The sequence below is a fragment of the Pinus tabuliformis genome, chromosome J (assembly GCF_031772625.1).
Source record: "Pinus tabuliformis cultivar Carrire ecotype Pingquan chromosome J, CPIR1, whole genome shotgun sequence".
Classification (NCBI taxonomy): domain Eukaryota; kingdom Viridiplantae; phylum Streptophyta; class Pinopsida; order Pinales; family Pinaceae; genus Pinus; species Pinus tabuliformis.
Window position 1 is genome coordinate 70,757,316 of NC_142295.1, and position 288,358 is coordinate 71,045,673.

Sequence of the window (288,358 nt, forward strand, 5' to 3'; positions counted from 1 at the left end):
AACCTGGAACTCACCTTCACCTTCCTCTCCCTTCAAAGTGTTGGAACCTCTCATACTCATTCCTTGACTCACTACATCAGTCACACCCTTGCTACTGACAGAGTTATCTTACTTGCCTCCGTGCGACATCGCAGTCAAGGAATTACCTTACGACCCACTGTTGGGACTCCTACATCAAACGGTCTGAGGTCTAATTGGGACTTCTTACCGGGGAGATCCCCTTGACATGTTGGTAGATCCAGCACTGTTAACATTTCTGGCGCTAGAAGGAGGGCCTGATGACAAGTTGTGTCCTCTCATCGAGTTTTGAACCTTTGCATATCTTTCATGGAGTCTTGCATTCCTTCACCTTCCTCTCCCTTCAAAGTGTTGGAACCTCTCATACTCATTCCTTGACTCACTACATCAGTCACACCCTTGCTACTGACAGAGTTATCTTACTTGCCTCTGTGCGACATCGCGGTCAAGGAATTACCTTACGACCCACTATTGGGACTCCTACACCAAACGGTCTGAGGTCTAATTGGGACTTCTTACCGGGGAGATCCCCTTGACATGTTGGTAGGTCCAGCACTGTTAACATTTCTGGCGCTAGAAGGAGGGCCTGATGACAAGTTGTGTCCTCTCATCGAGTTTTGAACCTTTGCATATCTTTCATGGAGTCTTGCATTCTTCTTTCCCCGAGGTGTTTTTCGAATCATGAAGATGTCTCCATCTCGGGGAAGCTTTTCAATCTCTTGTCCACTCACACATATGATGGTGAAGGCAAAGTGGCCTGGCCTAAGCACTTACATAACTTTCTTTCCATGATTCATCAGGAAGATGAGTTTACTAACAAATAGGCTGGTTTGCTGCTTGCATTCACACTTTGTGAATCTCCATTTCGTTGGGTGCTTAGCCTACCAGCGGACACCGTGCACTCACTTGAGCACTTCTATGATCTTATTAAAGACATGTTCTATCATTTTGATCCATACCATCTTGACCAGAAACTGTTACAGCAACGAAGGGCTCCACATGAATCTGTCGTTGATTTTTGGCAGCGCTTCCGTGACTTGCAATTTCAAGCTCCGAAGAGCCAGATGAAATTTGCTTAACTTTGGGACTGGTTCGAGTATTGCCTTAAGAAATCTACCCATCCCAAGAGAAAGCTTGAGATCAAGCCTCGCTCAGCATTCTTCATTAATGGAGCTATGCAATCTCATGTGGGAGCAGGCACTGTCTCAACTGACTATCCACCTTCCTCTCATTCAACAACTCCACCATTGCCCAGTGATGTTGAGGATCATGCTCACACACATGTTCAACCTTCACACTCTCCCAACATCACTCCACTCAATTTTTGTGCAGATTTGGTTGTGAGTCCTTCGAGTTCTCATATGCATTCCTTTATTCGACCTCCATCTTCGTAGCCAGGTGTTCCTCCAGATGATGTTGTCTTGTGTTCGTCCATTCCAGACTCTTCACTTATTGTGAACGAGGAACAACCCACTGACGGAGTTGATGTTGCACAACCAACATGCGCTGTCATTCATGAAGAGTATGAGTGGGAGTTTGAGCATCAACACTCGGCGAAGGATGACTCCCTTCCATCCGAGCCCTCTCTGTTCTTTCCTAACATCGTTGGTGAACCTGCCATCCATGATTTCGCATGTGTGTCTTCATCCATGGATGCACCCATTGTTGATCTTTTGCATGACACACTGTATGTTAGCCCATCATCCAACAACGGAGAGGATCAATCATTCATTGGAAATCCACTTGATATTTCATCTGCTTTTTCCGGAAACGCAGAGGTTGAACATCCTTCCTCCTCATCTACCCCTCTATGTGATTCATCAAACCATGAGGAAGCCGACCAACATCCTAAACTGGTTGTCGTGATCTCTTCACCTCATCATCCGGTCACGATGTTGATTCACTCGTTGTTAATCCATCTAAGCCACTGGTATATGAAGATCCATCTGCCAATGAAGTCCAAACCCCACAGGTCGTCAAGGCACTTCAACTCGAGCTGATGGTTATGTCAGGCCCTCGCTGTCCTGAGGTTGGTTTCGCTTCCGATCAGGAAATTTTTCAAACACTCAAGGCTCCTCATCACTCATCTGTATGCACTCAAGATCAATCTCACACAAAGATCACACTTCCTCCACTTGAACTGCACGATCCCATTGCTTATGCATTGGAGGAGTCTTACATTGCAAGCACTCATTCACGATGCAAGTTATCTTTGTTTCTTTCGTTTGCTTGCATGTCTCAATCAAGAGTGTGCTTATGCTTCAAAGTTGCACGTAGTGTCACACAACACCATGATAAGTCCACAGACTTCCCGTCGTGCACATGTACTCACTTATGTCTCGTGGGCACTTTGAAACACGGAGTGTGGTTGTCTTCATTATTATATCTTTCTTGGTTACTAGTCTGGACAACTGGGTTGCTCGTGGACCAAGCCTTCACAAACATGGGTCTACCAATGCACCGGTGGATGCATTGGAAGTACCACTTCACGTGATCAGGCGCATGCACCGTTAGTGTAGGAGTAGGAGTAGTGTTTGCTTTCAGTTGTTTGCTTGCATGCTTGTTTGATTACATGCTTTGTTTGCTTGTTTGTTTACTTGCTTCACTTTAATTTTTGCTTCTACTCTTGCTTTGCTTTGTTGATTGTAGTTCGTTCGCTTGGTTCGTTCGTAGGTTAGTTTGCATGAAGCCATGTGTGACTCATGAAACAAGCTGGGTAAAGTGCAAGAGGGCTTGTACAACTATCATTACTTGGTTATCTATCATCTTGCCTCTGTATGATGAGCTTGTTACTTTTAGTCCAAGATATGTCGAAGGAAAATACATACCATTCGAAGTGAACCTTGGTGAAAACACAACGCTTGCGCGCTAACTAGTGTCACCTTCTCTAGTCGATTGTTTTTGGGTTAACCCTTGTCAGCTCAGTCAAGTAGAGTAAGGTGAGGGGAAAACCTTAACAAGCACGTCAAAGATACAATAAACTACTTCTCTACTGGAACAACCTCTTCTGTTCTCAATAAGTCAGGATCCCTCTTCCGCCTCTGAAATGAATAAATGTTATGCACAGTGGAAAATGAAAAAAAAATGAGAAGTCAAGAAATTCAAAATGAAAAATGAATAAGGTGAAAGAAGAGAAAGGCTTCCTACACAGGGAGGTGATGCAAGTAACTCTGCCGAGGTACTGACCAGGCTCACTGGTAGCGAAGCCATGCTTGTGTTCCTATGTGACTCCACGGGAGTACTATCCAGGCCTATTGGCAGTGGAGCAACACCACAGATGAAACTAAGACTCTGCTGACTATACTGCTTGTGCACCTATATACCCCTCAACCCCAATTGAAACAACTGTGTTGCCTTGGCTTGGAGTGTGTGTCGATCGATCAAGGGCTTGGCAGATGCTACATCTTACAATCAAGTTAGTGTGAAACCAAGATGAGCTAAAAACTGAACAATACTTCCGGAGGTGTTAGACTCGCTTTTCACGAACAAGGTCCATTCAAAGCGCTGGAGTTCTACCAGTGTGTTGCCAAGTGTTGTAGCGGTTACAACCACCCTCCAAAATTTTGCCTTAACCTTTTTTGGAGCCTTCCTACCAACATTCACAGCAGCTTGCCTGGCATCGTCAAGTCCTCAAGCTTTAGTGTCTTTCTTGCTCAAAAACAACCTGTTGATCACAGTTTGATCTTTTCCCTTCACAGGCTGCTCCCCCGGACTTGGTCCAGCTACAAGCTGAGTAGCTTCCCCTTGAAAATTGCGCATTCTTGGAGGGCAACTAGCTTTTCCCTTAAGAAATTGCGTAATCCTCTCTGACAGCCTGCTGGTCTCCAGGATTACACAATTTTTCCCATCAACAGGCTGTTCAGCCCAGGATTTGCGCAAATTTGGGCAGCAGTTAGCTGTTGGGCCCATAAATTGCCTAATCCCCTTGGGCAGTTAGCCCAAATTACATTCAGGAATGCACATTTTTCTCCAACAGCTGAGCAGTCGCTTGCATGTGCAGCTGAGTTGACCGGTTGCCTCCGGGACCAAGCAAAACAGACTTGCATGCATAGTCTACTTCTCCCAAGGCAGCATGCAAAGGCATCCCTTGTCCCAGGGATCTATGTTTAGCAGTTGGAGGTTACATGCAAGGAGCAATTCAGAAACCTCCCACCAAGTGTCACTTCCCCTAGATTTGTGGCATGCGCGTCACAACCTTGATGTTATCAAAACTCATCAATTGGACATTGTAGAGCTCGTTCCTCACATCAAACTTACAACTCTGACATCCCACATCACATCTAGGAGCAATCAGCACATTCAGCTCAGTTGTTTTGGGGTAAGCCCGCTTCCCATGCCTTGTGTTGCATTTCTGTCGCTTTTTGGGTTTTCGCTTGTATGAGTACTGTTTTCTTGATTTCTTTGAACACTTGTTGTCGTTTACATGTACACTAGCTTGTTCTAGCTCTATTTCAGTTTTCGTTGCTATCTCACAATTGTCGCATGCATGAAACTGTTTTTGCACGAATGTTCGCCCAACCGACGAATGACCTCACCCACATGCATGTTGATATGTTTGCTCATTCTTCCATTCATGTTTTGCATGCATTGATTATCACTTCTGCTATCACTTAGTGTCGCCATGCATTTCATCGACTTACTTGCTTTCAGTTGCCCATCGGCGAGTCGGGCCAACCTTGGCCCGGTCTCTGCCTTCACCAAGGCTACATTGCGCAATCTAGAGAAGGAAGGCTCACCTTCCTCTCCAAATTTGTGCATTCTGGCCCAACACTAGCCTCCTGGACTGAATTGCGCATTTCTGGAGGTCTATGGTTGCTTGGCCCAATTTGCGCAAATTTGTCCCTTAGCTAACAGTCTTTCCCAGTTGGAATCGCACATTGTGTAATCCCAACAGCCAACTGCCCGAATCGACTGTGCATTCGCGGTTCTAGCAGTCAGTCGGTCTCTCAGCAACCCAGACTGTCCCTTCTGCAGCCTTGGCAGTCGATCTCCCGACCTCCCGACCGAAATTGCGCAACCTTCATGATCATTCACCCAGGTATGTTGCAAGTCAGTTCTCATGTTCATTTTGGTTTTCGACTGATAGATTGCTTGCTATGAGTGTTGCCATGTCTCCAGGTATCACAAGTGTTCATCTGCCTCTCAGCAGTACAGGTACAATGGTTTCCAAGAGAGCAGAGACGAAGACACTGTTCAGAGCACGCTTGGGGATGCAGTCAATCAAGTGTCCATGGGCTTACCTACTCACGAAGACATCAAGTTGTTCATGGACAAGGACATCAAGCAACAACATCACAATGAGCAGCATCATGAACAACAGCTGAAGGCAGCATACCGAATGTAGCGAACGCAACAAATGAAGCAAACACAGTGAATGCAAGAGGAAGGTTGTTGACAACATAGAGGTGGAGCAAAGTTGCAAGATCAAGCAGATCCACTGATAATGAAAGCAACTTTGGAGACTCAGGCTATGAAGTGACGACATGACATGAAGATCGCGTGAAGGCAGAAGATGGAACAAAGAAGGAGTTGCATGTGTTGAAGCAACAACTCAGGAAGAACATGAAGCTGCACAGATAGTCCAATGAGTTGTAGCAAGAACAAGAACGACAGTGGGCGGCACATGCACTCACAGATGAAACTGCGCCAATACAAGTTAAGCATCCATCCCAACAGTTGACACAGAGCAAACATGGTGATCAGTGTTGTTGATCGCATGCAAATGATCTAGCAACATTCATGTCGTTGAGCGCACACATGCAATCCAACCCATTCAACACACTCACCAAGGAGAAGACAAGAAGCAAGTCCAACTAGGGTTCAACATATACTTTGGCAATTTGATGTGCATGACCACCAACACACACTTGAAGATCAGCACAGACACTATGCATCAGTGTGTTGCTAGTTCAAGCGTATCCAAGAAGACCATGCACATGTTAGCAGACGAGTTGGATGAAAGGGGCTGAATCAATGTACCGGTTGCAACGGAGGCAAGAGTTCACTTCAGCAAGATGTCACCATGAGGTGCATGCACACCATCACGAACGACCAAGCTTGGCATCATCTCACCACTTTCACCATTACAAGCATGTCAAAGAGTTGGTCTCATGCAACGGACAAAGTGTCAGTGATGTCTTGCATAGCTTGCTCAAGCCATATTGTCTAACACGAGTACATGTGCATTGTAATGTTGAGTCATGTCAAGTGCAAGTCAAGTCTCAAGAGTTGGATGTAACAGTCATAGAGTAGGTGAAGAGTCATGAGGGTAGTTGAACTGTCACAAAGGGGAATGTCAAGGGTCACCCCACCCTTTGCTATAAATGGTCTCTCATAACTCATTGTATAGGCTTTTGGTCAGCCAACCTTCTACTAAGACTATCTTGAAGAAGGCTTGGACAGTATTGTAACGCGCCTTGGCTTCTCCACTTTACGGAGCTAGTACATCTCTTTGGAGGAGCAGGCGAATGTGTTTATAACGTTCCACTGATGGGGCTAGCAAGTTTACATGGTGTATTGTATGATTGTGACTTACACTTCTTTATATAATAAAAGGCAACACATTTTCATGCATATGTTGTTATTGTAGTTAGACTGCTGCGGTTGCCTTAATGATATATGTTGTTTAACTTACGTACTTGTATATGAACTGATTTGTATGCAATTATATGAATCTTGTTGTTAATGTGTTGCATATGTTGTTAATGCTGTCACCGTCCGTGTCGACTGCTCTACCGGACATCAGACAGACCTTTCTCTGAACCTTGTTATATCAACCATCACACTCATCTTAGACTAATCCATGAGTGATGTTCGTGTTATCTTACCTTGTATGTTGTGACTACCACATTCGTGTCGACTGCTCTGCTGGAAGCTGTGCATGTCCTTTGTGTTGTGTGTTCCTAGCCGAGTTGGGACTAATCCCTTTCAACCTGGAACTCACCTTCACCTTCCTCTCCCTTCGAAGTGTTGGAACCTCTCATACTCATTCCTTGACTCACTGCATTAGTCACTCCCTTGCTACTGACAGAGTTATCTTACTTGCCTCTATGTGACATTGCGGTTAAGGAATTACCTTACGACCCATTGTTGGGACTCCTACACCAAAGCATCTGAGGTCTAATTGGGACTTCTTACTGGGGAGATCCCCTTGACATGTTGGCGGGTCCAGCACCATCAACATACTCATAGAAATACAAGGAGAAATAACCTCATATTGATGATGCAAAATCCAAACTCGGGATGGGACTACCACATTCCACTCGACCATAGAATGACTGAGCCAAATCTCTCTTCAACCATTCATCCCTGTGCCATATTCCAAGCATGAATGTGGGACTCAAACCAACAGAACCGACTAGGGCATCCTGCGACTAAACCACCTCACGCTCATCAATAGAAACCATGCTTTACCATAATCCATCCCGGAGCACTAGGCCAACACAATGAACATGTAATAATCGACTTCACCCTAATCTCCACTCGATCACTAGGCCTAACAAACATGGATGCCACTAGATTTCTCCACTTACACCGTGAGGAATTTTCTTGTCTCTTAGTCTCTCAAGCTTTACCGCAATCCACACTGGATCACCAGGGCTTGAACTGAGACTCACTCTCTAGGCTTTATTGCATATCCCAACCCAGGATTACTAGGCCCAACAGAGAGGAATCCACTTCTTGGCTTTATCGTATATCCTACCATTCACCGGCAAGGATTCCTAGGCCGATCGAAGCAACATAATCCCGACTTTACTGCAACCCACAATCTAGCTCAGGGGTCACTCGGCCAGTGGCTTTATTGTGATCCATAATTCGGTTCAGGGACCACTAGGCCATGTGCTCTATCATTTAGAGATCCACCTCACTCAACTTTGATTCCATCTGACAATCCATCTCAACCAAAACATGAGAACCCCATCACACCATGGCTATCCGGAAATGGCAAGGCTAAGCTGAAAATACTGTCAAACCTGGAAAAATCCATGCCATAACAACAAAAGAACCACATGCAATACCATGCATGCCAAATATAGCAAGGAAAATACACATGCAAATCGATACCTACAAAGAACACTGATGTAGCTGCTTGATCATGCTCTTCCTTGCTTGATCTCTGCTTCCTCTTGCCTTCTTTGCCTTTCTTGATCCGATGCCAAAATGCTCCAAGAAAATTGTAAGTGTCCGAGAGAGAGAGAGAGAGAGAGAGAGAGAGAGAGAGAATATTGAGAGAGCTCCAAAACTGAATTGACAAAATGTTACAAACTGATCCTCAAAAGCTTTCTATCAATTAGGCTTCTATTTTCTTCATTTTCCATTATTTTCCTCCTCATATGCAACCTGTGACCTTTCACCTTCCTTTTCTCCTTAGTAATTGCCTTTGCCAATTTCCTTAGCCATTATAAATCGATGAACACCCACACTAGGATGTTTTGCCCAACATTCAGCTTGGAATAAGTGTCCCATCAACCGTGGTTATTATTTTGTCTTTATTAACTTTTATTACATGGAATCTTCACTACGGATGTTACAACAATGTTGCGGTATCTTGATATCGGACATTAAATTTGAAATCGGCCCACCTCTATATGTACTCCCTACGCAAGCTTGACTCATCAGCACTGTCTCATTGACAATTTCACAATGATTCGAACTCTGGTTAGGCAACAAATTTGCCCAAAGGAATGTATTGCTATTTTGGTCCAATCGCTCTTAGGTGATGCCTCCTCCCACGTAGATTGGTATTTAGTCAGATCTGCACACTTGTTAGCGATTGGTCGGATATTAACGATTTGTGCAATGGTCCCTACAAAATGAAAAATTTGAAGTAACTTGGCAGATAATCAAACCCTCATAAATATATTCTTGATGCATGAAGATCTAATATATCTCCGACAATTGTGGCAAGTGAACCCTCAGGCTGGCAGGAAAGCTAACTTTGATACCGCTGTAATATCCCAAACGAGATATTTTGCTAATTTTGCAGAAATCTAGCTCAACCAAAATTTCTCCATAAAATAACCATTCAATTAACAAAAGATTTCCATGTAAAATAGAACAAACAGAGTGCATGCAATTCAATAACACGATAAGCAAAAATAATCTCAACTTTTATTATAATAGAAACTGAGGTTTACATGCTGATACAATAAAATAGTTGAGATGTAAAACTAGCCTCAAGAATATGCTCCAATGCTGTGCTGGCCCACCAAAACTGAACTGAAATGTCACTGCTGAGCACTCATGTGAATTTTGGATGAATTTACCAAGGGGAGATGGGTACTTGCCCAGTCTCACTGAATCACCTTAAGGTTTCCATCCTGGGACTACTAATGGAGTAGAGAACTGGGTTTTCAACCTCTCATACAAGAAGAAATATCAAATCCAAGATGTCCTCCAATGACCTCCTCCTCCTTCTCTTTTTATAAATATGACGGATCCCTTTAGAACCTCCTATTTTGTTATTATTTTAATCATGGGACACTTTTCCCTCTTTTTTTTTTTCAATTAAAATGTTCTTTTAATGTGGGAAAAGGGTAATTTAGCCACGAGGCTTACTCAGATAACTGAAAATCACTTCTAACCATCCCATCTTGTAGATCTTCTTGTTCTGGTTCCAACGAGCTATTACTCTAAGGTGTTCTGTTAGTATTCCTCTCAAAACGCTACCTTAAGTGTAATTAATTGAGTTAGGCCCAATAATAACCTTGTTTTTCGCAAGTTGTTGGAATGCAGTGGAACAAAAGACAAGTTGTTTAAATGATGGAACACGCCAAGCGAATGCCATCGGATCCCATAGAAACTCCTCAAAACCCTATGAAACATCTCCAAAAGCCCATGGGCCCGCTCATGACGTAAACATGCACCTGTGACTTGTCTACCTCCAACCCTGAAAGTCCATCCTAACAATGCCATAAAGAACACCAGAAAAAAGAACATCACACCCAAGCTAAGGCTATCAGTCCACAGGGATGAATAATCTATTCACTCTTAAAACAATCTTGATACATCAATTCTCTTTCTTCTTCAACTTGCATTACCCAAAAAATGAAATCGCCTTCTTTACTATGTGGTCCCTTTATGTTATTTCTATTCCTTAGAAGGCTCCAATACAAAGTAGCTAAGGAAAAATCAAGACTAAAAGATTCTTAGTGATAATTAATCGTCTCAATAACATCCACTTTCTTCATACATGGCCATAATTTTTCTCATAAATTCATGGGGTAATTTCAATGCAACATGCCTATAATTGACTTGTCCCCCATCTTCTTAGGGAGGAATGACTAAATCATCCTTGCATAACTAAAATACTTACATTAGATCTGTGTGTTCTCAACTCAACATGTGGCTTCTTGGAAGCCCATGTATCTCACTAGCACATTAATCCCATGAGTGGTAGATATCCTAAATAAGTACTTGGGATAAATAAAATGAAGGTAAGGGACCTATAGATACGACCCAAAGCCACATACTCATCATAATTTCCCCTTCGTGTATAGATATAAATATATGCCAAGAAAGCACTTCGCATTCTTACCGATTTTCTGTTTACGGTGGTTAAGATTGCCCTTCTTTGTAATATCTCCCCAGTCCAACAGAATGGACCCGTCAATTATGGCTTGGATGGGCATGCAGAATCAGCAACAGAATCAGAGTCAGAACCAACTTCAAATTCAACCGCACCAGCCATCGGCTTCTCAGTTCCATCTCTTACGCGTGAGTATCCTTATTTCTATTGTTCTCAGTGCCTTATCTACACTAAACATGTATAAATATTTTTAGCGGAAACTAAAATACACCAGGTATGAAATTACCGCAACAAAAAGATCGTAATTGCTATCTATGGAAACAAAAATTATATTCTATAAAATGCTATTCAGCATTTTCATAAACACCGCCAAGACTGCATACATAGCTTCAAAAATCCCCAAACCAGAATCCAAAGAGAGATACTTTACGAATTCCAAACGCCGTTCTTACTGTCTCATCATACCATCTAAGAAAAAACAAGTGATCCAACTTTGCTTCCAGTTAGAACGCTCTATGTTCTGCCTATATAGGCCATTAAGACTTACAGCATATCAATATATTCCCCAAAGTTCTGGGATAACCCGAAAAATAATGCGATCTTCCACCAGCATCACCTGAAACAGAAAATTCAGAGAAATTAAAAAGATCATGTACATACTCAGAACACTTCCTCGCCAAATAGCTGAATGGATCAGCACTTTTGCTCCCCAACCTCCTCCTTTGTCCAAGAACTTTGTACCCAGCTTTTGGAGTGTCATATCCTGAAGGATTCTTGGACCAAGCTAAACAATCCACTGAATCCTTCAGCCTGACATGGCTCAGTCTAAGCTTCTCAGTGTAAGAACCCCGTCTTGTAGCATCCAACCCTCCGAAACCAATTTCCAATGCAGACATCCATGCTCAACTCCAGAGAGTAGTGTGAGCCTGATCTGCCACCTGGTCAAGATTAGAGAACCCTTTCCTTCTTAGATGTTGGACCATATAGTCAGGCAATGGATGGTAATTTCCACACCCCACCCAACGGTCCTCTCCCGCCCTCATGCTGAGGCTATTTCCAATTTTCCATACCGACCAGTGTCCTATTACAAGACATGAAACAATCACAGCTTTTCACATGCTAGACACATTGTGGGTATGTTTGAAAGGCTTCCTAATCTACTCCTCCACAGAAACTGGCCAAAGGATTTTTTGAATGAACACTTGACACCATAGCTTTTAGGCTCATCGTTTTGATAGAATGGAGCCTCTCCTTTTATACTCTGACAGCCTCTTGGATCTTCCTTCCTTCCGGAAAACCAAACTGCTTGTTACAAATTGTAAAGCATAGCAGTCTTTTTACCCTTCTTGCAATGATTTTTGCAATTATCTTATATATGTATTTATCAATATTGCAGTTATCATTATTGGGAAATTATCGGCGAGGGGAAAAAATCGTAAAAATCGGGAAATAATCGTAAAATACAAAAATATTCTTTTTTTTTTCAATTTTTTTAATATCTAAAGCATCTACAACATAAAATAAATACATTGACACATAAATATGATAAAAGAACTAATATATAAGATGTGTAATATCATTTCTAGTGCTACATCACACATAACAGTGAATCATGTCCTGAATAGTAAGACCTGACTCCTGAGTCCTGACTCCCAACTTAGCCTCAAAATATCAACAAAAAATATAATAATGTATCTCATATAATGAGTCATAATGTCATATACAATGAAATGAACCAAATTACTAAAGTCTAATACTACTGATTTCCTCTACCCCTCTTGCGAGAAAATGCAATAGCTTTCCCTTTCCCTCTAGATGTAGATGTCGGTGGAGTTGGCAGTGGACTCTGCTGTGCTCTAGAAGTTGAAGAACTAGAAGCTATAGGAGGTAGACCACGTCCTTTACTGGTGGCAGGAGTAGCCCGGGTAGGTGGTGTCACCTCCTCCTCCTGTTGCTCCTCCTCCTCCTCCTCCTTCCCTTCCACTACCTCCTGCGCTAACTAATCATCGACAGACTCCATGAGAGGCCTCTCGGCCTCAACCCTCCATGCAGCAGTGGTGTCAATCCCATCCTATGAGATGGCCTCCATATCAGGTATCCTCTCAAGTTGCCTCACCCACAATCGAAGATTGTAGTAGATATAGACCATGTCATTAAGTCGCTGGGACTCTAACTTGTACAAAAATCATCAAATAATAATTATAAAAAAAATATTGTTTAATGAATTCAAAAAATTATTTGGAAATTTGCAATATTTTAAGTTTAACCTGTTGCGCTTCTTGTTGTGTATTTTTTCAAATACACTCCAGTTGCGCTCGCATCCTTAGGAGCTATATGTTTGGCTGAGGATTCGAATGGCAAGCTTTTGCAGAAGGGGTACCCTGGCACCACACATTCTCCACCATGCATCTACAACAAAATTATAAATAAAGTTAATAAACATAAGAAAAAAATGAAATTTGAAAGTTGAAGCAAAGTATGAAGTTATGAATTTGAAGAGACAATGAAATTTGAAACAAACTAAAAAATACCTGGCATTTTAGTCATCCTATCAGTCACAGCCATGTCAAAGCCAAATGTGCCACTTGCCATCCTATATGTCTCAATTTCTTTGGAGATTTTTGTACGTTCTGCCGGAGATCGCACCATCCTCTGAACACAAGTTAAGAATCCATCTATGATCTCAACATCAAATACGAACCCACATGGGTAAGAGAATGCGGGGTTCAGGTAGATCCTTGCAGCATGAATGGAACGATGGAGTGTGTTGTTCCATCGTTCATCAATCACTTCCCATAGGAGGAGTTGTCTCTGAAACCCCTCATCTCCCTTATCATCATAGTAGGCCCGAATGGATTCTTTGGCCTTGTCCATGGCCTCATACAAATAGCCCATTGTGGGCTTCTCACCATCAACTAATCGAAGAACCTTTACCAAAGGTTCAGTAACGGTGCACACCTCCTGCACTCCCACCCAGAAGTCTTCCTAGTATGAAACTAATCTGCACATGGCCTCTCCCTCTGGTTTTCGGCTCATTGTCAATGCACGCCACTCCTCTGAAAGAAACATTCTCTTCACATCCCACATAGAATTCAAGAGGGATTGAAGAGATATGAAAATGGTGGCAAATCGTGTAATGGCGGGGCGCACCAACTCCTTGTTGTTGGTGAATTTTCTCATCAAGCTAAGCATAGATGTATGATTATATATAAATTTTGTAATGCTTTTTGATGACTCAACAATATCTTTGACAAAGAAAATTTTCCCTATGTCTTCCAACATCAAATCAATACAATGTGCAGCACAAGGTGTCCAAAATAAAGTAGGATGCTTCTCCATAAGCATCCTGCCAGCATCAACATAATTTGCAGCATTGTTCGTTATGACTTGGACAACATGTTTTACACCCACCTCCAAAATAAACACATCCAACAAATCACATAAAGTTTTTGCATTTTTGATATGTGAAGATGCATCAATAGATTTCATTAACATTGTCCCTTTGGGACAACTAACCAAGAAATTTATAAGGGTTCTCCCATTTTGTCAGTCCAACCATCTGACATCATAGTGCATCTTGTTTGTGCCCATGATGCCCTAAACTCCTCCAATCTTTTGGTGCAGTCAACCTTTAATTTTGAAGAATCCGGCCTCTAAAGTCATCATAAGAAGGGATTTTGTACCCTGGACCAACAGTTGCAATAGCATCAACAACAGACTGGAAAAATGGATTATTCCTTGCAATGCTAAAAGGAATATCACTCCAAAAGAAAAATTTGGCCAACAACTTGTCAGCTTGTTCTTTCTTAGTTTTTTTAAGCATTGAAGTGATAGATGGTTGTGAACTAGGCATGGTTCTAGGAACAAAAAATGATGAGGCAACTACCGGGTTGGTTGTAGATATTGATGCTGAAGTAGAACTAGTGCCACTTCCTTGTTCACCTGAGCCTAACACCCTCTTTGCTAGTTGCTTATTCATTTCTGCTTTGGCCTCTCTATTGTGCTCTAAATTTTCCAATGATCTCATGGCTCTTCGGATGATTTCTAGATTTGTATTTGAGCAAGGCCCTACATCAAATCCAAGGATTTGTGCAAGGTGATACTTCAATCTATAAATCGCCCTTTACATATGCTGCCCACGCAACTTGCAAGACAAGTTTATTCTATCAAACCCTCCATTAGGTTCACCAAATTCCCACAGAGGGCCCAATTTCCTTGGCATGTTTGTAACTTGGTTGAACTCTTGACTCTTGAGTTTTAAATTTGTAAGATAAAGTTTGAACTTTGAAGTTGAATGGTGAACCTATGGCAAAATAAGGATTGCAAGTTACAAAAATTAAAAAAAATTACATACATGAGTAACATGACAAAACACATTGAATTTTTGATGATTTAACAAACAAAAACACCATCAAATCAACTCAAAAATATTTGATAAACCAATGGGTTATCCAAACCCACCCAAAAACAAAAGAAAACCAAAACAAAACACATAAATTTGGTGCTCATACCGGTTTGCCGGATAAAATTGATCCTCTCCTCCTCAGCTCTCAATCCACGGGGGTTTTGAGTCGTTTTCTCCTCCAATCAGTGCCCAATCGACCAAGGTTTTTCTCCTAGGTCACTCCCAATCCACCGCTGCCGTTGTCTGATGAAATGAATAATTTTATTTATTTATTTATTTATATTATTATTATTATTATTGTTATTTTTTTCGTGTTTATAACCTGTTGTCCGTTGGCCCGACGATAAAAACCATATCGAATCGCGATAAAAACGAAATTATCGCGATTTCTTCCGAAAAAATTGCGAAAAAATATGCGTAAAAATCGGGCAATTATATCGTTGTTTTTAAAAAATCGCGATAATACGATAAAATCGTGATTTTCGCATCACTGGTGTTTACAGAGAGATACTAGCATGTATTCTTCAAAGGAAATGGGGTTATCAGCTTTAGGAATATGTGTAATAAAAATAGTAGTGATGCGAAAATCGTAGTGAGTGAGGGGGCAGAGATAGTGGTTCGAAGGAAGTTTTCCAGATCCAGAGAGGCTGCAGCAAGAGGCCGAGTTATTCCTAGTGGGGCAGATTAGAGGACTACGCAATTGCTTTAGAAGAGTAACTCGATTTAGTTGGAGGAAAAATAGTTTTCAGCTCCAGAGGCCGAGCAAAGGTCCAAGAGTTGTCGGAGAAGCGATTTCCTCAATAGAGACAGGCATAATGACTTCATCAGAGGCAATTCCGGGCTAAAAGTCATAGGGCCTGCGCAAGCACTATGTAGAGGCCAGTGTAAGGGTTCTAGGAGGACGAGTTTCTGAAGGAAAGTTGTGTTTGGGTTGCTTGTGGAAGAAGGGTAATTCCCTTAGATAATTTTGGCTAGATTTTCTTGCTGTTTGAACTTTGGATTTCCAGCTAGGCATCCATAGATTGTACTCAAAATTTCACTACTGCATAATAATAAAACCCTTAACTGCTGCACCAGTTCCCAAGTTGGGTTTTGCTGGGGATAATTGTCCAAAAATAACTGTGTAAATTTTATGTGTTTGTGTGCTAGATTTTCTCATTTTCCAGTACTATTTTGTTCCACATTATTTATTTGTGAAAATCAGTGTGAAATATTTGGTATTTGTTGTAGCAAACTGCAAATAAATTGTTAAATAATTAACAATTAGGAAAGTAATTTCTAGTTGCTGCGATAGATGAATTTTTCACAAAATTCACATATTTTATGGTAACAATTCCATACATTAAACAATTTTCAAAGAAAAAATTCATCAACATTAAGCACTTACAAGAGACATGCAATATATCCATCCATCATTCAAGAAGAAGCTCCAAAGAAGAAATGTGAATTATCTTCCACACATCAATGCATCAAAAGAGTCTCCAATAGCTCCCAAGAAAAAGTGCGGGTTCTTTTACAAGAGAAGTAATCCAATTGTGACGATGATCTCTCACAACTGAACCTAAGTTCTATTTATACGAGTCTTCCTAAGTCGAATTAGCTTATTAGCCCCGATAATATTAAAATAATGTGCAAGAAACATGCCTTGGTCACAAACTGACCAAGTAGCTTTTTCAAATTATAACTTAGGCATCCATATGCTAGCCAAGTTGATGACGCGTGCTGATGTAGGACTGTTGGATGGCCACTTTGAATCCTGTAGGTACCAAGATCAGAGAGAGGGCTCCATAAATCACCAACTAGGGGATGGCCCCTAATTCTCCATGTAAGTCATCATGTGGGGCCCCAAGGTGGGTTTGGGGCACAAATTCTGGTCTCATGGGTCTCCTAATGATAGACTAGCCTGTATAAAGCTCCAAATGAGGGCTTTGATGATGGTTCATGCCCTCCCATGTCTCAAGGGTGAGACAAACCTCTTCTGGTGGACATGGGCCCCAATTAAGTTGCCCAACCCATGATGAAATCACTTTCCAATTATGTATAATGTCCAATGTGCCTCCTCATTTTCAAGTACAATAATTCATTATTGCATCTTAGTGAATCAAGCTTGTGTATCAAGGGCAAAATGAGACTTCATATGGGGTTTCCCTTCCAAATTTGGGGCTTTCAGCTCGAAGTAGTGTTACCTCCCTAGGTAGGAGTGGTTAATAAACGACCCTATTAGGTGTTCCCAGCCCTTAAGGGGAAAGACAAGTCCCTAGTACATCATTCAATTGATAGGTGTCATGTCAATGATGACGAATGGATGGGGACACAAGGTCTCAAGGCCAAATGCCATGGGTTCAAGGGTGGCAAATGATGAGGGATGTCCACATATTGGGTGTATAGATGTAGGAGGGAGCAATCATGGATAGATGAGTTACGCCGACCTTTATCTTTCCACCCTTCTTTATTTGCCTTTTGCCTTTTCTTGATATATTTTTTTTTTGTATCACTGCTGGGGGCTTCAGGAAATGAGAGCATGTAGTGTATGATGTAAAGCAGTTATTACCCCCTTAAGGTGGGGCAATTCATCGCCTACCAAGGGTTGGGACATGCATGGGTTCCTTAATCATGCGGGGAAGAAGCGAGTCTACCTTTATGAAATATTAACCTTCTTCCTTCTGGGTACAGTGCAAGGATCAAGCTCGGCTTGCAATGACAGAGAGCATAAGAGAGCTTGCTGGGGTTCGTTACTCTTTGCAAAAATTGAGATCTAATCTAATAACATAAAATGAAATATGGTCAATGAAATTGAAACCTATTCTAATGTTTTGCAGTGTTAAGAAAATTTTAACCCAATGAAAGCAAACAACAAAAGATGAGACACAACCCAAGAGGCCCCCATAACGTTGGGGGGATGCCTAGGATTCTCTTAGCTCCCAAAAGATTACAATGCTTTAATGGGTGGTGGTATCCCTTATGTTAATAAAGGGAGAGAAATAGTTTTGTGAAGTTACAGTGGTGGATGAAATGTTTGTTTTACTAGGTAGATGGTTATAGGTTCCCTTTGGGTGCTTTAGATCTTCAAGTTTACCAGATTTTGGTATCACCTCCCCTTGTAAAATCGATGACCCGCTAAAAACCAGCAAACAAAGTTATGCAACAAGTGCCCAGAATGCTTTTGGAACACTTGAAATTGTTAGTATATGAAACCCAAAATAAACCAAGTGAAATGCTAGAATTAAAGAAATGAATTTCTACACTATTTAACTAAGGAAAAACCAAAATTCTTGGTTTTTTCTTAACTAATTTGACTGTTGTTAGGACAACAACCTATTTAGCCTTCACAATGCTAGATAAATCACTGAATCACTTATAAATAGAACCAAGAATTGGTGAAGAAATTTTTAGAACTTTATATGAGGAAATAAGAGAGTTTTCGGGCCTTCAAAGGCACTTGGAAGCACTTGATGCTAAGTGGGAATAATGCTTTGTTTGTGATTGATGATGGATGCTCCAACTGAGGAAGTCCCCAATCTCCAAGCTAGAGGAACCTGTAAAAACTTATGATCTTGCCAAGAAATCAATAGTCATTAGTGTAGCTTGCATAATGAAAATGAGTAAATGTGCTATTCAACTGAGAAACACATGTAATATTCAATTCAATAATACAAACTAACAAGAAGACAAAAAAAAATTGTTTGTCTTATTTTTTGGATGGACAAAATTAAGGCCTAGGATACAAACTCAAAGCAATGAAATTAAAATGATACAAGGTTACCTCAAGAAAAGCTCCAAGCAAACCACACAAGTTACAACACCATAAGCCTCCAAAGCATTCTTTATTTAATCAATTAACAATTACAAAATAACAACACTTCCCCAAGTTCTCAAGCTTCCATACTAGCTTGCACATGAGGCAAGCTCTTCAGTTTATAAGTAAAGAGGGAGGAGATCCCAATGCGTTTGATGATCCCAAGGCCACAAACTCAAGCTCCAAGTGCCCATGTGTATGGGCTTCCAAGAGAAAGGATGAGTTCCAAGTGTCAAATCAGCTACCAAAGAGGGCTGCATAGAGCCTCTACGAGATGACAATGTATAGGAGGTGGGCTGCCAAGTGTTCAATGCATATCATGAGAGGGAGTTGAGGTGGAGTGAACTCCGCACTTAACTCCCACTATCTCTAAGCTAACTCAACCATCCCCAACAGTTAACTCAGCCATCAGTAAATGAAACAACTCGACCCCCTCTTTGTTGGATGAATCGACCTCCATCCAGGCAATAAACACGTGGTGTATGGCAGCCAATTTGACCTTCATTAATAAGACCAATTTGACCATCCACTTGGCCTTTTGACGTGACTTTTAACTTTACTCAAGTGATTGAGTCACTTAGTTGACTAGAAACATGTTTTTAATATGTTCCCAATTATTAAATAACTGTTTTTTCTCGTCTTTTTCTCACTTTTATGAGTAAAAGTGTTTTTTAATCAGGAAAAATTAATATTTTCCACCCGAAAGTGGGTACTAGGGTAAGTTGGTGCTTTGAGTATGAAAATCAAGTATCCACATGTCATGTGAGTCTTCCTAGTACCACTTTTTATTTGTTACATAAAATTGATTAAAAATTCCCGTTTTGCGGTAAATTTTTAATTGTTAAAAATCCTACTAGAACGTAATTCATTTTTGTGAGACTCAAGATAATGCCTAGCATGGTAATATACATTGATCCTAGACTTAGAAAACACACTCAAGTGTAAAAATTTCTGTTTTCCCACCCCGGTTTTCAGTTTCTCCTTATTTCTCCCATGTAGTTAAATGCCCATTCCCATAACCATACATTTAACAGACTGAAAAAAATAAATATTGCTGAAAACACAAATTCTGGAAATTTTTTCAGAATGCTGGAAATTGCAGAATTAAAAATCAGCAATAAAAAACAGCCATTAAAACACATTAAAACACTGATATTTTTGGTCAACTTGACCCTGGAAAAACCCCCTACAACTCTTGGGGAAAACCAGTTTGAGAGCTCTTATTTATTTCTGAAAATTGCCTTTTTACAGTGAGAATTATTCAGCAAAAAATCAGCAAACAAATTTACAACTTATCTCCTTTCCCGTGCCTCACAGCAATCTGGAAATTACAGCAAACAAGACAGCAATAAATGCTGTACGGCCTCCGTTTTGTGTGCAGAAAAATCAGCAAACTGCTCCTCGATTTTTGTGCAAAAATCTGCCTTTCACTATGTGCTGAATCAGCTGTACAAATCTATTCAACTGCTGCCTTGGAATGTGTGCCAAGCTGCTGTCTCCTTCTCCTCCCTGCTCAGAAATCTCTCTTGCTCTCCTTCTCCCAATCTGCTCATGAAAGAATGAATGACCTTTTCCTCCTCTTCCTCCTTTAATATAACTCCAAGTGACTTTTGGGTGATCCAAGTGATTTTTGGGTGATCTCTAAATCCAATGGCTGAAATAGGTTTAGATCAATGGCTGAGATTAAATGCTCATTTAAATCTCACTTTCAATTTTTTAATTCACCCCACTTTAATAAAGACCCACTTAGTCATTTATTTCCAAAGTCACTTTTCCTTTCTAATTTTTCATTTACTTTATAAAAGTTACTTTAAAATTAGACTTAGTAACTTTATCACTTAAAGTCACTTTTAAATTAGATTTAACTTTATAAAATTATAAAGTCACTTTAGGAGAAAAATTAAATTCTTTTGGACACTTTTCCCTAGGCCAAAGATCAAAGCCTAAGGGAACCACCTGTCCTCCGGTACCAAATTTCAACACTCCCTCTTACCGAGGAAGGTGTTCCTCACCACACCCATCTTGTCTCTGAAGTAGACATGCTTGCCCCGTGGTAAGGCTTTGGTAAGAATATCTGCAACCTGCTCATCAGTGGAAATATACTCAAGCTTCACAGCTCCCTTCTGAACATAGTCTCTGATGAAATGATATCTGATCCCGATATGCTTTGACCTGTCATGAAATACTGGATTCTCCGTGAGTTTAATGCAACTCTGATTATCACAGTAAATCACTGAAGGTCTCAACGGCTGACCAAATAAGCCAAACAACATCTTGCGAAGCCAGATAGCCTCACAACTAGCTAGACTGGCTGCCATATACTCTGCTTCCGCTGAACTCAGTGCTACTGACTGCTGCTTCCGGCTGAACCATGACACTACTGCTGAACCCAACCCAAAACAGCACCCTGAAGTGCTCTTCCTATCAGAAGCACAACCTGCCCAATCAGAATCAGTGTATCCTGCCAATCTCACTCCATCTCCCTGCCTGTAGTCCAGACCATAATCCACTGTCCCCTGCAAGTACCGCAAAATGTGTTTTGCAGCCACCCAGTGAACCTTCCTAGGCTCACACATAAACTGACTCATCGTGTTGACTGCAAAACAGATATCTGGTCTAGTGTTGACCAAATACATTAAGGAACCAATCAGCTGCCTGTACAATGTGGGATCCACCAACTCGGAATCCGAAGCATGAAGCTTCTTCCAGTTGGTGATCATCGGTGTCGACATGGGTCTACAATCCTCCATGTGGAATCTGCTAAGGATGTCCACAATATACTTCCCCTGCCCCAGGAAGAAATGCCCCTCCTCCTGCCACACCTCCAAACCCAAAAAGTAATGCATCAAACCGATGTCCTTCATCTCAAGCTCCGCCGCAAGATCTCTCTTGCAGTGCTCTATGAGTCTCTCTGCACCTGTAATGATCAAGTCATCCACATACAGCACCAGAATGAGAGGCTCCTCACCAATCACAATAAAGTAAAGGTTCGGATCTGCCTCACTCTTTGTGAAACCCATCCCCTGCAAGTATGCATCTATCCTGGAGTACCAAGCTCTGGGAGCTTGCTTCAGGCCATAAAGGGCCTTCTTCAATCTGCACACATGGGACTCCTTCCCATGCACCTCAAAGCCCTGTGGCTGCTCAATGTACACCTCCTCCTGTATGAAGCCATTGAGAAATGCGGTCTTCACATCCATTTGGTGGATCTTCCAACCCATCTCTGCTGCTATCGATATAATGGAGCGGATCGAAGTATATCGAGCCACGGGAGCGAAGGTCTCCTCATAATCAACTCCCTCTACCTGGGAGAACCCTCTAGCCACAAACCTCGCTTTGAATTTCTCAATGCTGCCATCTGCAGCATGCTTTACCTTGTAAAGCCATCTGGAAGTAACCACGGATTTGCCCTCAGGCCTCGGCACCACCTCCCAAACATCATTCTTCATGATAGAAGAATACTCCTCCTGCATGGCCTCTCTCCAGACCCGCTGGCTAGTTGCCTCCTCATAGCTAGAAGGCTCAGAGTCAAGGATGCTGGTAACCATCGCCATATAGCTACAAAACCTCTCAGGTGGTCTACTCTCTCTGACCGGCCTCTTCGGCTCAGCAACAGATGTGGCATCTCTCAAGGTGTCCTGAAGCCACTTGGGCTTCCTCTTCCCTGAGCGCACTTCTCCCACCGGAGAATGAAACTCCTCCTCCTCATCATCATCAGTAGCCTGAACTCCTGACTGTCTGTCTGCTGTCCTCCTGCCTGCACCTGAACCTGTAGAAGCTGAGGTACCGTGTGAACTGTCCATCAGTGGACTCCCTAGTGAACTGCTCTGTGAATTGCTCTGCATGCTGCCCTGAGCACCACCCCTCTGGGTCGATGAGCCACTGCTCACTGATGGACCTGACATCCTCATAGATGTACCTCCCGATCCTTCTGATCCCTGCCCACTGGATCCCTGCGACTGACTCAATTGCTGTTGAGGGTCTGGCTGATCCAGATACTCTAACTCCCCTGACCTCCTAAAGGCCCTGTCCTCCTCGAACTTCACATCCCGTCTGACAACAACTCTCCTCTGTGCAGGAATGTAAATCCGAAAGGCCTTTGAGGTCTCACTGTAGCCCACAAAGATACCCTTCTTTGCGGTGGGCTCTAGTTTGGTCCTCTTCTCCTTGGGTATATAGGAGTATGTAATGCATCCAAAGATATGAAGATGACCAATATCAGGGTTCTTCCCAGAGAAAGCCTCCTCTGGAGTCATGTGCCCCAAGGCACGATGCGGACTCCTGTTCTGCAAGTAAACAGCTGTGTTGCAGGCCTCTGCCCACAAGAACAATGGCAACCCTTGATCATGTAACATGGCTTTGGCAGCCCCTATGATGGATCTGTTCTTCCTCTCTGCAACCCCGTTCTGCTGGGGGTTGTAAGGAACAGTGAACTCCCTCCTAATGCCTGCCTCCGCACAATAGTCAACAAACTCTCCAAGGGTGTACTCTCCTCCATTGTCCGACCTCAAGGACTTGATCTTTCGACCTGTCTGAGTCTCCACAAGAGCTCTGAACTCCTGAAACCGCTTGAAGACCTCACTCTTGGTCTTCAAAAAATAAATCCAGGTCCTCCTGGAGTGATCATCAATGAATAAAACATAGTACTCATATCCACTCAAGGAAACATGAGACATCCGACCGCTCACATCGGAATGAATCAAATCAAGTATCCCCGTCGCTCTGCTGTCACTGCTGGGAAAAGGGGATTTGGCAAACTTGCCCATCGCACAACCTCTGCAAGTATCAAAGTGATCAGTACTGAAATTTGGCACACCTGTAGTGATCTCCCGCAATGTCCTCAAGACTCCATGATACATATGTCCCATCCTGCGGTGCCAAATCTCACACAGCTCAGAACTGCTAGCTCTGCTGTCGGTACTACTGCTCAATGCCAAAAGGGGTTGAAATGCAAACTTGTACACCTTTGCATGGCGTACACCTATCACTCTAGCTGAATCAGCTGGAGTGTCCCTGGGATACATCAACACCTGTCCTCCCCTGAACAGTACCTCATATCCTCTGTCCTCCAAAGCTGAGACGGATATGAGGTTCTTCCTCATCCCTGGCACATAAAGAACCTCTGACACCTTCAAGGGAGGTTTGGACTCCCTCTGAAATGTCACTGTCCCCACCCCGACTGCTCTAACAACTCTGTCATCACCGAGTACTATCTCAATATCAGTGCCACTCTCTGAAAGCTCTGAGAAGTACTCACGGACTCCTGTCATGTGACGTGAAGCCCCACTGTCCACATACCAGATACCTGAAGATGCTCCGCTAATCGAGGGAAAAGCATGCTCCCTCTGAACCTGTGTGGCAGGTGATCCTGCACTAGAGGACTCACACGTAGTGAACGCAAACTCTCGGTCAAAACGACCAGCAAAGTCCTCAATCTCTGCTGAAGCTGCCACGTCCTGGTTCTTCCCCTTCTTCTTCTTCTTCTCCGGACACACAACTGCATAGTGTCCCATCTTTTGACAATTCCAACACTTCACCTTGGAATAGTCCTTCTGTGTGTTCCCCTGTTTACCTTTACCTTTGCCTTTGCCCCCACCACTGCTTGTGGAAGCCTGCTTCTTCCCTTTGCCTTTCTTGCCTCCTGCCACCAGTGCTACATCCTCATCCTGCTCAACTGGCTTGGCTGCCCCAAGCTGATCTTTCCTGATCTCTGTTTGAATGCAATCATCCCAAAACCTCTCCCATGTGGGAAGGGTCTCACGTGCACAAACCCCATCAGCAAAGTTTAACCATGAACGGGGGAGGCCATTCACTGCAATCCGCACCAACTCAGTGGGTGGAATGGCCTCTCTAATCGCTGCCAACTCATCTCTCACATTGGTAATCTTTGTGAGATATCCAGCTGCACTATCATTCCCCATCTTAATGTTCTTCAGCTTCTCCTTCAGGACCATCTTCCGGTTCTCATTGGTACTCTGGTAGAGATTGGACAATGCTGTCCACATCTCATGGGCATTGCTCTTTCCTCTCACATGAGGAATGCAATGGTCTTTGATTCCGTCTAGAATCAGCCTCTTACCCTTATTGTTCTTCTTTTTATACTCAGCCAACTGAGTAACATCAGTGGGCACAACAACAGGGTTCTGTGCGGTATGCACCATGATATCCCAGACTTCTGCTTCCTCAAAGATACTCTGCATTCTCTCATTCCAAACACTGTAATTTGTATGCCCATCCAACCTATCCTCCACCCTCAATCCCAATGACATCCTGCTGTCCTAAAACTGAAAGAATAGCACTGCTGTAGTAAAGATAAAACTGCTGTTTATGAAAAAATCAGCTTGCTGGAATTTTCTGAGTGAAAAATCAGCAACTGTAATTTTTCCTTTTGCTGTCCCAAACTGCCCTTCAGCACTCAAGCTCTGATACCATGTAAAAATTTCTGTTTTCCCACCCCGGTTTTCAGTTTCTCCTTATTTCTCCCATGTAGTTAAATGCCCATTCCCATAACCATACATTTAACAGACTGAAAAAAATAAATATTGCTGAAAACACAAATTCTGGAATTTTTTTCAGAATGCTGGAAATTGCAGAATTAAAAATCAGCAATCAAAAACAGCCATTAAAACACATTAAAACACTGATATTTTTGGTCAACTTGACCCTGGAAAAATCCCCTACAACTCTTGGGGAAAACCAGTTTGAGAGCTCTTATTTATTTTTGAAAATTGCCTTTTTACAGTGAGAATTATTCAGCAAAAAATCAGCAAACAAATTTACAACTTATCTCCTTTCCCGTGCCTCACAGCAATCTGGAAATTACAGCAAACAGGACAGCAATAAATGCTGTACGGCCTCTGTTTTCTGTGTAGAAAAATCAGCAAACTGCTCCTCGATTTTTGTGCAAAAATCTGCCTTTCACTATGTGCTGAATCAGCTGTACAAATCTGTTCAACTGCTGCCTTGGAATGTGTGCCAAGCTGCTGTCTCCTTCTCCTCCCTGCTCAGAAATCTCTCTTGCTCTCTTGCTCTCCTTCTCCCAATCTGCTCATGAAAGAATGAATGACTTTTTCCTCCTTTTCCTCATTTAATATAACTCCAAGTGACTTTTGGGTGATCCAAGTGACTTTTGGGTGATCTCTAAATCCAATGGCTGAAATAGATTTAGATCAATGGCTGAGATTAAATGCTCATTTAAATCTCACTTTCTATTTTTTAATTCACCCCACTTTAATAAAGACCCACTTAGTCATTTATTTCCAAAGTCACTTTTCCTTTCTAATTTTTCATTTACTTTATAAAAGTTACTTTAAAATTAGACTTAGTAACTTTATCACTTAAAGTCACTTTTAAATTAGATTTAACTTTATAAAATTATAAAGTCACTTTAGGAGAAAAATTAAATTCTTTGGACACTTTTCCCTAGGCCAAAGATCAAAGCCTAAGGGAACCACCTGTCCTCCGGTACCAAATTTCAACATCAAGGCCCAGTTAATATGATGCACTCTAACTTTGGAGAAAATGAGTGAAAAAACTTGATTAATTATTTACCACTAAAAAAAAATAAAAATTAATTAAGTAAAAAAAACACGTTGGAGCAACTTCCTTAGTAACCAGGTCCCAAGGGTCAAAGCTATTTAGATAAGTTCATCACGCTAGTGACATTTTATACAACTCCCCCATCGGGGTACAAAAATTGCATGAAGAAAGAAGAGAAAGAAGATAGAAAAATAAAGAGAGAAGAAGGGGCAAAATTTGCCCTGTTGGACTTCCGAACTTGAAAAATTTGATTAGTGCCTTGTACATTGGGCCATGAGGTCTTCATTTCCTGCTAGGTACAACTTAGCAGGTAACAAGTACTACAATCTTCTAGCCACCTCAATAATAGGATGGGATACTTTTGAAGGAGCCTTCTTGAGTAAATTTGGAGAAGAAAAGTCTCTAGCCACTCCTTAAAAAATTGATTGCAATCATAATGGAGAAGAAGGACAATGTTAAAAACTTCAACCAACGTTTCACTACTTTATTGAACAAGATTCCTGTTGATTCTCAACCTACTAATGCTATGGTAGTCAAATAGTACACTTGCTCTTAATTCTTCTATAGCTATGTTTGTCAAGAGAGCTTGAAAGAATAAGATGGCTAACAAATTTAGTGAACCTGTGATAGTGGAAAAGGAAATGCTATATCTAGCAGGACATTCAACTTAGGAAGAACCAAAGGCCAATAGGAAGGAGCCTTTGTTATTAACGAAACCAGTAGAAGAGGTTACAAACTTGGATAATGTCCTCATATTTGTTAAAAAGCTGTCCAATGAATTCATGAGAAAGCTCCTAAGGACACATAACATTCAAACCTTTTCAGAAGAAGACAAATAACTTGTTAAATCTCACTGAATGTTCTAATGTTAATTTGTACTTAGATGACTTTTGCATGGACAACTTTTGCTCATATCACCAGGCCAACAATTCTAAAAAGACATGCTCACAATGGGTCAATTCCATGACTCTGGTCATCAGTTAGCTCTTATAACCACAATCATTGTCTATTGAGCCAACCAAGGAAGTTGAAGCTGAACCCAGTGTAGTAGAAGAAGAAATAACTAAAGGATCAACGATGTTCTTGTGGGATTAGGTAGTGGATATAGATATGCAAACGATTGGGGAAGTCCCAATGGGAGAAGCATAGGTCACACTGATAGCACCAAAGGATTATAGTCTTCACAACAAAGGTCCAACACTTGATATTTTGTTGTCTATCAAAAAGAAATCCTTGCTTAGGCATGTGCTGCGCCCTCAAACCACTATCAAAATTACTAAGTTTGCTTCCAAGGCAAATCCCAGTCCCTCACAGAGTATTAACCAGCTTGCAACTTCTACTCAAAACACCATGTCATGCATCTTAGCATAGAGTAGTCACCCCCAACCTCTACTTAATGGCAACTTCCTAGAATACAATGTGGTTGAGGACATGAAGAAGACTAGGGCTAACGTATCCTTGTACAATTTCTGCAACTTACCAAAACAGGGAGAACTTATCACTAAAAATTTAAGTATTCTCCAGCCCAATCAGAGCCAACATCGAATTATGAAAATTGAGGGAAAACCGGTACTCCAATTCAGAGTAGTGCAAATGCCATCAAAGCTAATACAAATGCTGTTAGTATTGGAACTCATTCAAAGCCTCAGACTACCCCTTTTCTCTTGAGATTCAAGATTTTTAATCATAATTTTCACCACTTTCTGGTGGATTTTGGAGCCTTGTCCAATGTTATGCCATATTTTGGATGTAAAAGATTAATGCTATGCTGACAAAGATGAATATGAAGATCATTCAATTGGACAAGATTGAAGTAAAGTCATTTGTGAACTGAAGGACATATTGATCAAATTATATTCTGAACTCATGGTACACCAAACACTCGATATAATAATGGTCAATATACTTGAGGCATATGGTCTGTTGCCATGTAGAGATTGGTCACAAAAGCTACACGAATATTTCACTATGGATTGGTCCCGTCTTGGCTACCTTACAAAGGGAAAGAGCAATCAAAGAAAGGTTGACAAAGAGCCTCACATGAAATACACGGTAATAGAGTTGGAGGGACTGAATAAACCGATTAATTTTGCGCACTCCACATTGGAAAATTATTTTTTTGGAATTGATATTGGCTGTTATCAAGCCCAACCATCTCCTTTTTCATCAAAATCCCAGTTTGACCTCCTTAAGTGTTTGCAGAGTGGCAATAACGACTCTTGTACCAGTTTGACCTCCTTTAGTGTTTGCAGAGTGGTGATAAAGACTCTTGTACATTAGTTGTAAATAGTGGTAGTTGTACTAATTCACATGTAAATAGTAATTGTTTAAATAAGTCAGGGTTAGATGCTAACAATATGGACTTTATATTTTGACGGTTCTAAGACACAAGATGGAGCTGGTGCATGGTGTTGAAGAAAATGTAACTAGGTTTGGTTTTTATCATGACTTGTAAATATTATGTAAAGAAAAGAAACAATTATTATTTCTTGCATCATGGGTTTCATGAGCAAGATATGTTTACCATAGGTCAAAGACATTTTCTTGATGTCTTTAGGGTTTGGTGTCTTAACATAAGTATTGTCAAAGTCATGTTGTCAAAAGATCTACGCTCCAAACAAGTGTCACTATCCCTTGCAAGTCGGCTTCACAAAGACAGTGATCTCCTTGATGTTGGCCCAACTTATGGTTTACATGTCAGCCTAATGTATGACGCTGACCCATATATATAATGCATGAAGTGGCATTACAAAGAGAACTTCGGATCAATCTCTGAAGAAGCAACGAATAAGAAATACAGTGACATACCTTCCTCTCGGTGAAACTCAGATAATAGTCTTCCTCTCGGTGAAGTTCGGATATCTCTGTGTATTAAACGAAGAAGCTAAGACACCATACAGTAAACAAAGGAAGTAAGATACATCTTGGTGAAGTCTATCTTGTATATATATATATATCTCAAGGTTCTTGATAAATTCTGTCATGCATACATACATCAAGGTTCTCGATGAAGGGTTGTTTCATATATCTCAGAAGTCTCGGATAGACTCTGTCCCGTCATAGCGAAGGACTGTCACAAGACAGTACCATAAAGATAAAGCAACAAACTTGTGGAAAAGCGAAGAACTAAGGTAACTGAAGAAGAGAAAAACTACTGTAGCCGAGGACTATAACAAGACAGTGAAAGGAGACCGAAATCTGAAGAATGCTATAAGACAGTGTCACAACAATATAGTGATACTCTCATCATTGAACTGTAAAAGCCGAGGAAGAAGAGAACACTAGAAACCGAGGACTGTACCTAGTCAGCGAAGGAAAAAGGAGACCGAGGTCTGAAGTAACACAGTGATATAACAGTGAAGAGTTCTGAAGCAACACAGTGCGAAAATAGAAGTCTGTAACTTAAAGGCCAAAGACTGCAGGGGATAGTGACAAGTATCTTGGAGGTAATCTTGAGTCAAAACACTTTTGTCAAGGGTCTTGGTATTCATCAATTGGAATCTCTATAAGAAGAATTGTGAGCGGGTTTTCCTCTCCAAGAAGGAGAGGTTTTGGCCCTGGCAAAAAGCCAACATCTTGTGTTCTTGTCTCTTTGTTTTTGGTAGCAGTTTGATGAAGTAAACACACACACTAATAAAGATGAAGAAGATCAAGCTAAGATAAATTGTAAAAGAACTTCACAAATTGTTATCAAGCCTAGAAGAATCCTACAAATGCTAATTGCCCTAGATTCTTCAACACATGGTGTATTTTAATTGATCCGCACAAGCAAAAGACCTTGATATCCTGCTACTTAGAATTCGAGTGTACCAATAATATTGTGGAATATGAAGTGTTCATATTCAGGCTTAAAAGGGCCATTGATATGAAGTTAGAGTACTTGAAAGTTCTAGGGAACTCAGAAATAATTGTATGCCATGTATGGAATACTATTAATTGTTTGTCTCTGCATTTAAAATGTTACTAGCAAGTGGTATGGAGTCTGGACATTAATTTCATCTTTTAAAGCTTTTAACATTATATCCATTCTTCAATCAATGGACGCTACTACTGACACTCTGACATATGTAGCTGCTAGATTTACACCATTGTGTCACGATTTTTCAGTTGAGTTAATTTTTAAACCCGTTGTCCCTGATAATATAACTAATTGGTGGGTGTTTAATGACGATGAACAGGTGATATAGCTTCTTATGAACGAAGACATGCTTAGGGATGCAATTATTAAGGAAGATCACCATGAGAAGCAAGGGCAGTAAGCAAAACAAACAAACAAGGGTGGTTTCACTTAAAAAATATCTTTGACTTGCAATCAAGGTTTCAGGCATTGACTAATCCTAAGCCCCACAACCCCACTCTGATGCAGGAGTTGGTAAATTTAGGAGCTAAAAAGGAGATCCCAAGCTTGTGAATTTGGGTACTTGCTACTCACCAACAGAGAAACAACCATACATCAAGTTATTTACCAAGTACAAAGATGTTTTCTCCCGGATAGAAGTTCTGAGGATGTACGACATCCATATTATTCAGCATGTCATCCCAATCAAAGTGGGTGTCAAGCCTTTTCAGTAGAAACTATGCAAAGTCCATCCCACATTAGAATCCCTGATACAAGAGGAGCTGAAGCAGCCAATGGATGCTAGGATTATCTTCAAAGTTAGGCATTCAATTTGGTTTTCCAATCTTATGCTCTAATTAGAGAAAAATCAGGAGAAATAAGAGTTTGTGTGGATTTTCGGAACCTCAATTGGGCATCAAACAAGGATAACTACATGGTACCTCCCATGGAACAATTCTCCTACAATGTCAAGATCATAGATGTTTTCATTACTGGATGGATTCTGAGGCAATAATCAGGTCTTAGTTGCTCAAGAAGATAGGCTTAAGACCACATTTCGTACCAAATGGGGTACTTTTGGATACAGACAGATGCCTTTTGGGTTAAATTAATGTTGGTGCCACCTTTCAAAAGAGCAATGAATATTGCCTTAAGAGGCTTTATCAGACACAATGTGGTTGTTTATTTGGACGATGTGGCAGTCTAATTCCAAATGAAGAACGAATCATTCCCAACACCTAAAACAAATCTTCAAAAGGTGTTGTAGATATGGGATCTCCCTGAACCCTAGGAAGAGCATATTTGTTGTTGATGAAGGAAACCTACTAGGGCATGTAAATACCCAAACAAGGTCTATCTGTTGATCTTGAGAGAGTTAAAGCAATAACATAGATTTCGTACGCCAACAATAAGTCCATGTAGTTGTTCCGTGGAAAGATCAATTTTATTAGGAGGTTTGTTTCAGACTTAAATCAGATTGTCAAACCCTTGCAATAGATGATCAAGAAAGACACTCAATTCAAATGGATTGCTATAAAAAAAGAGGCCTTTGCTAAAATTAAAGAGGCCATTGCTTGTGCTCCTGCTCTAAATAGTCTAAATTTCAATAAGGAATTTTCACTATATACCTTTGCCTTTGATTTCTCTCTAGCAATTGTACTCACATAGGAAGATGATCAAGTAGAAGAAAGGTTGATTTCATTCATGAGTACTAAATTACAGGGTCTCGAATTAAACCATCCAAATGTTGACAAACAAGCCTACGCAATGTACAAGGCAGTGAAATAATTGTGATCCTATATTCTGAAGAGTCATGTTAAGGTAATTGTCCCTCACTCCACAGTAAGGTCATTATTCGTACTGAAGGAGTTGGGGGAGAGAAGAGGTGATTGGATGACATCGCAGCAGGAATATGATATGGAATTCAAGCTTGTTCATACCTTAAAAGGCCATGGCTTATGTAGACTTTTCTATGGAGGCTTTGGACCCAAATAATGAAGAAGAAGGTTGGGTGAATGAATTGTCTATGTATTTATTTGAAAACCTTTATGTTCTCCAAATGAAGATTTGTGTTACCATGATTTTAAGCAATACATACAATAAGGTACCATATCGACAAACTTAAAACCCCAAACAGTGAGAGTGTTGAGACTCAGACCTTTGCAATATTAACTTTTTAATGGGGTTCGCTTCAAAAAACACTATAATGGAGTTCTGCTTCGTTGTTTGGAGGAAAATGATGCTGATATAGTTCTTTTTGAAATGTACAATGAACTAGCTGGTGAGCACTTCGCAGGTGAAACAACACATAAGATTCTCATAGCTGGGTACTACTGGCTAACAATCTTCAAAGGTTCACATGCTTATGCCAGAACGTGCCCAATATGTCCTAAGTGTGTTGGTCATGAGAAGAAACCTGTTGCCCCTCTACAACTGGTAATGATAGAAGAACCATTTCAACAATGGGGACTGGACGTGATCGGTGAGATTTTCCCTAATTTTTCCAAACCACACCGATACCTCTTGACAACAACTGACTACTTCACTTGGTGGACAAAGGCTGTACCATTGACCACCATCAACGATCATGTGCTCATCCAGTTCTTGGAGCAACAATTATAACCAGGTTTGGTGTTCTTGTTTCTTTGGGTTTTGATAATGCCACATATTTCTCATCTTTGAAACTAATTGAAGTTGCATTAGATAAAGGCATAAACCTGAGACACTGCCAACTGTTACCCGCAAGGCAATGGATTGGCCATGTTCAATAACGAAAATATAATCTGTATTCTGAAGTGAACTATAACCAATCAATACAAAAATTGGCACAATACCTTGTCCAATGCGTTATGGGCAGACTGAGTCACACCCAAGGCTACTCTAGGAACCTCCCTTTACTTTTTGGTTTACAGCAAAAAGGCTATACTATTGTCGAATATCTTCTTTCCTTCCTTGCAGTTAGCCCAAGACTCCCAAGGTTTATCATGCCCAATCATATAGAGGAGGATAAACACCTTGCTTAAACTTGAAGAAGAAAGAATCAATGCTTGGAATTTTTTTGGCACTCACCAGCAGACGATAAAGAAATGGTTTGATAACAAATTTGCTAGCGAGAAAGATTTCCAAGTAGGAATCTTGGTGCTTAAATGGGACAAACCCTTCGAAGAAAAAGGTAAACACACCAAGTTTCAACCCCTATGGCTCGGTCCCTACATTCATTACTGAGAAAATTGGCTTAGGAGCATATCATCTTCAAAACATGGAGGGAGGAGTTGATCTTCTCCTAGTCAATGGCCAAATTCTTAAAAGATACTTTGCGTTACAACATCAATTGTCATTACTTGTATATAGTACAATTTTCTCCTCTTTTCATTTTCACAGTTTGCTTTCCTATTGCTTTCTGCATCTTATTTAGTCTTATTTTATTTTTGATACATAAATAAACCTAATAGTATCCTTCATGCAGTCACTTTCACAAAAGGTCCTCTGGCCAAGCTACTTCATTTAGGCACTGCATTAGTTAGACCATGAATTTGTGTATGAGATCGAGACAAACTCATGAGCATCACGATCACTAATTTTGCCGACAGATAATACGATCACTACCACATGGGGGACACTCTGTGAACAATGGCAATATTAAACAGACTTTGATCTAACTACTGATTCAGTTTAGAAGCCTCTAGTATCTTAGAATATCTTAACCATGGCCTCACCTTGATTTGAAGGCTTAGGCTTGAGCAGTGATGTCAAGGAAACATATGAATAACAAGCAACCTTATAGTTTCTAAAGGAATCATCTCGGTTGTCGTTCAGGATTTGCTTATCCATCTTGTGGCTCATGACCCCTAAAAAAGACAGAAGAGAAAAGAGAAAAACAAATGAATATCTATCCAAAATAAAAGGTGAAGGCTTGAGAATGGTTTCCTGAGCAGCGAGGACATTCAATCAACTTAATTGAGACTGGACGCTCACTGGTATTGCAACAATGCTTGTGAATTCCAGTGACTTCGTCAGGGCTATAGACGCTCACTAGTATCGCAACAATGCTAGTGAATTCCGGTGACTTCGTCAGGGCTATGGACGCTCACTGGAAGTGGGGCAACACTAAAAACTCATTCTTAAATGTTTGAGCTTTTAAAATTTTCAAAGCATTACTGGTTCCACAACATCTGAGTCCAAAGTGAAGAAACAAGCCTATGTCACAATCTGCACCATTTTGGTCCTTCATTAAGCTGCAACTAAAATCAATAATAAAGAAGACATGTACTTCAACATGCTACAATTCTTAGCAGTGGCACCCTCGTGGTAGGAAAAATACATCTTATAGGCACATCAATTAGACATGGTGCAAAATAGATTCTCAGGCATACTCAAAGATTCATGGGTCCTTTTAGTGTTTTACCAATTTTTGTAGTTGCCAGAATAACCTCCTCAACTCCTCCTAGGGATTTTTACCTAGAGGGAATGGAGGGTCCCACTTGTTCACATCAATACAAGATCTTCTTATCAAGCCTATAGAATGCTTGTAAGCTATGATCTGTTAGAAAATTGGAAAGACAAAGATTTTCTTATAATGGCAATTACTTGTGATATTCTTATATTGTTATTAACTTTCTTTATGTTCTTCTTTTATCTACTTTTCATCAAGCAATCATCAAATCAAAAGCATGAAGTTCAATGACACTAGAAGTAGCCACTTAGCTAGGGCTAAAATCCCAATGCAGTGGAAAACCCAGTCAAACTCTTCCACTAATAGATTCAAATCAAATTGAGACATACCAAGACCTTTGACTAGACCAAAAGACCTTCCTCACTCCACCAAGTCAACTTTCCAAGATGATTATGTAAACTTCAGTGATCTCTTCTCATCAACCAACTTCAATCCAACTACTACATAGAATTTTGACCCTCCAGCTCCTAGATTTTCGGCCTTCCTACAATTCTGAAACTTTTGACCCTCTTGCAATCCATAAACTTTGCACATGTGGCAGTAGAGAGAGAAAATTCAGCTTTTTTTAGCTTGACAAAGGTTTCCTTCTTCTTCCTTGGGATTTCCTCTTTCTTCTTAGGTTTTTCTCTCTTCTTTTTCTCCTCTTGCAATTGCAGATTGAACTTGCTTGTCTTATGCTCCAAATGAGGTCGAGTTGTTGCCTATATATAGTGGTTTGAGGCCCCTGTTGAGGCCAACTTGGTCAAGGAGGTCTATTTTACTCAATTTACATCAAAAATATTTTTCTTTCTTGACAAATAAAGCCCAAGAAGGGTCTATTACATTTTGACATGGACTAGGACTTATGAAGCCTACAATGGAGGCTTTGACCTAAAAATAAAATAATAAAGCACGAAACCCATGCTTAATAAATAATTTTATTTTATAATAAAATTTCTGTTTCTTTCTTTTGACAAATAAATCACATCATGACTCAAATACAATTATGAAGACCGACACTAGTTACATTTTTCAACACTCCCTCTTAACTAGGGAGGTATTCATAATTACATATATACATAGGTACATGGACGAACTCAAAATAATATGTTTCTATGAAGAGTTACAACACACGCAGTGCTACATATTAGATACTTGACCATAGTATCTAATCGGGTGGGACTAAGGTGTTTACCAAGCATCAACCTCTATAGGTACCATCAGGGTTCAACTCTAACACCAACCCAAGGTCTAGGTATCGTATCCAAGGTTGGAGCTCCACAAGACCAACGATATCCTCCCTACTTCGGGATCTAGACATCTTCATAAGTTGTCAAATGTCCTCCCAAGTGTCTTGTCGCCGCAAGACGTGTCATCTCTCCCTATACACTAAATTGGATATATCCACCAGTCCACGCATGCTTCCAAAATGTTCAACCTTCTTATAGAGAGATATGCACTAACACAACCCCAATTAGTAATAAACTTTCAATATATACATGTTTAGCACAAACCTTCAGGGTCCTCAATCATTTTGATGCTACTTAGATTATCATCAAATTATCCAAACACATCTCGTCGAAAGCTTTCTTCTTTAATTTCTACAACAACACCAAACTCAACCTTAGTACTTCTTCTAGAACATCCAAGTCTTGTTTACAAATTTGCCACTCATGAGTATCTATCTGTAATGCTTCAGCCATGATCTTTATTCGTTCTTCAAGGTCTATATGATAGTTGTCACATTATGCCTTCCCTCTCAACTTAGGGAGATATACACTTTCTTTCATCCAAGCTGCCTCTCTTTTTCCCAAGAAAAAAATCGTAATTTCCATTAGCAATAAGAAAATTACATGTTGTATCATCTGCATATGAATATGCAAAATCTTAGAAATGGACCAAGCCATTCTATCCAGTGCAATGTTCATATAGACCATCCACATATACAAAAAAGACATAAATATATACAAGTAATAACATAAACTGTTCATATAGTTCAAAACAGAAAAACAGAAAAATGCTTATAGCCGCTGAATGATCATGGCATATCATTTGGAATTTGCCCCAACCAGTTCAATGAAGGCCCAATGGAAGTACTGATAGGTCTCTAGGTCTCGGAATTCTTGAATTATCCATTGCCCCCTGTGTCACTGTGCGACCTCCTTGGAAAGAATGTCAACGATCAAATTCCTTTCCCTGTATATATGTGAGCATACAATAAAATCAAAATGTGATTTTAAAGTGATGACTTCATCCAATAAATCCCTGAGTGTGTGCACGTGACAATGAGATGCAGAGTTGATCCAATTTATAACAAGATTTGAGTCCCCAAATATTTGAATCCTGTTGCAGTTTTGTTCCCGTGCAAAAATGAGGTGTCTGAGACTGTTGAGTTCAACAAAATTGTTGGTGCCTATCCCCAATCCCATTTTGAGGTTGAAAAAATGTGATTTAGTAATGTGAAGTACATCTCCACCCCCACATCCAGTGTCTTGAGCCGACCCATCAAAATATGCCCAAGGGAAGTTCTTATCAATAATTTCAGGAGTGATGACACGGATGGGTTTTGTTGCCAGTTCCTCAGGAATCAAGTGATATAATGCAACAATGTGATTGCATGTAGCTGTCCATTGGATGGGAGCATCCTGAAAAATAGATTGATTCCTGACCAACCAAATACCCCAGCAAACTAGCAGAGGGAGATTCCCAATTTTCTGTGATGCTACAGAATTCCACCAAGATTGCCAAGCAATTGAAAGATGAGTCCCATGCCATCTGTGCATGATGTTAAGGGAACTATAAATCTGTAGCCACACCTGACTTGTCACTGGACAATGTAGGAATAGATGATCAATATCTTCAGCTTGTTCTTTGCAAAGACAACATCGAGATGGACCATGAAAGGCGCGACGATTTAGGTTATCATCAGTGGGCGCTCTATTTGATAGTATACACCACATGAATAGTTGGGCTTTGTGTGGTGCCTTAAGCTTCCATAGCGGTCGCCACCACCAAATCACCTCCACCAGTTCCTGTGCTGATATGAGAGAAGTGTATCCATCCCGGGGGGTGTATCAACTGTGTGATGCTGCAACCCAAATGATTTCATCCTCCCGAACAGTAATCCTAATATGAGATTCTTCAAGTGCCCCAATGAAACGGTTCCAATCCATGCTCCACCTCTTCGGTACCTTGAGGTCCTGTGCAGTTAACCATTTCTGAGAGATCCAAGATGTGTTCCTACTGTCTGCAATTTGTGAGAGCTGTGTGATACCATCCAATGCAAGTAACTGTCTGAGCTCTAGTGGTAGGATGTGTGCATTGCCACATCTCGACCAAGCATCAATGCCTAGTCGAACTAGCTCACCATTTCCAACTCGTCATGCCAATCCTCGCTTAATGACATTTATGGAGTGTGATAGCTTTCCAAATGATGGAGGATCCAATAATGCCCCAGATCGGCCTACGAATCCAATCCATTACTGTTAGAGGGTCTATATATTTATAATAAACCACCTCTTTCGGTAAACTATCAGATGTAATAATCTGCCACCCCATCTTCTTTGCAAGCGCCTTCGCAAATAAGTTCAGATCCTTAATACCTCATCCTCCCCGTTTTTTTGGTTTTCCAATTCTTTCCCATTTAACCCAAACAAAAGTCCTCCCAACATTTTTCCCTCTCCATAAGAATCTACAACAAATTTGTTGTATTCTATTGATGATGCCTTTTGGTATCCAGGCAAGCACCATCCAATATACTGGGATGGCCTCCAAAACAAATTTTATAAGAGTTAGTCTGCCCGCTCTAGAAAGCCATCTTTGCTGCCATATGTTGATGCGCCCTTCGATTTTTGCAATAAGCCATGTCCAGTCCACTATGCGATAATTGTTTGGCTTGAGCTTGAAGCCCAGGTACTTGAGTCCTGCCTCCTTTTCTTGCCTGACGAATTGGAAATGATGAAGTGCATGTCTTTGCTCATTTTGTAAACATGACACCAGCATAATGGTGGATTTGTTGTAGTTGTGCTCCATACCTGTAGCTTTACAAAACAGGGATAGAATATTCTTGAAGCAAGTGGTATCACAGATAGAACCATCTAAAAAATAAGTACATCATCTACAAATAATAGATGCGATAGATAGGAGACATCTGTCATCTTGACACCACCTAATGACCCTTCAGCACGAGCTTTTGATATAAGTCTACTTAAACCTTCCATGATTAGGAGGAATAACAGGGGTGATAAAGGACACCCCTGTCTCAGTCCACATTCAACATGGAAAAAATCGGATGTAGCTCCATTAATGAGTATGCTATATGATGCAGATGTGAAACAACACATAATCCATTTAATGAATGAGTGAGGAAAGCCAATATGGGTCAGAATAAGCTGAAGGTAAGTCTAACTAGCTCTGTCAAATGCTTTTGATAGGTCAATCTTGAGTATGATACTCTTAGAATTCTTGAGCTTAATAGAGTGGATCCCTTCTTATGCAGTCCCAATGGCTTCATGAATTTGGCGGTGATTGAGAAATGCAAATTGTTCCTTGGAAATCATCTTGGATAAAATAGGCTTGATACGAATTGCAATAATTTTTGATATAATTTTTTATATGCAATTACATAAGGATATAGGACGATAATCATCAAATGATTGAGGGTTATCAACTTTGGGTATGAGAGCAATAAAAGTCGAATTGAACCCCTCGTGCATCTTCCTCGAAAGTCTGCATTCCTCAATTGCAATTAGGAGATCAGCACCAATATGCTCAAAGAAGGTAAGGTAGAATTCCATAGGCCATCCGTCTGGTCCCGGGCTTTTATCTCTTTTAAACCACTTCAGAACAACTTTGATCTCCCCCAAAGTAACCGACTCATTTAGTGTCTCTATATCCTCTGCCTCTACAAATCTAGGCAATGTCCCTGCTATGCGGAGTACCTCTGCAATGGTAGCTTCTCTAGGTGCCTTGAACATTTGGGAGAAATGTCTAATACCCATGTCGGGAAGCTGATTGAAAGTATTGGCTTCCCTTCCCTAGATTTTAACCATATGGCTCTGCTCTTCAATCTCCATGTCTCTTCTTGTTGCCTCAGGAGGCAAATCTTTTCGATTTCTGCCTTATCAGGTGTTCCTTACTTTCCATAGATGAATAACTGGCAATACCAGAGCCCTCCATCTCCAATATGTTGGATTCATTTTTCAGAATAGTAGCCTCATCCCTTTTCTTTTTATCTTTAGCCCAACTTATAGTCTTGAGTTTAATTCGAGCTAAATTGCTGGCAATCACCATAGCCAATGTGGAGTTGTTGTCTTGTCCACAACGAATCTAGGATTCCATAACTATTTTGTGAAAGTCTTCTTCTACAAGCCACGTTGAGTTAAATTTGAAACGAGAATTTGGCTTGTAATTGGAATTCATAATTTCCAAGTAAATCGGGGAGTGGTCAAATATACCCCCGATCCCACCCATTGTCTAATTTTGTCCAGCTTCTCCCCCAGAGGTGCTTTAATAATAAAACGATCCAATCTTCTAGCCAATGCATCCTCGCTTGTTCTCCTATTCCGCCAAGTCGGTAGAGTCTTGGCTGAGTCAATGTTCATGAGGTTATTGTAGTCCAACAGGTGTTCAAAGTATTTCGTCAAGGGGTCAGTTTGTGCCCTATTACCCCATGATTCAGCATGACCCAAGGAGAAGTTCAGGTCTCCTCCTATGATGATATTTTCGTGATTCATAAAAGTTGTAGACATCAGCTTATCCCAAAAACCCTCCCTATTATGATAGGGTCCATATATATTTATCAATCTGAGTGGTACATCAATTTCAGTGGTTGTTATGTCAGCCCCCAATAATCCTTCACCACCCCAAATATTGTCGATCTTGATAGTCTTGTTATTGAAACCCAAGGCGCATCCCCTGGATCTCCCTCTCACATCCAGAGTATGGAAAATCTAGCCCGGGAGAATGTGCGATAGAATAGTGTTGATAGTGCCCCCTTCTCCCAATGTCTCTTGTAGCAGTAAAACGTCAATCCTAACTGAGCCTAATAGTCTTCTGAGCGCCAGTTTCTTGTCTGGGTTGGCCAAACCCCTGCAATTGAAAGAAAGGCACTTCATGGGGTAACCTGATCAGGGTTTCCTTGTGCTCTAAGAACCCGGTCAATAGAAATCTGAATACCAGTCGCCACCTCGATACCCGCCCTTTGGATGGCTTTAGAAATATTGGATCGTTTTCCCTTGGGCAATTGCTGAGCTCGAGTGGGGGGGTCCTCTCCCAGTCCGAAAGTGAGGGGTTTGGGGTGGGCCTGAGATCTGAGGTTGTACCTATGTGAGCTATTACTAGAAGAATCCTCCTTATCAGGAAGAATTGAGAGAGAATCCAAGGTAATGGTAGGTGCAATAACTAGATCAATGGGGGGAGTCGATGCAACAAGACAATTAATGGGACTCAATTTACATGCATCTAAACCCAAACACGACGCTGCTAATGATAACATAGCAATACCAAATTCATAAAATTATGAGAAGAGGGAGGAGAGGAATTAAGAGTACCTGGTATCATTTCAGTGCCTTTTGAGCATGATCGAGTGACCCGAGCATCAGGAGTTTGGGTGCTCGCATGATGAAGATCCTCCACAACCACCCTCTGCCTCCTCTGGGGTTCCACTGCTATGATCTGCTCAGGGGTCGAATCAACATCCGTTTGAGTCTGAATTCCAATAGTAACAAGTCTTCTCGGGGGCTTGATATGCACATTTGTAATCAACGGACAATACTTATACAAGTGCCCCACCTCATGACACCTTTTTCACCGAAATGGGATCCCTTCATAATCGAGGATCTGCCATCTTATTATCTCCCGGAATTGTAGCTGATAACTTTCAACTAAACCCTCTCTAGTATCCAGGTGTACCAAAATCTTGGCAATGGCTAAACTGCTGATTTCCATATATGATCTATCGTGGTCGAGATAGATGCCTTGGTCGTCCCCAATGGACCTGAAGACATCTACTGACCAAAATTGTAGCGACAATCCGGGGAGTCTAACTGATATTGGACCGCCCCCAATTTCTCTTTCTCTGGGTCGAATAGTGGTGACCACCTCTTGAGGAGAACCGAAGTCATCTTGATATGCCAATATTTGGACAAGACCCAATTGGCTTGGTTTGGTTGCACAAAAATAAGTGCAAACCAATCTTTCATCATGGTAAGACCAATTGATAGCTGGTCCAACAAGTGACCCCAGATTTCCACTGTCCATCGCTTCAACTGAGCAGGGGTATAATTCCGGCCTCTAACCCTGCCGACAATCACAGTGCTCTTAGTGAGGGTTGCTTGTGCCATACTGATTCCTTCTCCAAATACCAACAAACGCTCCCGCTCACGCACCTTGGTACATTTTGATTTTTTCTTTCCCCCTGACCTCTGAGAGTGGTCTACCAGATTTTGATCATTCTCCGTAGGCTGATACTTGTCTGAGTCCGAAGCTTTGGTGTCCTCATTACCTTGTTCCTGACGAGGAATTCCAACAAAACACCCTAATGTGCACGCTGCGAGAGGAGGTCTTGAGCCTTGGGGGTCAGCTCCTGTTAAGCCTTGTATGTTATGCCCTGAGTTGACAAAACCATGTGTCGGCTCCATAATCACTCGTGCCCCCACCCACTAGGAACGACACACCTAGCACTCCTGTCCCTGTTGCTTGAGTTCCCAATATTGTAGCTTTGATGGCAATGGAATATGCAGAATCGGGTGAGCTTGGTCCTCCTGTAGCTGTAGAAATTCTGCATTCACAGTCGAGCTCGAGTGAGTAAACCCTAGGGCATTTAAGGAACCCTCCACATCAACCAACTTTGAAATATAAGCGTCAACTTGGACTTTCGGTTCATGGGGTGGCTCCAGTGAAATCCTAGTTAATTGCTGATGTGGCTCCTCCACCCATATTTGGGAAGCCTCCATTGTATCTGAGGAATAATCAACAAGTTCCTTGTCCATGCAAAAACGATGTTCTCACTCTCACTGTTTCACTGTCCCTATGCTCTGCTGTGCACAACACCCGCTGACAGACACTGGACCAATTGTTCCACCGACTACCTCCACCATTCAATCCCCTTGTCTGTTGATTCGGCTATTCCGCATGACCAAGTGAGGTTCCAAAACGTTGCGGTCAGATAAACCTGAAGCTCCGTCCCTTTTCTACATGTGGCATTGTCATTCTCCCTCACCCTTCTTCCACTCTCGGGTTCAAGGGAATCCCCATTTTGCACCAGGTCTATGCTAGGGTTTCGACCATGGATAGTGTTGTTCCACTAATCTTCCGGTTGCATTCATTCCTAGATCTTGTGATCATAACTTATTTGAATTCTGACTACTGTTTTTTTCTATGTTTGCTAATTACGTAAACAATTGTGAGATAATGTATGACATGGGATGTTGTATGGACCTGAGTTTCCATACATTATATAGAAAACATCCATGCTGCCTCTCAGCTTAGGGAGATCAACAATTTTATTTTTGTCATCAGAAAAACTTCAACCTTTCCAAGCTTCATTTCTTCAGGAACATCATTCTTTCTTATGGAAACCAGGTCATCTATTCATTTTTTATATCGTCATCATTCTTACAGCTTCCTTTATCCATCACGCCCTAGAATTTCATGTTAAACTCTACTAGGGTTTTGTCACAAACCCTAGATTTCATTAATAGAGCTAAATCATGGATATCAACAATCAAGTTAGCATACTAGCATTTCATATCCAGGGTTTCATTATTATTCCCTAGAAACTTATATCAATCTCTTATTAGGGTTTTTATCGTAAACCCTAGACACAAACATTAAATTTCAAAATTAAATATACAACAATTTTACTAGGCTAGGGTTTGAATCATACAAAAGCACATACGCCTATGGTTTCATTCCTAGGAATTTACATTGACTATCGCAAGAGTTGTCATAAATCTTAATACATCAAATCTTTAAGAATCTAGGGATTCATCATATAACCTAGACACTAGCAACAAACCCTAAAAGTTTAGGGTTCTATAACATCAACAAACCCTAATCAATAATAGAGAGGGGTTTAATGACATGTTATAGATTTTTCATTAACAAACCCTAAATAGACTAGGGTTTTATGGACAATATACCCTAAGCATCAGAAGGCTAGGGTTTTGTAGTGAACCTTAAGGGTTTGGGTTTCACCAAAATGAACAAATGGCACAAGATAGTATGACAAGGGTAGATTTAATCTAGTGATTAATCACCCTAACAAGAATCTTTATGATTCAAAAACCTAGACACAAGAGAGTTAGTGATACAAAGCAAATATCAAATGAAGAATAATCATACCCTTTTGTAAGAGGAAGATCTGCAACAAATCTTGTAGTCTAAGACATAGATTGAGTTGTTCTTTAACAAACCTTATAGGATATCATCTTCTTTGAAGGGCTTCCTTTGCAGCAAAGCTTCTTTCATGATTCAAGTCTTTCCTTTGAAGTTTCCTCCATAACCTTTGTGTATTCTACAAGCTTTCCTACCAAGGAAAATACAAAGAAAGAATTATGAGTATGCAATACAAACAGATCTCGATGAGTGGAGGAAATTAAACATGAAAGAGGAAACAAGGAATAATATACTTATCTTTTGGTAAAATGGTGAAGGCTCCCTCTTAATCCAATCTTTCTGAGGGATACCTACAACTTATCAAAAACAATTCAAGAATTTCTAACAAGACATATTAGATCTATGAACTCTAGAAATCAAAATACAAAAGAAAACTTTACAAAACCAAAAATAATAATCTATGATATAAGTTCGAGGATATGTAAGAGACTTAATAATTTAAGTCTTTGACTTCGGACTCTTCAGTCTTGTTCTTCTTAGGTGGAGCTTTATCTGCAATTGTGGCATGTTCTCTTTCTCTTTTCTTGTCCTTGTTTCTAGGATTTTCATGACATTGATTTTTATAGTGTCCCATCTTATGACAATGATAGCACTCTACTTTAGATAGGTCAATCTTCTTTTTCGGTCCTTTAAACTTCTTCTTTCCTCCCTTTTTCTTGTAGTGAGTAGAATATGCATTGGATGTGGTGTTCTCTTCATCTTCCTTCTTATTGTTTGCTAATGAGATGCGAGCTTCTTCTTGATTGCATGCATTCCACATTTCTTTAAAAGATGGCGTTTCTTTCCAACTATTAATACTTGATGCAAAGGCACTCCAAGATTTTGGTAGACCTAGTAGTGCAACAATCACAAGCTCTTTATCTGGTATGAATTCATCAATAACTTGGAGCTCATCTCTTATTCTGGAGATTCTTCAAAATAGGAAGATACAATATCATCTTTTGTCATATTTATTGTTCTTAGTTCATTCTTGAGACTAGCTATTTGTCCAATGTTCTTGATGGTGAATAGTTTGGAGAGAGCTTCATACATCCCTCTTGCAATATCTATATTGGAATTAGGTTATTCTTCACTCCATGTACAATTATATTCATGGCCAAGATGTCTATTTCCTTGCACTTTTCCTTTCGTGCATCATCTAAGGGTTCCTTGAATTTCCCTAGTACAAAATCCAAAACTTTGTGTTTTGCAAGAATGAGATATATCCTCTTCTTCCATGCTCTATAGTTGGTGGCTCCTAGTTTGTTTTTTGTCTTCATTGATGTGGCCATTATAGTCCTTCCTCTTCTTTGATCCACTTTGAAACCTTATCTTAACCCTTTCCTCAATAGATCCTCAAATTGCCTTTTTCGTTTTTTTCACCTTAGCTCTGGTACCATATTAGACAACCGGAAAGGCAAAATATTTTCTTATAATGACAATTACTTGTGATATTCTTGTATTCTTATTAACTTTCTTTATGTTCTTCTTTTATCTACTTTTCATTAAGAAATCATCAAATCAAAAGCATGAAGATCAATGACACAAGAAGTAGGCACTCAACCAAGGCTAAAATCCCAATGCAGGTGAAAACCCAGTCAAACTCTTCCACTAATAGATTCAAATCAAATTGAGACAGACCAAGACCTTTGACTAGACTAAAAGACCTTCCTCACTCCACCAAGTCAGCTTTCCAAGCTGATGATGCAAACTTCAATGGTCTCTTCTTATCAACTAACTTCAGTCTAGCTGCTACACAAAATTTCATCTCTCTAGCTCCTAGATTTTCGGCCTTCCTGCAATTCTGAAATTTTCGGCCTTCCTGCAATTCTGAAATTTTCAGCCCTCCTGCAACCTAGAAACTTTGCACGTGTGTCAATAGAGAGAGAAAAGTCGGCTTCTTTTAGCTTGACAAAGTTTTTCTTCTTCTTCGCTAAGGTTTCCTCTTTCTTCTTAGGTTTTTCGCTCTTCTTTTTCTCCTTCTACAACTGCAGATCGAATGTGCTTGTCTTGTGCTCCAAATGAGGTCGAGTTGCTACTTACATATAATGGTTTGAGGCTCATGTTGAGGCTGTGAAAATTTCAAAATTGAAATCCTATTGCAGCAAAATGGTATTAATTCTTCTAACTGATAAATTAATTATTCAGTGTATTGCTACAGAAACATCGAATTAAACACATTGCAACCTTCACAAATAAAATTCTGCGGAAATAATAACGCTGGAAATTGAGAAAATACTAGCAGACACACACAATAAAAATGAACCCAACTTGGGAAAACCAATGCAAGAACTGAGGGTTTTATTATTATGCAACAGTGAGAAATTCTGAGTACAATAATCTGGATGTTAAATTTGGCAATCCTATAGAGAAAAATATTGGCAAAATTCTAGTGAGGAATTTTCCTCACCCCACAGGAAAATCTGAGCTCTAACTGTAGCTCCAAGTGAGCCGTCCAAACTGCCTTTGCATTGGCCTGCGTCACCCTAGCACAATATCTGCCATGCTCAGCTTAAATCAACTGCTCTTGTAGTCGTCTTGTTTGCCACTGGCTGAGAAACTGTCTCTCCGGCCTTCTGGAACCCTTTCTTGGTCTCTGGAACCAAAACTCGACTTCTCTCTAGCTAAATTAACTGCCCTATAGAGGCTTCTGCACAACCCTTGCATCAGCCTCTGTTAATTTTTGGTATGTTCTATGCTAGAGCAATTTATTTAAATTTTCACAGTTAGCAATCACATCAGCATTACGATAAACTGCAGATAGAACATAAATATAATATGCATAAGACAAGCCAAGACAAGAGGACACAAGATATGGCGCAAGCCAGGGACAAACTCCACAATGTGTGGGGAAACCCTTGATCAATTCTTCTTTTATGTTCTTCAAAGTTCAGCAGAGAAAGAGAGAGAGAGAGAGAGATAGTACATTTACAACAGAAGTCAACACTTTGACTTGTCTAGATCTAAGCATAGATCATCTTCTATAACGAAGAGATCAGTTGAAGACATTCTACTTGAACTGATACCTATCATCGTGCTGCATCAAGTCCTCTAGTTGCACCACTGCATACTACACCATGCTGCACTAACCATGATTATCATCATGCTTCTGCCCCTGCTAATGTATCATTGTACTGCACATGATCTCATAGTGCTGCCCACCATGCTGCTGCCCCTGCCTTCTCGTTGCATCATCATGCTACAACAATTTGCCTCTGCTGATATCAATCTTAGCTGCTTTCTATGGCTTGCAGCCAAGCAAAGCAGCTAGGCTATAGATCCTATTCAGCGGACTTCATAAACTATCCTTCTTTCGGTGTTAACAGGTCTTCATGTGTTAACATTTTTCATTACAACGTTTACAGGTCTCTATTACAGTGCATAGTATGAACAGCGTGTGTTCTTCAAGGATAGACCCTTTATCATGAAGTTGCTATGTTTCCACCTGCGTATGATAGTTTATATATTTCCACCTGTGTGTATATATATCCACGAGTAGCGTATTAACACCTCCAGCATATCATGACTACGTTGATGCATCTATATGCCTCCACGAGCAGTGTTTATATGACTGCGTTGATGTGTGTATATGCGAGCAGCGTTTATATAACTGCATTGATGTGTGAATAGTTGCTGTGAGTATTATCACTGCGTATTATATCATTGCCTGCGTCCGGATCATGAAAAGTGTGTAGATATTACCACTTCATCACTTCGGCTCATTACCAACGTATATATATATATATATATATATATATATTATAACTATGACAACCCATGAAGACCTGCGTGTAATTCTGTGCATATATTTGCTGCGTATCCATTTATAGACTGCGATTTATATGTCTCCATGTACGGCGTTAGACATGTCTCCATGACTGCGTTAGAAATGTCTCCATGACTGTGTTTTATATGTCTTCATATACAACATATCTGGTCTTCCATACAGCGTATGAGGTCTTCCAAGTACAGTGTAAGTAATTGACTGCGTTGGATCAGTTAGGGCATCTTCTGCGGGTAGGGCTTCATGCTGAGCTAGCGTATTCTTGCGTAATGCCAGGATGCTGCGTTGTGTCTTATGTTGATGCGTATATATATGATTCCAGTATCTCTTAAACTGCAGATAGGTTATCTTCATTTGCTTGCAGATTCATGACCCAATGTATTTGATTTCATTGTTTATGACCTGCGTATGACAGCGTGTAGATGTTTCTTCATAAATAGCGTATCTGCATTTTTCATGCTGTTCACACATATAACCGCATATGAATCCCTTGAATGTTGTGAGTATATATAGATTTCCATGCTGTGCGATTTCAGCGTATATATATCTCCATGAATGAAGGTATTACGTTGACTGTGACTGCAGCTAGGGCATTTTCATTAGTGTATCTCCTTCACCAAAAACCCAGGACGTGGAGAGGAGATCACATGAAGAATGTGTGTGCAAATGACTTCAAGTCCCTACCAATTTATACTAAAAACGGATGATTGAATAGACACGTCGGTTGGGCTTCTAGAGCCTACATAAGAGCTGGTCGGCTTGATAATAATTATATAAACAAAATAAATTCATATCTCCATAAATACTTATCGGAATCGGATGATCTTTGGATCAATCCTACACCTCTCGACGAGAGGGATCCAATAAAAATATCAGCTGCCATAAATAAGCTGACCCACATGGAGTTTTGCCCTAGTTGCCAATTTAACACTCCCTCTCAACTAGGGGGAACTCCATCTGCTGATCCATATGTCCGACTGTACTATCTCTGCCATCAGTGCCCTGCACTGCTCTGCCCATCTTTGCTCAGCTCTGCTGGCTCTGCTCTACTCTACTCAGCTCTGTTGGCTTTGCTTAGCTCTGCTCAGCTCTGCTGGCTCTGCTAGCTCTGCTCTGCTCAGCTCTGTTGGCTCTGCTAGCTCTGCTCTGCTTTGCTCAGCTCTGCTGGCTCTGCTAGCTCTGCTCTGCTGGCTCTGCTAGCTCTGCTCTGCTGGCTCTGCTCTGCTCTGCTCTTCTCAGCTCTGCTCAGCGCTGCTGGTTCTGCTAGCTCTACTCAGCTCTGCTGGCTTTGCTAAGCTCTGCTCAGCTCTGCTGGCTCTGCTAGCTCTGCTCTGCTGGCTCTGCTCTGCTCTGCTCTTCTCAGCTCTGCTCAGCGCTGCTGGTTCTGCTAGCTCTACTCTGCTGGCTCTGCTGAACTATGAAGAAGAAGAATTGATCGAGAATGTCTCATACCATTCTCCACTGACCCGAAGTCAGACTCAGAGTGCGTACCACTGGTCCCAAACCAGTCTCAACTGACCCAAAGTCAGCGTCATAGTATGTACCACTCTCACTGGTTCCAGACCAGTCCTGCACTGACACGAAGTCAGTCTCGGAGTATGTACCACTGGTCCTAGACCAGTCTCAGCCGACCCGAAGTCAGCGTCATAGTATGTACAACTCCTACCACTGGTCCCAGACCAGTACTATTGATCCCAGATCAATGGAGGACATCCTAGCGTAGGGAGTACGGTAGATACAACGATGCGTCCATCGGTACTACTATGGTCCCTAACTTCATTTCCCTGCTCATTGATCAGATGAGAGGTACTTCCCATGAGTCCCAGACTACATGGGTAGGATGCCTCGACAGGAGAACTTAATCAATCCTGTCCTCACAGGAGAACACATCAATCCTGCTACAATCGCCATGGAGAACACATCAATCCAGGCCGCCATGGAGAACACATCAATCCAGGCCTCACAGGAGAACACATCAATCCTGCTACACAGGAGAGCAAATCATCCTGTTCCACAAGAGAGCGAATCATCTTGTCCCACAAGAGAGCGAATCATCTTGTTCCAGTGCACACCACCAGGGGAGGGTGAGTCACCCTGTGGTCGTATGTTGCTCCAGTAGATTCTGTAAGCCCCACAGAGCTCCCAGAGCTCAATGTATGCAACATGCAGGACCCTTTTACAAAGGTCTCTTGATGACTCCAAGTCATTCGGGAAAATCACAAATTTGATCTTTCCCCCGGGGCTTTAGCGACCTGTATATCATCTCAGTGCGATGGAGCCTCCTTGCTCATCGACTTTCCATATCCCAGATAAGGCAGTATCTGATGTCTGTCCGCTGGAGCAATTGTCGAATACAGGATTCCTCAATAATCGAAAACAGCTAAGAAATTCCGCAACCATGCAGCTTCATACAAGATCATACTCGTAGCCATGTATTCGGTCTTGGTGGTGCTTATAGTGACCGACTTCTGCTTCCTGCATCGAAGCAGAATCCAAAGAGAACCAACACTGAAAAGTGCTCTAGTGATCCTCCACACTGCCTGCCCACTCATCATTCGAATAATCATGTGGTTTCATATTTTCGGCAGTGTATCTCAATCCATGAGAGATTGTGCCCCTGAAGATATCTCAGAAGATTCTTGGTACCAATCCAGTGAGGCTCAACCAAATATGAGCTCACCATGCTAACTGCAACACATATGTTCGAACGGAGGTTCTCCAAGAACATCAATGCGAATGAGTTTATGAAACTCAAAGGCATTTCCCAAATCTGGTCCGACATCATTACCATATAACTTCTGAAAGTTAAGATCCTCGAGGCAGTCACAAGCTTGCAGCTTATCTTCCCACATTCCGAATCCAACTCCCTCTGTCTCCTATAAATGAGAGGGTTTGCACCTGTCAGACATAGGTGTTGGTACGAGAGGTTTATCATCCACAACCTTCGAGTAATGGTTTGGATCGGTTTCACTCCTAGTGAATCTCAGCTGCATTAGACAACTATCAATCCTCTCATACTATGCCCGAGGTGTTTTTCTTCAAGCCATAGAGGGCTTTCTTCCACCTGTATACATGAGATTCCTTGATCATGATTCTCAAACTCCTCGGGTTGTTCCAAACCTGTGAACCTGCTGCATGAGGGGAATGGTCCCCTTATAATATTTTCCTTCGGTACATTTCAGACATGTACCTTCATGCTTCTTTTTGAATTTAGGCATCCTAGTCACCATCTGTCTCACAGACCTCCGGTGCTGAGTCAATGGACATGGTCCCCAGTGGACTTCCTGCAACTTGATACAACCCTGAACTCAAAAACATCTTTAAAAGATCTATTTTCAAACACGTACCTTTCCATTGATAAGTGCCACCTTGTAACCTTTGACTTCCATTTCCGAGATGGACATCAGGTTCAATCAGGTACATAAAAGAGATTTTGGGGTTCCTTGCTTTCGTGGAAGAGTCGACCATTGTCTTTGATGACCCGCATCTCTGTCATTTGGGCACTCCTTCGCATAAGGGCCGAACTCATAACCAAGACATCTACCTTTCCTTCCTACCCTTAGATCTGAACTTCCCAATGAAGTGATGCCATCAGAAGTTTTGCTGCGCCATTCTAATAACATTCTCTGCTTCAACTTCACCCTAGGTGAATTATGAGGAACCCATTGATCCTTTTGTCTTGTCCCAACTGTATTTGGTGATTGCTCTTTCACTCTTGCTTGGGCATTGTCTTCACCTCAGCTCTGATACCATGTTAATTTTTGGTATGTTCTATGCTAGAGCAATTTATTTAAATTTTCACAGTTAGCAATCACATCAGCATTACGATAAATTGCAGATAGAACATAAATATAATATGCAGAAGACAAGCCAAGACAAGAGGACACAAGATATGGCGCAAGCCAGGGACAAACCCCACAATGTGTGGGGAAACCCTTGATCAATTCTTCTTTTATGTTCTTCAAAGTTCAGCAGAGAAAGAGAGAGAGAGAGATAGTACATTTACAACAGAAGTCAACACTTTGACTTGTCTAGATCTAAGCATAGATCATCTCCTATAACGAAGAGATCAGTTGAAGACATTCTACTTCAACTGATACCTATCATCGTGCTGCATCAAGTCCTCTAGTTGCACCACTGCATACTACACCATGCTGCACTAACCATGATTATCATCATGCTTCTGCCCCTGCTAATGTATCATTGTACTGCACATGATCTCATAGTGCTGCCCACCATGCTGCTGCCCCTGCCTTCTCGTTGCATCATCATTCTACAACAATTTGCCTCTGCTGATATCAATCTTAGCTGCTTTCTATGGCTTGCAGCCAAGCAAAGCAGCTAGGCTATAGATCCTATTGAGCGGACTTCATAAACTATCTTTCTTTCGGTGTTAACAGGTCTTCATGTGTTAACATTTTTCATTACAACATTTACAGGTCTCTATTACAGCGCATAGTATGAACAGCGTGTGTTCTTCAAGGATAGACCCTTTATCATGAAGTTGCTATGTTTCCACCTGCGTATGATAGTTTATATATTTCCACCTGTGTGTATATATATCCACGAGTAGCGTATTAACACCTCCAGCATATCATGACTACGTTGATGCATCTATATGCCTCCACAAGCAGTGTTTATATGACTGCGTTGATGTGTGTATATGCGAGCAGCGTTTATATAACTGCATTGATGTGTGAATAGTTGCTGTGAGTATTATCACTGCGTATTATATCATTGCCTGCGTCCGGATCATGAAAAGTGTGTAGATATTACCACTTCATCACTTCGGCTCATTACCAGCGTATATATATATATATATATATTATAACTATGACAACCCATGAAGTGCATGTAATTCTGTGCATATATTTGCTGCGTATCCATTTATAGACTGCGATTTATATGTCTCCATGTACGGCGTTAGACATGTCTCCATGACTGCGTTAGAAATGTCTCCATGACTGTGTTTTATATGTCTTCATATACAACATATCTGGTCTTCCATACAGCGTATGAGGTCTTCCAAGTACAGTGTAAGTAATTGACTGCGTTGGATCAGTTAGGGCATCTTCTGCGGGTAGGGCTTCATGCTGAGCTAGCGTATTCTTGCGTAATGCCAGGATGCTGCGTTGTGTCTTATGTTGATGCACATATATATGATTCCAGTATCTCTTAAACTGCAGATAGGTTATCTTCATTTGCTTGCAGATTCATGACCCAATGTATTTGATTTCATTGTTTATGACCTGCGTATGACAGCGTGTAGATGTTTCTTCATAAACAGCGTATCTGCATTTTCCATGCTGTTCACACATATAACCGCATATGAATCCCTTGAATGTTGTGTGTATATATAGATTTCCATGCTGTGCGATTTCAGCGTATATATATCTCCATGAATGAAGGTATTACGTTTACTGTGACTGCAGCTAGGGCATTCTTCATTAGTGTATCTCCTTCACCAAAAACCCAAGACGTGGAGAGGAGATCACATGAAGAATGTGTGTGTAAATGACTTCAAGTCCCTACCAATTTCTACTAAAAACGGATGATTGAATAGACACGTCGGTTGGGCTTCTAGAGCCTACATAAGAGCTGGTCGGCTTGATAATAATTATATAAACAAAATAAATTCATATCTCCATAAATACTTATCAGAATCGGATGATCTTTGGATCAATCCTACACCTCTCGACGAGAGGGATCCAATAAAAATATCAGCTGCCATAAATAAGCTGACCCACATGGAGTTTTGCCCTAGTTGCCAATTTAACAGCCTCACTGTGGTACTTCTGTCTCTCTGCAAATACACTGTTAAATTTGGGTATGTTCTATGCTTAGAGAAATTTACTTCAATTTTTCATATTAGCCCAATGATAATATTCAGATTAGCAATCACATCAGAATGATAGTAAAGTGCAGATAGAACATAAACATAAACAACAAAAGACAAGCCAAGACAAGAGGACACAAGATGTGGCACCAGCCAGGGACAAACCCCAATGTGGGGAAACCCTTGATCAAATCTTCTTTAGTCTCCAGTAGTTCAGCAGAGAGAGAGGGATAGAGTACAATGATTCAAAGTCAATACTGATTTGCCAAATAAAAGATCTTCACCATGAAGATGACACAAAGGAGTTATACTCCTAGCACCAAGGACTGCAGCTCGGAATACTGATAGAGCAACACTCAATCTTCAACTGATTGCATCATATCAAGCTTCTAGAATAAGGTTCTCCAGGGTGAGACCCTTACACCACCATGTTTCTCCTTGCTGGTTGAATCAACCTCAACGTAGTCCTTCTAATATCATGTTGCTAGCTATTGCTTGTGGCCTAGCTCAGCAAGACTGGGCCTGAATAAGGTCCAAAGTACTGTCTCTTAACAATCTCAAACTCTGCCTAGATTTGTCTTGCAATTGTTCTCCAAGGAAAAGCTGTCCCCTTTGCTATTCAGAGTAGCCTTCTGGCCCTTAACAGTGGCTGGACAATGGCTATGCCCTCCTCTTATTACAGTGGCATCCAACAACGCTTAGAACAGGGATGTGGCAGCTTATTAGAGTGATTGTTAACCCTCCAGTAAGTGCTCAATCAAACCTCCTAGCCTCGGCCTACCAATCAACAGTTATTCCCTGTAATCGGACCCCTGAAACAACGCTTAAATGTCCACGCTAACCAGTCTTCTTCTTGCTGCGGCTTAGGATCTTTTGGCTACGGATATAGGCCTGCTTTGAATGCGGCCAGAACTCCCTTCCACTGCGGCTATATCTCTCCCTTAACTACTGCAAGGGATCTCCTTCTACTGCAGCTAAGTTTCTCTCTTGACTGCGGTTAGGGCTTCTTCTGACTGTGGCTAGGGCATCCTTCATTGACTGCATTTAGGGCATATTGAGACAACATATTCTCCTTTTCTTAACTGCGGCTAGGTCTCCATTAAGACAATGTTTTAGACTTCATCTTAATTGCGTATAAGTGCGTCCTCTTGCTGCATATGAAACCCATCTTGACTGCATAGAGGTGTCTCCTCCTGGGACTGCGGCTAGGTCACTTTAGAACTGCAGATAAAGCTCCCTCCTTGATTGCAAAGAGCCTTCTCTTTTGACTGTGTCTAGGTCTAGGGCTAGATCTCCTCTACGGCAGCGTATTCTCCTTTAGATCTCTCCTACCACCAAACCCAAACAAGTGGAGAGAGATCACAAGAGATGTGTTTCTAAAATGACTTGTAAGCCACCTCTATTTATAGAGCAACGTTGAGATAAGTTGGGATTAATGTGGTTGTTGGCCGACCTTGACGAATTGTCACATAACACAAATAAATTCATATCTCCATGAATACATGTCGGAATCAGATGATTTTTAGATCAATCCTACACCTCTCGACGAGAGGAATCCCAGAAAAATATCAGTTGCCATAAATAAGAGGACCTACATGGAGTTTGGCCCTAGTTGCCAATTTTAACACTCCCTCTCAACTAGGGAGAACTCCATTTGCTAATCCATGTGCTAGTCTGTACTCTTTGCCATCAATGCAATGCCCTGGACTGCTTCGCTGAACTATGAAGAAGAAGAAGTGATCGAGAAAATATCATACCATTCTCTACTGACCCGAAGTCAGTCCCATATAAAGAGAGTGTATCATACCACTCTTATTGATCCGAAACTAGTTCCAAATAAAGAAAGTGTCTCATACCACTCTTATTGACCCGAAGTCAGTTCCAATTGATTCCAGATCAATATCATACTAGCATAGGGAGTACGGTAGTACACGATGCGTCCATTGGTAGTACTATGGTCCCTATCCTCATTTCCTTGCTCATTGGGCAGATGAGAGGTACTTCCCATGAGTCCCAAACTGCATGGGTAGGATGTCTCAGCAGGAGAAGAATGAACCACTCATCTTGCCTACATGTTCCTAGGGGTATCCCAGGGGAAGGCTAAACCACTCACCCTACAACAAATCACTAGGGGAAGGCTAAACCACTCACCCTATGATTGTATCTCAGCAGGAGAAGGATGAACCACTCATCCTGCCTACATAACAAACCACTAGGGGAAGGATGAAGTTATGAACCACTCACCCTATGGTTTCTCATTGCTCCAAGAAGTACCCCAAAGCCCCTCGGAGCTTCCAGAGCTCAATGTCCATATCATACAGGACCCTCAGGAGAGGGTCTCTCCACGACTCCAAGTTGTTTTCGGAAAGTCACAAATTTGACCTTTCCTAGGGCTTCGTCAGAATATCGGTGACATGCACATCAGTCCCAATGTGTTGGAGCCTTCTTCCTCCTCGTTGTACCATATCCCAGATAAAGCGGTACCTAATGTCTATATGCTCTGAGCGATCATAGAACACGGGATTCCTCAACAATCGAATCCCACTTTGGTTGTCACAGAAGATCACGGTGGTATCCAACACGTGTCCAAACAACTCGCTGAAGAGCTTCTTCAACCAGATAGCTTCACACGAGGTCATACTCGCAGCTATGTATTCAGCCTCAATGGTGCTCAAAGCAATCGGCTTTTGCTTCCTGCTCATTCAGCATATCGAGGCAAAACCCAAAGAGAATCGACACCCAAAAGTGCTCTTACGATTCTCCACACTGCCTGCCCAATCAGCATCAAAGTAACTATGCAGCCTCACGTTCTCGACAGTGTATCTCAGTCCATGAGAGATTGTGCCCTAAAGATATCTCAAAAGATTCTTGGCACCAATCCAGTGAGGCTCAACCATATATGAGCTCAACATGCTAATTGCAAAACATATATCCGGATGAGAGTTCACCAAGAACATCAATGCTATTATGAGTTGACGAAACTCAGAGGCCTTTCCCAAATCAGGTCTGGCAGCACTACCGCATAACTTCTTGAAGTTAAGCTCCATCGGGGTAGTCACGGGCTTGCAGTCCACCATTCCAAATTTGGAATCCAACTCCCTCTTACTTTTGCAAATGAGAGGGTCTGTACCTACCAGAAAGAGGTCGTCTTCACAGGGTACCAGTATGAGAGGTCTATCATCCACAACCTTCAAGCAAAGGTTTGGATCGGCTTCACTCCTAGTGAATCTCAGCTTCATCAGATAGCTATCAATCCTCTCATACCAAGCCTGGGGTGCTTGCTTCAAGCCATAGAGAGCTTTCTTCAACTTGCATACATGAGATTCCCGAACATGAATCTCAAACCCCTCAGGTTGTTCCACATTTGTGGTCTTGCTATTACATGAGGGGAAAGGTCCCCTTGTAAGTTTTCCTTCAGTACATCTCGGACATGTACCTTCATGCTCTTCTTTGAATTCAGGCATCCCTGTCACCATCTGTCTCACATCGGGTAGGGCTTTACAATGAAGATGGGCAAACCTCCGATGCCATAGATCAGACATGGCCCCCAATGGACCTCCTGCAACTTGATACAAATTGCCAACCCTGAACCCAAGAGTAAAAGCATCTTTAAAATTCATTTTTCAAACACGTACCTTTCCATCGATGAATGCCACCTTGTAACCTTTGTCTTCCATTGCCGAAATGGACACTAGGTTCTTCTTGAAATTGGGTACATAAAGAACTTTTTGTAAATGAATCATGTTACCCTGATTCAATTGAAGGGTAACATTCCCTACACCCTTTACGGGATAGGTGGCATCGTCTCCAAGAATAATCTCCAAGTTTGTTTCCTTCTCTATCAGATTAGAGAGTGCTTCCTTGTATCCGGTGAAGTGCCTTGAAGCACCACTATCAATAAGCCAATTTCCCAAAGTATCCGGAGAAGAGGTAGAGGAGAGGGCCGATATAAGATAATACTCCTTTTGCTTATCAGAAACAACATTTGATTCTTCATACCTGGAGTTCCTTGCTTTCTTGGAGGGTCGACCATTACCTTGATGTCCTGCATTCCTTTTTCCTTTTCCATTGTACCTGTCATTCCTTCGATCATTGAAGTTATTGAAGTTGCCCCTGGAATGATTGTGATCATCATCATGTGATGTGTCCCTTCTATTCGGACACTCCCTTGCATAGTGGCCAAACTTATTGCAAGCAAAGCATCTGCCTTTCCTTTCATCCTTAGACCCGGGCTTTCCATTGAAATGACCTTTAAACCCTGCATTATTTCTCCTTTTGGCATGAGCAGAGAAAGCAGTAGGGTTGCCTCTATTAGAAGGCATTTCCTGCTCCATCATCCTGGTTTCTTCTTGAATGCATCTCGACATCAATTCTTCAAACCCTAGAATTCAATCATTATTGAGAATAGTGGTTCTAAATATATACCACTCGGGTGGGAGTCCTCCAAGGGTAGTGATAGTAAGTTCCCTATCAGATATGATTTCTCCAATCGATAGAAGATCATTCTTGATCTCGGTGATCCTTAAGAAGTAGGATTGAATATCCTCGTCCTTGCCCTTCTTAATATCCTTTAGCTTATTTTTGAGGAACAAAATTTGATTTGCATCACTAACCTTGAACATGCTTACCAATCTATTGTAGATCTCCTTGGAGGTGTTCAAATCGGAGATGTAGGCCACTAGACGCTTGTCAATGGAATCTCTGATAATCTTCTTCGCTTTGACTTCACCCTTAGTGTACTTGTTCTTTGTAGCAGCTAGTGCATTTGATGGAGGCTCAGGGATTTTACCCTTCACATAATCCAACACTTCTTTCTCTTCCAATGTCAGATCCAGAGACATCTTCCATCCGTGATAGTCAGACTTTTCACGGAGCTTATCTTCAGCCGGGAAGTGGGATGAGGAACCCATTGAGCCTTTGACCTTGTCCAACTGTCTTCGGTGATTGCTCTTTCACTCTTGCTTGGGCTTTGTCTTCACCTCAACTCTGATACCATGTTAAATTTTGGTATGTTCTATGCTTAGAGCAATTTACTTCAATTTTTCATATTAGCCCAATGACAATATTCAGATTAGCAATCACATCAGCATGATAGTAAAGTGCAGATAGAACATAAACATAAACAACAGAAGACAAGCCAAGACAAGAGGACACAAGATGTGGCACCAGCCAGGGACAAACCCCAATGTGGGGAACCCTTAATCAAATCTTCTTTAGTCTTCAATAGTTCAGTAGAGAGAGAGAGAGATAAAGTACAATGATTCAAAGTCAATACTGACTTGCCAAATAAAAGATCTTCACCATGAAGATGACACAATGGAGTTATACTCTTGGCACCAAGGACTGCAGCTCGGAATACTGATAGAGTAGCCCTCAATCTTCAACTGATTGCAGCATATCAAGCTTCTAGAATAAGGTTCTCCAAGGTGAGACCCTTACACCACCATGTTGCTCCTTGCTGGTTGAATCAACCTCAATGCAGTCCTTCTAATATCATGTTGCTGGCTATGGCCTGCTGCCTAGCTCAGCAAGACTGGGCTTGAATAAGGTCCAAAGCACTGTCTCTTAACAGTCTCAAAATTTACCTAGATTTCTCTTGCAATTGTTCTCCAAGGAAAGGCTATCCCCTTTACTATTTAGAGTAGCCTTCTAGCCCTTAACAATGGCTGAACAATGGCTATGCCCTCCTCTTATTACAGTGGCATCCAACAGCCCTTAGAACAGGCCTGTGGTAGCTTATTAGAGTGACTGTTAACCCTCCAGCAAGTGCTCAATCAAACCTCCTAGCCTCGGCCTTCAAGAACAAGGCCTCGGCCTACCAACCAACAATTTTGCCCTCTAATTGGACCCCTGAAACAACCCTTAAATGTCCACACTGACCAGTCTTCTTCTTGCTGCGTCTTAGGTTCTTTTGGCTGCGGATATAGGCCTCCTTTGAATGTGCCCATAACTCCCTTCCACTGCGGCTATATTTCTTCCTTAATTGTTGCAAGGGATCTCCTTCTATTGCGGCTATATTTCTTCCTTAATTGCTGCAAGGGATCTCCTTCTACTGCAGCTAAGTTTCTCTTTTGACTGCGTTTAGGGCTTCTTCTGACTGCGGCTAGGGCATCCTTCATTGACTATGTTTAGGGCACATTGAGACAACGTATTCTGCTTTTCTTAACTGCGGCTAGGTCTCCATTAAGACAACATTTTAGACTTCATCTTAATTGCGTATAAGTGCCTCCTCTTGCTGCATATGAAACCCTTCTTGATTGCATAGAGGTGTCTCCTCCTAGGACTGCGGCTAGGTCACTTTAGAACTGCGGATAGAGCTCCCTCCTTGACTGCGAAGAGCCTTCTCTTTTGATTGCATCTAGGGCTAGGGCTAGATCTCCTCTAGGGCAGCGTATTCTCCTTTAGATCTCTCCTACCACCAAAACCCAAACAAGTGGAGAGAGATCACAAGAGATGTGTGTCTAAAATGACTTGTAAGCCACCTCTATTTATAGTGCAATGTTGAGATAAGTTGGGGTTAATTTGGTTGCTGGCCGACCTTGATGAATTGTCACATAACACAAATAAATTCATATCTCCATGAATACATGTCGGAATCGAATGATCTTTAGATCAATCCTACACCTCTCGACGAGAGGAATCCAAGAAAAATATCAGCTGCCATAAATAAGAGGACCCACATGGAGTTTTGCCCTAGTTGCCAATTTTAACACACTCGCTGGATTTGGAAAACTTCCTCCAGCCTCATTGTCCCTGCCCCTCTCTCTTTGCTTCGATTTCTGGCTCTCCGGCAACTGCTGCTGCTCTCTGGAAATCGATCTGCCAAGGAAATCGAACTTCTGGTGTAGTTTCTCCAAGTGCCCATCGACTTCCTCTTATAATCCACTATTGGAGCACCAATGGCCAAGATTAAATCTTAATCAATGGTTACGATCATCTTGGAGTCGATCCGTTGGAGTTTCTATATGATTCACACCTTGACTTAATTAATTTTGATTAATTAAGCATATTCCTTAAGTTTACACTTAGGCAATATTTAAAAATTGGTTAATAATTTAATTAAGCCATCTCTAGGTGGAATTTCCAGAAATGATTTCTGGATTTTGGAGATCTCATGTATTCTAGCCTCTCCACCAAATTTCATGGCTAGAATGCATTCGATGCTACAGAAACTAACACTCCCTCTTAGCGAGGAATGTGTTCTCTCTAGTGCTGCACATCCGACCACAACACGCTATCTCTGTATCACCTCTTGTCACATCGCTGATGTCTGGCCATACAACCTACCAACCACTGCGCAAATCTAATGCTGCATCTGTGTTGCTGCTGACACTGCCATACTGCTGTCAACTCTGCATCTGCACTGCAATTACCTCTCATATGTTGTTGCTGCACCTACAACTACTGCAACTGAGAAGCATCCAAAATACTGAATCAACTGTGTTCAGTGTGATGCATTTGTCTCCCGAGTCTTTGACTGCTACTAGCATCTGCACTGTCACTGAAGAATTTGCGCTGTTGCTGAGTCTGCTACTGAGCCACCTATTCTGTTGTCAACACAGCAATGTGCTCCTCAACATCTGACTGCTACTAGTTTGCAACTGTCACTCTGGTACTGACTGCTTCAACTACCACTGATCCATCTTGCATCTGAATATTGTGGGCCCTCGTAGCAAGGTAATGATCCATGAGGTGGACTCCTCAAGGACCTTGCCCAATCTTTGTAGCTCTTTGGGGCTACAATTCCAAGTCACCCCACCTCACTCTTGAAGGTATGGCTGCCATCATCGCGAAGTCTTCCTCCAACCTAGAGGACAACCTATCTATCTTAGCATGTGTTTCCGCCTGGTCCTGCTTCTTTTGCTTGTCCTTCTTTCTGAGAGGACATTGGGTACCGTAGGAAGAGGGCCGCATAACCTTAAAGGATCAACAATAAGTTCAGAAGCCAAAGCATGAGGTTTGAGAAAGAGTTTGGAGGTATGGCTAGGCCGTATTATGGCCGACCTGTGGTTCGTACAAGTGCCCTAACAGAGGGCTGAAAATCTCAGAAAACAATGCCCAAAATCATGACTTTTAGATTGCAAGAAGTGGCATCTTGAAAGGGCAAAGGAATGGCTCTTCTAGGTGATTGTTTCTAGGTGATGGAGAGTTGTCCTAAGGTTTAGGACAACAGATCATATACCCTAGTTGAGGGTTTTTTCAAGCAATAACAATCTTCAGAAGTTCTGTCCTTAAGTGTGTTTCCAGGTGTGAACAGTAAGGCGTATAGGGCATAAAGTGCAGTTGTCTTGAGGTGAGGAAGGAAGCAGATTGTTGATTTGGGAGTCTATTCGTAGGAGTTTGAACAACAATATTGATCAACCTAAGAACAAAGGATTAGAGGACTGTTACTTGCTGGTAGTAGCCCTAAGAACAGGGATATAAATGGTGTATTGTAGTTCTGTTCACTGTATGTTGAACAACAATTGTATGTGCCCTACATCAGTCAAGGAGTGACTATGTGTGGGCAATTTTGTAAGCCCTAAGGAAGAGTGACAAAAGGGCAGATTTGTCACAGTATGAGGGCAGATCTGTTGTGCCCTAGGAGTAGCATTCTGGAGTAGCCAAAATCTTGACAAGGGGGCGGCCTTGTTGAAGACCTCATGTATAGTGTTCATGGAAGGAGTCATGCACTGTTAGGAGGTAGACTTTGGGAGCCCTAGTTTAGCTGATGAAAGAAGTCATATGGTTGATAAGAGGGATTCTATGGGGCACAATAATAACAATATGGGGACAATAGGGGCACAACAATATTAATAAGGGATACAACTACAATATTAATGGGGTAATCACTAGTATTATAGGGACCTAACACAAAACTTTGATATATGGCTTGCGGCATAAAGTACTTAGTGATGACTTTGCTTTGACATACTAGTCAATCTCGCCGCTCTCAACAGCATAAGATTCAATGAATGTACTACACATAGTCCAAAATATGTAATCATATTGATCCTCCATAATTAAGTCCATTACTCTACGAACCTATCCGTTGGTTGTTATGACTTGTACAATGTTTTGTGATCCCACATTTTCTATTGCATCAATGAGAATTGTGGAGATGAATGTTGCATCTTCCTCCAATCCATTGCAGTGAACAACTTTCAAAAAACAATGCCCCTTGGGGCATATTGCAATGACATTAAGTGGGTAGTTTCTATGGTCTCTCCATCCACTAGAAATGATAGGCACCCTTGCTTTAGCCCATGTGTCTTGGATTGACTGTAGCTATTTGTGCATGGATTGCATTGTTAACAATGTGGTGCAAAGTTCTTCATATCATTCACTGCCTTGATCATTTGTTGTCAATAAGGGGAACACACCAAACTAAATGCTAACCCGTTTGCATAGATGTGATAAGATAGAAGCTCAACATTTTCTTAGCCTTGGATATTAAATTCTTATTATTTTTCTAAAAGGGGTGTGCAATTGACAAATTTTAGTACATGGTTGTCTATATAAACCATGAGGGTGTGGGAGTAGACAATTTAATTTGGCACCTAACAACTATGGGGCATGCATTTTAGCCACAAGTTCCACAAAATCAGACCCAATCAAATTGGATATACAAGGAGTGCCAAATTGCAAAGGATATTACCACATTGATTTCCAAGATGCTACTATGTGTTGAGAAATCTATAGGGCAAAAATTAGGATGATTTCTCTTTACTTGATAACTGCTTGTGATATCTTTTTACTTTTTCTTACTTATTAGCTTCTCTTTATATTATGTTTATTTTTATCATCATACAACTACCAAAACAAGAAGAACAATAGTACACAAGAACACAAGATATACGCTGGGCCAAAACCTCTCCAACTTGAGAGGAAAACCTGTAAATTTCTCCTCTTCTTATAGATTCTTCAATTAATGAATTCCAAGACCTCTAGACCAAGACCACTACCTTGCCAAGACCAAATCCAACCTTACTGATGATGTGCTTCCTTTGTTCAAGCCAAACCGAGTCAAATCTCTTTCAGCAACACAACTTCGACTCCCAACTACAATTTTTCAGCCTCTACTGCAAGACTGAAATTTTCGGCCCTCTTAGCAGCAGCTTCTGCCACACGTGTGAGCTCGTTTTAGTCTTTCAAGGGAGCTTCAGACCTTCACTTGACTTTCTCATTTTTTTAGAGCTTGAGGATGACCTAATTAGCCTTTCTCTGACCATCTATAGAGATAGGTAGGTCTTGAAGATGGGAAATCGAACTCCAGGGAATTCTGGATTTTACTCCAGCATGTTTTATTGGAACTTTTAGCATACATAGAAAAGCACATTAAATTGATTTTACATTGACACACCAAAAAGTTCTTCCTGCACTTTCTTCAATTTAGTTATGGCAATAGTAAAACCCTAACCAAAAGCAAAAACCCTAGCCTTTTTTCTCATGTGTGAGAGAGAATGAGCCCAAAAACACTTCTTCTTCGTCCTTCTCCTTCTTCGCTAGCCTTCTTGTCCTTCTCCTTTGAGTAGATGATGAGAAGTGAGTGTGTGAACAAATGAGGTCGAGTTCCCTCCTTTATATAGGCTTCTAAGGTGGACGTGGCTCTTCAAAATAGGCCGACTTCTTAGCTGCCAGGCCAACTTGGTCTTGGAAGGTATTTTGACACTTTTAATCACAAAAATAATTCTTTTTACAAGTTACAATGTGTCCGAAGGGGCTTTCAACATATGACAATGACTCTTTTGACTTCTTGATCGAGGACAAACCCTAGAAGCACTCAATGGGTGCTTGAACTATAAAATAAAAGACCTTGAGCATGAAACCGATGCCTAAAAAATAACAATAATAATTTTTCTTTCATTTTACAAAATACAAGAATCAAAAGTATGTGAAAAACTGGTGCCCGAATCCTATTGCAGCAACTAGAAATAATTCTCCTAATTGTTAATTAAATTTAACAATTTAATCACTGTGAGCTACAACAAATACTGAATCAATCACACTGCAACTTACACAAATAAACTGCGAAAGAAATAAACACTGGAAGAAATACTAGCACACACACACAAAATAACACAGTTATTTTTAGACCAATGTCCCCGGAAAAACCCAACTCGGGAAAACCAGTGCAACAACTAAGGGTTTTATTATTATGCAACAGTGAAATAATTTGAGTACAACTAGATGCTGAAACTAGCAATCCTATAGAGAAATACTGGCAAGAAAAATCTAGTGAGGAAATTTCCTCACTCCACAGGTTAATTCTCGGCACCACTTCACTTCAAAATTTTGGCCTTTTGAGGCATTGCGTCAGCTTCTACGCTGCTCTGCGTAGCTGGCTGGACAACTTACCTTCTGCTGGATTTTGATGAAGTTGTTCTGCCTTCTGCTGACCAGAAAGACGCTTCTCCGGCACTCTGGGACTCCTTCCCGACCTCTGGAACTAAAAACGTCAATCTTCCTCAGTAAATCGACTTTGTCTCTACAGGCTACTGCGTAGCTCTGTGTCAGCCTCTTTGTGGCTCACTTGCCTCTTTGCAAATGCACTCATCGGATCTGGAATCCTTCCTTCGGCTTCACTGTCCTTTCCCCTCTCTCATTGCTTTGATTTCTCTGGCTCTCTCTGCGACCACTGACTGTTGCTACTCAGGAAATCAATCTGCTCATGAAATTGAACTCTCCAAGTGTCTTCTCCAAGCCCCATCGACTACTTCTTATAGTCCTTTGTTGAGACTTCAACGACCAAGATTAGATCTTAATCTATGGCTAGGATTAACTTGAAGTCAATCCGTGTGAGTTTCTAGAAGATTCAAACCATAACTTAATTAATTCCGATTAATTAGTCATATTCCCTAAGTTTAGACATGGGAAATATTAAAAAATGATTAATAATCTAATTAAGTCATTAATAGGTGGAATTTCCAGAAACGATTTTTGGGTTTTGGAGATCTCATGTATTCTAGCCTCTCCACGAAATTTCGTGGCTAGAACACATTCAATGCTACAAAAAGGAACACTCCCTCTTAGCGAGGAATGTGTTTTAGTGCTACTGCCCCTTGTAGAAACATCTTGTCTCTGCATCATCTCTTGTCACGCTGCTAATGTCTGGTTGCTTCTGCCCACCAACTACTACGCAACTCTAATATCTGCTTCATTTGTGCTGCTGCTGACTCTGCTAAACTGTTGCCAACACTGCATCTGCACTGCAACTCTCTCTCCATCCACTGCTGTTGCAACTACAACATCTGCAACTGAAAAGCATCTTAAATACTGAATCAATTGTGATCAGTATGATACATCTGTCACCCAAATCTCTGACTGTTGCTAGTATCTGCGCTGTCACTGAGGCATCTGCGCTACTGCCGACTCTACACTACGCTCCCCAACATCTGACTGCAACTAGACTCTGCATCTGTTACTTTGGCCTCTGACTGCATCCACTGCCATTGATCCATCCTGCTACAAAACACTGTTGGCCCCCGTAGCAAGGCACTGATTCAAGAGGTGGACCTCCTCAAGAATCCTGCCCATCTGTAGCACTTTGAGGCGACGACACCAAATCACCCCATTTGACTCCTGGGGTTATATCAGCGAACATGGCAAAGTCTTCCTCTAGCCTGGAGGAAAGCCTATCGATCTCTGTTGATGCTGCCTGCTAGTCCTGCATCTCCTCCTTGTCCTTCTTTCTGAGAGGACATTGGGTACTGTTGTGGCCAAGCTCACCACATCTGAAGCACTTGACCTTTGACATGTCCTCTTCTTTTTTCGTTGCTCTCCCTGTCCCTGACTAAGACCCTTTGAAGCAAGGGCCACATTTTCCTCCTCCTTCACCAGCATTGATCTGCTGCTGCTGCCACTGATGGAGCTCTTCAAAAGAGCTCGTCTCAACTCCACCTACTGCAAATCGGCCCACATCTTGTCCCAACCTAGCAAGGTTTCTTTGCCTAAGATACTTTGGACAAATACTTGCCACTCTTCTGAGACATTGTTGAGTGCTAATCGTACTAGCTCTGTGGGTTGAGGTGCTCCCCCAACAACTTACAATTGATCCCGGATCTCCTGAATCCTGGTGAGGAAGGGGTCTATGCCTTCCCCCTTCTGCATCTTGGTGCATCTCAGCTTTTTCTCCAAGTACATCTTCCACTGCTCAGAAGTGCCTTGGTATAGTGTGGAAAGTGTATCCCACATCTCCTTGGCCGTTCCCTTGGCCACTATGTGTGATACAACATGATCCCTGACACCATCTAGGATCAATCTCTTTGCCCTCGCCATCTCCTTTTTGTATCCTTCAGTTGATTTGCATTCTGGGGAATAGCTACCACTGCATCAATATGTGCCTTCAGGTCATATTCATGCAGAAGGAAGGACATCCTTGCCTTCCAGATGACATAGTTGGAAGCACTATCCAACCTATCTTGAACTCGTAGTCCGATAGTGGCCATATCAACAAAATAAGTCGAAATCCTCCTCTTCTCTTTTGCTCAGTTGCTGCTAGGCTCTACACACTCCCTGCTAGAGTGAGTAAATCTGCTTGCAACGATTGCTGATCTGCAAGCGAAAATTGAACTTCTGAAGCTAGAAGTCCCTTGAGGAAAATTTCCCTCAGCGTGTGCTCTTTCTTCCTCCTGATGCTATTTTGCACTAACAACTGCTACAAAATATAGTGTCCAGCTAGAGATATGCTTTGCAAGGAAAATACTGGCTGGTCCCTCTGTCTCTGGTAATCCTCGAATTGGAGAAATCTGATTTCCCTGTCGCTCTCTCAGAGAAATCGATTTTTCCTCAAGAAATTGACCCTCCTGGGTAAGAAACTGCGCTGCCTCTGAGGGTTTTGAACTGCTACTTATGCAGAGCTACGAAATTCCTCTTCCCTTCTGCTACTGAGCTCTCCGGCTTACAACTTGTGCTTTGATACCATGTGAAAATTCGGTAACCCAAATCCTATTGTAGCAACTAGAAATAATTCTCCTAATTGTTAATTAAATTTAACAATTTATTTATTGTGAGTTACAACAAATATTGAATCAATCACACTGCAACCTACACAAATAAACTGCAGAAGAAATAAACACTGGAAGAAATACTAGCACACACACATAAAATAACATAGTTATTTTTGGACCAATGTCCCCAGAAAAACCCAACTTGGGAAAACTGGTGCAGTAGCTGAGGGTTTTATTATTATGCAATAGCGAAATAATCTGAGTACAACTGGATGCTGAAACTAGCAATCCTATAGAGAAATACTAGCAAGTAAAATCTAGTGAGGAAATTTCCTCACTCCACTGGTGAATTCTCAACACCACTTCACTTCAAAATTTCGGCCTTCCGAGGCATTGCGTCAGCCTCTGTGTAGCTGGCTGGATGACTTGCCTTTTGCTGGATTCTGATGAAGTCATTCTGCCTTCTGCTAACTAGAAAGACGCTTCTCCGACACTCTGGGACTCCTTCTTGGCCTCTGGAACTGAAAACGTCAATCTTCCTCAGCAAATCGACTTTGCCTCTAGAGGCTACTGCGCAGCTCTGCATTAGCCTCTCTGTGGCTCACTTGCCTCTCTGCAAATGCACTCACTGGATTTGGAATCCTTCCTCTGGCTTCACTGTCCCTGCCCCTCTCTCATTGCTTCGATTTCTATGGCTTTCTCTTCGGCAACTGACTACTGCTACTCAGGAAATCAATCTGCTCATGAAATCGAATTCTCCAAGTGTCTTCTCCAAGTCCCATCGACTTCTTCTTATAATCCTTTGTTGAGACTTCAACGACCAAGATTAGATCTTAATCTATGCCTAGGATTAACTTGAAGTCGATCCGTGTGAGTTTCTAGAAGATTCACACCATAATTTAATTAATTCTGATTAATTAGTCATATTCCCTAAGTTTAGGCTTAGGAAATATTAAAAAATGACTAATAATTTAATTAAGTCATTTCTAGGTGGAATTTCCAGAAACGATCTTCACAAAATTTCGTGGCTAGAACACATCTGATGCTACAAAAACTAACAAAGTACATTTCATATTTATAAAGACCGAACCTAGTTACACATTTTTCAACACTCCCTCTTAACTAGGGAGGTATTCATAAATGGTACATGGACATTCTCAATTTGAAGCGATCTCATAAAAGTCGGATTGGTAACCCATCTGTTGAGCATCATAACAACCAACATTGTCACATTGCAATGCCTTGACTAACAACTTTATCTCTCCACAAGATCAAAGCACAATGCTGGTGAGACCAATGATTTATAGACACCATCATTGTCTCTCAAGGCACATACTCCACTTGGATGTTCACAGAGTATGGCCTTCTTGGACTATTCTTATCTTGGATAACCAATCCTCAAACAATATTAGTCCTCGACTACTCTTATCTTGGATGCCCTACATCATCCTCAAAGACTATCGGATGCTAGATGCTTACCCAATTCTCCATTCTGTCTTCCCAAATGAAGACAAGAATGATGTGTCTATCTCTCCCTCTCAACTAGGGAGGATATATCAACCAGACCAAGCTTGTCTCTCAAATATACAAACTTCTTATTAGGAAGAGATTTTTTGTCAATATGTCAGTTACCTGCTCATTGGTGGAGATATACTGTAGCTGCAACACGCCATCTTGCACTAGCTTCCAAATGTTGTTTATATGTTTTGTCTTTCCATGAATCATCGGGTCTTCAGACAGTCTTATACAACTGGTGTTGACACCTAATCATAGGGATTGGGTGAACAATTGTAAATAGTGTAAATAAATAATAAGAGAAAATGGAGAGTCATCGAGAGATGAAACTCAACAGTCACTCCCTCATGTATATAACTATGAACAACCTAAATGAATATACATAATCTCATTTGAGGAGTTACCTCCTGGCCTGACATGGTATTAGAGCCAGCTCCATTTTTGGCATTGCAGTCTACCATTGTAACTCCCTTCTGCCATTTTTCAGAAATTTGTCCTGTAGTTTGCCATATTCTTCAGTTCTCTGCCCTCTGCGTGATAATTGGTGTAACGCTTGGTGTACCTCCCCTTGCAGCTCCCATACTTCGAAGCGCACTGTTTTATGAGGCCGCCAACAGTCCTAGTGCGCTATCTGGCCCATAGAAGCATTCTTGTAGCATTTCGGTGCGACTCACTGTATACGTTGCTATCTCTAGCCTCCGCCAGCAGATTTCTAATGCTAAATTCCAACAGCTTCTCCATGTCCGCTGCTCATTCCAGGCTTCCTTGTCTTTGCTGCTTCCTTGTCTTTTGACTGGTTTTTTTGGACGTTTTTGCTGCTTCATCTAGTGTCATATCCATCTTTTTCTCAGTTAATGCAATTGTCTCAGCAGTGATCACTAGCATGCTCGCCATTATATTCCGCAGATCTTATTAAAACCTAATCAAATATCGATACAAAACTTGATAGAGGTAGCTTTTGCTGCTCTTCCTCCTACGCTGCCGCTGCTCCCTCCAGTACACTGCTCCCTCCATACTACATTTTTGACCAGAACTGCATTCTTGACTAGAATTGCACTTTTTTTTCTTCAGAATATTGCTATTACAGTGCAATTTTTTTTTCTTTAACACCAGAAGTGAAAATATTTTATATATTGGCAGCAGAAGTATATTTTTTTTTACAGTGCACAACTTTTAAAAAAAATGCATTCATTGATATCTATTGTGGGAGTGGTTCTCATGGGCAAGGAGAACTATCCAGAATGGTCACAGAAAATCAAACACACTCTCATTTTTATTGAGCTGTGAAAAGGAGCGTGTGTTAGAGACGGAGACAAAGAACTAGAACAACCTACCTCAAACAAGGAATTCGCCATTTGGGAAAATAAGAATAGCAAGGCTTATGCCTTGGTTGCAGCATCAATAAATGAAGAGGTGAGTCGCCATATTTTTCCATTTTCAAATGCTTTCGAAGCCTTACAAAAACTAAAGGAACTCTATGACTCACACTCTGCACTTGAAGTTGTTCAACTTATGATTAAATTGTTCAGCCTTGAATTACAAAATGATGATCCTCTTGCTTTTGCATCAGAAATAAAATCTATTATCTATGATATCAAAGTCACTAATGTTGAACTTGACATTTCTCTGATAGCTTTTGTCAAGGCACTTTATCCTACTTACTCAAATTATCTCGAGTCATTGCAAGCAAATGGAAACCTCAAAGAAATTACCTTTGACTCCCTTGTGAAAAAATTTGCTGAAAGAGAGAAAGCTTTTGGGAAGAAGACAACTCCTCAGTCTTCTAAAGAGACTGTGTGTCTTGCACATAGAGAATAATCTTGCTGAAGATTTTTCTAGAGGAAGAGGTGGTCGAAGAGGAAGAGGAAGAAGAAATTTCAGAGGTAGGGGGCAGACACTCTCAAGGAGAAAAGTCAGATTTGCATTGCATACGTTGCAAAAGAGATGGATCACATGATGCATCCACATGCAAGTTGCCTTGGGACATAATTGAGCACGAAAGAAACCAGCCCAAAGGTAAAACTAATGACAAAGAGAAAGGTAAAGCACCTGAATCTGCTCACTATGTTGTGGCACACTGTAATATTGGAGTAAATGAAGACTTATTTAATGCTTCACTTGCTTCTTGGAAAAATGATTGGTTGCTTGATTCAGGAGCAACTTGCCACATGACCTTTAGAAGAATTTTTTTTTGAAGAATTTATTGATAATGTTGATGGAGCAGTATACTTTGCAGACAAATCAAAACTCAAGCCATTAGGGCTTGGCACAATCAGGCTAAATTGCCCGGTCTTCCAAACTTTCTTCTGCATCATGTTTTATATCTCCCACAGCTGAGGAGAAACTTGTTGTCCTTGGTCCACATTCGCTAGCAAGGACACTCCATTCATATGTTTGATGGCAAGGTTGAGGTGAGAAAAACATCAGATCACTCACTTGTCATGACGGGGATAGAAGAAGAAATGCTTCTCAAGCTGCAAGGTACTTCTGCTCGTGCACAAAATTTCTCATACAATTCTCATTATGAAGAAGGTACATTTCCATCAAGTTTATTATGGCATGCTAGATTTGGACACTTGAACCATGACAACCTCCGCTTGTTGAAAAAAAATGGTGTTATTGGTTTACCTAAAATTCCTAGGAAACTTAAACAATGTGATGCTTGCATTCTAGGAAAGCATATCAAACAGTGTTTTCATGATTCACATTCCAGAGCACATAGAAAACTTGAACTTATTCATTCAGATTGATGTGGTCCAATGCCTGTTCCTTCTGCAAATGGATATAAATATATGATGACATTTATTGATGACTACACCAGAATGTGTTGGGTTTATTTATTGAAGAACAAATCTGATGCTTTTCAAACATTCAAGAACTTTCATACATGGATTGAAAATGATGCACAATCTCATATTGGCTCTATTCGCACTGATAATGGAAAATGATACACTTCAAATGAATTTGAAAATTATCTTCGCCAACATGGGATCAAACATCAAACAACTGTACCTTATAATACCCAACAGAATGGAGTAGCTGAAAGAATGAATCGGACAATCTTAAATATGGTGTGCTCCATAAGTTTTTCAAGAACGTAAAATTGATGTTTTGGGCTGATGCAATTCAATGTGTAGTATATGTAAAGAAGAGATGTCCATCTAATGCTATTAGAAACAAGACTCCTTATGAAATGTGGTATGGGCACATTCCTTCGGTAAAGCATTTGAGGGTCTTTGGTTCCACCTGTTATGTCTTGATACCGAAGGTACATGGAAACAAACTTGGCGCAAGGAGTCGTAAGCGTATCTTCTTGGGGTATTCAAACACCTCCAAAGCATACCGCCTCTATGATGAAGTCAATAAAAAGTTTGTTGTATCTAGAGATGTAATCTTTCTTGAATCATCCAAAGATGACAATGTTGTTGAGTGGCAACTTGATCGCTTGGATAGATTCACAAATGCAAAATCATTTCAAGAATTTGATAATTAGATTCCACATCTTGAAGGGGGGATTCCTATACTAGAAGGTACCTCTGCTCGTGCACAAAATTTCTCATACAATTCTCATTATGAAGAAGGTACATTTCCATCAAGTTTATTATGGCATGCTAGATTTGGACACTTGAACCATGACAACCTCCGCTTGTTGAAAAAAAATGGTGTTATTGGTTTACCTAAAATTCCTAGGAAACTTAAACAATGTGATGCTTGCATTCTAGGAAAGCATATCAAACAGTGTTTTCATGATTCACATTCCAGAGCACATAGAAAACTTGAACTTATTCATTCAGATTGATGTGGTCCAATGCCTGTTCCTTCTGCAAATGGATAAAATATATGATGACATTTATTGATGACTACACCAGAATGTGTTGGGTTTATTTATTGAAGAACAAATCTGATGCTTTTCAAACATTCAAGAACTTTCATACATGGATTGAAAATGATGCACAATCTCATATTGGCTCTATTCGCACTGATAATGGAAAATGATACACTTCAAATGAATTTGAAAATTATCTTCGCCAACATGGGATCAAACATCAAACAACTGTACCTTATAATACCCAACAGAATGGAGTAGCTGAAAGAATGAATCGACAATCTTAAATATGGTGCGCTCCATAAGTTTTTCAAGAACGTAAAATTGATGTTTTGGGCTGATGCAATTCAATGTGTAGTATATGTAAAGAAGAGATGTCCATCTAATGCTATTAGAAACAAGACTCCTTATGAAATGTGGTATGGGCACATTCCTTCGGTAAAGCATTTGAGGGTCTTTGGTTCCACCTGTTATGTCTTGATACCAAAGGTACATGGAAACAAACTTGGCGCAAGGAGTCGTAAGCGTATCTTCTTGGGGTATTCAAACACCTCCAAAGCATACCGCCTCTATGATGAAGTCAATAAAAAGTTTGTTGTATCTAGAGATGTAATCTTTCTTGAATCATCCAAAGATGACAATGTTGTTGAGTGGCAACTTGATCGCTTGGATAGATTCACAAATGCAAAATCATTTCAAGAATTTGATAATTAGATTCCACATCTTGAAGGGGGATTCCTATACTAGATCAACCTGTGGAATCTTCTTCTGAAGCACTCTCTCCCCTGCATGAAACTCCAATTATTGATGATACGTTGAGTGATGTGATTGACCGAATTGGGAGACTCAATCTTGATTCAGTCCCAACTCAATCAACTGAGCAGCCTGGACCATCTCAGAAAGGTCCCCTAAAGTGGCTGACAAAGACACTTGAAAGTGTTCATCTTGATGAGGTTGGAAAGACAGAACTAGAAATTCAACCCGACAAAATGGAGGTGATGTAGATGACTCTGATTCACCTATTGATATGGATGTTTCTTATGATTTTGAATTGAATTTGTCTATAGATTTTGAACCAACTTCCTTCAAAGAAGCAGATTCTCACGATGAATGGAAGAAGCGATGCAAAAGGAGTATGATGCCTTGATAAAGAATGGCACCTGGAAGCTAGTTGATCCTCCATTGGGAACCAAACCAATTGGCTGCAAGTGGGTCTACAAGAACAAGTATAAAGCCGATGGCTCACTTGACAAGCACAAAGCCAGGCTTGTGGCAAAAGGTTTTGCATAGAAGGAAAGGGTCGATTATGAGGAGACTTTTGCCCCCACAACAAAATGGGCTACCATCCGGACACTCTTTTCCCTCGCAGCTTAGAACGGTTGGAAAGTCCATCAAATTGATGTAAAAACCACTTTCTTGAATGGAGATCTAAAAGAGAATGTTTTTATGTCCCAGCCTGAAGGATTTTGTGAAAGGACATGAACATAAAGTATGCAAACTTGTGAAATCCTTGTATGGCCTCAAACAAGCACCGTGAGCCTGGTATGAAAAACTAATTGAGCATCTTCTGAAACTCAATTTCAAACATTATGATCTTGATGATGCAACTTTGTTTGTCAAGAAAGTTGGCAAAACAGTTGTATATCTTGTGGTATATGTAGATGATCTTTTGATGACAGGGAACAATGAGAGCTACATTTCATCCATAAAAAAGGAATTGAGGAAAGGTTTTGAAATCACTGATTTGGGCTATGTTCATTACTATATTGGTATTGAAGTAACTCAACATCCGAAGTCCATATTCCTTTCTCAAAAGAAGTACATTGGAGATCTGTTGAACAGGTTTGGCATGGCTAAATGCAATCCTCTGACTACTCCAATGGAACAAAACTTAAAACTCACATCCATTGAAGGAAAAGAATTTGAGGATGCAACAAAGTATAGACAGCTTGTAGGAAGTCTCAACTACCTGACTACTACCAGACCAGACATTTCGTTCGCTGTTGGAATCCTCTTCAGGTTTATGCAAAAGCCTTGTGAGGGACATTGGTTTGCTGCAAAAAGAGTTCTAAAGTACTTGAAGGGAACTCAAGACTTTGGACTCAAGTATACACAGGTGGGCGACTTCAACTTGATTGGATACTCTGATTCAGACTTCGATGGAGACAAAGAAACCGGGGTATCTACTTCTGGTTATGTTATGAGTCTTGGATCAAGAGCTGTCTCCTAGAGATCACGCAAACAATCAGTTCCAACAAATTCCACAACAGAGGCAGAATATGTGGCAACAGCTGAGGCAACAAAAGAAATTGTGTGGCTCAGGAAAATTCTGGAAGATTTGCAGGTAAAACAAGTACATTCGACTCCACTCATGATTGATAATACCTCGGCAATAAAGTTGGCCAAGAACCCAAAGTTCCATGATCGAACAAAGCACATCAATACAAAATATCATCTGATTCGACATCATGTTGAGGCCAAAACAATCCATCTTCGCCATTGTTCCACTAATGAGCAGATTGCAGATATCTTCACGAAAGCACTTGGAAGAGAAAAGCTTGAAAGATTCAGAACGATGCTTGGACTCACCAACATCCCTTCAGATTAAGGGGGGGAATGTTGACACCTAATCATAGGGATTGGGTGAACAATTGTAAATAGTGTAAATAAATAATAAGAGAAAATGGAGTCATCGGGAGATGAAACTCAACAGTCACTCCCTCATGTATATAACTATGAACAACCTAAATGAATATACATAATCTCATTTGAGGAGTTACCTCTTGGCCTGACAACTGGTGTTATCACAATGTATCACTGTAGGGTCCATTGGTCCTTCAAACAAATCTGACAACAACTTCCTCAACCAGACAACTTCATTGCTTACTTCACAGGCTACAATATATTCAGCCTAAGCACTACTCAAAGCAACAAATTCTTGCTTTCTGCTTATCCATGAGACCATGGAGGATCCATCCTCTTGTAGTGCTCCTTCCATGTTGTTCACTGCCTCCCCAGTCAGAATCTGTATACCTAATCAAGTGGACATCTTTCCTCCTTTCATATTTCAGGTAGTAGTGGATTGTACCTTGCAGATATCTTAGAATGTACTTGGCTGCTATCCAATTATCATGCTTTGGCTCAACCTGGAACTGACTGAGAACATTCACAGCAAAACATATGTCTGGTCCAGTATTCACTAAGTACATCAGTGAGCCAATCAGTTGTCTATATCTGGTTCGATCCACTGGGCTTGATTCAAAGCTCCTTAGTCTTTTCAAGTTTGTGATCATCGAGGTTGTCATTAGTTTGTAATCCATCATGTCAAACCTCTTTAACATCTCGATCACATACTTCCCTTAACCTAGATAGATCTCATCATGTCCTTGCCAGACTTCTAGTCCCAAATAGTAGTGCATCAGCCCGAGATCCTTCATATCGAATTTTGCTGCTAGCTGCTTGCATTCTTGGATTCAACCTTCCACACCTGTCAAGAGAAGATCATCCACATACAGAAGAATAATCACAGGCTCACCTTTTACAACCTTGATGTAGAGATTTGGATCAACAAAACTCTTTGTGAAGCCCAAACTTTGTAGTTATGCATCCATCCTTGCATACCATGCCCTTGGTGCCTGACAGCCTGCTTAAGGCCATATAATTCCTTCTTCAACTTGCAAACATATGCCTCTCTATCTTTGACTTCAAATCCCAAGGGTTGCTCTATATAAACTTCCTCATCAATTGTGCCATTCAGGAATGCAATCTTGACATCCATTTGATGAATATTCCATCCCATCGATGCTGCCAAAGAGACTAGTGATCATGTAGTTGTATACCTTGTTGTTGGAGCAAATGTCTCTTCATAATCAATGCCTTCTTGTTGAGAGAAGCCCCTAGCCACAAATCTTGCTTTATATTTGTCAATACTTCCATCTGCTGCATGTTTAATTATGTACAACCACTTGGAAGTTAACACAAACTTGCCTTCAGGCCTAGGTACGATCTCCCATACCCCATTCTTCATTATTGATTGATATTCTTCATTCATGGCATCTTTCCATTCTTGATGATTGACAACTTCTTCAAAGGAGGATGGCTCTGCCTCTATTAGTTTTGTCATATATGCTTCATACCCAAAGTATCTTTTGGGCTTCTTGCTTTCACTAAATGTGCCTTTAGCCGCTCCATGTCCCTTTGCATCTAATAGAGTGGATTTTAATTAATTAGGTTTCTTTCTAGTCTCGAAAATTACCACAGGTTGTATAGGTTCACTTGGAGCTTCGTCTTCATGATTTGATTCTTCTTCCCTAGAAACTTCTTCTTCAAATATCGAAAGTTCATCATTAGAGTCCATAGAGAAATCTTTTGATCTCTTGAATTCAATACTTTCGTCAAATATCACATCTCGACTGACTTCTATTCGGTATCCTTCTTTTATGTAGATCCTATAGGCCGTAGAAGAATTACTGTAGCCAATAAATGTTCCCTTCATGCTTGATGATCCAACTTCTTTCTCTTGTCCTTTGGTATGTGAATATAGACAAGACAACCAAAAATTTGGAGATGATCCATGCTTGGTTTCTTCCCAGTGAATACTTCTTCAGGAGTCATGTTATCTAGTGACCTGTGGGGACTTCAGTTTTGTATGTATACAACTGTCTTTGTTGCTTCACCCCACAAAAATTTTGGTGAATCTTGATCATGTAGCATAGCTTTTACACTTTCTTCTATAGACTGATTCTTTCGTTTTGCAGCTCCATTTTGCTCGGTATTATATGGGACTATCAGCTCCCTCTTAATCCCAGATTCCTTACGGAAGGCTATAAATTCCTTGGATGTGTATTCTCCTCCATTATTAGACCTTAATATCTTGATTCTCCTTTCTGTAAGGTTCTCTACTTTAGCTTTGAATTCTTAAAATTTTGTAAAAACTTCATCCTTGGATTTCATTAAGTAAACCCAAGTTTTTCTAAAATGATCATTTATGAAAGTGACATAATATATATGTCCTCCGAGTGACTTTGGAGTCATATGTTTGCAAACATCAGAACGAATAAGATCCAAGATTTCTTTTGACCTTGAAGCACTGCTTCCAAATGGTCTCTTGGTGTTCTTACCTAATGCACATCCCTTGCATACTCCTTCATGATCTTCTTTCAGTTCAGGGATGCCATTCACTATTGAATTTAGGGTTGGTAAGATTTTGTAATGAAGATGACCAAATATTCTATGCCAAAGTTCACATGGGCTAACTTCAATGTGAACCAAAGCTTGAGCGAGGGGAGTTAACAATTTGTAGAGTCTTCCTTCATGGATCCCAATCATTCTTGCATCTTCTATGCTTGAGTTTTTGCCCCATACTACAACCTTTCCATCAATGAAATCAACTCTATCACCCTTGTCTTCTAGACATGAAATGGAAAGTAAATTCTTGTGCAAACCTGGAACAAATAAGATATTGTTGAGATGAATGTTTCCTCCATTCTCCAGCTCAAGTGAAGTTGATCCAATTCCTCTCACAGGGTAGCTTTTATTATCACCAAGTTCTATGGAGTAAGAGGACTTCCCTTTTGATAATGTCTTCAATTGCTTGTGTTGACTTGACATATGTCTTGATGCTCCACTATCGATTACCCAAATATTCTCATCTTGAAATGTGCCAGTGAGTGCTGAGAATAGTCCTTCATCCTTTGTAGATGTCTTGGTCACTTTCTTCTTAGAAGAAAATAGGAGATCCCATGCTTCTTTGATGCCCTTCTTGAGTTGACTTGCCACCTTTGTACATTTCTTTAGGAACTTCTTCAATGTAGAGGAGATCTTCATTATTCCCTTAGCCAACTTTAGCTTTGATTCCATGTTGAGAAATATATAGCGCAGAAGTTAGGATGATTTCTCTTTACTTGATAACTGCTTGTGATATCTTTTTACTTTTTCTTACTTATTAGCTTTTTCTCTTTATATTATGTTTATTCTTATCATCAAACAACTACCAAAACAAGGAGAACAATAGTACACAAGAACACCGGACCAGAGCCAAAACCTCTCCAACTTGAGACAAAAACCCATAATTTTTTTTATTTTCTTATAGATTTTTCAATTGACGAATTCCAAGACCTCTAGACCAAGACCAATACCTTTCCAAGACCAAGTCCGACCTTACTAATGATGTGCTTCCTTTGTCCAAGCCAAACCCTGTCAAATCTCTTCTAGCTGGCAGCAACACAACTTCGACTTCCAACTACAATTTTTCAGCCTCTACTGCAGGTCTGAAATTTTCGACCCTCCCAACAACATCTACTACCACACGTGTGAGCTCGTTCTAGTCTTTCAAGGGATCTTCATACCTTCACTTGACTCTTTTTCTAGGGCTTGAGGATGACCTGATTAGCCTTTCGTCGACCTAACCCTAACCGCTAACCAGTAGCAGAAACCCTAGCCTTCCTTTGTATGTGTGAGAGAGAATGAGCCCAAAAACACTTCTTCTTTGTTCTTCTCCTTTGCTAGCCTTATTGTCCTTCTCCTTCGAGTAGATGATAAGAAGTGAGCGTGTGAACAAATGAGTTCGAGTTCCCTCCTTTATATAGGCTTCTAAGGTGACATGGCTCCTCAAAATAGGTCAACTTCTTCGCTCTAGGCTGACTTGGTCTTGGAAGGTATTTTGACACTTTTAATCACAAAAATAATTCTTTTTAACAAGTTACAATGTGCCTGAAGGGGTCTTCAACATATGACAATAACTCTTTTGACCAATGTTGCATTAATCGTTATCGAGATAATTTCGGAGTGAGGAAAAACTTAAAAAAAAATCGTAATTATCGGGAAATAATCGTTTGGTACAAAAATATTCATTTTTTTTCAATTTTCTTAATATCTAAACCATCTAAAACATAAAATAAAAACATTGACACATAAATATGATAAAAGAACTAATATATAAGATGTTTAAGTGCTAAAATCACACATAACATTGAATCATGTCTTGAATAGTAAGTCCTGACTCCCGAGTCCCAACTCAGCCTCAAAATATCAACAAAAAATATAATAATGTATCTCATAATGTCATAATGTCATATACAATAAAATGAAGAAAATAACTAAAGTCTAATCCTATTGATTTCCTCTGCCCCTCTTGCGAGAAAATGCCACAACTTTCCCTTTCCCTCCAGATGTAGATGCTGGTGCTGGTGGAGTTGGCAGTGGAGTCTGCTATGCTCTAGAAGCTGAAGAACTAGAAGTAGGAGCTATAGGAGGTAGACCACGTCCTCTACTGGTGGCAGGGGTAGCCCGAGCAGGTGGTGTCACCTCCTCCTCCTGCTCCTGCTCCTCCTCCCCCTCCACTACATCCTGCACTAACCAATCATCAGCAGACTCCAGGAAAGGCCTCTCGGCCTCAACCCTCCATGCAATGGTGGTGTCAATCCCATCCAATGAGATGGCCTACACATCAGGTGGCCTCTCAAGTTGCCTCACCCACAATCGAAGATTGTAGTAGACGTAGACCATGTCATTAAGTCGCTGGGACTCCAACCTGTACAAAGATCATGAAATAATAATTAATAATTATAAAAAAAATATTGTGTAATGAATTCAAAAATTTATTTGGAAATTTGCAATATTTTAAATGTTTAAGTGTTAACTTGTTGCGCTTCTTGTTGTGTATTTTTTCAAATACACTCCAGTTGTGTTCACATCTTGAGGAGCTACATGTTTGGCTGAGGATGCGAATGGCAAGCTTTTGCAAAAGGGGTACCCTGCCACCATACATTCTCCACCATGCATCTACAACAAAATTACAAATAAAATTTTAAATAAACATAAGAAAAAAATGGAATTTGAAGAGACAATGAAATTTGAAACAAAGTTACAAACTAAAAAATACCTGGCATTTTAATCGTCCTATCAATGACAGCCATGTCAAAGCCAAATGTGCCACCTGCCATCCTATATGTCTCAATTTCTTTAGAGATCTCTATACGTTCTGCTGGAGATCGCACCATCTTCTGGACACAGGATAAGAATCCATCCATGATCTCAACATCAAATAGAAACCCACATGCGTAAGAAAATGCGGGGTTCAGGAAAAGCCCAGCAGCATGAATGGGACGATGGAGTGTGTTGTTCCATCGCTCATCAATCACTCCCCATAGGAGGAGTTGTCTCTGAAACCCATCATCTCCCTTATCATCATAGTAGGCCCGAATGGCTTCTTTGGCCTTGTCCATGGCCTCATACACATAGCTCGTTGCGGGCTTCTGACCATCAACCAATCGAATAACCTTTACCAAAGGTTCAGTAACGACACACACCTCCTGCACTCCCACCCAGAAGTCTTCTTGGTATGAAACTAGTCTGCATACGGCCTCTCCCTCTGGTTTGCGGCTCATTGGCAAAGCACGCCACTCCTCTGAAAGAAATATTCTCTTCACATCCCACGTAGAATTCAAGAGGGATTGAAGAGATATGAAACTGTTGGCAAACCGTGTAATGGCGGGGCGCACCAACTCTTTGTTGTTGGTGAATCTTCTCATCAAGCTAAGCACAGATGTATGGTTATATATAAATTTTGTAATGCTTTTGGATGAATCAACAATATCTTTGACAAAGGGAATTTTCCCTATGTCCTTCGACATCAAATCAATACAGTGTGCAACACAAGGTGTCCAAAGAAACTAGGATGCCTATCCATAAGCATCTTGCCAGCAGCAACATAATTTGCAGCATTGTCCGTTATGACTTGGACAACATTTTCTGCACCCACCTCCAAAATAAACACATCTAGCAAATCACATAAAGTTCTTGCATCTTTGATTTGTGCAGATGCATCAACAGATTTGATAAACATGGTTCCCTTGGGACAACTAGCCAAGAAGTTTATAAGGGTTCTCCCCTTTTGGTCAGTCCAACCATCTGACATAACAGTGCATCCTGTTTGTGCCCATGATGCCCTAAAATCCTCCAATCTTTGGGTGCAGTCAAGCTTTTCATTTTGAAGAATCCGGCCTCTGAAATCATGATAAGAAGGGATTTTGTACCCTGGGCCAACACTTGCAATAGCATCAATAGTAGGTTGGAAAAATGGATTATTCCTTACAATGCTGAAAGGAATATCACTCCAGAGGAGAAATTTTGCCAGCAACTTGTCAGCTTGTTCTTTCTCAGTTCTTTTTAGCATTGAACTAATAGATGGCTGTGAACCAGGTGTGGTTCGAGGAACAAAAAATGATGTGGCAGCTACCAGATTGGTTGATGCTGCAGTAGAACCAGTGCCACTTGCTTTAGCTAACTTTTTTAGTTGCTTCTTCATTTCTTCTTTGGCCTCTCTATTCTGGTCTAAAGTTTCCAATGCTTTCATGGCTCTTCGGATGAGTTCAGGATTTGTATTTGTGCAAGGCTCCACATCAAATCCAGGGATTTGTGCAAGGTGATGCTTCAACCTGTACACACCCCCAGACATAGGGTGGCCACACAACTTGCAAGTCAAGTTTAGGCTATCATTCGGAGCTTTAGGTTCACCAAATTCCCAGAAAGGGTCCAATTTCCTTGGCATGTTTGTTTTTGAACTTTGAAGTTGAAAACTTGAATGGTGTTTTGGTGAAGTTGTGAACCTATGGGAAAATAAGGATTACAATTTAGTATTTAGTAATTTACAAGTTACAAACTTACAATTTAGTATTTTAATTTTTACATTGTACAAAAACTAAAAAAAATTACATACATTTTAATTTTTAAGAAACCCCATTCCAAACCCAACCAAAAAAACTAAAAAAACAATACATCAAAGACCCCATTCCAAACCCAACCAAAAAAACTAAAAAAATTACATTGGGCAAATTTCATAAACCCCATTCCAAACCCAAGTTACCCAACCAAAAACAATGAAAAAAAACATAAACAAAGTTTCAAAACAATGAAAACAAAAAAAAAATTGGTGCCCATACCGTTTCTATGGAGATAATCAGTCTCCTCCTCTTGATTTTCTCCTCCACGCACTTCAAATAGCTCCAATCCTCTCCAAGCAAATTCTCCAAGCCCTCTCCAACACTCCACTGCCCTCCGCGTGCCTAACTGTGCAAATGAAATAAAAAATAAATCGTTTTTTGCCTTATAAAACCACGTAGCCCCGACGTCCTGTGATAATTTTGGAAAAAATCGCGATTTTTTCAAATTATCGTGCTTTTTTCCAAATTATCGGGTATAAAAAAAAATCCGCGATTATTACTTGCGATAATATCGGCTTTGGGAAAAAATCGCAATAAAAAGATAATATTGCGATTTTCACAACACTGCTTTTGACTTCTTGACCTAGGAAAAACCCTAGAAGCACTCAATGGGTGCTCGACCTATAAAATAAAAGACATTGAGCATGAAACCCATGTCTCAAAAATAACAATAATAATATTTATCTCATTTTACAAAATACAAGAATCAAAAGTACATTTCATATTTATGAAGACCGAACCTAGTTACAAAATTTTCAACACTATGGGGGTTATTAAGATTCAACCAAAAGATATATAACAATATCATAGGTGCAATGATACAATGAGAGTCTGAGACTAGGAAATTGGATCCCTAGTGGTGTTGATCAAGATAGAGAGAGATGAGGATGATGTCAAGGTTTCCTGATCTTGATGATTGAGGGCGAGGAGGGTGATTAGGGTACTGTATTCATGTTAGAGTTGTTGGGGACCATAGGGCGGGTCCTGCTGTACTGTCTTAAGGGTATGTAGGATGAGGGAACCCTGCTCTCTTACCATCCAAGGTCGAAGTAAAGAAGCTTCAAATAGGACCACAATTACTCTATTGAAGTGGTTGGGTAGTCCAATTGGTGGGAAGGGCCTGTTGTGGATCCCTTTGGAGCTGCTCCAATTGTGACTATGATGATGTATAGTCTGAGGCTTGGTCCTGCACATCTGCACTAGCATCAAGGATATTGGTTGACCACCTGGGGGGGGGGGTTGAGAGGAGACTTGGGGTGTTACAATTCTTATGGTCTAAAATACTCTAAAGATCTGTCGGTTTCTTGTTCCCTTGATTTGTTGGAGCAACATGAAAGTATGAGGTAATCCTCCTAGTAGTCACATGGCAGGGTGGAGCATGCAAGAATTGAAGTTTGTGATCAAGTATCTCCTTGATGAAGAGGGCTAGGCATATTTAATTATGGTATTGAAAGAAAGCGGAGGGAGAGCTCACTGAATCCCTATAGAGGCAGTGGTATCGTCCTCTAATCCCATAGTAGAAGGGCACTTAAAAGTGAAGTGCATCTTTGTCGCTGGCTCTTGTAGGTGGTACATTTGGGAGATCCAATCTAGATGACAAATCTTGTGATTGGTCTCCACATAGAGTCTATGAGAGCCTACTGGCAACTGGCCTAGGGGGATCCAGAGGCTGTGTATTGTCCAAATGGGGCAAGTTTAATCTCATCATTCTTGAGCAGATCCAGCACAGAAATGATAATAGCACATAGGTTAACTTCTCCACTTGAGAACTAAGTTTAATTCCACTATAGTAACCCCTCTAGGCCACATTAAGGGTGAGCGATAATGAAATATGCAACAATGAGTAGACAGTCTTAGACATTTCTCATAGATTTCTGGTGTCCCAACTTATCTCTTGAGGTATTTAACTGACTTATTGATGCGAATGCTTGTTGCTATGTGCCGTAATTTAATTGGAGATTCTGAGACTAGTTTTGGCTGTTTGCAAATGCTTGTTGCTATGTGCTATACTTTAATTACAGCTTCTGAGAGTAGTTTTCATTGTTTGTAAGGCAGTTTCTGGCCTTACATGTGATTAGTAATATTGAGGGGTTGTCAAGAGTAATTTTGATATATATTTGCTTTCATTTTAATAAATTCATTGGATTTATGGCCAAGTTACCCCTACTGTCATGGCCCAACAGTTATTTGGCATTCCAAAAAAATGCAAGTGGATAAAGGAAATATCACCTTGTTTTGTGCTTCAATTTGATTTTGTGAATTTTTGTTATCAAATTTTAGTTGGATTGGATGCGGATTCATCTCTTGAGCTCTAAATGGCCAACCTACCTTTAAAATGCACTCCTGATTCCCATCAAGAAAAATGAGGAAATTAGTTTATGTTGCATACAAAATTCCAAGACAAAAACATGGCAGTTCTGTGGAAATGAACTTGTACTATCGATTTTATTTTTATTATTCTGAGTATATTTTCATCTTTGAATTGATTTTTTTAAAGATCCTTTTTGCAGTTGATTGAGGGCTTAGCAGATGCAGTGGAAGGCGGAGTTCGAGATCAGCATTCAGATATGTTGGTAAGTTTTCTAAACTGTTTCTTGATGTCGCAGCAGATTGAAATTTTGGAGGTTGTGTGAAACAATAGATATTTGGAAGCAACAAAATTATAATTCAGGGAAGGTGAACAACTAAGATAAGTAGAAATATAAACAATTAAAATTTGAAAATATGATCTGATGCGTATATTTGGCAAGAATGTTCCTAATTTACTGGAAAGTCATCAGTAAAAAAAATCAGCATCATAACTTTTCTGGATAGTAGCTGCTAGTGGCCTTACTTTGATGATATTGATATTCAATATGGGTCTTTGTCGTTGGCACAAGAGAATCTATTTTGTTGGTTATCTGTTGTTGTGTATTAACTTTAATCTAGTGCTGCACTTCTCATGTGAATAGCCAGAAAGTTCCACCATCGCATGATGTGCTGTGATATTGAATGTACATTCCACATATAACCATGCTTATAAAAAATGATTATTTTGTTAGTCCTCATACCAGCCACTAGAGCTTGGAAATTCATTATCTTCACAAGAACAACCATCTTATGGAGCTGAGTATGAGAAAAGAAAGTTAAATGGACTGTCATTTGGGACTCCCCTCCCCTTGGGTATTCCCGACTTGAGTTTTTGAAATGCTGTTTTGAAAATCTGATGTTCTATGCTGAAACAATTACTTATTCCAAAAACTTCTTTCTGCTGCAATACTCCTAATTAGTTAAACAATTGCAGATAAAACATAAACCATTTGCACAATAGAAGATAGCCAAGTGGCAAGAACAAAATGAGACAGAGAATTTAGGTCCAATGTCCAGGGAAAAGCACACAAGGGGAAAACCCAACCAGATTCTTCTTCTATTAGATGTCAATTGTTTAGCAGAGATACAGAGTACAACGAGAGATCAAGAAAATGAGTAAGTTCACCCAAATCTGAACAAGCTGTAGCACGAAGATCACTGGTAGCAGCAACAGATGCAAACACTGAATCAACCATCCCTTCAACTGAATCAACACTAAAACACTGAAGCACTGAAGCACTGAAGCACTGAATCAACGTTTGCTCTCCAAGTTCTGCTCTTACTCTCCAAGTCTCTCTCTCTCTCAAAATCTTCTTCAAGTCTCTCCAACTCTCTCTCTCTCTCAAGTTCGAATTCTTCTTTCACGATGCACAAGTAGTAGTCAAGTGAGAAGACATGAGACACTTATATAGGAGGAACAATGAATTCTTGTCCTAAAGGAGGAGCAGTGCGCATGCCTTGACGAAGAGTAACATATGCCATTTAGGGGAGTGTAACTCATGCCCTTAAGGAGAGAAACACATGACTTAGTAACTTATGCCAATAAGAGAGGTACACATGCCTTAGTTAAGAAGAGTGTAACATATGCATTAAAGAGAGCATAAGAGGAATCTTTTATGACATGCCTTTAATGAGTGTAAGAGGAATATTCTATGTCTTTAATGCGTGCGTAAGAGAGAGTGTAGCGTATCATTAAGAGATAGAGAGAGTTACATAGTGCCATGTGAGTCATCAAGGAGAGAGGTGCAAAGTGATTGAGGTGATGAAGGTAAGATGACTTGTAATTTCTTTTAATAATAATATCATAAAGGATAATAATAATATTATTAATAATATTGATGATTAAGTTGAGATTGAATTATTAGGATTGATTAATGGGAGTTGCATATTTTTGGTTTTAAGTTCCTTGTTGACAGATTTTAAAGCATTCTCCAATTCCTTTCTCTTGCCTGAATGCTGGAGAATTTGTTCTAAGGCCATTTAACATTTGCTCAATTCAGCCCTTAAAGAATTTTCTTTGTCATGGAGGCACCCTTTCGTGTCGCTATGGTTTGAAAGCTGGTATTGTGAATTACTTAATTAACACTCTTTCTGACTCTCGCTAACAAGATCCAATGCTCTTTCCAATTCCCTGATTCCGCCCTTAAGATGCATCTGTTCTTCGTCATTAGCCAATTTTTTCCTCTCTTTTTCAGTGCTTTTATCTGCAAGGATCCTTTATTCTTCTTCAATGGATGATCGTTGATATATCACTGTCTTCAACCCCGATGTTGCTCTGATAATTTCCCTGTTCTTACTTTCCAAGAGCATAAATGCAGATGGAAACAAATCTGGAACTGAGAAGCAGAGCTTGGATAACTCATACATCAACCTTGCTATCCCAGTAACTGCTGCACTTAACATGTCTGGTGTACTACCTACCAGACACCCTAGAACCATGTTAAGGAATTCGTGCGACTTTTCCATTGATGCTCCATTTGCTGTATCTTCCGAGTAGTGGCAAATTTTGACCAACATATCATAAGCCCGGGATGTTGTTTTTTTTATCAGATTCTTTTACAGCAAGGATTATTTCACTAAGGAAACAAGCAAGGTTCCCATTTTTCTTCTTTTCACCAGTCATTAAAATATGATTGACTAAATACTGCAAGCAATCAAGCTGATGTTGCTTGGCATAGAAATGGCAAGATGGCATTGTTGTGACCATAAGTTCAATTATCTCATTCAAGTTATTTGCTAGAAAATCCCCGTGTTCCTTCATAACACCTACGAGCACATTATCTTTTGAACTAGCCCTTCATCATGCTGCAAAGCCAGCTTTGTAGCAGCAAAAAGCATATTCACAACTTCAATATCCAGCCCCTGTAGAAGTGATACAGTTAGATTTATGAGCTGGGCCCTTGTTGATGCTATTGTCTGTTCATTATCTGGATCATCGACTTCCATGGAAGATTTTCTTGCTTGCCCAAGTTTAGTTGCTTCTTGTGTTACTTTGAGACACTTGTGCATTGCACTGATAAAAAATTGTTGACTACTGCTTGTCTTGGGAATATTGCATGAAGATATTAGATAAGTTCGAAAGGAATTAGGAGAAAATGACGACAAAATTTTTAGATTTTTTGATGCAACCTTTGAGTTGTAGCGAGACTTGGCTTGTTGCTCAGCCAGACTTAATTCCCAACCCTCAACCTGTTCTAAACTACTCAAACTATTGAGAGTGTCTACTTGTGCTTTCTTGTTCTGCTGAATAAGTACCTGCAAGCTTGAACAAATTATGCTATGTAACTCTGGCTTTTTATGTAGCGATGCACCCCATTCTTTTGCAATGTCTAGAAAGTTCTGAGCTGTGCCTATAGGGTAGTTGCAAACTTCTACGGTTGGTGGATGCATATCAATGTTGGGGTCAACACTAGCAAATTTAGATAAACCAATCAAGCAAGAAGATATAATCGGCCTCATTTTATCGTTTGGTTGTGCATTACCTCCATCACTCTAAACTCTTTCAGAAGTGACCTCTAATGAATCTGAATTTCTACCTTCTGTATTTGATGATCTTCTCCCTTTTTTCTGCTGGTTCTCCACAGGATTGACCAATGAAATACTCTGATTTTGATCATCTTGAAGGCAAAAAGGGTTGGCAAATTTAATGTCTTGAATTTCAACATTTCTATGCTGCATTACTGGAGTGCTTTCCTTTTCAACAATTAATTTTAAGTTAGATGGATTATGATCTGCTATAGTGGAGTAATGAAGCCATAAAGTCATCACCATTTCCCTTGTAGTAAGGAGCCCTTAGTGTCAGTCTGCCATTCCACTCCATCATTATTATCATCAGTTTCCTTATCATGGTCATCTTGGCTCCCTTGATGTGATTGATCATCCTTACTAGGAGTTTCCTTCTTTTTAGGGGGATACAGCCACACCCATGCTTTTGTCTTTGCCGCAGTTTCTCTTGTACCTTGATTTTCATGTTTTGGCTTATCACTTGATTTTCCTTTTCCGCAACTAGTCCAAAAGTCGTTCCATTTTCCTGCCTTCTGCTGTGTGCCTTCATACTTCAATGCCAATGTTTGATCAGACTTGGGGATCACGGGTGTGGCAACTATCATATTTTGCTGAGTGGGATGCCCAAACATTCCTTGCCCAAAAATGGGAGTTGATGTGCTGCCAAAAACAGTTGGTTGTGCCTAACCAAAATTACCAAAAGAAAATGCACCTTGCATTTGGGCATGAATTGGTGATTGAAGCCCGTTGAACAGGCTTGCTCTGCGACATCATTGTTGATGTGCTGTTAGGGAACAAGTTGTTGTCAAAAGTAGGAGTGCTCTGGCCAAAATTTGGTGTTGAAGATTGAGTCATCCCAAATGGCTAAAAACTTCTAAGGGGCGTGATCTTATCATTAGGTTTGGAGACTTGATCTCTTTTAACTTTTAAGTTTTATTCTTTACCTCCAGCTTTTTCAATTTCTCGGAAACCCTTTTGTTCCAATATTGCAAATACTTCATTGTTTCTGCTTGCTGCTCTTGTAGTTTCCTCCAAGAATTTGCATACTCCTTGCCGGAAACTATTCCCAATTGTTCCATCTTCAAACACCATCCAGGCTGGCAGGATATCTGCTTTGATACCACTGTAGTATGCTAGGGTAATTTGGCCCTAAAATTTGTTATAACAATAATTTCTCCTTCTCTAATTCAACATGTAAGATTATAAATCTATCTTTCCTCTTTAATGGTGCAACAACAAGTGACATTTTAGCAATTCAAAATCACAATATAATATATATGCTAGAACATACAATTGTGCACAATATACTTCCAATAGAATGGTACTTACTGTACGGTAATTCCACAATTCAAAAACTACAAAATCACAGTTCAAAGTCCAATCCAAATAGATATCCACTCTCGAACGATTACGGTTAATGGACAGCGTCTGGTCAACAAATCGCTAGCCCTATCCTGGTCCCACAGTTAAATGATAAGTAACTGGGTTAGACAGTCTCAGACTTATGTTAAACTACAAGTAATGTTGATCCAAGGGGTGGCCCACCTTTGGTCTACAAATCTGCATCTGTAATCACTACAAACTCCCTCTACATATCATTTGATCTCAACATGAGCTACACTATGCCTCTGCTAATGTCTCCGACCTTCCTCGTGTTTGCTCAGGAGTTTTCGTTTAGTTTCGACGCTCCTTAAAAATTAGTGGCGTTAGTTTCAGAAACGTGGACTTGCTCCTAAACCTGTCTATACTCAGTAAAAGTTTGACCTGATGTTTCCGCTCAACTTGATGACTGCAGAGAGGCTTTGTCCACACTTTGACCGGAATTGCTCTGTTTTTTTTTGTTTCAATTTAGTTTCCTTTTCACTGTAAGAAGATTGTGCAAGGGTTTGTATAAGAAGAGTCTGGCTTTAACCAGGATCTGTCTCAGGAAAAGAACCGTTCAGTTTTGACTAATTTTGCACGGTCCATAAGAAGTCTGCTCAACTTTTAACTAGTTCTGCATGATCAGAAGAAATCCACTCAACTTTTGACTAGTTTTGCATGATTTAGAAAAAAATTGCTCAATTGGAAAACTACGCTTTGCCCAGAGGTCACGCAAGTCAACCTCTAATGATTCCGGTAGACCTTGTTTACTGCCTCGTCTACCTCAGGGAATTCGTTGCCCGACACTATGGGTCATCTATAGAATTCCACTCAACCACAGAGACGAATTTCCATAGAGCTTTGACCACTGTGATTTGTCCACATTTTAACTTCTATGAATTTGTCCAACCTTTAAGATTTACTTGAATGGTTTGCTATTCTGAATGATGAATTTTTTCCTTGTGCCAAAACAATAGAAGAAAAAGAGAAAAGAAAAAGAAACTAACTAGGGTGGAATATTTCACCACCAAAATCAGTATGGGAAAGGGATCTTAAAGCCCTCAGAGCCTCATGCTCAAAGAAAACGAAGATAATTGATCCAATCCAATGACGATCTAAAATGAATTCAACCCTCCTATATTTATCAGATTCCTTGAGGGGTTTCATCTTATTAATTGGTTGATTGAATCTTACTCAAACCCCAATTCAGGGTTTCTTCACCCAACTGCCCCAAAACTCACCCCATAGTGTGAGTTTTGGGTTTTTTCCCCTTTATGGAGGACTATAGCCTACGGGGTTTGATAGGCTACTTTGTCCTCTAAGCAATTAATTTTTCGGGAACATTACATTAACCCACATCCTTGGGAGCCTCTTACTCATCAACATCAATATCCATGTGAGATCCTTTGGATCTCTAGTAGGCTGCATCTTCAATAGATGTAATGTCCTGACTGACCTCAACCTACCGCTATCGTGGAACATAAATCCTGTAAGCCTTTGGTGTCTCATTGCATCCAATAAATGTTCCCTTATTCCCAAAAGGTTTTAGCTTCGTCCTCTTCTCCTTGGGTACATAAATGTAGATTGGACAACCAAAGATCCTCAATTGCCTCTCTAGTTTCTCACCTGTGGAAGCCTCTTCAAGAGTTTTATTCCCCAAGATCTGGTCAGGACTTCTGTTCTGAACATAAGATGTCGTTTTTGGATGCCTCTCCCCATAAGAACATGGGTAAATCCTGATCATGAATCATTGCCTTAGTAGCCTCCTCAGTGGACCTATTCTTCCTTTTGGCAAGCCCATTATGTTTAGGGTTGTAAGGAACTATCTAATTCCTCTTAATCCTTGCTTCCTTACAGAAGGCAATGAGGTCCTTGGAAATATACACTCCATTATTTGACTTAAAAACCTTGATCTGCTTCCTTGTCAAGTTATCTACCTGAGCCTTGAATTCTTGGAACTTGTAAAAGACCTCATGCTTGGTCTTCATGAAGTAGATCAATGTTTTCCGGGAGAAATCATCAATAAATGTCACATAGTACAAAAAACCACCCAAAGATGATACTACCATTGGTCCACATACATCTTAATGTATTAGATCCAATATTGCCTTGGTCCTACTATCACTGCTCAGAAAATATCCCTGGATATTCTTGCCAAGTGCACAACCCTTGCAAACTCCTTCATGCTCTACCTGGAGCTCTGGAAGGCCCGTAACCATCTTCCTCAATGCTAGCAAAGCCTTATGTGAGCATATATTTGATGCATAACTCACTTATATTGGTGTTATCATTCACCAATGCTTGGGCTAATCATCTCAGGAGTCTGTACTAGCCTCCCTCTTGAACACCAATCACATTTACAGAATCTATGCTTGAGCCCTTATTCCATACAAGGACTTGTCCATCAACAAATGCAACTCTATACCCTTTGTCTTCCAAGGATGAAGTAGAGATCAGGTTCTTTTTCAAACTTGGTACATACAACACATCATTTATATGAATATTTTCTCCTGACTCCAACTGGAAAGATGTTGACCCAACAACTTTCACTGCATACTTGTAATTGTTACCAAGTTCTAGTGTTGACTTCCTCTCTACCAATTCTGTGAGACTATCACAGTCACCTGCCATATGTCTGGAGGCACCACTGTGTTAGTTTTTGGTAGCAACAGACAAGTGTTCTAGTCTCTATGCTGTCTAAGAGGCTAAGCAACACAAAATCTCCAAAACCCAGAAAATGTTTTGGAAGAAAAGCTTTAGAAACATCTCAATTAGATTAATTAGCCAATAATTAAATATTTCATAAGTCTAACTTCGGAAAACCGGTTAATTAAATCATATTAATGGAGGGAAATCTATTTTTCTCTAGAGCAAGGTTACTTGGAAGCAGGTGCGGGGAGTGACATTTTCAAAAGCTCCCGGTTTGGGAGCAAATTAGGAGCGAATTTTTATATAATATATATTTATATATATTTTGATGCATATATGTCAACAAAAGCATGTAGAATGATGAATTAGATATAAAAAACATAAAAACATGGATTACACCATATAACATCAATCATCTAGAAGTTATAATCTTCATCAACCACGTCCACAAGTTACAAGTTCTCATTTATATAGCATGTAAGGGTGCACATAACCAAAATAGCATCGAGTGTAATCCATCTTTAAACTGAAAATACATCAACAAATAGGCTCTAGATAGCCTCTAGCATAAAAAAAATCACGCTACAATAAATAGCTACATCTCATCAAAATCATTGCCTATCTTGGGATCTTTGTCGTTAATATCACCCTCTAAGCAATTAACATAAGATATAAAAAATGTAGCATGTCAACTCAAGATTTTGTTTGAGTGATAGGTACATTTTTAGTAGGGTCATGATAGAGGAGTTCGACAACCAATGTCACTAACATAAAGGTACATAGAGGGCTTTGTGCTCTTGATTAAATACAAGTCCCATACCTTAGTACATGACAAAATCCAATGGAAACATTGCAATCCCCCCAATCCTGAAATCCTGAAAAACTGATAAGTCTGCTGGATTTTGAGTGAGATCTAAAATTCTACTTTCTCCATATAAAATCTAATGAGGTTGGAACCACTCTCAAACATCCTGAGTCATTTCATGGTAATGTTAAAAATTTAAGTAAAAGGATGAAAATGCAAGATAAAGGAGAATGTCACTTTTACTTGTGGGAGCGAATTTCGGGAGTGTGCTCTTGGGTTACTTCCGATTCACTCCTGCTTGGACCGCGCTTCAAGAGCAATTCGAAGGGGGATAGCTGCTTCCTCGCAACCCTGCTCTAGAGACTTCCAGAAAAGTGAGTTGATGGAGTCAAGATGATCTTAGCCATCGACTGAGATGTGATCATGGTCGTTGAGAGTCCAACAAAAGATTATAAGAGCAAGTCGATGGTGTTTAGAGAAGACACACAAGACATTCAAGTAGTTCGACTTGCCCAATTGTAGGGATTCAACAAGGGTGTAGTTGAAGCGGAGGAAGACACTAGCAACAGGGTTTTCAACATTGAGAATTATTGGAGAAATTTTCAAGAGGTTTCCAACATTCTAGTGACAGGAAGGGAGGCTAAAATTTCCAGCAGAAGAGGCCCATTAAGCTAGTGCAGGTAGCCAATTTACCTAGTACGTGTTGCAGGAGTAGTATTTCCACTTCTAGTTGTTGGAAGAATTATTGAAGGAGGTGCGAGTAGCTTCGAAAGGTAGAGGGAGGCAAAACGATTTGTAGGGAAGTGATTTTAGAGGCTGTGTGAATTTTCCTAAGCCACCAATGCACATTTATGGGCAGGAGTGCGAGTGTTAGAGAGAAGTTCGAGTGGCTAGGAGGAGGCAGAGTGTTGAGAAATGAAGGGAAATTTTAAATATTCGATTTCTCTTAATTGTGGTAACTGCTTGTGATGTTATTTCTTTAGATTCTGCTTCTTATTGTTTACAAGAATTATTATCATCAACCAGCTACCAAACAAGAAGATCAAAATGCACAAGTACACAAGATATTGGCACCATGCCAGGGCAAAAACCTCTCCCAAACTTAGAGGAAAAACCCTTTGAACTCTTTCTTATAGAATCTTTATTGAGAAGTTACATGACCCAAACATTAACTCAGAAATGCCTTCAACATCAAATGACAATACCTCCAAACATGTACCCAAACGTACTATATACTTCTGCAGTGAATCAAGTCTGTAGTAAGAGCATGGCAATCAGCGACGATGATTTCGGATAGGCTCTTCTAGCCTTTTTCTATCCTCGCACTTCATGTAGACTCATCTCATACATAATAGTCTCTTGATTTGTGATTTCGTGATGCCAAATGGATGACTGTTATAGGGCAGCAAAGATAGAACCCTTTGCTTCAGTATGCGGATGCACGTGATGGGAGAGATAGGGCTCCTCTAGCCTTTAGATGGCTTCGATCTCTTTGGTACTGATCTATTCATTCAATCTGCGGCTAGATTGGATCTATAACCCAACAATATACCCATATAACATGAAACCCTAGATCAGATCAGAATGCTGCTTAAGAGAACAGACTTCGCATGAGGGAACAAACCTCCTCAAATGACTGCAGTTACCTTCTCTCGTTGACCCTTTCACTTTGCTTTTCTTCAAGAACAAGTTATGAATGAATGTGTGTCTTGAGGAGGTGTCATTGTAGCCTTTATATAGGCTTGTCTCCTCTCCCATAGGCCGACTAGATCCTTTGATTAGGCCGACGTGTTCATTGATTAAGCCGACATGATTCTTGGATAGGCTGATGTTAAAACAAGAGGCTTCCAGAATTTTCTTCATGTGGATTCTTTGTAATAATTCCGTGGGTACATGTTGGAGTATTTTGATGATCTAGAAGGATTTGACTTACATCAATTGCATTTACAAGTGTAATAGTACATGACTGTCTTCATTTTACATGACTCATCTAAGGCTCTCAATTGGAGCGGCGACTTCAATAAAAATTTTCTTGATACAAAAATACATTGTTACAATATTTGACATGATGAAGACAGAACCTAGTTACACTATTTTCAACATAGAGTTGATTATGATGAGGGATCTTTGTGATTCCAATTATTTTTCCAGTTGAGATAAAATTGCAGGAAGCTTTGACTGTAAATAGGCAAGCAATTGTATTCTCTATTATGCTGAAGAATTAATAATAAAACCCTCATCTGTTGCATTGGTTTTACCTTTGGGGTTTTTCCTAGGACGATTGTCCAAAAATATTGGTGTCCAAGTTATTGCGTGTGTGGATTATGTTTCAGTTCCTGCATTTTATTTCTGCAGGATTTTTATTTGTGCAGAATTGCAGTAGTGAATTTATTGTTATTTGCTGTAAAGTAATTTACAGAAGGCAAATAAACTGCATAAGTTGGGAGATACATTTCCGGTTACTGCATTCCTGGAAATTTCACATGGTACTAGAGCGAGGATGGTGCAAATAAGAGAGATCAGTGCACTTGAGATGTTCAAGGAGACTGTGACTAGTTTTCCAAAATTAAGCATGGAACACTAGGGGCTGCATACTTGGGAAATTCGCCAAGGCAACGTTCCCAAAAAGTGACAGTAGAGCAGATGGTGTGTTGCAGCTTGTACATTCAGACATTTGTGTCCCAATGTCCACCAGATCCCTTAGAGGGTACGAGTACTTCATGACCTTCATAGATGACTACTCCAGGAAGACCTGGATCTACTTTTTGAAGACGAAGGATGAAGTTTTCAGTCGCTTCCAAGAGTTTAAGGCTCTTGTGGAGAACATGATAGGGAAAAAGGATCAAGGTGCTTCATACAGATAATGGAGGAGAGTACACAGATAGTGACTTCACGGGGTTCCTGTGTAAAGGAGGGAATGAGGAGAGAGTGGACAACTCCATACAATCCATAGCAAAATGGAGTAGCAGAGCAAAAGAATAGGACTATTATTGGGGCAACAAAGGCTATGTTGTATGACCACGATATGCCCAAGTTCCTATGGGCAGAGGCATGTAGCATAGCAGTGTACATACAGAACAATGTTCCTCAAAGCATTGGGGAAGATAACACAAGAGGAGGTCTTCACAGGGAAGAAACCAGAGGTCGGTCACTTTAGAATCTTCGGCAGTATAATGTGCTGTCATGTGCCGGATGACAAATGTACCAAACTTGATCAAACTGCGGAGAAGGGGTATTTCGTTGGTTACAACGAAACATCCAAGGCATACAAGATCTATGTTCCAAGCAGTAAGAGGATCATTGCGAGACGGGACGTGAAGTTCCAGGAGGAGAAAGTCTTCAGGAGATCTCGCAAGTTGCCAACAGGTGATTAGAGTGAGCTAGCAGAAGCTCCAAGGATTGAGTAGCAACAACAACAGGGATAGTTGCAGGGACAACAAAGCATGAGTACAGTTACCAGTATGAGCACTAGCTTAGGTGCAAAGGGTCTTGTGAGTTTGTAGTAGACAAAGCAGTAGAGGCAGGATGAGGAGTTGGAAGCTCCACCCACCACCAGTGGTAGAACCAACAAAGAAGTTTGTCAGACACTGAAGGATGCGCAAGAGTTTGTGGGAACTCCTAGGACGGGTAAGAGGGAGCACAAACAACCAGATAGGTACAAGGCGTTGGTGATAGAGGTCGTTGATAAAGAACCTTTCAATTATGAGGAGGTTGCATAGCATTAGGTGTGGTGGGATGCCAAGGTGGAGGAGTATAGCTCCATAATGACAAACAATGTATGGGAGGTTGCACCTAGACCTGTGGGTAGGTCAGATGTAGGCTCTAGATGGATCTGCAAGATCAAGTACGCTGCAGATGGTAGTGTAAAGAAGTACAAGGCTAGGTTTGTGGCCAAGGGGTATGCACAAAAGGAATGCATAGATTATGAGGATACCTCCACTCCAGTGGCCAGATATACCTCTATTCGAGCAGTGATTTCATTAGAAGCACAGATGGGATGGAAGATTCACCGGATGGATGTCAAGGCAACATTCTTGAATGGGGTGATAGAGGAGGAGGTATATATCGAACAATTAGAGGGTTTTGAGACACATAAGACAGGCACACGTGTGCAGGATGAAGAGAGCACTATCTGGGCTCAAACAAGCTCCTAAGGAATGGTATGGTCGGATTCACAACTACTTGCTGCAAATGGGCTTCGTGAAGAGTGAAGCAAATTCCAATATCTATTATTTGATGGTTGGAGGTGAGCTACTCATCCTTGTTTTGTATGTGAATGATCTCTTCTTTACAGCGTCATCAGGGCTCATAGAGGACTGCAAGAGGAACTTGGCACTAGAGTTTGAGATGAAGGATTTGGGACTGATGCATTACTTCCTAGGCTTGGAGGTATGGCAGACGGATAGGGAGATCTTCCTTGGGGAAGGGGGATACACTAAGGAGATCTTGAAGAGGTTCAAGATGCAAGACTGTAGATCCATGTCCATGCCCATGATTACCAACTGGAGGAAGATCGACGCTTTAGAGGACGCAAATGTGGATCCAACCTTGTATAAGCAGCTCATCACTTCACTCATGTATCTGGTCAACACAAGGCCAGACATCTGTTTCACAGTGAACCCTCTCAGTCAATTTATGGTGGAGCCTAAGAGGGTGCATTGGACATTGGCGAGACACATTTTGAGGTGCTTGCGCAGATGATCGAGTATGATTTGAGATATACTCGAGGTGATTGTGTCAGTTTATGTGGATACATAGACGCTGACTTGGCAGGTAGTTCAGTGGGCCAAAAAAGCACCTTAGGGTGTTGCTTCAATATAGGATCAGGGGTTGTCACTTGGTGCAGCAGGAAGCAGAAGTCCATGGCATTGAGTTTTGCAGAGGCAGAATACATGGCAACTAACATGGCTACATGTGAAGTTATTTGTCTTTGAAAGTTGCTAGTGAGTTTGTTTGGTTTGCGGATGCACTCGACCAGTATCTACTGTGATAATCATAGTTGCATCAGGCTCTCTGAAAATCTAGTTTTCATGATAGGTCGAAGCCTATCGACATAAGGTACCACTTCATTAGAGATTGTCTGCAGCGTGGACCAGTTCAGCTACAACATGTTTCCATAGATCTGCTTGTTGTAGATATTCTCATGGAGGCCTTGGGTAAGGCAAAGTTTTTTTTCTTTAGGGATAAGATAGGAGTAGTGGAGAACACCTTTCTCGCTAAGAGGGAGTGTTAGTTTTTGGTAGCAATGAACATGTGTTCTAGTCTCTATGGTGTCTAAGAGGCTAAGGAACACAAGATCTCCAAAACCCAGAAAAGGTTTCGCAAGAAAAGCCTTAGAAACACCTCAATTAGATTAATTGGCCAATAATTAAATATTTCCTAAGTCTAACTTAGGAAAACTAGTTAATTAAATCAAATTAATTGAGGGAAATCGATTTTTCTCTAGAGACTTCCAGAAAAGTGAGTTGATGGAGTCAAAATGATCTTAGCCATCGATTGAGATGTGATCATGGCTGTTGAGAGTCCAACAAAAGATTATAAGAGCAAGTCGATGGGGTTTGGAGAAGACACACAAGACATTCAAGCAATTCGACTTACCCAGTTGCAGTGATTCAACAAAGGCGCAGTTGAAGTAGAGGAAGACATCGGTAGCGGGGTTTTCAATAGTGAGAATTTTTGGAGAAATTCTTAGGAGTTTTCCAACATTGCAGTGACAGGGAGTCCGAAATTTCCAGCAAAGGAGGCTAATTCAGCTAGTGTAAGTAGCCAGTTTACGCAGTGTGTGTAGCAGGATCAGTGTTTCATCTTCTAGTTGCTGGAAGAATTGCTGAAGGAGGTTCAGGAGGCAGAACGACTTGCAAGGAAGTGATTCTAGAGGTTGTGTGGATTTTCTAGAGCCACCAGTGCACATTTTTGGGCAGGAGTGTGAGTGCAAGAGAGGAGTGAGAGTAGTTGGGAGGAGGTCGAGTTGATTCTGAGGAGGGATCTTTGTGATTCCAGTTATTTTTCCAATTGAGATTAAATTGTCAGAAGCTTTTTCAGTAAATAGGCAAGCAGTTGTGTTCTCTATTTTGCTGAAGAATTAATAATAAAACCCTCATCTGTTGCTTTGATTTTCCGGGGTTTTTCCAGGAACGATTGTCCAAAAATATTGGTGTCCAAATTATTGTGTATGTGGATTATTTCTCAATTCCTGCATTTGATTTTTTGCAGTAGTGAATTTATCGTTATTTGCCATAAAGTAATTTACAGAAGACAAATAAACTAGATAAGTTAGTAGATAAATTTCTAGTTACTGCATTTTTGGAAATTTCACACATTGTCCACTAACCAAATGTCATTGTGATATGCAACAGTGCATGTAAGGGTAGAAAAGAAGAAGTAATACATATCATTTGTACTATCATTCCTGGATCTCTTCTGATGTGGATGCTCATCATCATCAATGTCTACTGTTGAAGCATGCTACTTTCCCTTCCTCTTCCTATCATTCTTCCCTTTAGGACACTTGTTTTTATAGTGACCAAACTTATGAGAACCGGAACACCGAATTTTTGGCATATCCTTCTTGTTCTGATCCAAAACGCGAGCAGGTCTTCTACCTGTATTCCTTTTATGAAGTTTTCAAAAATTTCATCTTCCTTTACCATTCTTCGTATGAGCTGCAAATGCTTGGGACCTGTTAGCACTTGAAATTTCACCTCAGGCTGAGAAAGGTAAACCTCAAGGCAACATCAAACCACTTAGCCTCGTAGCTAGCCCTACGGGGCAGGAGAGGGCTTTCTCCGGTCTATCTCGGTCAAAATCTTCAATGGGCGAGATAACCAATAGGTTAACACTGATTTTAGGCTAGTAAACTGATCAAAAGGGTTGATTTGGGATTTTTAGGGTTTTTGGTGGAAAATTGGGGAAATGGCAATTTTGGGTGCGGGGATTGGACACAGTTTTTGCAGGGGGTTCTTTGGGGCGAGGTAGGAGACAGTATTGATGCCTTTGATTGAGGTGGATGGTCCGGAATGACAGATGAGGAGCTAAGGAGAGCAAACAATAACTTTGAATTCTCCTTAAACAGTAGAAAACATTGAAATTAAACAAACTTAAAAGCAGAGCATGACAGTCATGAATTCTTACTTTAACACTTCGTTTGCTTAATGTGCAGAAGGAAAAGAAAGGAAATGATTGACATAACTGAACACACTTACAAGTACATAGAGAAACACACCATCAATACATGTAACCACAAGAATCCCAAAAAGGACTGCAAAACCCTGGTCTTCCTTAGCCAAAAATTGCAGAGATACAGTGAATAATACAATGATAGCTTCTCCCTCAAGAGTCCAACCATGAAAATGAGCAAGAGAGTACATAATATAGATCATCTAACATCTTTCCCTGCCTCTAAGGGTCGAGCTCACTATCCTAGGAGCTGTTTCAACCAATTCTAAACTAAGCACTGAAAACTAGGCAGTCAAAACAACTTGCCTCTATAAACTAGGAAACCAATTCATTCATTTAATTTTCACCTATCTCATGAATGAATCTTCCAGAAGAGATACATAAGTGTAAAAGTGTCATAAATTTACATCATTTACAACAAGAAGGATAAAAATCAACTCCAAAAAGTCAAACATGGTCAAAACTGCGTTTTTCTGAGCTGTACAGTGAAATTTTGAGAAATTTGCCTGATGGGTCGCGCGCCTCTGCCTGACGGGTCGCGCGCCTTTGAGGGCACTTTTGGGGCACTTCCAGGTGTCCAAATGGGGCAAGAGTAGGCTTGTTGGAAAGGTCTGTGAGTCTACTTTCCAACCCAACTGGAATTTCTGAATTTGGTGGTCATTTGCCCCTCCAAAATTGCAATCTCCCAAGACTGCTTTCTGTGTCTCAAAAATGTGGCAGAAAGTCATTTTTTGCTTGTTTTTTGACTTTCTGGAGGCCCAAAACTTCATAAAATCTCTTGGCAATGGATGAGCATGTGTAACTTTTCATGACAAATCTGGAAATGCCGAGTTTTTGCAAAATGGAGTTGCCAAGTGAAAGGGTCGCGCGGGGGGTGAGACCCGTTAAAAGGACAAAACCTGTAAATTGCCTGAAAAAACCAAAATTGACCCAAAATGCTCAAAATTTCTTGGGATTTGTGCTGTGACTGAGCTATTTAGTGCCTTGCTCCTTCAAGGAAGCCTCGGCCAAGATGTGGAGGGGATCGGGCCTTTTTCTCCTTTTTTGTGCTTTGGCCAACCGCCTTTGAAGCACCTTCATCTTCGCCTTGCACACCTGCATCCGCGCCCAATAATGGTTCTTCATGTTTCTCAACAATTTCTTATCTTGGTTGGCCTTAGCCAACAGCCTCTCCAAGTGAGCATTGAGCCGGATAAGCATGGACTCTCGCTCAGCGGGCAATAGATCACCGGGTCTTCTTCTATTCAAGATGCGGTCTCCACGAATCCTCCACAACTCATCAAGAGCTTGCTCATCCTCCAACTGCTTGTTGCGCTGCTCTAGATATGTGATTGTCCATTGTGCCCCTTCTAATCTCTTCTGCAATGCATCATTTTCAGCTCTAAGGTGCTGAATGATCTCCTTTGACTCTAGGCTAGGAGAACTGACATCAAGATCAACAAGCTCTATATCTGGAACACCTGATGGCCCCTCATCAATCCTGGGCTGTTTGCCCCTCTCTGATACCTGTGCTGCTGTCGGAGACGAGGCCCCTTCCACCTGGTGTGGAGATAACACTCGTGGTGCTGATGAAGAAGGCGAGACCCCTTCCACCTTTGTGAGGCCTCCTATGTATCTCAAACTCTGAAGCTGATGCATGGTCATCACTTTGCTCATAATTGGTTTCGGTTTCTGACATTGTTTTAAGAGCAAAGTGGCTGAAATGTACTGCTGTTTCTGCTTTGTAAACTGCTGATTAAAATGCTGTTTCAAGGGGACAAGGAGCACGAGGGAAATGTTAGGGGAGGGATACTTTAAAGGGAAAACGGGAATAATAATAAAACAGGGAGTTTAGGGGAAGAATTATTGCATATACATCATTATACAATTTGATTTACAAGGATATTATGAGAGGTAGGGTTAGGGTTTAATTTTTCTTTCTTAGGGAAGAGGGGTAGGGTTTAGGGCTCTTCACAAATTTGGAAGGGAAATTTACATAGAATGATAAGGAATATGAAATGGGAGATGGGAAAAACTGATAACAATGGGATACCTCAAAACAACATCATAAACCCTAGCAATTTTTACAACTTCAAACCAAAGCACAATGGAGTTTTTCACTTGCAAATGGAGACTTTTACAAATACAATCATGACTTTCTTGAACTGTAGCAAGCAATAATTTTTCATGATGGAGGGCCTACCTTGCAAAATTTGGCAATTCGTGGTTCCTTGGCAAGTTTGCTGGCTGTTTTTGCAGAGAGAGCGCTGATGGGTCGCGCGCCTCACCCAACGGGTCGCGCGCGTTATAACTTAACACTGGCGGAGGGCTCCTGACGGGTCGCGCGCCTGGTTCAACGGGTCGCGCGCCTTCCCAACTCACAAACTTCGCTCAAACTCTCTTGCAATCAGTTGTTCTATCACTTGGATGCATAATGAGGCTTGATAGAGGGAGATTAGGGCTTTTATAGCCTTGTTTGAATTAATTTCATATCATAACCCACTTTATAATGTTTTTTCCATGACACTTTATAAACTTGACTTTTTTGGTTTCCTTTTGTCCTGAAATTGATTGATTTGATGCTTTTCTTTGATAATTTTTGCAGGGATAGCATCTGAGGGATCTTGGCAAGGGAGCCAGGGTTACATGCTGTCCTTTGAAGCCCTTTGAATTTTTACAATTTTTACAAAATTTTGAGAAATAACCTTGGCTTTAAAAACAGGGTTTTTAAATCCAAGGTGAAAATTAACTGTACAAGATAGAATCTTTCGAAGAAACACTTTGAAAATCATCCCTCTGGCTTGCTGGGCACCTATTGACCTTCAGAAACATGACCTTGAAGACAAACTTGACCAAAACCCTAGACCTAGAATTTTGCTCTCAAGACAAGACAAGTAACTTTGAAAAAGTTTAATGACTGAAACAACTTGATCCAGCAGTGCCAAGAGGGGAATAAAGACACCAACTCCTCCATCAGGGTTATGGCATGCCTAATGGAATGCAATAAGATGACACTGATGAGACACCTACTTATGCAAATGCAAAGAGCTTTGATCGCTGGTGGAGGGCTACTAGACCGACTCTAACAGGACCCGCCATCTTGAGGTCTCTGAATCTTCCTCTTTGAAACTAGCCTAGACACCTCTAGGGTACAGGAAGCCCATAGTTGATCAAATTTTTGAATTTATGTTCTGCCACAACTACTTGATACAAATGAATCCCATGAATCTGGAGACCCATTAAGGGTCATAGTCACAAATTATGATTCATCAATATTTTCTCTAATGGCCTTGAGTTGATCTCTCAACTGAGAGATCCTCATGAAGTAGGAAGCCATGGTATCTGATCTAGACATCTGAATATCACGAAGTTGATTCCTCAAGGTCATCTTCTAACCAATGTTGTTGACTGCATATAGCCCTACTAGGGCATCATATATTTGCTTTGAAGTCTTCAACCCAACAACAAATGGAATCAAATGGTCTTTGATGGATTCAACAAGAATCCTCTTGGCCTTAGTTTCCATCTTCTTGTGCTTGGCCTTTCCCTCATTATCTCGAGGTTCAATAATCTTGCCTTCCACATATTCCATGACATCATTCTCTTCAAGAATGAGATCCATTCTGGTCCTCCAAGCCTTAAAATTTGTTTCACCTTCCAGCCTATCTTCAGGTTTGATAGAGGGAGCCATTTGGTCAAGGATTTGGTCACAGATTAGATTGCAAAATAGGTGTCTTCAAGGTGTGATCTCAATGGCCTTTCTTCACCAAAGCTCTGATACCATGTTGATTTTCTAGTGCTAATTAGACAAGCACAATTTTCTACAACTGATAATTACTTCCAATGATATATGATATTACTTTAGCACACCTTAGAACATCATTAAGCAATTACACTCAGAAAATTCAACTGTAAATGCAACGGAAACAGTAAATATCACAATAGAATAGCCATGCACAATAGACACCAAAATTTTTCCCTGGGAAACCCAAACTCGGGAGAAAACCCAACAATCTTTTCTAGGAGAAATTGTTTAGTTCAACAAAAGTACAATCTGATATTTACAAGTCAAACTTGGTCAACCCAGACCAAAAATACAACACTAGTCAAACTTGGTCAAATAGGCCGAAATTCGACCTTCTGCAGCAGCAAATCAGCTTGGTCAAACTGCCTAGAAATACTTGGTCAAATAGTCAAACAATGTGGCCCACATGTGTGAGGTCAAAAAACTCGGTCAGCTGCAAGTCAAACAGATCACAGAGCAACTTAGTCAACGCAGATCAAACAAACCTCTGAAACTCGGTCAACACTAGTAAAAAAAAATCTAAGAAAGTCTTGGTCAACGATGGTCGACATTGGTCAAATGCTAGTCAAACTTCCTTTGTCTTAGAAATTTGGCACCTTAGAAGCTTCAGCCACTTCCTCAAATTGCTTCCCACATGTGAGTGAGAGAGAGATATGTGAGTGATGAGTGGGTGAGAAAATGAGAAGTTCAAGTGTCTTTTTATAGTGATTTTAGGGTGCCCAAGTGGCACATCTCTTTGCTGGGCTGACCTGTACTTTTGGGGCCAACTTGAGCAAATTAAATTTAAAATTAAATTAAATTTTCTTTCTTTTAATTTTCATTCATGATCTGAGTTTTGTAGCTGAAGAATACCTCCCACAGCTACCCGAAAATCAACACTCCCTCTTAGCTAGAGAGGTATTCACCTTGACTTCCTCAGATGTCCACTTCGCTGAAAATTTCTCCATCTCAAGAAGATTGAATGAACTTGCTATGTTAATGTATCCATCCACTTCATGTTCTATTCTATAAACATGTGGAAAGCATCTTGCATCAGCGCCATGCAAAGGATCTAGTCACCCACTAGCCAAATACCCTTTGGCAATATGGTCAGGTACCCCCTGACCGGGGTAAAAACAAAACTAGTCTTGGGTCACCAACTAACCAAGTTGTCACTTGGAACTAGGTCGATTCTCCCCGTCCAATGGTGAAACCCCGGGCTTGTTTACCAATCCCCCATGTCGTCACATGGCACTTGAATGTAAAAATTCTAGCCAGATGTTTTGAGGCACTCACTTACCCACTAGTCAAGTAACCCTTAGCAATATGGTCAGGACCTTTCGACCGGGGGAGAACTCCAAGCCCTGGTGCTATATGGGCCATTCTCCCTAGCCACATTACATGGCAGTTGGTCAATACCTTTGACCTAAGATGAATGTCTACCCTAATGCTACAACATCAACACTCCCTTTAAGTGAGGGAGGCATTCTCAACCATTCCAAGTTTGTTCCTAAAGTATACAAACTTCATCCAGGACAGGGGCTTTTTGAGAATGTCAGCAACCTGCTCGTCTGTAGAAATGTATTGGAGGCTAACTGCTCCCTTTTGTACCATGTCTCGGATGTAGTGGTACTTGATCTCAATGTGTTGCCATAGAAAACTAGATTTTCAGAAAGCTTCACATCAGTGTTGCGGGGGAGCGCCCCCCCCCCTCGCTCCCGCTCCCGATCCGCGCTCCGGGCGGGAGCGACTCGGGAGCGGGTCGGGAGCGCGCTCCCTAAAAAAAATTTCGCTCCCTGCCTTTTCGGGAGCGTTTTGCCTTTTTTGCATTTTTTTTTTTTGTAGTAATGTTCGAAATGCAATTTTTTTTGAAAGAAACAAATAGTTTTTGAGTGGGGCAACTTAATGATCAAGTCTAGGTCCTAGTATTGATATGCTATTCATGGTAATGTTAAATTCTTAAAGTAAAAGTGACATTTTCTTTAATTTTCATTTTCATCCTTTTACTTAAATTTTTAACATTACCATGAAATGACTCAGGATGTTTGAGAGTGGTTTCGTCCTCATTGGATTTCATATGGAGAAAGTAGAATTTTAGATTTCATTCAAAATCCAGCAGACTTATCAGTTTTTCAGGATTTCAGGATTGGGGGATTGCAATGTTTCCATTGAATTTTGTCATGTATTAGGGTATGGAACTCATATTTAATCAAGAGTACCAATCCCTCTATGTACCTTGATGTTAGTGACATTGGTTGTCGAACTCCTCTATCATGACCCTTCTAAAAATGTACGCATCACTCAAACAAAATCTTGACTTGACATGCTATGCTTTTTCTATCTTATGTTAATGCTTAGAGGGTGATATTAATGACAAAGATCCCTATACAGATACAAAGGTAATGACAAAGATACCTCTGGATATTAATGCTTGGAGGGTGATATTAATGACAAAGATCCTGATTTTGCAACAAGACTAAAAAATTAGACATTTCTCGTGGTGGCAAGAGGCCCAAGCATAAGAAATAGATAATAGATTTACTTCTCTTTTCTAGTTTCTAGTAGCTTTTATAACTATTGACTCTTTCATATTTATTATGATATTTTTTTAAACAATATATGACAATTTAAGTTTGAAGTTGGCAATTATAACTCATTAGTAATGAATTATGAATATGATGCTTCATGAAAGTTGAAAGTTGTTTCATTTCATTTCATTTTATAACATTTCATTTCATGTTAGATATTATTTGTTGTAATGGTTACACTTAGCTTACAAGTACAACTTTGGTGATCAATGATGATAAATGTTATATATTGAATTTTGAAAGCTTGAAACTTTAAGATTGATGAATCATGAGACTCAATATGTTGTATGTTACTATGTTACTAACTTGCGGACGTGGTTGATGAAGATTATAACTTCTAGATGATTGTTGTTATATGGTTCAATCTATGCTTTTTAATGTTTTTTATATCTAATTCATCATTCTACATGTTTTTGTTGACATATATGTATCAAAAATTAAAAAATATAAAATATATATATATTTTTAAAAAATCGCTCCGGGATTCGCTCCCAAACCGGGAGCTTCTGAAAATGGTCGCTCCCGCTCCCGCTTCCGCTCCCGCTCCCGCTTCCGCTCCCGCTCCCGCTTCCGCTCCCGCTCCCAAGTAACATTGCTTCACATAGCTTTGATTGTCACAATGTATTAGGATCGTGTCCAGTACCTGGTCAAACAATTCTGTGAGCAACTTCTGAAGCCACACTGCTTCACAACTCGCTAGACTAGCTGCAATATACTCAGCATTTGCAGTGCTAAGTGCAATAGATGTCTATTTCCTACTCATCTAGGATATCATAGTAGAAACCAAACTGAAGCAACATCCTGATGTGCTCTTCCTGTCTTCGACACTTCTTGCCCAATCAAAATCTGTGTATCCCTGTAGCTGTACTTCACCATTTGAGACATATCTCAATCCATAATTGATTGTACCACGCAAATATCTCAACACATGCTTTGCCGCAATCTAATGTACATGCCTAGGTTCCACCATGAACTGGCTTAGAGTGTTCATTGTAAAGCAAATATCAGGTCTGGTATTAACCAAATACATCAAGGATCCGATCAATTATCGATACATAGAGGGATCCACCAAATCTAAGTCAGAGCCTCTCAACTTCTTCAGATTGGTCACCATGGGAGTGGCCATGGACTTGCAATCCATCATCCCAAATCTTTGAAGGATTGTAATAATATACTTCCCTTGACCAAGGAAGATCTCACCTGGCTTCTGCCACACTTCTAATCCCAAGAAGTAATGCATCAAACCTAGATCCTTCATCCCGAACTCAAAGGTGAACTCCCTCTTACAATGATCAATGAGATTTTCTGCTCCCATAAAAACAAGTCATCAACGTATAACAACTAGATCACAGGTTCACCTTGATCAACCTTGTAGTAAAGATTGAGATTGACATCACTCTTGGTGAAATCAACCTTGTAGTAAAGATTGAGATCGACATCACTCTTGGTGAAACCAAGTGTTAAAAATTTGGCAGCTCAGGGATGAATTTATAAAAATAGAAAGGCTAAAAATAGAATTTCTAAAAAATAGAAAGTAAAAGTAGAAAGTCTAAAAATAGAAAGTCTCAAGATAGGAAATCACCTTGCATCAATTGGTAATCAAGTATTGTTGAGGGAAAATCCCTTTTGATCATCAATTAATTCTAATAGTTCAATTTTAACTTAATCATCAATATTGTCATTAATATTATTATTATTATTCTTAAGATACTAATATATTATTATTAAAAAGAAATTCAAGTCAATCATGGCTCTAAATAATTTTCTCTTACACTCATTATTGGCATGGCATATTCCTCTTACACTCTCAATAATGCTCTTACACTCATTAAAGCACCTCATAAAAGATTTTCTTACACTCTTACACTCAATAAAAGCATGTCATAAAAGATTCCTCTTACGCACTCTTTCATGCATATGTTATCTCTCTTAAATGCATAAGTTACAAAGGCATGCGTACCTCCTTAATGGCATGAGTTACATTTCCTAAATGGGTACGAGTTACACTCCCCTTGGCATGCAAGTTACTCCTCCTTTATGACATGGATTCGTTGCTCCTCCTATATATATGTGCCTCATTCTTTATCCCCTCACTACTTGTGCATTGTGAAAAAAGAATTTGAACTTGAGAGAGAGGTGGAGAGAGTTGAAGAAGATTGCGAGGGAGAGACTTGGAGAGTAAGAGCAGAACTTGGTGAGCCAAGGTTGATTCAGTGCTTCACTGTTTCAATGTTGATTCAGTTGAGGGCATAGTATTGAAAACTGACTGGCTTGAACCGGAAACCGATCAAACTGGTCGGTTCACGGGCCAAACCATCTGGACCGGTCAAAAACCCTGGTCAGAGCCACCATTTCGCCATTTTTTTCAGAAAAATCAGGCCTAACTGGTTGGTTTATGACAAAACCAATCGATTTATGGGTAAATCGGTCATTTCCATCATAAACCAGTTGGTTCATTGCCACGCCAGCTGCAGACCCATCAAGTGTTTTTTGGAAGCTTTTGAAGTGGTTTGGAGGGACACTAAGGGTTGTTTCCCTCCAAAAACACCCCCTCCAAGCCAATAAAAGGAGGTCTCCCCTCTCATTTGCCTCGCATCTCATTTGGAGTTTTTGTGAGTTTCATTGGGAGCTTGGGGAGTGTTGAGTTTTTGATGGAACAGTTATCTTGGAGGCTTGGAGTTGGACTTGGAGCTATTTTGGAGTTGTTAGTAGAGTTGACATCTTCAGGAGGAGGCTAAGGAAGCTAGTTTGCATTTGCAGGTAAGGATTTTCACTTGAAAAATCCATATTTCACTGTTGTCCATGTATTTAATATTTTTATGTGTTCTATGCTACAGTGTTATCAAATCTCTAGTTCTATGCTATCAAATTTTGCAGGCTAAGTATGTTCATTTTTTCCCAATTTGATTTAGCTTTTCCATTTTCCTTAGCTGTAATTTTTTTTTAATTGGTAGATTTCTTTGCAAATTTCAAATATTTCTAGCCACCATGCCTCCAAAAGCCAAGGACAGTGCATGGGCTCATTGTGATGTGATTGATGGAAAAATGATATGCAAATTTTGCAATAAATCTATTGGAGGTGGTGTATTTTCAGGTTGAAACAACACTTGGCTAGGATAAGAGGCCAAGTAAAGTCATGTGATGCACCAAAGGAAGTGATAGGTTCTGTTAGGGCATAATACCTTGCCAAGTTTGAGAAGTTTGAGGAGAATAAGGCTAGGGAGAAGGCTATCCAAGAAGAAATTGCAAGGAAGAAGGAAATTTTACAAGCCATGAAAGAGAGTGGGTATGATGATTTTGAGATTCAAGACTCCTCTTCTATCCTTTCCACCAATGACCCCTTTCACTATGTTCCTCCTACTCTTGGGTCTTATCATCAAGGCCAACAATCTAAAGGAACAAAGAGGATGAACATCCAGAGTTATTTCTCATCCTCTGCCACCACTACCTTTGCTAATCCCACTTCCTCCCAGTCAAGTCTAACTCAACGTCAACCCACTTTGGATGACCATTGGAAAAAACAATGCAAAGAATTTTCTTTTCAATACATTGCTAGATGGTGGTATGGTGCAGATTAAAATATCCCATTTAATGCTTCCTGCTCACCTTATTACCAAGCTATGTGGGACTCTGTTATAGCTACAAGAAAGGGCTTCAAAGGCCCTACTGTGCATGACTTGAGGGGAGCTCTTTTGCAAAAAGAGATTTGTTCCATTGATGAGTATTTGGCTGAGTATAAAGAGTCATGGCTCAAAACAGGTTGTTCCATCATGTCAGATGGATGGACCGATGGAAAGAACCGCACTATCATTATTTTCCTTGTTTCTTGCCCTCATGGAGCCATGTTTTTGAGATCAGTTGATGCATCTGATAAGGTGAAGGATGCAACCCTTCTATTTGAGCTTTTGGATGACATTATTCAGCAAGTGGGGGAGCAGAATGTTGTGTAGGTCATCATAGATAATGCCTCAAACTATGTTCTTGCTGGGAAGATGTTAGAGTCCAAATATAAGACCATATTTTGGACCCCATGTGTTGCACATTGCATAGAGCTTATGCTTGAGGATATAAGCAAAGTGGAGTGGGTAAAAAACACTGTAGAGCATGCCAAGTGCATTACAAAATACACCTACAACCACTCATGGGTATTGAGCCTAATGAGGAAAAACATTGGGGGAAAAGAGCTTGTTAGGCCTGCAATTACTAGATTTGCAACTCACTTCCTCACATTGCAATGTCTCAATTCTCAACCAAAAAACTTGCAGAAAATGTTTTCTTCTGATGATTGGACTTCATCTCAGTGGGCTCGTAGACAAGATGGCAAAGACACCAAAAAGAATTTTTTTGACAATTATTTTTGGAAAAGCTCTGCAGAGCTTTTGAAAATTACCAAGCCCCTTGTTAAGGTGCTACGGATGGTGGATGGGAAAAATTGGCCATGGGCTGCATTTATGAGGCTATGGATCAAGCAAAGGAGCATATACAGGCAACTTACAAGGATAGGTTAGCTAAATATGGGTGTATTTGGGAGATCATTCATAACATATTGAACAATCAACTCCATCGTCCTATACATGCAGCTGGGTATTTTTTGAACCCAAAGTATCATTATAAAGCTTGGCTGGGAGATCTACTGGTTGGGGAGGTCAAAGATGGATTGCATGATTGCTTGGAGCGCATGGTCCCTAACCATTCCGACCAGTTGGAAATGCATAGACAACTTACTCTTTTTAGTATGGCAACAGGTACTTTTGGCAAAAACTTGGCAAAGATGGCAAGAGATGTGGATCAACTAGGTAAGCAATTCCAATTTGTTTTTCTTTTAAAGTTAAATTGTTTACAAATTTACAATTCAAATTGTTATACTTGTAAATAAGTAATGAATGAACTAAGTTACTAATTAATGTCTTTTTCTTTCTAGCACATTTGTGGGAGTCATTTGGTGGCCAATGTCCTCAATTGTAAAAGTTTGCAGTTAGAGTCCTCAACCAATCTTGCAGTGCTTCAGGTTGTGAGCGCAATTGGTTTGTATTTGAGCACATACATAGGAAGAGAGGAACCATTTGGAACAAAAATGGCTAAATGATCCTTTCTTCGTGCAACACAACCTTCGATTAAGGCGCAACCAAATGATGAACAAAAGACTTGATCCAAATCCCATTGTGTTGGGCGATATTGATCCAACATCAGAATGGGTAGAGGAGATTGAAGATCTTGAGTTTGATGTTGATTTTGATATTGGCATGGCGTTGGGGGGGTTGATCCCAATGCAGATTTGGTAGTGCCATCAGAACTAGAAATAGTAGCTGCGTCAAGCAAAAAAAAACAACCAATGGAAGGCATTGGTCGTGCAACTCAACCAACTCGTGCTTCCATTAGGTCCACTTCTATTGTTATTGGTGCTACTACTGAGGTTGTAGATGAGATCGAGGCATCCTTAGACTCTGATCCAGATGATGTTTTATGTAGCTCCTGTTGATGATCCAATGTCTAGTAGTGGTGATGAGTTTGATCATGATGAGGAATGATCATGTTGATCATTGATATGTACTTGTAGAGTCTAGACTTGTAATTCTGTAGTAGGCCAATGGCCCTGTTACTGCTCAAACTAGCATGGGTCCTAAAAGGGGATCCTTGAAGGGTTACTACTAGGCTAAGGGCAACAATGAAGCTAAAGGCCACTGTCACCACAACTAAAACTTCCTACTCTTTACGGACTTTCACCGATGGGAGGAGACTCGATATATAGAGAATCACTTATGAAGGATAGATCAACTAAGATGGGTGTGAATTGATCTCGCTGACCCTTTCTTAGGAGACACTTAAGAGTGGGACTTGCTTGCTTCTTAAGCAAGGTGCAAGGTTCTCTAGGATAGGGAAATAGGGATTTGAGGGATTGGCTTAGGGAATGTGACTTGTAAAGGAGCTTCCTAAACCCTAAAATCCTTGTGGAATTTGGTTTCCCAAGTGGTTTTTGAAGAGTTGACTTTGATAAGATATGGGACCACATGGGACCAAGTGGACCCAGGTTAGGTCAAGGGGAGGGAGTTTAGCAACCAATGATATGTTTGACCTAATTAGGGAGGGGAAAGGGATCAAGGAATGAATTTTCAATGAAAGGCAATGCAAGGATCCCAGTGAGGTTTCTAGCTTAAGGGAAATGAAGGGCAAGAATTGGTCGTTCGAGTTAGGGCTTGTTATATCTCAAGATCCCACCATCATAATTTCATGAAATTTGGAAGGCTTCTTGAGGACACACAAGCGCAGTTGGAAACCAAAAATCGAAGTATTTGGATGGCTAGATCATGAGATAAGTGATGCCCTAGGTGACCTAAAGGACTAGACCTAGAGAAGAGGAAAGGGGAGAAGGAAAATAGGTTTAAGGTGATCACCTTTGGGTGGAATAGTGCCTAATCCTTTGGCGATATTGGAGTCAGATAGAATTATGACTATGAACCTTTGAATTTTCTAGGTCGTGAGGCCTCAAAGACAACTTCTCTTGGCACTAGGGCAACAACAAAAGCAGCTTCAAATACTTTATACTTCGTTTTGCAAGATAAATGGCTTGTCAAGATGAATTTCAGTAATGAAACATCCCTAGGAACATTCATTCATTATACATCGTCCATACATGAAGCATTCACTATCCAGAAACAAAATTTCCACAACTTCGCATAAGAAATGCAACAAATAAGCCCTAGTATAGAGAAATCCTAGCGACAATGTATGTGACAAAATTAGAAAGAAAGAATAGCATTAAAATGTACTTACATGTATAAGAATATATCCAACCATCCAAAAACTTGTCATCAAGAAGCTCCAAGACATATGAAAATTATCCAAACATCAAAATTCATTCCATGCTCCAAAAATTCGTCCTCCAAGAAAGATAGCGAAAATCTCTAAAGAGATACTAGTTCCAAATCCAAATGATGATGCTAAAATGAATTCACATCACTTGTATTTATACACTTCTAATGAGTTTGACCTACATTCCCTACAATAAAATAATGTGCAAAATAACTATCTTTTGGTGACAAGCCCACCAAACTAGCTCATAAACAAAAGAATAAGCCTCTCAAGAGGTCGAATAATGAATAGTGTATGTCCTTGGGTCTTGGAGGAGGCCTAATGGAGTCCATATGTGCCATAATGTGTAGTTTAACTCCCAAAAGCAGTGGACAAGGGGTTGGCCCCTTATAATAACCTATGGTTCTCCAAATGACCTGTGGGGGCACACAAGTGTCCTCATGGGTCTCAAAACAAATCGAAGATGCTTGTAGATCGCTTGCAAGGGCTAGGATGATGGTGTAGGTGATGCCAAATCTTCATGCAAGTCCTGGATCTTCTGCCAAGTGTATGGTGCAACTCTCGGGCTAGTTGGGCATGATGGATTAGGTACATCTTCCTCGTCCAATAAGTGAACCACAAGCAATCTTTGAATGGCTGTGGGGATCCATGGTGTGTTGCCTACTATTGTGGAGGCCCATGGATCTCTACACACACCCTACATGTGCCAATGTAGCCTTCTGGGGTTAGGACACCGTATAGGGAGACCAAACCCAAATGGAAACCACTTGCAATCCTGCATAAGATCGAATGTGTCCTCGTGCCTTCCAATACACTAGGTCATTAAAGAAATCAAGTAAAAGAGTTTATAAACCATGGATAACAAGTGAGCACTTCATAATGGAGTTTTCGCATGTGCTATTGTCTCCCAGCTCGAAATAGGGTTAATTGGGCATCCTATTAGGTGGTTTCTACCTCTAAAGGGGGTGGTATGTCTGTGGTACATCCTTCAAATGGTGGTGGCATGTGGCATAATGATGGAATGGAGTAGGGAATGAAAGGGGGCAACCTGGATCACATGCCATGGTACAAGGGTAGCTAATAAAAGGGAAGCCCACACTTGGGTAAATAATGTGTAGGAGGGAGAAATCGTGGTGCATGAGTTACCTCGACCTTGATTTTTCCACCCTTCTTCATATGCCTTTTGCCTTTTTATGATTTTCTTTGGTTAACTGCTCGAGGCTCTAGGTAATGAGAGCATGATGCGTAAAGTATAGCAGTGGATACCCCCTTATAAGGTGGGGCAGTTCATCGCCCACCAGGGGTTGGGACAATCATGGGTTCCTGAATGATAAAGGAGGCTCATCAAGGGCCATGTAGGAACCAGGGTGATGGCCATGGAATGGGGTAGAGCTCATGTCATGGCTTTTGCCCACGTGCTAAATGCTTTTGTCTTGACCATCTTTTGCATTTTGTGGTGCAATTTCTTGTTGAATGTGGCCAATTATGCTTTTTCTTTTTTCTTTTAGTTGCATCAACCTCCGGGCATCATTCCAGGCCCAACCCAAGGTGTAGGGCAAGGGGAGGGGGTGGCTGACTCTATGTGGACCCAATGGAGGAATGTGGACCTAGGTAGGAGGAGAGATGATTGGGTGTGTAATGAGTGGAAGGGGAGTAATATATACGAATTGGGGAGCGAGACCACACAAATAAAATTAGGGTTTCCCATGTAGTACCATCCCTAAAACAAATAAGTTAGTAAAATAGATCCCATGGAACTAGGGTGCAAGGTTAACATCCCAAAAGAGACCTAGGGGACAAGAGCACAGACCTAGACCACTCTTTCCGCCGAATCCCCCCATTAATCTATGCCCAAAGTTTGCATGATGAATAAACTAGAATACTCAATTACCAAATAACAAGGCATACCTTTAGGTTTGGGAGGCCCACCTTCAGACATACAATCATGACAGATGGGTGAGGTACCACATGGTTGGCTCAGGTGGTGTAGAAATGGCACATTGAGCTAGTTGATGGCTGCGAGGGGTTGCCGATTGAGGACCATCATGGAGAACTTTTTTGTCCTAGGGATATCAACCACAAAATAGTGGGTAACAGGCCCCATAGCTTGTAGCATTGTTTTTGGACTTTATAGGCATTTAGAGCCTCATTGATTATGTATTTTGTCAATGATATGTATTGCACTTAGTGCCATTTTGATATATTCACCTTTACATGGTATATAGATGAACAAACTTTGCATATTTTGTCTCTAATGGTTTGGTATCATGGTTTTAAATCTTAAAAATTAATTATTTCATGTATTTTTTTAAAAATCGGTTCATTGGGATCTAACCAGTCTCGGTTTGACTAGTTCCGATTTTTAATACAATGGGAGAGGCTTCTATTTGAGGTCGACTTATGGTAATGGGAGGGATAAAATTTAAAATTTAAATTTTAAACTTGGAACCAAAAATTAATTTTGAAGGTCGACCTGTCCATTTCTTTGCTCTTGACCATAGCTTGGCAAGTGAAATTTTGATCTCAAAATATTTAATTAAATTCTTCAAAACAAGTCGTAATGAAAATCCTAGGCCTCACGATTGAACAAACCAATGATGAATTGCCACATCACCTTAGCATTTGGGGACTTTGACCATGTGAAGGGGGCATTGACCGTTGATTGATCATATCTCCTCAACTGTGACGAGTTACAAGATGTGCCATATATTGTTGGAATTAGCATGACGAGGAGCATCAATTGATGGTGGTCTCCAGAGCAACTTCACTGATCTTCATCCTCAAAAACTTCAACAAGTGCAGGGCTTCTAGGGTTTCCTTCATTCCTTTCAGGGCTTCTTGTCTTTTGGAGTTTCCAACTAATGTAATCCATGACGTATATTAAGAGCATTCAAGAACCGACGTTGGCATCAATGACAACACCATTCAACACAAATTAATTGCAGAAAGATAATAATAGTCACAGTGAGATGCTTATGCACCTTAAAGAAAGAATATAGGCAATTCTTTTAACTACTAGTGTGTTTAGAAATATCACAACATTTTAAATTTTTACACTTGCACATAGGCCAATATCTCCCTAGTTTCTAATTTTGTAATTCTTATTTGATTCCCAACGAATTTATGGTGTTTTCAGGCTAACTTCTCTTCCCTTTTAAGTACAAAACTGTACATATTAATACAGGTTTTTCATTGTTGGATTGGAATATCAAAAGCCTAGGAAGTTGTGACTCATGAGGTAAACATCATAATGCCTCTTTGAACCAATGTTAGGGCTTAGCAAATTCCTGACAAATTTCTACCCTTTTAGGTTAACTTCTCTGCCCTTTCAATTACATGTTCGTACATATTTACACAAATTTTCCATTGTTGGATTGGAATCTCAGTAGCCTTGGAAATTGGAAGGCCACATGTCATAATAACTCTCTAGCCCAATGCTATTGCCACTCTCCACCTATTGATTTAACAACCATATGACTTCTACACATGTTCAGTTTCTCTTGTTTCTCTTGTTACCTGAGCTTCCAGCCTTGCTAGTGTTATGCCCTTGTGGGGATGCACTCTTCTTAGGTGCTTGCAACCTAGGGCTTGTACTCTTTTTGCAACTTACCTGTAGAAGGACACACAATTTTTCCTTGTGGGCTTCTACTATATTACAATTGGGGCTAGTGGGTCCCACTACTTTGTTGCATTTGTGTGACCTTTTCTCAATTCGAAGCCTTTATGTTTGCAGTCTCTTCATGAGTCTGTAAGTCTGCTTTTCAACCTCTTTTGCAACCTTGCAGCTCAATATGCATACAGTTTCTTATGGGCCCTCATCCTAACCCTTGCAGGGTTGCAACTTTTTGCAATAGAATGCTTTAGCACATCATTGTGGGGTCTTCATTGCCCTTGCAACATCTCAATACTGCATCTTGCGAATCCCTTAACTTCCTCAGATCTAAATGACCTCACAAATGTTGACTTCAGGATCATACGCAGATTCAACCTCAACGATCTCCAGTGACTCTCAACTGAAGGAACCTTTCCTGTGCTTGTGTTGTGTATAGTATATATGTTTACTATATTGATGGTGTTCTTTCTTCTGAGCCTAAAATATTTCTATCTTATCCTACCAGGTGAATCTATTTGTTCTTTGCAACACTTAATCTTGTTGTAACATGGCTGGTTGGTCTTATACCAAGTCTTCTGGTGTGGGTGCCCGCTTTTCCTCATTAGACTCTTCATCTAACAAGGATGGCTTGAACATCTTAGTTGATCTGGATTCATCACTTAGTATTACCTACATAGCAGTAGCTCCAAGTTGAAGGCATTTTTGCCAATATTTTCTAATGTCTTGGATGTTCCATATTTGATGGTCTTCATATTCCTGTGCAGTTCCTTGAACCTTCTTTCAACAACTATGACCACACTTGATCTCAATCTTGGAAAATATGTGCTCTCTCTCTCCCTGTTTGTATACTGCTTGAGACTTCTTCAAGATCACTTGTGCCTACTCATCTCTATGAAGGGTGTGCAAGTGGAAAGCATGTAAAGGGACCATTCCCTTCAAGCAAAAGCAAAACCAGTCAAGTACTTCATCTTATACATTCTGATTTATGTGGACCTATGCTTATAACTTCTCTTGGTGGCTACTTGTATTATATAATCTTTGTGGATGATTTTTCTCACAAGACATGGATTTTCTTTTTGAAAAACAAAAGTCAAGCATTTAACATGTTCAAAGACTTCAAAGCTCTGGTAGAAAAACAAACTGGAAAGCAGATCAAAATCTTCAGATCTGACAATGGAGGAGAGTTCACTTCAAATGATTTCATTGACTTTTGCAAAGAAGTTGGAATCAGGAAAGAGACCACCGTACCATATAACCCAGAACAAAATGGTGTGGCTGAAAGAAAGAACAAAACTATCATGGAAGCAATCAAAGCTATGTTGCATGATCAAAAGCTACCAAAGTTTCTATGGGGAGAAGCTGCTAACACTGTTGTCTATGTCCAAAATAGATCTCCACACTGAGCCTTAAACAACAAGACTCCTGAAGAAGTCTTCATTGGTGAAAAGCCCAAGGTTGGGCACTTGAGGATTTTTGGCTGCCCTGTCTACTTTCATGTGCCAAAGGAAAAGAGGAACAAGCTGGAAGCTTCAAGTAAGAAAGGTACGTTTGTTGGTTATTGTGAAAATTCTAAAGCTTATAGAATATATATACTTGGTCAAAGAACTATAGAGTTTAGTAGGGATGTAACATTTGATGAAGATGCAATTCTTGGAAAGGAAAGAGACACTCCTCTTCCTTCTGTTAATGTTGATAGACAAGATGATGCCTTTGAAATTCAAGAAGATCCTGAGCCTGAGCCTAATCTTGTTGATGAACTCATGGACCCCTTGGATCCTCCTCCATGTGATTCTCCTGCTAGAAAGAGACCATTATGGCTTCGTGACACTCTACAAGATATTGATAGATGTGCTGCCCCTAAAGGAACCTTCAGAGAAGCAAGAAACCATGTCGGTTCCAAGGATACGTTGTAGCCATGAGCAACATGAACTTTTGAAGAAGCAATGAAAGATCAAGTATGGAAAGATGCAATGGTCGAAGAATATGAGTTTATCACACATAATGATGTATGGGAAGTAGTTCCAAGACCCAAAGGTAAGTCTGTTGTGACTTCTAAGTGGTTGTATAAAATTAAACATGGTGCGGATGGCAGTATTGAAAATTATAAAACTAGATTTGTGACTAGAGGTTTCTCTCAGAAAGAGGGAATAGACTATGATGAGATTTTTGTACCTGTTGCTCGATATACTACCATCCGATCTATTGTTGCTCTAGTTGCTAGCCAGGGGTTGCTCTAGCTACTAGCCAGGGATAATCTCTTCACCAAATGGATGTGAAAACTGATTTTCTACATGGCTTCCTCACGTAAGAAGTATTTGTAGAGAAACCATAAAGCTTTGAAGTGCATGACCAGAAATATCATGTGTGTAGACTGAAGAAAGGTCTCTTTGGATTGAAGCAAGCCCCAAGAGCTTGGTATGCTTGCATTGATAGCTTCTTTATGAAGCTTGGTTTTTCCAGAAGCAATGTTGATCCAAATCTCTACTTCAAAACGGTCCAGGTAATCTAGTAAATCAAACTTTGTGAGGAAGGAAATGATTCAAACATTGCTTGTCCTACTGCATAAGAGAAACCTTTGATCTACTTGCAATACTTGCAACAAAAGAAGTGCTTGGAAATGAAACGCTAATCAGCTACAGAAAATAAATGACAAGAAAATAAGACTAGTCTAGCTGCATGGAGTAAATACCATCAAATCAATCCTAAACTACTGCCTTCAAATTAAATCTTATTCTAATTACAAAATCCAATGAATGTTTCAAGGGGTATTAATGTAAACTACTCCTATGCTATTGAATTCATGCTCAAAACAACTAACCCTAATTGCAGAAATAAATTGTAGTGATGAAAAGAAGAGTTCTAAGAGGTCACTGATCTTCCACAAGCTTTTTTCCACAGCATAAAAGATGTTGTGAAGGTTTAGTAGGCAAAAAATTGGCTTAAGGAGCAATTTTGGTCAAGTTCTGATGGATTTTGTGTGGTGCTATAGGATGCTACAAGATTGCTCTAGGATGCTACAAGATTTCTATAAGGCTGCGTCTGAAAGAATTCTAAGTAATCTAGAAGTGATATGAAGGTGGGGAAAGATTGTGGAAGGTTGGGAAATAGTGTAGAGGTCCTTGCCAAACTAGTGGTCTCTTGCAACCCTACCAAATTTGTAGAACAATGAACTAGTAAGTTGATCTAAGCACCCAAATGCCTAAGTTGATCAATTGCGAATGCCATGGGATAATATTTTTTTATTAATTTGGATGTTTCTAGGCTTCAATATAAGTGGAATCAACTCGAAATAATCTCATTAACATGTGCCAAAATTTAGTATAAATTTATTACTAAAACCATAAATTTAAGGAAAATGAACTGGTAAGCCAATCTAAGTAACCAAATTTCTAAGCTAATCAAGTGAAAATATTGTGGGATAAATTTTGTTATTGATTTTAATGTTTTAGGACTTCATCCAAGTGGAAACAACTCAAAAGAGCTTTGTTAACATGTGCTAAAATTCAACATAAAATTACCACTAAGAAAATTAGGAATTCCAAAACTCTGAGTTAGTAAACTAATCCAAGCATTCCAATGATGAAAAGGACCTTGCAAAGATATAAGAAGAATAAATCACACTTGTAACTATCTAAATGAAATAATAACAAGATTACTTCAATCATTTATTAATCTAACCTACATCAAATGGAGCATGAATAGTAAACTCAACAATGCAAACTAGGAACTAAGCAGAGAAATGTTGAAAATGAAGAGAAATAAAATAAATGGTACACAACAGGGCTTTGAGGTTCTTGGGATGGAAAATCCAAAGGATACTCAGAGTCCCATGAATAAGACCAAGCTTTAAAAGATGAAAATTAAGTTATCTTTCACGACTAAGAACAAATCAAATACATCACTGTTGGAGGTGGAAGTAGAACTACTGAATATCAAGTGTTTTTCACAAAATGATGAAAAATTATAACCCCAGAAGCTAATTCAAATTGGTAATTATACACAATGATGTGGAATCAGCCTCCTTGAAAGGAGGATTAATTTTCCCCCAAAAATCCCTTAAATAGTGGATCTGTTCCCCAACAACAAGAGTCTTCATTAAATGACAAGGAGCACATTCCTAGATTTTCTCAATCATCGGGTCTCCGAAATTTGTTCAATAATTTCACAATATCCTATTCATATATTATCCAACCTTGGTCCATCTTATAACAGAGAGAAAGTCCCTAGATTATCTCATCTTCCATGTTAAAACCGAAAAATCGTACACCTACTAGTACAATCCATAAGACATTAAAAGTGTCTAGCAGAATGCACAGGTGGACATTTTTCTAGCCGAATACATTATGAAGATTCAAAAATCAAAAGTTCTCCTAAGGTCCAAAGTTTATAAAGGAAATCAATTAAGGCCGCACGTATATTTCTTCGATAAACACGTGCCTACGATATATCCTCAAAAAGCCACGTGGTTGCAGAAAAGATGACTCAACAGTCTGGGACCACTCTACACCCTTGGAGCCAATTTTCTGATACGAAATCGGCCTAGTATAGCCGAATTCGAGTTGCCTTGGAGAAGTGCAGCCCTCAATGGAATCCTCTTGTCCTACTCATGTGTCTTTATCATATATGTACCAAGAAAGGGAAGAGGGATTCAAAAAACTTTATATAAACAGGCCATGGAAGAGCCAAAACAAGAGACATTGTTATGCTAGCCAAATTGTTGTTTGAGCAAACCACCATTCTATTGTTGAAACCAAGGAAGTGAAGAGCACTAGCATGTTGGCCAAATTGCTTCTAAGCAACTCAACATCTTAGTGACTGAAGAGGAATCCACTCTATGGAGAGTCCTCACACTTCTTTGAGAGAGAGGACAAACTTGCAAAGAGATTGAGGAAAAGAAACCCCCTTACTGAGGATTTTTGAGCTCCCTAGCTCAAAGAATTCTCTTCAAGTGTCTGAGATTCTAATTGTATTCAACCTCTACCACCAACAATCAATAAAGGGAGATTTTTCCATATATTATTGATGTGTTTGCTCCATTTGAGCATTGTTTTGTTCATGCACCTCTTTGTTTAAGTTTATGTTTATGTATGCATTGTTTCCACTATTTACAATGTTGTGTTTATTTAAGTCTGTCCACTAATAACACCAATTTTGACTGTGATCCTTTGCAGGTAACAATCCACTGCTAAGGGGGTGTTTTTGGTACACTTGTGCTCCAAAAACAAACTACAACATTCCAAATCTTCAAAATCTGCCAATATTTTGCCAATGTTCTACAAAAATAAAAAATATTAGGCACATAATAAGCAATTATCTCTAAACCTTCCTAAGAACTTATTAAAGCCAAAAAAACATTATTAAGTGCAAAAGGAGAGATTTAATATAGCCTTGATGTGCCTAGGGAAGGTTAGATGGACCTTAATTTGTACCTAATTTGGAGGCCCATCACTCCCTAGACACCCATATCTCACCTCAAAAGCCTCGACCTCCTACCTATGGAACTCAACCCTCCAAATAGTCTAGAAAGTCACTAAACTTGCTCCTTTTCACCTTCGTTGGAGTCCCTTGCCTTTGTGACTATTTCAGAGATCCTTCCTTGATGTGTCTACACTTATGTGTGGAAATGAGGTATCCATGTGTCTTATTTATATGTTCCTTAGGGTGCAACGAACAACCCTCCATAGGGCACCTCTAATGTCTAGCCGACCTAAAATTGTTGACAATTTCACCCACATAAGCATATACAAATTAAGTTCTCACAATCTAGACCTCTCTTGGTTCTTGAAGTTGCCCCTTGCTCCTCTAATGGTGCTCTTCCATCTCTAAGGGTCAAATCAAGAAAATTCATCATGGTTCTGGCCCAACTCCTTTGGGTGCAAAACCCCCAACTTGGGTTCTTAGCCCACACATGATATTTTTGGTGCCAATTTCTCCACAACCCTGAACCCTAGGGTTTGGAGTACCTCCCAAGCTACCAATATCAACATGTTATGGGCTTTTCCTCCGTTTATGAAGTCCATACTCCACCTCCTTGTTTGCCATGCAAGCCATTAATTTTAGTCAGGAAGACTGGTGGCCATTAAATGGACAACCTTGACTTAACCAATTCTCAATAAACTCCTCCTCAAAACTATGAATCTCTATCCACTACTCACAACCAATCATTGTATATAAATTTCCACAATATTTACATGAATTACAATTCACAAGGATAATTACAAGGTGGACAACCAAAAAGGGTTGTTACAAACCCCACCCCCTTAGAGGAACACCATTCTCAATGTTTTATAATGAACACAATTTCAACCATGCTCTATGTTGAGCACAAAGTTTAAGAGTGCTCTTTACCAAACACCAAATTCAACAATATTCTATGTCAAATACAAGGTTCAAAATGAGCTTTATATACATAGCTCTTTACATTCATTTACATTTATATTTACATTTTCTTAACTAGCAAACAAAAATGGGTATGAAACACTCATATGTTCATCCATCTCCCAAGTGGCTTCATCTGGTCCAAAATGCCTCCACTGCACCTTGAACTACTCAATTTCATAGTGCGATCTACCTCTAATCCAACATGCACAATGGCTCTGGATGGAATTCTCCCTCAGATTCCACTTGTATCACAAACCAATCAACAACATGATTAACACCATTTGCATACTTTTATGTAAAGATATATGGGAAACATCATGAGCCTTCACTGTGGGAGGTAAGGCCAATCTATAGGCCACTGGCCCCACTCGTTTTAAAATCTAAAGTGGCCCACAAAACCATGTTTCCATCTTAGCACAAGACCCAATCCTCAAGGAAATTTTCCTAGGTCTAATGCAAAGGTAAACATGCTCCCCCACTTAAATTCCTTGTGCATTCTTCTCTCATCTGAATAGCTCTTTTCCTGTCTTGAGCTATTTTCAATTGTTGTGTGATATCAATTATTTCTTGTTCCATTTGCTTTAGCACATCTAGCCTAATGTGCACTTTGTTCACCAGATCATTCTAGCTAACAGACATGTTCACATCTTGCTATAAAGAGCCTCGAATTGACTCATTCTCAATGACTCTTGGTACCAATTGTTATAGGTGAACTATACCAAAGGTAGAAATTCTTCCCACCTCCTTGAATGATGCATGAATTACATTCTCAACATGTCTTCCAACACTCTGTTAACTCTTCCAGTCTATCCATTTGTTTGAGAATGACATGTTGTGGTAAAGGCTAACTCTATCCCAAAACCAACAAGCATTGCCCCAAAACTTATAGTTGAACTTGACATCCCTATTGAAGATTATCTTCTTGGGTACACCATGCAATCTCATTATTTCCTTTATGAAAATATGAGCAATATCACTTTCTTGGTGAGTAGATTTAATAGCTACAAAGTCATCTATCTTGCTCACCTTTTCTACCACCACCATTATGGCATCATTTTGTTGGTACTCAAGATTTCCGTTAGACCAAAAGCCGCAGGTCTTAGTTAATGATCGCATCGCCAAAGATAAAGATCCATGAGAGGTGGTTAGTCCATGTCGCAAAACACACGGGGAGCGTTGGTTTATCCAGTGTCCAACAATCTCCCCCCAAACACGAGCTAGGTGTGTGTCGAACTCGTGACCTATGCTTTGATACCACTTGTTGGAATCATGATTTCCGTTACACCAAAACCCACAAGTTTTAGTTAATGATCACATCGCCAAAGATAAGGATCCATGAGAGGTGGTTAGTCCATGTTGAGAAACACACGGGGAGCATTGGTTTATCATGGCAAAGGAGCAACACGAGCAACAAGGTATGTAGGAGCAAAGCAAAGGAGCAGCAAGAAAAGGAGTAGCAAGCAAAGGAGCAACAAGAAAAGGAGCATCACAAGGAGCAACAAGCAAAGGAGCATCACTAGGAGCAGCGCAAGACCAGCAAGGAAAGGAGCAACAACAAGGTATGTAAGAGCAAGGTACAAAGGAGCAGCAAGGCAAGAGCTTTAACAAGGTCAGTAAAGGGAAAAAGAGAAGATCAGGATCAACAAAGAACAATGTGCTGACAATGGGGTTATCAACATTTCAGTTTAGTTGACAGGCCGACTATCAACGCCAAAATAATTGGCATGCTTGATGACAACAAGACAAAGGAGCAGCAAATACCTTGATGGTTTGGTAGAACATTGATGTTGGCATGTTGATAGCTTGATGCTTGTGTTGATGGCATGTTGATGGATTGATGCTTGGACAATGTTGCAAAGATTGTTTTATGAAGAATTTGTGGCGACACTAATTTGTTGTTGAGCTGAATTGTTGTGATGCAAAGGCAAGACTCCCTGACAGCAAAGGCAAGACTCCATGACAACAAAGGAAAGATTACATGACAGTGAAACAACACAAGACTCAAGGAGCTTGAGGCATTGGCATGAAGAAAAGATGAATTTGAACATAAATATGGCTTTGGAGAGTGAATGTTGCATACATATGCTTGCATTATTTTCATATGTTATGTGCATATTGTTTACAATGGAGAATGCTTGCATGTGTCGTGGTGGTATATTGTTGATTTTGGCACTATGTTGATATTGATGCACCTAATCATTATAGATGGCTGAAATAATATGTGGTGGAGCACTTGTTTATTTTATAATATTCAAAATATGAAGAGTTTGGAAATGAATGAGTGGAAGGCAAAGAGTCAAGTCGGTTCACTTCATATTCTAATGTGGAATACAAACAACCAACAAATTATCTTTATAAGAGAGGTTGATTTTGGAAGCAAAAAAAAGAGGTTAGAGAGTGGGAGAATGTGTGAGAGATGATTGAGGTATTATGCATTAGTTACATGGCACATATGAAGCTTATGTGAAGCAGATTTGAAGGGAATAAGAAGCTAAAATGAAGATGGAGATATGCATAATTTATGACCAGGTAAACCAACACATTGTTGTTTCTTGTTTGCATTAGGGGATTGTAGTCTCCTTTCAAGTAGTGGCTTGATAAAAATCAGGTTGGAGCCAGTTGAGGTAGGATCCTCTTGTGGGTTGTAGCCTACAAAAAACATATGGGATTTGGAGATTCATTGCATGCTGCAGCTTGCAAAAAATTGAGGTAGTAGCCTCCTGTAGGTTGGAGCCTATGGAAAATCAGATGTAATAAGGAGTAGGAGCTTGCCTTTGCATCACAACAATAATAAAATCATGGTTTTCTCTTTTTATTGGTTTCCACATATATCTAGTGTCAATATGTGTTGTTATTATGTGTTGATGTGATGTTTTGTTTTGCTTATTACTTCTTGTTCACATATTCAATCCGCTGGTCATTATTTATTAAGTTGCTCATATAATGTTCTAGTTAATGAGTTTAATGAAAAGAATTTTAACGTCCATGAATATACTAAACTGATTCACCCCCCCTCTCAGTTTAGTCAAGTTTCATGAATTGGTATTAGAGTCGGTTCATTTTGTATAAGTCTAACAACTTGAAGGTAAGTTTGGTTGAGTCATGGACTATCAAAGTGTACCTATGCTGAGTGCAACAAACTTTCATGAATGGAGAGATAAGGTTAAAACAAAACTAAAAGCTTATGGACTTGGTGTATGGAAGCTTGTATGTGATGGTTACTGCAAAGACTCTCCCTCTTTGCAAGAACAACAGTGGAATGCTAAGGCAAAATGTGTTATGTATAACAATCTTCATAATAAGGATCTTGATACAATAATAGATTTAACTTCTACAAAAGAAATCTGGGATAGATTTCAGCTCATGCATGAAGAGGCTAGCAGCAACAATGTAGAGAAAGGAAAGAGAAAGAGGAAGGAGAAAAAACCCTGTCAAAAGGAAAGTGTTCAGTTAAATGAAACCTCTACCTATGTGAATGTACCTGACTCTCATGAAGAAAAGACAGATGAAAATCAAGCTAGGCTTGACTTATCATTGGCTGAAATAGAAAGACTAAGGAATGAGAGTAGAGACCTGAAGAAAATTGTGCAGATATGTGATGAGAAAGAGCACGAGTACAAGGAAGAAATTGTTGGCCTAAAGACACAACTTGAAGAAGCAAGGAGATTAGGAGAGGTTATGAACAACCAATTGAATGAGAAAGAGGTACAGGGTAAAAGGTTAGAAGCTGAAGTTGTCTTAGCAAACAATGAATTAGAAGAAAATAATAGGTTGTGTAAGCAACTAGAAGAGGAGGTTGCTTCCATGAAGAACTCAACAAAGGAAGCCATTAAAGATGATAATGAAGCAACTCTAAAAGGACCTATAGAAGAAGTGTCTAACAACAACATGTTTTGTAAAGAAACAAATACAAACAAGTAGCAACATCAAGAACCAAAAAATAAGGCGAAGAAATGGTCATATACAAGAAGGTCATTTGCTCCTAGAGATGAATTGAGAAAATTCGGAAATTTCAAAGGAGAGAATGTATCTCATGCTTCCATTGCCATGAATGTGGACACATAGCAACAAACTATAAGAACAAGAAGATCAAGACTATTTAGCAAAATATGTAGCAAACAAGAAGGTACTATCCAGCAAGCAAACAAAGGAGAACATCAACAACTAGGTACATAAACTCTTTCTATGGTTATTGTTATATGTGTCATGAATTTGGACATAAGGCGTTTGAAGGCATATTGTATATGAAGAAAAACATGAACACAAAAAGAAACACATCATTTTCTCTATTTCTTGGCCACACAAAACGTTTTGTGTGTAATAATCTTGGTCACAAAGCTAAGGATTATAAGCTGCCATATATTCTAAAGAGCACTATACAGGAGATGGAAGCAACTTCAAGAAGAGAAAACTATGAAAGAAATGCAAACAAGAGAAAGCAATCTACGAAAGTGTGGAAGAGGAAGAGAAAGGAACAACTTGTTACTTCAATGTCACAATGAAGGCATCATGGTTTTTGCGGGAGTTGCTCTAAGCAGCAAGTCAGTCATCTAGTCAGTTTGGGTTGACAAAGATACTCTATTTGGGGCATATCATTGGAGAGGATGGCGTGAGGGTGCATGAGGAGAAGATTAGAGCCATCCGGGATTGGCCAGTGCCTCGAAATGTGACCGAGTTGAGGGGTTTTGTGGGCATATGCACTTATTACAGGAAGTTCGTGAAGGGCTTCTCACAGTTGGCAGCTCCCCTCACCGATTTGACCAAGAAGGGGGAATTTGCATGGATAGACAGGGCACAGGCAACATTTGAGCACCTCAAGGAGGTGATGAGCAGTTACGCAGTATCGGCACTCCCCGATTACTCCCTGATTTTATTCGGTCGTTCACCTTGGAGTGCGATGCAGCAGGTGAAGGTGTGGGTGCGATATTGTTATAGGGAGGTCATCCCATTGCTTTTGAGAGTCAGAAACTCCTTCCACATGAGAGGTTGTACTTTATTTACGACAAGGAGATATTGGCCATTATGCATGCACTGGCCAAATTTTCGCAGTACTTGGTGGGCAACAGGTTTAGAGTGAAGACTGATCACAATAGCCTTTGCCATTTTCTGGGCAGAAGGCCTCAATGATAGACAACAGAAGTGGGTTAGCAGGATCCAGGCCTACGATTTTGACATAGAGTATGTCAAGGGCAAGCATAATGTGGTGGCAGATGCACTATCTAGGAGGCCCGCGACACTTTCACTCATGAGCATCTGCCATGATTGGAAAGCACAACTTTTGGTGGAGTACTCCAAGGATCAACAGGCGTGTGAGATCTTGGAGGGTACTCATGGGGATGAGCGCTACCGGGTGATGGCAGATGTCATTTACTACAAGGGGCGCATATTTTTGGTACCAGGTTTGTAGTTGAGGGAGAGGATTCTCTAGGTAGCCCATGATTCACCTTTGTTAGGACATCAGGGGTTCCTAAAGACCTACATGACAGTCAGGGAGCGTTTCACGTGGAAGGGCCTCAAGGGGGACGTGTTGAGGCATGTGCAAGAGTGTGAGGCTTGTCAGAGGAACAAGGGGGAGTTGACCCATCCAGCTGGGTTACTACAACCGCTTCCCATTCCAGAGGGGAAATGGGAGAGCATCTCTATGGATTTTATCACAGGGCTTCCCATGGTGCAAGGTCGTGACTGCATATACGTGGTGGTGGACAGGTTGACGAAGTATGCACATTTCTTTGCTATCCCCACCTGGTACTTTGCTTCGCAAGTTGCGGAGCTATTCTTCAGAGAGGTTTTTCGTTTGCATGGTCTCCCCAAGACCATAGTTAGTGACAGGGACAACCGCTTCATGGGGGCGTTTTGGCAGGATCTTTTCAGATTGGTGGGCACTGAGCTCACTCCTAGTACCAGTTACCACCCTCAGATGGATGGGCAGACCGAGATAGTCAACAAGTGGTTGGAGGGTTACCTGTGGAATTACGTGATAGGGAAGCAACGAGCTTGGATGAGGTGGCTACACTTGGGGGAGTATTGCTACAATACCACCTACCACATGTCCATCAGTATGTCACCTTTCCGTGCTTTATATGGGTATGATGCTTTATCTTTTGCTGACCTTGTTTTTGGAGACAGCAGGGCCCCAAGGGCCAAAGATTAGATTTAGGAGAGCCAAAACATCCTTAAGGCTCTCAAAGAAAATTTGCAGATCCCCCAGAATCAACAAAAAATATATGTAGACAGGCACAGGGTCGAGAGGCGCTTTGAGGTGGGAGACTTAATCTTTTTACGCCTCCAACCATATAGACAGTCAACGTTGAAGTAGAAGGGGGTCGAAAAACTACAGCCACGCTTTTATGGGCCTTACAAGGTGATCAGGCAGATTGGAGAGGTGGCTTATGAGTTGGAGCTTCCACCCAGAAGCAAGGTCCATAATGTCTTTCATGTCTCATGCCTCAAAAAGGTATTGGGACAACATGTGACAACTGCTACTGAACTACCCCCATTGGATGATGAGGGGCATTTGGTGCTTGAGCTAGAGGCCGTCTTGGAGACTAAGGAGAGGAGATTGAGGAACCAGACTATTGGGGAGTATTTGGTGTGATGGAAGAACTTGCCAGATGAGGATGCCACTTGGGAGGGTGAGCACATTCTTCAGCACCTGACATTACAATTGCTTGGGGACAAGCAACATTTGGGAGGGGAGGATTGTGATATCCCCTCTAATTAAAATTACCAGGCAACCACACCAATTTTGCAATTTTGCCTAAGGTTATTAAATTTTGAACTCACAACTTAGGAGAAGTGGGTAAATGCAAAGGAGGAATATTTTTATTTAAGAAAGGACCCCACTATAGGAGAAAGGAGAAAATTCATGGCATTAGTGGGATGTGGGGGCCACTCCAAAGGGAAATGCACACCCTTGGAGAATTCGATTTGGAGAGAGAAGAGGGAAGAAGGGAGTTCGATGTGGTGGAGCCCACAAGGGAAGAAGGGGCAACAAATTACAAATAGAAGGAGAAGCACTCATTTTGGGACTTTTGCTCATTTGACAACCAAACCATTGTTTGCTCAAGTTGTTCAGCTGAGTCAACAGAGTGTTGTTCAGCACATGAGATCTCCAAGCGGAAATCTCACCCTACCTTCGGTGGACTTTGAGTGCCATCCCTAGGAGGAGTTCCATTTCACATTGCAGAGTTGTTCTGGTGATTATTCAGGCAGATTCATGGGTTTTTCTTAGTGGTGTGGGCAGAGAAAGGGAAACACGCACACCCAGAGGAAGGCAGTTGTGGGGCAACATTTTTGTTGGGCCTTTCGGGAGAGGATTGGACTCCGAATTGCTAGAGTTTTGGGGGCTGATTGGGCATATTTCTGGAGGGATTTTGTTGTAGTTTCATCACCCATCACCAGTGATTACATGGGCCTACGGAGAGGTTGTCCTTGAGCCACATATGGGAGTAAGAGGGTGGGGCATTCAGAGCTAAGTCGACTTTGGTTAGGAGGAGACACCTAAAGGGAAATTTTGCTAGCATTTGGCAACATTTTTGGAGGGCAGATCAGTGATTTCTTCAGGTGGGCCAAAATTCCCAGTCTTTGGAGGAGCACATGGAAATTGGGGGTAATTTCAGGGGTCATAACTAGACAAATCCATTTATGGGTTTTTGAGGGTTTGGTGAGAGAAGACCATGGCTAATTTTGCAGAATTTTTTGAGCACTAGAAGTGGGTCAAATCTCCAGTTCTTCCAGCTCGCAGTGCAGTTCCACAAGGGCCAGCGCAAACTTTTTGACGGGAGCCATTGTACAACATTTGGGCAGTTGATTTTTCATCACCTAGGGCTTGTATCTTACCTTGAGCAAGCCCAGGTGCATTCCTTCCATTTCATATTGTACTCCTTCTATTATGTAATGAAATCGGCCCATTTTGGCATGTTTATGGAACATTTTTGGTTATCTGATTGTGTATGAAATTTATGGTGTTGAATGTGTTGTTTTATTTGTTTGTTTATCACTGTTAATATCCTCTAGGAATATTACACTCAGTAAGAGGGGGTGTTAGAAAAATTGTACCAAGGATAAGTGTTTCCTAAGGCTTGGTGTCTTGTTTAGGAAAGTGTCCAACATGACCCCCTTGACACATCTTTATGAGAAATAAAGTTAATGTGACTTTATGAGATATAAAGTCATAAAGTGGCTTTTTGGGATAATTGAAAAGGTGACTTAGGGGATAAAGTGACTTATGGGTCAATGTGAGATTAAATCCTTGCACTTGATCTCAATGGCTAAGATCTAATCTCAACCATTGGATCTTATGGTTAGGTCTCTCTTTATTATGAGAAGACAAAAATGAAACTCAAGGGAGAAAAATGGCACCATTTGCATTCATTCTTCATGAGCTTTGGAGAAGAGGAGAAGAGGGCTGAGCAAGCAAGTACAACAGGAGAAAAAGGAGTGCAATAACAAGTATAGTGAGCAGGGCACAAAAACAGAGGCACTTTCCTAGCAGTGTGCCTGAAGAACACAATTTTCAAGGCAGATTGGGCTGAAATTTGAAGGAAAATATTGAGGGAATGACGTGCATTAATTGCTATTAGAAGCAATGTGGAATTCGAGGGTGTTAGGCACAAATTTTGAGGGGACTGATAACATGAAAATTGAGATCTGTCAAAGCTGCTATAGCAACACAAAAATCGAGGAGCTGGGTACGAAATTCTGAGCAATGTCAGGCATGAAATTTGAGGGGATTGAAAAAGAAATTTGGGATCTGTTTGTCAAAGAAATTTTTGCTCGGGAAAACCAACCCACATTTGATGGGATATGGGATGACTGCAACCAGGAGGAGATGCATGAGTATTTGAAGGCCAAGGTTAGCAAGTAGGAAGGTGACGAGGACTTGGAGCTTGTTGGTAAGGCAATGAAGAGCAAAGGAAAAGTTTCAAGTGGAAGTGAGGAGTCAGCCTCATAACCGAAGAAGAAGGGATTGACTTAGGTCAAGTGTTTTGCATGTTATCGGATAGGACATTATGCTTCACAGTGCCCAAAGAGGAAAAGGGCAGAAAAAGTATGCAATTAATTGTAGTTGTGTTGGCAAAAACTTAGGTGGAATTTGCCAGGAAGTTTGTGATGAAATTCACACTTATTTCCTACCCTTCTTCGAGCACCATACTAGTTGGTGCATGGCTACTGGATAGTGGAGCCACACATCATATGACAAGAGTGCGAGAGTTGTTTGACACCCTGAGAAATTTCATAGATTTATGTGGAGTTTGGTGCTAGTACCAAACATGCAGTGGAGGGATTTAGAACAGTGGCATTTCAGTTTGAGTTAGGAGGTGTGTTGAAAGTGAAGGACGTGCTATGGGTGCCAACACTCAGGAGAAGTTTTCTCTCAGTCTCTATGATAGAGAAGAAGGGGTTTGTTTTAGCATTCCAAGATGGATAGACATTGATCATGTTGAAGAATGTAACTAGTGTCGGTCTTCATAATTGTACTTGAGTGATAAGGAAATGTATTTATCAAAAGAAATAAAAATAAATTTTATTATTAACCAAAATTGACTTATTAAAGCATGGGTTTCATGCTTTAGTCAATTGGTTTTAGGTCAAAGCCTCCATTGAAGGCTTCTAGGGTTTATGTCAAGCGTCCTTGTCCATGTCATATTGTAAAGAACCCTTCTTGGGATTTATTTGTCAAAGAAGAAATTTATTTTATTGTAAAATGGGTCAATTAGGCCTTCTCCACCAAGTCAACCTCAAGAAAAGACAAGTTGGCCTCAAGAAGGGAATTCAACCTCACATACTCACTATATATTGCAGCAACTCTACTCATTTGGAAGAACATCTCACACAAGTTCGAATTGCAGTAGCTAGGAGCAGAAAAAGTACGAAGTTCAAGGACATTGGAATTGAAGTTTTTGGGTCTCTCTCTCTCTCTCTCATGTGCAGTGAAATTCTAAAGCTGCATTGAAGCTGCGAAACTACATCGAAGCTGTGAAGTTGCATCAAGGTCGAAGCTGTGAAGCTGCATCAAGGTCGAAGCGGTGAAGTTTCTAGGCTAGAGCTATTGAAGTTGCTAGATCGAAACTGCAGTCCTAAAGCTGGATCGAAGTTCTAAAGTTGGGAGTTGAAATTTTGGGTTGAAGCTGCATTTGAGAAGTTGGCACTTGGTAACTTTGGAAGAAATCATCTATCAGAAGGAAGAGCTGACTTAGTGGAGGAGGAAGGTCTTTTGGTCTAGGGTCTTGATCTATCTCATTTAAATTACAGAAGGAAGAGTTCTTGACTGTGTTTTCCCCTATACAGGGTTTTTGCCTTGGTTGTGTGCCTACATCTGGTGTCCTTGATCTTTATGTTTTGGTTTTGGTAATTGTTTGATGAATTAACATAAAAGAAGAACATAAGAAAGATAACAATAATTCAAAGAAATCACAAGTAATTATCAACAAGGGAAAATCTTTTTGCCTTTCCGATTTTCCAACATGGTATCAGAGCTAAGGTGAAGAAGAAGGAAAAAGGCAACCTAAAGATCTATTGAAGAAAAGAAGATTGAAGGAAGGTCATCAAGGAAAAGGACTATATAAGAAGAATCTACTATCTACAAGAACTATGTCCAACTCAATGAAGGGAAAAAACAAACTAGAAGGAGCCTCCAACTACAGGGCCTGGAAAAAGAGGATAGATCTCATCCTTGAAAAGAAGGAAGTTTTGGATCTTGTTCTAGGAAAAATCAAGAAGCCTACATATGAAGTAGAGAAAGCAAAGTTTAGAGAAATTGAAATCTTGGCTATGAAACTTATAGTGGATGGAGTTAAGGATAACCTAATTCCATACATATCCAACATAAATTCCGCTCAAGAAATGTATGAGGCTCTCTCCAATTTATTCACAATCAAGAACATTGGTCTAATAACAAGCCTCAAGAATGAACTAAGAACTGTTAAGATGACAAATGATGATATTGTTTCATCATATTTCACAAGGATATCTAGAACCAGAGATGAACTCCAAGCAATAGATGAAGTTGTCTTAGAAAAGGAGCTCGTAATTACTACCCTTCTAGGACTACCAAAATCTTGGAGTGCCTTTGCATCAGGACTTAACAATTGGAAGGATACTCCAACATTTGAACAAATGTGGAATGCATGTAGTCAAGAAGAAGCCAAAATATCGTTAGTAAACAATTAGGAGGAGGAAGAAGAAGACACCTCGAATGCCTCTTATGTGTTGCTTTGGGGTACCATTGGATGTGCTCTAGCCACGAAATTTGGTGGAGAGGTTGGGGCACATAAGATCTCCAATACCCAAAAAGGGTTTGGGCAGATTCTAAACAGATAAGGAGATATTAAAATAATTAATATTTTTAATGGAGTCCCTAAGTTAAACTTAGGGAAAATAAAATATTAATGTGTATTAATATGAATCTGTGTTAGAATGGTCCAAAAGACATGGATCAAGCCAGATCTAATCTTAGCCGTTGATTAGGGACTTAATCTCGGCCGTTGAGATGTCAACAGGAAAAGTATAAGAGGAGGCTTGAGGGGCACTTGGAGAATACACTGAGGGAGACCAGTCAGTTCAATTTCTGGAGCGGGGTTTGTTGAGAAATTGAACCAGTGGTGTGGAGAGCAATCAGGAGGCAACAAGTACATAACAGAGAGATGGGAGATCAATGCAGAGGAAGAAGAGGCAGACGTGGAGCCAGAGGAAGTCATGCAGAGGCAGCAGAGATTGCGCAGAGCCAGAAGGGCCTGCGTCATCCATGCAGAGGCTGTAGGAGTGACGCAGAAGGCCAGAGGGGCTACACAGAGCCTCAGTAGGTAGACGCAGAGGGTTTTCAGGCTGACATAGAGGGTTTGAGGCTGACATAGAGGGTTTGAGGTTGACGCAGAGGCCAGTAGGGCCTACGCTGGATCAAAAGCACTGCTGGAAACTTGTCTATCTGTGGGTAAGCCAGTTTGGCACCCTATTGTAGTAGAAAATTGCTGAATAATAAACTCCTCCCTTGTTGCACCGGTTTTCCCACATTGGGTTTTTCCGGGGACATTAGTCCAAAATAACTGTGTCAATGTATGCATATGTTTGTTTCTGTATTACAGTGTGATATCTGCAGTAGTATTTATTTTAATGTTTGTTGAAGTAATTTCATGAATAACTTATGATGAAATAAGTAGGATAAGTAAATCAGTTGTTGCAGTGATAAAATTTTCACATGGTATCAGAGCAAGTAGTCAGAAACAAAAAGGGAAAATCAGTTATGGGTCGAGACCACGATGCAGAGGCATCCACCTCAGGGGACTCTCACAGATTTTCAGAAGACTGCACAAGAGATAGAGATTTCGATTTCTCTATGTTGGCTTCCAGGTTGGAAGAAGAAGTGGCGTTCATGACTAGAGTGCTGCATCATCAGAAGTATGGTATATAGATAGTGGAGCCTCGTGGCATATGATGGGAATCAGGGAGTGTTTCTCAGAATATCGAGAAGAGAAGATGAACTTTTAGATCACCATGGGGAACAAGGCAAAGTGTACTCCAATAGGAAAGGGTACCATAGTTTTTCAGATAGAATCGGGAGAGCGGTTCCGTGCCACATATGTACTGCATGTACCAGGATTGGGGATGAATTTACTTTCCATGTCACAACTACAAGGCAAGAGCTATGACGTCTACTTCATCAAGGAAAAGGTATACGTCAAACACCCACGCTGGAAAAAGAAAGTGCAGTTCAGGATCAAAAGTAATCGGTTGTATAAACTACAACTAGAATCTCCAATGGCACTAATAGGCAGTCATGGGGACAAAGACCTGAACGAACTATGGCACAGAAGGATGGGTCACTTGCACCATGGAGCTTTGAGAATTCTTAGGAGCACTGTAACAGGAGTTCCGGATTTGAGTATGGAACGAGATGTGTATGCAGGGGATGCACTCTACGAAAGTATGCCACATTGCCAAGGCGACATTTCCTAGGAGCAACCACAGGGCCAAGAGTGTACTAGGATTGATACACTCAGATATCTGCAGACCTATGTCCGTCAAAGCTCTCAGATATTTCCTTACCTTCATTGATGACCACTCGAGGAAAACTTGGACCTATTTTCTAAAAACCAAGGATGAGGTTTTATGTCGATTCAAGGAGTTCAAGGCTCTAGTGGAGAATTTGACAGGTAAAAAATAAAAGTCTTGTGCTCAGATAATGGTGGAGAGTATGTCGATAAGGACTTTACCGATTATTGCGCTAAGGAGGTCATCAGAAGAGAGTGGACAACTCCCTACATTTCGGAGCAGAATGGGGTGGCAGAAAGGAAAAACAGGACTATTGTAGAGGCAGCTAGGGCCATGTTGTATGATTAGGATATGCCAAAATTCCTGTGGGTGGAAGCATGCAACACAGCTGGGGTGGAAGCATGCAACACAGCTGTCTACGTTCAAAACAGGACACCTCATCGGGCATTGGGCAAGATTACTCTAGAGAAAGTCTTCACTGGGAAGACACCTGAAGTCAGTCATTTCAGGATATTTGGGAGTTTGGCATATTGTCTCATACCCGAAGAAAAGAGGAAGAAGCTGGATCAGACTACAGAAAGGGGTATCTGGCAGGATATAGCGAGAACGCTAAGACATATACGATCTATCTTCTAGGAAGCAGGAAGGTAGTAGTACGACAAGATGTTAAGTTCATGGAGGACAAAGCTTTCAGAAGATCTCGCGAAATGCCTTCCAAGGAGCAGTTGAAAGAGGATCCGTTGGTCATGCCTCTTCAGCCAACTGAAGTGAAGAATCCTTCCTCAGATCAGGAAGATTCTCAAGATGAGGAAGAGGAGCGAACAGAAGCACCTGTTGTTAGAGGAAGAACCAACAGTGAACTTCGTCAGTTTCTGCGTGATGCAGAAAACTTCATCGGAGAGCCAAGGAACAGTAAAAGGGAGTGAAAACAGCGAGACAGGTATCAGGCGTTAGTAGCTCAGGATGGAAAGCCTTTCAGCTTCAAGGAGGCAGCTCAGCATCAAATCTGGCTAGATGCGATGGTGGAGGAGTATAACTCCATAATGGTAAACGATGTTTGGGAGGTGGTGTCAAGGCCTCAAGACAGATTTGTGGTAGGTTCAAGATGGATCTACAAGATCAAATATGCTGCGGACGATAGTATTGAAAAATACAAGGCCAGGTTTGTGGCTAAGGGGTATGCTCAAAAGGAAGGGATTGACTATGAGGAAACCTTTGCCCTGATAGCCAGGTATACATCTATTAGGACCGTGATATCTCTTGCAGCCCAGATGGGATGGGAGATCCATCAGATGGATGTCAAGATGACATTTCTGAACGGGGTAATAGAAGAAGTATACATTGAACAACCAGAGGGCTTTGAAACTCATGAGAAGAAGTCTCATGTATGCAGACTGAAGAAAGCCTTGTATGGGCTGAAGCAGGCACCAAGAGCATGGTATGGTCGAATAGATGGCTACTTGCAGAAGATGGGGTTTGTCAAGAGTGACGCGGATCTGAATCTCTACTATCTGGTCGTAGAGAGAGAGCCACTTTTCTTAGTATTATATGTGGATGATCTCTTCCTGTTAGGATCATCCAGACTCATTGAAGACTGCAAGAAGAATCTAGCCACAGAGTTCGATATGAAGGATCTGGGACGAATGCACTATTTCCTAGGGTTGGAAGTTTGGCAGCAGAAAGGAGAAATATTCCATGGGCAAGGAAGGTATGCTACAAAAATCTTGAAAAGGTTCGAGATGAGAGACTGTGGACCTATGGCTACGCCAATGATCACCAACTGGAAGAAGATTGATGCATCAGAAGACAAGGATGTCGACCCCACCCTATACTGATAGCTCATGGGGTCCCTGATGTATCTAGTCAATACCAAGCCAGATATTTGCTACACTGTCAACACCCTCAGTCAGTTCATGGTGGAAGCAAAGAGGGCTCACTGGGCAGCAACCAAGCACGTTCTCAGGTATTTATAGGGAACAGTTGATTATGGGCTCTTGTACAACACGGGGAAGGATATCAGGTTGAGTGGATTTATTGATGCAGATTGGGCAGGAAGTTCAGTGGATCGGAAAAGTACCTTTGGATACAGTTTCAACATTGGATTAGGAATGACCTCTTGGTGCAGTAGGAAACAGAAGTCCGTGGTTCTGAGCTCGTGTGAGGCAAAATATATGGCAACAAGCACAGCTTCATGTGAGACCATATGGCTTAGAAAATTGCTGGTAAATCTATTCAGAAGAAATATGGAGGCGACCAGGATCATGTGTGATAATCAGAGCTGCATCAAACTCTCTGAGAATTCAGTATTCCATGATAGGTTGAAGCATATTGATATCCGGTGTCACTTTGTCAGAGATTGTGTCCAACGAGGAGCTGTACAGTTGAGCTACACTCCTACAGGGGAACAAGTGGCAGATATCCTCACCAAGGCCCTTGGAAAGTCAAAATTTGACTACTTCAGGGAAAAGATGGGGATGGTAAAGAACCCCTTTCAAAAGTAGTGTGTTAGCAGCACGAATGAAGAGGGAGTTGTAGTGCAGATGCAATGTTGGGAGAAAGGACCAACAACAACACAGATGCAAAGGGAGTTGCAGTGCGGATGTAGTGTTGGGAGAAAGGACCAACAACAGCACGGATGCAGAGGGAGCTGTTGTACAGATGCAACAGTGGCAGTAGCAGAGTCATGGGCAATAGAACAGGAGGTAACAGTGCAGAGGATGTTGTGCAGGAAGGCCTAGCATCAACACAGGTATCGATGCCGAATGGTCAGAGTAATACTTAGTGAGGAGTATTGCTAGAGCACAATTCTCGCTAAGAGGGAGTGTTGATTTGGAGTAGCATTGGATGTGCTCTAGCCACGAAATTTGGTGGAGAGGTTGGGGCACATAAGATCTCCAATACCCAGAAAGGGTTTGGGCAGATTCTAAACAGATCAGGAGATATTAAAATAATTAATATTTTTAATGGAGTCCCTAAGTTTAAACTTAGGGAAAATAAAATACTAATGTGTATTAATATGAGTCTGTGTTAGAATGGTCCAAAAGACATGGATCAAGCCAGATCTAATATTTGCCGTTGATTAGAGACTTAATCTCGGCCGTTGAGATGTCAACAGGAAAAGTATAAGAGGAGGCTTGAGGGGCACTTGGAGAATACACTAAGGGAGACCAGTCAGTTCAATTTTTGGAGCGGGGTTTGCTGAGAAATTGAACCAGTGGTGTGGAGAGCAGTCAGGAGGCAGCAAGTACAGAACAAAGAGACGGGAGATTAGTGTAGAGGAAGAAGAGGTAGACGCAGAGCCAGAGGAAGCCATGCAGAGGCAGCAGAGACTACGCAGAGCCAGAAGGGCCTGCGTCATCCACGCAGAGGCTGCAGGAGTGACGCAGAAGGCCAGAGGGTTGCGCAGAGCCTTAGTAGGTAGACGCAGAGGGTTTTCAGGTTGACGTAGAGGGTTTGACTTTGAGGTTGACGCAGAGGCCAGTAGGGCCTATGCTAGATTAGAAGAACTGCTGGAAATTTGTCTATCTGTGGGTAAGCCAGTTTGGCACCCTGTTGTACTAGAAAATTTCTGAATAATAAAATCCTCCCTTGCAGCGCCGGTTTTCCCACATTGGTTTTTCCAGGGACATTAGTCCAAAATAAATGTGTCAATGTGTGCATATGTTTGTTTCTGTATTACAGTGTGATATCTGCAGCAATATTTATTTTAATGTTTGTTGAAGTAATTTCATGAATAACTTATGATGAAATAAGCAGGATAAGTAAATCAGTTGCTGCAGTGATAAAATTTTCACATTATGCTCATCACAAGAAGAAGGAACCTTCAAGAAGTTCAAAGGACCAAAGAAGAAAGTGGACCTATCCAACATTGGATGTTACAACTATCATAAGATGGATCACTACAAAAACCATTGTCTAGAGAATCTGAGAAATAAGAAGACAAAGAGGGAACATGCGAATCTTGTTGATGAAGATCCACCTAAGAAGAACAAGACTGAAGAATCAGAAGTCAAGGACTTATACTACTAAGTCCTCTCTCTCTCACATAGCCCTTTTAGTATTTTACTTTCGTTTTGAATTGTTTTCCTTTATGTTTTGATTTCTAGAGTTTATAGGTCTAACATGTCTTGTTAGAACATTTTTTTCATTTTCATAAATTTGTAGATATCCCTCAACAATGGATTAAGAGGGAGCCCTCACCATTTTACCAAAGATAAGTATCTTACTTCTTGTATTATCTTCCCTCTCTCATCAAGATGTGTTTGTATTGTATATTAATAACCTTTTCTTTATATTTTCCTTGGATAAGAAAGCCTATATAATACACAAAAGTTATGGAGGAGACTTTAGAGGATAAGCTTGAAGCGTGAAAGAAGTTATGTTGCAAAGGAAGCCCTTGAAGAATTGATGTCATACAAAGTTTGTTAAGGAACAACTCGAGGCATGTCTTAAAATATAAGCTTTGTTATAAAGTTCTTTTCATGCAAAAGGTATGGTTATTCTTCTTTTTAAATTTGCTTTACATTATTGACATTCTTATGTCTAGGGTTTTGAATCGTATAGATTCTTGTTAGGGTGATTAATTATTATATTGAATCTACCCTCATTATATTATCATTCTTGTGGAACCCTAAAACGGTTCACTGTAAAACCCTAACTTAAGGGTATGTCAATGCTAATATTGAAACCCTAGTCTACTCAGGGTTGATGAAATCTAGAATTCCTATTCTTTTGATTTTTCGGTATTGTTATAGAAACCCTAACCCTTAGGGTTCGCTGTTATTGTGTATTGAAACCCTAGATCTTTAAGGTTTGGTGAATTAGGGTTTATAAGAAAAACCCTTGTACTAGCTAAAATGAGATCCTAGGAATGAATCTCTAGGTGTATGATCGAAACCCTAGCCTAGAGAAAAATCAATGTATTCCTAACTTTGGTGCTTGTGACTTGGGTTTACCTAGTAGACATTGATGAGAAATGTTAGTACATGAATATGCGAGTATGCTAACCTAATTATTGATGCTCATAGTTTGTGAATTCTAGGATTTGTAACAAAACTTTAGTAGAAGATTGATATAATGATATTGTTTCCAAACATCTAGGGTTTGCAACAAACCCTAGTAGAGTCTAACATGTATGGTAGAATTGTTATTTGATTGAATTGCTGATATCTAAGGATTTGTGTCTTGAAGATATTTGAGGTTTAGTAGAGTTTATTATATATCTCTGAAAGTAATATTGAGGCCCTAGATATAATGAGACTGATACCTTGATTAAGTTGCTTTAAGATTTAATGATGTGGTCTAGGGTTTATGACAATAACCCTAGCAAAAGGTACGTGTCTCTTATTACGAACCTAACTAGGTTTAGGTTATTGATGTCTAAAGTATTTGATTGTTTTGATGCTTCCATTATATTGACATATCTTTGATACAATTAACTTCATGCATCTATATATGTATTTGGTTGTACTTGCTATTAAAGTTTTGCCAGTACACAATCTTCAAGATAATGAAGATTTCCATATGAGCATGATGAAGAAATTTATAAGGATGATAATGATCAAGAGGACCTTCATACCATAAGAAGGAATGGAGCCATGAAAGACTCTGATGTTATAGAAGAAGAAAGTAGTTAATCTCCCTAAGAGAGCACATCTCCCTAATTGAGAAGGAGGGCATATTATGATGGATACCTTGTAAAAGGAATCGGAGAATGAATAGATCTGCAATATAATTGAAAGTAAATCTCTCCATAAAAAAGGTTGAACACTCTAGAACAGTGTGGAAAAAGTCCCCATAAAATCGGGATTTATTCCCCAAAACGCGATTTTTTCAAGAAAAGATTAAATCGGCCGATTTTTTGCCGACTTTTTAAGAAACGAAAAAATCGGGATTAAATCGAAAAAGTCGGGATTAAATCGGGACTTTTTCCAAAAAATCGTGGTAGTTTCTTTAATGATTTTTTTTTCTTTGAAAAAATCGGGATTTTATTGAAAAAATCGGGATTTTATTGAAAAAGTCGGGATTTTATTGAAAAAGTCCGGATTTTTAAAAAAATGAATATTTTTGTATTTTTTTAATTTTGCCGACTTTTTGCCGACTTTTTCGAAAAACTCCCGACTTTGCCGAGTTTTTCAACTTTTGGACCCTTGCCGAATTAATCCCGACTTCGACTTTTTCCACATTGCTCTAGAAGCATGCTTGGACAAATGGATATATCTAGTTTGATAGGAAGAGTTGACGCATCTAATGGTGGATGCTTGGGAGGATATTTCGTCGGCCTATGTGTGTTTGATGTCTAGATCTCGAAGAGGGAGGGTGGTGTTGGTCTTGGATCTCTAACCTTGGATACACACCTAGATCCCTGGGTTAATGGTTAGTTAGTAAGCCTGATGGTACCTAGACTGTCTAAAAGATTTAGTCCATCTTAGTCCCACCCAGATAGATTACCCTGGTCAGGAATCTAGTCTGCAGCACTGAGTGTGCTAGAAATATTCGTAATTCATTTTGGAGATCTTCCATGTAGGTAGGTATAGGTAATTATGAATACCTCCCTAGTTAAGAGGGAGTGTTGAAGAATGTAGAAATATTCGTAATTCATTTTCGAGATCTTCCATGTAGGTAGATATAGGTAATTATGAATACCTCCCTAGTTAAGAGGGAGTGTTGAAGAATGTAACTAGTGTTGGTCTTCATAATTGTACTTGAGTCATAATGAAATGTATTTATCAAAAGAAAAAAAAATAATTTTTATTATTAAATAGAATTGACTTATTAAAGCATGGGTTTCATGATTCGGTCAATTGTTTTTAGTTCAAAGCCTCCATTGAAGGCTTCTAGGGTTTATGTTAAGTGTCCTTGTCCATGTCATATTGTAAAGAACCCTTCTTGGGATTTATTTGTTAAAGAAGAAATTTGTTTTATTGTAAAATAGGTCAATTAGGCCTACTCCACCAAGTCGGCCTCAAGAAAGGACAAGTCGGCCTCAACAAGGGAATTCAACCTCACAAACTCACTATATATTGAATCAACTCGACTCATTTGGAAGCACATCTCACACAAGTTCGAATTGTAGTAGCTAGGAGCAGAAAAAGTATGAAGATCAAGATGGAAGCTGGAATCAAATTTTTTGGGTCTCTCTCTCTCTCTCATGTGCAACGAAATTCTAAAGCTGCATTGAAGCTGTGAAGCTACATTGAAGCTGTGAAGTTGCATTGAAGCTGTGAAGATGCATCAAGGTCGAAGGTGTAAAGTTGCTAGATTGGAGCTACTGAAGTTGCTAGATAGAAACTGCAGTCCTAAAGCTGGATCGAAGTTATGACACTAGGGGTTGAAATTATGGGTTGAAGCTACATTTGAGAAGTTGGCACTTGGTAACATTGGAAGAAATCATCTATAAGAAGGAAGAGCTGACTTGGTGGAGGAAGGCCTTTTGGTCTAGGGTCTTGATCTATCTCATTTGAATTAATGAAGGAAGAGTTCTTGACTTGGTTTTCCCCTATATAGGGGTTTTGCCTTGGCTATGCGCCTACATCTGCTATCCTTGATCTTCATGTTTTGGTTTTGGTAATTGCTTGATGAACTAAGATAAAAGTAGAACATAAGAAAGATAATAATAATTCAAAGAAATCACAAGTAATTATCAACAAGGGAAAATCTTTCTGCCTTTCCGATTTTCCAACAAATCGGACGCATGGGATCTAGCTCTAACGATGGCCACGTCCTTGGAGTTAGAGAAGGAAACTTCTTTAGCCTAAAAGGCTAGCCTATTCGAGTAATGGCAAGCAACAAGAAAATGATGAAGAACAAGGAGTGGGAAGCTTTGAAGGTTGAGTAGTTCAGAGGGAGTCAGCCTTTAGATTCAGGTGGGAAGGACTAGTCAACAAAATCTTCCACATCTATCAAGAAGACCTCTCGGTATGAGATGACTTTACGGGATGTTCAGGAGAAGGAGGCTTCCAGGAACAAGTCCAAAGGAAGTAGGTCTTTGAGGATGATTCTAAACCAAGTGGCAAAGGTTCCTAGTTCAGAGGGAGCAACCATGGTAGCAGATTTAGTTCCAAGATTTGAGCCAACTCGAGGTGGCAGAAGTATAGGGGGTGTTGATTTTTGTAGCTTGACCAAGTACATCTACACAGGACTAAGTGTCTAGGACTGGTAAGAGTGTTGATTTTTGTAGATCGAGTAGGTACACCTGCATAGGAATAAGTGTCTAGGTGTGTAGAATAGCCCAAAGTCTCTTTAGGATACTTGCTCAAGTATTTAGTAAGTTGGTTTTGTAAATTAGCCCAAGTCTAGCTTAGGAAAAGAACATAATTAATTATGTTGTCTAATGAGCTAAAAAAACTTAGGAAAAATAAGGTATTTACTTTATTAATTAAGTTTTAATCTCAATCGTTGATCACAAGTGAGGTGAAATCCAATCTCGACCATTTATCACTTTGGAGATTAGGGTTAGGGATTTAACTCAATGAGAACTTATAAAAGCAAGGCTAAGAAGAGGAGAAAGACATACAATATAGTGGCACAAGACATTGAGAAATATTTTCTCAACAGAGGAGTGAGATACTCAAGTGTGCCAGATCCAAGAAGGTGCAAGGGTGCAACATAAGAGATCCAAATTAGCCAAGCAAATCAAGGATAGTTCGAGGGCTTGATCAATTGGATCAGATCTAGGGTATGTTTTATTTGTAAATTCCTTCATTGGGCCATTATCCTAGAACGTGAGCCCAAGTAGGTTCAAATTATTATAAATAAAGAACTATTGACTAGGCAAAATATGTGTGTTAAATGTGTGATTGAGATTGGTTAATATTTTGCATCCATTGAATGTTTATTTTAAGAACTCAACTGTGTTTATATTCAATAGACATAAAATCTACTAGGAATTAATGACTAGGTGTTGGGTTCAAAATTTAACATCACCCAAATACATGATCAACTTGCAACCATTGGGAAGAAAGTGGAGGACGTAGAGCTCATAAATGTGGGACTAAAAGGTTTTCCTAAGTCATGGGAACCATTTATTAAGAGAATCTGCATTCAGGAGAAGCTTCCCAATTGGGAGAGGCTTTGGGATGATTGCATCCACGAAGAAGCTTGAGAGGAGTCTAAGGCCAACAAGCAAGGAGATGGAGAGGATAACCTAGCAATAGTTTGTATGGCTAAGAAGGACAAGGGGAAGGGTTTCATGGGTAATGGTGAAGGATCACAACCACGAAAGGACTTGAGCAACCTCAAGTGTTTCATTTGCTACAAGAATGGTACTACTCAAGTTTGATGATATATTGATGTAATAATGTCTTGGTGGTAGTGCACCCTCGATTCAAGCCTAGGTAGAGCTTGTATTTTGCTATTGTCTCTGTACCATGGTGGGTATTTTCTATGAGAACAACTTTATTTTACATGGTACAACATTTTAATGGAGCACATGCCCTCATTGGCACACATGTTGAGGAAGATTACGTTTTTGCTTGAAAGAAATGGACATTACGTTGGTCTTGGAGTTGTTTGCATTATGCATGGATATATGGCACAATGGAGATTTTTTTTTATGGTCTGTTTGTTAAATTCTTAACCGAGTAACCTAGCTAATTTATTACTTAGTAGATCTGAGATCTGAGATCTACTAAATAAAAGAACTCTGGGATCTAAACATAAACAAAATATTTAGCAAAAGCAAATAACACAATCAATCCCAATCACACATTAACATACACAAACTCTCCCATTCAACAATTCTTCATTTAAAATAACTTCAAAACCTACTCAAGGTCCCCAACTGGGAAAATGGCCCTTTGAGGAAATTACAAACACGACAATGAATCTAGATATGATGCAACTGATCAAGCCCTAGATATGTCCTTTTATTTGTCCTGGCTAACCTAGATCTCCCTTGCTGCTCCTTGCACCTTCCTCAAACCCAACACACTTGAATGGAAGTCCTTCACCCAACCACTAAGCTCTTACTCTCACCATGTCATGTGATCAAGATTTCTTGTGTGTCTTCTCCCTTGGCCCAACCTTTCTTTTACAAGCTTTAAGTTATGACCGAATTCACAACCCTAACTCCAAAGCGACTGAAGGTTGAGATTAGTGTTGATTTATGTAGCTTGGGAGGTACTCCCACAACCCTAGGCACTGGGTTTGGGAGAAGTTGACCCACAAGGGCTTTGTGGACAATGTACCCAAGTTGTGGGTTTTGCACCCAAAGTTGTGGGCACGAAACCAAGTGGAGAAAATGATGGTTTGATCATTGAGAGCATGTGGGGCACCCTTGAAGGGCTAAGGGACACTAAAGGCTTCAATGATGTGACAAAAGATCAACGAAATGAATTTTAACTCCTTGTGAAATTGATGTTTAAGTGGATTGCTTAGGTCAGCCTTGATAAAGTAATGTGACCCTTGGTGGAATATGTGACCACTATAGAACACTATAAAAGGAGTAGAATAGAGCTCTTTGAAGGGGCATCCAAGCTTCTCTCAAGGTTATCTATCCTTAAGAAGTGCAAGATTCCTCAAGTAGTCGTAGATCTCAAAATATACAAGTTGGAGCAGTGATGGTCATTCACTAGTCTGTTGAAGGCCGAGTTTAAGCTTAGGTAAGAGAACGTTCAGTTTCGAGTTTTTTTCCTTTATGGACGTCTGTCCTAGCAAGTTTTTGGAGGAATTTCCTGTGTGGTTCGTGCCCTAGTTAGGGCTTTGTTCAGGTTTATGTTGCCTCATGTATTCTACCTCAAAAGTCTGTGTTACTCGCTCAGGATCAACGCAAGAAGGAAGGAACAACAAGGCATCAAAGGAGGTCTAATAGGGCTCGGTCTCTTGACTGTGTGAGGGTTGCAGGGCCTCAAGACATGCAAGTTGTCTCTGTGGTATTAGGTTGATAATACCCTAAGGTTGTTGGACTAGAAGTGAGAGGAGTTTGGGTAGAAAGGGATGTTGTAACAAGAGAAAAACGAGGGAATGATATGGGGAGAAGAAGGTTGGAAGTAAAGGACCAGAGGTCTATCCTAAAGGGTTTTAGGGTAGCAGTTTATGGCATCCACAAGTATAAGTATCTCTCAAGGCACAAGAATGTGGATGAGGTCCGAGTTCTATTAACTATATTGACAAGGAGACAAAGACTTGCAAGGGTAGCGAAGGCCAAAGTTTGTGGAGGAATATTGCTAGGTGGAAGTCCGTTCATGAGTGTTATGGACAGAGTGTTTGGATGCCAAAGTATAGTGATGGTTGAGGGTCAATATCAGTTTTAGGAGGCAGTGCATTAATGCCCTAGTTCAGTGATCGAAGTGGCAAGTGGAGGACTGATAAGAGGGATGATTGTGCATGCCTTAGGTATGCCATTCTTGGAGCAGCTAAGAGATAAAAAGAGGGCTGATTTGTGGAGCCCTAGTTCTGTGATGTGGAGCAGCATATCAGAGATAAGAGGTCAACCCTAGAAGACCTCATGTACAATGATCATTGGAGCGGCTAAGGGACTGCTCAGAGGCAGAATTGGTGATGCCCTAGTTCAAGAATTTGATAGTGCAAATCACTGATAAGAGGGAAAATTTGGAAGTCCCTAAGAGTAGTGATGTTTGAGGAGTCATATCAGTGCTATAGGGAAGATTTGGTGAAGTCCCTAATAGCAGACAGCTTGGAGAAGCAAGAGGGCTGCTAGTGGGCAGATTAGTGAGCCTATGTTCAATCACTCTTGGAGGAGCCATGAGGGTTGATAGTGGTAGATTGGATGGCTCGAGATGCAAGCTTTTTGAAGTTGCAGATGTTGCAGTGATCAACAAAAGAGGTGGCAAAGGACTTGCTAGATGTGTTCAAGGTACGTGGACCAAAAGTACTGAGTAGGGTGCTCATTCAGCAAGTAGGTCAATTGTATTTTGTTCAGGGAAAGATTGGTAGTCATAGTTGACTCCAAGCCCTAGTTGTCCTTGTATCAAGGTTGTAAGGGCCACGATCCCTAGTAGAAGAGCCATACGTTTGTTGTATTAAGTTTGTAATATAACAAGTTTTGGGTTAAAAATTGTCATGTGCATGAGATTGATTCACTGCTATATGTTTTCTGCTGTGCAAAGTGCTTATGTTGTGGCATTTGAGTGTGTTTGTGATCGTGATCAAACTTGATTCTTGAGTGTCATGGAAAAATCAACAATTAGATCTCAACATCACTTGAGATCGACGATTTAGAGTCATCGAATTCACTAATGCAAGAACCTTTGCATTTCATTAGATTAACTCACTTTAACTAATAAAATGCATTTACTTTAATCACTAAAGTAACTGCTAAGGTTAAGGAAGTATTAGGCAACTTCTGCCTGTCTGAGCTACAAACATCAACACTCCCTCTTAGCGAGGGAGGTACTGCCTAAAGAGCCACCTAGAACTGGTTGTCCCGTTGGTCCTACTACAATGTCCTTCTTCAAAGGCCTTCTCTCCCTAAATGTGCTCCTAAGAGCCTCCACATGTTCTTGAGCATTTGTCAATGTCTGAATAGGTTTGCTTGCAACCTAAGTTACTCTTTCTAACCCAGATGGCCACTATTGTGTCTAGGCAAGACCTCTCTAGATGAATGAACACCTGCCCATTCCTAAATATCACCTCAAATCCTATATCCTCCATGATTGATACTGAGAGCAAGTTTTTCTTAAATCCTGATATGAATAACGTATCCTTGGCTTCTAACTCCCCCCCAACTCTAGCTGAAAGTTAATAGTTCTAACCCCCTTCACTGCATACTTGGCATCATTCACATGTAAATTTGAGTCAGACTACCAAATAGCTCTTGTGCCTCTGTCATATGGCATGATGCACCACTATCTAGGTACCAAAGACTCTTGGTGTTGGTGTTGGTAGAGATACAAGAGACAAATGAGAAGCCCTTCACGTACATTGCTGCAAACTCATCAAGATGAACCTCTATTGATTTTGATTCCTGCTGCAACTTCCCCTTCCTCTTCTTCCTCTTCAGACATTGTGATGCATAGTGTCCACTCTTGTGGCAACTGAAGCACTTGATTTTACTAAATTGCTTCTTCTTTTTTGGTTGAGAGGTTGCCCCCTCATTGTTACCTATGGAACCCTTTGCTTTTCCATTCTTAGCCATACTAGCCAAGGTTGGGTTCTCCTCTTCATATTCTTGCATGCCAACCTTGACTCCTCACACGCCTATTCCTAGATGCAGCCATCCTAAAGGCTCTCCCAACTGGGAAGGTGCTCTTGGGTGCAATTTCCTTTGACAAATGGTTCCCATGACTTGGGAAGACCATTCAATGCCCAATTTGTTACATTGTTTGAGAAGTTATGAAAAGTGAAGTTCTTGTCTTCTAGGGTCTTGCAGGTGGAATCAAAGAACTTATATCTCGAGAAAATGCTCTAAGAAAATCAGATTTACAACACTCTACACCCACCCAAAAATGTCATACATGTAAATATCCTTGATCTCAAAAATAAACACGAAGAAATATGAAATTAGCATGCCACTCTTAAATAGGAGATAGTGACACATATCAAAACATGGGCACAAGTGGTTAAAGGAAAGGACAAGAGCCCCCTCCCTCCCCCCCGTAAAGGTTGAGGAAGTGGTCCAGGGAAAGTTGAGGGAAGAGTACACTATGAGAGCTAGAGAATTGAACTTAAAGATTAGGGGACTTTTGCTACCCTTTTTTCCCCGGATCCCCTACAGGCTGGCACCATGTTTCTTTGGGATAACCTCAAGGTCCCAAACATCACCCTTGAGTGGGCTTAGCATACTACTATCAACATCAACATACCTCAATAACATATTGTCATTTCCTTAGCCTTGTATCATGCCTTTGCCTTTGCCTTTGCCTTTGTCTTGCATCACAACATCTTAGCTCAACCATCATATGCATACAACAACATAAGCAAGCCAACATCTATCACCAACTCATTAACATTTCCATTCAACTAGGCCGCACTTCTATCAAGCATCACAAGCACAACAAACATCACAAGCATACCTCAAGATCACAAGCTCAAATCCATCTCTGATCAACATAGCCTCTACAACATACCTTGGAACATATCTTGCCATCAAGCATAACAAGCATCAACATCATCACAACAATGATCAACAATATAGAAACATAACAACATAAGCATATGTAAGTAGCCTCAGCTTCTCTACAACTTCAACAACCTTTGCAACATACCTTGCAACATATCATTCATACTAAGCATATCTTGCACCCAAACATACCTTGTTGCTGCTCCTTTGCCATCAATGACAAAATTGCCAACAGGTTTTGGATTCACAGTCATAGGCACAAACATCCCTTTAAGGCATAGAACAATATCAAAATTCTTTGATCAAGGTTGTACGGATGACATGGATGCAAAATTTTATCAGTTTCTCTTTGCATGTGGCATACCATTCAATATTCTCTGCTCACTTTATTGGCATGAAATGGTTACCACCATCAATGATGCCCCTAAAGGATACAAGAGCCCTAGGTATGACAAAGCTAGAACTGTGGGACTTGATTGGGAAAGGCCAAAATAAAAAATGTTTTGGGTAAATTCACAAATGCTTGGAATGAATATGGGGTATCCATTGTATCTGATGGTTGGACAAATGTAAAAGGCAAGCCATTGATAAGTGTTTTTCGTGTGACTGCTACTGGTGTAGTCTTCCTTTCATCTCATGACTACTTAGATAAGTTCAAGACCAACATCAACATTGCAGAACCATTAATTCAAACAATTGAAACTATTGGGCCATACAATGTCATCCAAGTCATTACTGATAATGCTTCTAATTGTAAGGCAATGGGAGCAATCATTGATGATAGATGCCCCAACATATTTTGGTCTGGGTGTTTGGTTCACACAATGAACCTTTTGATGCATGCCATTATTAAGATGAAGGAAACTGAATACAAATGGAGTGGTTCATTGTACAAGAGAAGCAAGTGCATGATAAGATTTACTACCAATCATAGCAATGCCCATGGCCTTTTCCACAGTAACTCAAGGTTGGAGCTATTGAAGATTTCAAAGACTAGATTTTCTAGCTATTACCTCACCTTTAGGTGCCTTTTGAAGGTAAGAGAGGCATTGGCTAGCATGGTATCAAGTGAATCATGGCAAGTACTAAAGGACAAGGTTGCAACTGCATCTAGCAGTGAAGATTTTTAAGAGCTGGAGGACACTGTTCTTGGTCAGCTTTGGGCAAGTGTGAAATATGTTATGTAGTTCACCAAGCCCATTTATAACATGATTCATTTTGCAGATACAGATGTGCCAGTGATTGGGGAGGTGTATGAGTAGATGGATAGCATGCTAGGGCAAATCAAAGATATTTTTCAGCTAGAAGACGCCATCTTGTATGATAATATTCACAAACATGTGGTCAAAAGGTGGGATAATCTTAATGTTTCATCATGCCTTGGAATATGTCCTTACGCCAAAATACTACTCTCCATCTTGGTTGGCCAAACCTGCACCTAGGGGTGGGGTTAGGAGAAAATCTCATACAGATCCAGAGGTACAAAATGGATACATGCTAACATTAGATAAGTCGGTCCCTGACAAGGAGGAGTGTGCTAGATTGCATGGAGAACTAAGCAAATACTTTAGTCAAACTGGAATGTTTGGTACTTTGCACCCAATCGATGATAACAATAAATTGGATCCTGTTGAATGGTGGAACATGTATGGTTGCAGGGGACATTTGGCGAAATTGGCAGTTAAAGTGCTTTCATAGGTGGTTAATACATTTTTTGCAGAGAGGCGTTAGAGCACCTATAGTTTCATCCACAATGTCAAAAGAAACTGCCTCAATGAAAATCGAACAGAAAGCTTGGTTTATGTACACTACAACTTGAGGTTGTTGACACATTATTGTAAGTGGGCTCGATTTGATAGAGCATATATCACACCCAAAAGAGGATAATTTGGAGGATGGATTGGGGAGGTGTATGAGTAGATGGATAGCATGCTAGGGCAAATCAAAGATATTGTTTAGCTGGAAGACGCCATCTTGTATGATAATATTCACAAACATGTGGTCAAAAGGTGGGATAATCTTAATGTTTCATCATGCCTTGGAATATGTCCTTACGCCAAAATGCTACTCTCCATCTTGGTTGGCCAAACCTGCACCTAGGGGTGGGGTTAGGAGAAAATCTCATACAGATCCAGAGGTACAAAATGGATACATGCTAACATTAGATAAGTCGGTCCCTGACAAGGAGGAGTGTGCTAGATTGCATGGAGAATTAAGCAAATACTTTAGTCAAACTGGAATGTTTGGTACTTTGCATGCAATCGATGATAAAGATAGATTGGATCCTGTTGAATGGTGGAACATGTATGGCTCCAAGGGACCTTTGGTGAAATTGGCAGTTAAAGTGCTTTCATAGGTGGTTAATACATTTTTTGCAGAGAGGCGTTAGAGCACCTATAGCTTCATCCACAATGTCAAAAGAAACTGCCTCAATGAAAACCGAACAGAAAGCTTGGTTTATGTACACTACAACTTGAGGTTGTTGACACATTACTGTAAGTGGGCTCGATTTGATAGAGCATATATCACACCCAAAAGAGGATAATTTGGAGGATGGAGCCTTACATTTAAAACAGTTGGAAGCAAAACTTTTGGACGATGAGGATGATGGTCATCAAGCAACAGCAATAACATCAATGACAATGCCTCACACATCCACTAACAGGGCTTAAGTTGCACTAGCTTTGCCGCCACCTCCATCTACAACATTGTATGGAGGTCACATGCATTCTAGTTTTGGATGTTGACCATTGCAAAGTCAAACTATGTGAGAGGAGACTCCCATTGTTCATAGATCACGAGAAAAGAAGTTAGAAGTTTCTTATGGCGAGAAGAAATTTTAGTGGATAGTAGATTTACTTGTCTTTTTTAGTTTCTAGTACTTTTTATAACTATTGACTCTTTCATATTTATTATGGTATATTTTGTAAACAATATATGACAAATTAAGTTTGAAGTTGCCAATTATAACTCATAGCTAATGAATTATGAATATGATGCTTAGTGAAACATTTCATTTCATGTTTGATATCCGTCGTTATAGTTTGGCAATGGTTACAATTACAACTTTAGTGATGACAAATGATATATATTGAATTTTGAAACTTTAAAACTTTAAGGTTGATGGAATCGAGATGTTGTGGACCTGTGGTTGATGAAAACTATAACTACTAGATGATTGATGTTATATGGTTCAATCCATGTTTTTATGCTTTTATAACTAATTCATCATTATGCATGCTTTTGTTGATATATATGCACCAAAATATACAAATTTATATAATATATAAAAAATGCTCTGAACATGGAAGCTTCTAAAAATTGTAGCTTCCGCTCCCACTCTCGCTCCTGCTCCCACTTCCAAGCAGCCTTGAGCCTGGCAACGAAACGATAGGTAAACCATCCTTGAATTAGGTCCACCCTTTTTCTAAAGTGTGGTTGAGTGTTGGTGAGGTGACAATGGCCAACCTCCTAGTTTCACAAGTCTTCACCTAGGTGTTGGACATTAAATCTGTAGGTGTGAGAGTATGTGGTACAAATGTCACTTCATTTGGGGAAAATAAACCATGGTAAGGGGATTACCACCAACCTCCCCTGACGAACCAATCAAAGCCTTGATGACACACAGTCATATATAATTGATTTATAAAATATGGATAATAACTGTTACTAATCATGATGATAGGTCATGTTTAATTACTTAGAGACATCATCATATGAAGCATATGCAACTCATTGTAAATAAGCTACATATTACACATTGATGAGATGTATAGATCAGCTGGTTTGTGTGGGGTTTAGTCCCTGTTGCCGCAAAATCTAGCAGACCTAGTGCAAAGCCTCACTAGGTTGGGCCAAATCTTATGGCAACAAGAGAAAGAGTTACCATTGTCACCTCAACAACCTTTCTTCTGCTCTTTAGTGATATTTGACCATGAGGGAGGCTTCCCTAGATCACCTAAAGGATATTCTAATGATATAGATCAAGGTGATGGATAAGGGGTCTATTATGCATCATAAAGTCTCGACATAGCCTAGAAAATGCCTAGATATTCTATGGCAAGGTTCAAATACTCTACACCTAGACTAGAGATATGGTTGTTATAAGTTAGGGTTTGATTGATTTGTAATGATAGGGTGCACAATGTCATATAGCAGCCAAAGAAAAAGCCTTTCAAGGATAATCAACAAAAAGGAACAAAGGCCTTCCAATAAACACCTAGGGTTAGGGTCACTTAATGGGAAATTAGGGCTGAAAAGCATGCATAAACACAAACAAGGATGATGTCAACCTTAATAAGGAAGGATTAACTAGGCACAACACTAGATTTTGCTTTTATGCAATTTATTGATGCAATTCCTAATTTATTAACCTCAAACATCCAACACAAATTTACTTTTATGCAAAATTTTACGCAAAAACCCCTAGTGGCTAGCTCTAGACGTCTAGGAACAAGGTAAGAAGAAGAAATTTAATGAAATTTATGGATGATCAACACAAAAATGATTAGTGTCTTATCCTAAATGAACTTAATGGAGTCTTCTAGGGCTAAAATTCCATGGAAAGGTCTTGATGGAGCAAGGGGGGTTGACTAAAGCATCCACTTTTAAAACCCTAACTATTTTTCTTGTGAGGGGAGAAATTAAATCTAAGGAATGCACACTCAGTTTTCTTGTAGGCTTTAAAGAGAACAATTTTGCATGCAATAATGGAGCAAGATTTCAACATAAACTTAGCATTTAGTCATTGCATAAATAGAAACCCTACTTCACACATACAATGTGCAAAATATCAAAGATAAAACATGAAACTTACAAAAATTTCCAAAGAAACAGTTCTTTCAATCCCAGAAAAACATCTCCACAAGAAATTTGCGCCATAAAAAAATCTATCTTACACAAGTAATGAAAAATGACTAATTTACACTCTTTTGTAGAGAAGAGTGAATGAATATGTGATGACCAAATGAAATAAGGGGAGCCTCTATCTATATGAGTCTTACCACCCTTATTTTTACAAAATATAATGACCCACCTACAATTACAAATAGAATGTGAATATTAGCATGCCTACACGGCATGCATATGATAGCTACATATGCATGCATCGCATGCTTTGCATTAGTATACGCACTAACTAATTATGGAAAATGTCCAAGTATAAGGTAATTAATTAGTTATCGAAGTGGTGAGTACTTGTTATAACCATCATAATATAACTAGTACATTATTCAAAATATATAAATACAAAGGATTTTGATTAATTAAAAGAAATTATATATTATATATTATATATCAAATGAAAAGAATTAACTATGTAAATCTATAAGTTCTAAGTTGAATTATTAAAATTTAAAAAGGAAACTATATTATTATAAAAGAACTAACCATATAAGTCTTAACTAAATTAAAAAAAAAACTTTAAGAGGGTATAATGTTATAGAACTATTAAATATCAATTCAAACTATTAAAGCTATTAAAATAGTTGGTGAACCGACTCAATTCAATTAAATCATATATGGTGATTAATATTATGGTATAAATGTTAATTGGGACCGCCTCAAAACAAATATCATTAAAGCCATTCATGACCGACAAGGCAAAAAAGGATAAGTTAATTAAAAAAATCTTGGTGCTGAAGCGGTGGGGTTTTGGAGATATAAGGAGAAGCGAAGGAGGTAAAAGGGAGAGAAAATTTTGGAAGGGAAATTTGGAAGAAAGGAAGGGAGTGCAGAAGAGGGAGTTTTTCCGGAGAGACCAAAGAGGATTTTTGGAGTTTTACAGGGACAGTAGGAATTTCTAACAGAGTCGTAGATAGAGGGAAATTTGAGCTTAATTGTTCTTGAAGTTTTGGGCACGGGGGCCAGAGTGCTTCAATTTTGAAGTACTTTGGAGCTGGGTACTGAGATTGTGCCCAGTTTGGCAGGGAGGTTTTGGTCATTTTGGTAACGGGAGCAAATTTGGTGCTACAACAACTCGGGATCGACTTCAAACACAGAAGCTAGGTATGTATCTATGAATTAAATTGATAAATTCTTGTTTAAATTGTAGCTAGTAAATTCTGGTATAATTTAATAATTTAATTTTGGTTTGGCCATTACAAAAAAGTACAAGTAAAAGCCCTAATTATAAGTTTACTTTTAGTGGTCAACAATAGTGAGGTTACAAGCCGACATCATAGCTCAAAAACATAACAAATAATGCCAAAAATTTCCACACATGTGGGAGAAAAGCCTCCTCCACTATGACATCATCCTCCAAAGGAGCTCAAAATGCCAAATGTGGTTGAGAAATGGACTAATGAGTACTCCATACTCCAAAAAGTAGCTCTATGTCCATGGGTATGCCCCTAAAGTGCCTCCACACCAAGATGTCATCTCCGAAGTGCCCTATGTCACCCTCTAAAGGGCAAGAGGGATGACATGGCACCAATCTACTCAAGTGTTCGGGGCAAATAGTGATGTGCAAGCACTAAAGAGCAGGAGAATGGTTGCTTTTGTTGCCATAAGGTCTGGCCTCATCTAGCGAGGCTTTGCACTGGACCTGCTAGATTTTGCAGCAACACTCCACATTAGGGCACTAGTTCAAATCTCAAGGGGATGGGTTGAGGGTAAGAGCCACCTGTGGGGAATAAAAATTGCCCCGTGTGGTGTCCAGGCTCAACTGACTCTCGCACAATCCTAGTGACAGCATCCCATTGGTGGGCAGATCATTCTTCCATCCAACACTGGTGGTGGCCCCAGCCTAGGCTCAACATAATTGGAAAAAAAAGAAAAAAAGCTACATATTATGCAAATTCTTCACATTGTAAACTTTTGGATCATCTCTCATATTAATCATAAATATTCATCAACCTTTACTTGATTTTCATCTGCTACAGCATATGTAATCTCTTGTTAATGTGGAGACTGGTAAGTATGCTACAAAATCTGTCTTTCTGCATGATTATTTTAGATGCCTCAAATTTCATTTTGAATACTAGACGTGTAGCTATTACAAGGTTCGAAAACACTGGAGTTTGACAATACCATATATTTGCTTCTCAACTTACATTCTATTTTAGGATGTTTTTCGTGACTAACAGATGAGTAGAATGGAAGTGGTGCACCGTTCTTGAGGGGCTGCCTGATGGGCTGTACCGGGTACCCTATGGAAGAAGTAGTGTACACTGTATTGTTATTGAATTTGAAATTCGGTTTGCCTACTTTTAACTACTTTCATATTAACTTAAGAGAAAATGAAAGGAGATTGTGTTTATAGTTTTATATTCTTTCTCAACATGAATTATCAATTTCATCATGTTCCCTTAGTTGTTGGGTTGCTGTTGTAATTTTGGGAGATAAGTGTTGCACTCCCCTTATTGCTATTTTGATATGTTGTTTACATTTCATTTCTATAGTAAAATTCTCTCCTTTGCTGTAATTGACAGGTTAATGAATTGACAGCACAGTTTGAGAAATGCCAGCAATTACTGAACACCTTTGCAGGACCCAATGATACTATGGTTTGATTCATGGCCTTAATTCTTTGGTTTTATGCATTGCAGAGATTGCCCTTTCAAAAGCAATAATAAGGAATCTTTAGTTTGAAGGAACTGGTTTCTGGATTTTTCACACTTCTTTGTACTCTGTTTATTGTTGCACAATTGAGTTGTATCAAAGTAGCTCACCTTGAAAATAATCTGAACTATGGAAAATAGACTAATCTCATTTTTCTGCAGTCTAATAAGTAAAGGTTTGAACAGATGCTTAAACCAAAACATAGAAACATACATCCAAATTTTTGTGGGTTATAATTTATGAGGAATTTAAACAAATTGCTAAGGAATTCAAACTGAACTACTGCATTGAAATTATTAATTCCTATTCCACATTGAGATTTACATGGGTCAACAAGAGAATTGGCAGAACCAAATCTCAACCAAATTCTGAGATAGCCTCCTCACAAGTGCACTAGAGAGAGATAGGTCTAGTGTCCTAGAGAGAGAGAATACAAAAGCTGATTACAAGTGTGTTGAAAGTAGAAATGCACTAGTGCACCCGATAAAAAGTGCTAATCTCAAGAGAAAAATGCTAAATAAAAGCACCCTTAGGCTTATCATAGTCGATAAAGAAGATCACAAGATTATTTGATACAAATGAGAGCTTGAGTTGTATATTTATACACAACTCAAGTGAAACATTCTCTCAAGAGGGGTTATGGGACCACATAATGAGGGCACACATGCCATGAGGGTTATTGAGCCTACATATTGTTGAATTTTGGAGCCATGGTCGGTCTTCATAATCAATATTTTAGCCCTTGATGTATTTATAATGTTAAATATAAAGCATGTTCTTCATGCTATTGTCAAAAGATAAAATATATGACATTTTCTTCATGTCGTATTTAAAAGAGAAAATTATGAATCTTGAATTTAAATTTTGGCCCCAAAAATGACCTGGTCGGGCCTCCTACAAGACAAGCTGGTCCAACTTCTAGAGGAACCCATTCGGCCTCTCAAGATACTATATATAGACACCATTTTGTCCTCCATTGCAAACAACTCGGTCCATATGAGGTTAGCAAAGAAGAGGTCTGAGGCCAGCAAAAGAGGTCTGTCTGAGGCAAGTAAAGAAGCATATCTGAGGCCAGCGAAGTTGTATTTGAGCTAGATAAAGGACTAATCTGTAGCAGAACTTCTGAGTTTATCTAAGGAGCAAAATCAAGCTTTCCTTGAGAAAAGGAGGCCGATGATCAGTTCTACCAGATCAGACTAAGCCGATTCTGATAAGCAACAGAGTGACTTGTTGTGCTATCCCCGATTTCCTAAATTGCTTAGGAATAACACAAGTTTGACAATTTTTGGCATTGGGACATAGGAGGATAAAGGAAAAATTGCTGCCTTAGTGGAATGTGGGGGCCACAAAGGGAGACTATTTGACCCCCCCAAGCGACAATTCGCACTTTTGGAGGAAGAGAGAGAGAGAGAAAAGGGGAGCAGTTGGTGGAGGATGGGGACCACCAAGTGAGAGAGGGACAACAATTATATAGAAGGCACGGAGGCCTTCATTTTGGATCTTTTGTCTATTTAACTTCAGAAATCAAACTTTCTTGTAGCTGTTGAGCACGGGAGTAGTAGTGTTGTTTGAGCAGTTGGTCGAGGATGGGGACCACCAAGTGAGAGAGGGACAACAATTATAAAGAAGGCACGAAGGCCTTCATTTTGGTTCTTTTGTCTATCTAACTTCAGAAATCAAATTCTCGTCGCTGTTGAGCACAGGAGTAGTAGTGTTGTTTAGCACAAGAGTTCCAAACGGAATCCACCCTCATTTCAGAGAACTTTGAGTGTCTCCCTAGTGAGGAAACTTGCGTGTCCATTCAGGGCTCTCACAAAGCTTTTTTACAAGAGTTATTATCTAGTTCTGCGCACTTTTGGGGCACAGAGGTAGTTCGAATTGTTCATTCGTGGAGAAGCTACAGTGGGTTAGAAGACCGGCCAATTTGCAGAGGATTTTCATATTTCATGTCGGTGATTTTGTGGTGGAACCGTGGATTTGTAGGGGCTAAAGGGCAAAGAATTGAGGGCCGAATTTCTCTTAATTTGGCAATGCACAGGTTTTTTGGGCAAGGCCTACGTAAGGGTTGTAGTAGAGCTGAATTGGAAGAGTTATGACCAAGAGAGGAAGGGTCTTTGGAGGTGATTTTTGGAGAGAACCTAGGAGGAGCTTCCAAGGGTGTATTTGGGGGTTTGTTAGCAGAATTTTTTCCAGCCATTCGCATAGCCAATTAGAGAGGGAACTCGCACTTCTTGGAGGGGTTCTGGGATACCCGGAATTAGCCCAAACCCTTTCTAGGTTTTTGTGGGTTTGGTGAGAGGAGGCCAGGGCTAACTCGCACTTCTTGGAGGGGTTCTAGGACACTAGGAATTAGCCCAAACCCCTTCTAAGTTTTTGTGGGTTTGGTAAGAGGAGGCCAGGGCTAATTTTGCAAAATTTTCCTTTATATTTAGAGCAGAATCCCAGTTTCCATTGAGCAGCAATTAGCAGAATTTTCTGGGCAGTGCGCGCTTTAGTTTGGGAGCTATTTCGGCACTTGGGTCAGCCAAAGATCACCTGGGTTTTGCATAGCTTGCAATAGTAAGCCCAGGGTCCATTGTTCTCACTCTTGTACCTAGATTTCCAATTGTAATAAAATGGCTCAACTTTCCTACTCATATTTGTTGGTGTTCTGATTTGGGCGTTTGGTTTTATGTTTTGCATTGTTGTTCCTAGTTCATAGCTATGTATTTACTGTTAATTTCCTATTAGGAATATTATAGTGTTATCAGAGCATGTTCTTGGCCAGTTGTGGGCATAGGAACAGGTAATGCCACCTAGCTACGGTGGAATAGTATTTCACAAAGGCAAGGGTTGAGGCAAAAGGAGCCGAGGTAAAGGATTGGGCCCTAATCTTTTTTCAAGCACTCAAGTAGACAACACAAGGGAGCGTGACAAGGAGGAGGGAGAACCCATGGAGAATGAAGAGAAGCTAGAATAGGGTGGAAAGGGATTGACTTTAGAGGAGTTAGCAAGGTAGAATAAAATCACGATGGACATGTTGGCGCAGTTGATTGGGGTGCAATTACGGAACCAAGAAATTAGGCCAACAACGGGGAAGTTGATTCTCGGATAGGAGAAGGAAGCCACACGCACAAACCAATAGAACAACTCCCATGTACATGGCTAATCTAGCCGTCCCACCATGCATCAGTTTCTGGATGAACCTTAGAGGGAGAGAGAGTCGAATACCTTTTCAAATTTGTTGAGATCTTTCTCAGACGGGATGGTATGATGCATTGGACCCTAGGATCAGGAGGGCTCTATCATTTGGGGAGCTTTGCCACCTAAAGGAGAAGCATAGACCCGAAGCTGGGCCAGTAGAATCAGGATGCATAGAAGTTGGCAGGGAAGTTCACACTTCCCAATTTTGATGGGTTAGCCAAGAGTTTGGCTAGGGTGTGGGTACAGAAGTTGGACACTTACCTCTAGTTGAACCCCATGCGAAGGACAAATTCAATTAGGTTCACCACCTTGCACTTGGATGGAGATGCACAGGAGTGGTGGTATCATGGGTTGATTATGCTAGGGCTTACCTGTTACACAAAGTTCACAAGGAGGCTTATAGAGAGGTTTGACCGGAAGGACCTTGAGTTGCACTTTCGGGAGTTAGCAAATCTAAGGTAGTCAGGTAGTGTTGAGGCGTACATGGCAGAGTTCCAAAGATTGGCCGTGATGGTTTTTGATATTTCGAAGGCAAGGTTGATCATGCTATTTATTAAGGGGTTGTTAGAACCCTTGCATGGATGGGTGAGGGCTTATAGGCTCGTATCTCTGCTGGACGCTATTTCTTGAACTAGGGACATGCTTGATGCGGTCCCTAAGACTAGAGCACCAGTACCTGCTAGACCTACCTTCCCTCATAGGGGTAGGGACACCAGACCACCACAGAGGGAGTTGGCAGGACAGGTGCAACTTGATGATGAGACCAAGAGGGATCTTCGGAGGAGAAAGCTCTACTTCACTTGCCAGGAGCCATGGGCCCCGAGACACAAATGTACTAAGGGCAAGGCCCATTATATATGTGAAAATTCGAGAATCCCACCTGAATCAACTACTGCAACAACTGATTAAACTTCTCCTATCTGTTAATTAACGAAACAAATTATCTACTACTTCCTACAGCAAATGTCGAAGCTAATACAACTGCAACCTTCACTTAATTAATTAATTTGCACAAAACAAGAACAGAACAATAGAGAAAGATACACACAAATGACACATTATTTTTTGGACCAACCCAATGTGGGAAAACTGATGTAGTAGCTCTGAGGGTTTTATATTATTGAGCAGTAGTTTCTGAATACAACTCTGGATGCCCTTCTGACAATCTAGTTATAGAGAAAATAAACTGGCAGAAAAACTTAGTGAGATTACCTCACTCTACTCAGCAAATCCCAACTGTTCTGACAGCGAAACCAACTGTCCCTGACTATCTCTGTGCTGGCCCTGCATAGGCCCTGTATCAGCCTCAAAAGGCTCTACGTCAGCTCAACTGGGAAACATCTTGCCTTTTGGAGCAGTTTGCAGCCCTCTAGGCTCAGAAATGTTAGCTCCTCTGCAAAACTCAGACTTCTGCTCTGGATGACTGCACTGTCTCAGCGTCAAGCTCTACGTGGGCCCTTCTGGCCCAGCGTCACCCCTTATGGTGTCTCTCTGCCTCTCTCTGCTGCTTATCCTGGGTCCTAGAGAATATACTCCAACCCAAATATCCTTGCCCCTCACTGCAACAACTCACTATCGAAAATATCCCAGCAGCTCCTCTGCTCTGCTTCAAAAAATCAAACATCTAAACTCTCTGTGTGCTTCCAAGTGACCCTCAAGCTTTCTTAAATAATCTCCTTGTTGACATTCAACAACCCAGATTAGAAGCTAATCAATGGCTAAGATCATTTCTGCTTGATCCTTGTCTTCTTCTAGAAGTTACACCCACAGTTTATATTAATACACTTTAATTATTTAATTTTCCTAAGTTTAGATTTAGGGTCCCATTAAAAATAATTAATTATTTTAATAAAATTGTTTCTGGGTGGAATTTCCCATAACACTTTTTGGTTTTTTTTGGAATACATGTGCCTAAGCCTCCCTGCAGAATTTGAGACTTAGAGCACTTTCGATGCTACTAGAAATCAACACTCCCTCTTAGCGAGGAATGTGCTCTAGTAATGCCTTCAATCTGAAGCATCACACTGACTTCATAACATCGTCCTCTACGCTGCTGATGTTTGACATGTTGTCCACCAACCACTGCGCAAATGTTGCATCTGTACTACTACTGACCCTGCCACTATCAATACTGCATTCGTGCTGCAACTCCCTTTGAAATTCTGCATCCATGCTGCTGCTGGCCTAACTGCCACTACACGGCAAATTGTTGCTGCTACATCAGCGACGGAAAAACATCCCAAATTATTGAACTAACTGTGTTCAGTATGATGCCATGTGAATGCTAGAGCTTGACTGCTACTAGTCTTTGCGCTAACCCTCTGAATCCACTGCATTGTCGCTGATTGCTGCTCTGTGCAATCTGCACTGCTGCCAACTCTGCTCTGCATTGTTCAGTCTCTGGCGCTCCTAGCCTCTGCAACTGTCCCTCCGACACTCTTCGACACCATCCAACACTAGTCCATCCTCCTCGATCTTCGTGGGCGCAACCTTCGTATCGTGCTTCTCATCCTTGTCCTTCTTCTTGAGAGGACACTATGTAGCTTAGTGACCCATCTCACCACACGTGAAGTACTTTATCTTCGAGATGTCCTTCTTATGTCTCTGTTGCTCCTGCTACCCCTTCGATGCGAGCATTGCATTATCCTCCTACTCCTTGGGCTTCGACCCACTGTTGCTGCTTCTGTCAGGCTTGCACTTGACCAAGTCTCTCCTCAGCTCCTCTTGATTGAGAGTTGCCCACATCTCATCCCAATTTGGCAAAGTCGCCCTGTCTAGGATACTCTGGACAAGACTTGCCACTCATCTGAGACAGAATTGAGGGCCAGTCCAACCAACTCTGAGTCTTGAGGTGTAGACCCCACAGCAAATAACTCGTCACGGGTCTCCTGAAGCTTCGTGAGAAATGGATCCACACGCTCTTCCTTTTGCATTTGAGCAGATTTCAGCTTCTGCTCCAAGTACATCTTTCGTTGCTCAGAAGATCTGTGATACAACGTAGACAATGCATACACATCTCTTTAGCAGTCCCTCTGCTAGCGATGTGACAGACAACATGATCCTTCACTCCTTCGAGGATCATTCTTTTTGCCTTCGCCATTTCAACTCGGTACTTCTTCAACAGATCTACATCTGCAGGCACAACCACCACGCCGTTGACATGTCTTGAGGGCATGTTCATCTAGAAAGAATGACATTCTAGCCTTCCAGATGACATAGTTGGATGCTCCGTCCAACCTATCCTGATCCCTCAAGCCACTGGTTGCCATCTATGCCACAAATGTCGAAAATCTCCTCTCTTGTTCTCACTGCTGCTACTCAGCCAATAAGAAAACAGACTTCTTGGCAGGAATTCTTACTGAGGAAGAAATTCCCTCAACAATGCTTCTTCCTTCTCTTTTGACGTCTTTCTTCCCAACAAAACAGCCTGCAGAAAAGATTGTGTCCCACCAATTTCTCCTCATCCTGAGGCTTTAGCGTAGCTCCCTCTGCCCCGACAAACTTTCAATTGGGAATCCTTCCTCCTTGTTGACTCACTTAGAGAGAGATTGCCTTGAAAATCAACCCTTCGGCTAGGACTATGCAAACCCTCTGGGGTTTCAAACTACTGCCTCTTGCAACTTTTTCGACCTCCTTTTTTGCCTAGTGCTGGGTTCTCTAGCACTGTTTTTCTTGCTTCACCTGCACTAGCTCTGATACCATGTGAAAATTCGAGAATCCCACCCAAATCAACTACTGTAGCGACTAATTAAACTTCTCCTATCTGTTAATTACCGGAACAAATTATCTATTGCTTCCTACAACAAATATCGAAGCTAATACAATTGCAACCTTCACTTAATTAATTAATTTGCCCAAAACAAGAATAGAGCAATAGAGAAAGATACACAAAAGTGACACAATATTTTTTGGACAAATGTCCCCGAAAAAACCCAATGCGGAAAAATCGGTGCAGCAGCTCTGAGGGTTTTATATTATTAAGCAGTAGTTTCTGAATACAACTTTGGATGCCCTTTCGACAATCCAGTTACAGAGAAAATAAATTGGCAGAAAAACTTAGTGAGTTTACCTCACTCTACTCGGCAAATCCCAACTGTTTTGATAGCTGAACCAACTGCCCCCGGCTATCTTTGCGCTAGCCTTGTGTCAGCCTCAAAAGGCTCTGCGTCAACTCAACTGGGAAACGTCTTGCCTTCTGAAGCAGTTTCCAGCCCTCCCAGCTCAAAAATGTCAGCTCCTTTGCAAAACTCAGACTTCTGCTCTGGATGACTGCATTGTCTCAGTGTCAAGCTCTGCGTGGGCCCTTCTGGCTCAGCGTCAACCCTTCTGGTGTGTCTCTCCCTCTCTCTGCTGCTTATCCTTGGTCCTGGAGAAGATACTCCAACCCAACTATCCCTGCCCCTCACTGCAACAACTCACTATCGAAAATCTTCCGGCAGCTCCTCTGCCCTGCTTCAAAAAATCGAACTTTTGAACTCTCTGTGTGTGTTTCTAAGTGACCCTCAAGCTTCCTTAAATAATCTCCTCGTTGACATTCAACGACCCAGATGAGAAGCTAATCAATGGCTAAGATCATTTCTACTTGATCCCCGTCTTCTTCTAGAAGTTACACCCACAGTTTATATTAATACCCTTATTATTTTATTTTCCTAAGTTTAGACTTAGGGTCCTATTAAAAATAATTAATTATTTTAATAAAATAGTTTCTGGGTGGAATTTACCAAAACGCTTTCTGGGTTCTTTGGAATACATGTACCTAAGCCTCCCTGCAAAATTTGAGACTTAGAGCACTTCTGATGCTACTAGAAACCAACAATATAGAGGTTTTTTCAGATAGTGAGCTAGAGGAGGAGACAAAGCATGGGGCCGTTAGAGGAGAAGAGGAGTCTCAGGGTGTAGTAGGAGACAAGAGCTTCACAATTCCCACAAGTGGTGTCATTGCTTCACTCATGGGGGTTTTGAGATATTTGACATTGTGGATCCAAGGCACTATTTACGGGCAACGTGTGTCTATGTTGGTAAACAGTGCGACCACCCACAATTTCATTGATGCACAAATGGTAGAGCAGAGAGTATTACTCACATAGCCCTTTGAGGGTTTTTCAGTATTGGTGTCGGGGAACTAGACCATGTAGTGTACGAGATATGTCCCCAAGTTGACCTTGACTATGGGGAACTATTCAGTCACCGATCACTTCTTTGTAGTGAACGTGCCAAAAACCAACGTGATGATGGGTGTCCAGTGGTTGTACTCTCTTGGGCATGTCACTGCGGATTGCAAGGCATTGGAGATGGAGTTTATGGGGCCCAATGGAAAGCTGGTTGTGTTGAGAAGCTTGCACTCTTATCCACCACAGACAGTGTTAGCCAACCAGACGGAGGCAGATTTGCGGCAAGGGGATATATAGCATGGGTAGTGGAGGTCAGGATTTCAAAGACACGGACCCATGCACGATAGCCACACCCGGATATTCTAGCAATGCTAGAGAGGCATCAAGGGGTTTTGGAGACATTTTGCCAAGTTGTCCCCCAGATAGAGGCATTGAGCACACAATTGAGCTGTAGGAGGGGGTCAACGCTGTCATCACTACCCCCTACCGACCTCCCAAGGCTTGCTGTGATGAGATTGAGCAGGTCATACAAAAGTTGTTGGCTTTGGGCCACATTAGGCTGAGTTTCAGTCCCTTTGCTTCTTCAGTGATGCTGGTAAAGAAGGATGGGACTCTGTGCATGTGCAAAGACTACAAGGCTTTGAACAAGAAGACGTTGAAGAACCGATAACCCATTTTGTGCATTTATGAGTTGATGGATAAGCTTAGAGGCGCTAAGTACTTCTCTAAGATCGACTTGCATTCGGGGTACCATCAAATTTGGGTGAGAGAGGAGGACACCTGAAGACAATGTTCAAATGCCACTATGGGTATTTCGAGTTTTTGGTTATGACCTTTGGGCTAATAAACACCCTGACTACCTTCCAGTCTTGCATGAACAATGTGTTTCGCAAGCAATTGCGCAAATACATATTGGTATTCTTTGACATCCTGATATATAGTGAGACATGGGAGGAGCATTTACGACACTTGGAGGAGGTGTTGTGCATCTTGGAGGAGTTGCAATTGTACGCCAAGATGTCCAAGTGCGAGTTTGGCCTGACAGAGATGTTGTACTTGGGCTATGTGATTGGAGTGGACAGAGTGCAGGTGCATCAGGAGAAGATTCAGGCCATTTTGGATCGGCCTACCTCCAAGAATGTGATAGAGTTGCGAGGATTCTTGGGTCTATGAACTTACCACAGATGGTTTGTGAAAAGGTTTTCATAGCTGGCAACACCCCTCACAGATATCATAAAAAGGGGTGCATTTGAGCGGACAGATTTTGCAAAGATGGCTTTTGAGTGCCTCAAGGTAGTGATGAGTTCCTACCCAGTCTTGGCACTACCGTATTTTTCACAACTCTTCGTACTGGAGTGTGATGCATCAGACGAGGACTTTGGAGCACTATTGATGCAGGGAGGACACCCCATAGCATTTGAGAGCCGGAAACTTTAGGAGTATGAGAGGGTGTACGCTATATATCACAAGGAGATGCTTGCCATAATGCATGCATTGGCCAAATTCCAACAATATTTGGTGGGTAACAGGTTATGAGTTAAAACAGATAACAACAGTTTGAGGTTCTTGGAGCAATAGGAACTCAATAACAGGCAGCAAAAATGGTTCAGCAAGATCCAAGCATATGATTTTGAGATAGAGTATGTCAAGGGGAAGCATAATGTAGTGGCAAACACACTTTCCTAGAGGCTCGCGACACTCTCTCATAGACATCACCCAGGATTGGAGGGCGTAGCTTTTGTTGGAGTACTCTAAGAACCAGTAGGCATGCGAGATCTTAGATAGCTCATTTGGGGATGACAGGTACAATGTGATTGACGAGGTAATATATTATAAGAACAAGATTTACTTGGTGCCAGGATCACAACTATGGGAGAAGATCATGCAGACAACCCACGATTCACCTATGCCAAGACATTTGAGGTTTCTCAAAACTTATCAAACTATCAAGAAGCGATTCACTTGGAGGGGCCTCAAGGGAGACGTCTTGAGACACGTGTAGGAGTGCAGTATGTGCCAGAGGAATAAGGGAGAGCACACACATTTGGTCGGGTTACTCCAACCTCTCCCTATTCCAAAGCGAAAGTGGGAGAGTATTTCTATGGATTTCATCACAGGGCTCCCAGTGGTTCAAGGGTGAGACTGTATCTATGTGGTGGTGGATAGGCTGACTAAGTTTTCCTACTTTTTCACTATACTAGCCAGGTACTTAGTGTTAGTTTTTGTAGCATTGGATGGTGTTCTAGTCTCGAAACTTTGTAGATAGGCTAAAACACAGGAGTTCCCCAAAACCTAGAAATTTTTTCTGGAAATTCCACCTAGAGATAGCTCAATTAAATTAATTGACCATCATTTAAATTTTTCCTAAGTCTAATTTTAAAAAATTGGTTAATTAATAGTAATTAATTGAGAAAGGTGAGAATTCTCTAGAAACTCACACATATCAACTCGGAGATGATCTCATCCATCGAATAAGTTTTAATCTTGGTCGTTGGAGTCCCAACTGGAGATTATAAGAAGAGGTCGATGGGTAGATGGAGATATGCACATCACAGTGAGTGCAAGCTAGCAGTGCGAGTTCCTAGGGAAGTTCGAGCTAGGCAGTAGCAGAGTTTGAGCTAGAGAGAGGACGCAGGGCTAGAGAGGGGCAGAGATAGTAATCCAAAGGAAGATTTTCTAGTTTTAGAGAGGCAAGAGAGAAGGCCGAATTATTTCTCTTGGAAGAAGCGCAAGGCCTATGCAATTGTTTCAGTGAGCAGTTCGATTTTGCTGGAGAGGAGGTCGTTTCAATTTCTAGAGGCTTGGAGGATTTTCCAATAGGCAGGAAAGACACTTCCCTAGTCAGCAACAGGTAGGGCGGCTTGATTAGCATCAGTTCCAGGCTGAGTGTGTGACAGGCAGTGTAGAGGTGATGTAGAGTCCGCGCAGAGGGTTTGTATGGCTTGCTCTTCAACTGTCAATTTTAGCCGAGATTTTGCTAGTATTTCTCTCAAATTGGATAGCCTGTTGGGCATCCAAATTTATTGTACTCAGAATTCACTGCTGCATAGTAATAAAACCCTCAGCTACTACACCAGTTTTACCACATTGGGTTTTTCCAGGGACATTTGTTCAAAATAAGTGTGTCAATTTTTATGTGTGTGTGCTAGCATTTCTTAGTTCCTATTTTGCTTCCGCGGTATTTTATTTGGTGAAGAAATTGCGGTGTGAATATTTCGTTATTTTGTCGTTAACAAAATAAACTGCATAATTAATTTATCAATTAGAAGAAATATTTCCAATTTTTGCATTTCAAGGAATTTTCGCACTCACCCTTATAGGTAGTCAATCTCTTCTTCAGGGAGGTGATCTCTTCTTCAGGGAGGTGTTCAGATTGCATGGTCTTCCAAAGACCATTATCAATGATAGGGATAGCAAGTTCATGGGGGACTTCCACAAACTGACCGACAGACAGAGATAGTGAACAAGTGGTTGGAAGGCTACTTGAGAAACTATGTGACAAGGCAGCAACGAGCATGGGTGAAGTGGCTACACCTTGGGGAGTATTGCTACAACACCACCTACCATATGTCCATTGGTATGTCACCTTTCCGCGCTCTTTATGGTTATGATGCTTTATCTTTTGCTGACATGGTGTTTGGAGACAGCCAGGCCCTAGGGGCAAAAAATTGGATTTAAGAGAGCCAAGAGATTCTTAGGGCTCTCAAGGATAACCTGCAGACTGCACAGAACCAACAAAATATTTATGCAGATCGACACAGAGTTGAGAGGCAGTTTGAGGTTGGGGACTTGGTCTACTTGCGCCTCCAACTGTACAGATAGTCTACTCTCAAGCAGAAGGGGGCCAAGAAGCTTAAGCGTCGCTTATATGGCTCATACAGGGCGATTAGGCGTGTAGGAGAAGTAGCGTATGAGTTGGAGCTTCCACCAGGGAGCAAGGTGCCCTGGGACAACAGGTTACAACTGCCAAAAAGTTACCACCATTGGATGATGAGGGGCACTTGGTATTGATTCCGGAGGCTATTTTGGAGGTACGAGAGAGAAACCTCAGAAACAGGGCCATCAAGAAGTTCCTTGTCAGATGAAAGGACTTACTTGAGGAGGACGCTACATGGGAGGGTGAACAGGTGTTACAACATTTGGCATTACAGTTGCTTGAGGACAAACAAATTTTGGAAAGGAGGATTGTGATATCCCCAATTTCCTAAATTGCTTAGGAATAGCACAATTTTGGCAATTTTTTGGCATTGTAGACATTTTTGGCATTGGGACTTAGGAGGGAAAAGGAAAAATTGCAACCTTAGGGGAATGTGGGGGTCACAAAGGTAGAAAATTTGACCTCGCAAGAGATAATTCACACTTTTGGAGGAAGAGAGAGAGAAAAGGGGTGCGAGTTGGTGGAGGATGGGGACCACCAAGGGAGAGAGGGACAACAATTATAAATTAAGGCATGGAGGCGTTCATTTTGGATCTTTCGTCCATCTAATTTTATAATTCAAACTCTCTTGTAGTTTTTGAGCAAAGGAGTAGTAGTGTTGTTTAGCACAGGAGTTACAAGTGGAATTCCACCCTCATTTCGGAAAACTTTGAGTGTCTCTCTAGTGAGGAAATTTGGGTGTCCATTTAGGGCTCTCACAGAGCTTCATTACAAAAGTTATTCCCCAGTATTGTGCACTTCTGGGGCGCAGAGGAAGTTTGACTTGTTCATTCATGGACCAGCTACAGTGGGTTAGAAGACCAACCAATTTGCAGAGGATTTTCCTATTTCATGCCGATGATTTTTGTGGTGGATTTGCAGAGGCTGAAGGGCAGATATTTTGAGGGTTGAATTTTCTTAATTTGGCAACATACAAGGATTTCTAGGCAAGGCCTGTGTAGGGGTTGGAGCAAAGCTAAATTGCAGGAGTTAAGACCGAGAGAGGAAGGGTCTCCAAAGGTGATTTTTGCAGAGGAGCTTCTAGGGGTGTATTTGGGGGTTCATTAACAGAATTTCTTCCAACGATTCACATAGCCAGTTAGAGACGGGACGTGCAGTTTTTGGAGGGGTTTCAGGCCACCCAGAATTAGTCCAAACCCTTTCTAGGTTTTTGTGTGTTTGGTGAAAGGAGGCGAGAGCTAATTTTGCAAAATTTTCCGAGCATTATCTAGAGTAGAATTCCAGTTTCCATTGAGCAGCTGTGAGCGGAATTTTCCGAGTAGTGTGCACTTTAGTTTGGGAGCTATTTCGACACTTAGGTCTGCCAAAGATCATTTGGGTTTTGCATAGCTTGCAATAGCAAGTCCTGGTTTTGTTGTTCTCACTCTTGTACCCAAATTTCCAATATTAATAAAATGGCTCAACTTTCCTACTCATATTTGTTGGTGTTCTTATTTGGGTGTGTTAAAATTGGCAACTAGGGCCAAACTCCATGTGGGTCATCTTATTTATGGCAATTGATATTTTTCTTGGATTCCTTTCGTCGAGAGGTGTAGGATTGATCTAAAGATCATCCGATTCCGACATGTATTTATGGAGATATGAATTTTTTTGTATTTCTTGACAATTTGTCAAGGTCGACCAGCAAGTAAAATCGTGTTGCACGCCCCTAGCTTAACCTCAACGATTCATATAAATAGAAGACACCTTATGGCATTATTGTACATCATCTCAACACTCATCTTCTCATCTTCTCTCTCCTTGCTTGATTGGGTACACACAAAGGAGTAGCATCTCTCTCACACGTGGAAGGATGAAGTGATTTTTGATTAGGGTTGCGTTCATCGAGTTTGACTAGAGTTGCAGGAAGGTACTTTGACCAGCATTGACCTGCGTAGACTCCTTTTTGACTGCGGATTAGGTGTGGCTCTTCTCCTTGGCAGGCCGCAAATTTTGGCATGCAAACCGAGGTGATTTGACCTCAGGTTTGACCAGCGTTGACTGTCAAAAGGTTGGTCGCAGATCTGTCTAGCATTGACTGAAGTTTGACTGTAATTTTGGACTGTTTTGGGTTGACTCTTCTTGCTGTTGGAGGCTGAGTTGACTGGGATATTGACCAAGCTAATTGGAGGTCAAATTTGACTTTTTTGACCAGCTTTGACTTTGCTGGTTAGGGTTTTGCTGCGGCTGTCATAAAATTACAGAATTGTATATTTGTACTATCTCTCTGTCGATTTAGTTATGCTCTATCAACATTTTACTTTATGTTAATGTGATTGCTAAACAGAGAAATTGACATTGGGCTAATAAGAAGAAATTGAAGTAATTTGCACTAAGCATAGAACATACCATAATTTAACATGTTATCGGTGCTGAGGTGAGGACCAGTGTTGCAGGAAACGTCCCCCACCCCCCCCCCCCCCCAGATCTAAACCCCGAAATGCAATCCGTACGGATGCGTGGGGGAAGCGCCGTCTGAAACGCGCTTTGGAAAAACCGAAACGCGTTTCGGACTGATAAACACGCTTCCTGGAAATTCCGGAAGCATGTGTCCGAAGCGCATTTCGGTTTTGTGCTTTGGCCGTACGAAACGCCGCGCTTCAGAGGCCGAGTTGTACAGATCGCGTACGATTCCGTACGTGCTTCCTTTTTTTCCGTCGCACGGCCAAAAAAAACCCTGTTTTTTTAATTTTAATTTTAATTTTTGTGTGAGTTGGCTTGTTGGGGTGGGTCCACCTTGGGTTAGGGTGAGGAATGAAGGGATTAAAGCCCCCATTCATCCCTCATTTACTCACTTTGAGTTTATGAGAGTTGGAGAAGAGAAGAGAAGAGAGGAGAGGAGAAGAGAAGAGAAGAGAGGAGAGCTTGGAGGAGTGAAGGAGGAGGAGCTTGGAGTAGGAGCTTGGAGGACTTCATCTACAAGAGCTAAAGAGGTAAGTGCAAACCCCAAACTCCCTTATTTTTTTGACATTTTTTTTGTATTTTTCTCCTCCCTCTCCTACTCTTTCCCATTGTTTCTACTTGCTCCTTTACTTGCAGGTTGTCCACCACCTATATCCATATTCCAAGATGGTGTTCTTTTGGCTTCTATGTATCATTCCACTTTTGGTTTTAATGATGGCAAGGGGGAGTAGGAATAGAAGGGAAGAAGCACAAGAGGACAATGGTCCCAATATGAGTGACCCAATGTATGATGAGGAGGAAGGGTTTGAAGAGGAAGGGGATGAAGTTGAACCTGAAGGGGAAACTGAAACACTAGAGGGGAAAGCTGCATTAACACCCTTGTGGAACTATGTGACCAAACTTGAAGGGGGAAAGGGTAGTGGAAGCTACAAATTTTTGTGCCTTCATGGTTGTCATGGAGGAGAGCCATTTAGTGGTTCATATACACGTGTGAGGAGGCATCTTTGTGGGGTGATGGACAGTGATGATAAAAAGGGTGCTGTGGGGATACAAATTTGCCCAAACATTTCATCTGAACAAAGAAGAAAATACATTCAAATAGAGGACGTTGCACAACAAAAAAGCAAGAAACAAAAAACTCATTCTGAATCAAGTGCAACCTCTAGATTTGGTAGCTCATCTCTTCATGGTACTTCTGGAAGCTCTGGAGGTAAAAGAACAATAGGGGATTTCCTTAATGTTGCTGGGAGGGATAATGTGGATGGAAAGATAGTCCGATTTCTTTGTGCTTGCAGTGTACCATTCAATGTGCTTCGCTCTCCCTATTGGCATGAAATGGTAAAGGTCATCAATGAAGCCCCAAAAGGATACAAGTCCCCCAACTATGAGAAAGCTAGAACAATGTTATTAGAAAGAGAAAAAGCAAAGGTTCAAAGAGCTTTGACACGTTTTACAAATGAGTGGGTAGATTTTGGGGTATCCATTGTATCAGGTGGGTGGACAAATATTAGAAACCAACATTTGATAAATGTTCTTCGCGTTTCTGTTAGTGGTGCAATATTTATTACATGTCATGACTCCTCCTCCATCAGTGCATCTTCACAAAACATTGCAGATCTCCTATTGCAATCAATCAAAGATGTTGGTCCGAATAATGTGGTTCAAGTGATCACAGATAATGCAACAAATTGTAAGGCAACAGGAAAAATTATTGAGCGTACTCATCCACACATCTTTTGGTCTGGGTGCCTGGTTCACACATTGAACCTTTTGATGCATGATATTGTGAAGCATAAAGAATGTGGGTGGATTAATGAGCTTTACAGGAGAGGGAAGCAACTCATTAAATTCATCACAGGGCATACAAGGGTAAACTACTTCTATGGCACTTACTCCAAGTTGCAGTTGCTTAAACTTGCAAAGACAAGATTTGCCAGTTATTACCTCACCTTTAGGTGGCTAGTGAAGGTGAGACAAGCTTTAACTAATATGGTGTGTGCTGAAACATGGGATGAAATTAACACTGATAGAGATGGTGCTAATGCAGCCAAGGACACTATTCTTGACATGTACTTTTGGTCACAGGTTAAATATGTTTTGCAATTCACCAAACCAATTTATTACATGATCAAGTTTGGAGATTCAGATCGACCAATAATTAGGGAGGTGTATGAGCAAATGGATAGCATGTTGGGGCAGATTAAAGACATTGTTGAGCCTAGAGATATCACCTTGTACAATTATATTCATGCAGAGGTGGAAAACTGATGGGAAATGCTAAATGTTCCATTGCATGCATTAGCATATGTTTTGACACCTAAATACTATCATCCATCATGGCTTTCAACACCAGCACCTGGGGGGGGAAGCAGGAGAAAACCACACCAAGATCAAGAGGTTCACAAAAAATATATGATTGCATTGAGTAAATTAATCCTTGATGAGGAGGAGGCTGCCATGGTACGAAGACAGTTGAGCAACTATACGCTTAACACTGGTCCATTTGGGAGCATGCATGCAATTAGAGATCGAGAGACTTTTTTTTCTCTTGAGTGGTGGAACATGCATGGAGGGGCTACTCCACTTCTACAGACTTTGGCATTGCGGGTGCTATCATAGGTGGTAAACACTTCTTCTGCAGAGAGGTGTTGGAGCTCTTATTCTTTCATCCACAGTGTTAAAAGGAATAGGTTGAGTTTAGACCGGGCAGAGAGCTTGGTTTATGTTCATTACAACTTGCGATTGTTGTCCCATTATTGTGATGATGCAAAGACTAATAAAGACCTTAAGATTTGGGACAAGAATCTAGAGGAGCCCAATTTGGAGGATGGAGTGTTGCGATTAGAGCAATTAGAGGATGCTCTTATCCAGGTATGTCCATTGTGGTATGAATTTTCCTTATAAAGCATTTATCTAATTCATGTAATTAATTTTTTTTTGTTAACTAGTGTTTTTTTTGTATGAATTTTTTGAGCAATTCCAGGATGATGATGATCGTGTTGAGATGCCACCCCCATTTGGTCCCTTGGTTCCTAGGTTCCATGGTTCAACACCAACAGCAGGGGGTTCGTCTTCATCAGTTTCAGTGCCACTGCCACAACTTCCACAGGCACCATCTTCTTCATTGCCACCACGTGGAGGCCCGCCACCACGTTCTCTTCGTGGTGGAAGGAGGAGAGATTAGTAGATATATTCACAATTTACTACTTTTGTCATAGATTAATCATTAGACTTGTAGGCTTGTGAATTTGAACCTTTTTTGTCTTGGCGGTGACCAAGTGACATATTTTGTAAACATTATTATTTGAATTTTGGACATGACAAATGTTGACAGTTGCTCACTTGCTAGATAAATCATAATATGCTCTATGTTTTATGTTTTATAATATGCTTAAATGTTTTATGTTTTATAATATGCTTAAAAATTGGATGTGTGTTTGTAATTGCTAGAGTATAGATGGTTGATGTACATACTAGTAACTACAATGGAATCATGGATGCCATATCTATCTTGATTTATGCAAAAATATGCATGTTTTCATGTCTTCTACAACTATTTTGGTATTTGGGATGTTTGTTTTGAGTATAAATGCAAAAAAATATAATATATATATATATATATATATATATATATATAGCAGACGCTTCTGCAGACGCTTTGCTTCCTAGATTTTTGGAAAATGACGCTTCCGCATCCCCGCTTCCAAAAAATGTCCCCGTTTCATCCCCGCTTCGTGCAACATTGGTGAAGACAAAGCCCAAGCAAGAGCAAGAGTAAGAGCAATCACCGAAGACTGTTGGAAAAAGTCTTTAAGACTTCATGGGTTCCTCATCACATTTCCCCACCAAAGACAAGCTCCGTGAGAAGTCTGACTATCACAGATGGAAGATGTCTCTCGATCTGACATTGGAAGAGCAGGAAGTGTTGGACTATGTGAGAGGCAGAATTACAGAGCCTCCATCAAATGCACCGGTTGCTACAAGGAACAAGTGGACTAAGGGTGAAGTCAAAGCAAAGAAGATCATCCGAGACTCTATTGACAAGCGCCTAGTGGCCTATGTTTCTGAGCTGAACACCTCCAAGGAGATCTACGATAGACTGGTAAGCTTGTTTAAAGTTAGTGATGCAAATCAAGTTTTGTTCCTCAAAAATAAGCTGAAGGAAATTAAGAAGGGCAAAGATGAGAATATGCAATCCTACTTCTTAAGGATCACTGAGATCAAGAATGATCTCCTATCGATTGGGGAAGTCATTCCTGACAGGGAATTGACTATCACAACTCTTGGAGGGCTCCCATCCGAATGGTATGTATTTAGAACCACTCTTCTCAACAATAATGTAATTTCGGGATTTCAGGAATTGATGGCGAGATATATTCAAGAAGAGACTAGGATGGAAGAGCAGGAAATGCCTGCATTTAAAGGCAACCCCACTGCTTTCACTTCTCATGTTAAAAGGATAAATAATTTTGGGTCTAAATCCAAAGGAAAGGCCGAATCGAAAGGTGGAAGGAAAGGAAGATGTTTCATTTGCAATAAATTCAGCCACTATGTGAGGGAGTGTCCAAATAAGAAGGACACATCTCATGAAGATGATCAAAATCACTCCCGCGACAATTCAAACCATAATCAAAGGAATGGCAGGTTCAATGGCAAAGGAAAGAGGAATGCCAGAAATCAAGGAAGTGATCAACCCTTCAAGAAGGCAAGAAACTCCAGGTATGAATCTAACGCTGTTAACAATAAGGAAGATAAATATTATTTGATATCGGCCTTCTCTACTACTTCTCCTCCAGACTTGTTGGGCAATTGGCTTATTGATAGTGGTGCCTCAAGGCACTTCACTGGTTACAAGGAAGCTCTCTCTAATCTGATAGAGAAGGAGACCAACTTGGAGATTATTCTTGGAGACAACTCCACCTATCCCATGAAGGGAGTAGGAAATGTTACTCTTCAATTAAATCAGGGTAACACAATTCATTTGCAAGAAGTCCTTATTGTACCTAATCTCAAGAAGAACTTGGTGTCCATTTCAGCGATGGAAGACAAAGGCTACAAGGTGGCCTTCATTGATGGCAAGGTACGTGTATGGAAAAAGAATTTTAAAGATGCTTTCACTCTTGGGTTTCGAGTTGACTCTCTATATCAAGTTGGAGGAAGTCCGTTGGGAGTCATGTCTTGCAACACAACTCTTTAGTCTGAATTATGGCACTGGAGGTTTGCCCACCTTCACTATAAGGCTCTACTTGATGTAAGACAAATGTTGACCAGGATGCCCGAATTTAAAGTGGAGCAAGAAGGTGTATGTCCGGGGTGTGCTGAAGGAAAACTCAAAAGGGGACCATTCCCCTCAAGCCATAGCAAGACCTCCAACATTTTGCAGTTGGTTCACTCCGACATATCTGGTATGATGCATGTGAACTCTTTAGGAGGATATTTATATTATCTCACTTTTACAGATGACTATTCTCGCAAGACATGGATATACTTCTTGAAAAAGAAGGATGAAGTGTTCTCCTGGTTCCGTCACTTCAAAGCCTTGATCGAGAATCAAACCGAGAAAAATATCAAGGTCTTAAGGACTGATAATGGGACCGAGTATGAATCCCATGAATTCCATGACTGGCATTAAGAGGGAGACCACTATAAATGGTGTGGCAGAAAGGAAGAACCATACGATTTTGGAAGTTGTTCGTTCCATGCTCCATGATCAAAGACCTTCGAAGTTTCTATGGGCCGAAGCTGCAAATACCGCCGTATATGTTCAAAACTGATGCCCTCATCAAGCATTGGATTCCAAGACTCCCGAAGAGATGTTCACTGGTAAGAAACCTGTTGTCTCTTATTTTAGAATTTTTGGAAGTTCTGTATATTTTCATGTGCCGAAAGAGAAAAGGAATAAGTTGGGTGCAGCTGGAAAGAAGGGAATCTTCGTGGGCTATAGTGAAAATTCTAAGGGCTATAGAATCTATGTGGCTGGTCAAAGGGAAGTCGAGATTAGTCATGATGTCACCTTTGACGAAGACATGGCTCTTAGCAAGGTTGACAATCTTCCTATTCTTAGGAAAACTAAAGACGCTGACATCAAAAAGCTAGATGAGAAGGAAGATAAGACGATGCCCAAAGTGGAAGAACCTATGGATCCTATTGATCCCCCTCCGCAAGAGCCTTCCTCTTCTAGGAAGAGGCCCTCATGGCTTAGGGGGACACTTGATGATGCCGAAGGACACATTGCACCCAGAGGGACTTTTCGTGAAAGTAAGAAGCCGACCAGGTATCAGGGATACTTGACCATTATGAGCACGATCATTCAAAATGAGCCTTCATCGTTCGCAGAAGCCGTGAAGCATCAAGTATGGAAGGATGCTATGACTGAGGAATACGAGTCCATCATGAAGAACGATGTCTGGGATGTGGTCCCCAAACCCCAGGACAAAACTGTTGTCACCTCGAAGTGGCTTTACAAAATAAAGCATGGAGCTGATGGAAGTGCTGAAAAGTATAAGGCTCATTTTGTTGCTTGTGGCTTCTCTCAAAAGGAAGGTATAGATTATGACGAGATATTTTCACCTTTTTCCCAATACACCACCATCCGCTCGATCATAGCCCTCGCTGCTTTGCAAGGATGGAACCTACATCAGATGGATGTCAAGACCGCATTCTTGCATGATTCAGTCAAAGAGCAAGTCTATGTGGAACAACCCGAGGGGTTTGAGATTCATAAGCGGGAATCACACGTGTTCAGGTTGAAGAAAGCCCTCTATGGGCTGAAGAAAGCACCTCGAGCTTGGTATGAGAAAATCGATAGCTACTTGATGAAGCTGGGATTCACTAGGAGTGAAGCTGATCCGAACCTTTACTTTAAGGTTGAAGATGATAAGCCCCTCATGCTAGTGTTGTATGTTGACGACCTCTTTCTGACAGCTGCAAACCCTCTCATTCACAAATGTAAGAGGGAGTTGGCTTCCGAATTTGAGATGAAGGACCTAGGATTGATGCACTATTTCCTAGGGCTGGAAGTCTGGCAGAAGCCAGGGGAGATTTTCCTATCTCAAGGAAAATATGCGGTGAAGATATTGGAGAGATTTGGTATGGTGGACTGCAAGCCTGTGACTACCCCGATGGAGCTTGACTTCAAGAAGTTAAGCGGTAGTGCTGCCAGACTTGCTTTGGGAAATGCTACCGAGTATCGTCAACTCATAGGAGCATTGATGTTCTTGGTGAACTCCTGTCCGGATATATGTTTTGCAGTCAACACGTTGAGCCAACATATGGTTGAGCCTCACCACGCACATTGGATTAGTGCCAAGAACCTTCTGAGATATCTTCGGGGCACAATCACTCATGGGTTAAGGTACACTGTCGGAGATGTGAGGCTACATGGATATACCGATGCTGATTGGGCAGGCAGTGTGGTGGATCGAAAGAGCACTTTCGTGTGTTGTTTCTCTTTGGGTTCTGCCTCGATATCCTTGATGAGCAGGAAGCAGAAGTCAGTGGCTTTGAGCACCACTGAGGTAGAGTACATTGCTGCGAGTATGGCCTCTTGTGAGGCTGTCTAGTTGCGAAAGCTCTTCAGTGAGCTGTTTGGATATACATTGGATACTACCGTGATCCTTTGTGACAACCAGAGTGGGATTCGATTATCCGAGAATCTCGTATTTCATGATCGCTCCAAGCATATCGATATCAGGGACCACTTTATCCAGGATATGGTACAACGAGGAGCAATAAGGCTCCATCATATCGATATAGATGAGCAGGTCGCCGACATTCTGACGAAGCCCCTGGGAAAGGTCAAATTCTTGACTTTTCAAGAATGACTTGGAGTCGTTGAGAGACCCTCGTATGAGGGTCCTGTATGATGCATGCATTGAGCTCTGGGAGCTCTGAGGGGCTTGGGGTACTAGAGCGACAAGCGACCATAGGGCGACTCACCCTCCCCTAATGGTGTGCTATGGACAGGGTGAATGGTTCAGCCTTCCCTTGTGATACCCCGTGACGACTTATGGACAGGATGAGTGGTTCTTTTGTCGAGGCATCCTACCCATGCAGTCTGGGACTCATGGGAAGTACCTCTCATTTGGTCAATGAGTAGGGAAATGGGGTTAGGGACCATAGTAGTACCGATGGACGCATTGTGTATTTACCGTACTCCCTATGCTAGGATGACAGACATTGATCTAGGATCAATTGGAATTTACTTCGGGTCAGTAAGAGTGATATAGCTCACTCTCTTGGAACTGATCTGGGATTAGTAAGAGTGGTATGACACACTCTCTGGAACTGACTTCGGGTCAGTAAGAGCGCTATTCAACACTCTCTTTTATTTGAGACAGACTTCGGGTCAGTAGAGGATGGTATGATACATCCTCGATCATTTCTTCTTCTTCATAGTTTAGCAGAGCAGAGCCGAGTAGTGCAGGGTAGTGCATTTGATGGCAGAGATAGTACTGATGGACAAATGGATTAGTAGATGGAGTTCTCCCTAGTTGAGAGGGAGTGTTAAAATTGGCAACTAGGGCAAAACTCCATGTGGGTTATCTTATTTATGGCGGCTGATATTTTTCTTGGATTCCTCTCATCGAGAGGTGTAGGATTGATCTAAAGATCATCTGATTCTGACATGTGTTTATGGAGATATGAATTTATTTGTATTTCTTGACAATTTGTCAAGGTTGACCAGCAAGTAAAATTGTGTTGCACGCCCCCAGCTTAACCTCAACGATTCATATAAATAGAAGACACCTTGTGGCATTATTGCACATCATCTCAACACTCATCTTCTCTCTCCTTACTTGATTGGGTACACACAAAGGAGCAACATCTCTCTCACATGTGTGGAAGGACGAAGTGATTTCTGATTAGGGCTGCATTTACCGAATTTGACCAGAGCTGCGGGAAGGTACTTTGACCAGCGTTGACTAGCGTAGACTCCTCTTTGATTGCGGATTAGGTGTGGCTCTTCTCCTTGGCAGGCCGTAGATTTTGGCACGCAAAGCGAGGTGATCGGACCTCAGGTTTGACCAGTGTTGACTGTCAAAAGGTTGGCCGCAGATCTATCCAGCGTTGATTGAAGTTTGACTGTAATATCGCATTGTTTTGGGTTGACTCTTCTTGCTGTTGGAGGCCAAGTTGACTGGGATATTGACCAAGCTGATTGGAGGTCAAATTTGACTTTTTTTTACTAGCTTTGACTTTGCTGGTTAGGGTTTCGCCGCTGCTGTCATAAAATTACAGAATTGTATATTTGTACTATCTCTCTCTCTCTGCTGAATTATTGAAGATTATAGAAGAATTGATCAAAGGGTTTCCCCACATTGGGGTTTGTCCCTGGCTAGCTGCCACATCTAGTGTCTCTTGTCTTGGTTGGTCCTCTGTCAATTTAGTTATGTTCTATCAGCATTTTACTTTATGTTAATGTGATTGCTAAACAGAGAAATTGACATTGGGCTAATAAGAAGGAATTGAAGTAATTTGCACTAAGCATAGAACATACCATAATTTAACAGGGTGTTTGCTTTTTATGTTTAGCATTGTTGTTCCTAGCATAGTTGCAGGAAGCGCCCCCCCCCCCGGATCCTAGGCAGGAATCGCGTCCCTTACGGAAGCGTTCCGGAAGCGCCAGCCGAAGCGCGATTCCAGTTTTGACGAAGCGCGGTTCCGAGTTTTTGGAGCGATTCCTGGTTACACTTACGTGCTTGTGACACTGGGGTTACACTTTCGGGTTGGGTAGCCATGAATATTTTATTGTCAACGTTTATTCTTATACAACTACATGTATAAATTTTGTTTCGTTAATGTGACGTGGGAAAGAAATTACGCGTGGCCCAATTACGTAGAGCTTAGGGCCTTTTAATAAGACTGTTATAGTTATCGTTATTTATAGTCATGTGTTTAAACGGAGACTCGAAGGTATAATTGATACGAAAATCCATTTCTTATAAATTAATGCTTAATTTAATTTCAACTTCAAAATTATTGTTATAGTGTTATAAATAGAAAAACAATATATCACGATTATATTTATATTTTCATATAATCTTAATGCTTTTGAAAGTAATAAAATAAATAAATTTTTATAATATATCTATATATATAATAAATTTTTTATTTTATATATATATATATATATATATATATATTCGAGTACAAAAATAAATATATTTAACAATTATTTATTTATTATATTACATAAATAAATTATGAATATATTTAATAATTCTTTATTTATTATCATGTCAAAACATAATCATTTTTAATATTTTAAATGGAGAAGAAGTGAGTAACATGTTGCAAAGTATATAATACCATTTAAATTTATGATCCAGATTCTAGAACAAAGTTTTTGGAATAATAGCGCCATATTAATAGAACAAAGTTTTGGAATCATGGATGCCATATCTATCTTGATTTATGCAAAAATATGCATGTTTTCATGTCTTCTACAATTAATTTGGTATTTGGGATGTTTGTTTTGAGTATAAATGCAAAAAAATATAAAAATATATATATATATATAGCAGACGCTTCCGCGGACGCTTCGCTTCCTAGATTTTTGGAAAATGACGCTTCCGCGCTCCCGCTTCCGCTTCCGCGCTTCCGCTTCGCTCCCGCTTCGTGCAACACTGGTTCCTAGTTCCTAGTTCTATATTTACTGTTAATTTCCTAGTCAGAATATTACACTTATCTTGTGGGTAGTTGGTTAGGTGTGGCCAAGGTTGTTAGTTTGACTTTATGTTTAGATGTAGGTTTGTTGACTTATAATTTCTCTAAGGAAAAGGTTGTTGGGTTTTTCCCCCATGTGGATTTTCCCAGGGTAAAAATCTTGTGTTCTTGTTTGGTTGCCTCTCCATGATCCTACTGGAATTTTGTTTCTATTGTCGATTTCTTTTTTGTAATTACTTTATGATAAATGTGAATGTAAGAAAGATTAAATTAAGAAATCATACGAAGTAATTATCAGTTTAGGAGAACCTCGAGAAAATCAACACATTTCAAGTTTGGCTAAGTCAGCCTTAACAACCAACCTGTTATACAATAAATGAAATAAGATATCACTTTAGCCATAATTGATAATTATAAGTACAAAATGATACACATGAATGGTTTTTGGCCACATGTACAAGTTACACCAATAATCATAACACCTGCCTTGAGTTGAATAGGGAGGCATAGAGAGAGATGTCATTACAATACAAGATTACAAAATTTACCTACCCCTTCAATGTTGAGTGAGGGCTAGATCACCCCGTTTGAAGTCCACATCTCTCTTTGGTAAATCCATCAAGATCATCAATGAATAACACTGAACTCTAGAGAGGTTTTGGTGGGAGATGTTGCAGTTCTACAAGCACATTATAGAATTGAGTAATGGCCCGTAGTGGAGAAGTTTCCTCTTGATTGTAGCCAAATGGACCAATAAGAAACTTGGCAATGTCAAAATTGTCTTTAAACAGTGAGTAATCTAAGTAAGAAGGGCCTAGGGTGGAGAAGATTCCTCTTGATAGCACATGGATGGACCAACATGGAACTCTACTACATCAACAATGGTGGAGATAGCCTAGCTAGGTATTGGCCTTGGCCTATTTGAAAGAAAAGTAATAGGTGTCAAGGATTCATGCAAGTTGTCTCCCTCTTCATCATTGAATAATGTAGTTGAATTGTCAAGAGCATTCAAAATAGGTGAGAAGCCATATGTAGCATGAGCATTGTATTAGCCAATGACAAGAACATTGTCATCTGCAACATGAGGATCGGATGAGCCACTAACAAGAGCATCTTGAAGAAGTGAAGAGACATTTGCAATAGAAATATTTGATGATTCATCAATAAGGTCTTCATTAGTCATAATCTACCTAGATAATGTAGGAGTATTTGAGAGAGTACTCGTAGAAGTTGAGAGAAGACCAACATCATACTATGAAGGAGAAAGGTCGATTAAAACATAGTAGGAATAAATCTAGAAGAGGACCTACATGGTGATGAGAGGAAGCATGATCCATACAAGTCCGTTGAGAAACATCTTTGCTAAAAGAAGTAATGGGTGAAATCCTAACAAAGTGTTAGTAGGATCCACATCAAAAATAGCCTCTTACATTGAACGATTTTGTGAGTGGTGGGATCATAAAGGTAGTATCCCTAAAAAGTTTGATTTAGCCAGCCAGAGTTTAGGAGTCTGGAGATGTTTATGTTTCTGTTTTCGTTAGGAGCATGGGCCCATGCACCATATTTGAATATTTGGAAATGCAAGATATAAGGTTTGTTGCCAAACCATTTCTCATAAGGACTTATACATGTGACAACACAAGTAGGTGTTTTATTGATAATATGGATCGTGCAAACAACTGTCTCTCCCCACAATGAAAGCCTCATTTTCTTGGATAGGTGCATGCAACAAGCTATCTCCATGATAGCCCTATTTTTCCATTACATTACATTTTCTTTGTAACACACCCCAATCCTAACCCCAACCCCTAATAAGGGTAGAAGGAGGTAGTTACTATGTTTAACCAATCTCCATGGTCTCATTATGGAAATGGGGTTTAAAATTCCGTTCTTTTCCAACTACTTCAAAACTTAAAATGGATAACCTCGTTGTGTTTGTCTTATAGAGTATTGTCTCGCAGAGGTAGGTTTCAGTTTTCCACATAATACTCTAGGCTCTACAGCTTCATCCAAGCATTCAATGGGCTTCTCAAAGCAATCGACCTTGGTTCAGTGCGATATAACCAGTCCATGCCCAACAATGCTCTATATGTTCCCAATGGAAGCACATTGAAGTTTTCCACTAATGGCATCCCATTTAATTCGATTGGGCAAGCCCTCACCCAATGCTCAACTCTTTTTCTTATGCCTGTGGCTAGTTGAACTAGCCAAGACTCATCGCGTGCTTCCTTCTTTAATGAAAATTTCTTAACAATAGTGGGACTGATGTAACTAAAATTTGAACTAGGGTCAATCAAAATCAAAATGCTTTGGTCATGGAGCATATCTTCCATCTCTATAATCGCTATCTGATGATCAGCTTGGCGATTATCCACTGTTGCATAAATTATGGGTATATATTGAGCTACATCCTTCACTATTTCTACCTCGTGCACATTGTACAGTCTCGGGCCAACATGCTTACGATGTGGGCGATCTTACCTTAAGGTGATTTTCTCCACAATTCCAGCACTTATATGGGCCCTTCCCATAACCTTTGACTTCATTTTGGGTAGAATGGCCTTTGCTGACAATGTTGGACCTCTGTTAATGTTCTTGGTTAACAAGGGTAGCACTCATCCCCTTGGTTTCCTCTTGCCCATTTCCTTTGAACTTGGCATTACCTTTGGATTTCTAGTCTGATTTATACTCAGGCCTACGCCTAGACTACTCATAACAATTCTTCAATTTCCAGATTGCATCCTTTACTACTTTTGGGCTCATGAAATTCAATTCTATCTTGAAGGATTGTGGAAATCCACTGACATGCCTTTGAATCTTTGTTTTTACTTCCTTAAGGTAAGGAACATATCTTAGCAACTCTAAGAATTTGGTGGTGTACTCATCATCCGTCATTTGACCCAATTTGAGTTCATAGAACTCCTTAGCCTTGCTGTCAAAATATCTCTCAGATAGATATTTGCTCCTGAAATACTCCTCAAACTTCTTCCAAGACAATTCTTCCTCCCTTAAGCCCTTTACATTTTTTAGATCGTCCCACCATATATCAACCTTGCCTCTTAGGCTGAAAGTGGTTATCTTTGCTTTCATGTTCTCTAAATAATCATGGATTCAAAATAACTTCTTCATTCCTAGCAACCAGGCTTCAACATCCTCTGATTTCCTCATTTCGCCATCAAAGGTGGGAGGCTTAGCCTTTTTAAACTCCTCTGGTATGTACTCTCTTTCTCTTCTCTTCCCATGATGATGATGATGATGACGATGCGGGCTATTGTGAGTGTCTTCATACGGCTGCTCATGGGTGCTTGACATCTTTTTAGGAGTGCTTAGCAGAGTGCCTCCTTTCATGGTGTCTTCACTGGACAATCGATGCCTCTTTCTAGATCTTCTCTCATTTTCCCCATTGGTTCTTTCTTCTTGCCCCAATGGGCTTCACATGTGTATATGGATGATTCCCAACTCATGCTACCTCCGCCTTTGTAGGTCCAATAAGCTTTGCAATGTGACTGCAATGACTGCAACCTGCTTTTCTTGCGCTCTAACAAGCTTCTCTTTTTCAACTTTACAACTTCTTATCTCTGCTTTTAGGCTTCTCAACGTGTCCATCCAATCAGAAGAGTCTACCCCTCCTTGTTTTTCAACTAATATATCCTCTTCGTGTCCATTTTGTGCTTGGTTGGAGCTATATTGCACCATCTTATTATTCCTTCCTTGGTTTGTTGGTTCTATGTTGTACAACCCTTTGTTGTTCATGTGGTCTTTAAACTTCATCTCTTTAAGCCTTATTGTCTTTTATGTCTTGTCATACACACACATAACTGTTAGATTTTAACAAAATTCAGTTGCTTAATAAACACCATCACCTTGGATTGTTGATGGAAATTTGTTGGTGCATAGCTAGTTGCAACATTCCACCTTGATTAGCACATTAGTATTACTAAAATCAAATACATTATTAGTACTAGGTCACAAGCATACAAAGACACACAAAACCATACACACAATTCATCTACAATAGCAATCAGATTTCTAACACATATCACAAAGCTTTAAGATCCCACTGGTTTTTCAAAGTCCAATATCAAAACCTTGCTTATTAGTTTTGTGATGATGCCCTTCTAGTTCAAATGTTGAACGTGGAAGCTCCTATACCACTCTGTAACACACCACCATCCTAACCCTATCCCCAACTAAGGGTAGAAGGAGGTAGTTACTATGATGACCTAATCTCCATGGTCTCATTATGGAAATGGGGTTTAAAATTTCATTCTTTTCCAACTACTTTAGAACTTAAAATGGATAACCTCATGTTCATCTCGTCAAGACCTTTCCAACGATATAAATTTTGCATCGATCCGACTCTCGGATTAAGAGATATGACCATTTAAACGATTAGCCTATTAGATGGTGCCACATCACCTTGACCTGCCAAGTGGTCCCATGAGGTGCCCACGTGGGTATCCATGACATCACCCACATGGAAAATCTATGTGGAGATGTGTTGGCTTCCGTAGTCGAAGGTCGACCTCTCCTTGCGATACCACAAATCGTGAATCGTGCCAGGGCCCCAACCCCAACCTAGCTGATTGGCTCGAACCCCGACCTTCCGACCTAGAGGTCGACCCAACCTCCTTCCAAGATCATCTATGGTTTGGGCCTTGACTAGCCCGACCCCGACTTGGTTGTTTGGCCCGACCTTTCGACCCCCAACTAGCGGGTTCCACTAGCAGCTTAAGCTTGTTTCACAAACTTTTAGAAACTTTTCTAATTCCTTCCTGGTTTTTCCACAGGCACTGTGACATTCAACTAAACTCATTGAAAGATGCACAAGAGTTTTAGTGATGAAACTTGGAAAAATAACATGCACAAGAAGATACACTCAATGAACATGCATTTGAGTGCATTTCTTCAGAATCATAGGGAATGTGAGCAGCTCCCTCGCACAACATAGAGATGTGTTTCTTATACTCCATCATCTCACTTACACAAAGCAATAAATAGCAAACAACCGGAAAACCTTACTCATCAATTTAAAGAAAGAAACACACAGAGATTCCAACTCACACAAAGCTTGCAGGAAATTCCACCATTCAAAATATTATACAAGAATCTAGCGTTCCTGTAGAAATTACAGGAATCTCATTCCACACTTTCCAAGAATTCACATTACGCAAAACCAACATAAGCTTTTAGCCAACATGATAAACATGTACATATCATTCAAACATTAGGAGCATAATTAAATACTTATCTTATATGGCAAATAGGTTGGCAACTGAGAGTGGGACTTCAACTCTCCACCCAACAATAGACAAGCTACAACCACTATTACTTATTAGTTATCACCCCCAAGCCAGATTCCAAAGCTTGAAGTGGAGTGCTTTCAAGGGAAAACTTCAACCAATTAAAGAGTTGAAATAAGATTTTCTCGAGGCCACTCTGCTTTCATCCACCAGTTGCACAAGCTTGCACTTAGTCTTTTCATACTTTTCATACATGATAAACATCCATGCCAAGATACTACAGTACAAAGAGTTCAACTCACTTTCAGGAGAAGAGAGTCCACAATAAAAGAAGCTTCAATAGTGGATAAACTACTGCGGGAGCATAGAAGCCATTTTACTAGATAATTCATCAGTGAAAACAAGCATCAGTGCTGTCATCACTTGGTGGTTCATTAGCTCCCCAAGTACCAGGGTGCTTCTCTCCTTGCCAATGATTCATCAATCCACAAGCTTCCAATGGTTCTTCAGCCTTCAAGCAAGTCACTGACTTCTCTGCGTTCTCACCTCCACCCTTGGAGAAATTTTTTTTCTTCCCTTTTTCTTACCACAACATACTTTGCGTGTTTTCTTCCATTGCTTATGCATGCCCTCAGAAAGATCATTCTCTTTGCATATGCCTATGTGTGTCTGTGAGAGAGAGAGTGTGAATGAATGAAGGTCCTCTTTCTTTTCCCAATGGACTAACCACCCATCATTCTCCACGATTGCTTGCCAGTCAACCTCCTAGGACAACACAACCCATGTTGCTTTCAATAGTTTGTCCTCTTCTTGCTTGTCATTGGAGCTAAAGGACACCTAGACCTGTCCCTTCTTCTTTCAGTTAATTTATGGCACAGTTAGCCAATTTAAAACCACTCAACCAACAAGGATTGATATTTAAAACAACAATTCTCTCAAGCAATGGAATCCATGTTCCTCCCTCAACCATTTAAATAATTACACTTATTTTCAATGAATGAAATATTGACTAAGGGATGTCACATTTTTGTAGAATGTAAGGAATGGTTCATTGCCAAGAGGAGCCATGAGATATGAGAAACCACTAAAAATCATTACTAATATATTCACTTCTGCCCTTAGTGCTAAGACACTTGATCTTTTGCCCACGAGGTGTAGCTCAATTGGCGATCGCCTTGTTATGAAGTAATATGTAAAGCTTTAGATTCAAAGTTTGAATCCCCATGGTTAGACCAACAAAAAAAAAGACACTTGATCTTCTTGTTGCTTTGATTTTCCACATGCTATTTGAATTCCCGAAAACACTTCATCCTTAGATTGAATGGTGTATACCCAAAGAAAACAAGCAAAATCATCAATGAAGGTGAGACAATACTTAGCTCCTCTAGTAGATGTCACCATAGGCCCACAAATATCACTATGAATTAGTGAAAGAGGTTGAGAAGCTCACCTTGCTTTGTCCTTAGGAAAGGATTGTTTATTATGTTTCCCATCACACAGCCTTCACATACACCATTAGGTGTATCAATCTATTGAAGATCACCATCAATTTGTAGTCAACTCATATGTTGCAAGGATACATTATTGATGTGACTAATATGTTAATGCCATATCATATTGGTTTCATTAGCATTTCCTACCATGGAAACAAGCCCTTTTCTCTTTGAGGAAGAAGAATTCTTCCCTAACTTGTACATTTGACCAAAATTGTCATAATATTCAAAGGAAACCACCTTGAAACCATCCTTCATGTCATTTACAACCTCCCAATCTGGCCAAATTCCATCTTTTTAGTGGTGTGCGTTGTTATGCCGTAAATACGGAGAAGATTTGCTCCAACACATGGAACATGAATAACATCTCCAAACTTAGTTGTATCTATGATGACATCACGACGATTTGAAACTTGTAGGGCTGAATTCTTAGCAATAACCACTTTCTCTCCATTGTGTATCTGTCTATAATCAAAGAGAAGGTATTCAATCTTGGTCATACATCAAGTAGCTCCCAAAGCAATGATTCATTCTTGCTAGGAAGGAGAGGACCAAAGTGCAAAGTGTATTGTTAAATGTGCACTATGAGAATATCCAACATCCCCATCAAATAAGCCTTTGGTGCCTTCTATGGATCTTGCAAGCTCGTCAATTTTTTGAAAACGAGCAAGGAAAGACTTGAAGGGATGGCCCTTCTTATGACAATAGCCACATATGACTCTCTTCTTCTTGGAGGATTTAGAGCGTTCCCCTTTATTTAGAGTCTAGACTAAAGTCAAATTCAAGATGGGTTGAGACCGTGTTTGGATGGGCTTGATCTTGGGAGAGTAATTCACCCATATTTCTCAAAGTAACTTCTTGTTGAATGAGATTAGAAAAAAACTCCTCAAGAGTAAGAGTTACAAGATCCTTGAAAAATAAAGGAATAGTGCATAACATAAGAGCAAGAGATTTGAACGCTAGAGAAAGATTATTCAACACTATACTTACAAGTTCTAGATTTGTTTTTCCTTTTCCTCCTATTTGAATATTGTGTTCCTTAAAGGTTTTTAAGCTTGCAATATAATCATCAACCTTGTTGAAGCCACTCATCTTGAGATCAGAGAGTTCAGTTTCAAGTGGGTTGCCCTGAGTACTATTCATTGCTCCAAAGAGAGTTTTGTAAGTATCTTAAATTTCCTTTGCTCTTTTGTTATCCTTGGTATGGTGAATGAGATTAGGCTTGACATAAAGAGTGATCAACCCAAGAGCTTCATCCTTTGTCAATCATACAAGGTCATCATCGTCATCATCTCTAATAGGAAGCAACATTGCAAAGTACATCCATAGAACTTGTCTTCAAAGTAAGGTAGGGATCTAATCCATGCAAGAATCATAGTTGGCCCCATTCATAGGGGAAAAGGCCACATTGGATCCATATGCTTATTGGTGGTAGGATGAAAGCTTCTTTTGGAATGAAGACTTAAAAAATTTGCCTTTATAGATCCAAATGGTACAAAACCCTATGTAACCCTTGGAATGGAGGTATTGACCTTAAGGGTAAAAAGCACTAAAGATACCATCAGAGAAAGGCACACTCCTAGATGAGGGTTTATATCTCTAGAACCCCCAAACAATTCCTAGAAGTGATGATGCACAAAAGCCCTCGCTCTACACTGTAACAAAGCTGCCACTAACCAATAGTTTTTGGATACAAAAGAATTGAGTGAATAAGGCTCACACTTGTTTTGATACCATTTTGAGATTTACAAGGGTCAACAAGAGAATCTATCAAAACAAATCTCGCCCAAACTCTAAAATGGCCTCCTCACAAGTGTGTTAGAGAGAGATAGGTCTAATGCACTAGAAAGAGAGTGCAAAAGCCAAGCACAAGTGTGCTGTAAACAGAAATGCATAAATGCACCGAAGAGAAAATGCCAATTACAAGAGTTAAAATGCCAAATATAAGTGTCCTTAGGTTTATCACGCTTTGTATAATAGATCGAGAAGATCAGAAGATGTGACGAATCATGATACAAATGAGAACTTGAATTGTGTATTTATACACAACTCAAGTGAAGCATCCTTCCAAGAGGGGTTATGGGTCCACATAACGAGGACACACACGCTAAGAGGGTTATTGAGTCTAGATATCAAGTTGACTACATTGGCATTAACCTCAAACCTAGTAGACAATTAAATGGATTAAAATATGGCCTTGGCCATAATTACATATACATAATGATACATATGCATGGGCTGTGGCCACATACAGATTATACCAATAATTCCAGCATTTCATACATAGAGACATGGATTTTTATTCAATCAAAACTTTGTAGTCACATTAGATGTTGAAATTTGAGGTGGCCAATGCATACTATAGATTAGGAAATTGAGTGCATGTTGCGTCCAACAAGATAATTTGAATGATGACATTTAAGGATGATGTTTGGAGTTACTGTAAAGAGTCAATACATATTACTGACATTCCACTTACTAATTACTTCATAATAATGGAACAGGTAGCCTTTTTTTAATTTTTGAAAGGTCAAGAAATTTCTACTATTCAAATCTGGGGCCCAAAATTTTAAACAGATTTATAAAATTGCCAGAACTGCAGATATTTGTCTTTTCTGTGTCTGGAATCTTGGCATCTACCACAAATATTATCTGATCTCCGGATATATACAATAACAGCCTAGACGGATTACCACTACAAGTCTTCAAACCCTACTAATATGTAAAATTAGAGGAAAAGTTAAGTTTTCTAACAGTGGTGAGACCAATAATCTGAGTAAGTGAACTTATCTAGGGGAGATTTCCATCTTCTCTTCTTACTGTGGATCACTTTCAGGCTGCAGGTCCATCTCTTGTGATGGTTCTTTTGCCTTCCTAATAGCTTCTATCTTCATACGCACCACATTCTATTGATTTTCCTTCTGCAAGTATTAATTGGGTAAGTTGTTCCTTTATGGTATTCTGTCTATCTAGTTGTTCTGAGTTGGTCTGTTTTTCTGTTGCAACCGCTTTTACTACTGTGTAAATGTTCTTTTGAGGGAGGTGCCTGAGCAGGTAGACCATTGTTTTAAAAAGCTTAGAGTATCCTCTTTTATCGATTTTGAGCTGATCAGACTTGGCTCAATTTAACTCTGAACATATTAGGTCCAACATTTTCTCTTTGAAGGATTGGTGACCAGGTGCATTTTACAGATATTTCAAACCCCGTGAACAACCATCGTCTATAGTCTGATTTTTTCCGCAGGATGTAATGTTTAGCCTTTCCTTTGTCATCCACAGATATAGGACCCAATACTTTACCATTTATCCTTACCCTTTACCTTATGTATCTTCTACTTCCCTCCACTAGTTTCCATCCACTTTTCCAAAGTGGCCCTAGTCTCCTTGTAAGGCATTATCCCTCAAAATCCTCTCGCATTTGTTTGAGTCGTTATAAGTAGAATTGGGTTCAGTTTGGCTACCTTATGAATCACATTGCGTAGGTTTACAATAAACCTATAGCAAAAATGTGGACCGAAGGCAATACCTTATTGCTTGATACAATTACTGCTGCTGTTTGATATCTGGTTAACATGTTATATTGCAATTTTACAGACTTTACGTGGCCAAAAGCAAAAATTGGAGGAATATGAAAGACAATTAAACAATCGGAGGTTTGTCTGTCTGTTCTCTGAGTGGTATTTAGTGTAAATTAACAAGTACTATTGTCTATTGGTTATTGCTATTTGTTAGTACTTTATTAATTGTTTCTTTCTTGCATCTCTTCGTGAATAATGTTTTCGTTTGCTTGCAGAGATTTGATTATGAAATACAAAAGCATAGTGGAAAAGTATGTTGGATCATCTTGATTTTAAAAGGAGGTTTAATCTGACCAAAGCATGAGAGAATAGACAGCCAATGGCTGGTTCAGTTTCTGTCACTTCTTGATGTATAATTTTCAATATACCATGTCAGGCTGATTCTCATTCTTTTTCTTTATAGATACGTTGAGAAAATTTTCACACTTGAATGAGAGTAAGCTATACCTAGAATTTGTGCAGATATTAATATAAATCACTAGTGAGCAATTACAGTAATTTGTTAGAAGCTTTTCAATGAAGTTTTGCAACTTTTCTTGAGAAGATGGTTATTGATAATGTAGTTTTACATAAGACTGCAAGCTATTTACTAGAAACAATACAGGTGGGTACCATTGTTTCAGGAAATGGAATGGTATGGAAACTCTGTTTCTTTGGCATTTAATGTACCCAAGGCAGCATTGAAGAATTATGAAAGACTTGAAAAAAAGACCATCATACGGTAACAAAAGAATATATGGATGCAAGTGCCCAAAATGGTTGGATCCAATTGTGGAAAGCGAGGAGTTTTTCACCATTGGGCAAGGTTCAATTCCCGTGAGGACTTAACCCTGAAGCCATGGGGGCACCTTGAGATAGTGGTCAAACGTGTGGTTGCACCCAGAGAAACTATATTAAAAATTGTTTCATGACCTATACACACATAAGTGGATCAGAGCCCACCCCCATATCATTTAAAAGCCCCCAAGGGGCAGCTCAATTGGCATTCGCCGTGTTAATCAAGTGTTATGTACCAAAATATTCAAGATCCAAAGCTTCCCAATTTACCCGAGTCTATAGAGGGGCATACGTAGGCACCTAGAGGTTATAGTGGTAGCAGTCAGAATTGGCCCTGTGTGATGTGAATATGAAACCAGCCCGGTTTTTTATTCCTCTAGTCTTTAAAAAAAAAAGAATAATATGAATTTAAATTAATTTATAACAATGTTACACTATGTTGATGATCAGTGTCCACTGCAACCAACTTTGATCCATTAGATGTTAAGAAAATAAACATGGATTTAATTAATTCATTTTTACATATTGTTTTCTATGAATATAAGAATCGGAAAAAACTTTCTGATATCTTTTTGGATTTCATGACTTAAATAAGTGGAGGAGATATTTGTTGTTTTAATTTGGGTTGAAAATGAAGACCTAATCTCTATCTAGACAAGACACTCCAAGAGATTTTTCCATTTTTCACTTAGTATTGCAGAAGCTTTAATTTTTTTCCTCTTGTTTTAAGTTGTCTAGGGCCCTATTTCACTATGAAGCTTATGAGAGTTTGCTATTGTTTTAGCAGCATTGATTTTCCTATTTAAGCTAGCTACAATGGAAAATTAATTTTGATCTTTTAACATAAGGTTAATGATCTCTTTATGGTATGTCAATTTATTTTATTTTCTATTTCTTCAATCCTCTATCTTGCATTGGTTAGACCAAGAATCTGTATCTTCAATCCACCCTCTTTCCAATACCAATTTCCTTTTATTGGAATTTGAAGCAATGTTAGTGAGCCCTTCATCCCTTGGTTAATTAGTTTGTCCTTGGGCGTTAAGTACCCAATCACAACATTACTCTTAATGGGTGGGTGGAAAGTCTATCTTCAATCCACCCTCTTTCCAATACCAATTTCCTTTTATTGGAATTTGAAGCAATGTTAGTGAGCCCTTCATCCCTTGGTTAATTAGTTTGTCCTTGGGCGTTAAGTACCCAATCACAACATTACTCTTAATGGGTGGGTGGAAAGTCCAATGTCTAAGGAATTGGAATTTGAAGCCATGTTAGGGATCCCTTCATCCCCTGGTTAATTTGCTTGTCCTTTGATGTCAAGTACCTAATCGCAACATGAATCTTAATGGGTGGGTGGAAAGTCCAATGTCTAGGAGGGGGATTGGTGAGAGCACATTGATCTTTATTTTAAGACTAGTAATTATAAAACACTTTTGGATTTGCACTATTTTTGTAAGACCCTGCTTTGATCCTTGGATTATCATTAATTAGGTAGGTACGTGTGGTGTTAATGTCGCTATTTTGGTAGGGTTCTAACCTTGTGGACTAGGTTATAATGACCCTATGTTAAACGATTACTTGTTCCCCCCAAATACTTGCATACCATGCGTTCTCATGTTGCGGGGACTTGTGAACCCTTAGGAAATGCCCCTAAAATGTTGGGGACTTCATCGGGGACTCAAGGACTTGTTGAGTGTCCCCAAAACATTCTGGGAAGATTTCAGGGACGTTTCGGGCAGATTTTTTAGATGTTCTAGGCAGATTTTAGGGATAATATGAGCATATATGTGTTCAATTTCGACAATCATATATTATTATCGTACCCAACACCTCGTCCCTTGAAAAAATTGGGGGTGTGCTCTAGCCGTCTCGAGGACACATCTCTTTGTGCCTTTCGTTCTCTGTCATAGAAACTGTTGTTGCACAAAATGTCTAGGCATTGCGATAACGACTCAGATCGGGGGCTGTCACATTGATCCCCAATCACTCCGTTTGAGTTATCTCCCAATAGCATACTAAGGAGGGTAGGCCTTATGGAAATGGAAAAATGAAAGATTAGTTGGGAACCGACCAACCAATACTTGTTTTAGATTGTGCAAGGTTTTAAAGATTCAAAATGATTTGAAGAAAATGATACTAGTGCGTTGTGGAGTCAACTACCTTGCGAAGAAAATAAGGTTCAAGTAAAGAATGAAAAACTGCCACTGAAAATATTCTCATATGCAAATGCAAAATTAAAACTATGTGAAATGCAAGGACTCGGTTAATTTTAGTTAAATGAGAGCCTAAAATTATGTCTGAAATATGTTTTAAATGTTATTTAACTTAAGGCTAAAAAATGTGGTGATCTAAATGTGAAAACAAGTACTTATACCAGCACTGCAAAATGTAAAATCTGCACAAATAATTACTAAAATGCACAATGCACTGAAATGTAAAACACTGGAATAAAACACCTTTAAATTCAAAAATTCATTTGTATGAAATACCCAACCAAGATCATTAGATGCATAAGTAAAACTAGATAAGTCTTACTTGCATAAGCATGTAAAAGACAAATGAATTTCAGAAATTAAACTAAATGTTTTAAACTCGGATCACATTAATGAAATATCAGTCTAGTAATCTGCTCTTACATCAAATGTTAAATCCAACAATATATTCTAAAACAACAATCATGTAACCATGCAATATTCATAAATTTCTATATATAACAACAGTGAATTTTAAATGACAAACTGATAACTACAATGAAGAAAATTTATGTTTAATTATTTATGATCTAATGTATTGGATCTAAAAAAACTAAAAAATAAACTACTGAGCAGCAGTAAAACAATTTGCAGAAATTTGTTTGCAAAGTTACTAAAGCTAACTTTTATTTCTGCAATTATACAACAGTAAAAATTGCAGAAATTTGTTTGGAAAGTTACTAAAGCTAACTTTTATTTATGCAATTATACAACAGTAAAAATGTAAATTAAATCTGCTGCTAAATTCAGAAATTTTCTGAGTCTAATTCTTTATGATCTAATGTATTTTGTCTAAAAACTTAGAAATAAATTAATGAACAGTAGTAAAACAACTTTCAGAAATTTGTTTGCAAAAGTTACTGAAGCTAACTTATATTTTTGCGATTATATAGCAGTGAAAATGTAAATAAATTAAATATGTTGTTAAACTCCAGCTAATTGAAAATCTATGCCAGTATTAACCTTGCTTTCAAAATGAAATGATTGAAGGTTAGAGAGTGTGCACCAGTGATCCCTTAGGGGCTTGAAAAAACCTAAAGATATGCTACTCGAATCACTGAAAATCCTCAACTCAGAAATTCTTTTGTGAAAAACTTAAATTTTTTTTGGGAAATTTTTAGGAAAAATTAGTGAGAGAATTTTGGTGAAAGAGGGAAGGCCATAAGGCTGAAAGGGAGGCTGAGAAAGAGGCTGGAGATGTGCAGCACAAGGCCCTAAAGAAAATTTGCCCACGATCTTCTTGAAATTTATCTTCAACCTGCAAACAAAATGGAGATGCCCTTTCGGGCTTAGATCTCTCTCTGGAATCCACAAAAATCACCTGCAATTTTCAGATCTGTTCCTGTACAAATAAAAGATAGGAAAAAACCTCAAAGCATGTATATACAAAAATATGAAATACCCAAAACCCCAATGAATTAAAAAAATTGATATTTACAAATCTACAATAATATTTTACATCTAACAGATCTGCAGATCAAAGCCCTCTATTAGCCAGATTTAAACAAATTTTTGCACAATATTTAGAAATAAATTTGAAATTTTAAAGAGGCACAAGCCCAAGAAAAACCTTGCAAGTAAAATATTCTATAAAATGACTTCAGAAATTAAAAAGATAGTGGGCTCTTTTAGATTCTGTAAACTGAGAGTCAGTTGGTCCAACTCAGGACTTCCCAAAACGCCCAAATTCTGAATGACAACTTTTGCACACTTAAATCTGTTTGTTAGATTAATAGAGATTTAAAAAATGATCATAAAATTATCAAGAAATAAAGACAGCTACTATTTCTATCAAATTAAAATGATATTTTAAAAAACCCATAAGTTTGTGCAAGATACCTTTACACAGATCAATCCTCAAACGCTATTAACCAGCAAATGCAAATGAAAGCAGCAAAATATTAAGAACAATATTAACACAAATCTGAAAGAGGAACACCACGATCTGAAACCCCAAAATCTTTGAGTTCTATTAACCATAAAAAAGTTACAAGAGCTTTTTTAGAGCAAGTACATAATTCAAAAATCAGATGCAAATAATGGAGAGAGGCCTCTCATCTATAGGAAAATTCTCAAACGACTAGTTGGTTTGATCCCTGTCAAAGAAATCTCAACCGTTGATGAAGATCAAATGATCTTTTAATAATTACCGTTGAAATAAAGTTACTTTTTGAGGAAATTCGAATTGCATTTTTAATTTCTTTTTAATTAACTCAAAAATGATTATTTTGAGTTAATTGCTGCAAAAAGTTGATTTTGACTTAATTACTATGGCCCAAGGGTTCAAAATATTTTGAAATTTTCAATATTCCCTTTGATTGGGATCTCAAAAAATTGAAAACTTTAAAATCCACAAATTTTAAATGTTAGAGAATTTAATTTTTTCTAGGACCTAAATTAATTAAATTTCTGGCTTTAGCATTTTAATTTATTTTAGCTAGAAATTTTAATTAATTGACTCATGAGAGGATTATTATTTTTTCCAACCCTCTAATATTTAGCCATGGTGTCTAATTATGATGGACCATGAACTAAATATTTTTTTATATAAAATATTACATTTCTAACCCATGAAAGAGGAACACACATTCGTTATAGACCTTCAATAATTATCTATTTCTGTGACACAAAATATGATCTAGTAGACTAAGTGACTTGTAATAAAATAATCTAACCAAATAGTTAGAATTATTCCCAAATCACTTTTACAGAGACTCGATAAATACTCATTTAAAATCTCAACGACAAAATCCTCCCTGGCTTTGGGGTGAGACTGGAGGGAAAAACTCTGTCGATCATCCGTATTTAGAAACACACATGAATTAGTGAGACTAAAAACCTCTTAGGATAGAAATCATCATCAGAAAAATAAATTTACTTAGGTTGTTACATACATGTCTTACTAGGATCATTTATATTACAAAATGCAGAATGGGTTTACACAACTCCACTGTACATATAGCTGATAATGATGAATTTGTGGATCATTTGAATGCTCGGACACAATGGAAATCCATGCGTGAAAATATGTATAGCTATGGGGTAGTTGACATGGAGTGGTCAACATCTGGCTCTACTTGGGGACATGTTGCTTCATCGAAGGAATGTGAGAATCCAGAATCTGCACCCAAAGAAAACACAAAATGACATAAGTAGCGTCCATCTAAATATAATCCAAAAATCATCATATAACATTATATAAAATAGAAGATTTGTAACAATTCTACAAACATGAAATGTAAACTTAGTCTAAGAACATAAATAAAATGCTAAAATGACAAGGTGTAGGGTTAAAAATACAATACAAAGGATGCCCCATGGCATCAGATGTGTTCAATATAGCACATACTGAGCATTTTCCTACTTTCTGGCAAATCTGTTGGTTGCTTTTCGGATGTGCCATGCCCGATCCTGCATATTGTAGGACTATGTCTTATCCGAAAATCGAGTTTCTCTCGGCCATCAGATGCATCAAATCACTTTCTTTTACTTTTCTGCTTTTTTCTCTTCTTCTGGGTGGGTTGTGATGTCAACAATGAGACCACTATAGATTTCTTGTCTTGATCTTGAAGATGTTTGGATGAAAGATCTGAAGAATTTGAAGTATGCCCAATCTTATTCTGAATATACTTTGTTAATGGTGATACATAAGCTCGGTCTTCCTTAACCAAAGTCGACTTGTCCTTAATGGGAAAAGTAACCTCCTTGCGATGAGATGGGAAATGATTCGATGGACCGAGAGATCTGTGAGTCGTGACAAACCGTTTGTTCTTTGGTCTAACCTGAAATCTTGGAACTTGTGCGTTTTTCATCATATGCAGCTTATCTTGAAGAGTGGTATTTTCGATTCTGATGGCATCAATCTAGTTAGAGTGTTCAACCTTCATAGCATTGATTTCCTTCGCATGGCCTTCCTCCATGGTCAATAATTTATTCTAAAAACATATCTGACTAGCTTCCATATCTTTCATTAATTGCCCTTGCTTTTCCTCCATGGCTAACAATCTGTTCTGAAGAGAAATCTGACCAGCTTCCATGTCCTTCATCATTATGCTATGATTTACTTGTATAGTACTCATTTCTTTCTCATGATGATTTTGCATGTCATTCCTCATAGCCTCCATCTTCTGAGCACACTTTTATATTATGGTGGCTATGTGATCAGAGTGATTAATTTTCATGATTTCTATCTCCTCATCACGTTTTTCTATTTGGGTGTACAAAGTTCTCATATCCTTGGTGTAATCAGCTATAAATTTTTCTTGATTAAGCTCCATGTTTTTTACCAGCTGCTTTAGTTCTTTAATAAGATGCTTATCATTTTCCCTTTCATTGTCGATACTGATTTGACAACTTGTTTCTGCTTTTCCATTATCATGGATTTGTCTTGCAATGGTACAATTGGATTCATCATGAGAACATTCACAATGCCTGCAATATGGCATATTTTGATATGGAGAATTGTCTTGAAATATTTCGTTGATAGTTGGGTTCTTTATAAGATCACTTTCATCCTTTTGCATAGTACTAGGGGCACAAGGCAAGCCACCTTGATTTCCATATCTATCTTTAAAAGCATTGATGATGTATTTTAAAGAAGCGAAAGAATCCTCAGGACAATTACAAAACCAATCCAAAGCATCACCTTCTAAAGAAAAGACAAATAGACGCATCTTGACATCTTCATGATTATATTGTGAAGGAAGACAATATCTAGTTATTATATGAGTAACCTTGGAGAGATGCTTTCTAGCAGTGGTTGAATCACCACCCGAGAACAAAGGCAATTTATGAATGGCCTCTTCCGGCATATCATGAAGAAAGTTAGTAAAATGACATAGGGCAAACAAGTCATCCATGATGACTTGGTTAAAGGGATAAGGAGGGACCAAATGGATGCTAGAGAGAGACCCCTACTCAAGAAAATCAAGAGATCCCCAAGAAGTGAGCTTTTAAAAGAAATTCTTGTAAGAAATGAAAGAAGCAGAGTCGCCACATGAATCTAGCTCTAGGATCCAAAAGGAAAAAACTGAAAGGTCAATCAGGGAGAAGCAGATGGATATAAGGGAAGTTTTCTTGTATGAGAAATAATGGATGAATAAGTGGAGTCGCCACCCAAATAGGGAACCAATCGAAATCTCCCGGTACTAAAATTGTAGATGAAAGATAAGGTGATAAAAAGATGAATAAATATAATGGCACCAGAAAATGTGAAATTGAATGTCGTAAAGCCAAGGTCTAATAAATTGGTCCTCGGCAACGGTGCCAAAAAATGTTGTGCCGCTTGACGGGCTAATGAATGGCAGAAAAGATTAGAAGATTAGAAAAAATGTCGTGAGGACCAAGGACAGAAAAACTCTATCCCCGACAATGGCGCCAAAAAATGTTGTCGCACAAAATGTCTAGGCACTGCGACAATGGCTCAGATCGGAGGCTGTCACACTAATCCCCAATCACTTTGTTTGAGTTGTCTCCCAATAGCAGACTAAGGGGGGTAGACCCTATGGAAATGGAAAAATGAAAGATTAGTTGGGAACCAACCAACCTAGGAGACACAGCTAAGCAACCAATACTTGTTTTAGATTGCGCAAGATTTTAAGGATTCAAAATGATTTGAAGAAAGTGATACCAGTGCCTTGTGGAGTCAATTATCTTGCGAAAAAATAAGGTTCAAGTAAATGATGGAAAATTGCTACTGAAAAGACTCTCATATCCAAATGCAAAATTAAAACTATGTGAAATGCAAAGATTTGGTTAATTTTAGTTAAATGAGAGCCTAAAATTATTTCTGAAATATGTCTTAAATGTTACTTAACTTAAGGCTCAGAAAGGTGGTGATCTAAATGTGAAAGCAAATACTTATATCAGCACTGCAAAATGTAAAATCTGTACAAATAATTACTAAAATGCACAATGAGCTTAAATGTAAAACGCTAGAATAAAACACCTTTAAATTCAAAAATTCATTTGTATGAAACATCCAACCAAGATCATTAGATGCATAAGTAAAACTAGAGTAGTCCTACTTGCATAAACATGTAAACAACAAATGAACTTCAGAAATTAAACTAAATGTTTTAAACTCAGATCACATTAATAAAATATCAGTCTAGTAATCTGCTTTTACATCAAATGTTAAAACCAACAATATATTTTAAAACAACAGTCCTGTAACTATGCAATATTCAGAAATTTCTATGTATAACAACAGAAATTTTTAAATGACAAACTGATAACTATAATTCAGAAAATTTATGAGTTTAATTATTTCTGATCTATTGATGTATTGGATCTAAAAAACTCAGAAATAAACTACTGAACAATAGTAAAACAATTTGCAGAAATTTGTTTGCAAAAGTTACTGAAGCTAACTTTTATTTCTGCAATTATACAACAGTAAAAATGTAAATTAAATCTGCTGCTAAATTCAGAATTTTTTGAGTTTAATTATTTATGATCTATTGATGTATTTGATCTAAAAACTCTGAAATAAACTAATGAACAGTTTCAAAAATTCGTTTGCAAAAGTTACTAAAGCTAACCTCTATTTTTGCAATTATACAATAGTAAAAATGTAAATTAAATATGCTGCTAAACCCCAGCTAATTGCAAATCTATGTCAGTATTAACCTTGCTTTCAAAATGAGATGATGAAAGGTTAGAGAGTGTGCACTAGTCATCCCTTAGGGGCTTGAAGAAACCTGAAGATATGTTGCCCGAATCATTAAAAATCCTCAACTCAGAATTTTTTCTTGTGAAAAACTTTGTTAAAAAAATTTTGGGACATTTTTAGGAAAAATTAGTGAGAGAATTTTGGTGAAAGAGAGATCATAAGGCTGAAAGGGAATCCGAGAAAGAGGCTGGAGATGGCCAGCACAGGGCCTCAAGGCCCTAAAAAAATTTGCCCACGATCTTCTTGAAATTTATCTTCAACCTGCAAACAAAATGGAGATACCCTCCGAAGCTTAGATCTCTCTCTGGAATCCACAAAAATCACCTGCAATTTTCATATCTGTTCCTGTACAAATAAAAGATAGAAAAAACCCCAAATCATGTATATACAAAAATATGAAATACCCAAAACCCCAATGAATTAAAAATTTTGATATGTATAAATCTACAATAATATTCTACAGATCTATTTTGCAAATCAAAGCCCTCTATATTAGGCAGATTTAATTTTTTTTTTGCACAATATTTAAAAATAAATTTGAAATTTTAAAGAGACACAAGCCTAAGAAAAACCATGCAAATAAAATATTCTAAAGCCCTCTATATTAGGCAGATTTAAATTTTTTTTTGCACAATATTTAAAAATAAATTTGAAATTTTAAAGAGACACAAGCCCAAGAAAAACCCTGCAAATAAAATATTCTATAAAATTACTTTAGAAATTAAAAAGATAGTGGGATCTTTTAGATTTTATAAACTGAGAGTCAGTTGGTTCAGATCAGGACTTCCCAAATTGCCCAAATTCTGAATGATAACTTCGGCACACTTAAATTTGCTTGTTAGATTAATAGAGATTTAAAAAATGATCATAAGATTATCAAGAAATAGAGATATCTGCTACTTCTATCAAATTAAAATGATATTCTAAAAAACCCAGAAATTTGTGCAAGATACCTGTACACAGATCAATCATCAAAGGCTATTAAACAGAAAATGCAAATAAAAGCAACAAAGAATAGAGTTTTCTTAGAGCAAGTATACGATTAAAAAATTATATGCAAATAATGGAGAGAGGCCTCTCATTTATAGGAAAATTCTCCAATGGCTAGTTGGCTTGATTTTCGTCAAAGCAATTTTAATCGTTGATGAAGATCAAATGATCTTTTAATCATTACCGTTGAAATAAAGTTATTTTTTGAGAAAATTCGAATTTCACTTTTAATTTTCTTTTAATTAACTCAAAAATGATTATTTTGAGTTAATTGCCGCAAAAAGTTGACTTTGACTTAACTAATTTTCAATATTCCCTTGAACTGGGACCTCAAAAAATTAAAAACTTTAAAACCCACGAATTTTAAATGTTGGAGAATTTAATTTTTCCTAGGACCTAAATTAATTAAATTTCTGGCTTTAGCATTTTAATTTATTTTAGCCAAAAAATTAATTAATTGACTCACGAGGGGATTATTAATTTTTTCAACTCTCTAATATTTAGCCATGGTGTATAATTATGAGGGACCATGCACTAATTTTTTTATATATGAAATATTACATTTCTAACCCATGAAGGGGGAACACTCGTTCGTTATAGACCCTCAATAATTACCCATTTCTGTGACACAAAATATGATCTAGTAGACTAAGTGACTTGTAATAAAATAATCTAACCAAATAGTTAGAATTATTCCCAAATCACTTTTATAGAGACTCTATAAATAACAGTAGAACTCATTTAAATTCCCGACGACAAAATCCACACTAGCTTTGGAGTGACGCTGGAGGGAAAAACTTTGCCGATCATCTCATCCGTGTTTAGAAACACACAGGAATCGGTGAGACTAAAAATCTCATAGGATTGAAATTACCATAAAAAAAATAAATTTACCTAGGTTGTTACATACATTTGTCTTATCATAATCATTTACATTACAAAATGCAGAATGGGTTTACACAACTCCAGTGTACATATAGTTGATAATGATGAATCTGTGGATCATCTGAGTGCTCGGACATGATGGAAATCCATGCGCGAAAATATGTATAGCTATAGGGTAGTTTGTCTGGGTAAGGTGGTGACGTTGCTGGTAGCCTCTACGAAGCGTGTGAAGGAACAATGTAGATAACAGAGCTTGAGTATCTTTGACCATTTGAGAATTTCACCCGTATTAATAGGAGGATATACATATGATACGGTAAGGTAAGGGAATCGAGTAAGGGAGCGAGGAAGAAGTTGACATGTAGTTGTCAACAGACCCCATAATGTAAATATCTTATATAGATTTCTAGTAGGTGTCCAAGGCCAAGACTCAACTAGAGAATGGTTATAAGTGTATATTTATATCATATTGCTTAGTGTGCTCATGTTTTGCTACATTTATTAGTTATCATGTGGGTGATATAACCACATTGCCTCTTTTGACGTGTAAGAAACATCATGAAATATAATGTTAAAAAACATGAAAAGGCTCCAAAAGAGCACAAAGGAGCTATGAGCCCACAAGAGGGGGAGGAAATGGGAAACCATGGAGCTAAGGAGCACAAAGGGGTTATGAGCCCAAAAGAGAAAGGGGAATGTGAAACAATGGGGCATAAAATAATGTTGCAACTTGTCACCATGTGAACCAACCACCTTTTCCACATGTGCATTCAAAAGCTCACTTCACCTCTCTCTCTTGTGCCCAAACGCAAGTTTGTTTCGTATTTGAAGGAAATGTGGTTTCATGCAAGTCAAAGACATGATTTTCCTTTTTGGAAGTCTCTTTTTCCATTTGTCTACCAAATATGTTACCCATCTATATGTTTACCATCTTGCTATTGCCAACAATATGCCAAAGCAAATTCCATGAGCTTGAGACTAGCGTAACTCCATGGAAAGCTAAGGAAATTATTGTTACTAAGATAGCGTAAAATTGTAGGTGAGTGAAGACATTGGGAAATTTAAGAATCTCTGGACCTATGAATGTGCCAAAAGTAACCTTATCCAAGCTAACATTGACTACTCCAAGTATCCCATAGGACAATCAACATAATGGAATTGGAGAACTAGAGGGGACAAATTACTTGAGGTGTTGCGTAATGAAGAAGGGAAAGTCCTTACCTTGTGTTATATTATGTTGAGAGGAAGGAGTAAGAGGACATACTTATCTTATTTTGTGTTATACTAAGAGAGAGGGGTTCATGGTTGATTGGAGGTTGGGTGAGATGCTTGGAGGATTTTTACTAAATGAAAGTTAAGTGTTTGTTTCAATGTGCACTATATATTCTGTTGATTGGATTGAGTGAGATCTAGAGCTCAATAGGTATATATTCATCCTTGTGGCGTGATAGGCCAATGTGGGGGTGGTATCTACAGTGGATACATATCACCACTAGGAGGTGAATTGCTAATTTGCAATGAGCTTGACGGTCAACTTTTGAGAAAAGATAAGTGTCTCTTCTCATTTTTAGTGTCTATTTTTTTTGTATTTTATTAGAAGTAATGTGATTGCAAATTAAAGAAAGATGCATGTTTGAAGTCATTCTAATTTGGAAATGAATTGTTTCATATGCACAGGAAAATGTTGAGTGTGATAATGAAGAAACGAAAACAAAAATGAGTAGGGGTCTCATTCTTTATTTATTTAGTTTGTTTTATGTTTTTGTCCATTAAATTTCTTGAATTTTGTTTAAAAAATGGATGAATATATGGAAACCTTTATAAATTTTATATGTGAATGAATTATAGTGGGTTGTTGATCATATTTTTATTTATACATTGTTTAACCACATTTTACATTACATATGAAATTTGGGTTTTGCTAACAAAAGTTTGTGTCTTTAATTTTTGTAAATACTTTTATTTGTATTTCAAAGTTTAAACGTAAATACTTTTTTTTAATCCAGTTTAAATTTTCCATTCATAAAAGAAAGATTTACATTGAGATCCGCTTATCAAAAAAACTAACCTAGGAGTGCAGAGCTCTAACCAGATATCTCAAGATAGCATTTCAACACTAAGACTTTACATTTTTGGTGTTACATACCATATTGACTCATGTGTTTTTCCTTTTTACCCTTTCTCTTTCTTACATCAGTCCAACCTCCAAACTATCAGACATAGCTGAAGGTGGAGTTGTTTCCACAATATTTTGAGAAAGCTCAAAAGTTGATGAATCTTCTCTAACTACTATCTCTTTCTCATTGTCTGAGTGATCAGACTCATGGGTACGTTTTTCCCACTAATTGTCGGTATTGTCATCGTTGAATCCTTATCATTGATCTTTATTGTCAGGGACCCCTCTGCAAAGGGGTGAGACGATGCCACTGGGTGTTGCACTAGATCCATAGATGTTGTGTTGTCAAGGGGTGACTTTTGTTGTTGATCATCGCTCTTCTTATGATCTACAACATTCTTGGGGTCGGAAGCAACTTTTGGGTCCCTCCATCCTCGGCCATATTTCTTTGGCTCTTGGGTGCCAAATGTCCCTATTGCCAAAGGACCCAAACTTTGAAGGTGCTCGGGTTGTTGACAAGTTCTGCACCTGAAAACGGTGTTTTTATAATCCAATGATTGATGAAATTCTTTACCCTCACACATGAGGATAATTTTGTCTGGCAAACCTTCACTAAGATCCACTTCTACGCAAATTTGGACAAAAGTGATGATCCCTTGAGCCAATCTATCATTGTCCATCTTGATGAAGCAACCTATTGAGTCTTCGATATCTGCTAGGATCTCTGACCGAATCCAGTGAAGAGGTAAGTTTGGGAGCCTTACCCAAATTGGAGTGGCCAAAGATTTCATAGTATTTGGGTTAAAGTACAGAAACCATTACTGAACTAAAAGGCCAGCTTGGCCCCAGAACTAGGGTCCCTGGTCAAAACCCTTCTAGCGATCTTCCATATCCTTGAAGACAACCATGAAAAAACCTTTCGAACAAAAAACAAATCCACATTCTGGGACTAGTTCTGGTGAACCCAATCCTAGAGGGTCAATGACGAGGGCCAAAACCCATTAAAGTGACATATAATCACCCTATGTTTGTAATCTGCTACCTTGATCCTTGAGAGAATAGCATTCATTGACAGCTTTGGAATATCCTTAGATTACTCCACCACAAAATCTTGACCTGAGAGTGCTTTTGAAGTTTGAAAGTTGGAACGAGGGTTAAGGGCATCCTTGAAGGATTTGGGCTTCAAATCTGAGGTTTTCCCCCCTACCCTTGGGACCTCCATTTAGACATGCAACGAGGGAGATGGAAGCATCTCTCTTGATGCCATAATCTCTGAGGCAGTTCGCCATTTTGAGTTGCCTCCCTTCAAAAAGGAGCCTCATCGCCCCCACAGGAAATCTTGTGCTTCTGGATGCTAGAAGCAAGTGAAAATATCGAACCCTTTTCTTCAACCATTACACAAAGGTATTTCCCGAACAAATATCTGACAAAAAATGGGACAATCTTGGAAACCAAGTTTCCAGGACCTCTACTTGTTGGGATTAGACCTTTCTCATCCTCCACAAGCAAAGGAGTAGCCTCCACTGGTTGGAGAGATTTGTCAAACATTTTGCAAGAAACCCCATAACCCAAGAAAACTTCCCAATCAAGAATATGGAAGATCTTAAAAGGATTCCACATCTTCCACCCCACCTTGGGGATCAAGCAAAGTAGAAATGTTTTCTTTCTGCCATGCTCAAATGTAAATACTCTTATTTGTATTTCAAAGTTCAATTTTTTGAACTTTGATTAGTAATAAAAATCTTGGTAGAATCTTTATAATTCTTCATAAAATTGATTATGGGTATTTCAACATTATGGTTTACTTTTTATGTGTTTTAAAAATATGCTTTTGCATTTGAATTTTGTTGCAGTGAGCATTAGAAATTTGTGTTTTACCATTGGAAGCCATTTTTTGTTCAATGTTGGCAAATCCAATTGGGAAATTGAGGATAAAAATTGATTTGATTACCCTAGTTGTTGACGGTGGTGTTTAGGATGTGACAAGCATAATCTAAGTTTCTTTAGAAATGCCACAACCCCAATTTTTACTGTTATGTAAGATGATTGGAGTAACAAGCATATCAAAGAGGACTTTGTTGTTTCTTGGAACCAAAATGTCTCTTTACAATTGTTTTCTTTGTTTGTTAGGTAATGTGAGTCTTGATATGATTTGCACACCTAACTGTGGCTTGAGTAGCCGCGAACCAAGGGGATCTAAGCTATCAAAATCACTTGAGGATCGCACACAGTCTAGGCCACACCAACCCTTAGCATGGTTGGGTTTTTTCCCATAGAGTTTTGAACCAATGACGTTTACACCACAAATTGCCTTAACATAACACATTGTCACCACCACATATTGCCTTAACATAACACCTTGTGACTGTGTGCTCTACGCCCCATGGGCTAAATATGCCTCTTTACAAATTTTCTCAAGATCAAAGTAGACTTTCCAATTTCCATTAATCCTTGTTTTAACACTATAATTTGGTTGAGCTCATGATGAAGGATGACTTTAATATATTTATATGAATGAACTTACACTAAGTTGTTATTCTCATATGCAATATTATCACAAATTATTTGCTTGAGTAGTCGTGACCTAGGGACATCTAAATTGTCAAAATCACATGGGAATCGCATCTGACTTGCGTCGCACCAGCCCTTAGCATGGCTGGATTTTTGCCCATAGAGTTTCGAACCATGACCTTTACACCACATAGTGCCTTAACATAACACCCTGTCACTGTATGCTCTACACCCTGTGGGCTAAATGTGCCTCTTTACAATGTTTCTTAACATCAAAGTAGACTTTCCAACTTCCATTAATTCTTGTTTTAACACTATAATTTGGTTGAGCTTGTGATGAAGGATGACTTTAAGATATTTATATGAATAAACTTACTCTAAGTTGTTATTCGCATACACAAGATTATCACAAATGATTTGCTTAGATTTAATGATCATAAGCTTTAGCCTTACCTATGTTCATTGACTTCCTAGAGCTAGTACATAAATCTTTGATAATTCTAAGTTTTTTGTCAAGTGCAAATGTGTTCCTTGCCAAAAGAAAAATATCATCTACATAAAGGAAGATGGCACCAATCTCAATCAAAGTAGTGCCAATACAACTCTTGTTTTCCAATAACACCTATAACTTGTTAATATAAATTTTAATAGAGTAATGATACATAAGACAACCTTGGTTAGCTTCTATGACACATTTAATTTATTTTAACCAATCCTCCTTCATTCCTAATTTAATAATAACAATTATTTTCTCATATAACTTTATTAGAACAACCTCCAAACCTAAAAGGACTTGAGACCTCTTAATTAGTTAGTTATAGGCATTACTTTAAAAGTTTTTTTTAAATTAATGGAGCAACAAAAATATTGGTTTTATTATTTCAACATTCGTATATCATGAGTCTAAAAATAAGTAATTAAATGGTTGAAGGTTGAGTGATAGATTAGAAAACCAATCAATTATTCAATTTTTGTATTTAACATTCATATGTCATGAATCTAAAAGTAAGTAATTAAATGGTTGAAGGTTGAGTGATAGATTAGAAAATCAATCAACTATTCCATTTTTGAATCAGTTTGGATTCACTAAATTATCTATTGTTGGAAATACTGAGAGGGGGTGACTTAGTCTTTCTTTTCAATTGTTATTATTACCCGTTTAGATTCTTTACAATTTTAATCAAAGAAATGATTTTATTAAATATAGAAAAATATTGGATACAATATCTGATGAATTTTTCCAAGCACCAACTTGGACTTTGATGAAGCTCCGACACTATCTTGTCAAGGCACCAACTTTGGATTTAGGAGCCCCAACTCCAAGGACACCAATCCTTCCAATTCTAAGGCACCAAACCTAAGGGCTCTGACCCTATAGTTTTGCTTTGTCAAGAAATGTTTTGATTGTATTACACTGCACCCTATCCTTGTGATCTTTATAATAGATCACACTCTGCACTACATAATTGCTTCTCACTGTCTTACTTCCAAGGAATATACTCGTACATACTTCAATGTTGATGTAGTTTATTGTTTCCTTCAAACGATGATTAATGAACCCTTATTTTGTTTACATAAATGTTCTCTAGATTGTGTTCTGTACTTCTTCCATGGATTATAGGTTTGAGCCCTTTTAGAGATTAACCCAACCAACAGACTTGCTCGACCTTCAGCTTCTTTCTTCACATTGGACCTTCGACTTCCGTCTTCGATCTTCGGCTCTCTCTATTTATTCAAGTTCACGAGTTGTGAACTGTCAATTCTTCTTTGTGCTCGATGCCAAGATCGATACTTGAGGTGAGGTGTTTTAACCCGTATTTATATGAGTCTCACCTGTTAGGATATTCCGACATAGGAAATAGTTAAGTATAACTTGGTCTAGTGTAGAGTTAGGTAAAGTGTGTTTCTTTACTATGTACTTTTGTAACTTACAAGTCGACGGTCACGATATGTTCTAAACATGAAGTGATCCAACAGTTCATTCTTTCTTCGGTATTGCCGACACTTGATCCGTGGCTTAACACCCGATTGGTCCATAATCTATATTTAAAGAGCATGGAGGGTCATTTGTAGGGTGACCGTTCATGAGAGAAGCTTATGTAAATTTTCTTTCTTCTACATTAATAAATTGCCTAAAGTGGCCGCGTTGGCTCATGCTATGGATTGTTTCCCTCTTTGAAGGTTTTAACTACTTTAAGAATACTGGTGTAATGATCTGTGATCTGTTTGTAAGCGGTGTCCTTTGGCATTCTATCTGAGGAACTTACCCTGTAAATTCCTACATGGTATCATAACTATTTGAGGGTTGCATTCGTTGGTGATCCAAATTGGAAGCTGGTACAACTGCATTCAACTATTGTTTCCTAGATCTACTATTTCTGACTGCTTTCGGGCCGAGAGGACTGCTCTATTGTGTTAGTAGCATCTGTTCCATTGAGGAACCCCTTTCGTTTCACGCGAAAAGGTTTCCGGTATCCCTAGCTACGTCATTTTTAAGATCTGGAGGTATACAGTCTTTATTTGCAATTATAGTTATTTATCTCTCTATTTATTTCGGTATATTTATCTCTCTGTTTTTTATTACTGGATCTATACCTTTCATTTTTGCGTATGCTCTTTGCCCCACAACTTTGTGCGATCTGGGCAAATCAGAAACAGAAAGAAAGGATTTTTCTCATGCGTATGCTCTTTTCCGCCGCGCCTTAGTGTGATCTTGGAAAATCAGAAACATTGAGGAAAATATTTAGTTTCCGGTGAAAGGTAACTTCAAGCCATAAGGTTTGGTTTTTTTTGTATGTCCGTGTTGGGTTGTGTGGTTTTTTTTTTGTAGGAAAATATAGTTTTTTCAAGTAAGCACGCACCCCAAAGCTTCAGTGACCCCCTTCCTCTTTTCCGAAAATTACGAACTTTTTAAACTAGCTCACTTGGTCCAAAGTTTCTTTATGAAAATAGAGGTTTTGAGTTCAAGTCTTTCTTTTTGTTGAGTTACTTTTTCAAAAAGCACATGTAACTTATGTTTTAAAGTTACTTTATGTAAACGTGTTTTCACCAATTATAAAAAGTGAATCACTTATAATTCTAAAGTCTCTTTATATTTTATTTAAGTTACAATTTAGTGGGTAGCTCATAAAGTACCATTGTAAAAGTGAATTTCACTTATTTATAAAAGTGGGTCACATAATAATATTATTATTTATTTATTTTTTTAAGTGAGCTAATTAGATTAAGTTTGGAAAGGGGAGGGGAGGGTTTTAAAATATAACATTATCATTCACTTTCGCACATTCACGCACTTCGTCGGCATCTTCAACAACTTTTTTTCAAAAAGCAATAGCTTCTTCATCCGAAAGCCGTTTTTTCTAATCGGCCTAATTTTTCAAGATCTTTCCATTGGAACACTTAGTTGCGACATCTACAGCTTTAGTTTCCGTTAAAATGGAAATTTCATGCCAAGTTATTCTTGACAACACCAACTACTTCCAATGGTGGTCCTACATTGTGGATTTACTTAGAAGTAAAGGTCTTTACAGAATAGCCACAGGTCAAGAAACTAAACACATAAAGATGAAGATAAGGCAGCTAAATGGGAAAATAGGCAAGATCAAGCATGTGGGTCGATAGGGATGTCTATTTCTCCAGACCTTAGATTCCATATCGCTAAACTTGATACCCCTAATGAAGCAATGAAACAGCTCAAAAAAAATTTTGGAGTTAAAAATGAAATTAAAGCCCATCAACTCGAAAATGAGCTGCTTACATTGGACCCGAATAATTTTTCTTCCATTGAATATTTTTTGTCCAAGTTTAATACCCTTAGACTTCTCTTGTAAAGTGTTAACGTTAAGAAAGAAGATGGTAGCCTTATCTATTCCATTCTTACTAAGTTGGGACCAGTGTACTCTATGTTTGTTTCCACCTTCCATTATACTAGAGAAGCCTTTATTTCTCAAGGACAAGACTACAAGTCCCCCTCTTTTGATGCCTTTTGTGATTATTTAATAAGAGAACAAGAAAAACTCTTACATCTTGGTCTTCTTAATCTTGGAAACTCTTCTAAGAAAGCCTTAGCCTCTCAACAACAACCAAATTCAAAGAATCCTAAGAAGCAGTATCCTAAAAGGAATAGTCATAAACCAAACATGGGTCCTAAGCAATTTTAGTCTCAAAATGAAAAATCAATTCAACAAAATGATAAGGCAAATAAAAACAAAGGGAAGAAGACTCATAGACATTGCAACTTTTGTAATCGAGATAGCCACTTAGAATCTAAATGCTTTAAGAAGATGGAATTCTTGGAAGTAACAATGAAGAAGCATAACATCCATTTGGAGCACTCTTAAACTTCAACTTCATCTTCAGGAATAACACCTTTTGCATGTGGTTGTCAAGCATCTCGGTCTGGTTATACATTAAATGTATCTTCTTCTTTTCATTCTCATGAGTGGCTCATTGATTTTAGAGCTTCTTACCACATGGCCAAAAACAAAGCCATGCTTTCTTCTTTAAATGATTGTAACACCAAAAATATATATGTTGGTGATGATAGATCTCTTAGTGTTGTAGGGACTGGAACTATTCATCTAGACAATGGTCAATTTAATGATGTATTATGTGTTGCAACCTTCTATCTATATATCATATAACTCATTCAGGTGAAGGTAAAACCGTTGAATTTTCACCTCACGATGTTGTAATTAAGGACCTAAGAGATCCTAGATAGATTTTAGCTATTGGCATTGTTGATGATTCTACAATGTTGTATAAGGTTAACAACTCTGGGTCATCAACTCTTCCCTTGGTATTCGTTGCTCATAATGATGAAGTGAGCAAACTTTGGCATGAGTGATTTGGTCATTTAAACAATCGCTCCCTTCAAAATCTATGTAAAGAAAATATGGTGACATGCCTTCTTATGGTATCTTGCAGAGATGGTGCTTGTTCTGGATGTGTACTCGGAAAACATCATCGTGATAGTTTTGAAAAACGTGCCTCTTGGCACGCCTCAGCCCCTTTACAGCTTGTGCATAGTGATTTATGTGGTCCACTTCCACTACAACAAAACAGGCAATTTGCGCCAGATTTAGCACCAGATTTTAGTGCATTTTTTTCTCAATTGGGATGAGTAGCCTGGCGCTAAATCTGGCTCTATTGTACAATTTTTAAAGCGTCCTTTTTTGCACCAAATTTTGCATCCTTTTTTACGCCAAATTTTCCATCATTTTTTGCATCATATTTTGCACCAAGATTTTCATTTGGTTTTACAACAGGTTTTGCTTCTAGTTTTGTGCCATTTTTTGCATCTATTTTTGCATCATTTTTTGATTCCTCTTTTGTGGCATTCTTTGCTTCTAGTTTTGTGTCATAATTTGCATCGAGTTTTACACCATCTTTGGCATCTGATTTAGTGCCTGTTTTTACATCCAGTTTGTGCCAATCTTTGCATCTGGTCTTATGCCACTTTTGGCTTCTAATTTTGTACTTATTTTTACATCTATTTTTGCGCCAGTTTTTCTACCTTTTTTTACACCATTTTTTCTATCCAATTTTGCACCATATGTTGAATCTAATCTAGCGCCAAATTTTGCATGCATTTTTGCACCATTTTTTGCAGCTAATTTTGCATCATTTGTTGCATCCAATTTAGCATCATTTTTAACACCATTTCTTGCATCCAATTTTGCATCCTTTTGAGCATCTAAATTTGCATCCTATGTTGAACCATGTGTTGCATCCACCTTTGCATCCCATTTTGTGTCTATTGTTACGTTCAATTTTGAGCCATTTTTTTCATCTACTTTTGCATTTGTTTTTGCACCAAGTTTTGAATGATTTGTTACACCTCATTTACATCCAATGTTGCATCTCAATTTGCATCCAAACTTGAGCCATTTTTATGCCCATTGTTGCACCATTTTTTCTTCTTTTGTGTCCAATTTCACACCGTTTTTTATGTCCAAATTTGCATCATTTTTGGTATCTAATTTTGCATCCTTTTTGGCATCTGAATTTGCATCCTTTTCTTCTGCCACATTTTGTGTCCACATTTGCATCTCATTTTGCACCTAGATTTTAGTTTGAATTTTCATCTAGTTATGCATCATTTTTGACATCCTTGGTTTCACCCTTTTTTAGTCCCATTTTGCATTTTGTTTTGTGTCTTTTCTTACATCCTTTTTGCACCCAATTTTGCATCCTAATTTTACACCATTCTTTGCATCCTCATTTTGGTGTCCATTTTTGCATCCTTGTTTGCGCCCAATTTGGTATCCTTTCATATGCCCTATTTTGTTCCCTTCTTTGTCTTTAGTGTTGCACCCTTTTTTAATTTTACTTTCAAACCCTTTTTGTGTCATTGCTTGCATCTTGTTTTGATGGTTAGTTCAACATCCAATTCTACTTCCAATTTTGCATCCATGGTTACATCCACTTTTGGCTTCTTATTTAGAGTTTTCCATTTATGACCCCCTCTATGGGTTCATTTTACTAATTTCATTTACATAGTGAAATATATTAAAGTTTTTAAATCTCATTTTGCTGTAGGATTTAATGCATGGTTAGAAGAACATAAAACCCTCTGAGTTTATCCCGAAAACCTAGGACAGACCAATTAAGAGAAAGGTTGTTCTAAGGCTCGGGATTCTGAGCAGATCAAGATGTAGAGTATAGATTAAGAAAAAGAGAAGGAATTCTTGTGAGTCCTGGCATGCAGGTCTTCTTGGAGTTTTTATTATAGCTAGGAAGCGCTCCTAACTATCTCCAAAGCTTGGTCCTACACATAAGAGAGAGAATAAATCAACCTTCACAGCATAACATCTTGATAATTGAAACTATCAGAAACATATAAATATTATTGAATAAATAAATATAAATCAAAATCCCATACATTCATTAGTTAAATAGAATAAGTAAAGAATGAATAGAAACATATGGAAGGAGGAAAAACTGATCTATATTAATAAAGGAGTTGGAGGAAAGTTACAACAATCAGATGTAGTTGCAGCAGCACCTCCCCCTACTCCTAGCTCCAAAACTCTCCCTCTCAAGATAGATCTCAGTAGCGTGACAATACAAGAACTCTCATCATTTTCTCAATGGCCAAGCCTCCAATATATAGGAAAGTGAAGGCTATGAAGATTTCCCAAATTCCTCATTAGTTCAATTTGGGCAAAATCTTTTGTGTGAATAATGTTTCCTCATATAAAAATGGCCTTTTCCACTTTTTAGATGCTTTTGTGCCTAGGAAAAAGCTTCCCCATGCTTTATGGCTCGTTCTCGCTTTTGTATGCTTTTATTTTTTAGGAAAAAGCTAAATATGAGGATAAAGAGATCAAATTCCACCATATGAGTTTCCGAAAGTGAACAAGAGTGTCAAATTCAAATTCTAGTTTGCTTATGTTTAGCTTTTTTTTAATATATATTTAGTTTTAGTATTTTTTTATTTTCTAAAAAAAAATATTTAGGTTTTGGTATTTTTTTTCAATAAGAAAAATTATATATATATATATATATATATATAAATTGATTTTAAACATTCCATTCATGCTCAATTTTTTATTTTATGATAGGAGTTTAAATTATGTATAAAAAATTAACTTAATGCGATGTGTTGTGTCGTTGAGATGGGTATTATACATCTCTTCCTTGCTAAGTTATAGAATGTGCTTGGGTTTTCTTAATGCAATGAAACTAATTATGTTCTTCATTATATCTTGAAATGTTCATCTTGAACCTAATAAAACAATAAAGTTAAAATAGGTTTGCCTTTGTCCTTTGTAGATCTTTGTCCCCATTAATCTTGGTCTTAATAGATTAATTGTCTTATGGTGGCCTTGAGTGGTCACTTTCATTAGTTGCATGCTTTATAGTTTTTGGTTAGTGACATTTTTTAGGCTTGATAATATATAAAGAATTTTTTCGGAAGAAATCACATTGAAGATTTGGGTTGACTCATTTCGAACCAGCAAGTGTGGTTCATCTTCAGGACATGATGAAGAAACAGATCCAGGAAAAGGGTTAAATAGGAAGACAGGTCAACCTAACAGCTAGAAGAAAACGACTATGTTCGACTATGGGAGGGAGAGGGGATAGATTTGTAATATTTAATAATAACGGTTATGTCTGATAATATTCTATTCATATTTATTTATTTATTTATATTTATATTAACAGTTATATCTGATCATATATCTATATATATATATATAATATGAAGGATTCTTAATAAACACCTATTCATATTAATGAATAATATAAATGTTAAATTGTGAATATATATATTAATAATATATAAATTGTTCACTATGAATAAAATTTAATATAAAATTGGATATTAGGGTTATATATATATATATATATATATATATTAGTAACAATTAAAAATATAGAAAGCACCTATTCATATTAATAAATAAAAATAATGTTAAATTGTTTATAAACAATTTATATAAATCACTATGTATAAATATGAATATTAGAATTATTAATATTTTTATTAATATTACCATACAATTATTTATAAAATTATTACCAAATGCTTGATAATATGTTATTTAATTTATCAAAATGTGTTATTGTCCATATTATTGTTAAATGTTAATATTAAATATATTGGTTTTTGAGCATTGTTTAGCAAAACGTTCCCAAAAGGTTTATAGATTGTATTTTATAATGCAACGATTCATTGCTTGATGAAATTGTTTTGGATATTTTTTGTTAAATGATTCATTGATTGATGAAATTGTTATGGATATTTTTTTTTAGTAAGTAAAAAGTCACCTCTTTTTTAGATTTTCATTGGTCAATTTCCCTTAATGCCATCATGTTCACCATTTGGTCCCAGCTAAAGGAAATATAGGAGTCATGAACTGGAATTGTCCAAACACTTAAATCTTGAGACATGTTTTTTTTTAGTCGCATTATACTTCCTTTCTGTGTAAATTCTCGATGAAATAGTCTCATGGAACATGAGGGGCCTCAATAGTAAAGGAAAACAAATACTCCTAAAAGAAAAATGGTACGCAAAGCACCCATCGATAATGTTGACATAAGAAACAAAAATATTAAGTGAGGTTCTACCTCATATAATTAGCAAATGGGGGAGGAATTTCCAAGTAGTATTATTTGATGCTTAGAGATACTTGGGTGGAATGGTTATTATTTGAAATGATCATGACATCAAGGTTACTAATATGTTTACCTCTTTTCACATTATGACAATGCAATTTTAGTCAATTAACATCGAGGACTACTACCATGTATCAAATGTCTATGACTCCAATATCGCAAATGGAAAACCTATATTTCTCAATTCTATTTCTAGCACAAGTAATTTATACTCCCCATCTCCATGGATTATTGGGAGTGACTTCAATATTATCAAATGTCTCGAGGAAAAGAAAGGATGAATCACAATGTTTAACAAGATATTTTGTAAGCTATACCATTAAAGCCATAAAGTAGTCTCCATTAAAGTTGTCAAGAAATGAGTCTCCAACCCACACATGTGGATCAATGAGATATAATACATGTGTGTGTGGTGACTAACTTAATACATTGTTCTAATAGCTCCACAAACTTATGTATTTCACTCCGTCACATAAATTGACAGTAGTGTGACATAAGTAAACCAAGAGTAGACATTAAACCCTTAGGCAACAAACATTCCCTAGATCCTCAATTAGGTGCTTAAATGATGAAGTGAAAATGCAAGGGGAAAAGAGGATTTCATGATTTAACCATCACAAACATGTGATCAAGTGTGGCTAGGAGTGTATAGATTCATATAATTTCCAAAGAGGGAGTGAATACATGAGTTACCATTAATTGGGCCTTATTTTTATTTCTTTTTCTTTTTCTTATATATAGGACTTAGGGAATAAGGTTTTCATAAGTTTGGCACAACTCATAGATATAACATTTACATGAATTTTCACTTCAACCTTAGAGTTTAGACTTAAATAAATCATTATAGTGCATCTTTAATGATTTTCGCTTTCACTTTTTTATTTTATTTCATCACAAATGACAAAAGGGGAAATATTTTTCCACAAATCTATGAATGCTTAATCATAAAGGCATCATGCGATGAAAACAAATTAATGATGTTATTATCTATGAAAATGATGGGTATTCTTGAGAAAATCTTATGCTTGTGGATGTCTCCTCTCTCGTTGAGAGGGAGTGAGGGTAGACACCATATTATCCATGTGTCATGTACTATGGCCAGGACTAACAATCGTAAGCCTAGTAAAGGCACCAGTAGGGAGAATGGTGGATTCGATAAACATATGGGACCAATATTCTCTGAGAATTTGTACTTTGACTAGGAATAACCACCATAAGTCAAGTACATTAATCCAAGATAAGAATAGTCATGAGGATTGACATTTACTGGTGTCAAATATTATGATAGTGGATTAGGAAATGATCATGTGAGGACATACCTGGTGAACATCCTAGTGGGGTAAGTGCCTAAAGATGCAGTGGTGTCCAAATTTATGCCTCCCAACATTGTGCTCTAATCTGATGGAGAGATAAAATTGTTAGTCAAGGCCTTGCTATTTTGACAATGTTGGCTATGACGATGTAAATCATCATTGATGCTTATCAATCCAGATCCCTTCTTATATGAATATTTCAACTTGAGAGTACTTTTTTGTCTCATTATGAGTACCTCCCTAGTTTAGAGGGAGGGTCATCATCTTCAATATTTTCATTATCATCACCATCATCGTCATCATTATTGTCATCATTTCATTATCGTCATAATCACCATTCATGTCTTCATCATGATCATTATGGACATTGTCGTCAATTTCTCATAATTATAGGTATCATAAGAAATATCATCAACCCAAAAAATGGTACGAGTGCTCGAAAAGGGTTGTTAGGACACATGATATATGCAAGAGAAATAACAACCTTATTTTTTAGAGATGATTGATGATCATCATCATCACTACCATTATCATCGTCATTGTAATTTTCATCATCCCCATCATCATAACTAATATAATTTTTATCATAATTGTTGTCATCTTCATCATGAACTTCATAATCATCATTCACGTCATTATTGTTGTTGATGATGACCAAGATGAAAATAATGATAATGATGATCAGATGATGATGACTTGGAAGACGTAACCAAAGATAATTATTATGATTATGACCATGACAACATTAAAAGATTGGGAAGAATGGTCAAGGTCATTAGCATCGTCATCATCATTGTCATTGTAACCCCCATCGCATTTATCATCATTTTCATTATCATAACAATCGCAATTCATGTCATCGTCATTATCATCATCATCATCATTATTGATATTGTCATCAGTTGTTCATAATTTTCAATGTCATAAGAAATATCATCAATGCAAAAAATATGATGTGTGTTGGAAAAGGGATGCAAAAGTGAACAAAAAAAATGGGGGTAAAAATAGACGTAAAATTGGATGAAGAGTGGACACAACATAAGTAGATGCAAAAAAAGATAGAAAAATTGACACAAGTGGATGAAAAAGTAGATGCAATATTTGATGCAAACCTGAACACAAAATAGGATTCAAACATGGATGAAAAAGTGGAAGAAAACATGGGAACAATAGTAGGCATAAAACATAGCATGAATTGTGGTGAAACAAATGTGGATACAACAATGAATGTAAAAAAAAGACACAAACTTGAATGCAAAAAGGAGGAAAACTTGGATGCAAAAATGGATGTAAACATGGGCCAAACATGGGTGCAATAGTGGACAGAAAATTAGTTGCAAAATTGGACGAATCAAAAGTGGATGTAAAAGTAGATTCAAAATGGGATGCAAAAAACATAAACAATATTTGATGCAAGCTTGGACACAAAAGAGGATGCAAATGTGGATGAAATAGTGGAATAAAATGTGGGTTTCAATGATAGGCATAAGATATGGCACAAATCATAGCTCAACAAAAGTCGATGAGAAAGTGGATGTAATATTAGACACAAAAAAAGATGCATGCTATAAGGGATGTAAAAGTGGATGCGAACACGAGTGCAATAGGAGAAACAAAATTGGATGCAAAATATGGATGCAATGGAAGTACATGCAAAAGAAGATACAAAATGAGATGCAAAAGCCAACACAAAAGTGGATGCAAAAATAGATGTAATATTTTATGCAAAAGAGGATGCGAAGATGGATGCAAAATTGGAAGCAAACGTGGGTACAACAGTAAGTACAAAACATGCCACAATTTGTGTCACAACAAAAGTGGATGTAATGATAGATGCAAAAAAAGAAGAAAATGAAGATGCAAAATAAGATGCAAAAATGGATGTTAAAGTGGGCGTAAACATGGGTGCAACAATGGATGTAAAATAGGATGCAAAATTTGATGCAACAAAATTCGAGGCAAAAGTAGATGCAATATGAGACACAAAACCCGATGCAAATATTGACGCAAAAGTGGATATAAAAAGGGATGCAAAAGTAGATGTAAAATTCGATGAAAACCTAGATGTATATGAGGACGCAATCGTGGATGAAAATTTAGAAACAAAAAAGGGTGCAAAGGGAGGTGTCAAACTAGGTGCAAATTATGGCACAAGAAAAATGGATGCAATAGTGGACACAATAGTAGATGAAAAAGAGGATGTAAATATGGATGCAAAACAAGATGTAAAAGTCAATGCAACAAAAGTAGATGCAAAATTAGATGCAAAACTAGACACAAACCTTGATGCAAAACTTGGCACAAAGGGGATGCAAAAAATATGCAAAAATGGATGCACAAAATGATTTAAAAAATGATGCAAAAGAGAATGCAAGAGATGATGCAAAAGTTGATGCAAGTGTAGGCGCAAAAAGTGGATGCAATAGAGGATGCAAAAGTTGGTGAAACAAAATTAGGTGCCAAACTTGATGCAAAAAATGGTGCAAAGGATGGCACAAAACTTGGCATAAAACTTGGCGTAAAACTTGGTGTAAAATCTGGTGCAAAACCTATTAAAATACCTGGTGCTAAACTTGATGTAAGACTTGGTGCAAAACTCGGTGCAGAATTTGCATCAAGTTTTGCACCATATTTGATAAATGGACACCAATAGCACCAAAAATGGGCTCTAGACGCAAAAAAGGAAGCAAAAGGGGATGCTAATCACAAGGTTTTGTTGTAGTGATTATGTACAATTACAGACTCACCTCTAATCCATTGTTTATAAAAATGTTGAATATTTTCATACATGATATACTAAACAGTTGGAAAATGAAAATAGTTGTCATCGCTATTCTTCCATTTATATGCTTTTTGCAACTTATTTGAAAGAGCAATTTTGTCCCAACAATTAGACTTGTAGCATAAAGAACATGGTTAATACATATGATTAGACCAAAAACTAGTTACTACCAAAATTCAACCAAAAAAAATATTACCGCATAAAAATAGAATTAAAAACAAAAATTTCCCAAATTATAAATAAATAAATGATAAACTTTTTTTTACCAAAATTTAGTGATTTTTTTAGTGCTAATACTAACATCACCATTACAACAAGATATTTTTCTAGTGCTAATACTGCCATTACAACAAGATATAAGAGGGATATAATGCAAAAAGTTTAATAATAATATGTATGTAGAAGATGGTCTTCAGACTGGTGAATTCATGATAATCAATGGGACTACAGTCAAAATAATTGGATGTTATTTACTTTTTTACATAGATTGTCAAAATAATTGCATAAATCGATTTTTTTAACCAAAATTTAACAAAACCTTTGCTAGTGCTAACATTAGAACCACCATTACAACAAGATATCTTTCTAGTGTTGACAACACCATTATAGTAAGATACCTCAAGAGAGACAGAAAATTTAAAAAGTATGATAGTAATACGTATCCAGAAGATGGTATTGAAACTAGTAATTGTTCACGAATCCATAAGATTGTAAGGTCATTCTCATTATCATAATCATTGTCATCATCATCACCATCATCCTTGTCATTGTTATTGCCATCATTACATTATCATCATAATCACCATTCATGCCATCATCATCAGCTCCATCATCATCATCATTATGGACATTGTTTGCAATTGTTCATAATTGTAGATGTTGTAAGAAATATCATCAACCCAAAAAATGTGATCGGTGCTAGAAAAGGGTTGTTTAGGACACATTGATATATGTAAGAGAAATAACAACTCTATTTTTGAGAGATGATCGATGATGATCATCATCACCACCATTATCATTGTCATTGTCATTTTTATCATCCCCATCATCATCATTAATGTAATTTCTATCAACATTGTTGTAATCATCATCATCATTCATGCCATTATTGTTTTTGATGATGACCTAGATGAAAATGATGATGATGACACCAAAGATAATGCTTATGATTATGACAATGACAACATCTAAAATTGGGAAGATTCGCCAACGTCATTAGCATCGTCATCATCATAATCATTGCCATCATCATCATTGTCATTGTAACCACTATCGTCTTTATCATCATAATCACAATTCATGTCATCGCCATCATCTTCATTTTCATCATTGTCAATATTATTGACATTGTCATCAATTGTTCATAATTGTTAATGCCATAAGGAATATCATCAATGCAGAAAATATGATGAGTGTTGGAAAAGGGATGCAAAAGCGAACATAGAAATGGGGTCAACAATAGAAGTAAAATTGGATGAAAAGTGGATACAACATAAGTAGATGCACAACAACATGAAAAACCTGACACAAAAGTGGATGCAAAAGTAGATGCAGTTGTCAATGCAAACTTGGATGCAAACATGAAGGCAAAAGTGGAAGCAAACATGGGTCCAATGGTAGGTGTAAAACTTGGCACAAATTGTGGTGAAACAAATGTGGATGCAACAACGGACACAAAAGTAGATGCAAAAATGGATGAAACAAAAGTGGATGCAATAAGGGATGCAAACGTGGAAGCAAATGTGGTTGCAATGGTAGGCACAAGATATGGTGCAACAAAAGTGGATGTAACAATAGACAAAAAATATGCAAAATAAGATGCAAAAATGGATGTAAAAGTGGAAGCAAACATTGATGCAACAGGCAAAACAAAATTGGATGCAAAAAATGGATACAATGTAAGTAGATGCAAAAGTAGATACAACGAGATGCAAAACCCAATGCATAAACCTGACACAAAAGTGGATGCAAAAATAGATGCAATATTTGATGCAAAAGAGGATGTGAACATGGATGCAAAATTGGAAGCAAACGTGGATACAACAGTGAGTGAAAAACATGGTGCAAATTGTGGCATAACAAAAGTGGATGTAATGATAGATGCAAAAAAAGAATCAAAGTATGATGCAAATGAAGATGTAAAAAGGGATGCAAAAAGTGAAATTTAAAATGGGTGCAACAGTGGATGCAAAATTGTGTGCAAAAGTGGATGCAATAGAAGTCGATGCAAAAGTAGATGCAAAACGAGACACAAAACCCGATGCAAATCCTGGTCCAAAATTGGATACAAAAAGGGATGCAAAAATAGATGTAGTAGTTGATGAAAACCTAGACGCAAATGAGGATGCAAACGTGGATGCAAAATTATAATCAAAAGTGGGTGCAAAAGGAGGTGCCAAACTAGGCGCCAATTGTGGCACAAAAATATTAGATGCAATAGTGGGTACAATAATAGATGCAAAAGAGGATGTAAATATGGATGCCAAACAAGATGGAAAAGTGGATGCAACAAAAGTAGATGCAAAATTATATGCAAAACTAGACACAAAACTCGATGTAAAACTTGGCGCAAAAGGGATGCACAAATGGATGAAAAAATGGATGCAAAAAATGATTTAAAAAAGGATGCAAAAAAGGATGCAAAAGTCGATGCAAAAGTTGATGCAAGTGTAGGTGCAAAAAGTGGATGCAAATGAGGATGCAAAAGTATGTCAAACAAAATTAGGTGCCAAACTTGATGCAAAACTTGGAACAAAACCTGGTGCAAAGGATGACACAAAACTTGGCATAAAATTTGGTGCAAAACGTGGTGCAAAACCTATTGCAATACCTGGTGCTAAACTTGGTGTAAGCTTTGGTGCAAAACTTGATGCAAATTTTGTGTCAAGTTTTGCACCATATTTGATAAATGGATGCAAATAGCACCAAAAATGGGCTCTAGATGCAAAAAAAGAAGTAAAAAGGGACGCTAATCGCTGGTTTTGTTGTAGTGTTCCAGTTGTTTCATTCTCTGGCTACAAGTATTTCTTAACTTTCATTGATGATTTCTCCAAATGCACTTGGGTATACTTCTTAAAACTCAAGAGTGAAGTATTTAACATGTTCTTGGCCTTTAAGGCCTTTGTTGAGAAACGATTTGGACATCAAATTCTTAAGCTAAGATCTGATAATGACGGAGAATATGTTAACAACAAATTCATAAACTTTGGCACTGAGCATGGAATTCAAATGCAACATATTGTTCCATATACTCCACAACAAAATGGTGTAGATGAAAGGAAGAATCGCACCTTCAAGGAAATGGCTAATTGTATGCTTCAATCTAAAGGACTTAGTCTTAATTTTTGGGCAGAAACAATTAACTATGCAAATTACATAGTAAATTGCACTCCTACTAAGGTTTTAAAGAATATCACTCCAGAAGAAGCATGGAGCTCAATTAAACCATATGTAAGTCACTTTCGTGTTTTTGGTAGTGAAGCATGGGCCCATATTCCAGATGAGAAACATAAAGATTTAGAATCTAAGAGTGAAAAATGTATTTTTGTTGGATATTTTGAAGATGTCAAAGGATATAAACTTCTTTCACCTAAGTCCAAAAATGTTATCATTAGAAGAGATGTAAAGTTTGTTGAAAATATATCGGCCTACGAGCTTAGTTCGGTGGATGTGCCACCTCTCTCTATCCCTTCTACTTCTGAAAATATTTCTTGTTCAAATGATGACAATGAGGATGACAATCCTCCCCCACTTTCTCAGGATCCTCCTTCAGCTCCTCATCTTCCGAAATGGTTCAGTGCTACTCGGGATGCATCAGGTGCTCTTGCAGGTGATCCTACAGATCAGCGACGTACACGTTTTCAGTTTGATAGAGCCTCTTCTTTACTGGCTCAAGCTTCAACGAATTATGATCTTGACACCTTTGCAGAAGCTTGAGGCCATCCAGATTGGGACACAACTATGAATGAAGAATATCGTTCATTATTGGCAAATGATACATGGGATCTTGTTCCTCTTTCAAAGGGAGGAAAACTTGTTAGATGCAAATGGGTTTATAGAACTAATTTTGGACCAGATGGAAAAGTTGATAAACATAAAGCTCATCTTGTTGCTAAGAGTTTTTCACAAGTTGAAGGCATTGACTATACTGAAACCTTCTCCCCTGTTGCCAAAATGAACTATATACGGCTTGTTCTTTCCCTTATTGCCTCTTTCAAATGGGAAGTCCATCAGATGGATGTTAAATCTACCTTTTTGCATGGGGACTTACATGAATAAATCTATATGGAACAACCTCCCGACTTTATACAAATGGACTCCAGCCTTGTATGTCGGCTGAAGAAATCCCTTTATGGTCTCAAGCAAGCCCCTCGAGCTTGGTATGCCAAAATGGATAGCTTTCTTTTAGATACTAGCTTTTTTAGGTGTCATTCTTACAATACTATCTACACCAAGAGAGTGGGTAAGTCTCTTATCATTCTTGTTCTTCATGTTGATGATCTTGTCCTTACGGGTAGTGATCCCAACCTTATAAACCATGTGAAGTCCAACCTTGAAAAGAAGTTTGAAATGATAGACTTAGGACACTTGCATTATTTTCTTGGTCTTCAAGTCTTGCAATCCAAGGAGGGTGTTTCCCTTTCCCAGTCCAAGTATGCATGTGATCTTCTATGCTAGTTTCACATGGAAGACTGTAAGTCAGCCCCTTCTCCCTTTCAGTCTGGAACCAACTTTCAGTCACTTGTACTTCCCCCGAAGTTGATGCTATCTTATACCGTCAGCTTGTAGGAAAACTTTTGTATCTGACCCATACTCGTCTTAACCTTTCCTTTGATGTTGGCCTTATTGCTCGGTTTATGCAAAACCCACATGAAAGTCATTGGAAAGCAGCTAAAAGAATACTTCAGTATGTGCGAGGTATAGTTCAGTTTGGGATTCATTATAGTGCAGAAGTATCTCCTCTATTGGTTGGTTTCACTGATTCCAATTGGGCTAGTGACCTTGATGATCGGAAGTCTACTGTCAATTATGTCTTCACTCTTGGTTTTGGACCTATTACATGGGCTTGCAAGAAAAAAAGTGTCATTTCTCTTTCTTCAGCAGAAGCAGAGTATCGTGGTGCCATAGAATCTAGTAAGGAAGCCCTGTGGCTTCATCAGATCCTGTCAAAGTTTGGCTTTCAGCAGCAGCATCCGACTACACTTTGGTGTGATAATCAAAGTGCCATTCAACTATGCAAAGATTCAGTCCAACATCATCACAACAAACACATTGAACTACACATGCACTTCATCAAAAATCTCATTCATGACCATGTTCTTGAAGTGCAATATTTTTCAACAAATGATCAAGTTGCAGACATCTTTACAAAGGCTCTCACAAAGGTGAAGTTTACTAAACTTCGATTTATGGTTGGAGTTCAGGAAGTTGTCACTAAGGGGGGATAGGCTCTAATGCCTCCTTATTTCTCCTATTGTGTCATATTTGTACATCCTTCAATCCTATCCCAAGTTGTTCTTAAGGGGGGATGTTAGGATATTCCGACACATAGGAAATAGTTAAGTATAACTTGGTCTAGTGTAGAGTTAGGTAAAATGTGTTTCGTTACTATGTACTTTTGTAACTTACAATCTGATAGTCACAATATGTTCTAGACATGAAGTGATCCGACGGTTCATTATCTCATCGGTATTACCGACACTTGATCCGTGGCTTAACACCCGATTGGTCCATGGTCTCTATTTAAAGAGCATGGAGGGTCATTTGTAGGGTGACCATTCATGAGAGAAGCCTATGTAAATTTTCTTTCTTTTACATTAATAAATTTCCTGAAGTGGTCGCATTGGCTCAGGTCATGGACTGTTTCCCTCTTTGAGGGTTTTAACCACATCAAGAATACTGGTGTATTGATCTGTGATCTATTTGTGAGCGGTGTCCTTTGGTGTTCTATCTGAGGAACTTACCCTGTAAATTCCTACATCACCAATAACCAAGAGACACGTTCACTGGAGTGAGAGGCCAACTTATGAATATTCATCCAATTATTCACAGACTTGTTTATTTACAGGAAATTTCATAGGAGAGGTTGTACTCACATGAGGTCCCACATCCACATCATCACCTCTATCGCAATCGCAACTTTTGGAGGTCTTTTACAAGTCGTGCTCATAACATAGTCGATTGTCGATTGTCCCTACTGGATGCAATATTATATTAAACTATTTTGATAACTTCGTTGGGTCCACCACACTATCGCAATCGACAGTCCGAGGTCCACCACTTTATCGTAATCAGCGTTTTGACCTTGACAACCCTTTATGATTTTCGATATGATACAGTGTATGCGATAAGGTGTATTATAATGGAACCGTCGGATCCGTAGTACATATCGCAATCGGGGGGTTTGGTGTGACATTTCTTTAAGACTGGCGATATGACTTCCGTGAGGCAAATGCAATATTACATTAGGGCGTGTTTTATTAACCAGCCAGGTCTGCAGCTCAAATCGTAATCGCAGATTTAATGTGACATATGATAAAGCCCGCCGATAAAGTCATCGATATGTTATATTATCGATATGTTAAACTTCAATGTGATGTGGACTTTTAAAGGGTTTTCCACAGTTTAATCTTATGATTGGGTTCTTAGTTATTCCCTTTATCTATTTCTTCACTGCGTGTTCCTCTTTGCTCCTTCCGATGTCACTACTCTTCCGACGTAATGCTCTTGTTGCTTCATGGATTTGCTCTGCACGTAATGTTGTTGGATCTTCTTTGCTTGGCTTCACATCATCATTTAGTATCCCAAAATATTTCCATATTGACATCAATGACAATCTAGATCAACAATCTCCCCCTTTGTCATTGATGGAAATATTCTTCTTCTCTCCCCCTTTGACGTCAATGGCAAAGGAGTGCACAAGGACTCCCCTTGTCGAACTACTCCCCCTGTCATGTGGCATCTTAAGAATCGGTTTAGTGTGATGCTAAAGCAATAACCCCCATCTTTTGACGAAGATGTTCAAATGCTTCTCGAGGAAGAGTTTTGGTGAAAATATCTGCAATCTGTTCCTTAGTATTGATATATTCGAACTTGATGTTTTGTTCAGCCACCTGTTCACAGAGAAAATGATACTTGATTGGTATATGTTTGGTCTTTGTGTGCATCACTGGATTTTTACTGAGGTTGATAGCACTTGTGTTGTCACAATAGATTGTGATTGGTTGTTTAGTTTCTATGTTGACATCCTTCAAAGCTTCCTTCATCCATAGTACTTTTGTACAGCATTCAGTTGCGGCTATATATTCGGCTTCAGCTGTAGAAAGAGATATAGATGATTTTTTTTGCTGAGCCAAGCTACTAGGCAATCTCCCATAAAAATGTATTTCCATTGGTGCTTTTACAATCATCCATGCTTCTAGCCCAATCAACATCGGTATAAGTTGTCACTGTAATATTTGTGCTTTTGGGATACCAAAGACCAAAGTCAGGAGTTCCTTTCAAGTATCTGAGAATTCTTTTCACAACCGATAGGTGGGATTTCTTAGGAGTTGATTGAAATCTTCCCACCATTCCCACTGCTTGCATAATGTCGGGTCTTGTAGCAGTTAAGTATAAGATAGCTCCAATTATTGACCTGTAAAGAGTTGCATCTACTGGGGGGGATTCATCATCTTTGCTTAATTTTCATTTTGTGGTCATCGATGTGCTCATAGGTGCACATTCTTCCATTCCATATATTTTAAGCATGTATTTGAGATATTTTTTTTGAGAGATAAACATACATGTTGTGGTTTGTGCTACTTAGTCCAAGGAAGTAGGATAGCTCACCAATCATTGACATTTCGAATTCTTTTGACATATTTTGAGCAAACTCATGGCTCATTTCATCATTATTTCTAGCAAAAATCAGATCATCAACATATACAAGGGTGATTAGTAATTTATCCTTATCCATCTTCATGTAGAGATTACTTCCTGCCACCCCCTTTTTGAAGTTTTTTTGTTGTAGATAGTGATCCAATCTTGTGTACCACGCTCTAGGAGCTTGTTTCAAACTGTATAATGCCTTTTTCAACTTACATACAAAGTCTTTTCCTTCTACTAGATCAAAACCTTCTGGTTGCTCCATGTAGACTTCTTCCTTGAGTTCCCCATTCAGAAATGTTGATTTTACGTCCATTTGATAGAATTTGAATCCTTTTGAGCAAGAAAATGCCAAGAACATCCTTATAGCTTCCATACGAGCTACCGTGTAAAGGTTTCTTCAAAATCGATTCCTTTAATTTGTGAATAACCCTTACAGACAAGTCTTGCCTTATTTATGATGATTTGTCCATCTTCATTCATTTTGTTTTTGAACACCCACTTAGTTCCAATTATATTTTTATCCTTTGGATGAGGTACTAGCTCCCATGTCTCATTTTTCTCGATTTGAGACATTTCTTCTTCCATGGCTTCCACCCAATGAGGATCATTACTTCCTTGAGTAAAAGCTTCTGGTTCTATCATAGATAGGAGAGCAACATCATTTTTCTTTGGTGTACTTGTCATCCCTCTTCGGGTTTGTATTCCTTCATCTACATTGCTAATAATTTGCTATTTTGGGTGATGTTTTTGAAGGAATTTCACTTTTGAAGGAGTTTGAGATGGTTCTTTTTGTTTTTGTTTTTCTTGATCTTTTTCCTCCTTTTCAGGTTCTTCTTCACTTTCTTCAATAAAGGGGTCAACTTCATGATCTTCAATTTTCTTTTCTGGAAGGCCTTCATCAATCTTTACATCAATACTTTCCACTATTTTCCGTAGTCGATTATTGTAGCACTTGTAAGCTTTGCTTCTGGTAGAATATCCAAGAAATATTCCTTCGTCAACCTGAGAATCAAACTTTCCTGGTGAGTCATCATTGATCTTTATGAAGCATTTGCTTCCAAAAATCCTGAAGTATTTTACTGAAGAAGGTCTTCCTTTCCATAATTCATAAGGAGTCTTCTCATTATTTGGTCTTAGTTGAGTTCGTTTCAAGGTATAAAGTGATGTCCCAACTGCTTCCTTCCAAATTTTTCACTACAAGTTCGCTGCTAGCAACATAGTTCTTGCCATTTCCTGAACAGTTCAGTTTCTCCTTTCAACTACCCCATTTTGCTTAGGTGTTATGTCAGTAGAGAATTCTCTTTCGATTCCATGTTCTTTACAGAATTCATCAAATTCTTTTGATGTGAATTCTCCCCCTCTATCCATTCTAAGAAATTTAATTTTGGAGTCCCTTTCATTTTCTACAAGAGCTTTAAGATTCTTAAAATATTCAAATGCTTCAAATTTTTATTTTATGAAATATACCCACATCATTCTAGTATAGTCATCAACAAATAAAGCAAAGTACCTTTCTCCTTGGAGTGTTGGAGTTCTGGTTGGCCCACATAAATCGACATGAATGATCTATAGAGTTTTTGATGTGGAGAATTCCTTAGTCTTGTGGTTGGTTCTAGTTTTCTTTCCATGTTGACATGGGCCACATACAACTTGATCTGGTTTGAACATCTTTGGAATGTCCCTTACTGCCACAACCAACTTTCATCTGCTTGACTTAGATAACATTTATCTTCTTGAATTGTGTTCAGAATGTTGACGTTATGTGATGTTCTAACTCCTTTCACCCCAAGTTCTCATGAGGAAGAGTTCCTTATTTTAAAAAATTTAGTGTTGAAGAAAACATTATGTCCTTGATCACAGATTTGGCTAACACTCAAGAGATTGTGTTTGAGGCCATCTACTAGCAAAGAATTTTGAGCCTTTCCTTTTCCATTAATAAAGGTAACGGTTCCTTTTCCAGCAATTTTTGCAGATCCACTCCCAAAGGATACATTTCCTTCCTTTTTGTTTAATGAGACAAACTTCCTTTTGTCACCTGTTATACGTCTGGAGCACCCACTATCCACAAACCAAAGATTTTCCTCACTGTGAGCACATAGAACTAGACCACATTTATCTGTATTAGGATTTTCATATTTTTTCTTCTCTTATTTTGAGGGGGCAATTTTGTTCACTATGTCCATTATCATTACATAATGAACAAATTGGATCAAGTTTGGCCAAAGGATCAAACGAGTTGAAGGTCTTGATTTATCTTTTCCCTTTGAGACTACATGGTTTGTTTGTCTGATCCTTGAATCTTGGTGCTTCATTCTTACGAGCCATGAAATGTTTAGCTTGATGACCAAAATATTTACAATAATAACAATTCCCAAGAAAGATAGTTTGGTACCTATTATAATAGCCATGATTTGAATAAACCTTATTTCTTGGAGTTTCTCTTTCTTCATTCTATGGATTTGAGACTGGCCTTTGATAAGATGATTTTTCTTCTTTTGGATTGTTGCAAAGTACATCGGCATAGCTTCTTGCATTATCCTTAGTACTTGATGATTCTTCTTTAAAACCAATCCTGGACTCGTCACTTTGAGATTTTTGAGTGTTGAAAATGTGATCAAGTGTTTGAGAACTTTGCCAACTTCTTTTGATTTGTTCCAATTCTTTCTTTAGAGATACTATTTTAGCTTCATGTCTTTCATATATGATGTCCTCCCTTCTTTTAGCTTCCTCTTTATCTATTTTAAGTGAGATTACCTTCTTTCATAACTTTTCATTTTCTTCAATGGCACTTATTAGTAATTCATTTGTATCTTCTTCGTTTTCCTGTCTTGATTCATCATCTTCAGTGAATGCCATAAATAGTACTTCCTTGCTTCCAACATAGTCATTTTCTTCATTTGATTCATCATTACTTCCTTTGGATGATTTCTTTTTGATGACCACATATTCATCCTCATCAGATTCATCTTGTTTAGAGAGGAAATTCTTCTTAGTAAATCCTTTTTGTTTGTATATCCTCCTTTTAGAATATTCCTCATCATCACTGTCATGCTTATGAGGACATTTTGTAGCATAATAATATATTCTTCCACAATTGAAACAAATAAGAGGGTGCTTACTTTTTAGCTTGGATCCTTTCTTTAGTCTTTGTACAAATTGCACCAATTCGAATTCAGCATCAAAGTCATCATTGGTGGTATTCCATCATTTCCCCCTTTTTTATTTTGAAGCCTTGAATGTTGCATCTTTGGAATTTGGGATTCCTTTTCTCATCTCATAGGAAATGAGGATTCCATGAAGTTTATCCATCATGAGAGTATCTAGGTCCTTCATTTCTTCTATAGCATTTACTTTAGAGTCAAATCTGTTTGGGAGAGATCTTAATATTTTTTGAACAACAATGCTTTCTTCAATCTTTTCTTCCAAACCTTTAAGAGAATTGACTACTTTAGCTACTCAGAGGAAGTATGATGCAATATCTTCTTCATTGTCCATTTTCAGACTTTCAAACTGCCTCCTATGATTTTGAAGCTTTTCCTTCTTAACTTTGGAATCCCCATCATATAAGCTAACCAGCTTATCCCATACTTCTTTGTTCGAGTCACAATTTAATACTTTCATAAACTCAGAATCAGTAATTCCACTAGTAATAGAATTTAGAGCTTTGGCATTTGCAATGTATGCTTTCGTTTCATCTTGATCAATAGGAAGAGTGGGAGGAGCATTGTACCCATTCAAAATAGAGTTCCAAACTTCAGGTCTAAGATACATTAAGTAGTAAGACATTCTATTTTTCCAAAAACCAAAATTTGTGCCATCGAATAAGGGAAGCCTTCCTGTCATTTCTTGATTCTTCATTGTAACTAAGAATCCTTCTTCCAATTGTTAGGCTGATTATGAAGACGCTGGCTCTGATACCAATTGTTGGAAATATTGAGAGGGGGGTGAATCAGTGTTTCTTTTCAATTGTTATTATTACTAGTTTAGATTCTTTACAATTTTAATCAAATAAATGATTTTATTAAATATAGAAAAAGATTGAATACAATATCTGATGAATTTTTCCAAGCACCAACTTGGACTTTGATGAGGCTCCAACCTCTAGGGCTCCTACCTTATCTTGTCCAGGCACCAACCTTAGATTTAGGAGCACCAACCCCAAGGGCTCCGACCCTATGGTTTTTCTTTGTTAAGAAATGTTTTGATTGTATTACACTGCTCCATGTCCTTGTGATCTTTGTAACAGATCGCAGTCTACACTACATAACTGCTTCAGGAGTGACTATTTCTCACTGTCTTAATTCCAAGGAATATACTCATACATACTTCAATGATGTGTAGTCTATTGCTTCCTTCAAACGATGATTGATGAACCCTTATTTCGTTTACATAATCGTTCTCAAGATTGTGTTATGTACTTCTTCCACATATTACAAGTTCGAGCCCTTTTAGAGATTAACCCAACCAACAAACTTGCTTAACCTTTGGCTTCCTTCTTCACGCTGGACCTCTGGCTTTCGTCTTCGACCTTCGGCTCTCTCTGAGTTGTGAACTATCAATTCTTCTATGTGCCCGATGTCGAGATCGATACTTGAGGTGAGGCGTTTTAACCCGCATTTGTACGAGTCTCACCAATAACCAAGAGACACATTCATTGGAGGGAGAGGCCGACATGAATATTCATCCAATTATTCACAGACTTGCTTATTTACAGGAAATTTCATAGGAGAGGTCGTACCCACATGAGGTCCCACATCCATGTCATCACCTCAATCGCAATTGCAACTTTCAGAGGTCTCTTACAAGTCATGCTCATAACATAGTTAATTGTCGATTATCCCTACTGGATGCAATATTATATTAAATTAATTTTGATAACTTCGTTGGGTCCACCACACTATCGCAATCGGTAGTCCGGGGTCCACCACTCTATCGCAATCGACGGTCTGGTGTCCACCACTCTATCACTATCGGCGGTCCGCAATACTATCGCAATTGGCGTTTTGACCGTGACAACCTTTTATGATTTTCGATATGATACGACGGATGCGATAAGGTGTATTATAATGGAACCATCAGGTCCGCAGTACATATCGCAATCGAGGGGTTTTGGTGTGACATTTCTTTAATACTAGCGATATGACTTCCGATGAGGCGGATGCAATATTACATTAGGGCGTGTTTTATTGAAGTAGTCGGGTCCGCAGCTCAAATCGCAATCGCAGATTTTAATGTGACATATGATAAAGCCCACTGATAAAGCCGTTGATATGTTATACTGCCGATATGTTAAACTTCGATGCATTGTGGACTTTTAAAGGGTTTTCCACGGTTTAATCTTCCGATTGGGTTCTTAGTTCTTCCCTTTATCTCTTTCTCCACTGTGTGTTCCTCTTTACTCCTTCTGATGTCGCTACTCTTCCGATGTAATACTCATATTGCTTCATGGATCTGCTTTGCACGTAATTTTGTTGGATCTTCTCTGCTTGGCTTCGCAGCATCATTTAGTATCCCAAAATATTACCATATTGATATCAATGACAATTTAGATCAATGACAATCTAGATAAAAGTATTGCCAATACAACTCTTGTTCTCCAATAACACCTATAACTTATTAATATAAATTTTAATAGAATAATGATACATAACACAACCTTGGTTAGCTTCTATTACATATTTAATTTATTTTAACCAATCCTCCTCCCATCTAAAAGGACTTTCATTCCTAATTTAACAATAACAATTATTTTCTCATATAACTTTATTAGAACAACCTCCAAACCTAAAAGGACTTATAGAACTCTTAAACAATGATTTATACGCATTACTTAAAATCTTTTTAAAAAATTAACATAGCAACAAAAATATTGATTTTATTATTTCAACATTCGTAGGTCATGAGTCTAAAGGTAAGTAATTAAACGGTTGAAGGTTGAGTGATAGATTAGAAAAGAAATCAATTATTCCATTTTTGAATCGGTTTGGATTCACTAAATTATCTACAACGTGCATAATGTAAGTTGTTTCTTATGTTTAAACATTGTGAATTCATTTCTTATATCATTGTTTTCTATATCTATTTTCTTCTACCATGGATTAAAATCCAAGAGAGAGAAAACACTGAATAGATGAGTTTGCAAGTTTACTTTATAAAACTTCTTATATTTAAAATGTATAAATTTCCTTAAGGGTTGTGGCAACAATATAGTTTTCTCTCTCGTGCTCATTTATCCTCTTCAATGAAAAAAATGTTTCTATAAACATTTCCTAGGGCTAAAGTAGGATATATATAAAGCCATGTTTTCTCTCATGGTTCCAATATCTACTCGAATGATGCTCTAAGGGAGTAAACGTGAGTAATTAGCTCAAGCATGCATTATCTAGTTTCCAATAACTAATCAAAGCGAAAGCTAGAAAGGTGGGTGAATTAGTGCCTCAAAGAATTTACTTGAGCAGAGTTTATTCCAACAAAGGAAGCATTAAGGAGAGGGAATAAAACATTTCATGGATGGATAAAACATTAGCAAGGTAGGTTATATATATATATATATCTCTCTCTCTCGATGGGGTGTTAATGTAGATAGGATGGGGCCTAGGTTATTATGCTCATCACTCTTGGGCATTCATGCTCCCATTTAATGTGGGAGGTATTCAGTGTCTCATTCACATGCACGAGCATGTTGGTAAATATAAGGAGCGGGTTTCAAGCCATGGCATGTAGTCTGAAGGAGATTGTGAGAGCCAAGGTTTATTCCTCGACCTTGTGTAGCATATCGTTAAGCATAGGTTGTGGGATCCCTCTTAGCGTATTTTTCTTTGGAGTTTTTCCTAAGTAGGAGGGAGGATCTAAGGTTAGCCTCATGTTAGTATGTGAAGTTGGTGCTTTGGGTTCGTGTATTTCGCTAGTTGACAAGGTGGCAGGCTCTTCCTTACAGGGTGGTGAATTGGGACTGTAAGTCCTTGTCTTTTGTTTTGACTTTTTATATCGATGAGTTTGTTGTTTATCGCATACTCTCAGTGAATTTGTTTTCATGGGTGTGTCCTTTTCAGCCTTGGAATGTTTATATCTACAGGATTATGAATCTTCTTCATGCTTGATCTTATGTCTAGGAGTTTGTAAGTCTACATTCTCACTGTTGTGTCATGGGTAGTTGTAGTGTTGTGTGTAGGCATCTATTGTTGAGGGTTGCATCAGCTTCTCGTGGTGATAGGATTTGGAAATAGGGTTGTGTTGTGGTCCTTTGGTTTTGGAATTTTTATTGGTTTGGTGTTGTGAGGGAGTGTTGTCTTGGTCAAATTGTGGAGGAATTAAATCATGTTATGGAGTTTGTGCCGCCCCCTACTTGCTCAGGCAGTCTGCGTTCCAAATTTAGTCATTTACTCCACCTAGTCAAAGGGGCGCAATGTTGTTTGCTCATGAGTCGGTGGCATCCTATTTCAACGTAGTCCCACCTGAAGTGTGCATGGTGATAAGAGAATTGAAGGCAAAGGTGGGAGAAGAAAGGAAGTCGTTGTCTAATTCGGAATTGCTCGAGGATTTGGGTGGGTGGGTTCTAACCCAAGACACACAAGAGAAAAAAAGAAACAATTCCTAAATTCAGTGGCCCTTCATTGGCAAATGAAAACATTGTTGGGCTTAGTTCTAAGAGACAAATAAGTTGAAAAGTACAACCTATTTTCATCCCCGGAGGATGTCAAGAGGATGTTGAGGAACATGTGCTTCTGTGTTGATGGAATTGATACCCACCTAAGGCATGCTGAGAGCCATGTATCATGTGAATCAAAAAGTGATGACCCTGGTGATCCGCCTGGTTCTAGTGCTTGTGCCCTGGCAAATGTTTCCTCGTCTGAAAGGGACTAGCGAAGGAGGGAAATAGGAGGATGGTTTTGATCAACTCCCCAGGTGGTAGACTTCTTGTTCCAGTTTAGCCCTATATGGGAATTTCTATAGTGGCATTACGATGATGTATGGTGTCACAACCTAGTTTTGGTGGTAGACGTGTTCTCCCTTGTTCGTGAAGCTTATGTTTTTTTATGGGTTCGATGTGCACAATGCCTCTCAGAGTGTTTGGTTTTGGGAGCAGGCTAAGGTCAGTCGTCTATTGATTTGTGGAATGTAATGTCACTTGGGTCTTTGGTGATGTCTAGTTGGAAGTTTGTAAGCCCAAATGGGCAGTTTTTTTGCAAATATTAGTAGGTATGGAGCTAGTTTCAGTTGGGTATATGCGCCAGAGATAGAGTTCTTCTATTGGAATTCCCTTTGCCTGCATCAGTCTATCTATGTATCTTTGTTTCTATGATTAATGCAAAATTTTGAATGAAAAATAAATAAATAAATATATATATATATATATATATATTATTGGTGAATTGATACCTTTTCTATTGTTAAAGGAGATAATCATAGCAAACAGTTACAAAAATCCTTATTAGTCCTTGTCGTCTAGGCATGGACTATAGTAATCGAAATGAAGAGAGATAGCATTATTTGAGCTATTTTTGGTTCGGGCTCATTAGCTATAAACAAAGTTTTTTGAGACATATTAATTTATCGTGTTATTTGGCCTCTTCCTGAAGACCAAAGCTGAACCGAACCTGAAACAATAGGTTATATTTTTATTAGTCCTGATATTTTCAAACTTGTAAATAGTACAACCTAAACTAATGTTAGCATTAATTCAAAACTTTAAATGTTATGTGAATGTTTTGCAAAGCCAAGCAGAGGGTTTAGTCAGTTGGGTGTCGCCACCTTTGAATGCATGTTGCTTCCGTGTTGAGAGACGGAAGTTGAAGCTAGTGAGAACAACACGGAAGTTGAAGCTGGTGAGAACTAGAGGATTCTATATCTAGCGAGAACGGGAGGATAATACCTCTGTTTCTAGTTGTGTTTCAGGAGGAAAACCAACCAAGGGAACAAGAGAGAATAACAAAGATCTAGAACCAGGACCCAGGGAACAAGTGAGATCTGGAACCAGGACTGAGGGAATAAGGCAGATGAGGGAACAAGTGAGATCTGGAACCAGGACTGAGGGAACAAGGGAGATCTGGAACTAGGAGAAGCCAGGTTTTGTGTTTCTTCAGGTTAGAAATTTGACAAATCTAAGTGCTTAAGTTGTATTAAAAGTCCAACAGATTCTGGTGAAGATAAGTCCAACAGATTCTGGTAATTCCTTCAGCTCAGTACAACCACAAAGCTCCAGCCTTATGAGGGATGTATGATTGCTTAAATCTGGAAGAACCTGAAGATTTGTATAGTAATTCAGCTTCAGTACTTTTAGATTGTGGGGACTTGCAAAAGCATTGTCCATTAACCAATTTAGCAGGTATTTCCCAGTATTTCTTTTTGGTAATATAAGAGATTTTATTCATAGTGGAAGTGGAAATTACATGTAAGCAATACAAGCTTTATTTTTTGCTTATATTTTGCTTTCCTAATTACCTTTTCATCCGGCAAAGTTTTCCATACTTCCTCGAGCAGACTGCCTCAATGTCTTTGCTGAAACTCAAATCTAGTACAGCTAGTCGTTGCATCTCCCATTCACATGGTAAGCATTTCAGTGGGAAGTTTTCCCATCTAAGCCATTTTATTGCTTCTCCCATTCACATGGTAAGCATTTCAGTGGGAAGTTTTCCCATCTAAGCCATTTTATTGCTTGAGGAATTTGTGCAAAGTCTCCCTCAATGAGAGCTCCATCCCTTTTCTGTTCCCTGCACAGAGAAGAATTCATACAATTTCATTAGCATGAATCCCAACCTACATGCTACAACAATTTAAAACTATCTACTAGTAGAGAAAGAGCTGTATAGGAACCTAATTCCATCCATTGAGCCCATGGGGTCTGATACAGAGGACTGCCAAGGTACAATTCTCTAGCTCATGTGAACGGGAATAACACCAAGCATTATACAAGAGGGTAACGATTCTATGAGAAATGGCCAAGAAATGGTTTTGGGCCCAAAGTGGAGACTCAGCAAAACTCCACAATATCACAGCGTAATAAAAATATAGGGAACGTAAAAACAACTTTGGAGCTAAGTGATGGTTCCACTCAGACTTGGACAATGGAGGGCCGGTCAAAGGCCACTAGCAGCCACAGGGCATCTAGAGCCCGTTTACAGGGCATCTATAACATGAATGGCTTTCTGTGTGCACGACTTCCACATATTTATATAGACTTACCAAAGTTCACAACATACAGCAAAGTAGTCCTTATGGCAGCCAGAGAAGTCCTTACCAACATACGACAGATGATAAGGCCCTTTGCAATTTATACCCAGCAGAGAGGAATGACTTTCCCTGCACAATACGGTACGGTATTATACGGAACGAAGTCGGCACTTTGAGGCACACTGACTACAGAGAGCACAACAACACTGGTACGTCTCAGGTTCGATACCTAGCAGATACCCAACAGAGGAAGAATTTAAAAATAAAACGCAAGCCTCGGTTTGGGTTCATAGAGGCTCTCAGGGAATGGGTTCCGACACAATGTCGTCCTCTAATGGAAGATGAACACCTCAGTTCCAGCCACTTGTTCGTCATAGTTATTTATACATTTTAAAGTTGGAGGAGGTCCAGAACTAACTCGGAGACCCCAGCATGTCTCTTAGCAGCATGAACATGGACGAGCTCCTGAAGAACATTTGGACAGCAGAGGAAGACCATCCTTTTCTTGGATCTCTTGTCATTTTGGCTGACCTATTTCAAGCCTTTTCACAGGCATCACCAAACTCAATGACTCCCTAGCCATTCTGGCTGACCTATCTTGCAGAATTTCACCTCGAGGGTACAGAATGCATTTGGGAATTCAAATGGACACTTTTTGACTTGAAACAACTTGGAATGTTGTTAAACCTCCCAAAAATGAAATGAAATTAATGGTTTATGTAGCGCTCAACGTAACTGTTGTTTTCTAAGCATCATTTTGGGCCAATTTCGACTATTTTCTTGGCATCATGTTGGACCAATTTCGACTGTATAATGGTACGCTATATAATCTGTTAACTTTCATCATAAATTCAGAGCATTTTGATTTTATATAGCTTACCAAAGTGAATCTTCTACTGCACGAAAGAAAAGGAAAGCAACTTCTCTGCAACCTCTCTAGGCTACTGCACCACGAGTCGTAGGTGCGAATGCTTTGATTCAATTGGGCTCTCGCCTCCCTACTCGGTGATGGTCAAATTGCTGGTGCCAAAGAAAATGTTAACTGCAGGTGCCAAAGCATTGTTTCCCTCCTGCATGGGCATTTGAATGCATATTGACTACGTGTCTAAGCCATATATGACATTTGTTGAAGGCATATAAACACATATCTAAAGGCATGACATTTGTTGAAGGCATATAAACACATATCTAAAGGCATGGTAAGAACAATTTGTTGAAGGCATATAAACACATATGTTTTATTTATATGGTAGAGTTGCACGAGACATATTACATACACGTGTATTAATTGGCTTGACTCCGATTATTAGAATAACCGGACACATACCGTTCCTGAAATGGATACAAACGTCTAATGTGAATAAAAAAGGTATAGCTCTTCTTCCAGGTGTTCCATAAACTACACGTCAGATTTATCAGTAAGGCATGCTAATAGTTAATTAACTACGACAATATTTCTCACATGGCGTTACAGTAATTAACGATAATAGTGCTCAGATTCTATTACCAGGAGTGCTTACGCTCTATGACCTTATGATCAAAGAGCCTGCATAACCATGAGGCCTCTGATTTATGTCGTAATTATGTAGTGTCTAATCGGTCTTGCGAAGTATACAACTAAGTTGCTTACGCATTACCACAATGTAATACTAGTAAAATTCTCCCAATAAACTTGAACCTGGTCCTAATAAATGTAATATATTGGGAGCCAATGGAGGTAAGGAAGGAGGTGTTGTCTTCAAGCTTCACATGCTTACTTTGTATTCAATCAATTTTCTATGCCATGTCACATCCCAAGCTTTCAATTTCCAATGGCAATTCACGATTAGGAATTGATAGGTCCCCTGTTCTTTTATTTGACCTACCTATTTCTTGTTTTTAACCCAAGCTAGGTAATTTACTCTGTAAATAATGTAGAAACTATTTTTAGTTTCTTGTTTATTACTCTGGATGGTTTGCATTATAATGAGTAACTTGATTTGCTTATCTTTTTCATAAAAATGTTTCTTGATAACATAAATTTGTGAATTTACAAACTCAATCACTGTTTTCTTAAAAAGATGAACATAGGTTTTTTTAATTTATTTTTCATTGTGGTCACTGATTTCTAAAGTTTTCTACCACAAGATGTATTTGACATGGAAGCTGCATAAATAAGTTTTTTACGGCCAGATGTCTTTGACCTGGAAGTTTTAGATTCCGTATGTCGAGCTGGATTTCGCAGTTTAGTATATGTTCAACCTTACGTATTCACTTTTTCTTTATTATTTTCAAAATAATCAACGCATTCTTGCAATAGGGTTTGGGTTGAGGCATTACAAAGCTTTTATAAAGTATATAAAGTATGGTAAAAATGGAGCATGTGAAAGCATTCAAAAGGTTGAAGTTTCACCCTCTATTACATGTAGTTGTGTTTTTCAAACAAAATTCTAAAAATGTAAGTTTCACATGAATAAAATTGTTAAAAACATATATTTAGTAACAATATATAAAGAACGGAAAATTTATTTTTGATCACAAATCTATTAACCACTAAAAAATGAAAATACTTTACTCTTACATCCAAAAATTATTTAAGTATATTTAAATTGCTATCTTAATTTTTTTATTTATATTCATAAATTTTGGAATTAAAATGGATCTACTACTGTATTACTTATATTTTCATATATAATATAGCCATATTAATTATAATTAATTAATTAAATAAAAACTAATTTAATGAATTTTGTCGCTCATTATATAATATAATACTTATTTTTTAAACATTTTAATGTAAAAACTTATTGCATTATACAAATTTATAAAATTGGATTTGTTTCTCTTTTACATAAATTAATTATCTCATATAAATTAGAAAGGAGGTTTATCAAATATTATCGGCCTAGAACTATCTTAATTTTGGATTTATCAAGCTTTGAGAGGGATCAAATCTCTTGAGATTCAAATCTTTTTTATAGTGAATATAGATTTGATCCCTCTTCACACTTGGTAGATCTGGAGTTAAGATGGATCTAGATTGATTTATTTAAGTTTGTAGTGAAATATTTTTAAAAAATATAAGAATGATACATCTTCCATACATTTAAAATAAAAATGTAAGTTAAAGTGACATTATTGATGTTTTATAATGATTTTAATTAAAACTAACTAAATATGTATATTCATTTTTGTTTTTTATTATAGTAGACATTGTTTTTTTATTTAGGAAAAAATGTATTTTGATTTTAAGAGAGACATGTGTCAACTCAATTTTGAGCATGGAAAAAATTACATATCTCCCTCCTACTTTGCTGTAGAATGAGCTTCTCGACACAATTATGTAAAACCCTTAGGATTAGCTACAATAAGGGGAGTTAATAGAGGCAAGTAAAATAATTGAGAGTTGAACGAAAATTAAAGATACCCAAAGCTTTGGATATTTTTCTATAGGAATAGAGAGGTATTAAGTGGATAGAGATATAGATGACTACCAATGATATGATGGAAAAAACATAACAAATAATTTTAAAGAGAATTAGAGATGTTAAAGAAGCATTTAAGCTTAAAATTCATCTTGTAAAGAGTAAGTATTTAGAATAAAAGTTGTTGGCTTTTGATTACTTGTTTTGTATGCATTCATCTCATTTATCTTTCTTATTTATTTACTTATTTATGTTTATGTATACATTCATCTCATATTTTGATTTTCTTTACTTGGCAAGTTTCTTTTCAAATTATGCTACACAATGATAAGATTAAATGTGTAAACCATTAAAAAGTTGTTAACAATATTAAAAGAAAAATATCTTATAACAACTACTGCTATAAATAAACTACATATAAACTTGAAAAAAAAAAAAATTCTACTCCTCTTCTGATTATCACAGCCATGGTGTGTATATTAAACAAATGCATACATTTTTCAAGGATTAACATAACATGGATTTACCAAATTTTGTGCGTAAATTCTAATCAAGTAGATTATGTATGATGGCATCGATCATAATGTTTTATCTAACCATATCTATATGTTTAATTGTTAGAATGAATGCATTTCCCAACCATGACAGATGTTGTAACTTTCAAATTAAAAATGGAAAAATTGTAAATTTTATCATAGAAGACAATTGAATGCCTAAAATATGATTCAATATATTTAGATCTAAACCATAGGATAGAAAATACACATTCAATTATTTCACTAATATGTTCAAAGATTTGAATATATTATTTGAACAATGATTCAAGTTCTTATTTTTCAATTAAAGAAATTGTGTCTGGAGTAACTCTTAGGCATACATAGTCGTGCAGGGGATTGGACCGCAGGACTTGTAGGGACCAACCCTCCACACATAGTCATTGGACCACAGCCTCAAGGCACCAAGGAACCAAAAGGTAGTGAACAATTACCACGTGAATAGAGAATAAAAATTAGGTCCAAAGACCCTTATTTCAAAATCCTGAATAGAAAATGGTATAATTAATCCAAATTCTTCCATATAAAGGATATATGTCAGAAATAGATAAACCCCAAAAGATTTGTTCAGAGCATATTTGTAGAATTATTGTCACTGTCTACAGAGAAGGATCATTTCTAAGAAGGCAAACCAATTTCCTCCTCATCCAACCCTAAAACCCTTAATGCGCCTTCTTGAGGTTTGTCATCTTAGTGCACTCTAGAACAAAATGTTAGGGACCTGTGAAAGCTATTGATACGATCGACTAAACAAATACATTAGCAATGGAAAAAAATAGATAAACAATATCATTTCAAAATTATAAAATCATATAATAATTTCACAATATAGACCAAAATACCATGGGAAAAAACATGGGTTGTCAGAACCCAAAATTCAATAGTGTAATTTAACTTTATAATTTAATAGTTAATTTGTTTTTTTTTTGCTAAGTTGTGTGAGTCCTGATATGACTTCATGTTTAATCTTTGGTTTGAGAAATTGTGACGCAGGGGCATCTAAGCCATCAAAATCACCCAGGGATCGCGCCCGACCTGGGCCACACCAACCCCTAACATGGCTAGATTTTTTTCCCATGGAGTTTCGAACCAGTGACCTTCACATCACTGAATGCCTTAATAGTACACTCCATCACCATCCATTCTATTCCCAATGGGTAATTTTATAGTTAAAATTATAATTATTTATTTTATTTTTATAATTTTTATAATTTTATTTTATTTTTATGTAATTTGTTATTCTCATTAGATTTTTTTTGGAAATTGATGTCTCCAAATAAGCTATATTAGAGAAGAATTCAATGAAAAACACTATGGATTAAGAATACCATGGGAAAAACCATAGTTGTCAAAACCTGAAATGGTATAGTTTAATTTAACTTTATAATTTTATTTTTAATTTTTATATTTATTTTATTTTATTTTATTTTTATGTAATTCGACCAAGTCAAAATGTTTATAAAACACAACATTACAATATCACTTCCATACTCGGTTGGAGAGCACCTATCGTCACAATAAATTTTTAATTATATTTTGTTAATAATTGGATAAAAGTTATTTAAATAAAGCATACACTAAAATATTTAAATATTCCAAACATTTGCAATTATATTTATAATTCCACATAAATAAAATGATATATTTGAAATTAATTTAACATTATGAATGGTAATTATATTTATAATTCCACAAATAAAATGATATATGTGAAATTAGTTTAACATTATGAATATAATTACATTGTTTTACTTTTTTCTGTAAATATTTATTTTGGAGAAATTCGATGAATATTTATGGCCCAAGATTGATATAACAATATCAAAAATACCCTTAAGAGCTCAATATATTATTTGTCGAATTGATTTTAGATAAGGAGAATAAAAACCCTCTCTTAATTATACAAATTAAATCTAATTGACATTCATTATGTTCTAATTACAATGTAAATAAATTAAAGAATCAAAAACAAAATTATAATTATAATTAATAATTAACTATATAATAAATAAAATTTAAATTATAACTAATAATTAAATATATAATTCCTCGATGGGGGTGGAGAATAGTTGTCACTCTTTGGTGGTCAACGTATGACTCTTGGCATAAGGCAAAGGTGGTAGAGGGCAAGCATATTACCTTCCCATAACACAACGATTAATGCTCTTGAGTATGCTCGTGTGACTTTCATTCTTTTCCTACGCGAGAAGGATTAACGCAATCCATGGTGTCTATTTGGCGGTTATCTAGTGTGGGTTATGTTGCATTGAGAGTGTTGTTCGACTTTCAGCGGGTTTGGAATTGGTTTGTGGCTCTAATTTCCTAGGTCGTGCGGGTATGGTGGTGTGCCTATATTCGGTGTTTCTTTTTCTACAAGCTTTGTATGGTAACAATCACAATCTTGCCGCTTTGGGTGAATTCTTCCTTTTCTCGGTTTGCTCAGCTAGTTGGTTGGGTGGAGAATTGGTTGGTTTTGGGATTTTGTTTTTTGGGCCTAGGTAGTTCTGTACTTTGGCATTCTGGGTGGTGTTGTGTCAGCCCTTTGTGTGTTATGGATGCACTATGGCTAGCAGTACTCGATTTCCTATAGGTGTTAATTGCACTCTATATGGGTTTCCGACATTGGCGATAATTGAGTTCTCTAGCTTTAGCTTTGCCTGGTTCTCCTGTCTAGGTGTTGTTGGTTGCAGAATTATCATTGAGGAAGTCTGGTGGCTTTGGTGTTGCTTGGGATTTTGGGAGTCTGAGTGTTGTGTTTTTCCTGTGGGTAGTTGGTTGGTTCTTCGTTGGGTTCTCCTGGTGAGAGGTTTTAGGGCAGTTTTGGCCAAGGTGTATAGCCATTACGCAGTGAATTGGGGTGAAGGAGACTAGAGCGGTGGCGTAACTCCACCTCCCTTGGAAAAGGCGTGGAGTGTTGTGCTAGTAGTGGTGGTCAGTTGGTTGGAAGTGCTTCTTATTGAAGGGGACATGGTGTTGGGGCTACCTCAGAGGTGGTGGAAGTCGGTTGGGGTTCAGTGCGAGTCTCTAGTTCTAAGTGGGGCTCCCAGGATGAAGCCTCTCACCCGCTCCACGCATGCTCTTGCAGAGTCGAAGCCGGATTTGGTCAGCCTGCCTGAAGGCTTGCTTGTATCCATTGGTGCTAGGGGTGGCGGAGCGAGGATTTTTGGTGTCAGCAAGGGTCTTCTTGTAAATTCTAAGTGTGGTAAAGCTAGTGGGGGTGGTGAAGTTGGCAAAAGGAGAAGTCATTTAACTAGTCATGTGGGTGGCAGAGAGAGCGGGGCTCTGTCGTAGGGTAACCGTGGCAGTAGAAGCAGGGGTGGAAGATTGGGTTGTGGTCAAGGATCTAGTGCTCTAGGCGGGGTGTGTTGAAAATTGTAATTAAGTTCAATCTTCATAATGACATGTGTAATTGTTATCTTATGTAATTGATGAAAAGAAGAAAAATAAAATTAGTGTAATGCTTGTCTCATGGGTTACATGAGCAAGGAATTTTATTTTAGTGATGGCTCCCATTGTGAGCCTTTAGGATTTGTCATCTAGTCATAAAAGTAAATTTTATTCTATGTCATGTAAGAAGGACCCTTCTTAGGCATGTTACATTTTATATGAGTCGTTTAATAGGTATGAAGATCCCTCCAAGACAAGCACAAGACCTCTCCTTCAGGTCGGCTACAAAATAGAATAATTATCTCCTACAAATGACATGTCGGTTCATCCTCCTACAAGTCGACTTATTTTGACAGGGAAATAATTATAAATAGGGTTGATCGGTATCATTTATGAGGTAGAAAATTCAGTGAGGTTCTGAATTCATTGAGTGATGCGAAGATCGGCAAAAGGGTCATGAAGTATAGTCCCAGAGCCATCAAACTGAAGCAAAGGGAGAGCGAGGTCTATGGCATTATTTAGATCTGTTTTAGGGGTATGTTTTGAGACACATGTACAAGACTTATGTTGCAAAAAGAACCGAAGCTAATTACAGTCCTCTTAGGCAGCTGAGGGAAGCAGTTCAAGTGATAAGGGAGGTCGAGGCAAGCTAGGAAGAGGCTATATCCCAAGCGAAGTAAATCAAGACATAAGAAGAGATCTTATGTACAAGTTAGGATTTCTAAATTAAGGAGGACGAAGGTTTGAAGCAAAAGGAGGTCAAAGTGGAAGAGGAGCTGAGATAAATGAAGGAGAAGAAGGGTGACTATCATCAAGGGAACTTGTGTCTTGGTCTTGGGGTGGAAAATAGGTCAAGGGTCTTGGTCTTGGTATTAGTCAATTGGAATCTCTATAAGGAAGAATTTGTTCGAGTTTTCCTCTCAAGTGGGAGAGGTTTTGGCCGTGGCTGATAGCCTATATTCTGTGTCTCTTGTCTCTTTGTGGTTTATTCATTGGTAGTTGTTTGATGAAGAAGAACAATAATTACCTAAGTAAAATAAGATCCTAATCTAAAGAAGTAAAAATCACTCACAAGCAGTTACTAATAGAAGAGAAATCACTTAATTGTTATGCCCTAGATTTCTCAACATGGTTTCAGAGTTAAGGTGTCAAGACAAGGAAAGGAAAGGCAGCTTAGTAAAGAACACTCAGGGATTGAAGCGTTGAATGAAAGAAATCAAAGAAAGAACATACATCAAGAAGGAAATCCCTAAAGCAGACTTGATCCATAATAAAAGTATTAAAGAAGTATACCCTCAAGACCATTTCATGATGGAACAAAAAGTCTTAACTATTTTCATCATTCCAAACTACAATAGCCTCAGAACCGAAACTCTGAGCCACAAACAGAATTTAAATCCTCTTCTATTAGCAAGAAGTTCAAGAAAAGGAACTGGATACAAGTCAAGGCAAGGAAAGATACTATTCGACAAAGACAAGGCTATTCTATGCAAAAAATTCTCAAGGTCTGAAAGCCAAGAAGTTACATCAAGATACATCTATCTCTCATGACATTGAAAAAGACCCAAACTCATTTCAAGATCAAGCAAAAATTTTGGATACAAGTCCTTCACCGAGAAATAAGACCTTGACATTTAAAGTGACACTACATCACTATTTCAAAAGGACTTAATGTATAATTCAAAGAAACATGAATTCTCTTTTGCATCTTAAGATCATTAGCAGCAACCACAGAACCTAAGAAAGATAGATCTCCTCAAGAAGAAAAAGAATTACATATCATCATTAATTAAATTTTCGGAAGACTCAAATCCAAAATGGCACTAAGAAGTACAGGCACCTCTCATACTCTCTTGATCAGTCATTCAAAAGGGAATGATAATCATCTAGATATCTATTTAAAGTAAATAATTCATCTACAAGAAGAAAGTACAATGAGAATAATTCCCTTATGAAGTTCTATTGTACAAAAGCCATGTAACCTTCAAGATAATAGAAAGAAGTTACAATCATTCCATGTCTTAAAGGAATTCTCGGAAAAGCAAGTTCCATCAAAAGAATGGTAAAAGAAGTTTGAAAGATAGAAATAACAACAACAAAGATACCTTTGTGAAGGAATCAAGTTATCACAGGTAGGTATCTATAAGGTATGTATGCTATTTTTAGTTTAAAGGGGCCTATCATAAGATAGGGTTAAAGTTATTGATCTAGGGTTTGTATTTTGAGCTATAGATAACTCAGAGATAAAACTGATGGATGGTCTTTGCCCCTATGTATAAGTACCAAACATGAAGACTCCTAAATAATGAAAAATAAGTTCATGACATCGTGAGAAGGATTTCTTCAAGCAGCTGGTTGTCCCATCATCTCCACCTGAGGTGTTGTTGTAGGTCCCTAATTAAGAGGGAACCCGGAAAAAAGTTTCTTACTTGTTAGAAACTTGGAAGAAAAATTCCTAAGCCAAGAGGGAGCTTAGGTACATTCCTTCCATAGGAATTAGTACATTCCTTTATTGGAATAGATATGTCCTCCCTAGTTAATAGGGAGGGATAGACACATCATTCTTGTTTTCACTTAGGAAGAATGAATGGAGGATTGGGTAAACATCTAGCATCTGATGCTCTTTGAGGATGTGCTAGGGCATCCAAGATAAGAGTAGTCGTAGATGATCGATATTCTTTGAGGACTGGGAATCCAAGAAAGAATAGTGCTGGTGGAACACACCCTGAGAACCCGGGGGGGTATGTTTCGAGAGAGACAATGATGAGGGTGTTTATACATCATTGGTCTCGTTGGCATTGTGCTCAGATCTAATGGAGAGATAGAGTTGTTAGTCAAGACATTGCTATGTGACAATGTTGGTTGATATGATGCTACACAGATGGGTTACCAATTTGACTATTATTATGAGAAATTCTTCAGATTGAGAATGAAGAAGTACCTTTAAGAACACCACCCTGGTTAAGAGGGAACGTTGAAAAGTGTAACTAGGTTCGTTCATCATAATGACATGTGTAATTATAATCTTATGTAATTGATGAAAATAAGAAAAATAAAATTAGTGTAATGCTTGTCTCATGGGTTACATGAGCAAGAAATTTTATTTTAGTGATGACTCCCATTGTGAGCCTTTAGGATTTGTCATCTCGTCATAAAAGTCAATTTGAGTCTATGTCATGTAAGAAGGACCCTTCTTAGGCATGTTACATTTTATATGACTCATTTAATAGGTATGAAAATCCCTCCAATACAAGAACAAGACCTCTCCTTCATGTCGGCTAAAAAATAGAATAAAGATATACTACAAATGACACGTCAGCTCATCCTCCCACAAGTCACATTATTTTGATAGAGAAACAACTATAAATAGGGTTGCTCAGCATCATTTCAAATGTAGAAAATTAAGTGAGTTCTGAATTCAGCAAGTGATGCAAAGATCAGTGAAAGGGTCATGAAGGATAGTCCTAGAGCCATCGAAGAGAAGCGAAGGGAGAGTGAGGTCTGTGACATTATTTAGATTTGTTTTTGGGGTCTATTTTGAGACACGCGTAAGGACTTACGCTGCAAAAAGAATTGAAGGTAGTTACAATCCTCTTAGGCAACTGAGATTGGAAGTAGCTTAAGTCATTAGGGAGGCCAAGGCAAGCTGGAAAGAGACTTTATCCCAAGCGAAGGAAATCAAGGAATAAGAAGAGGTCTTATGTACATCTTAGGGTTTATGAATTAAGGAGGCCGAAGGTTTGAAGCAGAAGGAGGTCAAAGCAGAAGGAGGTCAAAGCGGAAGAGGAGTCGAGACAAAGGAAGGAGCAGAAGGGTGACTATCATAAAGGGAACTTGTGTCTTGGCCTTGGAGTGGAAAATAGGTCAAGGGTCTTGGTCTTGGTATTCGTTAGTTGGAATATCTATAAGAAGAAGAATTTTTTCGGGTTTTCCTCTCAAGTGGGAGAGGTTTTGGTCCTAGATGATAGCATATATTTTGTATATATTTTCTCTTTATGGTTTATGCATTGGTAGTTGTTTGATGAAGAACACTAATAACCTAAGTAAAATAAGATCCTAATCTAAAGAAGTAAAAAGCACTCACAAGTAGTTACTAATAGAAGAGAAATCACTTAATTTCTATGCCCTAGATTTCTCAACATGATTTCAAAGCTAAGGTGTCAATATACAGAAAGGAGAGGTAGTGTAGTAAATAACACTCAAGGATTGAAGCGCTGAATGAAAGGAATAAAAGAAATAACAAGACATCAAGAAGGACATCCCTAAAGAAGAATTGATCCATAATAATATCATTAAAGAAGTATATCGTCAAGATCATTTCATGATGGAACAAAAAAATTGAACTATTTTTATTATTCCAATCTACAATAGCCACAAAACCGAAACTCTGAGCCACAATTAGAATTTAGATCATCTTATGTTAGCAAGAAGTTCAATAAAAGGAATTGGATACAAGTCAAGACAAGGCAAGATAATATTCGACAAAGATAAGGTTATTTTCAGCACAAAATTCCCAAGGTCTAATAGCTAAGAAGTTACAAGAAGCTACATCTATCTCTCAAGATATTGAAAAAGACCCAATCTCATTTCAAGATCAAGAAAAAATTTTGGCTACAAGTCCTTCACCGAGAAAGAATACCTCCACATTTAAAGTGACACTACATCACTATTTCAAAAGGACTTAAGGTATAATTCAAAGAAAAAAGAAGTTTGTTTTGCATCTCAAGATCATCAGAAGCAACCACAGAACCTAAGAAATATAGATCTCCTCAATAAGACCAAGAATTACATATCATAATTAATTAACTTTTATGAAGAATTGAATCCAAAATGGCACTAAGAAGTATGGGCACCTCTCATACTCTCTTGATCAATCATTCAAAAGGGACTGATAATCATCTATATATTTCTTTAAAGTAAACAATTCATCTACAGGCAAAAAGTACAACAAGAAGAATTCACTTATGAAGTTCAGTTGTACAAAATCCCTGTAGCCTTCAAGATAACAAAAAGAAGCTACAAGCATTCCATGTCTTAAAGGAATTCGTGGAAAAGCAAGTCCCATCAGAAGAACGATAAAAGAAGTCTGAAAGATAGCAATAAGGACAACAAAGATACCTTTGTGAAGGAACCAAGGTATCATAGATAGGTATCTATAAGGTATGTGTGATATTTTTATTTTTAAAGGGGTCCATCATAAGATAGGGTTAAAGTTATGGCTCTAGGGTTTGTATTTTGAACTATATATAGCTCATAAGAAACCTTAGTCTCAAGATATTTGTTCCCTATGATTTGACTTATAGGGTTTGTTAATTCTAGGGAATGGATAAACCCTAGTGTGACATAAAATGGTCTAGGGTTTGAACTTAAGAAACCTTAGGATGACCTATGAATTACATAGAAACCCTATAAATATAACTTGAAATCATGCTTTGGTATTGTATTCTTTGCTTAGAGAACTTTTTAATTAATATTGCAAGTACAAGAAGTAAAGATGGATGGGCTAATCCTTTAAGAAGCATGATAGAAGGAGGGAACTCTATGAACCCTTAGATCCTCAGACTCCATTCATGATGTAAAAAATATGGATAACAAGGAGATATAACAGATGAAATATCTCTAACATGATTAAAGAATCACCAAATGCATCATGTCAAGGAGATGTCTTCATGAAAGCATATAATTAAAGCAAGAACTCGTGACATCATCAAGCTGGAAATATAGCTGAAGAAGTAGTCTATGACAGTCGCCAATAAAATGATGTAACTCTTGGGAACCTCATTAGAACCATAAGTGATACTTATGGGAAAAATAAAAGGTCATCAAGTACAAAGTTCATCATACAAAAAGGAAACATTTCCTGGATGAGGATGACCAATATCCTCATATGAAATATTTGTTGGAAGGTTCACCGATCAAGAGAGGAATCAAGTGTTTCATTAGGAATTTCAACTTGTGGAATTCATGGGATGATGGTATGATGACATAAAAGTTAAAGTGGGTCAAGGGATTAAATCTGTTTCAATCGAGGAAGTTGTTGCAGGAAGTCTGGATGACCCAAAAGAGAATGAGGTATGTATGTTTTCATTTAATAAAATTTAGAGTCGTGTCACATGGTTGCAGGTAATATGGATCAATGCTCTATCTTGAGAGCATGATAAAAGGAAAAAGGATCTCCTCCTATGAAAGGATGCAAGAAGGCATGGATCACATATTGACTAGATGAAAACAACATAATATTTCCTCATCTGAAAAATGAGGTGGCTGACAAAATTGGAGGAAATGTGAGCAAAAGTTCCTGGAAGAAAATGTGTGAAGAAAGAAAGAAAGAGATCGTGGAATGTGCAACTATGAAGGAAATCAACATCTGAGAACTAAAATATTTGACTATGATATCTCCCGGAAAGATATGAAGACTCTAATGGAAATCTGAAAAAGATGGAGACCCTTGACAATGGATATATTTGGGAGATGTGTCAATATATAGGTAGGATGTTGATGCAAACTGGAAGATGCCATGATGAATGACCATCATAAAGGTAATTTTCATATTTTTGAATGATATCGGGATGGCATTATGTGGGGATGCCTAGGGAAGAGCTATGAATATCTTCCAGCAATGATGACCATGTAGTAGGATGAAAGATCCTTAAGGAAACATGGCATGAATAAGGAAGCATGGCATGAAGTAAGGCCAAATATGGACTGATGGGTCACTTTCCTATGAAAGGAATGATGACATGGCTCAAAGATTAAATTGATGGATGGTCTTTGCCCTATGAAGAAGTCCCAAACATGAAGACTCCTAAATAATGAAAAATAAGTTCATGACATCATGAGGAGGAGTTCTTCAAGTAGCTAGTTGTCCCATCATCTCCACTTGAGGAGTTGTTGCAGGTCCCTAATTAAGATGGAGCCTGGAAACAAGTTTCTTACTTGGTAGAAACTTGGAAGCAAAATTCCTAATCCAAGAGGGAGCTTAGGTACATTCCTTCTGTAGGACTGAGTACATTCCTTTATTGGAATAGATATGTCCTCCCTAGTTAAGAGGGAGAGATAGACACATCATTCTTGTTTTCACTTGGGAAGAGAGAATGGAGGATTGGGTAAAAATATGGCATATCATTCTCTTTGAGGATGTATTAGGGCATCCAAGATAAGGGTAGTCGTAGAGGGCCGATATTCTTTGAGAACTGGGAATCCAAGATAAGAATAGTCCTAGTGGAACACACCTTGAGAACCAGGGTGGGGTATGTTACAAGAGAGACAATGATGATGGTGTCTATACATCATTGGTCTCACCAGCATTGTGATCAGATCTTGTGGAGAGATAGAGTTGTTATTCATTGCCTTGCTATGTAACAATGTTGGTTGATATGATGCTACACAAATGGGTTACCAATTCGACTTTTCTTTTGAAAAATTCTTCAGATTGAGAATGACCAAGTACCTTTATGAATACGTCCCTAGTTAAGAGGGAGTGTTGAAAAGTGTAACTAGGTTTAGTCTTCATAATGACATGTGTAATTGTAATCTTATGTAATTGATGAAAAGAAGAAAAATAAAATTATTGTAATGATTGTCTCATGGGTTACATGACCAAAGAATTTTATTTTAGTGATGGCTCCCATTGTGAGCCTTTAGGATTTGTCATCTAGTCATAAAATTCAGTTTGAGTCTATGTCATGTAATAAGGACCCTTCTTGGGCATGTTACATTTTATATGAGTCATTTAATAGGTATGGAAATCCATCTAAGACAAACACGAGAACTCTCCTTCATGTCGGCTACCAAATAGAATAAAGATTTCCTACAAATGACACGTTCGCTCATCATCCTACAAGTCGGCTTATTTTGAAAGGGAAACAATTATAAATAGGGTTGCTCAACATCATTTTAGAGGTATAAAAATGGGTGAGGTTCTGAAGTCGGCAAGTGATGCAAAGATTAGCGAAAGGAACAAGAAGGATAGTCTTAGAGCCAGCGAAGTGAAGCAAAGGGAGAGTGAGGTCAATGGCATTATTTAGATATGTTTTTGGGGTTTGTTTTGAGACACACATACTAGACTTATGATGCAGAAAGAACTGAAGGTAATTACAGTCCTCTTAGGCAGTTGAGATTGGAATTAGTTCAATTCATAAGGGAGACTGAGGCAAGCTAGGAAGAGACTCTATCCCAAGCAAATGAAACCAAGTCATAAGAAGAGGTCTTATGTACAAGTTAGCATTTTTCAATTAAGGAGGTTGAAGGTTTTAAGCAGAAAGAGATCAAAGTGGAAGAGGAGTCGAGACAAAGGAAGGAGTAGAAGGGTGACTATCATAAAGGGAACTTTTGTCTTGGTCTTGGAGTGGAAAATAGGTCAAGGATCTTGGTATTGGTATTCTTCAGTTGGAATATCTATAAGAAAAGAAATATGTTCGGGTCTTTTTCTCAAGTGGGAGAGGTTTTGGCCCTGGCTGATAGCTTATATTCTATGTCTCTTGTTTCTTTATGGTTTATGCATTGGCATTTGTTTGATGAAGAAGAAAATTAATAACCTAAGTAAAATAAGATCCTAATCTAAAGAAGTAAAAAGCACTCACAAGAAGTTACTAATAGAAGAGAAATCACTTAATTACTATGCCCTAGATTTATCAATAGGGTGGTGGGACGCGACACATGGTCTCTGAGGGGCGTGCAGTTGTTGGTCGCCTAAGGAGCTCTTCGGCACAGATGGAGATGCTTCATTCCATCTTGGCTACTTTGGAATCTCATGGAAGGGTCCAAAAAGAAGAACATGAGGTTTTTATAGCCAAGCTGGAGCAACTCCAGTACTTTCAGTGCCACGTTCGTGAACAAATTGTGGTTGTCTGGCGTGGGCAAAATATTTTGACTAAGAAAATCAAGAAGTTGGAATCCTTGCTTGCTCACTTTGAACAGCATGTCCATTATCTCTATCGCCCACATCCTCCTCTAGGGATGGGGCCAGATAATCCTGGCTCTATCCCTTCAGATGACTGATTATGGTAACTGGTGTCTTGTTATTTCTTTTTGTTGTTGGGCATGTAAGGCCTATACGGCTATGGGTCTCCGAGTTGGGTTTTTTCTTTTTATCTGTAGTGTGATTATAGCATTGATCAAAAACCCTGGTTGGCTTGAGGCCACATGCATTTTGACATCCTTGTACATACTTTTTGATTAATGAAAAATCGTCGACTTACAAAAAAAGTTAAATATATAATAAAATTTCTAAACATAAAATCAAAAGTATAACAACAAAATGTATAATAAAATGCTAATATAAATTCCAAATTATAATTAACATAATATTTTCTTATCATTTTAATAAATATTGATGCTAATAAGTTTGATTAGGGGTGGTAGGAGGAGGAGAGGTACTCTATGGCCCTGAGGAGGACAAAGTGTTCAGGTACTCGTGGGACCTTGGTCATTTGAAAAACAATGAAGCAAAGATATATTGTCTTTACTAGGGAATTTTATTAGTCAAACAACATCAAGTGGACACACTTGTGGTTATGGGGCATTCTCTCCTAATCCTGCATCATCTAGTCAAAGGCTCCCTCCCAAAGGAGAAATCAAGGGAAAATATCATGAAAAGAATTAGGAAAGTTGCTAAAAATATCTCATCCAAAGCATATTTCCATGTCCTAACATACTTCAACAAAGAAGTAGGAAAGTATGCTAATGAGGGGTGTAAAGTGAAGATAGGTGTCTTATATATTAATGGCCAAATCAAGCCTGCTATACTTCGCTAATGGCGGATGAAGTTTATTAAAAAATATTTAGTTAAATTGGTTGATACAAGAAAATATAAGAATGGAAAATTGGGGGCCCAACGGACTTTGTGGCAACCCCGAGGAAACACATGCATGCAAATGAGTTGTCATGGAAGATTTCATAAGCAATTAGGAATGTTATGTGCTGTAAATTGTGTGTTTTATTGGGGAAGATTTATAAGGTACTCACCTACAAAATCCCTCATTTTATTGCTCAAACATATTCTCCTCAGGAAAATCATGTATTCCTATTGGAAAGAAGAAAACAATTGGAAAATTTTGACGAATTAGCTATATAATGCATGATGTATTTATTGCTAGTGGAAGAACTATACAATACAAATACTAATTCCAGTTTTAAAAATGCAACTTAATTATTAAATAGTATCTTAACTATAATAATATATTTATTAATTAAAAATCTAAAATAAATAAATAAAATATTTTCAAATATTATTTTAACATTTTTTTTTTGCTTGACGCAATGGAGATTTGAACCTTGAATCTCATGGTTTACATAATACTTCATAAAACAGTAATTTCCAAATGATTCGTGCCCCATGGGCTATACTTTTAAATTTTATATAAAAGTAATTTTCATTATTAATTTATAATTTAAAAAAATATAGTCTAAGGATCTTAGCTCAAGTGGTTTGGTGAACAATTTATTGCCCCAGCTGTGTGGGTTCATGTCTCCGGACATGTTGTATCTGGCTCATTAGTTTTTATAAAACGTAAAGTGAAAGCTTATTAAACTTATTTTATTTTACCTTGATACTTTCTTGTGAATCTTAGTTATCTTCTTTATGTTCCTTTAGTTAGATAATTTCATCAAACAATATCAAGAAGTAATAACAACAAAAGAGGACAAAGGTGTAGGCTCTCAGTCAGGGGAAAACCTAGAAACTCTTATCTTCTTAGAATATGCTTCAAATGAGATACAAAGACCCAATCCCTAGACCAAGTCCTTCTCCCAGTACCAAGTCATCCCTTCCTCAAGTCCTTCTTGAATCTGCACCAAACTACTACACATGGCAACTTCGACTTGTCAACTGCAACACTACTACTCGACTTGCAACTTCGGATGTACAACTCTTGAAGAAACCCTAATTTGGCCTCCTTCTAGGACATTCCAAGATCAAGACAACTCTTCCTAAGGTTAGTGAGATCTTGATCTGAAATTGATTGCTAGTTAATGCTATGCTAGTATCATTTCCAGGTATAAAATTTTCCTTGCTTTGGTTTTCTTATCTATAGAGAGTTTATCCATGAGCATGTGATTGTCAATTCATCTAACTTGGTGAAATTTAGTGTTTTTCATGAACTTAAAAGCATGAATTTAAATGGCTGAACAGCAGCATATAAAAACACAGCAAGCACAAATAACAGATCTCAATACACAAATTTTTGTTGAAGGAGTTCACCCCTCCTGGGCTACATCTCCTTGGTCCAGCTTCATAGTGTGGGCCTTTGTATTAGCTTCAATAGTGCTCAAATTGTTGTTACATGCATCCAATGCTCTTGGTACCTATTCCAATGAGTTTAAAACATTCAAATCTATCAGAAATGACTATTTGTTTACTCAATTTGGTTACCAGCTGCTCTGGGAATGGCCTCCAACACCTGGTGGCCTTGGGCTTCAAAAATCTTCAAGTGAACAAAAACACCTATATATGACCTCTTATGCCTCTGAAACCTACTCCAATGAGTTTAAAACATTCAAATCTATCATAAATTACTATTTTTTTTATTCAATTTGGTTACCAGCTACTCTGGTAATGGCCTCCAACACCTGGTGGCCCTAAGCTTCAAAAATATTCAAGTGAACAAAAACACATGTATATGACCTCTTCTGCCTCTGAAACCTGCTCCAATGAATTCCCAGCATGCCAATTAGCCAAAAATGACTATTCATTTTTGAAATTTGGTTGAGAATTGAGTAAGTTATGGCTCAAATAGTTTTTCCTAGAAAACCTCCTCTAAATCTGGAGAACTGCTAGTTAAGTCTGCCAAGTTTGGTGGCGGTTCCAAATTTAGTGGCTCCACCATAAATTCTGCCAACTTAATTACGGATTAATTAAATAATAAACTGATTAGTGGCACACTAATCCCGCTTAACAGTTGGCCCCTAGCTCCTGGTTCAGGCGCTTGGTCACATGGGGTGGGGGCTGCCCGGGGGGCTTTCTTTTTACCAAACTTGCAAAAGCTCTAACTTTTGCATACGATGTCAGTTTTTTGAACCGTTTGTGGCATTGGAAAGCTAGAGATGAACTATATCCATTAATTTAGGTCTAAAGTAATTCTGATCACTTTCATTTTTTAGCTAAAATACTGATCCCTGATCATTCCTCCCCACTAGAAGCCTTTTGGACCCCAAAAGCTCTCTTGATCACTGATTATGTTGATGAGGGTATTGTTCCCTCATCCTTCCAGTCTTTATCCATTGAAATTTTCCTAATTTCATCATTTAGAGCTTTTCATAAAAAGTCAATTTTTTCCTTAATTTCGACGACCATCTATTGTTGTCTTTGACACCGTCATGCTGCAATATTTCTGAATTTGCATAACAACAATCTAATTTTGCATAAAACATATTGTTCCTACCTTGGTCAAAAATCAAAGGAAACTTGGAATCTTTCTCACCTTGCACTTTGTCTCTATGGCGATTTTTAGCTGCTTTTGCCTTGTGCTTGAGTCGACTCTTGCCCAAGTTTCTTCGCCATTGTAATGTGCCTTTTGGAAACCAACAATGAACCTTTGTGAAACCCATGCCTTCTTTGCCAAGCTACTTTGTCCTCTTCTCTTTGACCTTTGCAACTTCTTGCACTAGCACCTTGTTTTCAACACCGCTCAACACCAATGTTGGCTGCTGCAAATGTTTTTCACCTTCTTTCAAAGGCAACTTGTTATCATTCTGAAACAACTAATTACAATTATAAGCATCTTTATGAAAAGTATGATTCAAAACATCTCTTCGTTTGATCATCAACAATGTCAAGTTATGACTTGCATTCATTAGCCTCTTCATTTGCCCTGCATTAACTAAAGAAATGTTCAGTTTCTTGTGATGAGCTCTCACAATATACTTCACCCCATCTTTAAGCAAATGATATTTGTGATCATAGCGATGAAACACCGCTTTCCTGTCATACAAATATGGACTTCCCAAGATAATTCCAGAAATGTCAAGTGGAACCACGTCTAACTCGACTTCATTAACAAAGTTTGCAGTAATAGCAAATCGAAAAATGCATTTCCTTGAAACATGTAAATTGGCATCCTTAACTATCCAACCCAAAGGGTATGGTTTATGATGTGGTACGGTTTCAAGTTTAAGCTCTTTAACTAAGTCTTCTAAAATCAGGTTTTCTTGTGATCCACTATCAAAGAGTGCATCAATCTTGGTATGATTTGAGATTACTCTGACGGTGAACAACTCTTCCCTTTTGTCTTCATTTGGAGTGTTGTGACTATTTGAGGAACTAGTACTTTCAACATGTTGACCTTTCAAACCCATAACTGTAAATTTTGTCTCATCTCCTGAATCTGACCCTAAGTATTTTTCAGCTATAGCAACAGTTTTGCCCTTCTCTTTGGCTTTCAGTCTATCTGTTTTTAATTCTCGATGAAGTTGCCAACAATGATCTTCATCATGGCCAGTCTTTGAACAATTTTTGCATGTGAGTTTTTCCTTCTCTTTTTGGATACTTGCATTCTTATTTCCCTTCCATTTTCCTCCCTTCTCTTTTCCCTTACCCTCACTTTCACCTTTCTCCTCTATGTTTTGTTTTCCCCTTGCCTCAAGATGCATGGCTTGCACACATACTTCATCTAAGTTGCTTGGGTTAAACATAAGGATAGTGTGCTACAAATAGGAATGTAAACCAACACAGCTTCTTCCCCCTAGTAATTGAAGGCGACTCTCAGATTGTCATTAATATGGTTAATTGGATTCTGCAGGGGACCCCGACATACAAAGTGGTTAGCAGCTGGAGATTGGCAGAAAGATTAGAGCTCATTGAACAATGGCTCACCACCAACAGAGCAGTCACCTTCAAACATATCAGAAGAGAAGGCAACAAAGTGGCTGATCTCTTAGCTAATTTAGGGGTAGAAAGTGATCGGACTCTACATACAGGTTCGCTCAATACAATCACCACTGCTTCCCAGATACAGGAATATAATGATTTGGTACAGAGTGAAGAGGCACACCTGGATGCGGGTGATTATGATGCAGTTAATGAAGATTAGACAGCAGGACAACAGGCGGCTAGGCCACATGGCCACCCGCATCCCCTTCCATGCCAATTTATGGCAAGTTACAGTTGACCTACAGGCACCATTACTCTGGTGCTCAAGTCGAGAAACTCGCAGCAGGCTTAAGGCTATGGCCTCCGCAAACCACAATTCATTCATCCCTCCCCTGCTAAATTGCTCTTGCCCCCCTCAAGCTGCGGAGCCGAGCTCTCGCACCATCACTGGTAGGCGTTGTTGGATTCTAAGTTGTGTCGATTTGGGAAATGGCATCCATTTCTCCCAAACACCTCACTGTGTGTTGAATTACGCTCAGAATTCCTCTGCTCCTTTTCTGAATAGCCACTTCAATCCCAGAGATACCTCTGTCTCCCCTACTGCAAACTCTAAAATCAATACAGTCATGGCACGCACTCGCCATCGAATGCGCAATAGAAGAGGGGGTAGTCGAGGTGGAAGCATTGGCCCCCCGCAACGCCCAGCCCTGAACTTGCTTCTCCTTCCTCTTCCCCTTCTGCCATTCATTCCCATGGTCCCTCCACTAAAAGATACCCTGATACTCGCAGTGGTAGAGGTAGGTCACAGGCCCATGGTGCCCGAAGAGTGAACGCAGCTACCCAAACAGCCAATCTCCCCACCCCTCTCACCACACAACCCAATTTCGCTTCCAGAGTACGTTGCTTCGTCCAATTATCATAGCCACTGTCACTATTACCTTCAGTGAGGAATTCAGTCCATAGGCTGAGCAGAATGCTCAGACCCACGACCTTGGACCTGAGAAAAGGAACAGCGGCGAGCAGCAGAAGGCTGTTAAGAGGAACAGGGATGATAGGGAACCAGGCAAGCAGCAGATGGCAGGGAAAATTGGCATTTTGCATGGAGAGGTGTTGGCTGGAAGAAAGCATGCCACCAAAGGCAGAGCGGGTGGCACGAAGGCAGTTGGAGGCATCCCGGGCGACACATCAAACATGCAGCCGAGGTCAACTCAGCAGGCATACAAGAAGTTAGTGGAATCTCGCGCAGCACGTCAGCAGAGGATGATGACTGGTATGAGTATGCATGTCACATTATTGAAGAGCCCACCCCTGATGACATCTAGGGGGTCCATCCAGACTATTGATCTTGTCGCCAAGTGTTCTTACGAGATTGTTATCTGAGTTTTTTTTTTTTTCTTCTGTTTTTTTCAAACATTCTGGCACGTTTTTGATTGCTTGGATCTAGGACCCTATGTGGGCCTTTATAAGTTAAGTATTGAGACCCCTGCGTGGGCTTTTTCTTGGGTTCACTCGGACTGGTTTCCCCTCATTGGGCAGTCGAGTTTAGTCTGTTGATAATTTTTGACATAACTCTATTCAGCACCGCAAAGGCCGATGCCTCGCTGTATTTTTATTTTGCTTATTTTCAATAGAATAGTATTACTTAGAAAAAAAAAAATAGGAATGTAAACCTCCAATATATTTCAAGAGTGTGTCTTGTGAATTCAAGTTTACTCCTAATAACAAAGACTTTTTCTTAAACTCTTGTGTATAATCTTGGACTGTTTGGCCTTTAATCTGCCTAAAATTTTGCCAACTCATGATGGCTTTTTGCATATAGGCTAAAGGATAAAACTGTCTTTTAATTGCAGAAACAAATTCAACCCAAGAAATGGATATCTTACCATGGATTCACATTTCCTCTTGAGTCCTTGCTTCCCACCAAACTAGTGCAGCTCCTTCTAGCCTTATTGAAGCCAACTGGATCTTTATGTTGTCTTCTTGAAGGCCCTGAATTCTACAGTATACCTCCAACTGTCGAATCCAATTGTCCAACTTTTTTGCATTCACTTCTCCATTGTACATGGGAAGTTCGAATTTTATGTCCAATTTCAATAATGGAGTTTTTCCTTTTGGGGTTTTGAAATGAGTATGGGCAGTGGTGGTAGTGGAAGATGATGTTGTGTGAGATGGTGAAGATGATGTTGTGTGAGATGGTGAAGATGGTGTTGTGTGAGATGGTGAAGATGGTGTTGTGTGAGATGGTGAAGATGGTGGAGATGGAGGTGGATTTCCACCATTCCCTTTGGAATCCTTCTTTTCATTTTTTTTGTCCTTTGAGCTTCCTTCTCCATGTGGAGGTTTAGAACTCTCTCCAACCATTCTAGTGTTCCTCTCTTCATAGAGGACTTTAACCATCTCAGTCAAAGTGTAGAAAACTTTCTTGAATTCTTCCTCTTCTGAAGAGGGACCTTCATGCTCCCTTTCTCCAGACATAATGGCTATGGATTCAGGCTCAGAAATTTGTACTAATTGTACCTCTTCAATCACTTCAGCCTCTTGTGCAATTTGTTCCTCTTCAATCTCAAATGATGGAGATGGAACTTGAGGTGATTCAAGTTCTGCCTTGAGTGGTCCTTTGGGTGAGGATGATTCTTTCTCAACATTCTTCCTTCTTGTCCTAATCTTAGGACTAGCTATCTGTAGCTTCCCTTCTCCTCTCTGCAACTTCAACCTTGTAATCATAACAACAATTGCAACTATCAAACCCTTCAAGAAAATCAAGCAAGAAACCTTGTGCTCTGATACCAACTTGATCTGAAATTGATTTCTAGTTAATGCTATGCTAGTATCATTTCCAAATATAAAATTTTCTTTGCTTTGGTTTGCTTATCCATAGAGAGTTTATCCATGAGCATGTGATTGTCAATTCATCTAACTTGGTGAAATTTAGTGTTTTGCATGAACTTAAAAGCATGAATTTAAATGGCTGAATAGCAACATATAAAAACACAACAATCACAAATAACATAGCTCAATACACAAATTTTTGTTGAAGGAGTTCACCATTCCTGGGCTACATCTCCTTGGTTTAGCTTCATAGTGTGGGCCTTTGTGTTAGCTTCAACAATGCTCAAAATGTTGTTACATGCATCCAAGTCTCCTAGTACCTATTCCGATGAGTTTAAAACATTCAAATCTATCATAAATGACTATTTGTTTACTCAATTTGGTTACCAGTTGCTCTGGGAATGGCCTCCAACACCTGGTGGCCTTAGGCTTCAAAAATCTTCAAGTGAACAAAAACACATGTAGATGACCTCTTCTGCCTTTGAAACCTACTCCAATGAGTTTAAAAGATTCAAATCTATCAGAAATGACTATTTTTTTACTCAATTTGGTTACCAGCTACTCTGGTAATGGCCTCCAACACCTGGTGGCCCTAAGCTTCAAAAATATTCAAGTGAACAAAAACACCTATAGATGATCTCTTCTACCTCTTAAACCTAATCCAATTAATTTCTAGCATGTCAATTAGCCAAAAACAACTATTCATTTTCAGAATTTGGTTGATAACTGAGTAAGTTATGGCTCAAACAATTTTTCCTAGAAAACCTCCTCTAAATCTGGAGAACTGCCAGTTAAGTCCGCCAAGTTTGGTGGTGGTTCCGGATTTAGTGGCTCCGCCATAAATTTCGCCAACTTAATTATGGATTAATTAAATGATAAACTAATTAGTGGCACACTAATCCCGCTTAATAGTTGGCCCCTAGCTCCTGGTTCAGGTGCTTGGTCACATGGGGTGGGGGCTGGCCCAAGGGGGCTTTCTTTTTACCAAACTTGCAGAAGCTCTAACTTTTGCATACGATGTCGGTTTTTTGAACCATTTGCAGCGTTGGAAAGATGGAGATGAACTCTATCCATTAATTTAGGTCTAAAGCAATTCTAAGCAAATTCATTTTTAAGCTAAAATATTGATCCCCGATCAGATCTAGACAAAGTTTCATTCCCTCCAAATACTAATTTATGCACTTCGTCCTACTGCAACTCAAACGTGCAACTTTGGCCTCTTCCTGCAACCCGGAACCCTAGAATTTCACACTTGTAAGAGAGATAGAGCCCAAAAACCAAGAAATGTTATTCTTCTTCCTTCTTTATAACTCCCCTCCCCACATTTACCCCCTTTTACAAGCTCTCTGGGTAAATGTGAAGTTGAGTGCTACTATGACATGACCCGACCTCCAAGTTCCAGTTATGGAAGTGGGGCCGAAAAAACAACAACTTTACTAACATCACTTAGAGACCACAGGCCACTCAGAAGGTTGCAAACCACCCCAGGTGGTCACTCCCTGAGCTAGAACCCTTTTCTCTGACCTAACTCCCCAACCACATGCACAACAAGGCAAGAGTGTGGTTATAGGCCTCCAACCTTACACATAGGCTTGCTTCCATGTGGTTATGACTTAAATTCCCCTGTTTTATGCCAGCGGTCTCAATATCTGAGCCACTTTTCCATGCTAGCCTCCATACCACTGCTTAGAAATTCTTGTAACTTTGAAAAATCATATTTAATATGATGACAATGCCAAACTTTCAAACTTGAAACCTGAACTTGACCTAGATTTCCTATAACATGATAGATATTTCATCAAACATATGGTAAACATGTGAGTTACAGGTCATGAATGCATATCTCATCTTAAATCTCTGAACCTCATATGAAAAACATCGAGAAGGTCCAATGCCCTCTCAATTTTTTGCAACAGCACTTGTTGACCCATGCATTCATCAATCATTCAAATACTTATCAAATCATCAATAAGAGCCATAGGATCACATCATAGAATCATGCTTCTAACGAGCATATACCCAGAATATTAACCATGACAAATCAGCCATCAAACCAACACAATAACAAGTACAAATTCTCATAGATAACAATAGTAAAATAGCTCTTATTAACATCTGCGAAATCCAACCAAGTCAAGGACTTCCACATACCACCTAACCACAGATTGGGTTCAACTAAATATTTCTTTCAACCAGTCACCCCCATGCCATATTCCAATCATGAATGTGGGGTCTCATGGCATAAACCAAGACGTAATCAACCAAGGACTCCAGAGGTTAAACCACCTCCACCCTCAAGCTATCGTGATCTCACCTAAACTGCTCCTGAGATTACAAAACCAAACCAATCTTGGATTACTTAGAATTTCTTCACCCTACCTTGATAAATTTTCTTGTCTCCACCCATCTATCGAGGACTTCTCAGAGAAAACCATCTCCACCCCAAACCTTGGGGAATTTTCCTAAGACCACCTCACCTAGTTCCAAAACCATCTGGCAATCTAAAGCTCAACCGAGAGTAAATCCCATCACACCATGGCTATCCAAGAAATGGCAAGGCAAGGTTGAAACCATTGTCAAACTAGGAAAAACCCATGTCAATGACAACAAATGAACCAAATAAACAAATGCATGAACCATGCATTCACACCTCGACTAGGAAATCACACATGCAACATGTTACCTGCAAAATCTCACTGTTGAAGTTGTTAATCCAACCTTTTCCTTGCTTTCCTTTTCTCTCATTTGGTTTCCCTTTTCCTTAATTTGCTTGCTTTCTCCTCTTGGAGCTCTCTCTCTCTCTCTCTCTAACACTATTCTCAAGCCAGAATTGACAAAATCTGTGAATTGGTTCTCTGGTGCCTTTTTATTATTGAGATCTCCTTTTTCTTCATTTTCCGTCTAATTTCCTTAGCATGCAAATGTGTGTCCCTTCACCTTCATGTTCTCCTATTTTCCTTTATTTTCATAATTAAGTGCCAATTATTGCCTCTTTTCCTTTGTCAATTTTCATAGCCATAAATAAACCAAAAGTGATGCCCACTATAGTGTTTTCCCAACATTCGGCTTGGAATACATGTCCCGTGACCTTTGTCTTATTTTGCCTTTATTATCCTTTATTACATGAACTTTAACCCGGGGTTGTCACAAACCCCTCCCCCTTAGGGGAACACCGTCCTTGGTGTTGTATGACACCTATGACTAGCAAACCACTGAAAACAAAACATAATGCCTATGGAGATTTATAACATAGCCTGATACGGTAATTACAATGACATCCTGCTGAAAGCGAAACAAACATACCTCTTATTGGATTTTTATAACACATCTCATTGCGGTATCTATAAGCATATACATATATACATACATATACCAATAACTCATTTGCTTGAACCAACAAATAATGAAGGATATAAAACCCGCATTTGATCATCCATCTCCCATGTAACTTCAACGGGCCCAAAGTGCTTCCACTGCACTTTAACTTGCTCGGTTCCATAATATGAGTTGTTTCCGTTGCAATATGCACTGAGGTTCTAGCTAGAATTCTCCCTCTGGTTCCACCTACAATACAGACCAATCAATCACATTACCGACATCTTACACATATCTCTTAAGCAATGAAACATGGAAAACATCATGGACTTTCACGGTTGATGACAGTGCAAGTATGTAGGCTACTGGTCCAATCCTCTCAAAGATCTCAAAAGGCCACAATATTGAGGTGTCAGCTTGGCACATGATCCAATCCTCAAGGAGATCCTCTTGGGCTTGATGTGCAAGTACACATGCTCCCAACCTGAAACTCCTTAAATTCCCTGTGTTGATTTGCATAACTCTTATGTTTTTCCTATGTTGCCTTCAAATTCCTTCTGATAACTTGCATCTCTTGTTCCATCTCCGCTAACATGTTCAGTCCAATTAGCACCCTGATCACTGTATCACTCCATCTGATAGGAGTGTTACAACTTTTCCTGTAAAGATCCTCAAATGGACTCATATTCAAGGATTCTTGATACCCATTATTATATTAAAACTCTACTAGTGGAAGATACTCCTCCCACTTCCTATGTTTATACATAATGTACATCCTCAACATGTCCTCAAGAATCATGTCAACCCTCTTTGTCTGTCCATCTGTCTGCAAATGATAAGTTGTATTGAAATCCAACTCAATATCCAAGACTGCAAACAACTCCTTCCAAAACATGGAAGTGAACTTCGCTTCTCTGTCTAATATAATCTTCATGGTAACACCATGCAATCTCACTATCTCCCTAATGAATATCTGAGCTACCTCACTAGCTGAATTCGTAGAATTAACTACAATGAAGTGAGCTACCTTACTTAACCTGTCAACCACAAGCATGTTGGAATCATGTTGCTTTGATGTCCTTGACAAACCTGTAATGAAGTCCATGGAATTGACCTCCCATTTCCATTTTGGAATCGGAATAGGCAGCAATAGACCAGCTAGATGCTTACAATCTTCTTTTACCTACTATCAATCCAAACATTCAACAACAAACTTAGCCACCTCTTTCTTCAAATTTGACCAATGATATAACTTCTTAACTATTGCCAATGTTTTATGATATCCCGAGCGACCTGAATACGGCTTGACATGAAACTCCCTCAAGATAAGCTTCTTGATCTCACTGTCATCTGGCACATAAATCTTGTTCTAAATCTAACCAAGCCATATGTTGGGAGATGATACTCCTCATCCCTATCACCTTCACCCTGTTGTTGTAACTTGTGCCTCAACTATTGATACTTGTCATCATGTTTTCGTGCTTGTAAGATTTTCTCCTACAAGTTTGTCCCATAAGAACTCATTGTTGCAATGTGATTCATTGGCACCTTTCTACTGAGAGCATCTGCAACCTTGTTCTCCTTGCCCTTGATGTACCTAATCTCGAAATCAAACTCATTGAGAGTAGCCAACCATCTCGATTTCCTGGCATTCAAATTAGGTTGGTCAAACAAGTACCTCAGTCCACTATGATCACTCATCAGAATAGACCTCCTACTAAGAATATAATGTCTCCACATCTTCAATGCATGAATGATAGCTACCAAATGAAGATCATGAGTCACATAGTTATTCTCGTGCGCATTCAACTTCCTTGACTCATAGCATACCACCTATCCTTCCTGCATTAAGACTCCACCAAGTCCGCTCTTGTAAGCATCTGTACATACCACGAACTCCTTATCAATATCTACAATCTTCAATACTAGAGCATTTGTAAGCAAATGTTTCAACTGCTCGAAACTAATTGCACACTCCTCTATCCATTCAAACTTCTTTTCTTTTCTTTGCAATGATGTAATAGGATAGGAAATCCATGAGAAGTTCCTGATGAACCTATTTTAATAACCTGTTAGTCCCATGAATGATCTAATCTCATCCACATTCCTAGAATTTGGCCACTCCATGATAGCTCTAATCATTTTCAGGTCCACTCCTATACCTTCCTTGGAAACAAAATGCCCCAAGTAATGTGTTAATCAAGGTTTTCATTGATGTCAATATGGCACTGGCCAAGGTGGCAAATATTCTTGTGATGCCTAATGAATATCATGAAACCTTAGAATGAGATGATAAAGTTGAAGACAATAGATGCCTGGTTCCAAATGATGATGTCATAACTCTTGTTTGATAAGAATGTCATCAATTAATATGTCAATCCACTAATGAAGAAGTCTTAATAAGTGCCAAGTGCCAAGTGTCAATCATATGCCTTGATTGATGATCTAGAAGCCCTTGATGACATATGGAGGACTACACTTGATGATGTCATACACTTGATGAATGAACACACTTGATGATGGTACTTGATGAGGTCTTTATAACATGGTTGGAGATCATTTGATGGTTGGAAGACTATTTTGGAATTCTCCTAATGACGTTGCACTATGACATATCACTGCACCATTATATGATGACACGGGATGATACACTCATGATGACATAAATGAAACACTCCTACATGACAACACACTCATACATTGATAACAATGAAGAAGCCAAAGAATGAATAAGACACGTTGTCCCAAACATTCCTCATGTCATCCTCACCTTTTTTATGCATAAAATTTATGGACATTTACAAAGAAAAATCATTTTTTCCACCTTAGAGTAATATTTTCTCAATGGGACCTAGACGATCTTAAAGAGGATCTTTTTCCTCTTTCTAATGAGCCTTTACCTGCCCCGAAACTCCCAATGGTTGATGAGAAAATGAATTTTTAAGTTGAGAAATATATATTTTATTGCAAACCAACCTACACTCAATCATACAAGTCACCCTCACTTCAAATATACATGTCCCTTCAATTATAAATGCAATCTCTATAAATAGACGTCTAAACACTTCATTTTGATGAGAAATTCAGGAAAGGATTTAGAGATACGAAGTACATAAGAAGAAAGAAGGCCGAGGAGAATAAGGAGACTATTGTTTAGGGCAAGAAAAAAAAAAGATAATTATGTTTGGGCATAAAACCTTGGTCCTGAAGTTTTCGTAGTTGTCATGGTCGAAGTTGTCATAGTTGTCGTGGTCGAAATTGTCGTAGTTGTCGTGGTCACAGTTTTCATAGTTTCCATGGTTGAAGCTACCGTGGTCAAAGTTGCCGTAGTTGTCGTGGTCGAAGCTGTCGTAGTTGTTGTAGTTGAAGATGTTGTAGTTTCTGTGGTTGAAGCTACCATGGTTGAAGTTTCTGTAGTTGTTCTATTCGAAGTTATCATAGTTGTCGTGGTTGAAGTTGTCATGGTCGAAGTTGTCGTAGTTGTCATGGTCGAAATATTGATTTATTGGGATTGGGAAAATAGAGCTTATTGAAGTCTTCTCTTGAGAATAGAATACGGTAGAGTTGGAGAACTTTGTGATGCATCAAATTAAAGATTTTTGTGGAGATCATTGAAGATCATGATGCGTTGAAGCCATCAGGAGGTAACCTTGGAGATTTTGTTTGGGTGACATGAAGAGCAGTGGAAATACTTTCCAAGAAGGCAAGGTTTTCATTGATGATGTTGTTAGAAAATTATATACTACGGAGCCATGGAACACATAAAATATTGCAGAAATATAAACACAGAAAACGCATAAAACAAGAGAGACACAGATATACATGGTTCACCCAGTTTGGGCTACATCCACGGAGAAACAGCCAGTCCTTCTTTTATTATATTATCCAGCAAACTGAAGAGATACAACCTACAACAGATTTGCTATAACACCCTCTTCGCTCTCAATCTCCTCTCTCTTCCTCACCCAGAATCCAGATATCCATAGACACAATACAATTCCCTCATATATAGTGAGAGGTTGCATTCTAGGGCAAAAAACCCTAAATTAAACATAACTTATACCGTCAAATCATCCGCCTAATGAACGACCCAGATTGACTAGAAATTACTAGACTTTTATAAGGAAATTTTACATCTATTTTTAGCTTCGGGAGCATTGGCCCCCGGACCCCCCAGCCGGGGGGGATTTACCCCCCCGCGTGGAGGGGTGTATAGTCTTCCTGGGCATACATCCGGCTGAAACCTTTGAATACATAAGATAATCAGGCTCCACACCCAACAGATGTTACATGGAGACTAAGGGAAGGCATAGTTGAAGATTGACAAGGCTTGTTGAAGAAGACATTGGGAGTCGTGAAGTATAACCAAATACATCTTGATGAAGTAAAGTAAGGGTTGGAGCCCAAGAGGTTGGAGCCTCGAAAATACAAGGCCAGTGCCTTGGAGGATAGGGTTGGAGCCCTAAAGGATCGAAGTCCTCAAGAAACTAGGTCAGAACCTGAACCAGATATAGGGTTGGAGCCCTTGAGGTTGGTGCCTCAAAATTGACAAGGTCGAGCCTTGGAAGTCCAAGTCGGTGCTTGGAAAATACAGATTGGAGCCTGGGAGATTAAATATCGATGTCTTCATCTAGGTTTGGACCCCTACATATATTGTACTTGATTTATTGTAAAGAAGAAATTAATGAAAGCATTTATTCTTATTGTTCATTTTGTGTTCTAAATATAAGTGATCTAACTAGTAAAAGTAAAAATTGAAAAGAAATATTGATTCACACCCCATCTCAGTATTTCCAACATAATGAACTTCAATCTGAAAGAAAATTCTCTTGCTAAGCTTCAAATACAACTGATGCTCTCTCAATAATATCAACACTACTACCAGGTGCTCTGCATGGTCCTCATTCTTAGAATATATCAATATATCATCAATGAACACTATCAAAAATTTGTCCAGATAAGGACGCAACACACTCTTCATCAAGCACATGAAAGTAGTTGGAGCATTAGTAAGACCAAAAGGAACCACCACAAACTCATAATTCCCATACCTGGTATGGAGTGCAGTCTTGTAAATGTCCTCTTCTTTGATGCGCACTTGATGATATCCTGATCTCAAATCAATCTTTGAGAACATTGTTTCTCCCTTCAATTGGTCAAACAAATCATCAATTCTTGGAAAATGATACATGTTCTTGATATTCACCTTGTTCAGTTGCCTATAATTAATGCACAATCTGAGAGTACCGTCCTTCTTCTTTACAAAAAATATTGGTGCACCCCAAGGCGATACACTTGGCCTTATGTATCCCTTATCGATAATTTCGTTAAGCTGCAACTTCAATTCCACCAACTTTGGAGTGCTCATCCTGTAAAGTGCCTTCAACATTGGTGTTTCTCCTAGTACAAACTCAATAGAGAAATCCACTTCCCTATGACGCAATAACTCTAAAATATTTGCTGGAAACACATCCTGAAACTACTGCAAGACAAGATACCTCTTCAAGACTTCATCATCCTGTTGACAGTGCTGGACCCGCCAACATTCAGGGATCACCCCATATGAAGTCCCAACTAGACCTCACACCATTTGGTGTGGGATTCCCATCTGGTATGATGGCTCGATTGCCATTACCTTAAGGATTTTCCTCAACTCTTTCTTGTTAGCACAAGAGAGTGGTTCGCTTTATCTTCGAGAAGTGAGGTTCGCGTGCCCAGTGATTGTAAGTGTACTTGTGTCAATGGTTCTTTCACTATGAGGGGAAGAAGGTGAAGGTGAGTTCTAGGTTGAAAGGGATCAGTCCCAACTCGGCTAAGAACACACAACACAAAGGAAATACATAGCTTTCAGTGGAGCAGTCCGCTCGGATGCGGCAATCACAACATATAAGGTAAGATGACACGTACAACACTCACGGAACAATCTGAACGAGTGCAATGGCGTTAGGCCCCTATAATACTAGTGATTACCCCATTACTATTGTCATTGTATCCCTTATTGTTATTATTGTTCCCCTATTGTCCCCATATTGTTATTAGTATGCCCCATAGAAACCCACTATTGTTATTTTTGTGCCCTTATGTTATTACTGTTATGTCGGCTTGATTATATTGTGACCCCTTAGACTCCTATATATAGAAGGGAGGTTTAGTCATTTGTATCATCCAAGAATTGTTCATTTTTGTATGTAAAGTAGGTTTCCCCCTCGAAGAGGCTGAATTCTAAGGCGTTGATCTATCTTTTCTATATTTTTGTGAGCTGGTTTCCTAACATTTAGTATCAGAGCTTTGGATTCTAGGGTTTCGCTACTCCAAACATGACATCATGGAAGTTTCGCTATAACTTTTTTTCTGTGATGTTTCAGAAGCAACAAAATAAACCCATTTGATTCGAAATCGTTCTGAACTTCAGGTCCAAATTTCATAGTTTTTTTCGCTATATTTGTGGAGATATGATCTAAGGAAGTTAGGGTTTTTGCAGACTCTTGAATTACATTCAAAACAGGTGACCTGGGGAAAATCATCATAACCTTTTTGTTGAGCATCAGATTGAAATTTCGTAAGAAGTTTCAGAAAGAGGACGGCCTATAGTTTTCTTTGTATCAGTTTCAAATACTAAGGTCGAAACAATGACATGTGGCACGTCGTACAAGTTCGCTCTACTGAACAAGTCTATAATCAGGTCACCGTGGGAGATTTGTCATAAATCTTACTTGGAGAATCCAATCTTGATAAGACTTGCGGGGTTAGAAAGAGGACGCAAAGGGCTACCACAGGATGATATTTCAGATATTCGAGATCCACAATTACAGAGATACAACAGATTCAATATCGAGCTCTTACAAAGTGAAAAAAAGGTGTGTAGTTTTTTTTAAATTTTGCATAAGATTGGTTTGAAAAATTAGTTTGAAGGAATTCAAAGGGCAGAGTGAAGAATTATTAGCATTAATTAATGCCCCGAAGAAATAAATTGGAAACACCTAGTAAACAACCTGAAAGCTCTAGCATGACTCGTGAAGAAGAGGAAGAAATGCAAAATGATATATCAAAATTACAAGACTAAGTACAACAAATTTCACTCTCATTAAAGGTAAATGAAGCCAAGATGAATGGTGTGGAAGCTAATATGAATGGCATGCAAGTTAAGATGGATGGCGTGGAAGCTAAGATGAATGGCATGGACGTTAAGATCAATGGCATTGTTGGGTTGTGTTATATTCTTTCTACGACTAGCCCACGTAGTTAACCGGGGGTTAGAGGGGGGGCAGAGCCCCCCTTTGTTGCGCCGATTGTGTAGCGAGCGGGGTCACAGGGGGTTTGAGGCGTACTTGTAACCCCACTTTATGGGGTTCGGGCAGCGCCCCGGAAAATTTTGGTTTTGGATCCTATGTTAGGCTGGGAAGACCCACCTATGGTTTTGTGCATGATTTTCACACATGTTTTTGGACGCGATGGTTTTTGGTCCATGGTATTGGATGCTTCGACATGTATAAATATGTATTATAACATTGAAAGGAACATAATGAAAAATCAAGCTGGTAGTCCCGGTTTTGGGATCCAGGGGAAAATCTCTATGTATATGTGTTTTATGTGTTATGCTCTTGCATTTTTTATTTTATGTGTTTTAGAATTCGTATGCAGGTAATTTCTTTACAGGGTTAAAACCTACATTTGGGATTAGAGTTGTTTTGGCTTCAAGGGGACACCTTTGTTGGTAAGGGGTTTCGCTCGGGCCTGTGGTAGACCCTGTTCAGTGGGAGATCTGCGAGATCAATTATGGTGGTGAAAGAAGATGGCGAGTAGTGGAAAGATAGAGATCGAGAAATTTATTGGTCAGAATTTTGAGTTGTGGAAACTCAAGATGGAGGATCTGTTGGTGGATAAAGATCAGTGGATCGCAGTAGATCCGAGTACTAAACCAACGGGAGTGTCCGATGAAGAATGGAAGAAATTGGATCAGAAGGCAAAGAGCACAATACGATTGTGTGTCTCAGATTCAGTATTGATGAATGTATCAAGGGAAGCTATGGCAAAGGATTTGTGGGACAAGTTAGGGACTTTGTACCAATCTAAGTCTCTAGTGAATAAACTATTCCTGCAGAAAAAGTTGTATAACCTGAGGATGAAAGATGGAGACTCAGTGACAGAGCATCTGAACGCATTTAATACTGTGGTAAGTTAGTTAGCATCTATTGATATTAAAATTTCAGATGAAGATAAGTGCATCGGTTTGTTGTGTTCTCTACCAGATTCGTGGGATAGTCTAGTTATTGCAATGGGTAGCAATGCAACTGCCTTACAGTTTGATGAAATAGTTTCATCCTTACTAATGGAGGAGATGAGACGGAAAAATATGGAGAGCCAGAATGGTGATGCCTTGTCTGTACGAGGACGGTCCCAGAACAGAAACAAAAATAAGTCATCGAGTGGGAGATCTAAATCTATAGGAAGATCTAAATCTCCAGGAAAACCTATAAAGGTAGTGTGCTGGAAATGCGGAAAGGAAGGGCACTACAAAAGGGACTGTAAATCTAAAGCTCCTGATAAAGGAAAGGGATCTGATGATGCTCCTTCTGCAGAGACGAAAACCACCTCAGATGAAGGTGGGGATGTACAGGGAGCTATAGATTCAGAGGATGGAAAACTCTGGAAAGAGGCCATGGTAGATGAAATGGTATCTTTGCACAAAAATGAGGCTTGGGATCTGGTGGAGTTGCCGGCTCGAAGGAAACCCATTGGCAACAAATGGGTGTTCAAGAAGAATACAAATGCAAAAGGAAAGGTGGAGAAATACAAAGCTCGGTTGGTAGCAAAAGGTTATTCCCAGGTGCCGGGAATTGATTTTGGTGATATTTTTTCTCCTGTTGCCAAGGTAACTTCTATTAGATTACTTTTATCTGTGTTGCTGCTGCTTTTGATTTTAAGGTAGAACTGATGGATGTGAAGACAACATTTCTTCACAGGGATTTGGAAGAGGAAACATACATGAAGAAACCTGAAGGCTTTGCGGTGAAGGGTAAGAAAGAACTGGTATGCAAATTAAAGAAGTCTCTGTATGGGTTAAAACAGTCACCGAGGATGTGGTATCAGAAATTTGATACATTTATACAAGCACTTGGCTTCACCAGAAGCAAAGCAGATCACTGTGTGTATTTTAAATTAATTGGTGATCGTGTTATTTATCTGGTCTTGTATGTGGATGATATGATTCTGGTTGGAATGACAAAGAAATTAACCAGGATTTGAAGACCCAATTGTCCTCCAAGTTCGACATGAAAGATCTTGGTGCTGCAAACTATATTTTGGGCATGGAAATTAAAAGAGATCGGGCAAAGAGGAAGATCTGGTTAAACTAGAGGAAGTATGTCGAGACAATACTGCAGAGGTTTAATATGAAGGATAGTAAACCGGTGAAGGTTTCTATTCCTATAGGTGTGAGGTTATCTGTTGAACAGTGTCCCAAGACACAAGAAGAGGAAGAGGACATGTCCCATGTCCCATATGCAAGTGCAATCGTAGCCTGATGTATGCAATGGTCTGTACTAGACCAGACATTGCACATGCAGTGGGAGTATTGAGCAGGCTTATGTCAAAACCAAGGAAGGAGCACTGGACAACAGTGAAGCGGGTTTTAGGTATTTGCGTGGCACTAGTGATTATGGTTTGTGCACCAAGGAAGACCAGGATTGGACAGAATGTGGATGTTCATGGTTTTGTTGATGTAGACTAGGCTGGAGATCTAGATCAGAGAAGATCTACAAGTGGGTATGTGTTTAACCTATTTGGAGGTGCAGTCAGTTGGATGAGTAAGAAACAATCTGTAGTGGCACTATCAACTACAGAGGCAGAATACATGGCAGCCACTCATGCAAGCAAGGAAGCAGTTTGGTTGCAGAGATTGTGTTCAAGTATGGGGTTAGTACAGGGAGCTATAAGGATAGATTGTGACAGCCAAAGTGCAATTTTCTTGGCAAATAACCCTGCATATCATTCAAAGACAAAGCACATTGATGTTCAGTGTCACTTTGTGAGGGATATGATAGAATACAAAAAGGTGTTGCTAGTAAAGGTGGACACTTTCAAGAATACTGCAAATGCATTGACAAAATCTGTGAGCTCTGAGAAGTTCTCTTGGTGTAGAGAGACAATGGGTGTTTCAGGGCTGGAAAAATGACTAAGCTCTCTTGTGGCCCCCTGTGGAAAGAAAACAACTAGTGGGAGAATGTTTGGTTGTGTTATATTCTTTCTACGACTAGCCCACGTAGTTATCCGGCGGGTTAGAGGGGGCCGGAGCGCCCCTTCATTGTGCCAATTGTGTAGCGGGGGGGTCATAGGGGGTTTGAGGCGTACTCGTAACCCCACTTTACGGGTCCAGGGCAGCGCCCCAGAAAATTTTGGTTTTGGACCCTATGTTAGGTTGGGCCGACCCACCTATGGTTTTGTGCATGATTTTCACACATGTTTTGGACGCGACGGTTTTGGTCCATGGTATTGGACACGATGGTTTTCGGTCCATGGTATTAGATGCTTCGGCATGTAATAAATATGTATTATAACATTGAAAGAAAATAATGAAAAATCAAGCTGGTAGTCTCGGTTTTGGGATCCAGGGAAAATCTTTGTGTATATGTTTTTTATGTTTATGCTCTTGCATTTTTTATTTTATGTTTTTAGAGAATTCGTATGCAGGTAATTTCTATACGGTGTTAAAACCTACAGGCATGGATGATAAGATGGAAGAATTGAGGATAAATTTGAATAAGTCGCTACAAGAAATGGTCACTAATGGTGAAGGATAGTAAAGGAAACTCATGATGAGAACAAAAGAAATGTTACTCATGATTTCATAGACTCTAATGTTGGATTGAAGACCCACCATCTTCCAAAAACCGATATGAAGAAGTTTGATAGCAAGGATCCCAGAACATGGATACTACATATGGAGCAATTTTTCGATCTCCATAATGTGCAAAACAGACAAACAGGTACGTATTGCAACTTTATTTGGGAACCAAATCAATTTGTATGGTATCGATGGCTTTGCTCTCGTAAACAAATTGTCACTTGGGCAATTTTTACGGAAGAAATGATAGCACATTATGAGGATACAAAAAAAAACGACACCTTTTTTTAGCCAATTGATAAATCTCAAACAAAAGGGTTCAATGATGGAGCACATTGAGGACTTCCAAAATTGAACATAAGGGTAAAAGATATTCCAGAGGAGCATAGGAATTGATGTGTTCATGGGACTTCAAAGATAATATCCAACATGAGGTTCACCTTTGGGAACTTGATTCATTGGAGAAGGCATTCAGGTTAGCAAGAAAAATAGAAAGCAAAATTATGGCAACCAGGAAACCTACTACTCACAACTATAAAGATGGAAGTGCCCCTAGCCTTCCACAACCTACAAAGTTGACATCACAACAATTGGAAGAAAAAAGAGCAAAAGGGCTTTGTTACAATTGTGATAGAAAATACACTAAAGGTCATAAGTGTGCTGATAAGAAATTATTCTACATAGATTGTGAAGAGGAGGAAGAAAAGGAACAAGAAATGTCAAAAGAAGAGGATATACTCCAGGAAAAAACCTAGATAAAGAAGAAATGAATCCGACCATATCTTGAATGCATTGGTTGGAATTACCACTCCTCAAACATCAACATAAAGGACATAAGGAGGCAAGAAGAAAAAGTAATAGTGTTGAGTGATTTGGTAAGTACCCATAATTTTATTCAATGTAAGATAGCAAGGAATTGAATTGCTTCCTATATCAAGCACCAAAGTGTCAAGTGATGGTTTCAAGTGGAGGAACCATAAATTGCTCTAGAAAGTGCCATAATATCAAGTTATCCATGGGAGAATACGTATTGAATAGCCCAATGCTTTCCATTCCAATGGGTGGTGTTGATGTTGTACTAGGAGTCCAATGGCTACAATCCTTGGGTACAATAGCTTTTAATTTTCAAGAACTTTTCATGAAATTTTGTGCAGAAGGAAAGGAATTTGAATTAAGGGGTATTGCAGGGAAACCAAGAAAGATAATCAGCTCTAACGGTATGCCAAATCTTCTAAAGAATGACAACGAGGTGTAATTGCACAATTATGTTCGCTAGAGGTTCCCGAAATCATCTATTTCTCTAGATCTCCAAAAAATCTTGGACAATCATTCCAAGGTATTTGAGACTCCCAAATGTCTCCCACCTATTCGTGATCATGATCATGCTATTCATTTGATTCTAGGAAATGTTCCTCCAAACATCAGGCTGTATAGATATCCCTATGCCCAAAAGAGTGAAATTGAACGTATGGTTGCAGAAATGATAGAGGCTGGTATAATTCAACCTAGTCAGAGTTCTTTCTCTACTCCAATAGTATTGGTGCACAAGAAGGATGGATCATGGCACATGTGTCCAGATTATAGGGAGCTCAACAAGCTCACTATTAAAGATAAATTTCCCATTCCTGTCATTGATGAATTATTGGATGAATTGCATGGATCAATTTACTTCACCAAGTTTGATCTTCGTTCAAGATATCATCGAATCAGAATGAAGATTGAAGACATTACGAAAACAACATTTAGAACTCATGAGGGTCATTATCAATTTTTGGTCATGCCTTTTGGCCTTACCAATGCACCTTCTACATTTCAAGGTTTGATGAATTCCATTTTCAAAACCTTCCTTAGAAAATTTGTGTTAGTATTTTTTGATGATATACTGATCTACAGCAAGTCTTGGAAGGATCATGTTGAACATGTTGACAGGGCACTCAAAATATTGGAGGAGAAACAATTATATGCAAAAAGATCCAAATGTTTCTTTGGAGTACAAGAGGTGGAATATCTGGGTCATATTGTATCTCATGAAGTTTTTAAGGTAGACCCTAGCAAAATTAAAGCCATTAAGGAATGGAAAATCCCCACATCCATAAAGCATCTACGAGGATTTCTCGGGTTGACAGGGTATTATCACATGCTTGTTAAGAATTATGGGAGAATAGTAGCACCTCTAACAATATTATTGAAGAAAGATGCATTTTCATGGACTCCAGAAGCAACAAAGGCCTTCGGACATCTTAAAGAGGAAATGTGCCAAGCACTGGTCTTAGCTACGCCGAACTTCATAAAAACCTCTATTGTGGAATGTGATGCTTCAGAAAATGGAATTGGTGTTGTTTTAATGCAAGATGAAAGACCCATTGCTTTTGAAAGTCTTCCAATCAAGGGAAAGTATTTACACAAATCTATTTATGAGAAGGAAATGTTGGAAATACTACATGCACTTAAGAAATGGCGACCCTACCTAATGGGAAGACACTTCAAGGTAAAAACAGATCATGATAGTCTTAAATATTTTTTAGAACAAATATTATCCTCTGAAGAGCAACAAAAATGGGTCACAAAGATGTTGGGTTATGACTTTGAAATCATCTACAAAAAGGGGAAGCAAAATGTTGTGGCAGATGCACTCTCGAGAAAGGATGAGGATGTGGAAGGATTGTTGTGTGCCATTTCTATTATACAACCAGATTGGATAAAGGAAGCAAGGGAGGAATGGAAGAATGACGAAGAAGTGTGGGCACTCATTCGAAAGTTACAACAAGATCCCAGTACATCTGATACATTTAGCTAGAAAAATGATTCGTTATGGTACAAAGATCGCTTATACATATGTAAGAATTCCCAACTCAAACAAAAGATTCTTATGGAATTGCACACTTCTCCCTTAGGAGGGCACTCAGGATTTTTAAAAACTTACCACAAGGTTAAGAAGAAATGTTTTTGGGATGGCCTTAAATCGGATATTCAAAAATTTGTGGTGAGATGTTGGTTTGCCAACAAAATAAAGTTGAAACAATTAAGACCCCAGGCCTGTTACAACCTTTATCCATTCCAAGTCAACGTTGGGAGGAAGTTTCAATGGATTTTATCACAGGTTTACCCAAGTCCGAAGGAAAGAGTGTCATCAAGGTGGTAGTTAACACACTTACCAAGTATGCACACTTTTGTGCATTATCACATCCATTTAAATCCAGTACAATTTCTACTGCATTTATGGAAACAATTCAAAAGATACATGGAAACCCAAAGATTATTGTAAGCGACAGAAATCCCATTTTCACTGGAATTTTTGGACAGAATTATTTTCTTGTCTTCGTATTCAGTTACCTCATAGCTCATCTTATCATCCTCAATCTGATGGGCAAACTGAGATAGTAAACAAATGTTTGGAAGGATATCTTTGTTGCTTTATATCTGATAAACAAACACAATGTGTCAAATGGTTGCCTCTGGCTGAATGGTGGTATAACACTTCTTTCCATACTGCAGAAAAATGACCCCATTTATGGCACTTAATGGATATCATCCACCATCCATCACATCAAATTAAGAGAAAATTCTAAGGTTCAAGCAGTGCAACATCACATCGAGAATCAACAACAAGTTCTCCAACTCTTAAAGGATAACCTCATGTTGGCGCAAAATAGAATGAAACAACAGGCAGATAAACATCGCAGCGAAAGAAGTTTTGATGTAGGTGATTGGGTATTCCTATGGCTACAACCATATAAACAAATTTCCCTCAAGCAAGATAAGAAGGATAATAAATTATCACCAAAGTATTATGGTCTGTAAAAGGTGTTGCAAAAGATTGGTACTATGGCATACAAATTGGAGCTTCTTGCAGCTTCCTGAGTGCACCCAGTTTTCCATGTTTCATGTTTAGAGAAGGTTATAGGTGACAAGCTCGCAGTTCAAACAATATTTCCAGAACTTGATGAGGAAGGAAAAATCATATTGGAACCAGAAGTAGTCACAGAAACAAGAACTCGACAGCTACGAAATCGATCAATTTCGGAGTATCTCATCAAGTGGAAGGACTTATCCGCTAAAGATTCAACATGGGAGGATGATAGTTTATATAGAAGCATCCATAACTACTCAAGCGTTGAGGACAACGCTTTTCGGAGGGAGAGGGGCATGTTAGGCCCCTATAATACTAGTGATTCCCTCATTACTATTGTCATTGTATCCCTTATTGTTCTTATTGTGCCCCTATTGTCCCCATATTGTTATTAGTATGCCCCATAGAAACCCACTATTGTTATTTTTGTGCCCTTGTGTTATTATTGTTATGTCAGCTTGATTATATTGTGACCCCTTAGACTCCTATATATAGAAGGGAGGTTTAGTCATTTGTATCATCCAAGAATTGTTCATTTGTGTAATGTAAAGGAGGTTGCCCCCTCAAAGAGGCTGAATTCTGTAGGTTTTAACCTCATACAGAAATTACCTGCATACAAATTCTAAAACACAGAAAATAAACAATGAGAGAGCATAACACATAAAACACATATACACAGAGATTTCCCCTGGATCCCAAAACCGGGACTACCAGCTTGATTTTTCATTATTTTCTTTCAATGTTATAATACATATTTATACATGCCGAAGCATCCAATACCATGGACCGAAAACCATCGTGTCCAAAAACATGTGTGAAAATCATGCACAAAACCATATGTGGGTCCGCCCAACCTAACATAGGGTCCAAAACCAAAATTTTCTGAGGCGCTGCCCCAGATCCCATAATGGGGTGACAGGTACGCCTCAAACCCCCTGTGACCCCCCCCCCCCCCGCTACACAATCGGCGCAACGAAGGGGGGCTCCGCCCCCCCTCTAACCCCCCAGTTAACTACGTGGGCTAGTCGTGGAAAGAATATAACACAACCCAACATTCTCCCACTTGTTTTTTTCTTTCCATAGGGGGCCACAAGAGAGCTTGGTCATTTTTCCAACCCTGAAATGCCCATTGTCTCTCTACACCAAGAGAACTTCTCAGAGCTCACAGATTTTGTCAATGCATCTGCAATATTCTTCAAAGTGTCCACCTTTACGAGCAACACCTTTTTGTCTTGTATCATATCTCTCACAAAGTGATACTGAACATCAATGTGCTTTGTCTTTGAATGATATGCGGGGCTCTTTGCCAAGAAAATTGCACTTTGGCTGTCACGGTCTATCCTTATAGCTCCCTGTACTAACCCCATGCTTGAACACAATCTCTGCAACCAAACTACTTCCTTGCTTTAATGAGTGGCTGCCATGTATTCTGCCTCTGTAGTTGATAGTGCCACTACAGATTGTTTCTTACTCATCCAACTGACTGCACCTCCAAATAGGTTAAACACATACCCACTTGTAGATCTTCTCTGATCCAGATCTCCAGCCTAGTCTACATCAACAAAGCCATGAATATCCAACATTCTGTCCAATATTGATCTTCCTTGGTAGCACAAACCATAATCACTAGTGCCACGCAAATACCTGAAAACCCGCTTCACAACTGTCCAGTGCTCCTTCCCTAGTTTTGACATAAATCTGCTCAATACTCCCACTGCATGTGCAATGTCTGAATTAGTACAGATCATTGCGTACATCAGGCTACCGACTGCACTTGCATATGGAACACAGCACATGTCATCTTCCTCTTCTTGTGACTTGGGAAACTGTTGAGCAGATAACCTCACACCTACAGGAATAGAAATCTTCACCGGTTTACTATCCTGCATATTAAACCTCTGTAGTATTGTCTCGACATACTTCCTCTAGTTTAACCAGAGCTTCCTCTTTGCCCGATCTCTTTTAATTTCCATGCCCTTGCAGCACCAAGATCTTTCATGTCGAATTTCGAGGACAATTAGGTCTTCAAATCCTGGATAATTTCTTTGCCATTTCCAACTAGCAACATATCATCCACATACAAGACCAGATAACTAACACAGTCACCAATTAATTTAAAATACACACAGTGATCTGCTTTGCTTCTGGTGAAGCCAAGTCCCCGTATAAATTATCAAATTTCTGATACCACATCCTTGGTCACTGTTTTAACCCATACAGAGACTTCTTTAACTTGCAAAGCAGTTCTTTCTTACCCTTCACCGCAAAGCCTTCAGGTTGCTTCATGTATATTTCCTCTTCCAGATCCCCATGAAGAAATGTTGTCTTCACATCCCTCTGTTCTACCTCAAAATCAAAAGCAGCAGCAACAGATAAAAGTAATCTAATAGAAGTTACCATAGCAACAGGAGAAAAAATATCACCAAAATCAATTCCCGGCACCTGGGAATAACCTTTTGCTACGAACCGAGCTTTGTATTTCTCCACCTTTCCTTGCATTTTTCTTCTTCTTGAACACCCATTTGCTGCCAATGGGTTTCCTTCCAGCCGACAACTCCACCAGATCCCAAGCCTCATTTTTGTGCAAAGATTCCATTTCATCAACCATGGCCTCTTTCCAGAGTTTGCCATCCTCTAAATCTACTGCTTCCTTCACAGTTCTGGGATCATCGTCAGTAATAGATAAAGCAAAATTTGAATAGAAAGCAGATGGACTATACCTTTTTGGTTGTCTTCTTTCTAGAACTGATCTTCTCACACCCGGAGTTTGTGGCGCTTCATCTTCTGATTCCTCCTCTGCTGTAGAGTCTGATTCTTCCTCCTTAAGCTCAAACTCTATCTTCTCAGGTTCCTTTGGTTGGACTTCATGTTTAATAACATCTTTTACCTCTCTGAACACCACATCTCGGTTGTACACAACCTTCTGTGTGACTGGGTTCCAAAGCTCATAACCCTTTAAACCATCCTTATACCCAATAAAGATGCACTTTTCAGATTTACTATCCAACTTGGTTCGTTTCTCCTTTGGAACATGTACATATGCATCACATCCAAATACCCTCAGATGTGAAAGAGAGGGTTTCTTACCAGTCCATACCTCTTGTGGAGTCTTATCCTCTAACGCCGATGAAGGTGTCATGTTGACCAGGTAACATGCAGTATCCACCGCCTCTGCCCAGAATTCCTGTCCTAACCCGACACCACTGAGCATGCTTCTTGCCCTTTCCATCAACGTCTTATTCATTCTTTCTGCAAATCCATTTTGCTGAGGTGTATATGGAGTAGTCTTTTGTCGTTCTATACCACACTTCTTACAAAATTCTTCAAATTCCTTGCTGCAAAACTCTCCACCATTATCTGTCCTCAGCACCTTTATCTTCTTCTCTATCTGATTTTCCACGAGAGCCTTAAATTCTTTAAACCTATCAAAGGCTTTAGATTTCTTCTTAAGGAAATATACCCATGTATTCCTTGAGAAGTCATCTATAAATGATACATAGTACACAGACTTAACCAGTGATGGAACCTTCACAGGTCCAAACACATCACTATGCACAAGTTCTAATATATGTTTCGCCCTCTTACTACCAGAGGGGAAACTCACCCAATTCTGCTTCCCATATACGCAATTTTCACAGAAATCAAAATCCAGAGAGTTATTACTCATACCATCTACCATAACTTTACCATGAAGTATTCGAAGGCCCTTCTCCCCAATATGTCCAAGCCTTTGATGCCACAACATGGTCTTCTCTCCAGAGACCACTAGATTTTCTACTCCACTTTCAAGAACCACAGAACTGTTGCACCCATGAATAACAGTGCTACCTTGCAGCTTGTACAGAGCTCCAATTCGAACTCCCCGCACTAATACCAGTGCTCCCCGCACCATTTTGCAAGTATCCTTCTCGAACATTGTTTTTACACCTGCATCATCCAGCTTGGTTACAGAAATCAGATTTCTGGCCAATGCAGGAATATGCAGAACACCTGGAAGTGTTCTAACCCTTCCACCTTGCAACTTCAACTTTACTTTTCTGCGACCAATGATTCTATCCTTCCTATGATCCCTTAAGAATACATCACCACCATCGTATTTCTCAGACTCGCAGAACCACTCTCTATGGGGAGTGAAGTGAAAGGATGCACCTGAGTCAATCAACCATGCCTCATGATCTACATGTGTACTTGAAGAAGCCAAGTACACATCCCCACCTTCATCTGAGGTGGTTTTCACCTCTGTAGAAGAAGCATCATCAGATCCCTTTCCTTTATCAGGAGCTTTAGATTTACAATCCCTTTTGTAGTGCCCCTTCCTTTTCGCATTTCTAGCACACCACTTTTATAGGTTTTCCTGGAGATTTAGATCTCCCTCTAGATTTAGATCCCCCACTCGATGACTTATTTTTGTTTCTGTTTTGGGACCGTCCTCGTACAAATAAGGCATCACCATTCTGGCTCTCCATATTTTTTTGTCTCATCTCCTCCATTAGCAAGGATGAGACTATTTCATCAAACTGCAAGGCAATTGCATTGCTACCTATTGCAATAACCAAACTATCCCACGAATCTGGTAGAGAACACAACAAACTGATGCACTTATCTTCATCTGAAATTTTAATATCAACAGATGCTAACTGACTTACCACAGTATTAAATGCATTCAGATGCTTTGTCACCGAGTCTCCATCTTTCATCCTCAGGTTATACAGCTTTTTCCACAGGAACAGTTTATTCACCAGAGACTTAGATTAGTACAAAGTCCCTAACTTGTGCCACAAAGCCTTCGCTATAGCTTCCCCTGATACATTCAGCAATACTGAATCTGAGACACACAATCGTATTGTGCTCTTTGCCTTCTGATCCAACTTCTTCCATTCTTCATCGGACACTCCTGTTGGTTTAGTACCCGGATCTACCACAATCCACTGATCTTTATCCACCAACAGATCCTCCATCTTGAGTTTCCACAACTCAAAATTTTAACCATTAAATTTCTCGATCTTTATCTTTCCACTGCTCGCCATCTTTTTTCACCACTAGAATCAATCTCGCAGATCTCCCACTGAACAGGTTCTACCACAGGCCCGAGCGAAACCCCTCAGCAACAAAGGCATCCCCTTGAAGCCAAAACTACTCGGATAACAAGTGTAGGTTTTAACCCCGTATAGAAATTACCTGCATACGAATTCTAAAACACA

The 288,358-nt window shown here is 39.2% G+C and overlaps 1 protein-coding gene across 1 annotated transcript; it reads left to right on the forward strand.

Annotated features, from left to right (window-relative positions):
* The first annotated feature begins 10,510 nt into the window (after positions 1–10,510).
* On the forward strand, positions 10,511–194,208 carry LOC149225567 (mediator of RNA polymerase II transcription subunit 9-like). Its single transcript, XM_089377150.1, has 5 exons — positions 10,511–10,734; positions 85,056–85,118; positions 157,986–158,060; positions 193,727–193,785; positions 193,926–194,208. Exons 1-5 carry the CDS (start codon positions 10,528–10,530, stop codon positions 193,978–193,980), a joined length of 459 nt encoding a protein of 152 aa, XP_089233276.1. The 5' UTR covers positions 10,511–10,527; the 3' UTR covers positions 193,981–194,208.
* Positions 194,209–288,358: the final 94,150 nt, after the last annotated feature.

Bases quoted from the DNA above. Each gene is read 5' to 3' on its own strand.
- LOC149225567 (XM_089377150.1), top strand. From the start codon at position 10,528: ATGCCAAGAAAGCACTTCGCATTCTTACCGATTTTCTGTTTACGGTGG. The intron at 85,119-157,985 runs GTAAGTTTTCTA...TGTAATTGACAG, and splicing joins ATCAGCATTCAGATATGTTG to GTTAATGAATTGACAGCACA. The intron at 193,786-193,925 runs GTTTGTCTGTCT...GTTTGCTTGCAG, and splicing joins AGACAATTAAACAATCGGAG to AGATTTGATTATGAAATACA.